The sequence below is a fragment of the Heptranchias perlo genome, chromosome 2 (genome assembly GCF_035084215.1).
Source record: "Heptranchias perlo isolate sHepPer1 chromosome 2, sHepPer1.hap1, whole genome shotgun sequence".
Classification (NCBI taxonomy): domain Eukaryota; kingdom Metazoa; phylum Chordata; class Chondrichthyes; order Hexanchiformes; family Hexanchidae; genus Heptranchias; species Heptranchias perlo.
The window spans coordinates 25,128,901-25,353,114 of NC_090326.1; the positions used below are offsets into that span (position 1 = coordinate 25,128,901).

Here is a 224,214-nt window from a genome sequence, read left to right on the forward strand (position 1 = left end):
CTTAGGGCAACTTGGGACAGGCAATAAATATTGCCTTGTCAGTGATGCCTACATTTCAAGAACAAATTAAAAAATGAAATCAGGCGCTCTATTTTAAGATGCATACTTTTTATCCTTATCATTTTAGCTATGTACCTGGGAATTTTCCGGCTGCTTGTTCGTGAGTTTGGTAAATAAGGAATCTAAGTGGAAAAGTACTATGGTATGATTGAATAGCAGCAATGGGATCCTGGCAAATTAAGGATCAGATGAAAGACTAATGGGCTTGACTTTCAGTCTAATTTCACTCCATTATTTAACAGTGTCGTGCTGTAAAATAGTCCATGTCCAGGAAAGTTGCAGATTAACTTTTATACTTCAGTCAATTACAATCACCATAAGTTGTCTGCTTTGAAGTGACGGATTTCCCTTCCAATTTTGTCCACTCCGCTCCTGAAGACATCGATTCTTACTGAGGTATGATTCCACTGGTGCTAGCTGCTCTCTGGTACTTCACGTAACAGGCCTTTCTTCATCTGTGAACCTAAACAGTGTTGACAGGCTATTCGACCAAGAGAAGGAGGCGCAGTTCACTGCAGAGCCTAATCCTCTTAAACAATATATAAAGCCTATAGGGAAAATGAATGTGTGTGGATACTGACTGAAAACGCAATTGTTGAATAATGATTAGAAATGTCTGATTTTTCCTCTCCCAAGCCCGAAGACACTGAGACCAATTGTAGCAGCCCAACTGCTGCCCCAGCTAACTTACCATGCAATTGTAAAATTATCTGTACGGCACTGTCTCACTGAGGAGAGCCCAGCAGCTCACCTCCTGCCCTTAAAGTGTGTGTCAAAAACACAAGACTTTACTAGTGCTGATGTGCAGTACTTGGTTTACCCCCTCAGGCAATGTAATGAGTTAACAAACACAAATGAAACACTCTGTATTATGGCTGAAGGGATGACTCTCTCATCACAATGGAATGAGGCATTTTTTATCCTGACCTCTTTATAATACTGGGTTTCTCAGTGTATGTTCTCAAGCTAGGCAGCTTGAGAAAGTTAGTGGTAATCACCAGTTTTAAATAATTGATTTCATCTAGATAATTACAGTACTATCTACTAACTAGGTGCAGTTTCAGAGTAGGAGATATTTCAATGATACCTTTGGATTTACAGAAATACTCAAAGTTTTTCTGTTTAATTATTTTCATTAAGACTTTTACTTCTGAGAAATACACTTCTAAGGACGTTGAAAGTCACGCTCACTGTAAGGTACACTGTTCCACTTTCATGTGATACTTTCTAAGGATGCTTGACAGCTGAAAAGAGAATTGCGCTGAATTTTATAGCGGATGATAAGCCTGCCACCCATAGGACAAGTAGTAGGACTGCAAGATGGAGGTACTTGTTTTTGAAATATGAATTACATAGAATTTACAGCACAGAAACAGGCCATTCAGCCCAACTAGTCTGTGCAGGTGTTTATGCTCCACACGAGCCTCCTCCCACCCAACATCATCGAACCTGACCAGCATATCTTTCTATTCCTTTCTCCCTCATGCACTTATCTAGCTTCCCCTTAAATGCATTTATGCCATTCCACACTATTCGCCTTGACCACTCCATGTGGTAGCAAGTTCCACCGTAACTAATGACCAATTATAATACAAAAACAAGTTCTTAATGTCAGCATCTATAAATGTTAAAAATATAAATCAAATTCTAAAACAAAATATAGATTAAAGAACATAAGAATGTATAGAATCATAAAACCACAGGAGACCATTCGGTCTATTGTGTCTGTGCCGGCTCTTTGAAAAAGCTAACCAATTAGTCCCACTCCCCTTTTTCCTTTTTCCTTTTCAAATATATATCCTATTCCATTTTGAAAGTTACTATTGAATTAAAAAATAAATCTCATCTCCCCTCTGGTTCTTTTGCCAATTACCTTAAATCTGTGTCTTCTGGTTACCGATCTGCCTGCCAGTGGAAACAGTTTCTCCTTATTTACTCTATCAAAGCCCTTCATAATTTTGGACACTTCTATTAAATCTCCCCTTGATCTTCTCTGCTCCAAGAGAACAATCCCAGCTTCTCTAGTCTCTCCACATAACTGAAGTCCCTCATCCCTGTTACCATTCTAGTAAATCTCCTCTGCACCCTAACCAAGACCTTAACATCCTTCCTAAAATGTGATGTCCAGAATTGAACACAATACTCCAGCTGAGGCTTAACCATTGATTTATAAAGGTTTAGCATAACTTCCTTGCTTTTGTGCTCTGTGCCTATTTACAAAACAAAGGATCCCATATTGAACTGGAAAAGATTAACACCCATTGTGCTCACTCACAGTGAATTAAATTATTTAAGGTAAAACATTGTAGGTAGTGTTGGTCATAAAAGCAAAAATAATGTATAATAATCATCTAAATGTTATTTGTTTTATACATTTCTATTTTTATACATTTCAATATATTTGTCAGAGGTAAAATAATGAGCTTGTGGGTGTTCTGCAGTGTTTGTTCAATTGATTTTTATTTGAGGTATAAACACATCTTCTTAGGGTGACATTGCTCCATTATGTGTTAAATAGCTGACAAATTGCAAGCTTAAAGCACAGCGATAGGGTAACGGAGAGACCTACGTAGTATTACAACATGGAAACAGGCCGTTCAAACCAGCCAGTCCCAGTTGATGTTCAATCTCTTTTTCTACAAACATCTATTCTTGGGAGAAACGTTGTAACAGAGGCTTGGAAGAATTGTGGCGATGATCATGAAGGCAGAATGGGGAATCTCAGAGAAGCAGAGCAAACAGGAGGCAGAGAGACCATAGGGATCTAGGAGGTATTAGAGGGAAGAAGGGGGCATCTTAAGGCCATGGGGGAACGGTCTTTCTCCTTGAGCCAGTATTATTTTCTAAAGTGAAAAGGTTGTTGGCAATTTTTTTTTCTTGCAATATGTGGAACAGACTCCCAGAGATGGCAATAGATCTGGGAGCAATTGATGCTTTTCAGAGCCTGAGTTCATGTATCTTATCATGGACTTCTCTTCCAACCCCATCCATTGATACCTGTTTTAGGAACACTTACAGTTGGCAACAAATTTAGAAAAAATCATTCCTGAGTTCACTTTGGGTTTGGAGCACTAATTCACACTGGTACCTCCAACAGCTGATCGGAGATCCATTGCACAATGATATCACAACACTACAACATATGTTGAAAAGGGAGATTGAAGTAAGTTCTGGATATTAGTTAACATCATTGCCTCGGTTTAACGTCTCACCCGAAAGACGGCAGCTTCGAAGGTGCAGCACTCCCTCAGTGTGTCAGCCCAGGTTTTTGTGCTCAAGTCTCTGGAGTGGGATTGAATCCACAGCCTTCTGACTCAGAGGCGACAGTACTACTCCCTGACCTGTGTTTGAAGATGGTATACAAACAGGGTCAGTGGTAGATTGATTCAATGACCAGACCCAATTGTGGAACTCCCCTCCCCACTTCCCCACCACCCCTTCCTCAGATCACGATGCAAACTCATTCCCCCAAGTGATTACCCATCCAGCGATAATGTTAAAAATATTTTAATGGTTCAAAAATTTACCAAGCTGTCCTGTACATATGCGTCGTTACATCATATCGCCGCACAGAGGAACTCAGATTGGGTTTTGGAGTATGAATTGACCCTCTAAATTGAAAGTGAACTCAGCTTCGATTGTTGGCGTATGACTATGCCATCACCGTTCTTTATCATAGGGGGTAGTGAGAGGGGAATCCTTAAGTTACATGGACTCTGCATGGAGCAGCTTTGATCAGCTGAATTGCCTTTTGTCTCTCTGGACATTTTTATTTCTCATACCTCCACTAAATGAATATCCTAAGGTCAGATGTGCCTTTCAAGTTGACTGCTGCTTTCACAAATAAATGTGGACAAATTGCAGAGAGAAATCATGTTCTGCTTACCTCAGCGAGAAATTTGTAGTTTGTTTACACTGATGAGAAATTGAGAAAGGATAATAAGAAGGCAAGAACCATTTAGGGATTTGAATGCCAGTTGCCATAGAAAATAATTAATTAAGGATGGAAGGCATCATCTAATAAAGGAGGGCAAGATTTATAAAGTGGGGATCATGTCTAGTCACAGAATGCCAACTTAATTAACTGCAGTTTTGCATTGTTAATTTGCATTCTGTGATTGTGTCAAGAGATTGTCTCCAATCAATGGAACTTACACAGACATGGAAAGGACAGAGAAGATGGATGAAAGGAACTACACCACACGGTGAAGCGGGCCATTCGGCCCAATCTAGGTCATCCATCCAGAAAGAATCCATCAATCCCCCATTACATCATCTATTTCTTAGATGAGGGTTTTGCCATCCATTTTCCTACCCAGAAGTCCAGAACTGGTCTACACAGTTATAACTAAAGGTAGAAATTTGACATCAAAACAGTACATGAATCAGCCTCTCCTTTTCCAGCAACCTGCTGAGGATAAAACGCCAGAATGCAGAACAAAAGCGAATGATGGTGAGAAAATTTGGAGACAGTGAACCCAAAGTGTTTCTTGCCTTCCTTGGGCCTGCAGAGCAGTGAGCTGACCTTGAACTACAATGCAATATTTGTTTTACTAGTTTTATTGAATTTAATTTCACAACTTGCCAGTGAGATTTGAACTCAAAACCTCTGATTTTCTAGTCCAGTTCCATAACCAAAACCATAATGTACATCAGTTTGTAAATTATGCACGTTAATGCCCAACATCCTAGACAAATAAACCATCAGTGCCGTTGCTCATAGCCTTCCATCAGGCCTAGTGCTCAGTTCAGGTTCTACCTGGACTACTTGGCTCCAGATCTCTCCGATGCAGTCTTAATCCAGATGTGGACAAAAGAGCTGAATACTAGAGGAGAGGTGAGAGTAGTTGCCCTCAACAATAAGGCAGCATGCAACGGAGTAGGGCACCAAAAAGGCCTAACAAAACTGAGGACAATGGGAGTCAAAGAGGAAATCCTCAGAGTGGCTGTAGTCATACCTGACACACAGAAGACAGGTATGGTTGTTGGAAGCTAATCACCTTCAGCCCCAGGACTTGCTGCAGGAGTTCCTCAGTGAAATGTCCTTAGCCCAATCATCTTCAGCTATTTCATCAATGACCTTCCTTTCATGAAGGCTGAAAATTCTACCGTATTCATCTCCATTCACATCTCCTGATAAGGAAATAGCCTATCCCAGCCTACAGCAGGAACTGGACAACGTCTAGGCTTGGGTTGATAAGTGATCCGATAAGTGCCATCATCACCAAGTCCTCCACCATCAACATCTTGCAGGTTAACATTAACTAGAAGCTTACCTGGATCAGCCATAACAACATGGCTTCAAGAGCAAGGCAGACGCTGGGTACTCTGTGACAAGTGGTTCATATCCTTACCCCTCAAAGCTTCTCCACCATCCACAAGACTCAAGTCAGAAATGTGATGGAATACTCCACTTACTCTAGATGGGTGCAGCCACAACACTCAAGAGCTGAACATCATCCATGACAGCATAGTCTATTTGATTCACACTCCTGCCACTGGAGTCAATATCTCCACCACCACCACCACAGTGCACAGTGGCAGTAGTATGTAATATTTACAGCTTGCACTGCAGCAACACATCAAGCTTACTTTGATAGTACCTCCCAGCTCCACAATCTGTACCAAGAATATCAAAAGCAGCAATGACACAGGAACATGATCACCTTCAAGTCACAAACCATCCTGACTTAGAAATATATTCTCGTTCCTTCATTGTTGCTGGGTCAAAATCCTGGAATTTCCTACCCAATACTATTGTGTTAACACCATCAGCAGCGGTTCAAGGAGAAGGCCCACTAGCACCTTCTAAGAGTAACTAGGGATGGGTAAAAAAAAATGCAGCTCTACCAGTATTGCCCATGTTCTCAGAACAAATTTTTAAAATCCAGCAAAATTTGCCATGGCCTGGAGACAGGAGGGAGGTGTAGGGTTAGGTCCTACTAGATAACACAAGGTGGGTCTCTGATCCATCACCTTCTCCAGAGCCAGCAAATAGAGAGGGTTGACCAGAAAGATACCCAAAGTTTCCATATAGGCAACACACAATAACAATTATATATAGCAGATGGGATTTCAACTTTAAGAATAGAGTAACTTTAGTTTTGGAAACACAGCAAAACAGCATTAGAATCGATTGAAATAGAGAACCTACAGGGCAATGGCAAAAATATGAGCCAATTTTTAAAAGGAGGTAACATGGCAACTATGCCTCCCATACAGCTCCCTTTTGAGATGAGCAGCTGAGGTTCTGGAATGCTGTTCAGGAGCTCTCATTGAATTACAAGGCTGTGGTCTGATATTTCTTGGTATCTTGATGAGCCTAACACACACTATACATGAGCAGGCCTTAGCACCTGTTAGTATGGGGCATGGATCATGACATTATTTAAGGCCTCACGATCATTAGAACTAAATGAATAACTGAGCCTAATGGTGATGGAGAAGAGGTTGAGGCTGGGGGGGGGGGAGGGGTATGTATTGGCAAACAATAAGATGAAGTACAAAAGCATAGGTAGGTTAAGGCGGAGGATGGTGCAGTGTTAGATTGGGAAACAGCAAGTACCTGCAATGATAGTTGAGTTTGAAGAGGTGGAAAAGGGTAGTATGTGATGAATGGTTTTGGCAGAAAGTGAATATTTGAAAAAGGAAAAAGTTTGACTTACTTTAAAGAGATCTGGGATAGTGGAAAGCATATTAAAATTGCCATTCAATGCTTGTATATAGGGAAAATTAAGCAAAATGCAATAAGAATTTAAGGATTTTTTTTAATGGAGTGTTTTAGTTATAGGAGAACAGTATGATGTGACTAATGCCAATACAGAGTTGGGGACAGTGGAGTGGGATGGGCCACTTGGTGACTATTGGGACAGCAAGACAGAGAACACCTTCAAGACTGTAAAGTCAGATAAAGATCCATGGCAACAGTAATAAGGAGGGAAGTCAAATTGTGCATTTACTTTCAGTAACGTACAAAATACTTGGTCTCTAGTTAATTGTAGCCCCAGTACAACATTCTATGAATGTTATCTATATAGACTTCCAGAAGGTATTTGATAAAGTTGCACACAAGAGATTATTAGCAAAAATGAAAGCACATGGATTTGGAGGCAATCTTATGATGGGGGTTGGTAATTGGTTGGGAGGTAGGAAACATCCAGTTGTAATAAAGGGAACACTCTCTGATTGACAATGGTGTTCCCCAGGGATCTGTACCAGGGCCTCAGCTCTTCACCATTTTTATAAATGACTTGGATGAAGGAATAGAGTGTTGCATATCCAAGTCTGCAGGTGACATTATATTAAGAGGCACAGTAAGTTGTGTAGATGGGAGCAGGAAGTTACAAAGGGACAGACTAAGCGAGTGGGCAAAACTAACGACAGATGGAGTTTAATGTGAGGAAGTCTGATGTCATTCACTTTAGATCAGAGAAAGATAAATTGGAATATTTTCTTAATGGTGAGAGACTAGGACCTGTGGAACAGCAACGGGATGTGGGTGTTGATGTGCACAGATTACTAATATCTAGTGCATAGGTACAAATAGTAATCAAAAAGGCCTTTATCTCAGGGGGTTGGGACACAAAAGTGAAAGGATGATGTTTCAGTTGTACAGAGACTTGGTCAGACCCACTTAGGATACTAGTTTTGGGCACCGAACCTTGGGAAAGGTATATTGGCCTTGGAATGGGTCGAGCGCAGGTTCACCAGAATGATACCAAAGCTTAAAAGGGTTCAATTAATAGGACAAGTTTCATAAACGTGATCTGTAGTCCCTTGAATTTATACAGTGATAGGGTAATCTACTCAAGGTATTTAGAATGATAAAGGGATTTGATAGGATAGATACAGAGAAACTATTTCCCTGGTGGGGGAATCCAGAACAAGAGGGGCATAATCTTAAAATTAGAACTAGGCCAATTAGGAGTGAAATCTGGAACCACTATCCTGGCTAAAGCTTTTCTTGAGGGGGCACCTAAGCGTCTCACTCCTTATGGATTAAAAAAAAATTATCTGCTGATGCTCTCAATTGCTCTCCTGAAAGCATTGAGCTCTTGCTGCAATATGGTTTCAGAGCATTTGTTGCCTTACGCAAGAGACCACAGTTATGAACTTTGGCTGGCTATTCAACTGTGGGTGGGGCATTATAGCAAGTCCGATCTTGTCACCACCAGACATCCATACAGGGATTACTGGAAAGTAATTCAGAACTCTACCCATTTTTTCCTCTCTCACGCCCAGGAATAATAAAGCCAATTGTAACACCCCTAATACCACTTGAGCTTAATCAACCAAGTCACCAGAGACCATATATTGAACCTGAGCACCACCTACTTTGTATGGCTCAGCTACTCACTAGATAAGTTTGCTGAACCATCAGGTGAGCCCCTTATGAAACGTTAAAAAGGGTATTGCTTCCTCATTTAAGGTGGTGTAACTAAATTTTCTAATGTAAAACAAGTGCGATCCTTCTGAAAGGGTAAGGGGTTGATGGGTGCTACAAGCCAGAGAGAAGTAAAAAATTGTATTGAAGAGGATGCTTATGGCTAACCTACATTGGGTAATCTTCCTTGTACAGAAAATCTATTGCCCTGTCAAATGAAAGATGATTCTGTCCTTTCTGCAAAGGGAGATTAGACATATTATGCTCCTGGAATTTAGCCATTAGATCAACAACTGAGTGCAGGCCCATTCATATGGCTGGATGTTGCTACTAAAAGCCTTCAACGCCATGATCTGCAACAGAACTGAATCCTGCTCAGACCACTGGCATGAACAAGACATGGCACAACTGGGAAATTAGTTCCCAAATTTGGCTTTGAGCCATTAAACCACTCCAAGATTGTCTTTTTATATGGCGTAAATTATAGGGAAGATTCTACACTCCTTGTCCAACCCATCCATCCTGTGAGGAAGGCCTTGACAAGTATTGACAAAGGAGGGAGCTGCAGCCAAATCCCAGTGGCAACAATACTCAAATAAGAAAATCCTAAAAGTTGTACAATTGAGGGAAGAGGACATATGCCCATGAGGGCAGTGCCATCAGGACAAATCCCTTGCTAATGGGGTGAATACAAATCACAACACTTGTGCCAACCTGCAATTGATACCCATAACATGGGAATTCCACTTTTCCCTTGTAAAACCATATTCAAGGTTTTCCCTTAATGAGTTCTTTTGACTGATTCATGAGTGGTGGACAAGCATCAGTGTTGATACTTGGCGATTAGGGTGCGCTTTGGTGAGTACGTGGCATTGGAATGGATGCAACCCTTGCATTGACCAAATTCTAGACTTACACCAGTAAGTATGCAAGACGAGATCTCAGATGCTAGACGAAGAAAGACCACGGTTCATCCTAATAGTCACATGATAAAACGATAACAGTTGTTGACTAATCATGGCAATTAATCTATCAATTAGTCTACAACAAACTCTGACATGAGACAAGGAAACCAGTTGTGGAGAGCTGTGGCAACCACAGATCCAAAATCACCTGTTCCTCCCAAGCATGCTACACTTACCCTATTTCATGTTTCAAATTACTCATACTCTGTATGAAGTGCCTTGGGATGTTTTACTACATTAAAAGCACTATTTAAATGCATGTTGTTGTATCCAAAGATATTATATTCTGAAAGAAATCTATCTAATTTGCATTTGAATGAATCAACACTATCTGTTTCCACCATCTCCTTAGGGAGCCTGTTGCATAGATTTAATAATCATTCACTGAAATAATGTTTTCACAGATTAATTTTGAATTTACCCCCCTTGAAGCACAGGCCATGTCCTCTGGGTCTACTGTTCTGAACGAAGTGAAACAGCTGGTTATGGTCTATATTATATAGTCCCTTTCGAATCCTGTAAACAGCAATTAATTCACCTCTCAACCTTCTCTTTTCCAGTAGGAACATACCCAATTTACATAATCGCTCATAATCCAATCCCTCCTTCATCTTAATCTTTCTGGTTGCTCTCTTTTGTATCCTTTCAATAGCTCCAATATCCTTTTGTACTGTGGCAACCAGAATTGAACACAATATTCCAAGTGTAATTGCACTAATGATTTATAAAGTGGCAAGATTACTTACTATTTCAGCTCAATACTGAACTTTTAATACATCCCAACATCTGATTTCCTTTACTCACTTCCAAGCTTTGTTGTGATAGCTTCAGCTTATTGTCAATCAAGACTCCTAGATCTCTTTCTTATTCTCTGAACTGCTGGAAGCTGTTCAAGTTCAAGAACCCAACAGCTGATCGCCATCAATATGGAAAGTGAATTAACGTGGGCTGATTTGGGGCACTAGAGTAATGCTGACCTATAACACCAATCTACAATGATCTGAAACCTAATGTTCTGAACTTGGGTAACTTGCACCAACACAGGATGTTGAGGACACATGGTTTACATTGGCAGGGGAAAAGAACAGATCAGTACATTATGCTTTTTATATGGGCACTAAAGCATTATGGGACTGATGCCCAAAAGATCTTAAAAGGGCATTGCTTCTGCAGTTCGTACATCAGTAAGATGGATGGAGGGAGGATACAAAAGAACGTGAGTGCTGTGCTCAAATGGTTACATTTGTTTGAAACCAGTTTTCAAAAGAAATTGAATTTAATACAAGTTTAATCAATTCATGAGCATAATATCTTTGAGGTGGTTATGTACTTTGAAGCAGTTTATTTTTAAACAATGTGCATAAAATGATCTTGTAATAATACAATAAAACATTAAGAAATTAAACTAGATAAAATAGCAAGATTGAAGACGGACAGGACAAGGAGGAAGAACAGGAGAACGTAAAGCTATTGGAAACAGAAACAATACAATAATTTTGCCTTTAATACTTTACAAGTTTGCTAGTGTGTCTTGACAATACTTATTTGGCACATACATTTAAAAGCTGTAAAGATTATATCTGGGGCAATAACTATGATGTGGACTCTTTTCAATACATTCTATAATGGCATTATGAACTTGGGTTCAAAATCATTCTATGCCAGTCATCAGCATAATCAAAAATTATCCAACTTAAATTCCTACAACTAGAGATCACAAATTATTGTAGTCCAAAGTAGCTTAATGCATGGTGGGGAAAAACTCAGACCTGGACATATTTTAAGTAGGATTATTAGATTAAATAACTCACAATGATGTTCACAAAAAACAGATACAATTGGTGTAGTTTAATAAATCTCTCAAAAAAGGGTCTGGGTAAATCCTTTGACCGTGTAGAATCTTATTAAAATGCTATTTGCTAAAGTTAAATGTCACAGCCTGCAAGCATCAAGCAGGTAATACATAGCAGCATAATTAAAAAATACATTTGAAATTATTGCAGTGTGTTCTGGTACCCCAAAAGCCCCAGTGCTTCAAACTACAGTTTGCAGAAACAAGTGTTTGCATATATCAACACAATATTTTGTAGAATCAGTCCATTAACCAGCCCAACAATCTTAGGATTCTTGAATTGATGGCCCAACAGACTGGGTAGTGTGCAGAACTCTAGATAGAGAGTTCAATATACAATCCCACTCTCTCATTTGTAAGTCAGTTACCCTTTGTAGGCAACTTTTCCTGGTTCTTGGTTGGACCACTAAATGGGAGTTGCTCCCTATGGTGGAGGGGATTGATACCTATCCCACACTTAAAAGCACGTGTTGGCTGGTGTAGAGCAACATAATTGGTGGCTATGTAGTCATTCTGGGTCCAGATGGCTCTTCCTCATGGCTGAAGGACAACACAATTAACATATTTTATAGGTATGGTTTATAACTTAAGCTCTCATCTGCAAGTAGCTGCTATCTGCAGTTCCTTAAAAATTAGATCAAAGCTACAAATATTATTTTACGAATAAAATCCCACCTATGAAAGTTACAGCTATTCTTATTTATGAGCAGCTCTTCACATTACTTAAATCTGTGGCATCTTTTCAATTGTGAAAGAACAGCTGTAACTCAATAAGCTTAAGGCAAAGCAGTTTTCTATAAAACATTATATAATATAATCAAGGTCCTCCAAAATAGGGTGCATCATCTTCCCTCCTTCACCTAACAATGTTACCGCTGGACCAATCTAAACATCTTTTCTGCATATAAACAAATTTTCTTCAGCCACTGCTGTGTAATCGTTTTTGCCAGTGTACTGACTGTTCAGTAACATTTAATGTACAAAATGCCACAAGTATTTGCACTTGTTCAATGCTCATAACGTTTCAGTTCCACTTAAGGATGTGAGCTTAAATGGTAAATAAACCTGGTTAATAATGCTGTTCAATCTCCTTCAACAGAACATGAGGCCTGTAGCAGGCATCTGGTTGCCAGGTGCGCAGATCAACCAGAACCCGATTCAGCTTCTGCATCCAGAGATTGCGTTCATCCTTGGTGTCAGCAGACAACCAGTTCCTGGAGTGGGGGAAAATTGTTAAGATTGTGTTAAGAGAGTCATAGGAAAACAGTTAAACTACACATTGAATTAAAATATAAGAATTGAACAAACAATTTCACATCCAATCACTTTTAGCTTCATCTTTGTTCCTCTCCCTCAGCAGATCAGGTCAATTTTCCCTTTCCCTATCCACTTGCAGTGTTTTACCCACCTCCAGCTACTATGAATTAGCACTCCAATTTCTGATACAGGGAAAATGCTTAACCAACAAGGGTCATAAACTGATTATGAAAAACATGGCTAATGCAGATGCATGAGGATCTAAAAAGAGGAAAGAAGAGTCAATGTTCCAGGTGGGGCCCTTTGTCAGACTGATGAGGATGGCAATTCTGACAAAGGGTCTCACTTAAAGTAGTCTTTGTTCTTTTGAAATGCAGATGGACATGCTATATATTTACAGCATTCTCTTTTTATTTCATATTTTTGGCAGAGTATCTCATTCATACTAAATAGTACAATTTTAAAGGGGGTGCAGGAACAGAGTCACCTGGGGGTTGAAGTACAAATGTCTTTGAAGGTGACAGGACTAGTTGAGAAGGCTGTTTAAAAAGCATACAGGATCCTGGGCTTTATAAATAGAGGCCTAGAGTACAAAAGCAAGGAAGTTATGCTTAACCTTTATAAAACATCAGTTAGGCCCCAGCTGGAGTATTGTGTTCAACTCTGGGCACTACACTTTAGGAACGCTGTCAAAGCCTTAGAGAGGGTGCAGAGGAGATCTACTAGAATGGTACCAAGGATGAAACACTTCAGTTATTTGAATTGGATAAGTGCTTCAAGGGAAAAAATTTACAGGGGTATGGGGCAAGAGCAAGGGAATGGGACTATTGGATAGCTCTTTCGAAGAGCTGGTACAGGCACGATGGACCAAATGGCCTCCCCTGGGCTGGACCTACTATGATACTATGAATTGTCTCACCAATATAAATATAAAGCACAATTATAATAGATTATTAAAGCAGAACTATGATGGAGTATAAATAAATTATGCTAGTAAAGCCTATGTCACAATATTGTTTTCGCACGATATCTGGAAGTTAACGATATAACAACCTATGGCCTATATATTACACTAAACAACCGGTTATGCAAAACTCTTTTTTTCCAAATCCTGTGATAAGGAATTGATCTAATCTGAACTGAAGTTTTTTTTTTGAAACCATATCATTGATACTCATAATACTGCCCCGAGCCATTTGCACCAATCTCAGACGGTGGCTCTCGGCAGACTTGCTGCGCCATGTGTATCTGGTTTCTTATCAGATACACATATCTGGGATGTGGAATGTTAGGATCCAGTACTGTTTCCTCCTTTTCTCGCTCTCCAGTAAAAGGAAGTAAGGGAATAGTATTAAGAGACAGGGTTATCCCAGCTGCCATACATGTGAAAGAGTCACATTAATATAAGTATTTAGACAAAGTATTCGTCCTGATTTTTGTTTCCTCTTCCTGTGGGGAACTCCATGGCCTCAACTTAGCAGCAGCCCACAGCAGCATGATTGAAATCAGAAGCTCACGGTTCAGGGAATTACAAGTGCAGACCAATGTCATAGAACAGAATCATAGAAAATTTACAGCCCATCGTGTCCGTGCCGGCTGAGAAACGAGCCACCCAGCCTAATCCCACTTTCCCGCATTTGGTCTGTAGTCCTGCAGGTCACGGCTCTTCAGGTGCACATCCAGGTATTTTTTAAATGAGTTGAGGGTTTCTGCCTCTGCCACCCTCTCAGGCAGTGAGTTCCAGACCCCCACCACCCTCTGGGTGAAAACATTTTTTCCTCATTGCCACTCATTCTTCTACCAATCACTTTAAATCTATGCCCCCTGGTTATTGACCCCTCCGCTAAGAGAAATAGGTCCTTCCTATCCACTCTATCTAGGCCCCTCATAATTTTGTACACCTCAATCAAATCACCCCTCAGCCTCCTCTGTTCCAAGGAAAACAACTCAGCCTATCCAATCTGTCATCATGGCTAAAATTCTCCAGTCTTGGCAACAGCCGCAAATATCCACTGCACCCTCTCTTGTGCAATTATATCCTTCCTGTAATGTGGTGACCAGAACTGTGCGCAGTACTCAAGCTGTGGCCTAACTAGTGTTTTATACAGTTCCAGCATAACATTTCTGCTTTTATATTCTATGCCTTGGCTAAGGAAAGCATTCCATATGCCTTCTTAACCACCTTATCTACCGGTCCTGCTACCTTCAAAGATCTGTGGACATGCACTCGAAGGTCCCTCACTTCCTCGACACCTCTCAGTATCCTCCCATCTATTGTGTATTCCCTTGCCTTGTTCGCTTTCCCCAAATGCATTACCTCACACTTCTCCAGATTGAATTCCATTTGCCACTTGTCTGCCATCTGACCAGTCCATTGATATCTTCCTGCAGTCTACAGCTTTCCTCCTTACTATCAACCACACGGCCTATCTTTGTGTCATCCGCAAATTTCTTAATCATGCCCCCTACGTTTAAGTCCAAATCGTTAATATACACCACAAAAAAGCAAAGGACCTAGTACTGAGCCCTGTGGCACTCCACTGGAAACAGCCTTCCAGTCGCAAAAATACCGATCGACCATTACCCTTTGCTTCCTGCCACTGAGACAATTTTGGATCCAATTTGCCACATTCCCTTGGATCCAATGGGCCTTTACTTTTTTGACCAATCTACCATTCCCATCACTCCATGGTATAGCACTCCTGAGAGTAGCCCTCAAGTAAGATGTTTGGATTGTGATCTCAACAAAAGATGGTACCAATGCATTATACAGAGATTGGCAGCACTTTAGTAAGCCACTGAAATTTCATACAGCATCTCTACCCATCAAAGTGGCTGATCCTGTTGCTTACTTGGTGACGCAGAGCGTGTTTCTGCACTGACTGACAAGAGTCTCTCTGTCATCTTCTCGTTGAGGTCTTACAGTGATGAGTTCCAAAGTGTGGGGTCGAGCGCAAAACTCACGGTTAGCTGGCTCTATTTTTCTGCTAGTGCAATTAGCCAGGTTTACACGGCCAAGTGGGTTCTGCAAGTAAATAAAAAGGAGTTGTTTAATCACACCTACATATACACATTAATACTCAATATAGCTTAAAACCAAAATCGGCGAGCAGGAACAGTGACAATCTGGCAGAACATGAAATTGAAGCCAACTTTCTGCGCTCTATCAATACCATCTGATCAATAATTAAAAAGATGTGTCGTAATCTTAAATTACTATGCAACTTCATTTTTTTAAACACGTTTGCACACCATCAATGTAATCATATCTTCAAAATGGACCTCAAGCTAATTTTACTGTACATTGCAATACAACATTAAGTGTGGCAGTGCTTCATTGGACCAGACACTTCAAATTGTATTTTTTATGCAATGCACTAATCTGGGTGTTAGCTAATCCAAACAATTGCAGCAACTTCTGGTGCTTTCAGTTACTATTTACCAGAATATTTAAATTCAATCTAAAATCTACTAAAGATGGAATCAGAACTCCAAATCAATCAATTTTTTAAAAAAAAGAAATTGAAAGCTTGGAACTTGTAGTTTTAAAACAGAACTTAAAGGACAAGGAACAATCAAAAGGTAAGGACACAACAGGAGGGGGGCTAATTTCAGTGAGTTGAAAAGGTGGATTGGAAACAAAGTTTGACAGGTAAAACAGTAAATGAGCAATGGGAGCCCTTCAAGCGGGAGATAGTTCGGGTACAAACTAAACACATTCCTATGGGAAGGAAAGGAAGGGCATCAAAAGCTAGTGCTCCTTAGGTGACTAAAGATATTGAGATTGAAATGATACAAAAAAAGAGACTTATGATAATACTGTAGAGAATCAAGGAGAGTGCAGAAGAGAACTGAAAAAGGAAATAAGAGGGGCAAGAAGAGGGTATGAGAAAACATTAGTGGGTAACATAAAAGGGACCACCATATAAAATAAACACAAAGAGTAAAAGGGTAGTCAAAGGGCAGGGCCGATTAGGGACCAAAAAGGAAATCATCTTGTGGAGGCAGAGGGCATGGCTGAGGTACTAAATGAGTACTTTGACATTGGCAGCATCCTCTTGTGAAGACAGATGCACAGTAAAGGAGATAGGGATAGAGAAATTGGATAGGATAAAAATAGATAAAAGGAGGTACTTAAAATGTTGGCAGCGTTCAAAATGAAAAAGTCATCCGGTCTGGATGGGATACATCCTAGGTCGCTGAGGGAAAGAAGGGTGGAAATAGCAGAGGCTCTGGCCACAATCTTTCAATCCACCCTTGGATATGAGAGGTGCCAGAGGACTGGAGGGTTGAAAATGTTAAACCCCTGTTCAAAAAATGGGGAGGGGGATAAACCTTGTAACTACTTGAGACGCCATAACCTGGAACAAAATTAATTGTTACTTGGAAAAATATGGGTTAATAAATTATAGGCAGCGTGGAGTTGTTAACGGCAAATCGCGTCTGACAAACTTGATTGAGTTCTTTGATGATGTAACAGAGAGGGTCGATGGGGGTAATGCAGTTGATGTTGTGTAGATGGACTTACAAAAGGGATTTGATAAAATCCCACATAATAGACTTGTTAGCAAAATTGAACACAATGGGATTAAAGGGGCAGTGGCAGCGTGGATATGAAATTGGCTACAAGACAGAAAGCAGAGAGTAGTGGTGAATGGTTGTTTTTCAGACTGGAGGGAAGTATGCATTGATGTTCCCCATGGGTGGATATTAGGACCACTGCTCCTTTTGATATATATTAATGACCTGGACTTGGGTATAAATTTCAAAGTTTGCAGATGACACAAAACTCAGAAATATAATAAACAGTGAGGAGGATAGTAGCAGACTTCAGGAGGTCATATACAGACAGGTGAAACGAGCGGTGGAAGCAGATTCAATGGTAACTTTCAAAAGGGAATTGGATAAATACTTGAAAAGGAAAAATTTGCAGGGCCATGGGGAAAGGGCAGGAGTGTGCAATTAATTGGATAGCTCTTTCAAAGAACCGGCACAGGCACGATGGGCCGACTGGTCTCCTCCTATGCTGTATGATTCTATGAATTCTGTGCAATTTAGGCTACTAGTGGAGACGACAGAGTGGGAAATTTGTAGACAGTTCAGAGAGATAAGAACAGGGCAATAATGTTGGGTGATTTTTTAAACTAGGTAATGTATGTGGTTAAAGTGGGGAACATTTTTTTCAGTATGCATCCAAGACTGCGTCCTACATCAGTATGTTTCTAGTTCAACAAGAAAAGTATTGCTAATTCAGTTCTGTGAAATGAAGTGTGGCAAATGAACGAACAGAACAATTGGGAAACTGTGACAAAACAGTTAGGTTCAATGTAAAATAGAAAAGCATAATGAAGAGTTAAAAACAAAAAAGGTATTAGGCAGAGTTCAATGAGATAAGAATTGTTTCACAACCTCCTCTGGCACACTTCCACTATCATTTGTAAAAACTAATGCAAAATATTTAATCTCTCTCCAAACCTTCATCCTCCACAACTACATTTCATTCCTAAGCAGTCCTACCATCTCTTTAGTTATTCTTTTAATATGCTTATAAAAGTCCTTACATTTCCTTTTATATCATCAGCTAGTCTTCTTTATATTCTGTTTTAACAGCCTGCGTTTATATAGTGCCTTTAATATAGTAAAACATTCCAAGGAGCTTCACAGGAGCATTATCAAACAAAATTTGACACCAAGCCACATAAGGAGAGATTAGGACAGGTGACCAGAAGCTTGATCAAAGAGTTAGGTTTTAAGGAGCATCTTAAAAGGAGTGTTAGAGAGGCGGAGGTTTAGGGAGGGAATTCCAGAGCTTAGGGCCTCAGCAGCTGAAGGCATGGCTGCCAATGGTGGAGCGATGGAACTCAGGGATGCGCAAGAGGCCAGAATTGGAGGACAGCAAAGATCTTGGAGGGTAGTAGGACTGGAAGAGGTTACAGAGATAGGAAGGGACAAGGCCAATGGGGGGGGGGGGGGGGGGGGGGTTGAACACTAGGATGAGCATTTTAAAATCGAGGCGTTGCCGGACCCTTCCAATCTCCTAGCTATGATTTATTATGTTATTAGTCCTAACTTAATCGCATGCATCCAAAATTAACTGGGCAAAAAAGTTAGCAAACAGGTCAACGGAGTGGAAATTGGGGAAGTCTTCAAATTTGAAATGGCTAAAGTACAAATAGATATGTTCTTATCAAAAAGGACAGCAAAGGATAATTGTAGAGATTAAAACTAAACTGAAACCCTAAAAAGGAATGTGTAGGAAATTTAGTTTGCTGTTGTGGAACATGACAAGAAGCCACTTTGCCTTTTGTGCAGAAAGTAGTTTGCTGAGAAAAAGGTGTAAACTTCTATCGCTGATTTGGCTTTTAGATTTCTACCCATTTAATTCAACATTTCATCTCAATTTGATTTCCTAATGTCACCCCTGCACTAAATTACTCAAGATTAAACTATACTGAAATAGGGAGGTAAAAAAGCAAAAAAAAAAGTGCATTTTTATCTCCTCTTAGGTTCACAGCTGCTCATCACCTGTTAGATAAGGTTTTTGCTGGTACTATTTTAGCCTCATGGACAGGCATGCACCCGAGATTCAAATAATGACGTCAGTAGTTTCTGAATTTTGCAGGGCTCAAGAGGAAACTGAGATAGGGAGATAAGGGAAATTTTGGAGAAAAAAAAAAGATTTTACAAGAAAGTGTGCATTGATGGTGCTTTGGGCCAATTCTTTTTCCAAAGTGTTCAGAAGTCCTTAAATTGCACAACTTGGGAATTGAGAAAATTCTGTCTCAACAAAACTTCAAGAAAGCAGCTTATGCACTGCTGCACTACATACAAGATAGCCAAGTTTATAATCTATACCAATATATAAATCTCTGAAATCCTATCGTTCCAAGGATAATTAATTCCACAGTGGGATTAGCTGAAAGAAAGTGCATCTAGTATTTAAATGAGATGGATAATTCCCCCCCCCCCCACCAGTGTCAGTGACACGCAGCACCATCAAAAAAACCTCTACTTTTATTGATAAAACTCAGCACAGAAGAAGTGTGGAGACTTGGAAATGTTGTGCACCCTGGCACTTAAGCCTCCTTTGTTTAGAGTGTCAAGCTACTCCCATTCAACATTTAATAAGTGTACCTCCTCCCTTGATAACATTAACCAGGATCAGAAGCGGCCACTGGTGCTTAAACATTTACAGGTCAGGCATTTCAAGCACAGGAAGATATGTAATGCATGCGGTGCAAGAAAAGTTTTTTAAAAAATTATATTTGGTGATGAATACAAACAACAAAGGGATATTTGAATTGCATTGCTGATAATTCACTTCAGTTATTTTCTAGCATTACAGCAATAGCTCACGTGACTACAAACCTTGCATTTTTCATCATCTGGATAGGTCCAGTATGAGATGCAGTTCCCTGATAGGACACACCAGCGTCTGTGCCAAGCTCCAAAACCACTGACATCATCAAACATGGTCTGCAAGGAAAGAAATGCATTGAGTTGGTGAGAAGTAAGGAAGTTCTACCACCACCCATGTAACATTGGGTAAGCTAATGGAAGCACTTGTTTGTGACTTTGCCTAGACAAGGAAAAAGATACATCTTCATGTCACTTTCAAAATGTCCGCCCTAATTCTATCCCATTCATTGCATACTTACATAATACATTTTGTAATTAATATGCTATACTTTATATTTCCCAGCAGTAAATTTTCACTGGCCATTTGGCTTCCCATTTGTTTTCCAAATTGCATAACAAATCTAAATCCACCTGCAAACTGCCTTCCTATTGGTATCTGCAGATTCAACAAGCTTACAATTGATTTCAGTATCCATGTCATTTATATAAAAGTTAGAAACAACCGGGTCCAAAGCGATTACCCCTGCATAACTCCACTTAACACTCTCTTCTCCCCCCCTCCAATTTTAAACACCACAAATATTTTCTATCTACTATCTTTTAACTAATGTTTTATCCAATCCTGTTTAAGGTGGCACTTTGATTGCCAGCTCAACAAGCCAATCCATGACAGAGAGCTGGGAGAATGGCAGAGGTTACGCTTTTGGCTTCCTTTCTCTCTGAAAATAAGACAGGTACTATAAGTAGGACTGGAGATATTTTCTATAGGTAATATCTGTTAGTCCAGCAATACTGACCAATAAAGTGAGGTAGACCCATATCAAAAATGGAAAGTTGGTGTAGTTTATTTTGATGTTACGAGGAGCAATAGGAAAATAGTTCTCACAGCGAGATTTGCCTATGTTATGTTTATTCATATATTACACATAAAATAAACCAGTTTGTTGGTTTATAAATCGGCGTGACTCAGTGGATAGCTCATCAATCCACCTTCCTAAAGATTAGATAAAACCCATGGGTAGGTTTTCCATGATTCTACGGCATAGAAGGAGGCCATTCGGCCCATTGTGTCTGTGCCGGCCGAAAATGAGCCAACTAGCCTAATCCCACTTTGGAGCATTTGGTCCGTAGCCTTGTAGGTCACTGCACTTCAGGTACTTTTTAAATGAGTTGAGGGTTTCTGCCCCTACCACCCTTTCAGGCAGTGCGTTTCAGACCCCAACCACCCTCGGTGAAAAAAAAATTCCTCAGCTCCCCTCTAATCCTTCTACCAATCACTTTAAATCTATGCCCCCTGATTATTGACCTCTCTGCTAAGGGAAATAGGTCCTTGCTATCCACTCTATCCAGGCCCCTCATAATTTTGTGCACCTCAATTAAATCTCTCCTCAGCCTCCTCTGTTCCAAACAGAACCCCCCCAGCCTGTCCAATCTTTCCTCATAGCTAAAATTCTCCAGTCCTGGCAACATCCTCATAAATCTCCTCTGTACACTCTAGTGCAATTACATCCTTCCTGTAATGTGGTGACCAGAACTGAAGACAGTACTCAAGCTATGGCCTAACCAATGCCTTATACAGTTCTAGAATAACCTCCCTGCTTTTACATTCTATGCCTCGGCTAATAAAGGAACGTATTCCATTTGCCGTCTTAACCACCTTATCTATCTGTCCTGCTACCTTCAGGGATCTGTGGACATTCAATCCAAGGTCCCTCACTTCCTCTACTCCTTTCAGTATCCTCCCATTTATTGTGTACTCCCTTGCCTTGTTTGCCCTCCCCAAATGCATTACCTCACACTTCTCTGGATTGAATTCCATTTGCCACTTTTCTGCCCACCTGACCAGTCCATTGATATCTTCCTGCAGTCCACAGCTTTCTACCTCACTATCAACCACACAGCCAATTTTTGTATCATCTGCAAACTTCTTAATCATTCCCCCTACATTTAAGTCCAAATCATTACTATATATCACAAAAAGCAGGGGACCTAGTACTGAGCCCTGTGGAACCCCACTGGAAACAGCCTTCCAGTCGCAAAAACACCCGTTGACCATTACCCTTTGCTTCCTGCCACTGAGCCAATTTTGGATCCAACTTGCCACTCTCCCTTGGATTCCATGGGCTTGTACTTTTTTGACCAGTCTGCATGTGGGACCTTGTCAAAAGCCTTACGAAAATCCATGTAGACCACATCAAATACACTACCCTCACCGACCCTCCTTGTTACTGCCTCAAAAAATTCAATCAAGTTAGTCAGACACGACCTTCCCATAACAAATCTATGCTGACTGTCCATGATTACTCCATGCCTTTCTAAGTAACGGTTTATCCTGTCACTTAGAATTGATTCCAATAATTTGCCCACCACCGACATTAGACTGACTGGCCTATAATTACTTAGTCTATCCCTCGCTCCCTTTTAAAAACAATGCTACAACGTTAGCAGCCCTCCAATCCTCCAGCACCACGCCTGTATCCAGTGAGGATTGGAAAATGATAGTCAGAGCCCCCGCTATTTCCTCCCTTGCTTCTTTTAACAGCCTGGGATACATTTCATCCGGCCCTGGTGATTTTTATACTTTCAAAAATGCTAATCCCCTTAATGCTACCTCTCACTATGTCTATCCCATCCAATATTTCACACTCCTCCTCCTCAACTACAATGTCTGCATTGTCCCTCTGTTTTGTGAAGACAGATGCAAAGTATTCATTAAGAACCATACATAGGTTATCTTTTGGTCTTTAATAGGACCTACTCTTTCCCTAGTTATCCTCTTGCTCTTTATGTATTTATAAAACATCTTTGAGTTTTCCTTGATTTTACTTGCCAATATTTTTTCATGCCCTCTTTGCTTTCCTAATTTCCTTTTTAATTGCACCCTGCACTTACCATACTCCTCTAGGCTTTCTGCAGTATTGAGTTCTCAGTATCTGACCTAAGCTTTCCTTTTCTGCCTTATCTTACCCTGTATGCTCCTTGATATCCAGGGGGCTCTAGATTTGGCAGCCCCTCCCTATTTCTTTGTGGGTACTCTGCACCCCTTGAATGCCTCCCACTGCTCTGACATGGATTTACCTTCAAGTAGCTGTTTCCAGTCCACTTTTTAGCTTAGTAAAATTGGCCTTTCCCCAATTGAGAACTTTAACTCCTGTTCTATTTTTGTCCTTTTCCATAACTATACTAAAACTAGGTACCTGCAAGATCACAGTATCTTGTACACACAAGGGTTCTTATAATTATGGCACCCAAGATAAGCTATTGTTTGATTAAATATCAGCACACCACAAAATAGGGGTTGTGTTACTGGAACAGTAATCCAGAGGCCTGGATTAATAATCCGGAGTCACGAGTTCAAATCCCGCCACAACAGCTGGGGAATTTAAATTCAATTAATTAAATTCAATTAAATAAAATCTGGAATTAAAATACTAGTATCAGTAATGGTGGCCATGAAACTACCGGATTGTTGTAAAAACCCATCTGGTTCACTAATGTCCTTTAGGGAAGGAAACCTGCCGTCCTTGCCCAGTCTGGCCTAGATGTGACTCCAGACCCACAGCAATGTGGTTGATTCTTAATTGCCCTCTGAAATGGCCTAGCGAGCCACTCAGTTGTAAAATCTCACTAAAAAAAAAGTCACAAGAATAAAACCGGACGGACCACCCGGCACCGGACACAACAAAGGCAAACCAAGCCCAGTCGACCCTGCAAAGTTCTCCTCACTAACATCTGGGGACTTGTGCCAAAATTGGGAGAGCAGTCCCACAGACTAGTCAAGCAACAACCTGACATAGCCACACTCACAGAATCATACCTTTCAGCCAACATCCCAGACTCTTCCATCACCATCCCTGGGTACGTCCTGTCCCATCAGCAGGACAGACCCACCAGAGGTGGCGGTACAGTGATATACATTCAGGAGGGAGTGGTCCTGGGAGTCCTCAACATTGACTCTGGACCCCATGAAATCTCATGGCATCAGGTCACACATGGTCAAGGAAACCTCCTGCTGATTACCACCAACCACCCTCCCTCAGCTGAAGAATCAGTCCTCCTCCATGTTGAACACCACTTGGAGGAAGCACTGAGGGTAGCAAGGGCACAAAATGTACTCTGGGTGGAGGACTTCAATGTCCATCACCAAGAGTGGCTCGGTAGCACCACTACTGACCGAGCTGGCCGAGTCCTGAAGGACATAGCTGCTGGACTGGGCCTGCAGCAGGTGGTGAGCGAACAAACACGAGGGGAAAACTTACTTGACTTAGTCCTCACCAATCTACCTGTCGCAGATGCATCTGTCCATGACAGTATTGGTAGGAGTGACCACCGTCCTGTCCTCATGGAGACGAAGTCCCGTCTTCGCACGGAGGACACCATCCAACGTGTTGTGTGGCACTACCACCGTGCTGAATGGGATAGATTCAGAACAGATCTAGCAGCTCAAAACTGGGCATCCATGAGCTGCTGTAGGCCATCAGCAACAGCAGAATTATATTCCAGCTCAATCTGTAACCTCATGGCCCGGCATATTCCTCACTCCACCATTACCAACAAGCCTGGGGATCAACCCTGGTTCAATGAGGAGTGTAGAAGAGCATGCCAGGAGCAGCACCAGGCATTCTTAAAAAGGAGGTGCCAACCTGGTGAAGCTACAACACAGGACTACATGCATGCTAAACAGTGGAAGCAACATGCTATAGACAGAGCTAAGCGATTCCACAACCAACGGATCAGATCAAAGCTCTGCAGTCCTGCCACATCCAGTCGTGAATGGTGGTGGACAATTAAACAACGGGAGGAGGAGGCTCTGTAAACATCCCCATCCTCAATGATGGCGGGGTCCAGCACGTGAGTGCAAAAGACAAGGCTGAAGCGTTTGCAACCATCTTCAGCCAGAAGTGCTGAGTGGATGATCCATCTCGGCCGCCTCCTGATATCCCCACCATCACAGACGCCAGGTTTCAGCCAATTCGATTCACTCCACGTGATATCAAGAAACAGCTGAGTGCACTGGATACAACAACGGCTATGGGCCCCGACAACATCCGAGCTGTAGTGCTGAAGACTTGTGCTCCAGAACTAGCTGCGCCTCTAGCCAAGCTGTTCCAGTACAGCTACAACATTGGCATCTACCAGACAATGTGGAAAATTGCCCAGGTATGTCCTGTCCACAAAAAACCAGGAGAAATCTAATCCGGCCAATTACCGCCCCATCAGTCTACTCTCGATCATCAGCAAAGTGATGGAAGGTGTCGTCGACAGTGCTATCAAGCGGCACTTACTCACCGGTAACCTGCTCACTGATGCTCAGTTTGGGTTCCGCCAGGACCACTCTGCTCCAGACCTCATTACAGCCTTGGTCCAAACATGGAAAAAAGAGCTGAATTCTAGAGGTGAGGTGAGTGTGACTGCCCTCGACATCAAAGCAGCATTTGACCGAGTGTGGCACCAAGGAGCCCTAGTAAAATTGAAGTCAATGGGAATCGGGGGAAAACTCTCCAGTGGCTGGAGTCATATCTAGCACAAAGGAAGATGGTAGTGGTTGTTGGAGGCCAATCATCTCAGCCCCAGGACATTGCTGCAGGAGTTCAAGGCAGTATCCTTGGCCCAACCATCTTCAGCTGCTTCATCAATGACCTTCCCTCCATCATAAGGTCAGAAATGGGGACGTTCGCTGATGATTGCACGGTGTTCAGTTCCATTAGCAACTCCTCCGATAATGAAGCAGTCCGAGCCCGCATGCAGCAAGACCTGGACAACATCCAGGCTTGGGCTCATAAGTGGCAAGTAACATTCGCGCCAGATAAGTGCCAAACAATGACCACCTCCCCTTGACATTCAACGGCATTACCATCGCCGAATCCCCCACCATCAACATCCTGGGGGTCACCATTGACCAGAAACTTAACTGGACCAGCCATATAAATACTGTGGCTACAAGAGCAGGCCAGAGGCTGGGTATTCTGCGGCGAATGACTCACCTCCTGACTCCCCAAAGCCTTTCCACCATCTACAAGGGGCAAGTCAGGAGTGTGATGGAATACTCTCCACTTGCCTGGATGACTGCAGCTCCAACAACACTCAAGAAGCTCGACACCATCCAGGACAAAGCAGCCCGCTTGATTAGCGCCCCATCCACCACCCTAAACATTCACTCCCTTCACCACTGGAACACAGTGGCTGCAGTGTGTACCATCCACAGGATGCACTGCAGCAACTCGCCAAGGCTTCTTCGACAGCACCTCCCAAACCCGCGACCTCTACCACCTAGAAGGACAAGAGCAGCAGGTACATGGGAACAACACCACCTGCACGTTCCCCTCCAAGTCACACACCATCCCGACTTGGAAATATATCGCCGTTCCTTCATCGTCGCTGGGTCAAAATCCTGGAACTCCCTTCCTAACAGCACTGTGGGAGAACCTGCACCACACGGACTGCAGCGGTTCAAGGCAGCGACTCACCACCACCTTCTCAAGGGCAATTAATGCCGGCCTCGCCAGCGACACCCACATCCCATGAACGAATAAAAAAAAAATTTTTTTTTTTTTTTTTTTGAAAAAGAGACACCAGGTCCACTTATGGAAATGACCCATGATACGAACCTGAAAGAGTATCTAGTGTCGACTTGAAATTTGTAATTGGAAGGAAAGGCATTTCCATACAACATTCACAACTCCTCTCAAGTATATTCTAAGAAATAGGAAAGGATGATGGAATGTTGTTGACTTCAAGAGCTGGAACAAAAATCTCCATTCTTGGGACAGAGGTCTCCAAAACAACCATTCCCAGGCCATCCTACAATTGAAAGGAGTCAAAAGCTTCATGGAGGAATTGGGCTCAAATTTAGGGCTAAAGCATGCCATCTCCTTCTCGATCGTCCAGAATGCACTGGCTGGAGAACCAAGTAAGCTATCTTCAATTTCAAAAATTAGCAGAATTGCGAGTCTCTGAACTAGGTATGCATAGACTATAAAAGGTGCCCTTGGGCACCAAGTATCTTCTTCCTCCTCCCCCCACAATCATCACTGAAGGGCTCGTTGTACCAGCCTATGTCAAACATATATTTATGGAGTGGGAAGAAGAAAAATACAGAATTCAAGAGTAATTAAGAAAGCAGTTATTTGGATCAGTGTCAGTGTGCTGGAGCACAGTCCATCAGTGCCAAAAATTCCTTTTTCATCTTTCCATGGTAATCCCACTGCTACAGACTGACAACGGGCTGGTGAAACGAGACATCTCCAGTCACATTAAAGTAGCACTAATTGATTTCTCACTCCGGGCATTTGCCTTGGAATGAACTGGTACCAAACTAGCACACAGAATCATAGAAAAGTTACAACACGGAAGGAGGCCATTTGGCCCATGGAGCCCACGCCGACTCTATGCAAGAGCTATTCCCACTCCCCCGCCCTATCCCCGTAGCCCTTTCTTCAAATACTTATCCAGTTCCCTTTTAAAGGCCATGATTAAATCTGCCTCCACCATCCCCTTGGGCAGTGCATTCCAGATCCTAACCATTCGTTGTGTAAAAATTTTTTTCCTCATGTCACCTTTGGTTCTTTTGCCAACCACCTTAAATCTATGTCCTCTGATCATTGACCCTTCCGCCAACAGGAACAGTTTCACTCTATCTACTCTGTCTGGAACCTTCATGATTTTGAATACCTCTATCAAATCTCCTCCTTGGAACAAGATGGTTGCGAGGCCAACCCCAGCTTCTCCAGTCTATCCGTGTAACTAAAGTCCCTCATCCCTGGAATCATTCTAGTAAATCTCTTCTGCACCCTCAAGGCCTTCACATCTTTCCTAAAGTGCAGTGCCCAGAACTGGACACAAAACTCCAGTTGTGGCTGAACCAGTGTTTTATAAAGGTTCATCATGACTTCCATACTTTTGTATTCTATGCCTCTACTTATAAAGCTCAGGATCCCATATGCTTTTTTAACCGCTTTCTCAACCTACCCTGCCACCTTCAATGATTTGTGCACATATACCCCCAGATCCCTCTGTGCCCTTTAGTTTATAATGCATTCTTCTCGTTCTTCCTACCGAAATGTATCACTTAGCATTTTTCTGCATTAAATTTCATCTGCCACTTGTCTGCCTATGCCACCAGCCTATCTATATCCTCTTGAAGTCTATCACTATCCTCCCCAGTTTTGTGTCATCTGCAAATTTGGAAATTGTGCCTTGTACACCAAGTCATTAATATATACCAAGAAAAGCAGTGGTCCCAGCACCGACCCCTGGGGAACACCACTGTACACCTCCTTCCAGTCCGATAAACCACCATTCACCACTACTGTTTCCTGTCCCTTAGCCAATTCTGTATCCACGTGGCCACTGCCCCCTTATTCCATGGGCCGCAGTCTTGATAAGCCGTTTCAAAGTACCTATACACCACATAGGAACAGGAGTAGGCCATTCAGCCCCTCGTGACTTCTCCGCCATTTGATAAGATCATGGCTGATCTGTGATCTAACTCCATATACCTGCCTTTGGCCCATATCCCTTACTAGCTCAATTGCTAAATTTAAATCTGAGATAGATAGCTTTTTGGCAACCAGAGGTATTATCAATTGCCGTTTGCGGAAGAGAGTTCCAAACTTCTACAACCCTTTGTGTGTAGAAATGTTTTCTAATCTCGCTCCTGAAAGGTCTGGCTCTAATTTTTAGACTGTGCCCCCTACTCCTAAAATCCCCAACCAGCAGAAATAGTTTCTCTCTATCCACCCTATCTGTTCCTCTTAATATCTTATAAACTTCGATCAGATCACCCCTTAACCTTCGAAACTCCAGAGAATACAACCCCAATTTGTGTAATCTCTCCTCGTAACTTAACCCTTGAAGTCCGGGTATCATTCCAGTAAACCTACGCTGCACTCCCTCCAAGGCCAATATGTCCTTCCAAAGGTGCGGTGCCCAGAACTGCTCACAGTACTCCAGGTGCGGTCTAACCAGGGTTTTGTATCACTGCAGCATAACTTCTGCTCCCTTATACTCAGGTCCTCTAGATATAAAGGCCAACATTCCATTTGCCTTCTTGATTATTTTCTGCACCTGTTCATGACACTTCAATGATCTATGTACCTGAACCCCTAAGTCCCTTTGGACATCCACTGTTTTTAACTTTTTACCATTTAGAAAGTACCCTGTTCTATCCTTTTTTGATCCAAAGTGGATGACCTCACATTTGTCTACACTGAATTCCATTTGCCACAGTTGTGCCCATTCACCTAATTTATCAATATCACTTGGTAATTTAATGTTTTCATCTACACTGCTTACAATGCCACCAATCTTTGTGTCATCGGCAAACTTAGATATGAGACTTTCTATGCCTTCATCTAAGTAGTTAATAAATATTGTGAATAATTGAGGCCCCAAGACAGATCCCTGCGGGACTCCACTAGTCATATCCTGCCAATGTGGGTACCTTCCCATTATCCCTACTCTGTCGTCTTTCGCTCAGCCAACTTCCTAACCAAGTCCGTACTTTTCCCTCGATTCCATGGGCTTCTATCTTAGCTAACAGTCTCTTATGTGGGACCTTATCAAATGCCTTCTGGAAGTCCATATAAATAACATCCATTACATTTCCCTGTCCACTACTTTAGTCACCTCTTCCAAAAATTTAACCAGGTTTGTCAGGCACGACCGACCTTTCACAAATCCATGCTGTCTCTCTCAGATTAACTGAAAATTCTTGGTGTTCAGTCACCCTATCCTTAATTATAGACGCCAGCATTTTCCCCACAACAGATGTTAGGCTAACGGGTCTATAATTCCCTGGTTTCCCTCTCTCTCTCTCTCTCCTTTCTTAAAAAGCGGAGTGACATGTGCAATTTTCCAATCTAGAGAACTTTGAAAGATTAGTTAGGGCATCCGCAATGTGCTCACCTACTTCCTTTAAAACCCTGGGATGGAAACCATCTGCTCCTGGGGATTTGTCACTCTTTAGTGCTATTATTTTCTTCATTACTGTTGCTTTACTTATGTTAATTTTATCGAGTCCCTGTCCCCGATTCAATATAGGTTTTCTTGGGATTTCCGGCATGCTATCCTCTTTTTCGACTGTAAATACTGACGCAAAGTAATTGTTCAACATGTCTGCCATTTCCCCATTGTCAATGACAATATCCCCACTTTCAGTTTTTAAGGGGCCAACACTGCTCCTGACCACCCTCTTTTTCCTAATATAACTATAAAAGTTCTTCGTATTGGTTTTGATATCCCTTGCAAGTTTCTTTTCATACTCTCTTTTTGTAGCCCTTACTATCTGTTTTGTGACCCTTTGTTGATCTTTGTATCTTTCCCATTCGCCAGGATCTGTGCCATTTTTTGCCTTTTTGTATGCCCTTTCCTTATGTCTTATACTGTCCCATACCTCTAATTGTCCATGGCTGTTTTTTTTGGCAAGTAGAGTTCTTGCCCCTCAGGGGTATAAACAGATTCTGTATCACGTTAAATGTTTCGTTAAACATTTCCCACTGATCATCAGTCGTTATACCCATTATCAGATTTGCCCAGTTTACTGTGGACAGTCTCTGTCTCATCCCATTGAAGTCGGCCTTGCCCAAGTCTAGAATCTTCACAGCTGATTCACTTTTTTCCCTTTCAAACGCTACATTGAACTCGATCATGTAATGATCACTACTGGATAAATGTTAACGCACAGTTAAACCGTTAACTAAATCTGGTTCATTACTCATTACTAAATCTAGTATGGCTTGCCCCCTTGTTGCCTCTAGGACATACTGCTGCAAAAAACTATCCCGGACACACAAGAAATTCACTACCTTTTTGACAGTTGCTAGTCTGCTTTTCCCAATCTATGTGAAGGTTAAAGTCCCCCATTAAGATCACTATGCCTTTCTTACACGCTTGTCTAATCTCTGCATTTATACAATCTAGCACTTCAGAGCTGCTGCCAGGGCTCCTATATACAACTCCCACTATAGTCTTCGATCCTTTCCTATTTCTCAATTCAACCCATAAGGTCTCTGTTGGCTGCTTACCTCTAGTTATATCCCCCTTTATCATTTAAGTGATTTCATCTCTATTCATTAAGGCTACTCCTCCCCCTCTTCCATTTTCCCTATCTCTCCTGTAGACCTTATAACCCGGTATAATTAGTTCCCAATCCTGACCATCTTACAGCCAAGTCTCAGTAATAGCTATCATGTCATACCCTCCAATTTGAATTTGAACCTGTAGTTCATTTAATTTATTCCTTATACTCCGTGCATTTGTATATAGAACTCTTAGTTGGGCCACACACCCTAGCCTGACCTTCAGCTTTGATGCTGGGTTAATCGCCTTACGCCTTCTAGTTTTTATTTTATCTGTCGTGCCTAAAGTACACTTTCTTTCCGCTGCTCTAAGCTTTTCCCTTTCACTTGTTCTTGAACAACTGTTTGTACTATTTGTATTGTAAATTTCCCCTGGGTCTTCCCCTCTCTTGCTGCTCTCAACTTTATTCCCTTCTGACTCCCCGCTCAGGTTCAACCGCATTGCCCTCATCTACCCTCTGTTACCTCATCAATAAACACTATTTGCCATTAACAAATCCGTGCTGGCTTTCCCTAATCAATCCACACTCGTCCAAATGACTGTTAATTATGTCCTGGATTATCGTTTCTAAAAGTTTCCCCACCACTGAGGTTAAACTGGATTTATCCTTACACCCTTTTTGAACAAGGGTGTAACATTTGCAATTCTCCAGTCCTCTGGCACCATCCCCTTATCTACAGATGTTTGGAAGATCATGACCTCTGCAATTTCCACCCTAACTTCCCTCAGAAACCTAAGATGCATCCCATCTGGACCGGGTCACTTATCTACTTTACGTACAGCTAGCCTTTCAAGTACCTCTATCAATTTTTAGCCCATCCAGTATCTCAACTACATCTTCATTTACTGAGACTCTGGCAGCATCTCCTTCCTTGGTAAAGACAAACGCAAAGTACTCATTTAGTACCTTGGCCATCCCCTCTGCCTCCATGGAGTAGATCTCCCTTATGGTCCCTAATAGGCCCCACCCCTCCTCTTACCACCAGTTTATATGCCTGCAGAAGACCTTTGGATTCCCTTTTATGTTGGCCACCAGTCTATTCTCATACTCTCTGCCCCTTTTATTTCCTTTTTCACTTCCCCTCTGAACTTTCTATATTCTGCCTGGTTTGCATTTGTGTTATCAACCTGACATCTATCATATGCCCCTTTTTTCTGTTTCATCTTTCTCACTATCTCTTTTGTCATCCAGGGAGCTCTGGCTTTAGTTGTCCTACCTTTCTCCCTTGTGGGAATGTGCCTAGATTGTAGCTGAACCATCTCCTCTTTAAAGGCCGCCCACTGTTCAAATACAGTTTTGCCTGCCAATCTTTGATTCCAATTTACCCGGGCCAGATCAGTTCTCACCCCATTGAAATTGGCCCTCCTCCAATTGAGTATTTTTACTTTAGAATGGTCAGTGTCCTTTCCCATAGCTATTCTAAACCTTATGATACCCACACTGACTGCAGCGGTTTAAGGTGGTGGCTCACCACCACCTTCTCAAGGTCAATAAATGCTGGCCTTACCAGTGAGGTCTACATCCCATGAATGAATAAAAAAAAATTGCTGCTCCCTAAATGCTCCCTCACTGACACTTGCTCCACTTGGCCCTCCTCATTCCATAGAGCCAAGTCCAGGAATGCATCCTTCCTCCTTGGGCCGGAAGCATACTAGTTAAGAAAGCTATCCTGAACACATTTCAAAAATTCCACCCCCTCTTTGCCCCTTATATTATTGTTATCCCAGTCCATAGGATAGTTGAAGCCCCCAGTTATCACTACTCTATAGCTTTTGCACCTCTCTAATTTCCCTCCAAAATTGCTTCTCTATATCCTTCCCACTGGTTGGTGGCCTATAGAATACACCCAGTACTGTAATGGCACCTCTATTGTTTCTTGACCCTAATCAAATAGATTCTGTCCTTGGCCCCTCCAGGACATCCTCTCTCTCTCTCTCTCTCTCTCCCCCCCAGTACTGCAATATTCTCCTTAATCAATACAGCCATTTCCCCCCCCCACCTTTCTTTCCTTCCCTATCTTTCCTGAACACCTTGTATCTAGGAATATTTAGTACCCAATCCTGCCCGTTATCAGTTATCGCCACAACATCGTATTCCCACGCGGTTGTTTGTGCCTGCAGCTCACCAACCTTGTTTACCACTTTGTGCGTTTACACACATGCACTGCAAACCAGTCTTCGACTTTCTTGTACTTTCTCCTAGTCTGATCCCACCCAATACTGTACGATTACTTGCTCTAGTGCTATCTTTCTCCCCCGATCCTTGGTGCCCCTTGTTTCTCCTTTCCATTCCTACATCCTGGTGCCCACCCCCTGCTAAATTAGTTTAAACACCCACCCCCCCACAGCACTAGCGAACCTCCTAGAGAACATTGGTCCCAGCTCCGCTGAGGTGCAACCCGTCCGGCCTGTACAGATCCCATCTCCCTTAGAACTGGTCCTAATGCCCCAGGAATCTAAAGCCCTTCCTCCTGCACCATCTCTCTAGCCACGCATTCATCTGCTCTATCCTCCTATTTCTATACTCACTGGCACGTGGCACCGAGAGTAATCCGGAGATTACTACCTTGTCATTGGTACCTGTATGAACCACGACCTCTGGCTGTTCACTCATTGCAGGTCTGTTCCAGTAGGCCAAGGCTAAACCTGGCTAGTCTACTAAAGGGACAATTCAGGGTTACTAGAGTGACATGATTTACACCTGCAGGAATTATCTTCCAGGAGAATCCTCTTCAGGCATTGAAGATGATCCCAATGGGTCTAAATTGAATGACAGGACCCAATTATGTTTTGTTGAGAGTTTTGCAACACTGCAGCTGTAGTGATTAGATATATAGGGGTAATTTTAATACCCCCTGGAAAGGCGGGAGTTTAAAATTGTTACAAATGGGAAACCCGACTCCAACCTGCTGCGAATGCGCCTACTTCCTGTTTTACCATTGCAGGTTGGGGACGGCCAAATAACCTGCTTTGGAGAGGCGGGTCAGTAATTATATGTTAATGAGGCTCAGTGCCTCAGATTTTGTCAGCGCTTTAAATTTAACATCTCCCGCATGGGTATCCCGGGGCTCAGGAAACCTGGCAGCTAAAGGAGGTGAGAACTGCCAGATCCGGTAAGCAACAGCTTTTCCAGCTCAGCCCACCTGAGACGTTCAGACCACCCCCCAACCCGGCAATCTCTCCCTCCTCTCAGGTCCCTGACTGCGGCCTGATCAGCAATCTAAATCTGGGTTCTGGGCAGGAAACAGAGTTTAAAAATTCTAACGAGGTCCTGCCGTAAAATTCGGCAGGGCTTCCATCTTTCCAGGCCATTTCTAATACTTTCAACACAGTATTTAAAGCTCCATATCTGGTCCTCTTGCCTTCTTCCCACAATTATTTTTTAAAAATTTGAATTTCATCACAGATCACGTATTTCATATACAGCAGGAGAAAGGTAGTCATGTGATTTACATACTCAGAACTCCCATTCTCCCCCCTCATGGACAACCAAGTCTATTCTTGTACTATGTGGAGAATGAAAAATATTTAATATTTCAGTGTTGGTTGAACTAAATTGGAGGCAATATGAACATGGTTGAGAATATTAATGGATTCAGAGAAGCAATTTGTCTCGAAGAACTATGTGCAGACATCCAGAATAATTACCTGAATTTAATTCCAGGGTTCTCATTGATCTTCAACCACATCATTCAATAATCCACTAGATGGTGCTATTAGATTATTTACAATATGAAGAATTTATGATACAAATTTAAATACATGAGACACTTCAGTACATTATAAGATCCATGATGAGTGATAGACTAATACCAACACAAAAAAAATCTCTCAAATTCTTTCCACTCAGTTGGATATAAAAGATCCCACCATATTATTCAGTGATTATCAGGGAATTCTCCTAGCGACTTGGCCAATATGTGTCAGTTTGGTAGCACTCTTGCCTCAGCGTCAGAGGGTCATAGGTTCCAACCCCACTCCAGATACTTAAGCACATAATCTAGGTACCATTCCAGTGCACTACTGAGGGACTGCTGCATTGGCAGAGGAGCCGTTGCCTGGATGAGACCTTAAACTGAAGTCCCATCTGCCTTCTCAGGTGGATGTAAAAGATCCCATTGCATTCTACAAAGAGCAGGACGTTCTCCTGGTGTCCCGGCCAATATGTATCCCTCAACCAATATTACCAAATTAGATTAACTATTGCGTCATTCATCTCATTGCCGTGTGAGACCTTCCTGTGTGCAAATTGACATGTGTATTCCTAAATAACAGTGATTACACTTCAAAATAATTCATTGGCTGTGAAACAGTTGTGATGTCCTGAGGATGTGAAAATGTACTATCTAAATGCAAGCTTTCTCTTTCTTCCTTTTCAAATGAATCATTAGTTCTCCAAACAAAGAGAAATGTGCAGGGATTGTTTCTAATTATAACCTCTATTGTGATAACCAAAGAAAAGCTTACCAAAAATCCACGTTCCTCAATCGTGGAACCAACCTGACATTGTAGTTTTACATAAATGTGACCTTCAAGGGGTGACAAAAAGGGAACCTGCAAAGAACCAAAAGAAATGCATATTACGTTTGGTTAGTACTTTTAATCACTATGCTCACTAGATCCAGTTTATTACTGATACAAACATCAGTCTGTTATTTTATTTTGCATAATAGAATTGTGATCTTAAAGGCTACCAGAAGGCAATAATGCTCTCTATAAAAATGTGATGAAAACCATTTTAGTAAAACACTAAAAATTTACAACTTAGCACTGATCGATGAATATTAGCTTCCCTGAAGAGGTTAATAGCCACTGACTACCACTCAAAATATTCACATTGTCCAACACCATTAAGGGCCACGTGATATTACAAAGGCTTCACAAAAAAACAGTACAAAGGCTCATTCATCCTATGATTATTAAGCTGCATATATTGATGCTCACAAATCAGAACAGGGAATGAGCTAGTTACAGATACGGAACAATTTATTTACAAATCCAGCTGCAGCACAGTCATGCCAAACTCTCCACGTCCGATCATATGAGCTAGCACAGCTGTGTCATTATATTTACTACAGGATTTCTTTTGTGGATTCTTTAATTACAAATCTCCTTACATCATGCTTTACTTTGATATTTAGAAAGTGCATTGCACACCTTGTTAATCTTGTAGAGATTTCTCCCAGTCCTTAAAAAAACAAATTAAAGCTGCACAAAAAAAGTTGTCTAATTTCTAATTTTCTGGCTAAACAAAACACAAATTATCTATTTCTTAATGTTAAAAAGAGACACTAAGTCCAATGCTCAGTACTAACATAATTTCAGGCAAATAAAATTGGAGAAGGAGTTATTAAAATTTGCATTTTGGATCAATTAGGTAGGTGAAATAAGAGATTTGGGGCTTCACAAATAGTAAATTTACATGTAATTTGTTATAATGAATTTTGCTTTGATGCTTCAAAGCAATGGGCCATTAGTGACCCCTGACTCTGCACTTTCAGCAACAAGGATAAATGATTATGCTATCAAGCAAACACAGCCATGCACAAAAGTTACTATTGTGCACAGATGGAAACACTTCAACTGAGCACTTGAATAAAGAATCCATGCTGTGGAAACAGAAGCAACAGCAGTACAGGAGCAATTGAAAACAGAACGCCATCAAATATAGCAGCGAATCAGGTGACTGATCGTATAACCATTACAAGTAGTACATGGATAGAGAATGAAAATTATTCCAATAGAATAGAATATACAATGGTCTTGTCTTATCAAGTATTCATCCAACAATTCCCCCTCCCTCAAAGCTTGACGTTGAAAAAGATTTCAAGATTTTACCACAGTGGTGGCCAACTAATTGTGTTTGCTATTTTCACATTCTAAGCCTGAGCCTCGAGATGCAAAGATGGCAGCTTTAATCTTTAATTTTAAAAATTACTCGAGTTTAATGTCATAGAATGTATTCCTTTTTAAACAAGTCACCTGTTTCAGACATTTTAAGAAAGCATGTGCTAAAACTCACTTATTAAATACATTATAGCAACAGTATGAAATGCAACAAGCAGTAAAAGCTGCATTATTGATTAGAAGGAATGAGCCACGCAGCATGCAAATGTCAGCAGACAAATTGACTGCGCTGACAAGTAATGATCCACGAACAAGACAAGCATAGCAACCTTTTCCTGGAACATATTGCCCAGAAGCTGCTAGTCCTGGCCTTCAAATTTTATCTAGAAAATAGAAATACCAGCACCATTTAAAAAAGCAAAAGCTTCCATATGCTGGTTATGTTATTGTGCAAATTAAAAGCGTGAAGTGAAATAAGGCATCTGCAAGACATTGCTCAAGATGTGTCAATGTTGGAAAAAAAAATTAATGCAAAAGTCTAATTCAATAATAGCAAATTAGAACATGCCAATGAGAATATTTACTAGGAACTATTAGATACTCACCTGCATCTTGAATATTGCTAAATGCACAGTTTACATCTAATCTGTCAAGTCCAGATACTATTTGGTTTATACCATGGGACTATCAAACAGGGTGCCAGTGGTGCCAAACAAACTACAATAAACACTGATGTGTTAGAACTTAACAATTGCTTGATGTAGCTTTATGTTGAGAATGTATCCCTGAGACAAAGGGAAAACCTGGACGGCATCAGCAAAGCATGAGGAAGGTCATCTAAGACTTAGAATACTTTAATAAAGTCACCTTTTTCCATGGCTTTGTACTTCACCTCAGACACCTCAGCATAGCTTGCACTTAAAGATAACCTGACTCCACAGACACACAGCAAGAGCTGTATAAATGGAAGGTGGACAGTCCAAACATGTCATGGTACTAGTGCACTGTGATCCCACCCAAATAATATTGGTGACAGAACCTATAATGCAGAAATCGTGTGACTGGTAATCAAATGGCATTATAATGAACATCAATTCAAAGAATAATTTAAACCTAAATGAAAAAAATCCCAGTCAATAAGTATCGAGTGTAAACTGTATTAATTGTGTAGTTTTAATTAAATATAAAATCATGTCATTACCTCTATCAAATATTGCTTGCAATTATAACTATTTGAGGTTTGATGCTTTTAACTTGGTTTTACTTTTATTTTTAAAAAAAATAGAAATGTGCAACCCAAGACATGCTACTGAACTGTAAATAAACTTCCTTGACCATTGTAATTTCAAACAATTTTACAACACCAAGTTATAGTCCAACAAATTTATTTTAAATTCCACAAGCTTTCGGAGGCTTCCTCCTTCCTCAGGTGAATGGTGTGGAAATGAAATTTTCGAATCCTTCGCATTTGAAAATCACAGAACAATGCCTGGTGATTACTGCCCATTGCCAAGGCAATCACAGTGAGCAGACAGAAAGGTGTCACCTAAAAGGCCACCGAACATACAAACCCCCCAAAAAAAGAGAAGGAAGACAGTCAATGACCCGTTATATTAAAAACAGATAACATTTGTTAAAAACAGATAACAAATGTTATCGGTTTTTAATATAATGGGTCATTGACTGTCTTCCTTCTCTCTCTCTCTCTTTTTTTGGGGGGTTTGTATATTCGGTGGCCTTTTAGGTGACACCTTTCTGTCTGCTCACTGTGATTGCCTTGGCAACGGGCAGTAATCACCAGGCATTGTTCTGTGATTTTCAAATGTGAAGGATTCGAAAATTTCATTTCCACACCATTCACCTGAGGAAGGAGGAAGCCTCCGAAAGCTTGTGGAATTTAAAATAAATTTGTTGGACTATAACTTGGTGTTGTAAAATTGTTTACAATTGTCAACCCCAGTCCATCACCGGCATCTCCACATCATTGTAATTTCAAATTCAGCTCTCCAAATTAAACACACCCGAGATTCAATAGGTAGCAAAAGCATCTGTGGCATCTTTTTGACAAACATTTTTCCAGAACGTCATCACAATACATTTTAAACAAAGGAGACACTTGATCTGTTAAAACTACACAAGATCAGACAGAAAATTAATGACTAAAACACCCCAGTTTGCTAACCTTATCTAGTTGGAATTTTGCATTTCCTACAGAAGAGAGTGAGAACTTGTGGGATCCAACCATGGTGAAATTACTGGTGCGCACTGCATTGGGGCCTCCAGGACTTGCCAAAGCTACAAATGAAAACAGAACATTTGAGAAACACTGACAGAATTCTCCAGTCATCTTCAGAAAATTACTAGTGAAGGACAACAGGAGGGAGGCATCAACTCCTGCTCTTCCTGGCTTCACATGAATTTAAACAAAAAACCCCCCCCAAAACTTACCGTTTTGGTGGCTGCCCCTTGATAGGCCCTATCCACGCCTGGAAAACCTGAACAGAGCAGACCCAATGTATATTCAAAGGAGTTGCCCCAAGGGCGCCTGAAGATCATCCAAGGCCAATATGGCATTGAGCGTTTTTCAGGCTTCCTTGGGGCACAGCTCTGAATTTGGTCATTTTTCTGTCTGGAAAACAGGCGCAGCAATGATCAATTTCTACCCTCACCTCAAATGCATTGCTGCTGATCTTAAAGCAACATGCTCAGTGACACACCAAGGCCTTGATATTAACCCTCCCACGACAGGCGGAAGAGGGTCAGAGATTAGAGTTAATACAGGGAACACATCCTCAGCGCACCGCCAATATCATGGCGCCCAAGTGTCCTGCCATGGAGAGGTGGGACACTTCATTAACATATTTAATTGGCTCCCACAGTGCAATTGGGAGCCCAATTTAAAATTGACTGTTGCTGCACAGGTTTCCAAAGGGTCAGGAAACCTGACAGGGAAAGGGAGGTGGGAGCTGCGAGCTCCACAAGATAAGTGCCTTTATCAGCACTCCTTCTGGACCAGGAGTGCTCTCTCCGGCTCCTCAAGAAAGCCTTTGACCTTCGAACCGTTCCCAAGGGTCCCCAGCTGCAGTCTCCTGCTGCTAGTCTTCCCCCCCCCCCCCACCCCACAAGCTGCCGGGCGGGAAATGGAACTAAAAAAGTGTTAATAAGGTCCTACCGTTAAGTTCAGCAGGACCTCTCCGTCCCCGGCCTTACCAGGTTCTTTGTCCATTTTCGGCCTCTCCCACACCCTCCCCATCAATATTGTTGCCCAAGTTTCAGACAACAGTATAGCTGGGTGCATTATCCTCACTACCAATACAAGCCTATCAAGGCTGTTCCCCTTAGAGGTGCGAGACTTGCACCGGTACTGTTGCAGGCAACACAATGCAAATGTGCATTCACACCCAGTTTTAGATGTGTGAGTAAAACCAAAACAAAGATACATTTCCAGAGGAATCAGTCCACCCATTAAAATTTAGTGCCAAATCTTTGCTAATACAAGTATGGATCCAGTATCAAATTTTGATGTAACAACGTACAAGTGAAAATGAACTTCCAACATCATGAATACAGTAAAATCATTTTTCTTTTATAAAAAAACCCATCCAAGAGTTCAGCTTTTTAAAAAAATTGTTAACTAAAGAATGAAGGGTTTCATCTGCTCAGTGCCACCTTAAAGCTATTTCAAGTTTCAGTTTCTCTGACAGCAGGTATCCTTAGAAAAATGTTGGCTTTCAGCTAGCATGGGAAAAAGACAAAATTGAGAAATTTACTCACAATTGGAGACATTGACATTCAGTGATTTGGTTCAGTCAGGGTATTTTAGGACAAGAGACCACTACAAGACACCCCAGCTTCTATTAAAATAGCATTCAACTTACCTGGTGTATGCAAGTTGCTTTTCTGTTTGGAATGAAGAGAGATCAAGATTTAACATTAAATTTTTATTCATAAAACCCATATACAGAAAAGTTAAATACTGAATCTAAAATCACATCAATGCAGTGCAATCTACTGTATATTAATTTTCTAATCCTTTAATGAAAATCAAAATACAGCTGCAGTACAATAAAACATTCTCAATTTAAAAAAAAATCAATTTCAAATAGTCTCTGCTTTCCTCTTTAGTCCTTCCTGGAACTTGCATTATTCCCAAACAAGGGAATAGCCAAGTACTCTATTCACAGGCCTCTTTGCTACTCAGACAGTTGGAGGTACAATAGGACTTTTCACTTTTGAACCCTGGCATTCAGAAACTTAAGCTTCACCAAAGGCCTTGGGCCTCCCCAGTGCTCCCTTGGCTACACATATCACATACACGTAATCCATCTCATTCTGGAGCTCCTTCCCTACACTCCCCGAGCAATAGGATCTTGCAGTCTTTTCTCCATGGCTTTGTTCACTCTCCCTTTGGGTGACAAAAGCAAGTGGAAGAGAAGGGAAATTTTCTTTGAGGCAAGGCAAGGGATGCTTCAGAAGGACAAATCACAAAAGATCACAGCTCAGTGTGGTGTCAGGGAAACCAATATATCAGAATGGAATAGATGTATTCATCATAAGGGAGCTGTGGATGCCTGCTCGACATACAAACCTCAATGAGGCACTCTTCCTGTACTTTGCACAACTCTGTGAATTTGGGATGGATTTTATAGAATAGGTTGGTCACATTGCAGTTACACTTTTCTAAGGGGAGGTTTTCTTCAATTATTTTCTTTCGAAGAAGTCTACAATGCCTAAGTCATTTGATGGCTGGTCCCCACAATTGGACCATGGTGCTTTATCCTGGTCGAATGTTACCATTTCTCCTGTAATATTAATATCCCTATACTACAGGAGAAATGCTAAAGTTTAACCAGGCAATGAATGCAAGTTCAGAATTAACAGTCAACTCAAGGTGGTTGCATTGAAGGATAAAGCATCATGATCTAATTGTGGGGTGAAGCCAAAATCTGACTGTTCCTGTGGTTCAAGTGGATGTTAAAGATTCCATGACTCTATTCAAAATAGCAGCACTCTCCCAGTGTCTTGGTCATCCATCTCATTACTCTATGGAACATTGCTGGTCAGAATGGCTGCCATATTTGCCCACATAACAGTTACTACACTACAATTAATTGCTTGAAATGCTGGAGACGTATTGATCCGCTAAGTTGCGTAACCTGCATTCCATCACTGTAGCATGTTATAGTACTAAGATACAAAATATTCAGTACCTTCCATTTCAAAGACATAAGTTCAGTGATAAAATGATTCCATTCACTACTTCATTATTCAAATGAGATGATCATGGAGTCAAGGTTTCACTGGAGGGCATAATAACTTGTAAATCTCAACTAATAGACACTGTTGATCGGTAATATACTACTTAAGTTCTGTGTAAGATACTCATTTAACTTACTGTGATTGAAGTCAATAGCCTCTTCGGAGTAATAGCCTAAGGAGGAAAAAGTCTGTTAGTTATTGAAACAGGCAATCTCAGTGTTAAAAATACCCTCCTGGTGCCTGCATGCAACCAGAAAATCACCTGAGGTCTAACAATATGGACATCTCTGTCGTTAATTCAAAGAATTTGTTAAAATGTTATTTTCCGTCTCAGAAGGGACAGGAGGAAGTGATGGGTCTTCTTCCAATGAGCAACATCCCACAATTAGAGGTTAAATGTTAAACCTGGGCACAATAACCCATATAGGACACATAGATGTGTGCTGATTTCTGTCCACTGGAGATTAAATCTGCTTATGGAAACTGCCATCTAGCCATGATGACGGGACAAAGATGTTGTGGAAAAGTCTGAACTATAACAAAATGTATTATATCCAAGTCATAGCAGCACTGTTTCATTCAGCTTCTGCTTTCCATTATAAACCACTAAGTTTTTCTATAATGTAACTTTTACTACAACACAAATTTTTAGAAGGGTCAGATGCAATTCCCTTTGTTCTCACTAAGGCCTTCAAGCCAAAAAAACAACCAACACCTGGCTGACTGGCCAAAGCCCTTCTGTACCAGCATTTATTTAATCTTAATTCTAAACTAGGGCTGTCAAATGATTAGAAAAATTATTGCAATTAATCTCGCAATTAACATTTTTAATCCAGTTAATCTTGGTTTTAATCACATTTAATTGATACCGCTGTTGCCGGCATATTTATGAGCCAGCTTTACTATTATAGTTTCGGCTGCCATATTGGTGTCTGATTTGGCCTGTGTGCCAATGTCAGCTTTGTTTTTACCTTGGGGTGATTTATCTGCAATGACAAAAGGTCGATTATAAGATGTATAAATTAGTGCAAGGAGCATTGGTGGTTATACATGTTAGAATTAACAGCATAGTACAGAGGTACTCAAAAATCTTACTAGAAAGCGAAAGGAAAAGTAATGGAAGTCACTTTTCAAGTTATTCCCAGCCTTTAATAAAGGTAATGAGGTCCTGACTAGAATGTTCGGTCTAATTGAGTGAATGGAATCCTGTTAGACCCTGAACTTTGCTTCCAAACGGCTCAGGCTTTCCTATTCTTGCCCTCACCCTGCTGCCTCCTCTCTCAGGCTATCTCTTCCAGTATCCTGTTCCCACCCTCGCCCTGCTCCCTCCTCTCCACGTAACTGCCACAATTAACAAGTCAAAAAAAATTAATGGCCAAAAAAATTTTTACACGTTAATCGTAGAAATTAACAGCTCTAATTTTAACAGTACACCACATCACTGATCTAAAAAAAAAATTGATTTGTAAAATAACAATTCCCCCTCCCCACACTGAAAGTAAAGGCACATGACAGAACACAGCGCCACAGGGCCAGTAGCAGTGTGGTACTTCAGTCTAGTGCTTATTCTTCATCAGTCAGCCTAAATCTATAGTAGTCACTGTGTTGCCTAATGATTATTTGCAGCCCCCCCAGCAACCATGGTACTCGATATAATTGTGCCTGTAGGACTGCATTTACAGAATGTTAAGCTGAAGAACGTCTGACCAATCTGTTATTTGGAACTGTTCCCTTGCCTTTCTTGGTCTCCAGCAAAAGGCAGCAAGGAAATGTTATTACGAGGCAGCACTATCCCAGCTCCTATATAAAATGAAAGTAAATATAGATATATATCTATATAATAAAAAAAGTGCTCCCAAGGTGTCAACATGGCACCAAGCCAAAGGATGAGATATTAGGAGGGGCGACTAAACGCTTGGTCAACGATGTAGGTTTTAAGGCAGATTTTAAGAAAGGAGAGGGAGGTGGAACAGCAAAGGTATTTAAGGAGGGAATTCCAGAGCTTAGGCATCTGAGGGCAGAGCCACTAATGGTGGGGGGTAGGAGGGGAGCACTAGAGGCCAGAGTCAGAGGAATGGAGAGTTCAGGTGGGTGGTGGTCATAGGGCTGGAGGATGTTAGAGATAGGGAGGGGTGAGACAACCAAAGGATTTAAACTCGAGGATGAGAATTATAAATTTGAGGAATTGGGAGACTGGGAGCCAGTGTAGGTCAGCAAGCACAGGGGCAAAAGGAGAGTGGAACTAGTGGCAGAGTAAAATATGGGCAGCAGAGTTTTGAATGAGCTGAAGTTTAAGGAGGGTGGAGGATGGGAGGCTGGCCGGCTGGCCAAGAAAGCATTGGAATGTCAGCAGGTGTTTGTAGGCACAGATGAGGGTTTCAGCATTAAATGGGCCGAGATAGGGGCAGTGGTAGGTGATGTTATGGAAGTGGAAATAGGCGGTTTTGTGATGGAGAGGTCAGCTTGGGGTCAAATAGGAAGCCGAAGTTGCAAAAAGTCGAAGACGGTGGCTGGGCAGGGGGAAGAAATCAAGGGTACAGAGTTCGTAGCAGAGGCTGAAGACGATGGCTTCAATCTTCCCATTGTTTAACTGAAGGAAATTGTGGCTCATGCAAGACTGGATGTCAGACAAGCAATCAGACGACAGAGGCAACAGAGGGGTCGGAAGAGAATGTGGAGAGGTGGAGCCTAGGTGTCTTCAGTGGACATGTAGAAGCTAACCCCATGTCTGCAGATGATGTTACCATGGGTCATCAATTAGATGGGGTAGAGGAAAGGGCTACGGATAGATCTTTAGGGGACTTCTATATAACAATGACTGTTTCTTGGGGGGGGGGGGGGGGGGGGGGGGGTGCAGGGGGACGGTCACTTTGAGAATGCACTGCCAGCTGCTGAGACTTCCCACCTACAGTAGTGTCGTAAAATTACCCCCACAGGTTTCCTCTTCCAATGGCAACTGCCTTCAGTGGTATGATTAAAATCAGAAGTGGCAAAATAAAGGCACGGATGTGTAACTGACCATTCATGTGCATAGTACTTAAGCAAGACAGTTTGGAATTGTGGCATTTTACAAAATATTAGTTAATAATAATCTAGCTGGGAAATGTCGGTAATCGACCAGAATTACAAAACATTTTGACAAAGGTCACAATGCCAAACTGTCTTACTTGAGGGCCACTCACAGCTGAACTAAGCCCCGTCCTCAACAAACATCCTCAAATGCACATATTGCAATGGTTAGCAATCAAGAGCAAACACTCTGGCTGATTTTTCTTCCTCTCCCCACATAACTATCCCAGGGATGCTATGGCCAATTTGCAGTGTTCCACAACTATTCTAGCTTGCTAACCAGAGAGCACAGATTGATCCCAAAACATTAAGATCAAAGACACGCTGTTGGTAAATAAAACAACTCTGCTACCTGCACTGGGGAGGGGAAGGAGCAAAGGATATCAGACAGCTTTGGCCAGTCAGTTTGATACTGACCATGGTTTTTGACTGCTTGTAGCTTGCTGCTCACCTCCAATATCATAAATACAGCAATTTTAATCAGACAAGTAGGCAAAGTTCGCGATGTTAAATCAAACACATTTACAGTTCTTGTTCAGAACCCAGAAACACCATGGTGTGTGAATTGCACCCATTCATTCATTCCACATGAAATGTATGTCTGGAACAAATCCAAAACATCTCCAAATGTAGGCCAGTCAGAAATTAAGGGACATCAGGGTTGGGGTTTTATTATTGAAATGTGAGCACAGAAGGTGAACATTGTTATATTGAAAATGTGAATCATACCAAAGAGCAAATCAGTTCTCGAAAGTAATGAAATACTCCCAGATGAAGTGCAGACATTTTGCACAGAAACTACAAAAAGAAAATATATTTAGCCATCTGGTCGTTTTTAGCAGACTTAAAAAATGTAGAGCAACTAGCAAAGTTTCAGAGCCTACAATCGGGGTTCAAGAACAATTTAATTGTTGAGAACAGACTCCATAAAAAAAACTAAAAATTACAACTTCACATTAGCCTATATCAAACCTTAAAAATGCAGAGGTCTAAATATTACACTGCAGGAAAATATCTAAACATATATTATACCGAAAAAAAAATCAGAGCAAAATCTCTCATTGACCTAGAACATTTCAGTAGGAAACATAGTAGGACTGATAAATCAAGTATTGATATCAATATCAGAAAGATCAGAATTAGTGCTTTTCCTTTTTCTAAAAAAAAGGATCCAGTAACAGCCTTGCTGCACTAACTTTTAATTGTAGTGTTTTTAACAACAGCTTCAATTTTTCCTCACTCCCCACACTTGAATATTTTGTGCTGTCACAATACTGTGTACAAACTAAATGCGTGACCAATTGATTATAGATTTTTTTTTAAATGTTGGATCAATTTCTTGGAATGGTGGGGAAAGGAAAGAAGACCCTCCGTCTTGTATACCAGATAAGAGTCTTGACTCTTTAAAGTTATTTAGCTTTTCACATTCTGGCGAGTCTCAATGTAGTGATTTGACCTCACTTTCTCTCAGTTAACATGCACTGGGTAACTTCATATATAACCCCTCCCCATTAACCTACTGTAGTGATATTGAAGACGGATTACAAAATCATTCAAAGAAATACCATTTCATACGGAACTTGCCCTTCACCTTAGATTTATTAGGTTTTTTCTTCTTGTCTGTGGTACTGCTCTGCCGGCTCTGTGCCTAAAAACAAAAATGATAATTTTACAGTGAGGTAACATACCAAAAAGACAGCATTGTACCTGTGGAATAATTTTGTTGTATACTTACTAGACTATAAACTTCTATTTCAATTTCAAAATCATTTGAGACATCTTGCCTAAAATAAAAAAACAAAAGTTTAAGAATATTTTCTCCATGTAAAGAGGCAACATAAATGTCCAGCTTTTGCAAACAAAGAAACACGCAACTGATAAAACTGTATAGCACTATAGCACTCCCTCAGTACTGCACTGAAGTGTTAGCCTAGGTTATGTGCTCAAGTTTTGGAGCGGAATTGAACCCACGACCTTCCAACTCAAGGAGAGTGCGCATCTGTTTCATTGCTTTTCAGATCCCTATTGGTATGAACTAACTGTTAATAAGATCCAAGTTCTTCATCACAACCACTAGAGTATGTGATGACAGAATGAAAACAAAGGAGTGGTATGGTTTGGCAATTAACCAATAAAAAGTATAATGCAAGCTACATATAGAAGTAACACTGTTGCTTTGAGAAAAAAACAACTTTGAACTGGTCATCTTGTTCAGAGATGCTTGCAGTCCTAGGTAACGGACACCTGGTAATGTGAATGCAAATAAGTTGCTAACCCAATGCGCAAAATAGTTTGCTTCAGGCTGACAATATCAAGTTGAAAGTAGGCTTTTGGATATTGTTGGTACATTTGTTACTTACAATGTAAATTTAGTGGGGAAACTAATAGCATCTCCACTTAGTGCATTCTGGGTGGAGGCCAGTGGCGTGGCCACCATATTTAAAGCTCCGGCTTTAATCAGCATAAAGAAATAATAGCTCGTAGCATCTGTAAGAGACAAATAATACAATGAGCCATAAACATAATTTTAAAAAAAAACATTATGGATGCAAAAATAGTTTCACTGTATTCTGCTTTCAACTGAACAATTATATTGGTAATAAAGATCCAATATTTACAATATGATTTATTTAAATGACAGGTACATCATACAAGTAATTCTCATAATTGATTAAAAGATAATTTTAAATAGCTAAATATAGTGCAGATATGTTAAAACATGAATTGCATCAACTACTAATTTTACACTGCATTCCATTAACTGCTGATATTTAAATAAAAAGCGTAAAACCACAAGAGAGCATGGTTTCACTTAATTATGTCTGTACATCCATAATGACTATTGTTAAACTCAATCCTTTAGGAGCATTGCATCACCAATTCAGATCGGGTAGGACCAGATTTAACATCATGCATTTGCTGTATTAAATTTAAAACCATGGAACAGTGAGTTTTTAAACAAACTCCAAATCTAGCTGCAATTGTCTATTAACATCTTCATTAGCTGTTTCAGCTTTAGTATAGAACTGGGCAGTTTTCCCAGCCCTGCATTTTCAGCTCCAAGTTAACTTTAAATAGCTTTTTGCGCTTTAAAATCAGGCTTACCCATTTTGTGAGCTGCTGAGCAGATGAAGTCTGCCTTTAAAGGAAGGCGGATTTCTGAAAGTGCAATACAACCCCTAGATGGAGCAAATTCGCCTGCTGCTTTCGCTGTGTGGTCTCCTCTCTTATGGACAGGCACACCCTCACTCTTTAGTTTGTTCAGTTCAGTGAGAAGTGCCAATCTCTTTTCACCTAAGTGCAAATATAAAACGAAAGATAGAGTTCCACAAACCAGTTCTTGAATGTATTATTCTTTTAAATGTACGAACGTGTTTTATGCTGCAACGTGCAATACTAATTTTACTCAATATTCCTGTCTGACAGCTGTCAATTCTGAATTCAACTTACAGCTGAGCTCAAATGGAGTATATCCCAAGGGAATATGCACAATTTGGTTTAGGCAAATTGATTATAATGTAATTTGATTTCAAGCATCAACCACTGATTGACTGTTAGGTACAACCCAGGATAATGCAAATTATACACGGTCTTATGGAAGGAACGGTCCAATTGGGCATTTTCTCGATCCACTTATGAATTTCTTGTTTTTATATTGAAAAGCAAGTGTGGTCTATTTCATTTACATCTATGCCTGTCAAATGTACATCCACAGAGTAACTCTATAAGTAAACATTGTTTGATATCATGTCCTTCATTGAGTTGGCACTGTGGTTGAGAATCCCTACGTGGTCAGTTTTCGGTAAAATATTAAAATGCCTATGTGGCAAAGAAGCAGAATGCAAAATGGTTAGAAAGGGTTAATTAGTTAGTAACTGAGATTGATACAAGTGGCCTGGCCCTCCTGCTGGGCCATATGTTTGCTTAGTCAGCAGGCCTGCATTGTCTTATCAATGATAGGTCTTTGATGTGAGTCAAGGACTGGTCTGAATGTCTCCATGTTTATGGCAGATCAATATAGGTAACGAGCTTAGCCAAAGTTGAAAGACATTCCAGGTTGGGAGATAAGGAACAGAAGGAACAGGGAAGAACATTCCAAGTTGGAAAGTGAGGAAGTTATCCCCTTTGATGTCTAACAGCAGCATGATCAGCACATGGACGATTTATGATTGGCCGGAAATAATGTAACCTCGCATGGCAACCTATGCCCGGCTTATGATTGGTGTTGACCCTCGTTAAGTATGTTCCAACCCTATTGATTTGTATAAAAACGTGTGGATTTCTGTATGTTTTTGTTCTTGCTCTGCCAGCATAGAGGGACTCTATCAGGAGTCCAAATCAATGCTGCAGACTAAGAACCCTGCTATTAAAGATGTGTTGAACTTTAAAATGTATTCGACTTCAGTTATTACTGAACCAGACTGAGGGGATAGAATCCGGATCGTCATTTGGTGGCAGTGGTGGGATCTTAACGGTCGTTCACAGAGAGTTCGCGGAGTAAGAGGCGGATTGTCTCAGACACGGAGGAAGGAAATGGCGCCCCGATGTAAGTAGTCTTAATTTACTACGTCGGTTTTCCTCCAATCCGTCAGTCTGACGACGAATCGTCCAATCGCTAACACTCGTGTGCGTCCTTACAAGATTCAGGTCAGTCTGGCGAATACACAGAAATAGCAGGTAGGTCAGTGGTTAATATCACTGAGGGAATAACTTGAAGCGGTAGGTCAGTGGTTAATATCACTGAGGGTAGTCAGGGTTTAAGTTCCTGATGATTGGATATAAACAGGAACTATTGATAAAACTTAGATGCCGAAAAAAAGGCTCAGGAATTAATTTGGAAAATAACAGAGGTACCACAGCCAAAGAACTAATTGCTTTATGGAGACAGTACTGTAAAAAAAAATGGATAGAATTAAGTGACTAGACAAATGTTTAAAAGACAGAGACCCGAAAAAGAAAGGTTTTGTTGTGTAAGTGTACTGTCCCTTTAAAAAGCCTGTCTTTGATCAGTGTTTTTTTTTGTCGGTGTTGTGGGCTACGCCCCCTTCTTACTGTGTCTTACGTGTTTTCTTCCTTTGTGTAATGTATCTGTCTTGTCGTGTGTTTAATTCTGATACTGCTGAATTAAAATTGGAGTTATTGAGGTTAAGTGACCTATTAAATTCTGGTTCTTATAAAGTGTGGGCATGTTAAATTCCAGACATGGGATCTTAAAAAAATTGGCATTTTGATTGTTTCTTTTGTGATTGGCTGTGGTTTAAAAAGAGGTTAAAAATTAACGGGATACATTAAAAAAACTATCAGGATCATTGTGATAGGAAAAGTCGGAAAGCTGGAACAGCTCGGAGCGTTGATTATAATCACATCCACTAAAAGTATGTGAAAAAATAGTGTGCAAAAATATAGTATAAAGCAATCCACAAATGTGAGAAGTAAAAAATCAGTCAAACCTGTGTGAAGTGAAATTTTGAAGGTGGGAACTTAATCTCAAAAGGGAGAAGGATCGAGTTACTCCTACCACAAGAGCAAGTTAATATTAACCCCTTCCATCCCAAGAAGCCAGACTGTCATGCCAAGAGCAGTTCAAACAGATAGAAATGACCCAGTCGGTTGAGAACTGTCTGAGGCTAACCATTACACAGGTGAACATGAGGTAATAATTGGTATAGGTTGTATTAGTAAAATTGTCCCAATCACTCGGAAATGCCAAAGGCTACAATTGACTGAGATATAAGTTTTCACGCTACAGTGAAAAATTGATAAGAAAGGAATGTAAAACAAATCATATGAAAAGGAAGCATAGGTTAGACAATTGGAAGTCCATTACTTGAGCTATGTACTGACACAGGGTACTAAACGCCTATCAGTTTTACCCTGCCACAGTATGATAAGGAAGTTTTGACAAGTTCTGGGGCTATTCAATTTTATTTGAAATTAATAGTAGAATACAAGATCTGACCAAAGAGGGGAGACCTTCCCTGACAAATTATATAACTCGCATTGAGACTGCTAAGAAAACTTAACAATTAGATCAACACCTCCTAACTCAAGTGTTAAAACAAAGAGCGACATGGAATGGAGGTGGACATCATAAAAAGAGATAGGCAAATATGGAGACGTAAAGATCTGTGATAAGTGATATAGCAACTGCCTTTGCCTCAGTTGTTAACACCATTGATTTGACAACATTAGATCAAAAGGTCAGAGATTTAGGGTCTCGCATTAAAGATATATTAAAGGATAACTGAAAATACAGATAAGGAATTGTCTGAGGATCAAATGCTGACCATATATTTGCAAAGGATAGCTACAGTGCTAGAAACACATGCCCAAACCATTAATAAATTAATAAAAGAGGAATATAACGTATCTTAGCAGGCGGCTGCTAATGATATCTGCTTAATGTGGTTACATCTTGAAAACACAGAGATTAGGACTTGGAGTTAGAAATTCCAGTCTGCAGCCCTGCGTACATCTGTATGTGGGAGAGACCGTGTTTATTTCACACAGGCTGCGTGCTTCAGAGAGAGAGGGACTAGGCAAATTTCTCTTCTGTTTTGTTTTCTAAATTTGTTTCGGGTATAGGGATTATTCCTTTGGATAAATAAATAATAAATGAAGATTTGACAAATTAATCACTTGGGCTCTCAAGAAGAGCCGCAATGGATTTTCTGTGTTTCTTTTAAAACAGGTGACCCTGGTTTTTTTTTGGGACCACGTGAGTGTTGATGGTGCAGGATTACCAAGAGTAGTTACAAAGTTACGGTGCAACCTTTGCTGGAGAAATTTGGTGCAGGAAACGATCCAGTGGTGTTAAAGATTTAAGACTTTAGCTGCAGACATCAGCGGATACCAAATGTCACAGCGTGGTGATATCAACCTGATTCTCTTCTTTTGAAAACATTTTGATTTGTTTTGTTTTAGCCTATTTGTTGTCTTCCGAGACAGAGTGCTCGAGGTGGGGAGATATGGGAATTTCTCTAAAGTCATTGAATTGGGCATGATAAAAAAATCAATCTGGCATAAATATACAATCTAGTGGAAGTCAGGAAAGTGTAATTGAGAATAGTAAATTGATAGCTTTCTCGTGGAGATATTTGTGTCCTTGCCTATAATGAATAATGAGAAAACTACACTCAAAGCCTGGCCACTACCCTGACATCGGGACCATGCAGGGGGAGATAAGCACTCTAGACACCCCTGATCTTTTTGATAAGATAACCTGAAAACCTAAGAATGGCTACAGTGGACATAAAAGATACAAATGTATGTTGCCATCATCTGAAACGGAGACCAGGATGAAGAACATGATTACAAAGGCCTGTGGCCTGGTGAGCTATTGCAACCACTCTTTAAACAAACCAGTTGCTTTTACAGGACTGAATCCGACAGGACATATGATGTGTGCCATGGAAAATGTTCGGAAATACCATGAGGAAGAAGAGACTGGCCAGCAGAAAGTTAATATCCAAGAACACTAAGCTCATTCCTATGAGATGCTGCTAGTATGCGGAGATACATGAAGAAGATACAGTGAAGAATGAGTCTCAGACAGGCTCAGTTACTTGACAACAGCACAACAGGAAAATGGTTAATGTGGTCCAGGCGAGTGAGAAATCCTTTTAAACAAGGCACTGACACATGGTCCATAGAGAAACCAACTAATTAATGAAACAGTCAGGAAACACTGGTATCAATCAAAAGGACTGAAATTAAAGAGGGACACAGTAATTTGGATTTCCAAAATTCCAGGTTAGGTTCCCATCAGTTAACAATAAAATTGGGAGAAACAATATTTAGAAGATATCCGCACGATGGATACAAAATTACAAGATTATGAGGGGCCCAGATAAAGTAGACAGGAAGTACCTGTTTCCCCTAGCAGAGGGTTCAAGAACGAGAGGACGTAGATTTAAGCTGATTGGCTGGAACAAAATTAAAGGGCTGTGTTACTAGACATGCTGTCACTGTGTGTCCACATAGTGTTGGACACAGCCTAGAAGCACAGTGTGGGTTTAATAATACCGGTACCAATCCGGATATTAACTGTACCATGGAGGCCCTAGAGGCGGATCGAAAACCCACTTAAGTGGCATATGCCGGAGAGGGCGAATATTGTGTTACAACTAATTTGAAAACGTTTAAATATGCCAATCTAACTTGTGATATTTTAAGTCCAGAATTCTACTCCATTTCTGAAGTCCTGGTTCGGATTGGACCCGAGGAACTGGTAGAGATACATCGGCATAACCTCACCACCTTACAAGTTTCTGAGAATGTCAGAAAGGACTTAAAAGCATATCAGGACACATTTGGGTATCTGACACCCCTGTTGCCTAAATACTTGAAAGCATTGCGAATGGAGATACGCCTCTCCTAGAAGGTTTGTTATAACCTACAACAGGACAATAACAACATTAAGCATGACATTGACCAAATTAAAGTCACCACCTGGTGAAATGACCTCTGGAATTTGGGACTGAATATACAGATCCATCTTTGGATTAGATTAATTTCATATGTATTAGTCGTAGTGCAGTTTGTTGTAATGTGCTTCTTGATTTTCATTGCATGTAATAAATGTAAGTAGAGGATGAAGGGTTTGGCAAAGATAGTAAAACAGAGCCTGGGTGAGAATGTCCCCATTGTCTCTGTGGTTTCAACTAAGAAAACATCTTAATGGTACCGGGAGTAGCACCCGCTGGGGTAAGGTGCATGTAAAAGGGAAGACAATTATAGTTTGATAGGATTATCAGATGCTCTGCCTCTCTTCCACCCGGACTGGTGGCCAACACGAAGGGAACCTGGTTAAGATGAGGTACAGCATCTAACGGGATATTGTAGGGAGAATTTGGATTAAGGGATATAATGGGGAGGGCACCAATTCACAGGTGTAAAATGGTCTGAAAGGTACCATTCAGTCTAGTTAGGCTGGAAACAAAATATAAATCACCATAGGATATTTGACTATGTTAGCCTTTTCAAACTAACATGAATAGGTTTAGCTGACCAAGGACATTCGCAGCTTACTTGAGAGATGTTTAGAAGGAGTCTGTTCCTGAGAACAGATAAGATACAAAGGCGTATTGATGAAACATGTCTGTGTTCTATTGGGACTTCTCTAGTTCAAGAGCTAGTCATATTCATTGTTATAATTCTTATAGTTTATTGCTTACTTAAATGTTGCTGCACTGCAGAAGCTGCAGAACCAGTGAGCACCGTAATAATTGGTTATCATAAAATGATAAAAGGGGGGAATGAGAATCCCTACGTGGTCAGTTTTCGGTAAAATATTAAAATGCCTATGTGGCAAAGAAGCAGAATGCAAAATGGTTAGAAAGGGTTAATTAGTTAGTAACTGAGATTGATACAAGTGGCCTGGCCCTCCTGCTGGGCCATATGTTTGCTTAGTCAGCAGGCCTGCATTGTCTTATCAATGATAGGTCTTTGATGTGAGTCAAGGACTGGTCTGAATGTCTCCATGTTTATGGCAGATCAATATAGGTAACGAGCTTAGCCAAAGTTGAAAGACATTCCAGGTTGGGAGATAAGGAACAGAAGGAACAGGGAAGAACATTCCAAGTTGGAAAGTGAGGAAGTTATCCCCTTTGATGTCTAACAGCAGCATGATCAGCACATGGACGATTTATGATTGGCCGGAAATAATGTAACCTCGCATGGCAACCTATGCCCGGCTTATGATTGGTGTTGACCCTCGTTAAGTATGTTCCAACCCTATTGATTTGTATAAAAACGTGTGGATTTCTGTATGTTTTTGTTCTTGCTCTGCCAGCATAGAGGGACTCTATCAGGAGTCCAAATCAATGCTGCAGACTAAGAACCCTGCTATTAAAGATGTGTTGAACTTTAAAATGTATTCGACTTCAGTTATTACTGAACCAGACTGAGGGGATAGAATCCGGATCGTCATTGTCTCTCCAAAATGTATATTCAGAGGGAATAAAAAAAACTGACCTGACTATTATTCTGAGGAGCATGATCAGAAAGTAGTTCAAGCCAAATTAGAATTATTAAAATTGCTGCTACTTCAAGAGTGCATTGATTCAGGGTCAGCAGGATCAGAAGCCAGAAGCATCCAAGTATTTAATTTTAGCTTTTAATAGAATTTACATTATTTGAATGTTCAATGCATTCAACAAAAAGAAATGCTGGTGAATTCAGGTAAACAGGTTTAATTCAGCTATTAAGAGAATTTCCAATTTTAAAACAGCAGACACGAACAAAGTGCAACTGTTTAGTGGGAAACGAGTGTTCACACGTTTACTTGTTTAAATATTAATTGACCTTTCCCAATGCCATTGCGTGACTATATTGCACATTTATAAATTATACTGCATCTTTGTATTTCTTACTGGCAATCAGTAGCAGCCTCTCAGCTTCAGCTTCCTGCTGAGATCCTTTCCCATGATCTTCATCTGTACAGCAGTTTAAAGCCTGACTTGCCTGGTGGATAACACTCTGCTGGATATTTATCTCATTGTTCAGATTCTTGGAATGATAAAGTGAAACCAATTAACATACAAGAGAAGACAGTATATAAATATCAAATTGGAAGAATTTACTGTTTGAGCAGAGAGAATCTGCTGTCTCAAAAAACTAAATCCAAACAAGTTGTATCATGCAACTTAAAATCAAGTTCAGTTTCTGCTTCTGACAAATACAAATAAAACTCCATTTCTTTTCTTTCCCATTAATTATTTCAAAATGCATAACTTTGAAGGCGATCAGATTAATGCAATGTCCAGCATGCTACAGATCTCTTGCATTGAAGACATTACCTTCATCTTCTGTTTTATGGTTACTGAACTTGGAGTTGCACTATTTTTTTCCTCAAGTCTTTGAGAAACATCCTCTTTACGGACAATGACTTGTTTCACTGAAGGGCGCTCGGTATTCTTAATTCTTTGGGACCTGTAGGCATCAATGCTGTGAAAGAGGAAGAAAAAAAAATCAACAATCAAAATTACAATGACACAAAACCCCAGCGGTGCTTCTTCTGACTTCGCAACCACCAGGAGTCGACAATCCCGCTGGTTCAAAATCCAGAGCCACACAAGGCAGACTTGCTAAACGAATGAATTTCAAGACTAATTGACTAGTAACAAATTTCACTATTTACCATACATACTTATCTACTGTCTCCACACTTATCCATTAGGGCAATTTGGTGTGTGCGCGAGATTATTCATGCTTCCTGTTTGCCCCACCCTCTCCCAAAGATAATCTCTTTCCTACTTCTCAGAGTTCTGACTGAATAAGGTTAAAATTAGGTTCATCTCCTACAAAGGAAACAATTTTTTCTTAAAAAGAAGTTTTTTAAAAAAACACTTGGTAGTAGGAGAGAAGTATTGGATGTTAAAAGCCCTTCTCTGTGCTGTTCGTCCAGTTTTCAGCTGTTAGCTACAATTCAAAATAGATTGGTAAAATTTGCCATCTCATTTGCACAAAATCGTCCCAGCTCCTGTGTCTCCCAGCACTCCCCCCTCCCCACCAGAGGCAAGAAGGAGTGAAAAAGAGGGAAAGCAAAATAATCCAAAATACATCTGCATCTGAAACACCAAACGCATTATTATATACTCAAGAATGATCTCAGACCACTAAGCCAGAGGGGAAAACTTCAGCATATAAAGACGCTCACTCAAATAAAACGCAGTAAAGGAGTACTTTTAAAAAATATATATATATTTTGTCCCATTCCAATCAAAGGCATCCTGAAATACAACTATAGGATTTTTGTTATACCTGTATAACAAGCTGTGGTCATCCGTTGAGGAGCCCACACTGTCAGTAGACTCTGCTCTGGTTATGCATGCTCGCTGGAATTTGCCCTTCTTCGTGTTGTCTGAAGTATTACTACTGTACTTCTGCGTGGCAGGACTGATTGCAGTATTTGTAGAAATAAGCTTTTGTATGAAAAAGGCAAAATATGAGTACCATATTAATTTTCTCAAACCTATATTTTTTAATTGCATGGAGCCAAATTGATCTCTTAATATATACTTAATTCAACAATTGCATTTTTGTCTAAATGGTGCTATTATGAAATTTTACTTCAAAAACATTAGCATATTTGATCAAAACATACAAGGAAAGGTGCTGATCTTTCACAGGTAGGAGCGTGAAACAATCTAGTCGTAAGTCAACTGCTGGGAATAAGAGTAAGTTCTATGCGCACACACATTTTTTGATAAGAGACTCTCTCAAAATGTTAAAAAGTTAATATGTTGAGCTACATACACTGGAAAAGGGGGACAGTTTGAAAACAGGATAACAGACAGCCAATTTGTGTATAGCAAGGATCACAAACAGCATGACATAAATGACTAGATAATCTTTGATCATATTGGTTAATAAATAAATGTTAGCCAGGAGAATTCCCCTGCTCATTGAATAGTGTCGTGGGATCTTGTACATCCAATCGAGGGGTCAGACAGGTCATCGGTTTAACGGCCCATCCAGAAGACAGCACATCTGACAGTGCGGCACTCCCTCAGTACTGCACTGAAGTGTCAGCTTAGATTATATACTTAAGTCATTGGAGTGGGGCTTGAACCCACAACCTTCTGACTCAGAAGCGAGTGTGCTACCACAAAGACGAGGCTGACACCAAGATAATCCCAAGGGCAAGTGACTTTACTTAGAAGAGATTAGAGAAACTAGGGATCTTTTCTTCGGAACAAGGAAAGTTAAGAAGAGATCTAACAAAATATGCTCAAAATTGAGAGGTTTTGATAAAGTACATTGGGAAAAACTATTTCCACTGGTTGGTGAGTTGACATGAATTTAAGGTCATCCTAAAAGAATGAATGAAGAGGTTAGGAGAATTTTTTTTTTAAATGCAGAGGGCTGTTAGAACTTGGGATGTTCTACCAAAAACAAAAATATAGGGAAAGGGCAAGAGAACGGGATAGCGCTGAGAGCCGGCACAGGCACGTGCCAAACTTTTTGTATTGTAAAGTTCTAGGATTCTATGATGATTTAGTGCTAAACTAGCAAGCACAGAAGTTGCAAGGGTAGTTGCAGTGAGAAATGGAAATGTCACACTGGTGCATTCAGGGATACTCTTCTGAAGCTGGGGCCAATGTACATTAATGGGGTAGAGTAGAGGGGGGCCTAAGCAGTATTGAGTGCTCCCATGTTAGGTAGAGCATGCAGGCACTGAATGCCCAAAATTGTAATGTTCCAGTTTCAAGCACTAGTAATCCTCATCTTGATGAGCACACATGTTCACCAGAAAAGAAAAAAAAATACCCTGTATACATAAACATACAGGATTCTACAAAACTAAATCTCACCTCTGGATTTAGGACTGCACCGACTGTTTCTTTCATTGGAGCAAGCAGTGACATTGAGGATATGTTCAGTTCATCACTTTTCTCCTCCACTTCACTTTTAGTTTCTTTGCTGCACACTTTTCTCTCACCTAACTCATCATCTCCATATTCCTCTTCTTCCAGGACATCGTCAAATAGTTCATTAATGACCTCAGAACTGTTAATCTCACCATCATCGTCAACACTCATCTCGATTACACGTACTGTTTCAACTTTATCTGGCAGAAACACATCAATGCAAGATTAAAATGTAAGATTTTAAACACCTCTTGGTTTTCAAACATCTATAATGTATTACTGACAAAAACAATTTCATAACGGCCAGATGCAGAGTAAAGATCCCTCTATTCTGCTCCAACATGCTTCAGCCAGACTTGGAAGACCATCACTTCTACACAAGTATATATTTTTCCTCTTCTCACATCAACATTATTATGGTTGGAGTGGCATTGCCAGTACACTGCCAAATTGTGGACAGTTGTGTGTTGTGAACCTTCTCAAACTTCTTTCATGTAGAAACCTTACAACCAGAAGACTGAAGAGAGTTTCTAGTCCTATCTTTCTGACTAAATTCAAATCTACATCTAAGGGTGAAATGATGGTAGGCCAGCCCACTCTATTATCCCTCAACATGAATACATGTAGTAAGCAGGCATATGCAATTACATTATGCAGTTTGCTATGCATGAAAGAATGAAAGAATAAGGGGCAAGAAATTAGAGTACGAGAGAAAGCTAGCTAGAAATATAAAAAGAGATAGTAAGAGTTTCTACAGGTATCTAAAAAGGAAAAGAGTAAGTAAAGTGAGCATTGGTCCTCTAGGGAGAGCGTCTGGGGAATTAATAATGGAGAATAAGGAAATGGCGGATGAATTGAACAGATATTTTGCGTCCGTCTTCACTGTAGGAGGATACAAACAACATGCCAGAAATAATTGTGAATCAAGAGGTGAAAGGGAAGGAGGAACTTAAAACATTTACAATCACCAGGGAAAGGGTTCTGAAAAAATGATTAGAACTAAAAGCTGACAAGTCTCCAGGTCCTGACAGACTTCAGCCTCGGGTCTTAAAAGAAGTGGCTGCAGAGATCGTAGATGCATTGGTATTAATTTTCCAAAATTCCTTAGATTCTGGAAGGGTCCATCAGATTGGAAAATAGCAAAAATAACTCCTCTATTCAAGAAAGGAGGGAGACAGACAGAAAGCAGGAAACTACAAGCCAGTTAGCTTCACATCTGTCATAAGGAAAATGCTAGAATCTATTATTGAGGTTATAGCAGGGCACTTAGAAAATCTCAATGCAATCAGGCAGAGTCAACACAGCTTTGTGAAAGGGAAATTGTGTTTGACTAATTTATTAGAGTTCTTTGAGGAAGTAACAAGTAACGTGGATAAGGGGGAATCCTGTGGATGTGGTGTACTTGGATTTCCAGAAGGCTTTTGACAAGGTGCCACATCAAAGGCTACTTCACAAAATAAGAGCTCATGGTGTAGGGAGTAACATATTAGCATGGATAAAGGTTTGGTTAGATAACAAGAAACAGAGTAGGCATAAATGGGTCATTTTCAGGTTGGCAAGATGTAACGAGTGGAGTGCCACAGGGATCAGTGCTGGGGCCTCAACTATTTACAATCTATATCAATGACTTGGATGAAGGGACCGAATGTATGGTTGCCAAATTTGCTAATGACACAAAGGTAAGTAGGAAAGTAAGTCGCGAAGAGGACATAAGGGGCCCGAATTTAGCAGGCCTGCGGGTTCCCAGCGGGTGGTCCTCCGGGAGCGTCGAAAACGCGAACGGCGAAATTAGTGGGTTGCCCACGCGATCGTAGCAGGCAACCCACTAATAGGATCCAATTACCTGCTCCTCCGGGGTCCACGGCGCTGGCCTGCGCGTCGGGCGGGCTGCGCATGCGCAGTACGATCTGTCAGCTGGAGGCTCTCTAGTTAAAGGGGCAGTCCTCCACTGACAGATGCTGCAACCAATGGGACAAATTGCAGCATGGAGCAGCCCAGGGGGAAGGCTGCTCCCAGTTTAATGATGCCTCACCCCAGGTATCATCAGATGGGGTGAGGAGGAGGGGGAGGACACAGATCTTCCCCCCGGCGGGCGGGAGGAAGCGGCCTGCCTCTGCCACCAAGAAGGCCTGGCTCGAGGTGGCAGAGGGGGTCACCTGCGCCACCAACATATCGCCCACCTGCATACAGTGCAGGAGGCGCTGCAATGACCGCAGTAGGTCAGCCACAGTGAGAACACGAAGTCTTTCCCCTACACTCCGTCTGCCACAACACTGCCCCCACCCCAAATCTCCTTCGGCACCGCCAACACTATTCTGTCACATCAGCCTTCATGCCCACTCACACCCCATCCTCATCTTACCTCCACCTACTCACCTCGCCAGTACTCATCCTGCCACTAACACGCGACCCAATCCTCATACAATCTCATGGCTCCATCCCATACTCACCCTCTCGTGCATCTCCCTCACGGCCAGCCTCACTCAACCTGCCACCACCTGTGCTGCAGCCACAGGGCATGCATCACATATGTGCAGTAGGCAGGGTAAGGCAAACGTCTCGTCAGCATGAAGGGGGTGCACAAGGGTGTCTGAGGGTTTGTCATGGGTGTTACCCATATTGAATTTCAGAGCAACAAACAGCACACATTATATTGACACCACCACTGCCATGTCTCCGCGAATCCTGTCCATTGTGTCCAATAATGCCCGCTCCTGGGTATCACTATGAGGACCCACCACTGATGCCACCCATCGTGTTACTGCAGAGTAGGTGCAGGTGTATTTGCAGGGCTCGTCCGCGCAGACGACTGAGAGACATCGGCGGTGTTGCCGGCTGCACCCTGGAAGGATGCGGAGGAGAAGGTGTGGAGGACAGTGGTGACTTTGCCAGCGACAGGTAAGCAGTTGGTGCTGGGGCCAGCCAGGAGCAGCTCGGCATGAAAGAGGCTGCAGATCTCCACGACTACATGTCGAGCGAATCTGCGCCTCCCTGTGCACTGCTGCTCGGAGAGGTCCGGGGAGCTGCGCCTCGGTCTGTGGACCCTGTGGCGAGGGTAGTGCCCTCTGCGACGCGTCTCTCTCTGCGGTAGCCCTCCCTCCTGCTGTGCAGGTGGGCGTGCAACCACACCGTGTTGGGGGGATCCACGTCTCTGCGAGGCTGCTGGTGGTGGTCATGCTCTTCGTCCTCCGAGGGTGTCCACACACCACCCAACTGGCAGGTGTTGATCTGAGGGGTTGTGCAGGGTAGGTGTGTGGGTCCTCGGACTGGGGCTGCGGTTTCGTGTCGGTCTGTCCTCTGGCTTGGCCGGCGGGTGGTGGGGGGCAGGGGTTGCCCTGTGTGACGCGGTGGACTCCTGCGTGGGTGAGGGCGCTCCCCCGTGGAGCGCACCTTGGCACCTGCCACAGGCTGCTGGCTGCAACACGCCTGGTTTGAAGGGTCCTGTTTCCCCCAGTGTGGGAAACTGACTGCTTTGACCGTAAAATCCCACACTTCCTCTTTTGACAGCTGCTTCAGCTCATTAACTGACCACAACGAGCAAGTTAAGTGCTCTCAAGTGGAACCCCGCTGGCTTTAATTGCCTGTGGGATTCCCACCAGCGGGGCTTGCGCGCGCAGCCCCGCACGTCAGCGCGGTACCCGGAAGTGGCCGGGATTTCGTCCGAATCCGGTCACGTGATCGGAGATCGGGATTTTCGGGGCCCCCCCGCTGGAAACCCGCAGGTAACCCGACCCTAAAATCGAGCCCAAGGAGTCTGCAAAGGGATATAGATAGGTTAAGTGAGTGGACAAAAATTCGGCAGATGGAGTACAATGTGGGAAAATGTGAACTTGTCCACTTTGGCAGGAGGACTAGAAAAACAGTATATTATTTAAATGGAGAGAGATTGCAGAACTCTCAGGTACAGAGGGATCTGGGTGTCCTAGTACATGAATCATAAAAAGCTAGTATGCAAGGACAGCAAGTGATTAGGAAGGCAAATGGAATGTTGTCATTTATTGCAAGGAGAATGGAATATAAAAATAGGAATGTTTTGCTATAGTTGTACAGGGCATTGGTGAGACCACATCTAGAATGCAGTGTGCAGTTTTAGTCTCCTTAGTTAAGGAAGGACATAATTGCTTTAGAGGTGAGTCAGCGAAGGTTCACTCGACTGATTCCTGGGATGAGGGGGCTATCTTATGAGGAAAGGTTGGACAAGTTGGGCCTGTATACATTGGAGTTCAGAAGAATGAGAGGTGATCTTCTTGAAACATAAGATCCTGAGGGGATTTGAAGGGTAGATGCTGAGAGGATGTTTCCCCTTGTGGGAGACTAGAACTAGGGGACAGTTTAAAAATAAGGGGTCTCCCATTTAAGACGGAGACAAGATGAATTTTTTTCTCTGAGGGTCGTGAGTCTGTGGAACTCCCTTCCCCAGAGAGCGGCGGAGGCAGGGTCATTGAATATTTTTAAGGCGGAGTTGAACAGATTCCTGATTAACAAGGGAGTCAAAGGTTATAGTAGGTAGACAGGAAAGTAGGGTTGAGGTCGCAATCAGATCAGCCATGATCTTATCAAATGGCAGAGCAGGCTCGAGGGGTTGAATGGCCTACTCCTGCTCTTAATTCGTATGTATGTTCATATCCAAAAGTCCTAATGCATCAGTTTGACAATTATTTTTATGAATCTGCAAAACATAAATGGAATCTTCAGCATTGCTGTTTGCTCTCATTTTCTTCCTTTTTGGACAGGAGGGGAACTCAAGGTTTCCCATCCTAACTGCCTCCCAGTGACCACTGATGAAAAGCAGGTACATGCCGAAAAGCATGCTTTTGAGGCTGTCATCCAGAGGACACGGCTCGGCTGTAATAGCTTGCCCACACTCACTAGGTTCATACATAAAGAAGGGCTACTTGGGGCAAGTTACTGGAGGGCTGTATCAGTCAATGTTTTCATGAAAGAAATGTAACAAACAACAACAAGTATGTGGGCAGGCAAGGATATAATCTCCATTTAAGGAATCAGCTGTTACATCATTATACTGATAAAGTTCCCACTCCAATGTGCACGTATGCAGTGCCTTTAATGTAAAAAATGTTTTGGCCAACAACCAATCAGTATCATGTCCTAATATTCAGTGTTTTCTGAAAAAACGAGAATAAAGAAAAATCAAGGCCCATCAAAACACACCCTAGTACGCTAACTCTCCCATCACAGTAACCATCATATTTTGATCATACCTGCTTTTGCCTCTATTATCCAGCCTAGTAGATTATTCCAATTCTTTAAGACTGAATGAAGAAATTCTTCCTGATACCTGTTTAACTTTAGTCATCTGGTCCTACTTACCTGCCTTGCTTAATATTCTGGGATTACCTTATCTATACCATTTAAAATATTTTATTTACTTTGATGAGAACTTCCTTTATAGGCAGTAGCACTCAAGCTTATCTAATTTTCTTCCTAACTCAAGACTACAATGGTGGTGTCTGGCCAGAAACACAGAGGCCTAGATTAGTATCTGAAAGTACCTACTCAAGTGTGAGAAGTGCACGTCAGCAGTGGCAGCACACTCGCCTCGAGTCAAAAGGTTGTGGGATCTAGTCCCACTCCAGAGACTTCAGCACAAAATCTAGACTGACACAACACAGTTTAACATCTCATCCGAAGATCCCACAACACTATTTCAAAGAAAAGCAAAGGAGTTCTGCCCTGTATCCTGGCCAATATTTATCCTTAAACCAACAACTAAAAACAGATTATCTGGTCATTATCACATTGCTGTTCGTGGGACCTTGCTGTGCGCAAATTGGCGGCTGCATCTTCTACATTACAATAGTGACTACACTTCAAAGATTGGCTGTAAAGCGCTTTGGGACGTCACAAGGTGGTGAAAGCCGCTATATAAATGAAAGTCTTTTTCTTTCCTCGTCACTCCACTGTTAAGGAACCAGTTCCTATAGATTTGTTACAGCAATATTTTTATGTTTTCCAGGCAATCTAAGTATTTCAGTAACTGGTACTGACAGCTCATTACCAAAATATGTGTTAGTGCAATGGAGTTTCTCGGAACTGTTTTTACTCAAAATTCCAAAAGTTATTTTTGGTAATCAGCAAGCAAAATACTACGGCCATAATCAGAAATGACTAGACGGCAGCCGCTTACCGGTACTTCTTTCATCATTACCCCTCTTTTCTTCATTATCTGAGGCACTCTCTCTGACATTCAATTGTTCAGAAACAATGGTCACCTTTTTGAAAGGGCTTGATTTGGCAGGACTCCTTGGGACCACCTTCACACTACATTCGCTGGAAGCCACTAACAAAATTAAATAAAATATATGTTAAGATCCAAATAAAGGAGAAAAACCCCAGCAATTTGAAATATCAGTTAGTATACCGCAACAAGGGTCCCTCAACTATTCAAGTAACAAGTTCGACAGGCTTTTCCACTTTATCTCCTTCCCCTGGTGTCTTGCATCATGCACTATCCACATCAAAAGATGAGGAAGCATAATGCCTGCAGATTTACAGTAATTGGCAAACAAACTAGAGGGGAGATGTGGAGAGGTTTTTTTTTAAAAAGTGAGTTTTGATGATCTGGCATGCAATGCCTGAAAGAGTAGTGGAAGCAGTTTCAATAGTAACTTTCAAAAGGGAATTGGATATATACCTGAAAAGGAAAAATTTGCAGGGCTATGGGAAAAGTGCAGGGGAGTGGGACTAATTGGATAGCTCTTTCAAAGAGCTGGCACAGGCATGATGGGCTGAATGGCCTCCTTCTGTGCTATATGATTCTATGATATCTGCCAATGGTGCTCTGGCAAGTATGAGGCCTTATTCATTAAATTTATATCCATGCAAAGAGGCACCAACCCTTTGCTCAACACCTCCCAAAGACTAGGAACTGGGTTTGTGCTAGTGTTCAAATGTGTCGACTGTATTGTGGGCACAAACCCATATTGAATCCTTTTTTGAAACAACACAAAGGTAATTCAGTTTTTCTATACATTAAATGACTTAATAGTATCTAGATCTAAATGTATCCACTTTACATTTATTATAGAACATAATAAAAGGACAAGTTTTAAAATCACTAGCTATAAAAGGGAATCATGTTGGGGAATTCCTCAAAAAGTGCTAATGGAATATGCTTTCTCAGTCCATAAAAATGGCTTTATGCCTGAGCAGTGACCACGAAATGCCCCATTCATCCCAGCGAGTAGCAAGTATAAAAATGTCATACTTTAGTATCTCAAATTCAAAAATAAAAATGGAAGCTTCAACAGGATGCAATTTTCTGTTAAGAGAAACATCATGCGGGAGTAAAAAACTGATTTTTATTGAAGTTCTCAGATCATTAATTGAAAAAGAATTGAGGAGGTAAAGGTGGGGATAATCCTTAGACCAGAAGTTTGGAACATAGGATGAAATGCATTGAAAATTGGTTGAAGCAGAGGAATCAGAGTGGTTAAATGTGGAGCTGGATTGGCAATGAATGAAGTTAACTAATGGGGTGCCTCAGTGATCACTACTGGGGCCCTTGCTATTTAAAATATACATAAGTGACTGGTATCTAATGAAACTGGTGCTAAAACAAAATTCTCCAGGTTTGCAGATGGTACCAAACCAGGAGGAACTGCAAACAATAGGGTGCAGGCTGAACAAATACAGAAATTAGGAAGCTGGGCTGACAAGTGAATGATTTCATTCAATGCGGGCAAATGCAAAGTAATGAGATTGGGAAGGGAAAAAAAATGGCAATATAAGCTAAATGATACAGTTCTACACATGACAGGGGACAGATTTGAAGGTCCCGCTGATCAGATCCCTGAAGTTATCAGCAGAGTGTTAGGCAGCAGTAAAGAAAGCAAATAGGAGGTTGGGCTGCATAGCTAGAGGAATAGAGTACAAATCTCAAGAAGGGATTCTGAGTTTATACAGAGTGCACCTGGAGTACTGAGTACAATTCTGGTCACCGTATTTTGAGAAAAACATCCAGACATTGGAGAGGGTGCAGCAAAGGGCAAGCGAATGGATAGAGTGTATCAGGCACCTGACAAGAGGTGCTGGAGAAGCTGGGAATGTTTAAACTAGAAAAGAGAAGGCTCATTGGTGACCTTATTGAAAGTTTTCAAGATCCTAAAAGGGTATAGGCAAGATAAATGTCCTTAAGTTTAGCGCAATCACAGTTTCTACAAGATTGTATAACCTCAAACTTAGAAGAAGGATGATGAAAAGACATCCTTTCCATCTACTTTTAGCTAGATTTAGCTACTTTATGCAGAGGGTGGTGAATTTATGAAATGCCCAGGGAGGCAGTGGTGGTGGATAGGATCAGAAAATTCAAGGCAGAATTGGATAAATACCTGGCGAGAAATGTGATAGAACGGAATGAGAGTCATCATGGGATATGATACTCCAGAGGCACTGGGCCTGGCCAGGTAGACCACAGTGGTCTTTCTATCTTCTTAAAACATGCTGTCCACAATCAACCAAGTCATGCATTCATTTTCCCCAGATTTCATAGCCTTGTGCTTTAACTAGGCGGCAGAAATCCTGGGGTGAGCATGAAGACGTTATTGGGGTTTGGTTCCTCATGCCATTTCTCAGCCTAAATTAAATACACAGTAAAACAACCCATTTCTTTTACTAAGACCTTTATACCTGCAGATTCTGTGCTAGATATTTTCACAGATGAAGGTGCAAGCTCTTCTGTTAGTTCAGATTTCAGTGGCGATTTTGTATTTGGTTCTGATGTTGATTGAGGCGGGCTTTGTGCAGCACTCATCTGGGGCCTGTGAACTTCTGCACTCCTTTGCTCAGAGATCGTAAGATGATGACCAGAATCCTATTTTAAAGTTTAAAATAAAGGGAGGTGATTAGCTTCTTTGTACATTTCCATTATCTATTCGAGAAAGAGTAGCAACACTGAGAAGTAATGGAATATGAGTTTATTCCAATTGTGAGGAACACATCACAACTTCTCAAAACTGAGATCAGTGATATGAGTAATAACGGACAGGAACACCCTCTGGTCCATCCAGCTTGTCCCACACAATTGCGATACCTTGTACTTCACCACCACCTCCCGCAACCCCTCCATGCTGCTTGTCCGGCTGGGTGAGCAAAAATTTCTTCCAACTAAATATTGGAAAGACTGAAGCCATTGTCTTCAGTCCCCGCCACAAACTCTATTCCCTAGCCACAGATTCCATCCCTCTCCCTTGCCACTGTCTGAGGCTGAACCAGACTGTTCTCATCCTTAGCGTCCTATTTAACCCAGAGATGAGCTGCTGACCCCATATCCGCTCCATCACCAAGACTGCTGTTAGGTAGGGAGTTCCAGGATTTTGACCCAACGACAATGAAGGAACGGCGATATATTTCCAAGTCGGGATGGCGTGTGACTTGGAGGGGAACGTGCAGGTGGTGTTGTTCCCGCGTGCTTGCTGCCCCTTGTCCTTCTAGGTGGTAGAAGTCGCGGGTTTGGGAGGTGCTGTCGAAGAAGCCTTGGCGAGTTGCTGCAGTGCATTCTGTGGATGGTACACACTGCAGCCACAGTGCGCCGGTGGTGAAGGGAGTGAATGTTTAGGGTGGTGGATGGGGTGCCAATCAAACGGGCTGCTTTGTCCTGGATGGTCTCAAGCTTCTTGAGTGTTGTTGGAGCTGCACTCATCCAGGCAAGTGGAGAGTATTCCATCACACTCCTGACTTGTGCCTTATAGATGGTGGAAAGGCTTTGGGGAGCCTGGAAGTGAGTCACTCGCCGCAGAATACCCAGCCTCTGACCTGCTCTTGTAGCCACAGTATTTATATGGCTGGTCCAGTTAAGTTTTTAGTCAATGGTGACCCCCAGGATGTTGATGGTGGGGGATTCGGCGATGGTAATGCCGTTGAATGTCAAGAGGTGGTGGTTATACTCTCTCTTGTTGGAGATGGTCATTGCCTGGCACTTGTCTGGCACGAATGTTACTTACCACTTATCAGCCCAAGCCTGGATGTCGTCCAGGTCTTGCTGCATGCGGGCACGGACTGCTTCATTATCTGAGGGGTTACGAATGGAACTGAACACTATACAATCATCAGCAAACATCCCCATATCTGACCTTATGATGGAGGGATGGTCATTGATGAAGCAGCTGAAGATGGTTGGGCCAAGGATACTGCCCTGAGGAACTCCTGCAGCAATATCCTGGGGCTGAGATGATTGGCCTCCAACAACCACTACCATCTTCCTTTGTGCTAGGTAGGACTCCAGCCACTGGAGAGGTTTCCCCCGATTCCCATTGACTTCAATTTTACTAGAGCTCCTTCGTGCCACACTCGGTCAAATGCTGCCTTGATGTCAAGGGCAGTCACTCTCACCTCACCTCTGGAATTCAGCACTTTTGTCCATGTTTGGACCAAGGCTGTAATGAGGTCTGGAGCAGAGTGGTCCTGGCGGAATCTAAACTGAGCATCGGTGAGCAGGTTATCGGTGAGTACGTGCCGCTTGATAGCACTGTCGACGACACCTTCCATCACTTTGCTGATGATTGAGAGTAGACTGATGGGGCGGTAATTGGCCGGATTGGATTTGTCCTGCTTTTTGTGGACAGGACATACCTGGGCAATTTTCCACATTGTCGGGTAGATGCCAGTGTTGTAGCTGTACTGGAACAGTTTGGCAAGAGGCACGACTAGTTCTGGAGCACAAGTCGTCAGCACTACAGCTGGGATGTTGTCAGAGCCCATAGCTTTTGTTGTATCCAGTGCACTCAGCTGTTTCTTGATATCACGGAGTGAATTGAATTGGCTGAAGACTGGCTTCTGTGATGGTGGGGATATTGGGAGGAGGCCGAGATGGATCATCCACTCGGCACTTCTGGCTGAAGATGGTTGCAAACACTTCAGTCTTGCCTTTTGCACTCACGTGCTGGACTCCGCCATCATTGAGGATGGGGATGTTTGCAGAGCCTCCTCCTCCAGTTAATTGTTTAATTGTCCACCACCATTCACGACTGGATGTGGCAGGACTGCAGTGCTTTGATCTGATCCGTTGGTTGTGGAATAGCTTAGCTCTGTCTATAGCATGTTGCTTCCGCTGTTTAGCATGCATGTAGTCCTGAGTTGTAGCTTCACCAGGTTGGCACCTCATTTTTAGGTACGCCTGGTGCTGCTCCTGGCATGCTCTTCTACACTCCTCATTGAACCAGGGTTGATCCCCTGGCTTGTTAGTAATGGCAGAGTGAGGAATATGCTGGGCCATGAGGTTACAGATTGTTCTGGAATGCAATTCTGCTGCTGCTGATGGCCCACAGTGCCTCATGGATGCCCAGTTTTGAGCTGCTAGATCGGTTCTGAATCTATCCCATTTAGCTTAGTGCCACACAACACGTTGGATGGTGCCCTCAGTGCGAAGACAGGACTTCGTCTCCACAAGGACTGCGGTGGTCACTCCTACCAATACGGTCATGGACAGTTGCATCTGTGACAGATAGATTGATGAGGACGAGGTCAAGAAGGTTTTTCCCTCATGTTGGTTCGCTCACCACCTGCTGCAGGCCCAGTCTGGCAGCTATGTCCTTCAGGACTCGGTCAGTAGTGGTGCTACCGAGCCCTCTTGATGATGGACATTGACATCCCCCCCCAGAGTACATTCTGTGCCCTTGCTACCCTCAGTGCTTCCTCCAAGTGATGCTCAACATGGAGGAGGACTGATTCATCAAAGGAGGGAGGACAGTAGGTGGTAATCAGCAGGAGGTTTCCTTGCCCACGTTTGACCTGATGCCACGAGATTTCATGCGGTCCGGAGTCAACGTTGAGGACTCCCAGGGCCACTCCCTCCTGACTGTATATCACTTTACCGCCACCTCTGGTTGGTCTGTCCTGCCGTGGGACAGGACATACCCAGGGATGGTGATGGAAGAGTCTGGGACGTTGGCTGAAAGGTATGAATCTGTGAGTATGGCTATGTCAGGCTGTTGCTTGACTGTGGGACAGCTCTCCCAATTTTGGCACAAGTCCGCAGATGTTAGCGGGGACTTTGCAAGGTCGACTGGGCTTGGTTTGCCTTTGTCGTGTCCGGTGCCTGGTGGTCCGATGCCGGGCGGTCCGTCCGGTTTTATTCTTATGATTTTTTTTTTAAACCGGGTAAAGATGGCAGGTTTCCTTCCCTAAAGGACATTAGTGAACCAGATGGGTTTTTACGACAATCCTTTAGTTTCATGGCCACCATTACTGATACTAATTTTTAAATTCCAGATTTTATTTAATTAATTCCACAACATCGCTCATCTCATCTGCTGCTGAAACCTTCATCCATGCCTTTATTACCTCTAGATTTGACTATTCCAATGCTTTCCTGGCCGGCCTCCCATATTCCACAAATTTGAGCTCATCCAAAATTTTGCTGTCTGCCTTCTAACTTGCATCAAGTCCCGTTCACCCATCACCCCCGTGCTCACTGACATACATTGGCTCCCAGTCCTGCAACGCCCCGACTTTAAAATTCTCATCCTTGTGTTCAAATCCCTCCATGGCCTCGCCCCTCCCTATTTCTGTAAACCTCCTCCAGCCCTACAACCTTCCAAGATCACTGCACTCCTCCAAATCTTGCCTCTTGCACATCCCCAATTTAAATTGCTTACACCATTGACAGCCGTGCCTTCAGCTACCTAGGCCCTAAAGTTCCCTCTGGAATTCCCTCCCTAAACCTCTCCGCCTCTCTCTCCTTGAAGATGCTCCTTAAAACCTAACTCTTAGACCAAGTTTTTGGTCACCTGTTCAATTATCTCATGTGGCTCAGTGTCAAATTTTGTTTGAGAATTGTTCCTCTGAAGGGCCTTGGGACGTTTTACTATGTTAAAGCTGTTATATAGATGCAAGTAGTTGTTGCATCACAATAGGCCACAATTTGCTGGAGCAGGGTATCTAACAGCATCTGTCATTAGTTAGACTCACTCTTGTACATTTAGGTTATTAAATTTTTTGGGTGGCAAGTTGCTGAAAGTGCAAGCAGATAACGTTGCAGTGAGGGAACCGGGGCATCTGGGATCTGAGTGAACAGGGCAAGCAACTGTGCATCTCCTTAACCCATCAGATTGAAAGATTGTGAAATTAACGGTGCAAGGACAGAGAAAGAAGTGTAAATTAGAGCGGGTGAATTCAATGTCAAATCAGGTACAGAAAGAGAAATAAAGAGAGAGGGAAAGAAAGATTGGATTGAGAGAGAGAAAAAGACAAGTAAATAAATTTTTAAAAATGTAACATTTTTAAAATCTCCAACAATGATTAAAACCTGAAGGAATGAGACTCCACACTTAATAGTTAATTTTCAGTGCCAGAGGGGTTGACTTGCAGTAATTAACACTTATTACATTATTAAAAGAGCACAGAGGCTGAAATGGACAAGACTTAAATTTCTGTGGCAAGTTTAGTTCATATCAATTGTGCAAATACAGCAACGTCACGCCGTTCAATGCATTTCAATGGTGAGGCACAGACAGCGAGAGCCATGTTCGCGAAGCTAACAGCAGCGCGGTGTAACTCTGATAGCAACTTTTGGATATTTGAGTTTAACCGCGCATCTGCTCCTCGCCTGAAGTTGCTGTACCATTTATGCATAAACAGCAAGCGCCATGAGCCTCACCGTTATTTTGACAGCAAATTCTGGCCCAATATACACACTCTCCATCCCATCCCATCATGTGATGTATGCTGTATATTTCTACTGGCTCATTTCTATAAACCAGTAAATATGGTGGATTTATTGTGCTGAGAAAGGAGTTAGAGTAGCAATATTCATGTGACTTTTTTTGCTATTAGACTGCAAAGGGTTTTTGGAGCTCTGACTACAGGTCATATCTGCCTTGAATAGACCTGAAGTTAAAAGCAAAAGTCAGAAGTCACCACGCAGACGACTGGTTAAGAACCAAAAATGTTAAATTTAGATAACAATGTAATAGAAAGCATATACACAAATTTCTTTTAAAAAACAGGAGTTTGCTTTCAAATACCTAGTTATGATAAACAACTAAATTAGTCTAAGAAAGGTGCTTCAATTGAACTTAGCTTATACAAACACTTTTTACAAAGTAGCCCCTCTTAACTTAGCTTATACAAACTTTTCCCACTAACTTCAAACTACATTGGGGGTTACGAGATGTCATTTTTATTTTCTAATAGAGGTGAGGAAGGGGAAGAACGGTGGGGGCTCGAAAGAAGAAAAACAAATTTTTAAACAAAGTTTCCATTTGCCAGAAGTGAAAATATATAATTTTAAATACTAATGACTCAAATCCAGGCTCATAGTCCAAGGAACAAGATTAAGAGCATTTCTCATCACAGTGCAAGTTCCTGAAAAAAAATAACTAATTTACATCATTACAGTTTATTTGGGAGAAATACATACCTCAGGCAGCTTTGAGGAGCAAGTTTCTCCTTTCTTATCAGCACTCCACAAGTTGCCCCTCTGAAAACGATTGCGAATATTAGCCAGCTCTCTTTCACGCTCCTGAAATACAATTATAGAAGATTGTGACACTACTTATACCCGCCAGAATTCATTAAAAAAAAAACCAAGTTTAAGTTATTAATGAGTTAAGAAAGCAGAATTTAAAAGAAATACATTTTAAAATTCTATTAACTAATGCAATCTTCTGCCTTAAATTCCCAATTTACACTGCCAGTACTCATTCTACATTGCAAGTAGAGGAAAGAATCTTCAGGAGCCCCATTCCTCCCATTAAGCATGTCATCCCATTCTTTCTTTCCCTTATTGCATACGCACATGGCTGGCACTGCGCTATTAAATTTGGCCACATAGAAAATGAACTTCTAAAAAGTACTTATTCAAAATGTGTGCAATTGAGAGGCTTATCATGACAGAAAAATGACACAAAACTAGGAGGTGGGGGGGGGGGGGGGGGTGGTTATTAGTGAGGCAGGAAATTCAAAGTTTTGGTTTTAAATAGTATGTTGAGTAAAATGTGAGAATGTTAACAATACATAAATATTATGTAGATTTTTATTTAATCATCCTTTAAGTTCAGAAATGAAAACAAGCTGGATAGGATATAATGATGGTACCACTCAAACTCATGATTCTAACTTTAAATAAACTGATTAATTCAAATATTAGTTTTGGTGCAAATAAATTGCAACTACTCACTATGTTTAATGCAATTATATACAAATGGCATTCTGTATTAACAGAGCCAAAAGCATGAAATTGGTTAACATAATTACTCCAGCTTAACATACAGTAGTTGTAAAGCCTGCTGGAGTAACACAGGTTGGCACCTGTGACACTCTGTGCAACAAGGGGAAACTTGGAACTTTCCCACAGGAATGGGTGGGTAGGGCAAAACAATTTACTGTGAGCTGTACGTATACCTTACCAGCTTCTGAGTCACACAGTTGTGGGTTCAAGTCCCATTCCAGAGACTTGAACACATAATCTAGGCTGATACTCCAGTGCAGTACGGAGGGAATGCTGCACTGTCGGAGGTGCTGTCTTTCGGATGAGACGTTAAACCTAGGCCCTGTTTGCTCGCTCAGGTGGATGTAAAAGATCCCATGGCACTATTTCGAAGAAGAGCAGGGGGTGTTCTCCTCAGGTATCCTGGCCAATATTTAATCCCTCAACCAACATCACTAAAACAGATTATCTGCTCATTATCATATTATTGTTTGTGGGACCTTGCAGTGCACAAGTTGGCAGCCGCATTTCATACTTACAACAGTAACTATACTTCAAAGTACTTAATTGGTTCTAAAGTGCTTTGGGACATCCTGAGGTTAATGAAAGGCTCTATATAATGCAAGTCTTTCTTTCTTTCTAAGGACCTGCAGAGACAGAGACACATCAAGAAATGCATTGGCTATCTAGGAGCCCAGAATGGATCCAGGGGTAAAGTTTAAGTCCAGACCTGTTTAAGTTGCTGGGTTAGACTTGCTGTAGCTGAAGGTTCCTGTTGTTTAAAAAGCCGCTCCTGGATTGCTTTTGTGCTGGGAGTAACGCTGGATGTTTTTTGCCCAGGAGTGGATGGAGTAGGGCTCAATACACCGTGCTGTTGGCAACGCTCACCAAAACGTTCCAGGAAAGACTTCACCCCTGTACCACCTACAACATATTATAAGATTAAAGGCTCCATCTCACAGTTACAATCCGATTAAAACTCAAATTCAACAGGTGAAAATTAAAAACTTAATTGTCCAAGTTAGTGCGATATTCCAAACATTTTGCCTGCCTCTAGGCTTAATTTTCTAAATAGTAATTCTGAACAGAAATAATTTAAAAGCGTGCAGAAACCAAACTATAATTTATAATAAACTTTTGGAAGTTTTTATTTAAAAAATGGTTATACAGTATACATTTGCTTAAACTTAATTGACCACATTTTAGAAATTTGTAGTACCAATCCTGAAGTTAACTTTGCATGGAACCACATTAAAAATGAAATTATTTTATTTAAAACAAGTATTGTAGCTTTCTTCCCCTTTTGCCCCAATGGTCTGTATAGCACAGAACTAAATTGGACAGAAGGTAAGGTAGCTGTATCCTATAGATTGGAAAATCTCAGATTTGATCTCCACTCTGTGCCGAGATAACTTACCTGTGTCAGGGAAACAATTGGGGCACTTCAACTGGTCTCAGCAGAGGAAATGGCCACGGTTACCATGGCTGAACTCTATTCATGATCCCTACTGGGGGGAAAGGGAGAGATATATTTGGCTTGGACTTGATGCCTGCCACAGTCAGATAGCATTCACCAACCAGGCTCGCACATGAAGAATGATATCTTTGGTTGAGTCACTGAATGCTATCAATAACCATGGAACAATAGTCCAACAAAAGCTTCCAGATGAGGAGCAAGAAAACTTGGAGAATTTTTTTTAAAGAAACGGTATCTAGACATAAATGGAGTCATAAGACACTTGAATAACAGTGGCAGTCTTATGGCATCAATTCAGACATTTAGATGGATTGGCAATGGCTGCACACCTCCTCTTGACCGGATTAGTTTTATTGTCTGAGGTCAAGGAACTATTTGACTCTTGACCTGGGGGTGTGTGTGTGTGTGTGTGTGTGTGTGTGTGGGGGGGGGGGGGAAGAAAAAAGAGGGAAAGTGTTTTACCTGATGGGAAAGGAATGTTTGAAGATCATAGCTAAAGTACAACAAACTATTAGGTCACAAAACCAGTTTCGAGTACTTGAGTGTAGAAAAGATCAAAATAATGAGACTCCTCATAATGTTACTGTTCTTTGCATTGCTAAAGCTGTTCTCGCCACTCACATCCTAATATTGCTTGGGAAACAGTTTACCTGGAGTAGTTGGATTGTCTCTAGGCTGAACCTGGGCTGCTGAACCTTTGGTTAGTTGATCTCTAGACTGGGTCTGATGCTGGCCAAATGCCTCTTTTGCTGGTAATCGTTTGGCCTCCTCTGTTTTCTTTGGACTAGACTGGACTTGATCCTGGACAAGTGCCCTTTTAGGTAGTAGTGACTTGGGCACTTCGGTTTTCTTTGGAGTGGGAGGTATCACTTTGGTCGAATGAACTGCAGACCGAACTGCTCCCTGACAAGATAGTTAACCAGGACAATTAAGGACGGCAGAATTTATGTACATCTACAAATCTGACACTGCGAAATCTATCAGAATTTTTATTCAAATCTGGAAGACAAATTTAAATTGTTATTGCACCCAAATAATGCTACACTTGTTACTTCCAGAAATCTCTAGTTTATTTTTTAAAAAGTGTTGTTTGGTAAATTGATCGTCAGGTGACAAAGTAAAAAAAGAAAGACAAAGGAGGAAAGCTCCGAAAGCTTGTGATTCCAAATAAAGCTGTTGGACTATAACCTGGTGTTGTAAGACTCCTTACATTTGTCCACCCCAGTCCTTCACCGGCATCTCCACATCATCCCTAGCCACAGCAGTGCTTGGATACCTGCTACCAAAACTCTGAATATGACACTCCTTAGCTAAGAATACTCTAAATTTCCCTTTGTGTGGTAAAGGACCTGCGCTTTGCTCATCAGCACAGAGGACTAGGAGTCGACCACTTGGGGATCATTAGGCACAGACTGTACTTTGCCACTCTAGTGCATAGTAAGTCAGATTCCCAAAGCATTGCACTAATGTTCCCAAGTCATTATATACTTCTAACATTGCAGCAGAGTTCCACCACTCACCATATAACAGAGCCATAAGATCCCAGGTTTGATGTTATTTGGATCTCAACCAGGGAGCTACAAATGGCCTGCTTCCTCGTTGAACAGGAAAAAAAGCTAGGGACGTCACTCATAATTACCATCAAATGTTTCCTGTCGGAAAGTGCATGCATGGGTATCCGGTGAGGATAAATAGAGGTTCAACTGTGGCGGGTGACCCAATCCCCCTCATCCATAGTCGAATGCTCTGCCAATACTCACTCTCTAGCCTCACACATTTAAAAAGATGACCATATGGAGCAATGAACTGAAAGGCAGTCGGTACCTCAGCATGGTAGTCATTGCAGAATATTCAAGGGGGTGGGGAAAAAAGTACCCTTGCAATGTTTCACGTCCAAGACGACAAACAGGCGACCGGTTTTATTCAAAAGAATTTAAACAGAAGAAAAATATTTCTCAAATGGTCATTGGGTAAGCTAATAACCCTATACCCTTTTAAATCATACAGCAACATGCTTTGGTTCAGCAGGACAGCAGTGAAAGGCAAAAATCCACAAGATTAGTAAATTAGAGGAACGTGAGAAAATCTGATCCGGTAAATAAAAAATAAATCTCAGACACACATTTTATAAACAAAAAAAAGGTACAGAGATTCACTATTAGCATTTTTGATAGTTTTTTTTTATTCCTTCACCTACCTGAGAGACAGTAGAGGCAGTTTTATTAACTGTGTTTTCTACAGACCTTTGAGGACAAGTTGTAGCTTGTTGTTTAACACTGCTACTGTCGACAGTAGGTGGTGCGCTGTTTGCTGTGGAAGAAACTGGTAAACAAGCAGTACCAGGCTGTCCTTGTGGTTGGTTTTGCTTTATAATCGGGTGGCTCAAGTCATCGTCCCAGGAACTAATTGTTGCTGCAAGGTCCGCAAAACGTTCTCTCCTTCCAGCTGGAGTTCTAGGCTCGACAGTCCTCACTGTCTGCCGAGGTGGAGGGGAAGCTGGCTTCCATGACTGTATGGGCGATACAGGCGAATCAATTTCATTACCTGTTTATGAAGAAAACGTAAACCATGACAAACGGAATCATTTTGGTGGTTCAAATTCTATTTTACAATATGTGCAATTACTGAGCATTTTGTTCTTGGCAGATTGTTAGCACTATTGCTTAGATAAACTATCAGTGTTTAATAAATGTTAAAAAGAATTCTAGCAATGCAATGCTGAGTTGGGTTAATAAACGGAAATATTATCACCACAGTTTATATTGAAACTCCCTTACGCTTGGAAGACTAGATATTCAAATATATTGACAGCACATCTGTATAACTCTAGCATACTACCAATGTTTAAAATACTTTTTAAAAAAAAGGGAAGAATGCTTCCAATGTAAACCATTCCCATCCAATTAAAAAGTCTAGTCTTCTAGATCAGGAAATACTTGCAATTTAAAGTAATTTCCTTCGTTCCACAGAGACCTGTCATTTTGGGTATCCAATGAGGGAGCAGCTCAGTTTTAAGCTGGAAGTACTCTCCCAGTAATTACTTTCTCCTTTAGCCATTACGGTGCCAGCATCTCCAGGGAATTCTGCTCTCCTCAAGCCAGCATTTTAACATTAATTAGTTCACACACCATGAAACTGAAAGATCTCCCATTACAGAGATAATGCCACTGAAAGTCTGTAGTTTTAGGTTATTATAATAAATGAACAAACAATTCTATATCTTAAAAACTGCTCTCTCTCAAAATCCCATCTACAAATCTGATATAACGTCCTCTGTGGTGTTCTGCAAGTAATCAACTTGCTCAGTGAATAACACACGCCAAAGGATTCCTTTAAAGCACATCCATTCCAATGATTTGTTTGCTGTATTTGCAAACACATTTTTTCCCCTTATTTTCTTATCCAACATTTTTTTTAAAAATCCTCCAGTCTGATAGCATCGACAACAATGATATGAAGCAGGTGCCACCTGAGCGCATCCACTACATTATTTTTCATTAAGTAAATAGCGTACCCAACAAAGTACACACAAGCATATTCTTTAAAACAATTAATCCCAAGTTTTCACTATCAAAGCTCAAAAACCAGTTTGTCTTTTAGATGCTGTCCTGTTATATTCATCAAACTAATTTTTGCTGTAGTATCAAAAAAAAACAAATGGGGAGGGAGGGGAAGAGAAGGGTTAAAAGCGTAAACTGAGAATGCCAGCCCTTCACATCCAGGAGATTAAAACACAATGCTTTGAGTTACAGTTTATATCCCTAAGCATGGAGTCAGCTTCCATATGTATACTGACCATACCCAGTTTAACCCCACTGTTGGCCTTAATTCCACAACTATTGCTGCACTGTGACTGCCTGACAAAGGCATGGCCAATACAAAACTTTTTGTAGTGCAACACTGGAATGTTCAATGCCATCTTGGTAAGCTACCACCAAAAACGATGTTTTAGCCCCTGATCTCAACACCTCCATGGTTGCCTGTTCAAGCTCAAGCTGCATGACAGGGCCTTGTTTGGTCTTACTTCCACCCCTGAAATATCGCCCGTGCCCATCCCTACCTCACCCTTCTACAGCCACTGATACCCTCATTCAATTTTTCCAACCTCCCTCTTCAGTAACAGTGAGCTCTGAACCTAATGCAACCAGAATTTTGCTGCTCCTTTTATGGGATCACCACCTCCAAGTCACACACCATCCCGACTTGGAAATATAACCGATGTTCCTTCATCATTGCTGGGTCAAAATCCTGGAACTCCCTGCCTAATAACAGCACTGTGGGAGTACCTTCACCACATGGACTGCAGCGGTTCAAGAAGGCTGCTCACCACCATCTTCTCAAGGGCAACGAGAGATGGGCAATAAATGCTGGCCTTGCTATTGACACCCATATCCCATGAACGAATAAAAGAGTGTTAAGTCCTGCTTACCCATCACCCATCCTTGCCAACCACTACTGACAACCTATGCGTTCAGCTCCAGTGCATGGACTTCAAAATCCTAATCGCAGTCTACAAATCCCTCCATGCCCTCGCTCCTTCCTACCTACCTACCATTGCAATCTCCTCCAGCTATACATCACTGCTTGCCACCTTCTGGTCTAACTCTGGCCTGTGCATTCCACCTCCTTCCACTCTGCCATGTGCCAACGGCTTCAGCCATTTTGCTCTAGAACTCTCTCCCTAAAGCCCTTGGCCTTGATACATCCTCCCCATCATCAAAAGCATCCTTAAAACTTACCTCTTAAACAGCATCATCAAATGCCTATCCGAATTTGTCTCATACTCCAGCTCAGGTCTGGATCCTCAAGTGGGATCCCAAGCCTTGGGATGGTTTTGCTACATTAAAGGCGCTCTATAAATGTACATAGTTATTGCTGCTGTTGTAAAAAGGCTGCTAGATGATTTTACATTAAAATGAGACCTTTTACTACAATACACATCTGAACTGCAAGTATTTAGTTCTTGGTGACCATAATCAAATAAAAGCAACAGTTTTAACAGGTTTCTTCCTTCAAGTTTCTGTATTACATCCAGGAGGTTAAAACGCAAGGCTACTAATTTTGCCGAACTCAATGATGAGCTTAACCCATCATTATCAAATAGGTTTCACAGCCTAAAAAGATGCATATTTTTGCAGATGGCATCATGATGTTCCACTGTGGAGCATAAGCAGTGCCAGGGTACAAGCTAGATTCTCAGTCGGAGATGCACTATCTGGGAACGGAAATCAGAAGAAAATACTCACCAGGCTACAGTTGTATACTTTTGATTTCCCCCCCCGCCCCTACCTTTTACTATGTGTTTGGTTCTTTTCACCTCACCACCACCTCCCCCACCACCCTCCCAGTAATCTTTCTCAAAGATTAACACCCTGTGCTCCTCCTTGTAAAGATCTCAATCATTCTCCTACCTGAGGGATACCATTAAAAAGTGCAAACTGTTGTCGATGTTAGGAGCAGCAAATGTACAGGTCCCTCTAGTGGCCAAAATGGTGTATTGCCACTGTTTAAGGTTTGCATAGTATTGGGCCGAATTTTGCTGTGAAAATTATGATGAGCCTAACAGTGCTCATCATTATTTCAGTGCAAATGGTAGAGCAACTTCCGGTGACCGCACAAACGCACAATTAAAGGTGGAAATCCGGAAGTTGCTCTACCAGATGACTTGCTCCTCCGTAAGCTTTGCAAGAACGACATCTCACCAGCTGACTCACCATTCAAATGAATGCAACAGTGTGAAGTTCCTGCACTGACCTGATGGATACGAAATAAGCTCGCCAAAAAGATACGCCAAGTTTTTTTTAAAAAATCTAAGCACACTTAACGGCATGGTAAGTCTTAATGACTGTCAAACAATCTCTAGCACTGAAAATTTACTTTTACAAGCGTGCAGTCTCATTCCTTCAGATTTTAATTGTTGTTGGAAATCTTTTTTAAAAAATTTTAAATTTTAATTTTAAAAAAAAAATCTTTCTGACTCTTATTTTTTACTCTCTTTATTTCACTTTCTGTACCTGAACTGATATTGAATTCATTGTTCTAACTTACACTTCCTGGTTCTGACTCTTTGCTGCTCATCAGATGCTTTAACCTGATTGGTTATGGGGATAGACAGTTGCTTGCCCTGTTCACACAGGTCCCAGCTGCACTGTAGAGGGCACCGTTTTGGATTCAGCGCCCCATAAGAGGAACTTGCCATGAAAAAAAACCAAGAAAAATATATGGGTAAGTGAAAGCCTAATGAGCGGTGGGCACCGTTCGCTTGCCACTCAAAAGGTAAATCTGGGCCATTATCTTCATGTTGACTTTGAATTTAGGAACTAAAGTTGCTTCCCTTTTGGGGCCATTCGACATTTATCTTTTCTGCTCATCTTTCCCAATAATGAGTCATGCAAGCTTCACACACATCATACATCAAAAAATAGCTTTTCTTCTGTTGTGTTATTTGCAGGGAATCAGCTGTATATTTTGAATCAATGAACCTGCAGCAATATCATAATTGATCAGATATGGTGCTGAACCCAGTCAGGAGGTCATGGGATCAAGCCCCATTCCACAGCGTTAAATGCATTATCTAGTCTGGCACTCCAGTACTGAGGGAGTGCTGCCGTTTTTTGGATGAGACTTTAACCTGCCCTCCCAGATGGCGTAATAGATACCATGGCGCCATTGGAAGAGCAGGGGAATTCTCCCTGGTGTCCTAGCCAACATTTATCCTTCAACCAATACCTTAAAAACGATGATCTGCTCATTTATTTCATTGCTTTCCTACATTACAACAGTGAGTACACTTCAAAAGTACTTTCATTGGCTGTAAAGCGTTTTAGGACGTCCTGAGGTCATGAAAGGCGCTATATAACATGGGATCAGAAAACACCAACAACAGTATAAATATGTCCCTTTAATAATATTCAGGATTATGGGACAATTAAGTACTTCTCCTTCAATTCCATTATTAGACCACTAAACTTGAACATCGAAGTGTGGACTACTAGGATAGAGCTTCAAAGGTAAGTACATTGTTATCACTTTAAACAAAAGTAACGTCTATTTGAATTCTTGCATTTTCATCGACTGGAGAAAAAAAAGCTACCCAGTATAATGCATTAATGGTTTTCCCTGACCTTGCAAGCCTTACTGCTGGCCAACTTGAACTACATTGTTGGGACATTAAGACAGGAAATGCCCATTGCTCTCCACTACCACTGAAGTAGTGCAATTCCGAATATCTGAATGAAGCATTGTTTTAAAAGAGAACAAGAAACAAATCACATTCTAACACACAATTAGATCATACCATCAGAATCCCATTGGCGTAATCGCTCTGCCAGTTTTTGCATCCGATTCTTCACAGTAGTAATTGGGAGTGTATCTTGGTGCATCTTTTGCTCTTCCTGCTCTCCAATTAATCTGACAGGTTGACTTGGAGGAGGTTGTGCAACAGGAGCAAACACAGGAGCTTCTGGCTCTTTGTTCTCTGTCCCAGGGACTGAGGTTTCCATTTTATCTGAACAGCGTCTTTTGGATGGAGAAGGCTTGGTCGATATTTTTGCTACATACAACAAAAAGATTCTTAGAATGTCTGCAAAATAATGTTGAGGAATCATGCCACTTATGTAGAGAATGTACACAATAAATTTGGGGAGGGGTAAGAGGAGAGGAAATATATCTAAGTATGGCATAAAAATTAGGGATTTAAAATTGTAATTTATATTTAAATGCTTGAATACTCATTTGTTTAATTACTGTTTGTCACCTGTTGGTAGTCAGAGGGATTTGGATGTGCTTGTACATGAATCACAGAAAGCCAACAGCAACAATTAGGAAGGCAAATGCTATGTTATACTCCAGCACCCATTCAATAAAGGCTAAGAATAAGGAGGTCTTGCTGCAATTATATAGGGCTTTGGTGAGACCACACCAGGAGTACCTTGCACAGTTTTGGTCTCTTTACCTAAGGAAAGATATACCTGCCTCTCAGGCCGTTCTTTCAGTCATTATTGCGCTTGCCCTCTAGGATTCTCTCCCAAAATCACTTCACCTAGCTACCTTCTTCTCCACCTTCAAATTCCTCCGAAGAACACTCCCTCCCTTTGGGGGAGGTGTCAACCAGTGGCAATCTTATCATGCACAATGCTTCACACTTTGTCTGAACTCAATTTCTATAATTATATTGTTCAAAAGGAGTTTCATGCCTTAATGCAAAAACTGTAAATACTGGCAATAGTTTGAGCACCAAAGCATGTGTTTTACTTTCGCCATACCTATCAAAAAGCTTTGGTTCACTCCCCCCTTCACCAAAGTCTGAGCTAACCTTTAAAAGGTGCCCAAATACATAGAAGTTACATGACAAAAACAGGTCATTTGGCCCAACCAGTCCATGTCAGCATTTACCCTCCACGCCAGCAAATAGCTCTAATCACCCCATGCCAGCAAACAGCCTCAGCTGTTTACAATCTATATCAATGACTCAGATGAGGGGACCGAGTGTAATGTATCCAAGTTTGCTGACTATATAAAGCTAGGTGGGAAAGTAAGCTATGAGGAGGACGCAAAGGGATATAGACAGGTTAAGCGAGTGAGCGAGAAGGTGGCAGATGGAGTATAATGTGGGGAAATGTGAAATTATCCACTTTCGTAGGAAGAATAGAAAAGCAGAATATTTTTTAAAAGGTGAGAGACTAAGAAATGTTGGTAGTCAGAAGGATTTGGATGTGCTTGTACACGAATCACAGAAAGTTAACAACAACAATTAGGAAGGCAAATGTTATGTTATACTCCAACCCCCTTGCAATAAAGGCTAAGAATAAGGAGGTCTAGCTGCAATTATATAGGACTTTGGTGAGACCACACCAGGAGTACCTTGCACAGTTTTGGTCTCCTTACCTAAGGAAAGATATACCTGCCTTAGAGGGGGTGCAACGAAGGTTCACTAGATTGTTTCCTGGGAGAGGGTTGTCCTATAAGAGATCGAGTAGAATGGGCCTATATTCTCTGGGGTTTAGAAGAATGAGAGGTGATCTCATTGAAATGTATAAAATTCTTAAGAGGGCTTGACAAGGTAGATGCTGAGAGGCTGTTTCCCCTATCTGGAGAGTCTAGAACTACGGGTCATAGTCTCAAGATAAGGGGTCAGCCATATATGACAGATGAGGAAAAATTTCTTCACGCAGAGGGCTGTGAACCTTTGGGATTCTTTACCCCAGAGGGCTGAGGATGCTCAGTCGTTAAGTATATTCAAGACTGAGATCAATAGATTTTTGGACACTAAGGGAATCAAGGATATGGTGGGGGGGGGGGGGGGGGGGGAGAAGCGTGGGGAGGAAAGTGGAGCTGAGGTAGAAGATCAGCCATAATCGTATTGAACGGTGGAGCAGGCTCGAGGGGCCGTATGGCCTACTTCTGCTCCTAGTTCTTTTCTCATCATAGTTACCCACCCTGTTCCCATCACCCTTCAACTGCTTTACCTTCACCCGCCTATCCAATCGAATCATGAATATTGACAGTTTCTGCCTCAACCACTAACCCTGGAAGTAAATGTCACATCCTCACAACTCTGGGTTTAAAAAAAAGTTTCCCCTGCCTTCTGTTCTAAATCTCTTACATTTATCTTGTATCTATGGTCCCTTGCTCTTGGAAACAGTCTGCTTTTAATCTACTCTGTCCTGCCCTTTTATAATTTTAAACATCATATTGCCCCAGAATCAGTGTTTTTCTAATGAAAAAAGCCTTTCTTCGTATTCGTATTTCCTCATACCAGGCAGGATCTGAGTGAATCAATGTTGTACCCTCTTTAAAAAAGTGGCTCAGGCATCAGAGATAAAGATACTTTGTAGCTCAATACACATTCTACCACGTTATGGTACATTGCATTAACACACCATGTCATTAAGCATCACCACATCAGAGTTTGCATTTACAAATAGCAAAAAACAATATACTATTCAGTCAATTGGCTCAGAGCTCAAGAGCTACAATTTCAACTAGAATGATAAATCTGTGTGGGGCTACAATAGGGCATTTTGTTTAATCCAAAGCCACACACGGGGAGAATTAATGACCAATTTGCATTGGGTTTCTGAGTCCAAGCCACAAATGTAAATTAGAAACAGTAGTGACCCAACACCAATCACTAGGGCTCCCTACTCTGACTCAACTCCTATAGCAAGTACCCGTTGTTTTCTATCCGTCAGCCAATTTCTGAATCATACCCAAGATCTATCCTGAAAACCCGCAGGTTTGAGCTTAACTAATAGCCTTTCATGTGGAACTTTGACATACTTTTTGAAGTCTAGGTACAACACGTTGTAGGGCTTACCACAGTTCACGACAATGTCACTTACTCAAAGCAGTGCAGGAGGTTTGTCAGGTAGGACCTTTCCCTTGCTATTAACCAAGTTCTTATTGTACCAATAACCTATAAATTTACAACTGATAATCTATTTGATTATTTAAGATGGGATTGAAATAAAACTAATGGGTCTGTAGTTACCTGTGGCTGATTTGTTGTCCTTTTTAATAATAGGTACCACATTAACCCATTTTCAATCTACTGGTACCTCCTCAGTGTCCAATGTCTCTCTCAGAATGCCACAGTAGTCTCTTCCCTAGTCTCCTTTAGCACTCTGGGATGAATACCATCTAATCCTAGAGATGTGTGTTATAGCCCTTTTAACTTGTCTCAGATATCCACCTCATTAAATTTACCTGGGTTTTCTTTGTTTAGGGAGGGTATGTTGCTCATGCCTTCCCTTGTAAATACTCAAAGGAAGTGGTTGTTCAGATTGTTTACCATCATGCACTCTGTTTCAAGCCTGTGTGCATCTTTTACCGTTCTCACTTCTCCAACTACTATTCTATTTTGTGTCTGCAGCTGTACTTGTTTTTTAAAAAAAGGCCTCCCTTCGTTCCATTAATCACCCTCTGACATTATTGCATCATCCCCTTACTCCCTGCAGGATTTGTAGAGGTTGTTTCTTTCACTAATTCACTTTTGATTTGTTTATTAGTCCACTTAGAGTCATACCCGTTTAGTGTCTCATTGCTGCTTTTAGGTGCATATTTATCCTGTACATTCAACATTATATCTTTAAAAGTGTTCAACAATGCTTCAGGAGAGAACAAGTGGAACACCCTGCCCCAATGTGTTTAAGTTGCCCCCTTATTCCAATGAAATTAGACCTTTTAAAAAGTTATGTACCCAATTCCTTTGGTAATTTTGAACCCCAGCTCATATTGAACGTCATCATTCTGTGGTCACGGTCCTTCACATGTGCCCCAACTTCAATATTCTCTACATTTTCTGGGTCATTTACAAATACCAGGTAGAAATGAGCACTACCTCTAGCCAGGTGTATTACAGTAGATAGCATATCAAAATTTCATGTTTAAAGTTACGAGTATGTGGCTACTTAAGAGTACATAGACTCCCTGTATATAGGTCATGTAGCATACTAAGAAAAACTACTGCTTCTTCAGAACAAAGGATTACTGTTATAATTCATTAATGGACAACGGGACATCTTTCCTCAGAATCAAGCACATAGTAAGGACGCTCTTACCTTCCTCAGTGGCTTCCAATGGTTGGTTGCTAGCCTCAGTCAACGGTTCCCTGGACCTTTTTGCAATTTGTCGAGCAGCTGCTGTGGGCCTCTCAGCCATCTTCTTCTGCAGATTCTCTCGGCGAGCCCGAGTTCGTTCAAGTAGTTTCTAGGATAGGTAACAATTCAGTGTATTGTCCACAGCCTTGTATAAAGTCATAGATTACATAATACAAACATTAGTCAAATTGCATCGCTTCATTCAATTAAAACAATAAGCTTTTATTAGGGGAAAAGACAAACGGAGCACAAAAACTATTTTATTGCTAAAGCCAAGATGTACTAGGCTGAAGCATGGATTTTCTTTTGAAAATATTCTTAAAGCACATCATGAATTATAGAATATAGAATCATCGATTATGTGAGATGAGTCAGGCCATTTATTTCCTTTTAGCTTGATTAGAATTAGTACATTCTGAAAAAAATTACATACATATTTCACTGTTGTATTAATGTTATATGCAATACAAAAAAAAGTGTACAATCTCTGATTTAAAATGGTTTGCGACATGTGGGTCTATAGTACTTTTTCTCATTTAATATGTTCCTAACAGGTTGGTTAATATTTCAAGGGAAGCTTTACTCCTAGATTAATAGACGAACTGCTTCACAGGCCTTGCAGACTAAAAGACTTGCTATTAATCTTTTAGTCTGTAAAAAGCAGAGACTCTTAAAATCATCAGCGTCATCTTAGTTTTGAGACATCTTACATTGCAAACGATTTATTAAACTGAATTCTTTCTCCTTCCCACATTTAAGAAAGGAGGAGTGAAAAAGTGAATGAGACTTACAACTGCAATCTTAGAAAACGATCAACCAACCATGTGGGAGACATGGAGATGGCAAAAATGCTGAACAAATATTTTGTTTCAGTCTTTACGGTAGAGGACACTAAGAATATCCCAACACTGGACAAACAGGGGGCTCTAGAGGGGGGGGGGGGGGGGGGAGGAGCTAAATACGATTAAAATCACTAAGGAATTGGTACTCAGTAAATTAATGGGACTCAAGGCGGATAAATCCCCTGGACCTGATGGCTTACATCCTAGGGTCTCGAGGGAAGTGGCAGTAGGGATTGTGGATGCTTTGGTAATAATTTTCCAAAATTCTCTGGACTCGGCAAAGGTCCCGGCAGATTGGAAAACTGCTAATGTAACACCCTTATTTAAAAAGGGTAGTAGGCAGAAGGCTGGAAATTATAGACCAGTTAGCCTAACATCTGGGGTGGGTAAAATTTTGGAGTCTATTATTAAAGAGACAGTAGCGGAACATTTGGATAAACATAATTTAATAGGACAAAGTCAGCATGGCTTTACGAAGGGGAAGTCATGTCTGACAAATTTGCTTGAGTTCTTTGAGGACATAACGTACAGGGTGGATAAAGGGGAACCAGTGGACGTAGTGTATTTAGACTTCCAGAAGGCATTCGACAAGGTGCCACATAAAAGATTATTGCTCAAGATTAAGAATCACTGGATTGGGGGTAATATTCTGGCATGGGTGGAGGATTGGTTATCTAACAGGAAGCAGAGAGTTGGGATAAATGGTTCATTCTCGGACTGGCAACCAGTAGCCAGTGGTGTTCCGCAGGGGTCGGTGCTGGGTCCCCAACTCTTTACAATCTATATTAACGATTTGGAGGAGGGGACCGAGTGTAACATATCAAAGTTTGCAGATGATACAAAGATGGGAGGGAAAGTGGAGAGTGAGGAGGACATAAAAACCTACAAGGGGATATAGACAGGCTGGGTGAGTGGGCGGAGATTTGGCAGATGCAATACAATATTGGAAAATGTGAGGTTATGCACTTTGGCAGGAAAAATCAGAGCAAGTTATTATCTTAATGGCAAGAAACTGGAAAGTACTGCAGTGCAAAGGGATCTGGGGGTCCTAGTGCAAGAAAATCAAAAAGTTAGTATGCAGGTGCAGCAGGTGATCAAGGCGGCCAACAAGGTTGGCTTTTATTGCTAGGGGGATAGAGAATATAAAAACAGGGAGGTATTGCTGCAGTTATATAAGGTATTGGTGAGACCGCACCTGGAATACTGCATACAGTTTTGGTCTCCATACTTAAGAAAATACATACTTGCTCTTGAGGCAGTACAAAGAAGGTTCACTCGGTTAATCCCGGGGATGAGGGGGCGGACATATGAGGAGAGGTTGAGTAGATTGGGACTCTACTCATTGGAGTTCAGAAGAATGGGAGGCGATCTTATTGAAACATATAAGATTGTGAAGGGGCTTGATCGGGTGGATGCGGTAAGGATGTTCCCAAGGATGGGTGAAACTAGAACTAGGGGGCATAATCTTAGAATAAGGGGCTGCTTTTCCAAAACTGAGATGAGGAGAAACTTCTTCACCCAGAGGGTAATGGGTCTGTGGAATTTGCTGCCCCAGGAAGCTGTGGAAGCTACATCATTGAATAAATTTAAAACAGTAATAGACAGTTTCCTAGAAGTAAAAGGAATTAGGGGTTACGGGGAGCGGGCAGGAAATTGTACATGAATTTAGATTTGAGGTTAGGATCAGATCAGCCATGATCTTATTGAATGGCGGAGCAGGCTCGAAGGGCCGATTGGCCTACTCCTGCTCCTATTTCTTATGTTCTTATCCCTATGAGTAGACAATTTAACATTCTTACTCATTTGTTCACCACTGCATAACTGAATTATTATAGGAGTACAAGAAAAAGCAGAGGCATAAAACTACAATGAGCATCAATGCACAAGTCATGGTCTGCAAGAGCATTCAGATTACTCTTAGCTGCACCCAAGTGTCAAGAAAAACCATGGTATTATGGCCAAGATACAAGTAGAATAAGTCTCTACTTTTCCTGTGTTGTCACTGGAAATTCACTAAACCACAAAGGTGGGTATGAAATGTTCATACTATACCCATGTGAAGTAACAATTATAGATTTTGGCTTTCTGAACTTACTCCAAACACCATCTAACCCTCGAGTGAAGCACTGGCAGTGTAGGTGTTAAGTAATTTGAGGTGACGAGTTAAGAGCATCGCATATTAAATCGTATTAGCTTCAACGTCATTTTTCTTGTAGCATACTGGCACTAAAACGCTAAATAACCCAGGTGAGTACACTTTACATGTATGTTATAATGAAGAATATCATCCACTATATTAACCCCTCTCTTTCAGCTGCTGCCTGCCCTGCTGAGATAAGCATCAGTTTTTCATTGCTCAATGTATGCAGCTATTTTGCAATTACTTTTCTACAATACCCTGCGTTGTCACTAGATGTCATTATTATAGGACATAAAGTATCCTGTCACAGCACATGTATATCCTCATGTACCACAGTATCCTGTTAGAGCAAAATATCTGAAGGTGAAGTGAGGAGGATTCTGGTGACAGATTCAAAAATGCTGAAAAATAATTGGGAAGGAAACTCAATTTGCATTTCACAGATTATGGCAATAAAAATTTAAATGGGTTATATCCCACAGTAAGCATCACAAGCAGACGGCTGCAGTGGGCACTAATGGGAATGGGAGGAGACAGAGCTCCACACATCTATGCACAGAGCAAAGTATGCAATACCTTCTAATACTCAGTACTTCTCATTCATTAGGCTAGTGATTTGTTACAGAAAATTTACCTGAAAATCATGCTACTTGGTGTCGCAACCACACCAGTCACCTTTGGTTACAAAAACCACAGCATGTCAGGCTATGACAACTCACTAGGTGTTCATTTTCACAAGTACAGATGAGAGAAGCAATTCGGCCTATCCTCCCATAGAAACCTATGGACTCCGTTACAGCATCAAACTGCATCTTGAATGATTCCAGAGGTTATGCCTCCACTATCCTACCCAGATCATTATTCCAGGTATGTGTGTGAAAATATACTTCTGACATCAGACCTGAATTTGCCTTTACCAGTTTACACCAATGTCCTCATGTCCCACAGAAATGGTTAACTTGAAAAAGTGCTCTAAAATTAATCTATTACATGTAGTATCTTTATAGGGTACGGTAGCATAGTGGTTATGTTACTGGGCTAGTAATCCAGAGGCCTGGACTAAAATCCAGAGTCATGAGTTCAAATCCCGCCACGGCAGCTGGCGAATTTAAATTCAATTAATTAATTAAATTCAATTAATTAAATAAAAATCTGGAATTAAAATACTAGTATCAGTAATGATGGCCATGAAACTACTGGATTGTCGTAAAAACCCATCTGGTTCACTAATGTCCTTTAGGGAAGGAAGCCTGCCGCCCTTACCCGGTCTGGCCTATATGTGACTCCAGACCCACAGCAATGTGGTTGATTCTTAATTGCCCTCTGAAATGGCCTAGCAAGCCACTCAGTTGTAAAATCTCGCTACGAAAAGTCATAATAAGAATAAAACCGGACGGACCACCTGGCATCGGACCACTAGGCACCGGACACGACAACGGCAAAACACCAAGCCCAGTCGACCCTGCAAGGTCCTCCTTACTAACATCTGGGGACTTGTGCCAAAATTGGGAGAGCTGTCCCACAGACCAGTCAAGCAACAGCCTGACATAGCCATACTCACAGAATCATATCTTTCAGCCAACGTCCCAGACTCTTCCATCACCATCCCTGGGTATGTCCTGACCCACCGGCAGGACCGACCCACCAGAGGTGGCGTAACAGTGATATACAGTCAGGAGGGAGTGGCCCTGGGAGTCCTCAACATTGACTCTGGACCCCATGAAATCTCATGGCATCAGGTCAAACATGGGCAAGGAAACCTCCTGCTGATTACCACCAACCACCCTCTCTCAGCTGAAGAATCAGTCCTCCTCCATGTTGAACACCACTTGGAGGAAGCACTGAGGGTAGCAAGGGCACAAAATGTACTCTGGGTGGGGGACTTCAATGTCCATCACCAAGAGTGGCTCGGTAGCATCACTACTGACCGAGCTGGCCGAGTCCTGAAGGACATAGCTGCCAGACTGGGCCTGCGGCAGGTGGGGAGCGAACCAACACGAGGGAAAAACTTACTTGACCTCGTCCTCACCAATCTACCTGTCGCAAATGCATCTGTCCATGACAGTATTGGTAGGAGTGACCACCGCACAGTCCTTGTGGAGATGAAGTCCCGTCTTCGCACTGAGGACACCATCCAACGTGTTGTGTGGCACTACCACCATGCTAAATGGGATAGATTCAGAACAGATCTAGCAGCTCAAAACTGGGCATCCATGAGGCGCTGTGGGCCATCAGCAGCAGCAGAATTGTATTCCAGCACAATCTGTAACCTCATGGCCCGGCATATTCCTCACTCTACCATTACCAACAAGCCAGGGGATCAACCCTGGTTCAATGAGGAGTGTAGAAGAGCATGCCAGGAGCAGCACCAGGCATACCTAAAAATGAGGTGCCAACCTGGTGAAGCTACAACTCAGGACTACATGCATGCTAAACAGCGGAAGCAACATGCTATAGACAGAGCTAAGCGATTCCACAACCAACGGATCAGATCAAAGCTCTGCAGTCCTGCCACATCCAGTCGTGAATGGTGGTGGACAATTAAACAACTAACGGGAGGAGGAGGCTCTGCAAACATCCCCATTCTCAATGATGGACGAGTCCAGCACGTGAGTGCAAAAGACAAGGCTGAAGCGTTTGGAACCATCTTCAGCCAGAAGTGCCGAGTGGATAATCCATCTCAGCCTCCTCCCGATATCCCCACCATCACGGAAGCCAGTCTTCGGCCAATTCGATTCACTCCACATGATATCAAGAAACGGCTGAGTGCACTGGATACAGCAAAGGCTATGGGCCCTGACAACATCCCAGCTGTAGTGCTGAAGACTTGTGCTCCAGAACTAGCTGCGCCTCTCGCCAAGCTGTTCCAGTACAGCTACAACACTGGCATCCACCCGACAATGTGGAAAATTGCCCAGGTATGTCCTGTCCACAAAAAGCAGGACAAATCCAATCCGGCCAATTACCGCCCCATCAGTCTACTCTCAATCATCAGCAAAGTGATGGAAGGTGTCGTCGACAGTGCTATCAAGCGGCACTTACTCACCAATAACCTGCTCACCGATGCTCAGTTTGGGTTCCGCCAGGACCACTCGGCTCCAGACCTCATTACAGCCTTGGTCCAAACATGGACAAAAGAGCTGAATTCCAGAGGTGAGGTGAGAGTGACTGCCCTTGACATCAAGGCAGCATTTGACCGAGTGTGGCACCAAGGAGCCCTGGTAAAATTGAAGTCAATGGGAATCAGGGGGAAAACTATCCAGTGGCTGGAGTCCTACCTAGCACAAAGGAAGATGGTCGTGGTTGTTGGAGGCCAATCATCTCAGCCCCAGGGCATTGCTGCAGGAGTTCCTCAGGGCAGTGTCCTAGGCCCAACCATCTTCAGCTGCTTCATCAATGACCTTCCCTCCATCATAAGGTCAGAAATGGGGATGTTCGCTGATGTCTGCACAGTGTTCAGTTCCATTCGCAACCCCTCAGATAATGAAGCAGTCCGAGCCTGCATACAGCAAGACCTGGACAACATCCAGGCTTGGGCTAATAAGTGGCAAGTAACATTCGCGCCAGCGAAGTGCCAGGCAATGACCATCTCCAACAAGAGAGAGTCTAACCACCTCCCCTTGACATTCAACGGCATTACCATGGCCGAATCCCCCACCATCAACATCCTGGGGGTCATCATTGACCAGAAACTTAACTGGACCAGCCATATAAATACTATGGCTACGAGAGCAGGTCAGAGGCTGGGTATTCTGCGGCGAGTGACTCACCTCCTGACTCCCCAAAGCCTTTCCACCATCTACAAGGCACAAGTCAGGAGTGTGATGGAATACTCTCCACTTGCCTGGATGAGTGCAGCTCCAACAACACTCAAGAAGCTCGACACCATCCAAGATAAAGCAGCCCGCTTGATTGGCACCCCATCCACCGCCCTAAACATTCACTCCCTTCACCACCGGCGCACTGTGGCTGCAGTGTGCACCATCCACAGGATGCACTGCAGCAACTCGCCAAGGCTTCTTCGACAGCACCTCCCAAACCCGCGACCTCTACCACCTAGAAGGACAAGGGCAGCAGGCGCATGGGAACAACACCACCTGCACGTTCCCCTCCAAGTCACACACCATCCCGACTTGGAAATATATCGCCGTTCCTTCATTGTCGCTGGGTCAAAATCCTGGAACTCCCTTCCTAACAGCACTGTGGGAGAACCGTCACCACACGGACTGCAGCGGTTCAAGAAGGCGGCTCACCACCACCTTCTCGAGGGCAATTAGGGATGGGCAATAAATGCCGGCCTTGCCAGCGACGCCCACATCCCGTGAACGAATAAAAAAAAATAAAAAAAATCTCTTCTGTTATCTCTCATTCACCTCCTTTCAAAGCTAAAGAGTTTTTCTAATCTTCCCTTATATTTCATTCCTATGGTATGGAGAATCAGCTTCAGGGCCTTCTCAGCACCAATATCAGCTTTTAGTATTTCCCAAAAAAGCAAAAAAACTGCAGGTGCTGGAAATAAAAAAAAAACAGAAAATGCTGGAAATACTCAGGTCAGTCAGCATCTGTGGAGAGAACTCACCTGCTGAGTGATTCCAGCATTTTCTGGTTTTATTTTGGAATTTTCCCAACTGCCTTGGTGACTAGCAGTCAATACAGTTTTCAAGGTGTAATCTGGGCAGTGACTGTACAGTATCAGCAGGGTGGCCCAAGTCTTGTACTCTACTGATGTGGCACGATAGCTCAGCATTCCATTTGCTTTATTGATCAGCAATGAGCACAGTAGCTAATCGTTGAATCTACGATCATTCCCACTTCTCGTGTCGCCCCACGTGGGCTAATGCCATTCATTTTAAAGTGAAATAAACAGGTCATGAAAGGGTTTCCAAAAACTTATCTTTTTATTTGCAAATGTTTCATACATACAATATCACAGTGAACTAGGAGCAGGAGTTGCCTGCTCCACCATTCAATAAGATTATGGCTAATTTTCTACCCCAACTCCAATTTCCTGCCCTATCCCCATATCCTTGATTCCCTTATGTCCAAAAATCTATTGACCTCAGTCTTGAATATACTTAGCGACTGAGCATTCACAACCCTCTGAGTGAAGAAATTTTTCCTCATCTCGGTCATAAATGGCCGACCCCTTATCTTGAGACTATGGCCCCTTAGTTTATAGACTCTCCAGCAGGGGAAACAGCCTCTCAACATCTACCTTGTCAAGCCCTTTAAGAATTTTACATGTTTTGATGAGATCACTTTTCATTCTTCTAAACTCCAGAGAATATAGGCCCATTCTACTCAATCTCTCCTCATAGGACAACCCTCTCATCCTGGGAATCAATCTAATGAACCTTTGTTGCACCCCCTCTAAAAGGCAAGTATATCTTTCCTTAGGTTGGGAGACCAAAACTGTACACAGTCCTCCAGGTGTGGTCTCACCAGAGCCCTATAAAATTGTAGCAAGACCTCCTTACTCTTATACTCCAACTCCCTTACAATAAAGCTAACATAGCATTTGTCTTCCTAATTGCTTGCTGTACCTGCATGTTAACTTTCTGTGATTCGTGTACAAGGACATCCAAATCTACTCTCTCTTCTCTATCCATTAATCAATCCTCAATCCACGCTAATATATTACCCCCAATCCCATGAGCCCTAATCTGGTGCAGCACCTTATCAAATGCCTTTTGAAAATCCAAAGACTACATCCACTGGTTCCCCCTTAACTACCCTACTAGTTACAGCCTCAAAAAAGTCTAATAGATTTGTGAAACATGATTTCTCTTTCATAATATGATTATGATGTGGAGATGCCGGTGATGGACTGGGGTTGACAATTGTAAACAATTTTACAACACCAAGTTATAGTCCAGCAATTTTATTTTAAATTCACAAGCTTTCGGAGGCTTCCCCCTTCCTCAGGTGAACGATGTGAATCGTTCACCTGAGGAAGGGGGAAGCCTCCGAAAGCTTGTGAATTTAAAATAAAATTGCTGGACTATAACTTGGTGTTGTAAAATTGTTTACAATAATATGATTAGGCAGAGTCAACACTGTTTTATGATTTTCTAAGTGCCCCGTTACTACATCCTTAATAATAGATTCTAGTATTTTCCCTACTATTGATGTCAGGCTAACTGACCTGTAGTTCCCCGTTTTCTCGCTCCCTCCTTTCTTTTTTCAATAGCGGGGTTACATTAGCTACCTTCCAATCCACGGGAACCGTTCTAGAATCTAGGGAATTCTGGAAGATCAAAACCAATGCACCACTATCGCTGCAGCCACCTCTTTTAAAACCCTAGGATGTAGGCCATCAGGTCCAGGGGATGTCAGCTTTTAGTCCCATTAATTTCTCCAGTACTTTTTCTTTACTAATCTTAATTGCTTTAAGTTGCTCACTCTCATTAAACCCTTGGCTCCCCACTATTTCCGGTATTTTTTTTTTTTGAGTCTTCTACCGTGAAGACAGATACAAAATATTTGTTTAACGTCGCAACCATTTCCTTATTCCCCATTATAATTTCTCTGGTCTCTGCCTCTAAGGGACCCTTGTACACAATCTGCAACTTTGTCAGTTGCACTATATAATGAACTGCGGTGAGGATGAAACATAGAAGTTTTTCTGCGTTGGGATTTAGCATGGGCAAGTCCCAAATGGAAAGGTGCAGTCGGGTTTGACCGGATTTGAGCAACATTTATTATCGACATCACATTCTGCCTGTAGAATTGGATTTTGTGCACATCCAAAAGAGAGTGCCTTCCAGTATTCGCCCAAAGATTCCATTTGTTCAGGTGGGAGAGGATGCGGCATGAACAATACTTCACTACCATGACCGTGTTTTTTTTTAAAAGTAAGAAAGCAAAAGAAAGAAGCAAAGAAGAGAAGGAAGTGTAAGGAAAGTTAATCAGACTGACTTGAAGTGTGCTATGTAATACTGATATTGATTTTTCTTTATATTGTAGTAAATATAACCGTTGTTTGTTAAGCAGGGAAAATTTTAAAGTCGTGACCATTGAACTTTTGAACTAAGACTGCTTGCATAGCTCTGGCAAGTTTCAGTATGAAATAATCACCTACTTAATGATGGAACTTAATTAAAAACATGCCATTGCATACTGGTTCCTAAGTTTCAAGGAGCTGTAGTCACTGATAATGGGTGTGAGGACAAAAGCTAGTCTTGCAAAAGGAAAACATCTGGGTAAATATTATCTTTGTAATTGGGGCTTCTGTAGAATGGGGGATTTAGCTGGTGCTGGATGGTACAGAATCAAAAGACAAAGGTGTCACTTGGTGGAACAGAAATATGTAACAAGAGTGAAATTATTGATAAGATAACAAAGTAAGGGAGTTATACTGATCTCGTTAGCCCAACAGAAAAAGAGGTTCTTAGTATGGAAACCATCTTATAACTGAAATTATTGATAACGTATAGGTTCAATTAGATGATTCTTATACGGAGTTGTATTTTAACTTTTGGTATAATTGTGTAATGCAGAAATGTGCGAATTGTCATGTAGTCAGGGTAATAGAAATGTATAAAGTGGCAGACTGTAATGAGTATTTGTAATCGTAAAGGTTTGATCAATCTGTATGCTGTGCTCAGAACTGTAACGCAATTAAGTCTCCAACCATCAGGTGTGGTTGTAAATATTATCTTAAGTACGTTTAAGACTTTACCTCAAACCTCAAGAGCCTTATTGAATTTGAATGCTAGAACATCTAATCATAAATAAAAACCATCCTCTAACAAAAGGAAGGAAATAACAAACTTGCATTTATATAGTACCTTTCACAACCTCAGGACATCCCAATTCGTTTAATTAGTTTTCCTCCTTTCTAATAACACTGTTGCACTGATACTACATCGCATCAGGGTTGTCACTAGGATTTCAGTGAAACGTAATGATAGGGAGCCAATGGAGGTCAGTATGGGTCAGGGGTAGTAGGTAAAATGGATCAGGGGGAAGCAAAGCTCAAGAGACGCATGACTATCATGCATGCCTCTCTCCATTTGCTTTTCTTGCTATCACCTCTCCTAGTTAAGTATCAGAGATCCTTGCTAAAAGGGAGGAAATCTGGATCCCCAACTTTAGTTTGATCCAAGGTTCAAACCAATTTTCAAATTGGACATAATTCAAAATTAAAATTTGAAGAGACGTGAATTGATTTAAAGCATATTGGGCCATCCCACCTTCTCCACTGAAATGCATCAGATTTGATGTGCTTTAAATGTACGATGGCAACTCTTAATTATCCAAGTGAATAAAGTCAAATATATTCTAGTGTCTAAAGCATAGAGTAAATGTGGTGCTTAAAGGGTTAATGTAGAATCAATACAGAAAAGCAGTTATGCATATTACATTGCAGCATGTAGAAGCTACATGTAATTTAAAATTGATACTATATCATAGGACTTATCTGCTGTATGATTTTAAACATATTAGAATGCATTATTTAAATATCAGCTCTCCATTCACACACAACAGTATTTACAGCACAGAAACAAACCATTCGGTCCAAAAGGTCTATGTCGGTGTTTATGCTCCACATGAGCCTCCTCCCACCTTACTTCATCTAACCCAATCAACATATCCTATTCCTTTCTCCCTCATGCACTTATCTAGCTTTCCCTTAAATGCATCCGCGCTATTCGCCTCAACTACTCCATGTGGTAGCGAGTTCCACATTCTCACCACTCTGTGTAAAGAAGTATCTCCTGAATTCCTTATCAGATTTATCAGTGACTATCTTATATTTATGGCCGATAGTTTTGGACTCCCCAAACTAGGGGCACACAGGGAACTACACTAAACATTCCCGTAAAGTCCAATCTGATATTTGGAAGTAAGAAACTTCTGTTTGAAACATTCACTTTCCAACTCTACAATTTGGCACACGTCACCTTCCACTGATTCAGGAGGATAGCTAACAATCAGCTGCATTTACAGCATTTGAATATGTTGAAACACATACCAGGTCTATTAGCCAGCACTGCCGTGGAAAATTTTGTTGCAACAGCTGGATCTCATTCCTCAAGAATGTACAGTTTGCAGTTTGGCACGTGACTAAAAATTCAAATCCTATTGGAGTAACTGAATTACTGTACCAATACTTCAAACACATTGGGTGATATGTAAGATTTGAAATGTTCCATTTACTGCAGTGTTTTCCAATCCCTTAAGGACCTGAAATGTATATTAGATATTAGGTGCAATCCACAGCTATATTATGTTAAAAGCACTATTACTAGAAATAGAAAAAAAAGTCTTGCAGCCAAGTTATCCGGTATGCATCTTCTTCAATCAAAAAAGTTAGAACAGAAAGAGGAACAGTAGAACAATCCCTTAAAAATGTAAAAATTGTACCTCATTAACACTACCATATAATCAATACCCTTCATTGGGGATGGAGCTGAATCTTATTGGGTAAAGCCAATGTACAACTAAACCATACAGACTAGAAGGTTGCAGGTTTGATTCCTGTCTGTGCTGTTAGCCAGTCTCAGTTGGCGTGGCAGTACGACAGTTATAATTGAGCTCAATGCCTTTCAGCTAATTAGCAACATCAAAGTCAGTGAGCGTTCCCTCTCCTCTCCGTTATCTACTGACTCTTACTAGAAGGTGTATGGACGTCAAGTGAAGACAGATCAGCCTCAACTAGGATTCCTCCAAGTAAAATAGCCTAAGTTTACAGATGAAAATTCACCAATGAAATAGAATGTGACCAACACCCATTGAACCATATGTCACAAGTTAGCACCTTCAGAAGGGGATGGGGAGTAGAATTTTATTACAGTAGTGATCAGAAGATAACTAGATTTGAATAGTGAAAATAATATTAAACTAGTTCAATGGTTTTCCACAACCTTGTAAAAAGTAAAATGTATGTTTTTCCATTCAAAAATACTTGCAGTGACCTGGTCTGAGACAAGGGAAAAACAATGTTAACCACAGTACTGCATTCACCAAAGCCCCCATCACAGTGTTCCTCAAAAAACAACTTGTCTACACAAGAAATGATATCTGTTCTCAACATCTGGACAGTGAAACTATCAGAAAACAGCAAACTCAGAGTGTTGGTCAAGAGCTGGTTTAGAAGAAACCAGAGTGTGGAACTGAAAGGAAACACTGTCACACTTCAGACTATATATAACCTTCAGTCAGGTCTCAATCTGAACTGAAACAAAAATCAGGGCCAGATAAAATAGAATACATTTTGACCAATATGTTAGGGTTAGAATTTTCTTGGCCGTACTAATTTATTAGAGTCAATACTGAATAAGAGTATGTATGGGGCAAAGGCTAACGGGTGGAAAAAAAAGTGACAATAGTCCTTGCATAGATGCTGAAGATATATGGCATCCCAGGACAAGTATTACAATACATTATTTTTTCTCCAGAGTACAGGCTAAATTATTCATTATGTGTATGTCCATAAACACAGTCGTTTAACTCAATCAGTATCACTAGGAATTCAGTAAAGTGTAAAGGTGAGTGTATAAAATGCTCATACTATATCTACTTGAAAAAAATGGAAAAACAATTATGAATTTTTGTGTTTCCAAAATTGGGTTGGGTCTGTATAGAGTATTTTCAGCTATTTAACACAAGAGCGAGGCACTAGTGGTGGGAGAAATTTGAAGTGAAAAATTAAAAAGATAATTTATAGTTAACACGAGGATGGTTATTTTTCTATATAGGAGTATTGGTACCAACACACTAGGCCTAGAAGCAAACACTGAATCGATACTCATGAGAAAAATGTTGATAACTCACTTACAACTTTAACCTATCAAAGCTTCCCTATCCCTAATGTGATAACTTGCAGATTTTGCTTTTCCTTTGTACCACATATGGTTTGAGAACTATGGGGACTTATAATGGAACATTTAGACTCTCAACACATTGCTCTTTATCCAACAAGTAAAAAGAGAGCCCCGAGAGGCGGGGGCAGTGTAAAAGGAGAGCCCCGAGAGAGAGAGAGGAGTGTGCGTGTCAGGGCGAGAGGTGAAAAGAAACACCTAAAGTGATGTCAGCACAAGGGAAGGAACTGATTGATAAGTAGCTGGTGAGTGTTCTTTTTTTTAAAAAAGTCTTTAAGTTTATTTTTGGTAAGTTTAGTTAATATAATAAAAGAGGCATGGCAGGGCACCTCAGTCCCATCAAATGTGCATCCTATGCCATGTAGGAACTCCAGGATGCTTCCTGTGTCCTGGACAACCACTGGTGCAGGAAGTGTCATCAGCTGGAGGGGCTCAAGCTCCAGATTTCGGAGCTTGAGCAGCAGCTGGCATCACTGCAGTGCATCAGTGAGGCTGAGAGCTACGTGGATAGCACATTTCTGGAGGTGGTCATCCCACAGCTTGAGAGTGCAGGCAGAGAGGGACTGGGTGACTGCCTGACAGACAAGGAGCAGCAGGCAGGCAGTGCAGGAGTCCCCTGAGGGCATCTCACTCTCTAACTAGTATGCAGTTCTGAACACAGTGCAGCCAGAGCCAAGACCATAGCACTATGGGTGGCTCAGCTGTACAAGGGCCAGGGTGGGGGGGGGGGAAGGGAGAAGGTCAGGAGAGCAAGTGATAGGGGATTCTATCATTGGGGGGAACAGACAGGCATTTCTGCAGCCACCGACATGATTCCAGGATGGTATGTTGCCTCCTTGGTGCCAGGGTCAAGGATGTCACTGAGCGGCTGCAGAACATTCAGGAGGGGGATGGTCTACAGTCAGAGGTCGTGGTGCATATCGGCACCAACGACATAGGTAGAAAGAGGGATAAGGTCCTGCAGGCAGATTTTAAGGAGTTAGGAAAGAGATTAAGAAGCAGGACCTCAAAAAGGTAGTAATCTCCAGATTACTCCCGGTGCCACGTGCTAGCGAGTATAGAGTAGGAGGATACAGCAGATGAATGCGTGGCTGGAGAGATGGTGCAGGAGGGAAGGCTTTAGATTCCTGGGGCATTAGGACCAGTTCTTGGGGAGGTGGGACCTGTACAGGCCGGGCGGGTTGCACCTCAGCGGTTCACTAGTGCTGTGGGGGGGTTTAAAACTAATTTGGCAGTGTGTTGGGCACCAAGATGTAGCATTGGAAAGGAGAAAGATAGCACTAGAGCAAGAAATAGTATGGTAGTAGATGGGACCAGACTAAGGGACAGTACAAGAAAGTCTAAGATAGACTTACAATGCACGTGTGTAAACACACGCAGCGTGGTAACCAAGTTTGGTGAGCTGCAGGCGCAATTAGCCACATGGGAATATAATGTTGTGGCGATAATGGAGACCTAGCTCAAAAAAGGGCAGGATTGGGTACTAAATATCCCTGGATACAAGGTGTGCAGGAAAGATAGAGAAAGAAAGAAATTGGGGGGGGGGGGGGGGGGGGGGGGGGAAAAGAGAGGTTGGTGGCGTTATTGATCAAGGAAAATATTGCAGTGCTGGAGAGAGAGGGTGTCTTGGAGGGTTCAAGGACAGAATCAATTTGGTTAGAGTTAAGAAACACTACTGGGTGTATTCTATAGTACACCAACTAGTGGGAAGGAGAGAGAGGAACAAATTTGCAGGGAAATTACAGAGTTGCAAAAGCCAGATTTGTGATAACAGGGGACTTCAACTACCCTATTATAGGCTGGGATAGTAATAATATAAAAGGGGCAAAGAGTAGGAGGAATTTTTGAAATGTGTTTAGGAGAACTTTCTTGACCAGTACGTTTCCGGCCCAATGAGGAAGGAGGCATTGCTGGACTTGGTTCTGGGGAATGAGGTGGGTCAAGTGGAGCAAGTGTCAGTGAGGGAGCATTTAGTGAACAGCGATCATAGTATCATAAGGTTTAGAATAGCTATGGAAAAGGATATGGGCAACTTCTAAAGTAAGAAGACTGAATTGGAGGAGGGCCAATTTCAGTGGGATGAGAACAGATTTGGCTGGGTAAATTGGAATCAAAGATTGGCAGGCAAAACGGTAATTGAACAATAGGGGGCCTTTGAGGAGATAGTTCAGGTGCCGTCTAGGTGCATTCCCAAGAGGGAGAAAGGTAGGGCAACTAAAGCCAGAGCTCCTTGGATGACAAAAGAGATAGAGAGTAAGATGAAGCAGAAAAAAGGGGTGTATGTCAGGTTGATAACACAGTGAGAACCAGGCTGAATATAGGAAGTTCAGAGGGGAAGTGAAAAATGAAATAAGAGGGGCAAAGAGAGAGAGTATCAGAATTTACTGGCGACAAACGTAAAAGGGAATCCAAAAGTCTTCTATAGGCATGTAAACAGTAAACGGGTAGTAAGAGGAGGGTAGGGCCGATCAGGGACCAAAAAGGAGATCTACTCATGGAAGTAGAGAGCATGACTGAGGTACTAAATGAGTACTTTGCATCTGTTTTTACCAAGGAAGAGACGCTGCCAGAGTCTCAGTAAAGGAAGATGTGGTTGAGATACTGGATGGGCTATAAATTGATAAAGGAGGTACTTGAAAGGCTAGCTGTACTTAAAGTAGGTAAGTCACCAGGTCCGGATGGTATGCATCCTAGGCTGCTGAGGGAAGTACGGGTGGAAATTGCGGTGGTACTGGCCATAATCTTCCAAACATCCTTAGATACTGGGGTGGTGCCAGAGGACTGGAGAATTGCAAATGCCTTGTTCAAAAAAGGATGCAAGGATAAACCCAGCAACTACAGACCAGTCAGTTTAACCTCTGTGGTAGGGAAACTTTTAGAAATGATAATCCAGGACAGAATTAGCAGTCACTTGGACAAGTGTGGATTGATTAGGGAAAGCCAGCATGAACTGGTTAAAGGCAAATCGTGTTTAACTAACGTGATAGAGTTTTTTTGATGAGGTAACAGAGAGGGTAGATGAGGGCAATGCAGTTGATTTGGTGTATAGGGACTTTCAAAAGGCTTTCGATAAAGTGCCGCGTAATAGGCTTGTCATCAAGACTGAAGCCCATGGAATAAAGAGGGCAGTAGCAGCATGGAAACAAATTTGGCTAAGTAACAGGAAGCAGAGACTAGTGGTGAACGGTTGTTTTTTGGGCTGGAGGGAGGTGTACAGTGGTGTTCCCCAGGGATTGGTACCAGGACCACTGCTTTTCTTGATATATATTGAAGACTTGGACTAGGGTGTACAGGGCACAATTTCCAAATTTTCAGATGACACAAAACTTGGAAGTGTAGTGAATAGTGAGGAGGGTAGCGATAGACTTCAAGAGGATATAGTCAGGTTGGTGAAATGGGCAGACACGTGGCAGATGAAAGTTAATGCAGAAAAATGCAGTGATACATTTCGGTAGGAAGAACAAGAAGAGGCAATATAAACTAGAGGGCACAATTCTAAAAGGGGTACAGGAACAGAGAGATCTGGGGGTATATGTGCACAATTCATTGAAGGTGGCAGGGCAGGTTGAGAAAGCAGTTAAAAAAGCATATGGGATCCTGTGCTTTATAAATAGAGACATGGAGTACAAAAGCAAGGAAGTCATGATGAACCTTTATAAAACATTGGTTCGACCACAACTGGAGTAGTGTGTCCAGTTCTGGGCACCGCACTTCAGGAAAGATGTGAAGGCCTTAGAGGGTGCAAAAAAGATTTACTAGAATGATTGCAGGGATGAGGGACTTTAATTACGTGGATAGACTGGAGAAGCTGGGATTGTTCTCCTTGGAACAGAGAAGGTTGAGAGGAGATTTGATGGAGGTATTTAAAATCATGAAGGGTCTAGACAGAATAGATAGAGAGAAACCGTTCCCATTGGTGGAAGGGGCAAGAACCAGAGGACATAGATTTAAGATGATTGGCAAAAGAACCAAAGGTGACATGAGGAAAAACTTTTTTTTTTAAAAACAGTGAGTGGTTATGATCTGGAATGCACTGCCAGGGGGTGGTGGTAGAGGCAGATTTAATCGTGGCTTTCAAAAGGAAACCGGATAAATACTTGAAAGGAAAAAATTTGCCAGGCTACGGGGATAGGGCGAGGGAGTGGGACTAGCTGGATTACTCTTGCATAGAGCCGGCACGGACTTGATGGACCGAATGGCCTCCTTCTGTGCTGTAACCTTTCTACAATAGCAAGTATCTTCATGAGTGAGCCTAACAGTAACCCAAGAAAGTCAAGTCATAAACAAATTATCAGACCAGTCTCATTTACTGCAATATCTCACTATGACCAGCACATTTCCATATGTCTATATTTAGCAGTTTACTATTATTGTAGAGATAGGTACAAGTGTGAAGCTTAACATATTTCTAGGCATTTAAGGGAAGCATTATAGATTTCAAAAGCAATTGTTTAAATGGACTAACATAACACAGACTTGACCCAGTTATGATACTCCCACCAACCTCCAGTTTTGGACTTTTTTTTAAAAACCTAATTGTGACATTTGAATTTTGTATCATCCAGTACTACAACTTGATCCATGGCAAACAAGCTGATACGTGGCTTTACATCATGACTGTAGATTTTAATGGAATTCAACCTTAGCACAGCAGACCAAAGTTGCAAGAGTTGGTGGAGGGGGAAGAATTTTACTGAGAAAACACACCTTTAAGCATTGCTGTTAATACAATAATGGTTGGCAATGAAAGTACTAGTGCATAAAAGGAAACAAAACACTAACTGGAAACACAATCTTGAAAATGCATGTAGTAAAACAGTTAATTGGCTGATTCCATTTTGTTTGAACAACAACATGGATATCTATAGTCAGAACAGAACCAACATTGAACACAGATAGTGTATTTTCCAAATCCAGGGATAGTTTCTCTACTTTTTCAAGCATCTGTATTTTATTTGCAATCGTTCTGGTGCATACCACATGTTTAAGCAGTAAATTAACAAATTCATTATACTATCAGAATGACAGTCAAATAAACCATTTACATTAGAAATAGTTGGAAAGTGGCAGCTCTGCATTCCTACAATAAGAGTATGCCTGTGAGTCAGAGTCAGTTAGATATTGCATTGCAAAAACACCCTACCAATATTTTTTCCAATTACACCTTTTGGATAAGATCCCAGTCATGCAGACACAACACATAACTGAAATTTCAGTTTGAGCCTGAGTGTAAACCAAATTGTGATCCAACAAACATGCTGTGTCCATGTAAGGAAACATGACTCAATCTCACAAGTGGCTACTGACTGTACAGCATATTCACTGCTCATTTGTCAAGTCAGAATTTGAATTTTTCTCTCCCAAATTAAGACAAACAAATGAATACTTTTGTATTATAAAATAAAATGTTTTAAAATGTTGTCCACAACACAGCCTTATTACAAAATACTGCACATTTCAGGAAGTAAACCATTCTTAGTGATCCTGACTCAACAATCCCCGATTCTTCCCCCAAATGAAATGGCAGGTACAGATTGGAGAGTGGGGGAAATCAAGATGTCCTCAGTGGGCAGCACTCCAGACACAACAACATACAAATTCAAGGAGCATTTACATTCTATGTAATGTAATTTCAGATAAAATAGAAAGGGAAAAAAGTACAAACACTGAAAATCTGAACTAATACAAAAAATGCTAGAAACTAACAGGTCAATCAGCATCAGCAAAGACAAAAAACAGGTAACATTTGGGTGTGTTCAGTTCTGGTGACAGGTACACACCTAAAACATCATAACCTACCATTTCAGTTTACAGACATTGGTCGATTCTCTGCACCCCACATCCTGAAGTAATGCTGCTGCATTCACTTATCTCGAAACACTGAATGTGACTGAGACAAACTTTGTCCCCCATCATTCTGGGCATCTCCCAGAGCAGTGGAATTGGGGTTTGGGGGGGGGGGGGGGGGGGAAGAAAGTTGAAACAAAATTCACTGAAAAATATTCTGCATTTAACACAACAGATTGGACATCTTACCCATAAAAAGACACTTTATAAATCAGGGCCACTGGTTTATTGTGACTGAACAAGTCAAAGTCTGTTTTTGCTGCATGATTAGGATCCCTGTCTTTTTTTGGGGGGGGGGGGGGGGGAAAGAGAGGGGAATCTTATAAGAGGTTCAGATCCAAATTGGGGGATCCTATTCTGCCTGAATAAGGGGTTCTGATGCCTGTTTTGGGAGGAATCTAATCTGCATGATTAGGGTTTCTAATTCCTGTTTGGGGGGAGGGAGAGATCCTATTCTGCATGATTAGGGTTTCTAATTCCTGTTTTGGGGGATCCTATTCTGCAATTGTGTCCATTCCCCCCAGCCCATCACTGGCCTAGGTTATAAATAATAATCTTAAGTAAAAACGAAAACCGGCCCCTTAACCGCAGAGATCCGGGGAGCACGTTACTTACTGGAGCTGTTGGGGAACCTCGGAGTGTCAACAATAGTAAGTGACAGACCCGGCGCTGTTGGGATGCAGCATTCCCGGGAGTTACAGGGACAGTTTAAACACTCCCCGCCATTCCGCTCGGTCTCTCTCTCTCTCACAACAACCGCAAGTTACCCGGTGAGGACACCCCGTTTGCAGGCACACGCGGACCTACCTCGGTGAACGGGTCCATGGTGTCTGAGTAACGCGGCAGCCGAATGAACCCCTGTCAATCAGTCAGTTTAGTTTAGTTTAGTTTAGTTTACTTTTCTTTTCCTTCCCTTCCCTTCCTCCTCTCGCGCTTCTGCCTCCACAGTCTCGAGCTGCGCCCAAACTGTTCAAAATTTGAAATTCGGCGCCGCCAACGGTACAACCTCCGACCGCGAGACTTTGAGGGATCATTGGGATGAGGGCGGGAGGCAACGGTCAGTTTTGACGTTGCTTGACTGACAACAATGCGAACCAATTGAAAACTGCGAGCTGGCGCAAGCGTCAGTGATTTGACAGACAGGCTAACTAACCAATCAGAAATGCGGAGCCGGCCTTGTCCCCCCCCCCCAACGCTGGGGTTTGGATGGAAGCGGGCCGGGTACCTCACAGGCCTGCTGGATGCTGGTAGGACAACGCTGTAAGTGTTAAAACTCAGGAGCTTCCTCCCCTCTCTCTGCGATTTCTCACTTCCTCTCCAAAAGCCGTGGCATCCTTGCTGTGATAACTTGTACTGGTTGGAAGGGGGGGGCAGGTTTCTCCCTTTCCTTTCCCCCCACCATTTTATTTTGTAAGGAATCTTACAACACCAGGTTATAGTCCAACAAATTTATTTTAAAATATGGATTATGTCACCCCTCCAGATCCTGGAATTGCCCCTGTTGACTCCCCCCCCAACCCTTAATTCTTTATATGTGGGTGCATCTCTGCAAGTGGCCAGCCATTATTCACCTGTGAGCCTTGACAGTGAGTGTGTTGGCAGGCTGTTCGACTAGCTGCAGCTGCCCCCCTCTCCCCACGAGGTCCATACACGTGATCAGACAAGGGATCCTTGATTGATTTTCCCCACCTTAATTTCGGAATTGTAAACAATTTTACAACACCAAGTTATAGTCCAGCAATTTTATTTTAAATTCACAAGCTTTCAGAGGCTTCCCCCTTCGTCAGGTGAAAATGAAATCCTCGAAATGAAATCGCATTTATAATTCACAGAACAATGCTTGGTGAGTACAGACAGTTTTTTCAACTGCCCGTTGCCAAGGCAATCAGTGTGCAGACAGACAGGTGTTACCTGCCAGGTCTCACAGAATATACAAATCACCAAAAAAAAAACAACAAACAAAAAAAAACAGAGATAGAGAGGTAGAAACATAGAAAAGACAGCAACTGACCCGTTATATTAAAAACAGATAACATTTGTTCGCTGGTGGGGTAACGTGTAGCGTGACATGAACCCAAGATCCCGGTTGAGGCCGTCCTCATGGGTGCGGAACTTGGCTATCAATTTCTGCTCGACGATTTTGCGTTGTCGTGTGTCTCGAAGGCCGCCTTGGAGTACGCTTACCCGAAGGTCGGTGGATGAATGTCCATGACTGCTGAAGTGTTCCCCGACTGGGAGGGAACCCTCCTGTTTGGCGATTGTTGCGCGGTGTCCGTTCATCCGTTGTCGCAGCGTCTGCATGGTCTCACCAATGTACCATGCTCTGGGGCATCCTTTCCTGCAACGTATGAGGTAGACAACGTTGGCCGAGTCACAGGAGTATGAACCATGCACCTGGTGGGTGGTGTCCTCTCGTGTGATGGTGGTATCTGTGTCGATGATCTGGCATGTCTTGCAGAGGTTACCGTGGCAGGGTTGTGTGGTGTCGTGGACGCTGTTCTCTTGAAAGCTAGGTAATTTGCTGCGAACGATGGTCTGTTTGAGATTGGGTGGCTGTTTAAAGGCGAGTAGTGGAGGTGTGGGGATGGCCATAGCGAGGTGTTTGTCCTCATTGATGACATGTTGAAGGCTGCGGAGAACATGGCGTAGTTTCTCCGCTCCGGGGAAGTACTGGACGACAAAGGGTACTCTGTTGGTTGCGTCCCGTGTTAGTCTCCTGACGAGGTCTATGCGATTTTTTGCTGTGGCCCGTCGGAACTGTCGATCGATGAGTCGAGCGTCATATCCCGTTCTTACTAGGGCGTCTTTCAGCGTCTGTAGGTGTCCATCGCGTTCCTCCTCGTCTGAGCAGACCCTGTGTATTCGCAGGGCCTGTCCATAGGGGATGGCCTCTTTGACGTGGTTAGGGTGGAAGCTGGAAAGGGGCAGTTGAAAAAACTGTCTGTACATTTGCCTGAGGAAGGAGAAAATCTCCGAAAGCTTGTGAATTTAAAATAAAATTGCTGGACTATAACTTGGTGTTGTAAAATTGTTTACAATTGTCAACCCCAGTCCATCACCGGCATCTCCACATCATGTACTCACCAAGCATTGTTCTGTGAATTATAAATGCGATTTCATTTCGAGGATTTCATTTTCACATCGTTCACCTGACGAAGGGGGAAGCCTCCGAAAGCTTGTGAATTTAAAATAAAATTGCTGGACTATAACTTGGTGTTGTAAAATTGTTTACAATTGTCAACCCCAGTCCATCACCGGCATCTCCACATCTTAATTTCGGAAGGGTGAGATCAGTTTCATTAAGGGCAGGATTACAGTTGCAGAGGAAATATTGATCCAGCAACCCAAAGCGCACTTGTGGGTGTTGGGCGAAGCCTGTACTGTATTGGGCTTAGGCGTGATTGCCCTCCACAGTCGTTCATGGCTCACATATTAATCAGGTGGCGTACTGGAAGGTTGTTGGCTGGCATCTATAGATCTGTTCTCAAGCAGGAATCAGCAGTTTCGGGCAAGGAGTAGGGAAGATTGTTGGGGGGATGAGAGAAGTAAATAAGCAAACCTGTTGATCAGCGAACGCCCCATTGCATCTAATTGTCATCATTGTCTTTTATGGAATCCAGATTTTTTAAAACCATCTCTCTAGTGTCACAATTGGTCTTTGAATTGAACGCTTGATGACTGAGGTGTAATCATGCCTGACTTAGATGCACTTTCCATAGGTGACTATTTCTGAAGTATCCATTAGAAAAGTAGTAATCAGACTTGTTTGCCGAGATGATATTATCCTGTTCTAAAGTTTTGCTAGTTCCTGGGTATTTTTGGTAAATCGCATCAATATTGCAGAGATGTCTGGCTCACTGGAATTGCTTTGTAGTCTGAGCACGTTAGCTTAGAAATAGCTGAGGCCCCGAGCAAGCTTTCCAACAGCAGAATTGTGTTTTGTTTTAAAACATTGATCCAATATGGTCATGCTCTCATAGAACTAACCAACTTTTAGCTGCTGCTCAAGACATGTAGAATACAATTCTATGGGTAAGACTAATATGAATGAGGGGTTGGCTTTTGGGTAAATTTGGACTTTACATTCAGATTTCGAGGCTCCGAAATTCAGATCATATCAGTGTCTTTTTAAAAAAAAAACTTCCATGGACTAAAAGTCAAAATATCTGCAGATATTACACGTGTTAATTAGCATAGATGAATCCATTTTATAAAAGAATTGTTGTTTAATGCACTTTAAGGACATTCAGTGAATTTAATTAATGTTCTACATTTCATTAACTTTGTTTAAAAAAGCATAAATTATGATAGTCCTACACATCAAACAGCACAACAATGAAGGGCTCCGCAGATGGCTCAGCTAATTAAATTGGCTGCCACATTTCCTACAGTGACTACACTTCAAAAGTACTTCATTATCTGTAAAGTGCTTTTGGACGTCCTGAGGTCGTGAAAGGAGCAATGTAAATACAAGTCTTGTATGTTTGTTTTTTTCTTTCTCTCCTTTCTTTCCTGCTCTCTCTCTCTCTTTTACTCTCTTTCTTTCTCTCTCCCCCCTCCTTCCTTCCCTCCTTCCCTCCCTCCTTCACAGGCAAACATACTGTGTGCAAATATGTACACTTCCCTTGAAGTGGCAGTTCAGCAGTTGCAGTGCTTTGGTGAACTGGGGGGGGGGGGGAAGAGTACCTCTGTAAACTAGGGTGAGGGGAGAAAATGAGACTAGTGCTTCTGCAAACTGTAGGTGGGGAGGGAAGGAGAGTGCCTGTGATTGTGGCAGAAAGCCTCTCTCTGAACAGAGATTGGGGGAAGAGTAATTTTTCAGATAGCTTTTGGGGTTGTGATGATCTGTTTGGTCTGTTGAATATGGATTAACCCAAATTTCACATTCTTAAACTGCTTGAAAAGTTGCTGCTGCCAACATTAGAATTTCCATAAACTATACTGGCTATTGGCAGAGAGTGTTTACAAAAGATGTTTAGAAGAGCTAAACTCATTATGGACAAGTGGCATTCCTCCATAATTTGTTAAGTTTGTTTACTGATCAGACAGATTTCTGCCTGTGCAAGCAAATTATGCTACACACAGCTGCGATTGGCTGAGCACTAAACCCAAAATGGACTGAATAACTGAAATCTCATTAAAATTACCCAGTTGTTTCAGTTAATGTCACCTTGTTTTTAAATTAATAAAATTGGTAAGCTACATGTTTGAACAATAAGCAACCCTTTTAAAAATTAGAGAGGTTTGTCACTCTTCAGTTTAGCTCTTTCAAACATTTCTCGTAGACTGTGGCTGCCAGTAGGCAATACAGATTATAGATATTGTGATATGGGTGGCGTCAACTTTTCAAACAGTTTGGTGTCCACTCAGCAGTGAGGAACGAGGTTAGCAGAATGTTTACTGGCTGAAATATCTCACTCCTTCAAACTGTGGACTTCCCAACATTTTGAAGGGTGTGATTATTTACTCAATTACTATTCAATTTCACTGATTTTGGGCCAAGTGTAAAACAGTATTTACATTTTTTAAACTCCGTTACAGTTAATGGATTAAAAATGTTGGCAACCTAGGAACAACTTGTGCAGTTCTTATGACACTGATGGGGTTGTGGTAGAGCAGTCGATATTGAACATCCTGATTGACAGGCTTGGCAGGCTGTCGGGCAGGAAGGCCTGCTATAGCAGACCGCAGCTGGGAATCGGAGGGAGGGAGGGAGGGAGGGAGGGAGGGATCATGGGCGGGGGAGAAGATTGTGGGGAGCCGGGGAGGAGATCGTGGTGGGCCGAGGAAGAGATCAGGTGGGGTGGGGGGCGGAGGAAGAGATCGGGTGAGGTGGGGAGGAAGGAGATTGGGAGGACCGAGGCGGGGGGGGGTCGAGGAAGAGATCGGGGGGGGGGGGTCGAGGAAGAGATTGGAGGTGGTTGGAGGTCGGGTGAAGAGTCAGAGGTAGGTGGTGGACCACCTCGGGGTGGGGGGTCGATCGATCGCGAGGGTCCTGTTGGCCAGGTGAGCTTGTTGGGGCCGGATGAAGCACTCCTGCTCCTCCGCGCCCACAAGCAGTACAGTAAAGGCACTCACCTCATGGATCGGGCCCTTCCCGCCTGCTTTCACCTGATGTGAATGGGAAGTGATGGGAAACCCGAACAGGTAAGGTTAAATTTGTTTTATTATCTCAATACACAAAATATCGACCCCCACCCGTGGTGGTCCACCACCTACCTCTGACTCTTCACCCGACCTCCAACGACCTCCGATCTCTTCCTAGGGTCTTCAGGGAAGTGGCAGTAGGGATTGTGGATGCTTTGGTAATAATTTTCCAAAATTCTCTGGACTCGGCAAAGGTCCCGGCAGATTGGAAAACTGCTAATGTAACACCCTTATTTAAAAAGGGTAGTAGGCAGAAGGCTGGAAATTATAGACCAGTTAGCCTAACATCTGTGGTGGGTAAAATTTTGGAGTCTATTATTAAAGAGACAGTAGCGGAACATTTGGATAAACATAATTTAATAGGACAAAGTCAGCATGGCTTTACGAAGGGGAAGTCATGTCTGACAAATTTGCTTGAGTTCTTTGAGGACATAACGTACAGGGTGGATAAAGGGGAACCAGTGGACGTAGTGTATTTAGACTTCCAGAAGGCATTCGACAAGGTGCCACATAAAAGATTATTGCTCAAGATTAAGAATCACTGGATTGGGGGTAATATTCTGGCATGGGTGGAGGATTGGTTATCTAACAGGAAGCAGAGAGTTGGGATAAATGGTTCATTCTCGGACTGGCAACCAGTAGCCAGTGGTGTTCCGCAGGGGTCGGTGCTGGGTCCCCAACTCTTTACAATCTATATTAACGATTTGGAGGAGGGGACCGAGTGTAACATATCAAAGTTTGCAGATGATACAAAGATGGGAGGGAAAGTAGAGAGTGAGGAGGACATTAAAAACCTACAAGGGGATATAGACAGGCTGGGTGAGTGGGCGGAGATTTGGCAGATGCAATACAATATTGGAAAATGTGAGGTTATGCACTTTGGCAGGAAAAATCAGAGAGCAAGTTATTATCTTAATGGCGAGAAACTGGAAAGTACTGCAGTACAAAGGGATCTGGGGGTCCTAGTGCAAGAAAATCAGAAGGTTAGTATGCAGGTGCAGCAGGTGATCAAGAAAGCCAACGGAATGTTGGCTTTTATTGTTAGGGGGATAGAATATAAAAACAGGGAGGTATTGCTGCAGTTATATAAGGTATTGGTGAGACCGCAGCTGGAATACTGCATACAGTTTTGGTGTCCATACTCAAGAAAAGACATACTTGCTCTCGAGGCAGTACAAAGAAGGTTCACTCGGTTAATCCTGGGGATGAGGGGGCGGACATATGAGGAGAGGTTGAGTAGATTGGGACTCTACTCATTGGAGTTCAGAAGAATGAGAGGCGATCTTATTGAAACATATAAGATTGTGAAGGGGCTTGATCGGGTGGATGCGGTAAGGATGTTCCCAAGGATGGGTGAAACTAGAACAAGGGGGCATAATCTTAGAATAAGGGGCTGCTCTTTGAAAACTGAGATGAGGAGAAACTTCTTCACTCAGAGGGTAGTAGGTCTGTGGAATTTGCTGCCCCAGGAAGCTGTGGAAGCTACATCATTAAATAAATTTAAAACAGAAATCGACAGTTTCCTAGAAGTAAAGGGAATTAGGGGTTATGGGGAGCGGACAGGAAATTGGACATGAATTTAGATTTGAGGTTAGGATCAGATCAGCCATGATCTTATTGAATGGCGGAGCAGGCTCGAGGGGCCGATTGGCCTACTCCTGCTCCTATTTCTTATGTTCTTATAATGAGGTACATTGCCCTTTTAAGTATCGGCCCGCCGGCTTTAAGTGGGGACGGGACTTCCTGGTGTCTGCTCTCCATATGCATTTAAACTTGCCTGGATTAAACCCAGAAGAAGGTGTGTTGGAGCCAGGATGTGGTCCCGCTTTGAAAATGGAGGATTTTTACTCCCCACCCGCCAACCCGCCCGTTCTTGGGTGTTAAAATATACGCCAATGTCTCTCACTTTAATTTACAATGAAAAGGTGGTTCTTTGCTACTACCAGATCAAGGTATGTCAATGCTTTTGTGTTATAAAATTGCAGCCGTCATCAGATGCCATTCTGCTGCTGTTGGCTGCACTCGCAGTATAAAAGCACTGACTTATTTGAGTCTTGTGAACAGCCACTAGATTCATCAACTCCCTTTTTGCCCAGCTTATGATAGAGAACAGCACCAGGTTGGAATATAAACAGGGAGATTGGTGCCGGAAAGCCAGTATACTGCCACTGTCCCATAATTGAAACTGCAGAGTAAAAGCACCTTATATTTCCCGGTGCATTCAACATTGGGAGAAGTGTTTGTGCACCTTCAGTTGCATTTTAGAACATAAAAAGTACCTTCATCGTTGTCTTATGAACATTTGTTAATGGCATTTAACGGAACCCTCTGCTACCAGTTACCTATGGAAAGCAATCAGTTAATTTTACAAAGTGATCCTGGAGGAAGAAGATTTTACATAGAATCACATAGAATGTACTGCACAGAAATAGGCCATTTGGCCCAACTGGTCTGTGCCGGTGTTTATGCTCCACATGAGCCACCTCCCTCCCTACTTCATCTAACCCTATCAGCATACCCTTCTATCCCTTTCTCCCTTATGTTTTATCTAGCTTCCCCTTAAATGCATCTATGCTAGTCGCCTGAACTACTCCTTGTGATAGCGCATTCCATATTCTATCCACTCTCTGGGTAAAGTAGTTTCTCCTGAATTTCCTATTGGATTTATTAGTGACTACCTTATATTTATGGCCCCTAATTCTGGACTCCCCTGTAAGTGGAAACATCTACCCTGCTTCTACCCCATCAAACCCTTTCATAATATTAAAGACCTCTATCAGGTCAACCCTCAGTCTTTTCTTTTCTAAAGAAAAGAGTCCCAGCCTGCACAATCTTTCCTGATAGGTATAATCTCTCAGTTCCGGTATCATCCTAGTAAATCTTTTTGTACCTTCTCCAGTGCCTCTATATCCTTTTTATAATATGAAGGCCAGAACTGTTCACGATACTCTAAGTGTGGTTTAACCAAGGTTCTATACAAATTTAACATAACTTCTCTGCTTTTCAATTCTATCCCTCTAGAAATGAACCCCAGTGCTTGGTTTGCTTTTTTTATGGCCTTATTAACCTGCGTCGCTTCTTTTAGTGATTTGTGTATCTGTACCCGCAGATCCCTCTGCTCCTCTACCCCATTTAGACTCTTATTATCCAAGCAATACGTGGCCCCCTTATTCTACCTATCAAAATGTAATACTTCACAGTTATCTATATTGAAATTCATTTACCAATTACATGCCCATTCTGTAAGTTTATTAATGTCTTCCTGTATTTTGTCTCAGTCCTCCTCAGTATTAACTATACCCCCCAATTTGGTGTCATCCCAAATTTTTAAATTGTATTTCCAATTCCAGAGTCCAAATCGTTTATGTAAATGGTGAACAACAGTGGTCACAGCACCGATCCTTGTGGAACATCACTTCCCACCTTTTGCCAGTCTGAGTAACTATCTTTAACCCCTACTCTCTGTTTTCTGTTTTGCTGGCTATCCATTCTGCTACCTATCCCCTGACTCCACATGCTGTGACCTTAGTCATGAGTCTATTATGTCATACCTTGACAAAGGCCTTTTGAAAATCCAAATATATTACATCTACTGAATTCCCCCCGTCTACTCTTTCTGCTACAGTCAGAGAAGTGAAATGCGGTGCCTAGGAAAGGACTGCTAGGTTTAGGACAACATACACAAGTTATATATATATTATCTTACTCCTCCCACTGGCACAAATAAAATTGTGCATACCACTTGTAATGTGAGCTTGGCTGAGTTGGAATAAAAGATTCTTTCAGACCCTTGCCCCCTGAGTCAGAAGGTTTAGCATTTGAGCCCCATTCAACCTATAAACTCATAATCTAGGTTGATACTTCAGTGCACTACTAAGGGAATACTACATTGTTGGAAGTGTCATTCTGTGGATGAGGCATTAAACTAAATACCCCTCCTCTCCCTGAATCTGCCTATTCCTGGGGATGCTAAAGATCCCATGGCATGATTTGAAGAAGAGCAGGGAGATCGCCCTGTGTCTTGGCCAACATTCCTCTCTCAACCAGCACCACCAAAAAACGGGTTAACTGGTCATTAATCTCATTCGCTGTTTGCAGGATCTTGCTGCGCACAAATGACTGCCACATTTGCCTACATAACATCAGTCACTGCATTTCAAAGTAATTCACTGTGTGAATTCCGATGTTCCTAGGTGCTGTATAAATTAATTTCTTTTTTCTACTGATTTCCATTTAGACATAGCGGGGGGGGGAAAAAAATTGGATAGGGCCTATTAGTGGGCGTAGGTAGCGCGATCTGCTGTTATCCCGCACCCAATGGCCCCTGCGCAGGCAGGACGAGAATTTTGTCCGGCCTAAGTACTCATCTTCAAGCAGCATTCCGGATCAGCGTTTCAACAAGGATTCAATGCAATTCGCACTTTCCACCAGCAGGGGGAGCCCCAATCTCTCAAAGGCAGGCTGTCTCTTAAAAATCTCAAAGGTTGCCGGTACCTGTTGTTTGCTGAAAATAACAGTCTGCTGTCTGCACCGAGTCTGAACTGAGATCAGACATCGCACACGTAAAACACAGATGCAGCTCCCATCCCTATGTTTACAAACTGATGAGTTATGTTAAAACATTGAAAAAAGGTTGCGCACTACTAAATCCCTCATCCTACAATCCGCAGATCTGAGTTTGTATCACGCCTGCAAGAGTGCGTGCACCAAGGTTCTCTGATGATCTACTTGAGGCCTTGGTGCAAGGGGTGGACAGAAGGAGGAGCATCCTATATCCGCTGGGGGACAAGTGGCCCTCCAGACATATGCCCAAAGGGCAGTGGGAGACAGCGGGGGATGAAGTCAATGCCAGGTGCACAGCATCATGAACATGGATGCAGTGCAGGAAGAAGTTCAATGCTTTGACACGAGTGGTCAAGGTGAGTGAGGTCAACTGTCAAGCGCATCTTCTACCAACTGCACCACTAGCCGCATCCACTGCTCCGCGCACTACACCCCCATCACCCACATACCAACAAACTCTTTCCATCAGTACTCAATTCTTCCAATCAGATGCTTCCTCTCACCCTTACGCATTACCACTGTTTCAAGCCGCCCACCCACAACTCACAGGCCACACACACTGGCAGCTATTCATCCATGACAGGCACATCACCCAGACACGCGTCCTGCTTTCTTGCAGGAAAAGGTGGCACATATCAGGAGGCAGCAAGTGGCAGTGGCATTTAGCCCCACGAGCCTGTTCCACCATTCAGTGAGATCATGGTGGACCCGTGACCTAACTCCATATACCCGTCGTAGCCCCATATCCCTTAATACCCTTGGTTCACAGAAATCTATCAATCTCAGATTTACAATTCACAATTGAGTTAGCATTAGCTGCTGTTTGCAGAAGAACGTTCCAAACGTCTCACACCCTTTGCGTTTCGCAGCATTTCTTAACTTCACTCCTGCACATTCTGGTTCTAAATGTTAGACTACGTCCCCGCGTCCCAGTATTCAAGTCTAGGAGACCTCCAAAAACAGTTACAAATGTATCGGCAGCCAGAAGCAGTAATCCAGCAACTAACCTGTAAATCCTGCATGGACCCTTTAAATAACACTGGTGGGAGGTCGTCCATGCACTCTAAGACATGTTCAGATGGTTGTGGTTAAGGCTGTGGGTTGAGTTGAGCATTACGTCCCAAAATGGTGTCTATCGCTTTAAATCAGTGTTGCACACTGATTGTATCCATTTCCTCCTTACTTTACATGCTACCAGTGTTCGGTATTTGCGCATGCGCTAATACCTATACCAAGATGGCGTCCGGCGCACGTCACGCTGGAAACATGCGTTTGCAGCCAAGACGCCACCTTGGATGATCGGGAGGCCATGTAGCGCTGAAACGACGGGCGTTACACGGCCCAATTTCTAGCCCATCAGCTTCTTCACATTGACCTACATTGCACATTCCAACTGCAAACCTGATGTTGCGCCCCTGTACAAAACACTGTAATTAACCAGAATTAATTTGTTCCTACAGGTTCAATCAAGCTGACTGTCTCTATGAATAATTCCTTTTTTCTGCAATATAAAGGATGCTATCATACAGAAATAAATTCTCCCACTAGCACAGATCCTCTTGAATGGCAGTAAATAAATGGGCAGCAACAGACATCAAAGCCTAGAGATACTTCAGAGTCTGGAAAGGATTTAATGAAGCTCATTGATGTATTTTAACTGGGACCAGACACTAGGGTGCAAATAGTTTGGAGGCATGTAATTAATAAATCTTTTCTCTTTGCAAATGAATTACATATCCAGAACACGCAGGGGAAAAAAAAACTAGTTTTGAGACTCGGGTTAGATTTTGCAGTGAATAAAAAGGAAGATAAATATTCTGTCATTACAACACTGAATCAGTTTGAGGTACAGTTCCACAGGCCCCAGCAATCTTGCTTAAGTAGTGATTTTTCATAGGCATGACCCCAGGCAGTGAGTATCAGCAGGCTATTTGGCAGCTGGGGGCTGGGAGATTGTGGTTGGGGGGGGGGGGGTGGAAGGGAGGAATCACAGTCCACTAGAAGTCAGTGGATAGTGGTCAAGAAATGATTTCTCCCACCCCCTTTTCCTTCTGTACCCTCACCACTCACTCTCCCACAATGGCCAGTGCCTCAGGCTGAACTAAATTCTTTGCACCCTTGGTGTCCTCTTCCACCCCGCACTGAGTTTCTGACCCCATATCCTCTCCTTTACAAAGACCGGCCACTTCTGCCTCTGTAACATCACTCACCCCAGCTCCTGCCTCAGTCCATCTGCAGCTGAATCTCTCTTTCATGCCTTTGTCACCTCCAGACTCAATTTCTCTAATGCCCTCTTGGCCAATCTCCCATCTCCCATCTTCCACTCTCTATAAACATTAGAGAAACCAAAACTCTGCTGCCCTTATCCTATCCCGCACCATCACCCCTGCCCTCATCAAACTATATTGGCTGCCAGTCCCCCAGCCTCAAATTTAAAATGTTCATGCATGTGTTTAAATCCCTCCATGGCCTCACCTCTCCCTACCTGTATAATCTCATTCAGGCCTACAACCCTCACTGTACTCTCTGTTCCTCTGACTCCAGGCTCTTCTGCATCCCACCTCTCCCTTCACCCACCATTTGCAACCGTGCCTTCAGACACGTAAGTCACACACTCTGGAATTCCCTCCGTAAACCTCTCTGCCTTTCCACCTCCTTCTCCGCCATTAAAAGCCTCCTTCAAACCTTCTGCTTTGAACAAGCTTTTGGTTGGCCCTCCTAATCTCATTCATTGGCGTAGTGTCAGTTTTCCTTACACCTCGGAGAAGCACTTTGGAACTTTTTTCTACATTAAAGGCGCTGTTTAATTGCAAGTTGTTGTTCGTTCCTTCCTTCCACCTCCTTCCTTCTTCCTTCTCTCCAATAATCTCCCTTTTCTCCAATAACCTCACCTTTCCTTCTCCTCCTCTTTGCTACTCCCCCTTCCCTCTTCTCACCCCCTTCCTACCCTCCCTCTCTCCCCTTCCTCAAGTCTGCATTTCTCTAAGGCAACTTGTTGTTAGCTATTAATTTACAGTAAACTGTAATCAGCATTATGATTTTTCATGTAGGATACGTCCACTATTATAATTGTGTGCCAATATGTAAGTGAATTTCATTAGGTTACTTTATTTTTGGTATTACCTGATGTTTTAGTGGGTAAATGCACTTTTCAGTGTGGTACTGAGACATACAGTCCAAGATAATCCCACGTTCAATCCCTACGCTGTGTTGAATTGGCTAATCTCATGTGGGTAGTAGGTGCATTTGACCTCAGTGCCGAAGCAGGGATGCATCTTACATGAGGGTACTTTTTACTTAATGATTCATGATAATTCATTTTACATGGAACACATCATCAATCAAAAAGGTAGGTAGCATTAAAAATTACAGGGAGATAAGGCACAACAGGTGGCACATCATTCACTTAAAAGAACATAGGTCACACCCACCTTCAACCAAGAAGCAGGTCTTCTGATATTGTAATTTCATTAAATTCTGCAGCTGACAGTGAAAAGTATACTTTATTCCTGCAGTTCATCAAATGTGTTCTGAACATGTTTCTCAGTGCTGCAATCAAATCTAGGCATCAGTTGGTGTCTGCCTGCTTAGCCCTGGCCTGGAAGGCATTTTTAGGAGACAAACCCAGACGTAGAATCATAGAATCTTACACCACAGAAGGAGGCCATTTGGCCCATTGTGCCTGTGCCGGCTCTTTGAAAGAACTATCAATTAATCCCACTCCCCAGCTCTTTCCCCATAGCCCTGCATATTTTTCCCTTCAAGTATATATCCAATTCCCTTTTGAAAATTACTATTGAATCTGCTTCCACCACCCTTTCAGGCAGTGCATTCTAGATCCTAACAACTCACTGTGTAAAAAAATTCTCCTCAACTCGCCTCTGGCTTTTTTGCCAATTATTTTAAATCTGTGTCCTCTGGTTACCGACCCTCCTGCCATTGGAATCAGTTTCTCCCTATCTACCAAAACCCCTCATAATTTTGAACACCTCTATTAAACCTCCCCTTAACCTTTTTTTCTTTCATAGTCTGTTTATATTCAGGCTGAGTTGAAATCCAGATCTGAATGTTTGAAGGTACCACCTGCTGATCAATGGTTCTCCCATCATTTCCATGGATCACGTCTTCTGTTCTCATCCCTCTAAAGCTGGTTTTACACTGGCTTTCGAGGGATGCTTGTGCTAATGGCTCCCGACTGGTAGTACTTACACAGCTGCAGCAACTCCAGTGTAAACTTGCTGAATTCGTCAAGACCTGCTGTCAGGAAGATAGTTTTTTTTAAACTAGTCAGTGTTTATTTGAATGCCCAATATGCTTTTGTGTCAGTTTGCTTGAATTATACTGGAGAGAGTATGACGCCCTGTAGAATTGTATAAATAATGGGGATACATTCTTCCTGTTGACCGGAGGTCACCGGTTACGGTTACTGGCTTAGTACACAGAGGAGAAGAGTCAATTCCCTCTTAACTCTCAATTCACTTTATTCACGCCGTTAGATCATATACATATAGCTTATACGTCTGGTTAGATATAGGCATGCAGTTTACACCAGGTTATACAGTCTTATACCCAAACTAGGATCTAAACACACACCCACTAGGTTTCTCTGACACTCCCTGAGTGGTCACAGAACATAAAGGATAATACCCGAAAAGGAGAACTGACGCTGGCCAGGAGTTCCATTCTCTCTCTCGACGTCGTCTCCGCGTCCCTGACGTAGGGTCTTCCACTTCTGCGATGGTTGGTCTCTGGAGTCTTCGCTCTGCCTCCACGCCTCAGATCCTTCATTCTTATTCCCAATCTTATCTCTTCAGGCGGTGCTTTCTCTCTCTTTCGTTGGTTTATGCTTTCTCGCTTTTTCCTAGGTCTTCTCCTCATTGGCTCTGTCCCAAGGACTTAGGTAGCATTACCTCATTACTCCTTTCCTAAATAAGGACTTGTGTCTTATCACATTTCCTTTGTCTTTCACAAAACTTGGTTAATTCAAACCGGTTCCAGGCAGTTGAGGCCAGTAACTGAACCCAGGTTACTTTAGTTCAAAAGTCGTTCCTGCCTCTGTATATCAGCAGCCGACGTTTCAGGTTACCGCAGCCCCTGGCCAACATTCCCAAGATGGAGGAGCTGCAAAATTAAAGCAACTGAATAAAATCTATTAGGCAGACTACTTTCAGGATATGCAATCAAGTAAGCATGACTGAAATCAATGGAAGATCAGTCTCCCACTGGTATAACATAACGTTAATGGTTTTGTTTTTGGACTGCTAAGCCTAAAGTGTGATGACCTCTGCTCTACTAACCCCAGCAACAGATAATAAATTGGGCATGTTGCATGATGGTCTTTGCCCTTGTTGGGCAGGCAAATGATTGATCATCTTAAATTCCATTCATCATGTAGATATGAAATTGTAGCTACTTTCAAAATCTTAATGTTTGAGAGCCTCCCCTTTTTTAAATTAGGAGTTAACTCATCTGGTAGTGGTGGTGGGTGGCAGGGAAGACATAGAAGAAACCAGTGCAGGCAGAATTTCAGGATAATGCTTCTCAGAAGCCATTTTGTCCCAACTAAGATGTAGACATTGTAATTGAATAGATTAACTGAAACATTCTGTATCCTCTTTTGATGTGCAGGGATACACTTTCTGTAGGTGCCCAACTTGCATTCTCATGTTGAGAGGGAGTTCGAGTAAAGAGAATTCTTCATTTTCAGAAAGGCTGGCTTGCTTGTCTTCTGGTGGATTTTCGGCCCCTATATCTTTGTCTGTAGAACTCAGTGCTACACCATACAGTGCATTTACCCATTTAGCTATTTTATTGTCCTTTGTATATAGTATCCATAAATAAAATGTACAAAACCCAACTGTGGGCCAAAGATATAGTGAAATGTGGTCTGTAAAAATAAAACATTTATATAATTGAATCATATTATAGCAGGCAGACATTGTGACCCAAGGGCTGGTCCCAGTGGGCAAGGTATTTTGCTTAAATCCGGGGCTTGCATAAGGCTAAGATGTCATTGGGTTTACATTTTCCTTGCAATTCTTGGGATGGGGAGAACTTTCACTTGGCTGAGACATAGCAATTACATAACTTGTTTTGATTAGGTACTGATTAGGTATTCAAATCAAGCTGTGTCTCTTGTATGTCTGTGTGAAAATTCCTAGGTATTGTGAGAAAGTTTGTACATAGGAAGTCAGTACATGGCTAGCTGGATTTCAATTATGCTCATCAACTTATTTAATCATAGAATCATAGAATGATATAGCACTGAAGGAGGCCATTCGGCCGATCATGCCTGTGCCGGCTCTTTGAAATAGCTATCCAATCAGTCCCGCTCCCCTGCCCTTTCCCCATAGCCCTGCAATTTTTTCCCCTTCAAGTATTTATCCAATTCACTTTTGAAAGTTATTATTGAATCTGCCACCACCACCCTTACAGGCAGTGCATTCCAAATCATAACAACTCTGGGTGGGGGACTTCAATGTCCATCACCAAGAGTGGCTCGGTAGCACCACTACTGACTGTTGGAGGAGGCTCTGCAAACATCCCCATCCTCAATGATGGCGGAGTCCAGCACGTGAGTGCAAAAGACAAGGCTGAAGCGTTTGCAACCATCTTCAGCCAGAAGTGCTGAGTGGATGATCCATCTCGGCCTCCTCCCGATGTCCCCACCATCACAGAAGCCAGTCTTCAGCCAATTCGATTCACTCCACGTGATATCAAGAAATGACTGAGTGCACTGGATACAGCAAAGGCTATGGGCCCCGACAACATCCCGGCTGTAGTGCTGAAGATTTGTGCTCCAGAACTAGCTGCGCCTCTAGCCAAGCTGTTCCAGTACAGCTACAACACTGGCATCTACCCGACAATGTGGAAAATTGCCCAGGTATGTCCTGTCCACAAAAAGCAGGACAAATCCAATCCGGCCAATTACCGTCCCATCAGTCTACTCTCAATCATCAGCAAGTGATGGAAGGTGTCGTCGACAGTGCTATCAAGCGGCACTTACTTACCAATAACCTGCTCACCGATGCTCAGTTTAGGTTCCACCAGGACCACTCTGCTCCAGACCTCATTACAGCTTTGGTCCAAACATAGACAAAAGAGCTGAATTCCAGAGGTGAGGTGAGAGTGACTGCCCTTGACATCATGGCAGCATTTGACCAAGTGTGGCACCAAGGAGCCCTAGTAAAATTGAAGTCAATGGGAATCAGGGGGAAAACTCTCCAGTGGCTGGAGTCATACCTAGCACAAAGGAAGATGGTAGTGGTTGTTGGAGGCCAATCATCTCAGCCCCAGGACATTGCTGCAAGAGTTCCTCAAGGCAGTGTCCTAGGCCCAACCATCTTCAGCTGCTTCATCAATGACCTTCCCTCCATCATAAGGTCAGAAATGGGGATGTTCGCTGATGATTGCGCAGTGTTCAGTTCCATTCGCAACCCCTCAAATAATGAAGCAGTCCGAGCCCGCAGGCAGCAAGACCTGGACAACATCCAGGCTTGGGCTCATAAGTGGCAAGTAACATTCGTGCCAGATAAGTGCCAGGCAATGACCATCTCCAACAAGAGAGAGTCTAACCACCTCCCCTTGACATTCAACGGCATTACCATCGCCGAAGCCCCCACCATCAACACCCTGGGGGTCACCATTGACCAGAAACTTAACTGGACCAGCCATATAAATACTGTGGCTACAAGAGCAGGTCAGAGGCTGGGTATTCTGTGGCGAGTGACTCACCTCCTGACTCCCCAAAGCCTTTCCACCATCTACAAGGCACAAGTCAGGAGTGTGATGGAATACTCTCCACTTGCTTGGATGAGTGCAGCTCCAACAACACTCAAGAAGCTCGACACCATCCAAGATAAAGCAGCCCGCTTCATTGGCACCCCATCCACCACCCTAAACATTCACTCCCTTCACCACCGGCGCACTGTGGCTGCAGTGTGTACCATCCACAGGATGCACTGCAGCAACTCACCAAGGCTTCTTCGACAGCACCTCCCAAACCCGCGACCTCTACCACCTAGAAGGACAAGAGCAGCAGGCACATGGGAACAACACCACCTGCACGTTCCCCTCCAAGTCACACACCATCCTGACTTGGAAATATATCGCCGTTCCTTCATCGTCGCTGGGTCAAAATCCTGGAACTCCCTTCCCTAACAGCACTGTGGGAGAACCGTCACTACACGGACTGCAGCGGTTCAAGGCGGCGGCTCACCACCACCTTCTCAAGGGCAATTAGGGATGGGCAATAAATGCCGGCCTCGCCAGCGACGCCCACATCCCATGAACGAATAAAAAAAAAACTCGCTGCGTAAAAAAATTTCTCCTGGATTGTTCTTGCATGGAGTCGGCATGGACTTGATGGGCCGAATAGCCTCCTTCCGTGCTGTAACCTTTCTATGATTCCTCATCTCGCCTCTGCTTCTTTTGCCAATTACCTTAAATCTGTGTCCTCTGGTTACTAATGCTACTGCCACTGGAAACAGTTTCTCCTTATTCACTCTATCAAAACCTTTCATGATTTTGAACACCTCTATTAAATCTCCCCTTAACCTTCTCTGCTGTAAGGAGATCAACCCCAGCTTCTCTAGTCTCTCGATGTAACTAAAGTCCCACATCCCTGGTACTATTCTAGTAAACCTCCTCTGCACCTCTCTAAGACCTTGACATCCTTCCTAAATTTGGTGCCCAGAATTGCACACGATACTCCAGCTGGGGCCGAATCAGTGTTTTCTAAAGGTTTAGCATAACTTCCTTGCTTTTGTACTCTATGCCTCTGTTTATAAAGCCAAGGATCCCGTATGCTTTTAAACAACCTTCTCAATTTGTCCTGCCACCTTCAATGATTTGTGGATGTGCACCCCCGGTCTCTCTGTCCATGCACCCCCTTTAAAATTGTACCATTTAGTTTATATTGTCTCTCCTCATTCTTCCTACCAAAATGCATCACTTCACACTTCTCTGAGTTAAATTTCATCTGCCATGTGTCTGCCCGTTTCACCAGTTTGACTATGTCCTCCTGAAGTCTGTTACTATCCTCCTCACTGTTTACTACATTTCCAAGTTTCATGTCATCTGCAAACTTTGAAATTATGCCCTGTAAATCCAAGTCCAGGTCATTAACATATATCAAAAAGAGCTGCGGTCCTAATACCAATCCCTGGGGAACACCACTGTATACTTCCCTCCAGTCTGAAAAACAACGGTCACCACTACTCTCTTCTTTCTGTCGCTTAGCCAATTTTGTATCCATGCTGCCACTGTCCCTTTAATTCCATGGGCTTCAATTTTGCTAACAAGTTTATTATGTGTTACTTTATCAAACACCTTTTGAAAGTCCATATATGCAACATCAACCACACCACCCTCACCGTTACTTCATCAAAAAACTCAATCAAGTTAGTCAAACATAACTTGTCTTTAACAAATCCGTGCTGGTTGTTATTTATTAACCCATATTTTTCCAAGTGACAATTAATTTTGTCTTTGATTATTGTCTCTTAAAGTTTTGGCACCACCAACATTAGGGTGACGGGCCTGTAGTTGCCGGGTTTATCCCTCACCCCTTTTTTTGAACAGCGATGTAACATTTGCAATCCTCCAGTCCTCTGGCACTGCTCCCATATCGAAGGAGGATTGGAAGATTGTGGCCAGAGCCTTCGCTATCTCCACCCTTACTTCCTTACTTCCCTCAGCAACCTAGGATGCATCCCATTTGGACCGGGTGACTTTTCTACTTTGAGTACTGCCAACCTTTTAAGTACCTCCTCTTTATCTGTTTTTCTTCTATTCAATTTCTCTACTACCTTCTCCTTTTCTGTGACATTGGGAGCATCCTCTTCTTTAGTGAAGACAGATACAAAGTACTTATTTAGTACCTCAGCCATGCCCTCTGCCTCCACAAGAAGATCTCCTTTTGGGTCCCTAATCAGCCCCACCCTTCCTTTGACTGCCCTTTTACTATTGATATATTTATAAAAGACTTTTGGGTTCTCTTTTGATCCTTATCCTTTTCCATAACCACTATAAACCTAATGATATTGTGATCACTGTTTCCCAAATGGTCCCCCATTGAAACATGCTCCACTTGCCCCACTTCATTCCTCAGAACCAGGTCCAGCATTGCTTCCTTCCTCATTGGGCTGGAAACATAACCGATCAAGAAAATTCCCTTTGTACACATTTCAGGAATTCCGCTTTGTCCTTTACACTGTTACTATCCCAGTCTATATTTGGATAATTGAAGTCCCTCATTATCACTACTCTATAGTTCTTGCATTTTTCTGTAATTTCCCTGCAAATCTGCTCCTCTATCTCCTTCCCACTATTTGGTGACCTATAGTATACACCCAGCAGTGAATTAGCTCCTCCATTGTTCCTTAATTCTAACCAAATAGATTCTGACTTTGAACCCTCAAGTACATCACCCCTTTCCAGTGCTATAATAGTATATTTGATCAATACTGCCACCGCCCCCCCCCCCCCCCGCTTCTTTCCTTCCCTATCTTTTCTGAATACCTTGTAGCCAGGACTATTGTGTTGCCAATCCTCCTCTTGTTTGAGCCAGGTCTCCATTACTGCCACTATATCATAATCCCATATGGCAATTTGTGCCTGCATGTGCCCGTACATGGATTTTCATTGTTGCTTCAATTCATATCTAGCTGGCTAAATATAACTATATGGGTTCCTCAGCATTGCTACTATGTATTCCTCCTTGCAATAGCTGTCTCAACAGATCATTTCTTCTGTTGTTGGGTATCAAAGTGGTTGAGCTTGGAAGGTATGAGCACTAACAAGAAGGCCTTTAACTCATTCTTTATTGTGAAGTGTGTCTGCTGCAATATCTTTGTTAAAGACAATCTTCAAAAAGACTCCTTATACATAAAAGGAAAAGACACCCTTGCAATCTGGGTCTCGAGGCTTCTATTTGCCTTGCTTCCATATGTGTAGAGTACAATAGGAACACTGTAATAAACAATATGTACCTTCAACGGACCCCTGATTTTCCTCCTCCCCCAATGAAATTGGGCACAAGTCAGACAGAGCGCACCTGAAGTGCATTCTACCTGAACAATCCCGCCTGTATTTGTGGGTTCACATCATTATCACAGGCCCAATGCACCATAGCTTCAGGCTTGTTTCTTGACAGGGGCCTTCATCCAGAATTGAAGGCGGAAATCCAACCACTGTTTGCAGGCCTGATGACCTCTGGACAAGCTGCAAAATAAAAGAACAGTTTTTAGGCCTCCGTGACCTTGCCAACTGCCCCAATCAGATCCTCCCATATTCTTCATCTCCCATCCAAATCAGCTACCAGCTAGAGGAAAATGAGGCATGAGGTCCCATCAAGGCCCTCCTTCCCCATTTACACGTCTGCACCTGCTTGGAACGTAACTGCTGTCTTCCACCCTCCACCAGATCCCCAGGGAAACGTGAAAGTGACGGAGACTCAGGGTAACAGGTCTTCGTCCTTTTTTGTCTGCTGTGCGCCCAGGAACTGAGCATTCCCAGGGCTGCAAAGGAGATGAAAATTAGTGCCCGTGTTTCTCAAAACCTGCTGAGAGGAGGTATAAGAATTACAGTCACTTTTTATTTTGAACAGCCAACCCAATTTTATTCAGTGTAAGTTCAGTTATTGTACTGTCAGATTTAACTAAATCTGGATAAGTTATTCAGCCAGTTATTAGTCCAGTGCGTTATTTTTATGCTTTGTAAGGTGGTGGGAGAACATACTGGACATTGCAAGTATTCTTTAGTAAGCGATTTACTGCATTCATGATTAACATGTTAGACCTTGGCTACACTATCCCTATACAATAGAGAATAAAGCTGAAGGTTTTGGTTTGGAAAGGACTAGGTCTGCTTATAGAAATGATAGTCTAGCCAAGAACATGGTAAAGGTATTGGGGAAAAAGCCATAATTGTAACACTAAGTAGCATGAATAATAACCCTTAGAGTCAGGATGCAACATCAGATAGTATGTAAAAGGAGGAGGTTATAATAGTGAATAATACAAGCCCCACTCCAGAGACTTGATTACCGAATCTTGGCTAATACTTAAGTGCAGTACTGAGGGAGTGCTGCATTGTCCAATGAAACATCAGACGAAATGTTAAACGGAGGTCCCGTCTGGCTTCAGATGGATGTAAAATATTCCATGCACTAGTTGAAAAAGAGCAGGGAGTGCTTTCAATGCCCTAGCCAACATTTATCCATCAAACATCACCAAAAACAGATTATCAAATCATTTATCTCATTGCTGTTTATGGGACTTCCCTGTGTGCCGAACCTTGTTGCGTGCAAATTGGCTGCCACATTTCCCTATATTGTAACAATGTGTAACCGGAAAGTTAGTTTATTGGGCAACATCAAAGAACTAAATATAAATTGGAAATACTCCAGCGGTTCAGAGTCCAAGTTAATAAACGTAATTCATGATCCAATGCGTCAGGTAAGCTACAAAAGGTGGTGTAAATTTTAACTTGGTAATGTTATTTGACCCAGACAACATACGGAAATAGAAATCAGGATACCTTTAGGGGATAGCAACCATAGAATGATCAAGTTTAATATGATCTGGGATTCAGAAATATTGAGGATCAGGAGCCAACCGTACCATTTTGGAAAAAAAAGGCCAACTTCAAAGAGATGAGGGAACAGCTCCAAATAATTGGCAAAATTTGTTCACCAAAATTTCAGTAGGAGAGCAAGTGGGACACTTCTAAAAGGCATAACCCGGAGTATACAAAATAAATATATACCTAGGATCAATAAGCATAGACTAAACAAGTATGAACCTAAATGGATGAGCAGGGGAAAAACACAGAAGTAAAATAAAAGGGAAGGGTGTTCTCTACAAATCATGCATGGTGAAAGGTGAATGAGCACACAGAGATAAATACAGAAACTTGCAGAAACTTTTTAGAAGGGTGGTCAGAAGAACAAAGAGACACATGGAGAAAAGCAAAGAGAGGATGAGCATAATCATGTCTTCCCTAGTGACTACTTGAAGGAAATTCTGATTATTTCCTCTAAGTAATCATACAGTGGTGTTCCCCAGGGATTGGTATTAGGACTATTGCTCTTTTTGATATATATTAATGACCTGAACTTTGGTGTACTGGGCATAATTTCATTTGCAGATGACACGAAACTCGGAAATGTAGTAAACAAGGTGGCATAGTAACAGACTTCAGGAGGATATATACAGACTGGTGAAATGGGCAGACACATGGGGTAAACTTTAACCCTAAAGAACGGGTGGGTTGGGGGCAGGTGGGCAGTGAAAATTGTCTGTTTTGGGAGTGGGACCGCATCCCGGCTCCAACCTGCTGAGTTCTGAGTTTGACCCAGACACATCTGGGTGCGTGTGCTTCTGAAACCCCGAAGTCCCGCCGGCACTTAAAGCCGGCATCCATTTGGGCCTTTAGACCAGTGATTGACACATGTAAAGAAAAGGTGAGTTTTTGCAGCAGGGCAATCAGTTCTCTCAGACAAACCTTTGGCTGGGAATTCTTTGCATTTAGGCAGAGATTTTTTTGTTCACACTCAGAATTCTTGTGTTCAGACATATTTACCTACTTTTTGGACCCCCTCAAACTGACAACATCAGGATGGGAGGCACAATGGATTTATTGAGCAGTACATCTGAGGAGGCGGCACATCACCATCCATGATAGGCATGGCGTGCAGTTCTGGGAGTTGCAGCTCCACAAGACAGAGGTGCTCCACAAGGACCTGTAGAAGTACAGAGAGGGGACCAACAGAGGGGCCGAGGTTTTTTTTTAATTCGTTCATGGGATGTGGGCGTCGCTGGCATTTATTGCCCATCCCTAATTGCCCTCGAGAAGGTGGTGGTGAGCCGCCTTCTTGAACCGCTGCAGTCCGTGTGGTGACGGTTCTCCCACAGTGCTGTTAGGAAGGGAGTTCCAGGATTTTGACCCAGCGACGATGAAGGAACGGCGATATATTTCCAAGTCGGGATGGTGTGTGACTTGGAGGGGAACGTGCAGGTGGTGTTGCTCCCACGTGCCTACTGCTCTTGTCCTACTAGGTGGTAGAGGTCGCGGGTTTGGGAGATGCTGTCGAAGAAGCCTTAGCGAGTTGTTACAGTGCATCCTGTGGATGGTACACACTGCAGCCACAGTGCGCCGGTGGTGAAGGGAGTGAATGTTTAGGGAGGTGGATGGGGTGCCAATCAAGCGGGCTGCTTTATGTTGGATGGTGTCGAGCTTCTTGAGTGTTGTTGGAGCTGCACTCATCCAAGCAAGTTGAAGTAGGCACTACCCGCAAGAGAGGGTCTACAGGCTGAGGCTGAGCTTCCTGGACCTCTCAGAGGAACAGTGCCAATGCAGGCTCAGATTGAGTCGCCACGTGTTCGCAGACATCTGCAGGCTCCTTCATGCAGAGCAGCTCCCAGCTGGGCCTGGTGGCCACGCATTGCCTGTCGCAGTTAAAGTCACCACTGCCCCCAATTTCTTCTCCGGATCCTTCTGGGGCACCACTGGTGACATCTCCAGGGTCTCTCAGTCGTTTGCACATAAGTTTATACAACAGGTGAGGGATGGCTTGTTTACCAGGGCACCCAACTACGTCAACTTCCCCATCGTCGACAACAGCCAGACTGAGGGCAGTGAAGGGGGCGGAGGTTTCCACTCTCTGGCTGGCTTCCCATTGGTTCAGGGTGCAATTGATTGCACACATGTAGCAATCCGAGGACCTGCACATGAAGCAGGACTGTACATCAACCAAAAGGATATCACTATCAATGCGCAGCTGGTTTGCAACCACCGGAAGAGGTTTCTAGAGGTTTCTGCAGGTCTGTGCGCCAGATTCCCTGGCAGCTGCTATGGTTCCTTCATTTTGCACGAATCCAACATGCCGGCCCCTCTTCCAAGCACAAAACAGACTTAAGGGCTGGTACCTTGGAGACAAGGGATACCCTCTGCAGACATGGCTCATGACATCTCTGAGAAACCCCACCAGCAAGGCACAGCAGCGGTACAATGACAGACCTGGTGGCGATGTGACTGTCATTGAATAAGCCATGGGAATGCTGAAGATGCGCTTCAGGTGCCTGGATCGATCTGGGGGATCCCTTCAGTACTCACTGGCGAAGGTGTGCAGGATAATAGTTGTATGTTGCGTCCTGCACAACATTGCTCAAAAGAGAGGGTTACAGGTGGATGAGGTCCCACACGCTCACGAAGCATCCACACCTGCCATCAACATTGAAGAAGACAAGGAGGAGGAGGATGGGCAACCCATTGGCAGAGCAGCGGCACACCTGGCTGCTCGTGATGCCAGGGAGTCACTCAGATTCTCATAAGGAGATCTGCAAAGTGAAGATAGTCAAGTTCTCAGACCACTTGGAACGACCAACACAAGCTCCCGCCCCCTCCCCCCTGCACAAAACAGTCCTACAACCACATACACCCATTGCAAATGTACCCAATGGGTGGCATCAAGTCTCGCCGTTCATGATGAGGGACATCCAAAGGCGCTTTCACGAAAGGGACTCAAGAAAGAACAAGGCGTGGCAGTGGTGGTGACAAGTATGACATTTATTGTGAATATTAAAAAAAAGAAATGAAAAACATGACATTTAGTCAGACACCCTTCTGTGTACCTTTGGTGATCACAAAACCTTCACCTTCCTCTTCCTACAACTTCTATGTGGTGCATCCCTTGTGGCTTCAGCAGAGGTAGTGGCAGGTTGCACAGGTCCCTGTCCTGACTGCTGAGATGCTGTGGGCCTACGCCCTCTGGGTTTTGGAGCCCGTAAGGGTCCCGCTAAAGACTGCTCCACCTGCACCTGTGTAGGGCCAGACTCGGCCATCTGGAGAGGAAACAGCATTGCGGGAACCGGTTGAGTGGGGGGCAACGGGTGAGATGTGGGAGCACTTTGAGTGGAGTCCCCACTTCCACGTCCCCTTTCGCCATCATCCCTCTCCTGGGCCAAGGCCATATCACTCCGATCACTCTGCTGGACAACAGCTTGGAGGACATGTGTGATGTCTTGTAAGGCCACTGCTAATGTATCTGTCTGCCTGCTTAAGGCGGCAGAATGTTGATCACCATGAGTCCGCAGGCCCTTGTCAGGGCCTGAATGGACTTATTTATAAGCTGTGCTTGAAGCGCAATGGAGCCTGCCATTCTCTCCATCGCAGACATCCCGCACTTAACTCCACCACCAGTCCACTAATGCTGGAGGTGGACTCCTCCATCCTCTCCGCTATTGTGTAGAGTGAGCGTAGCACATCTTCCAGTACATTGCAAAGGTGCGTCTGCACCTCGATCACTCTCCTTTTCAAGGATGGCCCCCGGGGTTCAGCATCTGTGTCCAGCTGAACAGAGGTTGGAGAGGAGTGCATCCACCGATGCATGGATCTCCTCTGAGGAATCACCCTTGTCTACGTCATGTGCCTCTTCAGCACTCCTTAAGGGCCCTGGACGAGAACATACAGCAATAAAGAATTATTGCAGAAGTGATGTTGCGATGAGCATCCTGGTGTGCAACAGGTCACTTGTTGATAATATCAATTCATGATGTGTGCGAAGGATGGTGAAATTCTGTCACCAGCCATTTGCGGGTTGCCAGTCTCGCCATCTCTGATGGCCAGGCATTCAACTGTGCAGCTCAGATTTAATGCTGCCTCCTCCTCCGCCTGTGTCAGGGCCACAAGGTGTGGTGGACCCCCTCCAGTCCTACTCCTCTCGCGTGCATTTTGTGCTCTCTTCTCTTACAAGGGGAGAAAGAACAGACGTTTGAGTGAGTGAAAGTGACGTGTTCACCCGATGGATGCATTGCTTTAGATGAAGCTGACAACGAAGCAGATGCATCAGAGGGTGAGTAAGACAGATGCATCACATTGCATGAGGATTGGGGTGAGTGGCAGTGGTGGGTGCACAAATGGGAGGTGAGTCAGTTCATTTCACAGCATGCGAACCAGCAAATGTACTCACTTTTCCTGACCTGGTTAGGTCATTAAACTGCTTCCTGCGTTGCACGCATGACCCGGGCACCGTGCTCCTGCTGCTGAGCTCCTTGGTCAGCTCCAGCCACTCCTTCTTAGTGGTAGAAGCAGTCGCTTCTGCCTGTCAGCCGGGTAAAGGACTTCCCTCCCGCTTCTCACCCCAGCCAGTAGAATCTCCAGAGAAGCGTCGCCTTAGCTCTGCGCTGCTCCATTTTCGTTGCTCCTCCTTTCTCCTTCAAAATCCATTTTTGCGCTGGCCCTTTAAATACTCCAGTTCACATCACATCATGTGGGTGCGCAGTACGCCCACTGTGCAGCTTGGAGACGTGAAACCCAGAAGAAAAATTAAGAACCTTCAATTCAGTTGCGATCGCTCAAATTGACGTGCTAAAATTTGTTCCAGGTTTCCCACGTGACTACTTACCCACCCACTGAGTTCCCGCCGCCATGCTAAAATCATGGCCACGGTAGATGAAACTTAATGCAGTGAAGTGATACATTTAGGTAGGAAGAATGAGGAGAGGCAATATAAACTAAATGGTACAATTTTAAAGGGGGTGCAGGAACAGAGAGACTTGGGGGTGCACATACACAAATCTTTGAAGGTGGCAGGACAAGTTGAGAAGTCTGTTAAAAAAGCATACGGGATCCTGGGCTTTATTAATAGAGGCATAGAGTACAAAAGCAAGGAAGTTATTCTAAACCTTTATAAAACACCGGTTAGGCCTCAACTGGGGTATTGTGTTCAATCGAGGTGCCACGCTGTACATAGAATTACATTACATAGAACAGAAACAGGCCATTCAGCCCAACAGGTCCATGCTGGTGTTTATGCTCCACACAAGCCTCCTCCCCCCCTTCCTCATATAGCCCTATCAGCATATCCTTCTATACCTTTGTCCTTCATGTGTTTATCTAGCTTCCCCTTAAAGGCATCTATGTTAGTCGCCTCAACTACTCCTTACGGTCGCGAGTTCCACATTCTAACCACTCTCCGGGTAAAGAAGTTTCTCCAGAATTCCCTATTGGATTTATTAGTGATTATCTTCTATTTATGGCCCCTATTTCTGGTCTCCCCTGCAAATGGAAACATCTCTATATCTCTATGTTTAGGAAAGGTATCAAGGCCTTAGAGAGGGTGCAGAAGAGATTTACTGGAATGATACCAGGAATGAGGGACTTCAGTTATGTGGAGAGACTGAAGAAGCTAGGGTCGTTCTCCTTAGAACAGGGAAGGTTAAGAGGAGTTTTAATCGAGGTGTTCAAAATCATGAATGGTTTTGATAGAGTAAATAAGGACAAACTGTGTCTAATGGCAGAAGGGTCAGTAACCAGAGGACACAGATTTAAGGTGATTGGTAAAAGAACCAGAGGTGAGATGATGCAACATTTTTTTTTTTTACACAGCGAGTTGTTATGATCTGGAATTCACTTCCTGAAAGGGTGGTGGAAGCAGATTCAATATTACCTTTCAAAAGGGAATTGGATAAATCCTTGAAGGGAAAAAACGTACAGGGCTATGGGGAAAGAGCAGGTGAATTGGACAGCTCTTTCAAAGAGCTGTCACAGACACGATAGGCCGAATGGCCTCCTCCTGTGCTGTACCTACTACGATACCATTGGCTGTAAAGCGCTTTGGGGTGTCCCGAGATTGTAAAAGGTACTCTATAAATGCAAATCTTGCTTTTTTTCTTTTGGCAGAGGACAAGAATTGAGCCCGCATCTGAACTTACCATTACCCCAGGTTGAATCTCTTCCCAAAGTCATTGTAGTAGTGTATTCCTTTCTTAATTTATAAAAAACATATCCAAAGTGTCATTAACAACATCCCCTGACTTTCTACCCCATTTCCCCTCTGTGTACTTGTCTTCCCCTCCCCAATCATGTTGTGCCTTTCTGATATTTGTTCCTATTCTGCCTGACTGCCTATAGCTCTTGACTACATTCTTCTGCCCAATACCAATTATTATTACTGTTTCAGGATTTGAGTTCCTGCCCTTTTCAAGTGCTTTTCCAACCCTGGTTGTTATCCTTGTACAATTCCAACCATTCTCCCCAGTTCCTTCTATCAAACACCATTTTAGTAAAGCTTATATTATCCCCTCTTTAGATATGTACTTTTACCATTATTCATTTATTAACCCTTCTGCAATGTATCCTTTAAGCAGCTCAATGCATATCCTGCATGATTCCCTCCTCTTTTCCTTGCTGTTATACCCACGATAACCAGTTCTTTACCCAAACACACGGAACAGCCATGGGGACCAAATTCGCACCCCAATACGCCAACATTTTCATGCACAAGTTCGAGCAGGACTTCTTCACTGCACAAGACCTCCAACCAACACTATACACCAGATACATCGACGACATTTTCTTTCTATGGACCCACGGCAAGGAATCACTAAAGAGACTACACGATAACATCAACAAGTTCCATCCCACCATCAAGCTCACCATGGACTACTCAACAGAATCAGTTTCTTTCTTGGACACACGAATCTCCATCAAAGACGGGCACCTCAGCACCTCACTCTACCGCAAGCCCACGGACAACCTCACGATGCTCCACTTTTCCAGCTTCCACCCTAACCACGTCAAAGAGGCCATCCCCTATGGACAGGCCCTGCGAATACACAGGGTCTGCTCAGACGAGGAGGAACGCGATGGACACCTACAGACGCTGAAAGACGCCCTAGTAAGAACGGGATATGACGCTCGACTCATCGATCGACAGTTCCGACGGGCCACAGCAAAAAATCGCATAGACCTCCTCAGGAGACTAACACGGGACGCAACCAACAGAGTACCCTTTGTCGTCCAGTACTTCCCCGGAGCGGAGAAACTACGCCATGTTCTCCGCAGCCTTCAACATGTCATCAATGAGGACAAACACCTCGCTATGGCCATCCCCACACTTCCACTACTCGCCTTTAAACAGCCACCCAACCTCAAACAGACCATCGTTCGCAGCAAATTACCTAGCTTTCAAGAGAACAGCGTCCACGACGCCACACAACCCTGCCACGGTAACCTCTGCAAGACATGCCAGATCATCGACACAGATACCACCATCACACGAGAGGACACCACCCACCAGGTGCATGGTTCATACTCCTGTGACTCGGCCAACGTTGTCTACCTCATACGTTGCAGGAAAGGATGCCCCAGAGCATGGTACATTGGCGAGACCATGCAGACGCTGCGACAACGGATGAACGGACACCGCGCAACAATCGCCAAACAGGAGGGTTCCCTCCCAGTCGGGGAACACTTCAGCAGTCATGGACATTCATCCACCGACCTTCGGGTAAGCGTACTCCAAGGCGGCCTTCGAGACACACGACAACGCAAAATCGTCGAGCAGAAATTGATTGCCAAGTTCCGCACCCATGAGGACGGCCTCAACCGGGATCTTGGGTTCATGTCACGCTACACGTTACCCCACCAGCGAACAAATGTTATCTGTTTTTAATATAATGGGTCATTTGCTGGCTCTCTCTGCCTTCCGGATGTTTCTGCCTCTCTCTGTTTTTTTTCTCTGTTTTTTTTTCCCTGTTTGTTTTTTTGTTGAATGTGTATTCGGGGGTTCTGCAGGTGACACCTCTCTGTCTGAACACGGTGATTGCCTTGGCAACGGGCAGTTGCAGGGGCAGTCTGTAAACACCATGTATTGTTCTATATGTATAAATGCGTAGGCTTCAAGGAGCTCCTGAAACATTTACCTGAGGAAGGAGGAAGTCTCCGAAAGCTTGTGAATTTAAAATAAAATTGCTGGACTATAACTTGGTGTTGTAAAATTGTTTACAATACCCACTATTGTCAATTTATTTTCCCATTTGGTCGGTTTCAAGTTTCCCCTCCAATCCTTGTTAACCACACACAAATATCTTTCATTACTTTAATAGAATGTTGGCCCACATTAAAGGCTCACTCTTTACATCAATTACTAGGTTCAATCAGACAGGTACTTAGAAGCAAAAAACCACATCAAACACCACTCTGAGGGCTGATAGTCCCAGAGACAAAACAGTTCAATGCACAGTCTTGAAATTTAAAGTAGTAAATTCTATATTTGTCTTTTTCTCTACTTAGTATTCTTTACACTATTTCAATTAAATTCTCTTCCTCAGTTTATGTCTACAGATTATTTATGGTTATGCTTTGTTCACTGCTTTGGTCCAGAGTCCTGTATTATTCACCCTTCATTAGGTTGTCTAGCTAGTTCCATAGCTGTAGATTACTTATAATTATACATTGTTCTTCTGGGCTACATAGAGCCTTAAATTAGTATTCCACCCCAGGCTGTCTACCTAGTGGAAATCCACAGCTGTTTCTATTGTTATTTGCTCTCTTGCTATTGGTCTGTTTAATGCCACAGGATGCTCACACTTTTCCTCTCTCTCTCTCTCTCTCTCTCTCTCACACAACCCTGTTTTACTAATGGCTCCAATCTCCTTTAACCTTCAGACTGCTGGGATCTCCACTGTATGTCCTAGCTCCTGAGCTAGTTTTTTTTTTGTGAAGGTTTCCCTACACCTACATTAGATCATCTATTACATTAAACCTTGGGATTAACTCCCACACCCAGTGTATTTTTTGGAAAAGTCTGTAATTGGGCCACATTGCTTACGTACCAAATCCACCAGAGAAATTTAGATGTATCGCTAATAACACCCACATACCAACAAAGTTTAGAGTCATAGAGTTATACAGCACGGATAGAGGCCCTTCGGCCCATCGTGTCCGCGCCGGCCATCAGCCCTGTCTACTCTAATCCCATATTCCAGCATTTGGTCCGTAGCCTTGTATGCTATGGCATTTCAAGTGCTCATCCAAATGCTTCTTGAATGTTGTGAGGGTTCCTGCCTCCACAACCCTTTCAGGCAGTGAGTTCCAGACTCCAACCACCCTCTGGGTGAAAAAGTTCTTTCTCAAATCCCCTCTAAACCTCCCGCCTTTTACCTTGAATCTATGTCCCCTTGTTATAGAACCCTCAACGAAGGGAAAAAGCTCCTTAGTATCCATCCTATCTGTGCCCCTCATAATTTTGTACACCTCAATCATGTCCCCCCTCAGCCTCCTCTGCTCCAAGGAAAACAAACCCAATCTTCCCAGTCTCTCTTCATAGCTGAAGCGCTCCAGCCCTGGTAACATCCTGGTGAATCTCCTCTGCACCCTCTCCAAAGCGATCACATCCTTCCTGTAGTGTGGCGACCAGAACTGCACACAGTACTCCAGCTGTGGCCTAACCAGTGTTTTATACAGCTCCATCAGAACCTCCTTGCTCTTATATTCTATGAACATATAAAAAAGAAAGACAGGGTAAAGTTCCATCGAGCCTGTCCTATACTTACATGGTGTAACGTCTGCACACCATCACTCTTCCCCAAGTCAGGCAATCTTCTAGGTGAGAGACATAAAAGCTTAGTTCAATTTAAGAAAAAAACTCTGGGCAATTCCTCTCCAACTCCTGAAGGCGATCGAACAAGTTCCAAGAGACTTGTGTGCGACATGTATTTTTAACTGTAAAATTGCAATAAAAACTATAAACCAACTGCATCATTAGTTAATCTAGTTTTTTTAATGTAACAATACAATTTTACACGCTGTCCTCAGCCATGTGGAACAACTCACAGCCTTGCGCACAGGTCCATTGACTCAAATTCCACCTCACAGCCATCATTACCCTGTGGCCATACGTACTGTTACATTCCCATGTACCACTTCACTATGATACATTTTGCTCTGTACACCATCATTCATACAGTCAAATTGGGTCTACAACTCACTGGGAACCATGGGCGTCAGATTTCTGGAAACTGATTTAAAAGGCCCAAAGAACCTACTCAGAATCTGAAAAAGGAAAAGACAGATTAAGATTCTGGGTGTAACCTGCCTTTTCTCATTTTGGATACTGAGACCTGCAGTGTTTTCTGGCATTATCTACTTTATTTCAGATTTTCAGTTTTTAAAACATTTTTTACTCTACTGGTTTACAAGTTTGAACTACACACTCTGAACTGTAGAGCCAATACTGCACTCTCCTTCACTTCCACTGTCAACAACAGATTCAGAACAGCTCCCCATGTTTGTCAGTGAGTCCATGGGAGAGCCGGAGCACATTGAGATTTTGTTTGGCTGAACTAGTTTTCCAATCTATTATCAGCCAATCAAGAAAAAGGTTTGTTATAAATTTGAGCTAATTGCATCACAAATTGACTCTAATGTAGTGGGAGCACTCTAATGTAATTTTGGTTACAAGAAAGAAAGAAAGAAATAACTTGCATTTATACAGCGCCTTTCACAACCTCAGGATGTCCCAAAGTGTTTCAAAGCCAATTAATTACTTTTGAAGTGTAGTCATTGGTATAATGTAGGAAACGCAGTTCCCAACTTTTCAGCATGTTCTGCAGAAAACTCCAGGCTCCAACCAACTCTAATTCTCTGCATCCCAAATTGCATTTAACTATAAATTATCACATAAGTATTATGTAAAAATAATGACAGAATGTGCTTACTGCTCTAATTATCCCCCACCCTCTAACCTTGATTCAGCTGAAGACTAAAACTTGGTCTTCATTCCCTGTGTGCAACACCAGGTGAGATTGACTAGTTTTAGCTTAGAAATACAACCCATTTTGGTTTATGTTGCTGTCGAAAATAAGCACAGCTGTATATGTTTAAACTGTTTTGCAATCTGTGTCACACTTACTAATCTTACCTGTCACTAACATTTCCTCAGTACTAACAGTTCTTGTTTACTATCAAAGCAGTCTCACTGAGAATAAAGTTTAAGAGGCTTAGATACATCATTCCAAACCTGAGAAGATATTAGACCCTTGAAATCAATCCCAGATATCTATTTTTTTCAAGTAGTTTACACAGTAAAATTCATTAGGTGTTTTATTCTGTTTGATTACCAGCAACTTCAATCACAAAGATATTGAGAGCCTGTGTGTTCCAAGTCATTGAGTATGTTGATGTACAAAGAAAGAACTTGCATTTCTATAGCACCATTCACAACCTCAGGATGTCCCAAATTGCTTTACAACCAACGAAGTACTTTTGAAGTGTAGGCACTGTTGTAATGCAGCAAATAAGGCAGCCAATCTGCACACAGCAAGGTCCCACAAACAGCAATGAAATAACGACCAGATAATCTGTTTTACTGATGTTGGTTGAGGGATAAATATTGGCCGGGACATCGGGAGAACTCCTCTGCTCTTCTTTGAAGTGCCATTGGATCTTTTAAGTCCACCGGAGAGGGCAGATGGGGCCTCAGTTTGACATCTCATCCAAAAAATGGTACTTCCGACAGTGCAGCACTCTTTCACTACTGCACTGAAGTGCCAACCTCGATAATGCCCTCAAGGCTCTGCAGTGGGGCTTGAACCCATGACCTTCTGACTGGGTTCAAGCCCCACATACTGATCAATTATGATATCACTGCAGGTTTATTGATTCAAAATATACAGCTGATTCCCTGCAAATAACAACAGAAGAAAAGTAATGGACAAAAAAAAGATATTCAGCCTATTGAAACTCATCTAATACTCCAGCCATCCAATTATAACATTCACCCTATCCATGATTACTCATAAGTCCTTTGAATTGGATTTTTTAAAAATTGTATTTATACCATTTCATATTTTATACATCTCAGTGAGTTTTGCCCCTTTAACCACCTTCCTTCTGGAATTAAGGTTAATGGATCCTTGACGGTGCCCCTTCGTTTCGGGAGAGGAGTGCATCAGGGATGCCCCATACCCGGCCAATTATACACCATCTGTGTGGAGCCTTTCCTGGGACTGGCTCTGCGCGAGCCGGGCGTGGAGGTCATCCTTTCGGCTTACGCCGACGACGTGCTCCTCGTGGTCACGGATCCCGTTGACTTGCGGAGGATGCGCGAGTGCCAAAAGGTGTACTCTGCCGCGTCCTCCACAAGGATCAACTGGGAGAAATGTTCCGGACTCCTGGTGGGTCAGTGGCAGGCGGACTCCCTGCCGGAGAAGCTACGGCCTTTTGCCTGGAGCACCACACACCTCCGGTACCTGGGAGTCTACCTTAGCCCTGCCGAGGAAGCCTGGCCGGCGAATTGGCAAGAGCTGGAGGCCAAAGTCGCCGCTCGCCTAGGGCGCTGGACAGCACTGCTCTGAGTGTTATTCTACAGGGGTCGAGTGCTGGTCATAAACCAGCTGGTGGCTGCAATGTCGTGGTACCGGTTGATCACTTTGATCCCTCCTCCTGAGTTTGTCGCCAAGATTCAGAAGAAGCTCATCGACTTCTTCTGGGCCAAAAGGATGCACTGGGTCGCTGCTGCGGTCCTGAGTCTCCCGCTAAGGGAGGGTGGTCAGGGGCTGGTGTGCGTCCTCACCCAGGTGGCGACTTTCCGCCTTTGGACCCTGCAGCGATACCTGCACGTTGAGGATCCTCCAAGATGGTGTGCGCAGGCAATGTATTTCTTCTGCCAGCTGCATGGCCTGAATTACAACACGCAGCTCTTGTTTATCACGTTGCCGGGCGGCTGCGCATCTTTGCGGGAGCTGCCTGTCTTTTACCAGGATCTGATCAGGGTCTGGAATATGGTTGCCTCCTGCCGGTGCTCTTCCCCGTCGGGGGTGGCGGCCGTCCTGCGGGAGCCGCTGCTCAGGAATCCGTTCCTCTGCGGTGTTGGCTTCGGCGGCTCACAGCTGACGGAGGAGAGGGCCCTGGCCGGTAAGGTAACCAGAGTCAGGGACGTCCTGGATGGCGGAGGGGCGGGCCGGATGGCGCCGGGGACACTGGCCGCACGGATGTCCTTGCACCATGTCTGGGACGCAGCTGCTGCCATCCGGGCGTTGAAAGTGGCACTCGGCCCTGACACCACTCGGTGTGTGGAGGAGGCTCAAGCATGTGGAGCTATCCCGTCCGATCTGATCCCCGTTTGGACGGAATTCCTCATCGGAGCCAGCCCGTGAAACCTCCCTCGTTGGGCTGTGCCTCACAACTTAAGCCGTCTCTTGGAAATCCCTTCCATGTCATTTCACTCTGCGCGGAGGGATTTCCTGTATGGGCTGCGTCTGCACACTCTCCATTTCCTTGCCCTCATCTCTCGTCCGGATACCATCTTGCCGTCCGGCGGAGGCGGGGGGTCCCCAGTGGAGGGCTCTCTACTCGGGGATCCTCCTGTGTGCCACTGGGGATCTGGGGTGGAGAGTGTTGCACGGAACTGTCGCGACTAACAGGCGTTTACGCCATTTCACAGACTCCCAGGCCACCTGCAATTTCTGCGGCCTGGATGAGTCCATGTTTCATTTATTCACAGGGTGTGGGAGGCTGCAGCCCCTGTTCCACTATTTAAGGGGGCTGCTCCTCAAGTTCTGGCTGCACTTCAGTCCCACGCTCCTGATCTTCAGCAGCCTGGTGAGGGGGGTGGCGGACAGGTCGGTGGACGTCCTCGTGGGTCTGCTCCTGGGCCTGTCCAGGGTGGCTATCCACAGGTCCAGGTTACACGCGGCCCATGGGGGCGGTTGCTCCGACTGTCTGCCTCTCTTCCACGGAATTCTCCGCACCCGGGTGGCCCTGGAGAGGGAGCGCACGGTGTCTGCCAGTACGCTTGAGGCCGCAGGGACTGGAATGCATCCCAGACCGATATAATAAAATTATTATTTGACACTTATTTTGGCTTTATTGAGTTGCTTCACATAAAAACTAACACTAACCCTCTTTCTTATAAAAGGGGGACCTAAAATACACAAAAAAACCCAGCACCTTTTATACACAACCTGCAGTCATCTGACTCCAATTGTCCCAGCAAAAAAAGAAAAAAAGAGCTTTCACCTTAAGGGGCTTCAAGTTACCCCTGATATGGAGCAGGAAACACAACATCACTTTAGAAAAAAAACCTTCCTTCTGGACCGTAAAACTTGATCTCTAATTTTCCTCACAGCTCATCCTCTTTACTCGTTGGATGAGTCTTGTTGCTTTTATCTGTACCTTCTCCAATGCACAAGGTCTTCCGCCCGGGATAACCTAAGATAATCGAAATATGTTAAAATTACGGCCGTGTTCCTTTGAACTTGAAGGAAATAGTATAAAATTATTAGTTGGCAGCCATCAATTTTTTTCAGATTTAAAGTATTCATTGTTTGGATTTTGAGGTGGAGCTACGGCAGAGAGCCCCTCGAGTGGATTGATAGTAAAGCTCTGATCAGATAGCAAGAAATGAATTTCAAGCATTTATTGTTCTATATTAAAAATATACTCGGAGTCTGCAGCAATCGTTCCTGATCCCCAATACACCTGTTTTTGGTCACCAGCAAAGAAAAGCACAATGCGTTTCCAAGTGACCGACGTCACAAAGCACCAAATCACGACGTAATAATGGGGTTACCTTGGGAACGGCGGCCGGGTGCTGGGGAGTGGAACGTGAGAATGACAGGCGGAGAGTCGGGGGCGCGCGCCATGGAGGAGTTAGAGACTGCGGCAGTTCTGCGGAACTGAGGGAGAGCTGGCAGCACAGGCTGTCGGGGTATAGGTTGCAGGGTTTAAACCTAGCCCAACTATGTAAGTGCTAGAATTCTGTGTAAATTGCAAGCCTGCGCCGTGTCTTTGACGACAATTGGTCGAGTCGGGGACACTGTTGCTATATATATATATATTCCTATCATTGCGCACCTTCATTTTTCTTGTTCCTTTCTGCGAGTGGAAGGAAAACACTTAAACGGGTTCGTCTACTTCTTATGGTGGATTCTTCTTGCACTTGCCACAGTCACGGGAGGTTGCCAGGGATGCTGGAATCAATCAGAGTAACCGGTACGTATCACTTCCTGTACTGCAGGGAAGCGGAGCAAAATATTCAGTTATTGTTGTTGAGAGATCGCATTGAGCTGTGAGTACTCTCGACTTAAAGGAGGAAATCTGAAATCACATCCGTCGCATTGCAGTTACAGATGGTGTGATGGGTCAACGTTTTGTTATTGATTTTCAATCATTTACATTTATAAAATAAAAACAGAAAACGCTGCAAATACTCTGCAGGTCAGGCAGCATCTGTGGCGAAAGATACAGAGTTAAACATTTCTTTCTCCACAGATGCTGCCTGACTTGCTGAGTATTTTCAGCATTTTCTGTTTTTATTTCAGATTTCCAACATCCGCAGTATTTTGCTTTTGATTTCCATTTGAGATCGCTTTTAAACGCTTGATTTTTCAACAGTGATCCTTGGAGTATTTATTTACTAAATAGTATTTTTTCGTACAGCCCCAAACTTCGAACATCTAAAATGTTAAAAAAGGTAATGGAGTAGTCTCTTAGTGCTTGCTGTTGCGAGATCGCTGCCACCCACACACAGTGCGGACTGATTTAACCGCAATGGTCAGTTTTGTTGTAAGCCTCATAATAAAGTGGTTCGGTAATTGACAGTTGGCATTTTAAAGGGGTACTGTCTTAATGAAATAGTGTTTGGCAAACTTATTTTTCTCATTTGTTTACATCATCATGTGCTGTTCTACTAAATTGCATCATGTTACTTATGTGCTGTCATTATAATTAATGGATGTTTGACAGGTCCGGAGCTTCCATTCAAAACAAAATTATTTTTTGGGAAGGCAGCGCTCTTTAAATATACTGTGAGCAAACAAGTTTTACCTTTTCGGTCCTTCCAATCTAAAAATTTCCAAGAAGCACAACCCTTTTCACGTCTATTAATCATGCCAGTTTATAATATTGGAATCGATTGTGCCACAGTATTGACAAAATTGTCTTTATGACATAGGTGAGAAGTAAAGAAGCCCATTGTTTAATTTTCATTCAACCTTTTTATTGACATCTTGTGTGAAGAAGGGTGCTGAGGCCAATTGTAGCACACACCCACTGCCCTTTAAGATAAGCTAACTTTATAGTATCTTTGGGTATATAATTGGCTAAGGGATAGGAGGCAGAGTAGTGGTGAACAGATGTTTTTCTGACTGGCGAGAAGTGTGCACTGTGATCCCCCAGGAGTTGGTATTAGGATCCTTACTTTTCTTGTTTATATATAAATGACCTGGATTTGGGTATATGGAGTACAATTTTGAAGTTTGTGGATGATACAAAACTTGGCAACGTAGTAAATAGTGAGGGAGATAGTAGCAGATTCAGGAGGACTTAGATAGGTTGGTGAAATGGGCAGACAGATGGCAGATGCAATTTAATGCAGATAAGTGTGAAGTGATGCACTTTGGGAGGAACAACATGGAGAGGCAGTATAATCTAAATGGTACTAATTTGAGGAGGATGCAAGAGCAGAGGGACCTGGGGTGCATTTTCACAAATCTTTGAAGGTGGCAAGGCAAGTTTATAAGGTGGCTAAGAAAGCTCATGGGATACTTGGCTTTGTAAATAGGGGCATTGAATACAAAAACAAGGAAGTCTCCCTAACCTTTACAAATCACTCGGTTAGGCCTTAGCTGGAGTATTGTGTACAATTCTGGGCACCACATTTTAAGAAGTATGTCAAGGCCTTGGAGAGGGCACAGAGGAGGTTTTCCAGGATGACACCAGGGATGAGGGACTTTAGTTATGTGGAGAGATTGGAGAAGCTGGGATTGTTCTTACAGCAGAGAAGGTTAAGAGGAGACCTAATTGAGGTATTCAAAATTATGAGGTTTGATTGAGCAAGTAGGAAGAAATTGTTTCCTCTGGCAAGTGGGTTGGTAACTAAAGGTCATAGATTTAAAATAATTGGCAAAAGAACTAGAGGGGAAATGAAGAGAATTTTTTTCAGACAGTGTTGTTAAGATCTGGAACACACTACCTGTAAGAGTTGTGGAAGCAGATTCTATAGATTTTCAAAAGGCAATTGGACATGCAATCGAAGAGGACTAATTTGCAGGGTTAAAGGGAAAAAGCTGGGGTGCGGGACTAAATTGGACAGTTCAAAGAGCTGGCACAGGCACGAAGGGCTGAATGGTCTCTTTCTGTGCTGTAAGATTCTGTGATTCTATGATTTATAATGGTTGAGGTTCAGGTCAGTTCCTTCAGCTGGTATGTATAGCTCATTGTATTTTTTTAGAGAAGCTGTCCGATTGGGAAAGAGTGCAAGAAGGCAATGATAGGCTGGCAACGTGGGCAGATAGATGGCAGATGCAGTTCAATGTAGAAAACTGGGAAGTAATCATTTTGCAAGTAAGAATAGGAAAAGAAAATAGAATTAAATGTAAGAATTTAAGTGGAGTAGAGGAACATTAGTTTGTAGATAGATAATTAAAGATGGCAACATAAATAGATAAGGCCATAAAAAGGCATATTAATTCCTTGGGGTTGTGTGTAGAGGCATAGACCGCAAGAGCAAGGAAGTAAATGTTGAACTTGTATAAGACCTTAGTTGGATGTATTATGTACACTTTTGGGAAACACATTATAAGAAGAATATAAAAGTAATGCAAAAGGTGTAGTGCAAATTAGGGTACCAAAGATGAGGAGCCACAGTCATAAAAAAGCTAGGTTTTTTTTCAATCAGAGCTGGCAAGGTTAAGGGGGAAATAGAGGTCTTGCTGATTATGAAGGGTCATGACTGATTAGAAACTGTTGTTGAAGTAGAACATATTTTTTTAAAAGGAAATTAGATAGTTGATTGAAGAGTAATGGAAGCAACCGGGAGCTGGGCTTAAGATGTGCTGGACTCGCGAGAACAAAGCAAGTTTTTTTTTTATTCGTTCAGTGGATGTGGACGTGGATGGCAAGGCCAGCATTTATTGGCCATCCCTAATTGCCCTTAGGAAGGTGGTAGTGAGCCGCCTTCTTGAACTGCTGCAGTCCGTGTGGTGAAGGTTCTGCCACAGTGTTTTTCGGTAGGGAGTTCCAGGATTTTGACCCAGCGACGATGAAGGAACGGCGATATATTTCCAAGTCAGGATGGTATGTGACTTGGAGGGGAATGTGCAGGTGGTGTTGTTCCAATGTGCCTGCTGCCCTTGTCCTTCTAGGTGGTAGAGGTCGTGGGTTTGGGAGGTGCTATTGAAGAAGCCTTTGGGAGGTGCTGTTCTAGAAGCCTTGGCGAGTTGCTGCAGTGCATCCTGTAGATGGAACACACTGCAACCACGATGCGCTGGTGGTGAAGGGAGTGAATGTTTAGGGTGGTGGATGGGGTGCCAATCAAGCGGGCTGCTTTGTCCTGGATAGAGTCGAGCTTCTTGAGTGTTGTTGGAGCTGCCCTCATCCAGGCAAGTGGAGGGTATTCCATCAAACTCCTGACGTGTGCCTTGTAGATGGTGGAAAGGCTTTGGGGAGGCAGGAAGTGAGTCACTCGCCGTAGAATACCCAGCCTCTGACCTGCTCTTGTAGCCACAGTATTTATGTTGCTGGTCCAGTTAAGTTTCTGGTCAGTGGTGACCCCCAGGATGTTGATGGTGGGGATTTGCCTGGCACTTGTCTGGCGTGAATGTTACTTGCCACTTATCACCCCAAGCTGGGATGTTGTCCAGGTCTTGCTGCATGCGGGCATGGACTCCTTCATTATCTGAGGGGTTGCGAATGGAACTGGACACTGTGCAGTCATCAGCGAACATCCCCATTTCTGACCTTATGATGGAGGGAAGGTCATTGATGAAGCAGCTGAAGATGGTTGGGCCTAGGACACTGCCCTGAGGAACTCCTGCAGCAATGTCCTGGGGCTGAGATGATTAGCCTCCAACAACCACTACCATCTTCCTTTGTGCTAGGTGTGACTCCAGCCACTGGAGAGTTCCCCCTGATTCCCATTGACGTCAAATTTACTAGGGCTCCTTGGTGCCACACTCGGTCTAATGCTGCCTTGATGTCTCACCTCACCTCTGGAATTCAGCTCTTTTGTCCATGTTTGGACCAAGACTGTAATGAGGTCTGTAGCTGAGTGGTCCTGGCGGAACCCAAACTGAGCATCGGTGAGCAGGTTATTGGTGAGTAAGTGTCGCTTGATCGCACTGTTGACGACATCTTTCATCACTTTGCTGATGATTGAGAGTAGACTGATGGGGCAGTAATTGGCCGAATTAGATTTGTCCTGCTTTTTGTGGACAGGACATACCTGGGTAATTTTCCCGCATTGGTAGATGCCAGTGTTGTAGCTGTACTGGAACAGTTTGGCTAGTTCTGGAGCACAAATCTTCAGCACTACAGCCGGGATGTTGTCGGAGTCCAACGCCTTTGTTGTATCCAGTGCACTCAGCCGTTTCTTGATATCACGTTGAGTGAATCGAATTGGCTGAAGACTGGCTTCTGTGATGGCGGGGATATTGGGAGGAGGCCGCGATGGATCATCTACTTGGCACTTCTGGCTGAAGATGGTTGCAAATGCTTCAGCCTTGTTTTTTGCACTCAAATGCTGGACTCCGCCATTATTGAGGATGAGGATGTTTACAGAGCCTCCTTCTCCCGTTAGTTGTTTAATTGTCCACCACCATTCACGACTGGACGTGGCAGGACTGCAGAGCTTTGATCTGATCCATTGGTTGTGGAATCGCTTAGCTCTGCCTATAGCATTTTGCTTCTGCTGTTTAGCATGCAGTTAGTCCTGTGTTGTATCTTCACCAGGTTGGTACCTCATTTTTAGGTATGCCTGGTGCTGATTCTGGCATTTTCTTCTACATTTCTCATTGAACCAGGGTTGAACCCCTGGCTTGTTGGTAATGGTAGCGAGAGGAATATGCCGGGCCATGAGGTTACAGATTGTGCTGGAATACAATTCTGCTGCTGCTGATGGCCCACAGCGCCTCATGGATGCCTAGTTTTGAGCTGCTAGATCTGTTCTGAATCTATCCTATCTAGCACGGAGGTAGTGCCACACAACACGTTGGATGGTGTCCTCAGTGGGAAGACGGGACTTCATCTCCACAAGGACTGTGCAGTGGTCATTCCTACCAATACTGTCATTGACAGATGCATCTGCGACAGGTAGATTGGTAAGGACGAGGTCATGTAGGTTTTTCCCTCGTGTTGGTTCGCTCACCACCTGCTGTAGGCCCAGTCTGGCAGCTATGTCCTTCAGGACTCTGCCTGCTTGGTCAGTAGTGGTGCTACTGAGCCACTCTTGGTGATGGACATTGAAGTCCCCCACCCAGAGTATATTCTGTGCCCTCGCTACCCTCAGTGCTTCCTTCAAGTGTATGAATACAAAGAGTTTTGTGTGTCTAGAGTGGTGTAATTTTTAACTGAAATGATCACAGAAGTATGACGAGAGAAACCGTGTGTTGACCTCAATAAGTCTGCAATTTAATTATTTAGTGAATTGGTAAGATAGTTTACGGTGTGTCTTATATATAGTCTGTTCCTCACTGATGACTAAGATTACCACTGCCCCTGCTTAATGTATCTTATTTCTGCTGTACATTTGAAAAGGGCACTTCATGAATCTCTTCACAATACCTGTTCTACCAGTTGCGTCTATCTTTTAATTATTTGTACTTTTCCAGTTTTGATGTTTTTATCTGAATATTCCTTAATTTAAACACTCCCAGTTTTCTTTCTATTTCAGATTTGTCTAAATTTCAACCCCCCCCCCCTCCCACTTAGGTGCTGGGGTATGATTCCAAGGGTGCTGAAAGGCCTTCTGTATCTCACCTAAGTGGCCCTTCCTGTGTGAGTCTAGATGGTGTGAGTTAGCAAGCTATTCTACCATGGGGGTATCACAGCTACATCCAATCGTGCCCCCACCTGACATACACCTGCCCTTTTCAGCAAGGGTCACTAGTAGTCAGGAGTGGGAACCAAGGCTGGTATTTTCTTTGCTCGCCTCAACCCCCACTCCAGCTGAGATCAGCTAACCCAGCACAAGCCTCTGGCCTATGTGGCTCAGTATCTCACTAGCTGATGGGTTTACGCACTCAGCAACAGCAGGTGGGGGGGGACTTCATTCTCTTTCTGTTTTTTTGCTGCATTTCCTTCTCGTCGCCTACAAGGTGTGGCTGAGAAATGACCCAGAAACAGCCAGCTAACTTTAACCAGAAGATCATTTAATCTAGTTCTTGAATATTTATTGTAGGCATTTGTTGCATTCTTGAGCACGTGCATTGTCGCTGATACCTGACTCCCTGAAGAGTCCGCTCTGCAGTGCTGCATCTGCCTCTGAACTGAGGGGCTGGCAGCCAGCAACTACCCAGTGATTGAGGTTGTATTGTATCCCCAGTATTAAAACTGGGGAGCAGCTGCTCCTCCTAACCCCTAACCCTATGTAAGTTGATGCCTGTGACAATGCACAAGCCCAAGATGGTTGTCATCCATTTCCCAGTGGCCAATGACCAAGGAATCAGGTCTAAATCACAGACCATTTGAAAGGTGAAGCTCAACAAGAAGAGGTGAAAATTTCATTTGAAATTCCTTCCTCAATTATCATTTTTTTTCTCAGTTGGTTCTCCTGTTGATTATCACACAACTTTGAGGACAGCCACTACAAAAAGATAAGGAATAAGGGTAACATAAATGGCAAGGGAATAATTAAAGCTATAGAACATAAGTACAAAACGACTGTTAACAATAAAGTGAGGGGAACAATTACTAAAAACAAATTAAGTTGCCTGTACAGCATTGTGCACAGCATATGAAACAAAATGGGGAAAGTGGAGACAATAATTAATAGCGAGGGGCCAGATGCGATAGGGATAACTGAAACATGGTTACATAAGGAACAGGACCGGCAGTAAAATATTACAGGATATAATATTTAGAAAGGATACGGAAGGAAGTAGATGGGGTTGGGGGGGGGTGTAGCTGTACTAAATAGAGACAACATAATGGAAATAGAAAAAAGGGTCATAAGTAACATTAAGATAGAAACAGAATCCATATGGATTGAGGCAAAGGATAAGAAGGGATCGATCACGTTAATAGGTATATTCTACAGACCACCTAATAGTGGAAGGGAAGTGGAGGATGAAATATGTGGACAAATCTATGAAATGAGTAAAAATCATCGAATAATAATCATGGGAGATTTCAACAACCCCCAAATAAAGTGGCAAGAGGTAGGGAAAGGGGAAAAGGGAATGGAGTTTTTACAGTGTGTACAGGACTCCTTTCTTACCCAGTATCTGAGAAGCCCAACAAATAGGGACCACTGCTGGTTCTAGTAATGGGAAATGAACCAGAACAGATAAGAGAAGTAAGCAATGGGGAGCATCTAGGCAATAGCGACCATAATATATTAAAGTTTAAAATAATGATTGAGAAAGACATAAATAAGACAAAGATCAACGTAATAGATTGGGAAAAAAAGCTAATTTTGAGGGGATGAGACATGAACTAGGGAAGGTAAACTGGAAAAAAACTTTGATAGACAAAGAGATAGAACAGCAGTGGAAAATATTTAAAATGGTGATCAAGAGAGTTCAGGAGAAATATATTCCTCTTAAAAAGCAAGAACAAACTGGCCAATAATGAAAGACCATGGATGAATAAAGAGATAAGGGTAAAATTGAAACTAAAGAAAAAGGCATACACTGAGTATATAGACAGTTAAAGAGAGGATGACAAAAGGAAATATGAAGAGGCTAGGAAAGAAGTAAAAAAAAAACAATTAGGAAAGCAACGAGGAACTATGAAATTAAATTATCAAGGCATATAAAAAGAAATAAAGTATACTACAGACACACACATCACAAAAGAAAAATCAGAATAGGGATAGGGCCACTAAAGGATGCACAAGATAAACTCACAGGTAATGACAGCGAAATGGCAGAAATATTGAATAGTTACTTTGCTTCACTATTTACCAGGGAGACTAACAAGATGGGCAGGATATTGGAAGAAGAGATCAAAAAAGTCTTTAAAACATTTAAGATAGAAAGGGGGGGGGCGGTAATTGATAAACTAATCAAACTTAGAGAGGATAAAACTGCTGGTCCGGATAGATTGCATCCGCGAATATTAAAAGAAGCTAAGGAGGAAATAGCACATATTACATACACATACACATACCCATAAAAAAATTCATTAGAAACGGGAATAGTGTCAGAGGACTGACAGACAGCTAATGTTATTCCCGTATTTAAAAAGGGAGATAGAACAAGTCCAGGGAACTATAGACCAGTTAACTTAACGTCGGTGGTAGGAAAGATAATGGAATCTTTACTCAAAGATATAATAGACAAACACCTAGAAACTGAAAATATAATGAAGAAAAGTCAGCTCGGATTTCAGAAGGGAAAGTCATGCTTGAGCAACCTTATTGAATTCTTTGAAGAAGTAACCAAAAGAATAGACCAGGTTAATGCAGTAGATTTAATATATTTGGATTTTCAAAAGGCCTTCGATAAGTTACGGCATTGTAGATTCACGACTAAGGTCAGAGTATGTGGAGTCAGGGGACAGGTAGCAGAATGGATAGCAAGTTGGCTACAAAACAGAAAACAGAGAGTAGAGGTTACGGGTAGCTACTCAGACTGGCAAAAGATGGGAAGTGGTTTTCCACAGGGATCGGTGCTGGGACCACTGTTGTTCACAATTTACATTAACGATATGGTTTCGGGAATCGGGATTACAATTTCAAAATTTGCGGACGACACCAAGTTGGGGGGGGTGGTGTAGTTAATAAAAAAGAATGCGACAAAATGCAAGAAGACATTAATAAACTTGAAGAGTGGGCGTGTAATTGGCAAATGAATTTCAATATAGATGAGTGTGAGGTAGTGCATTTTGGTAGGAAGAATAAGGGGGCCACATTTTACTAGGATAATCAGAGTCTATTTTGGATAGAGATGCCAAGGAATTGAGGGGTACAGATACACATCACTAAAAGTAGCAATATAGATTAATAAGGCCATAAAAAAGGCAAATCAAGCACTGGAGTTCATTTCTAGAGGGATAGAAATGAAAAGCAGAGAAGTTATGTTAAACATAGAACCTTGGTTAGATCACACTTGGAGTACTTTACTTGGAGTAAATTTAGATAAATGTGAGGTGATGCATTTTGGTAGATCGAATCGGGCCAGGACCTACTCCGTTAATGGTAGGGCGTTGGGGAGAGTTATAGAACAAAGAGATCTAGGAGTACAGGTTCATAGCTCCTTGAAAGTGGAGTCACAGGTGGATAGGGTGGTGAAGAAGGCATTCAGCATGCTTGGTTTCATTGGTCAGAACATTGAATACAGGAGTTGGGATGTCTTGTTGAAGTTGTACAAGACATTAGTTAGGCCACACTTTGAATACTGTGTACAGTTCTGGTAACCCTATTATAGAAAGGATATTATTAAACTAGAAAGAGTGCAGAAAAGATTTACTAGGATGCTTCCGGGACTTGATGGTTTGACTTATAGGGAGAGGTTGGATAGACTGAGACTTCTTTCCCTGGGGAGTAGGAGGTTTAGGGGTGATCTTATAGAAGTCTATAAAATAATGAGGGGCATAGATAAGGTAGATAGTCAAAATCTTTTCCCAAAGGTAGGGGAGTCTATAACGAGGGGGCATAGATTTAAGGTGAGAGGGGAGAGATACAAAAGAGTCCAGAGGGGCAATTTTTTCACTCAAAGGGTGGTGAGTGTCTGGAACAAGCTGCCAGAGGCAGTAGTAGAGGCGGGTACAATTTTGTCTTTTAAAAAGCATTTGGACAGTTACATGGGTAAGATGGGTATGGAGGGATATGGGCCAAGTGCAGGCAATTGGGACTAGCTTAGTGGTATAAACTGGGCGACATGGACATGTTGGGCCGAAGGGCCTGTTTCCATGTTGTAAACTTCTATGATTCTATACCGTGCACAGTTCTGGTCTCCATATTATAGAAAGGATATAGATGCATTAGAGAGGGTGCAAAAAAGATTCACAAGGATGATACCAGAACTGAGAGGATATCCTTATCAGGAAAGGCTGAACAGGCTGGGGCTCTTCTCTCTAGAAAAGAGAAGGCTGAGGGGTGACCTGATTGTGGTCTTTAAGATAATGAAAGGGTTTGATAGGGTAGACGTAGAGAAAATGTTTCCACTTGTGGGGGAGTCCAAAACTAGAGGTCATAAATATAAAAGTTGCTAATAAATCCAATAGGGAATTGAGTAGAAACTTCTTTATCCAAAGAGTGGTAAGAATGTGGAATGTATTACCACAAGGAGTAGTTGAGGCAAATAGCATGAATATATATAAGGGGAAACTAGATAAACACGAGGGAAAAAGGAATAGAAGGGTATGCTGATGGGATTAGATAAATTAGGGAGGGAGGAGGCTGGTGTGGAGCATAAACACTGGCATAGACCAATTGGGCCGAAAGGCCTGTTTCTGTGCTGTAGTTTTGATGTAACTCCATGTAACAAAAATAGTTCAACGACAACTTGCATTTATATATTGCCTTTTAACATAGTAGAAACGTCCTAAGGTGTTTCACAGGGGCATTATCACACAAAATTTTACACTGAGCCACATAAAGAGATATTAGGACAGTGATCAAAGGCTCTGTCAAAAAACTAGGTTTTAAAGAGTGACAAAGTAGGAGAGAGAGGTGGAGAGGGAAGGAATTCCAGAGCTAAGGGCCTCGACAGCTGAAGGCACGGCCGCCAATGGTGGAGCAATCAGGGATGCGCAAGAGAACGGAATTGGAGGAACACAGAGATCACAGAGGGTTGTAGGGCTGGAAGAGGTTACAGAGGTAGGGAGGGACATGGCTATGGAGGGAATTGAACACAAGGATGAGAATTTTAAAATTGAGGCGTTGCCAAACTGGGAAACACTGTAGATTAGCAAGCAGAGGCGATGGTTCCCACTTCCACTCAGCCATGCTAGCTTGGTGTATTTTGTTACTTGTGATTGAAGGGGAGGTGGGTAGATGTAGAACACATTAATTCTGCAAATATCTCAGTGCTGAAAGCACTAGGACTGTTTAGCCTATTGCTTCATTAAATATATTAGCAATCTCTCTTGGGAAAGCAGTAGTTTCAAACACATTTAGACCTTTAGATATTTTGAATTTATTTTTCTATGCCATTGCCATTGAAGGGGGGGGGGCATGGCAATGGCCCGCTTTATCTTTTTTCAGTTACACTCCTGCCAGTTCATCATTGAGATGTTTATATCTTGCTTGTTGGAGGGAGCTTGTATGTTATGAAGTTATCTGCAAAGGAGGCAAAATCCATGTGAAGTTAATTTGAACCTTTCTGTTGTCCAATCCTTGCAGAAATGCTTCGGTGGCCAGAGTTGGAGCTGGCCAAGAAATCAGTTCTGTTGAATCCTGCTGAAAAAAACGTGAGCCAAGCCGATCTCCAGCAAGTCTCCGTCAGCATTTTGAAGGAAATATTCACTGGAAGCAATGGCTACAATGTCCTGTTGCCTTCAAAGGGAGAGAAGAAACGTTTATCCTCCAGTCATCACAAAAAGCACCGGAAGTCTGCCAAGCCATCAGCTGTGATGCGGTACAAGGAACGCCGAACCCCCAGTGCCTCTTTGCCACTGGTTGATGGGGAGTGGTGTCTTGGAAGCGGGCATACTCCATTGCTCGTGGGCAGCTTGGTTGGCAGCGGTACGAAATTCCCGCTCAGCATATCTGTGGTAGGAAGTGAGATTGGTCTGTCCCAAAGGCCAAAAGGTAAGATAAAAAGGCTTTATTTCTCAAGTCTGCAGAGGTCCAAGTTGCCAGTTGGACAAGGGAAAGACAGCGAAGGCTCCACTCGCAAGCTTTGCATCTTGACTGCTGTCAAACCGTCAAACGTGGAGAAGGAAAAGGTCAAATTCTTCAAGTCTGAGTTCACCTACAATCCACAGTTTGAATATGCTAATCCTGCTTCACCTAATGTGCTAGGAAGACACAGTATAGCTTCAGAGAAGTTTCTTCTGCAGGTACAGTCATGCTTAATTCATCTGGTAATAAAGCTGTGTTTTAACAATAGAGAGTGTAGATGTTCTCACTGATGTGTTTATGTCACTATTAAAGCTGATTCTGGAGATTTTTAGCATCACAGCAATTTTTTTTTATTTTGTGGCATATTGCATAATTATGTTCTGATGAATGGCTGGAATAAATCCTATTTACATACATACATTCCACTTACACTGTTGTACTGCTACAAAGAGCCAGAGCATCAGAGGGGTGGCTAAAAACTCTGAATTTCAAGGGACCTTGTTCCTCCCTCCTAATAAGGGGAAGATTTCCACAGTTTAAAGAAAGACTTGCATTTGTATGGCATCTTTATATAGCGCCTCAGGACATCCCACAGCGCTTTACAACCAGTGAAATACTTTTGAAGTGTAGTCACTGTTGTAATGTAGGTAATGTGGCAGCCAGTCTGCACACAGCAAGGTCCCACGAACAGCAGTGAGATAATGATCAGATAATCTTTTTACTGATGTTGGTTGAGGGATAAATGTTAGCTAGGACACGGGGGGGGGGGGGGGGGGGAAATCTCCCGTACTAATTGTCATGGGATCTTTTACGCCCACCTGAGAGGGCAGATGGGGCCTCGGTTTAACATCTCATCCGAAGGATAGCAACTCCAACAGTGCAGCACTCCTTCAATACTGCACTGTAGTGTCAGCTTAGATTATATGCTTAAGTCTCTGGAGTGGGACTTGAACCCATAACCTTTTGATTCAGAGGCGAGTGTGCTGACACCTTTTTTGCAATTGATAACGAAATTGTAAGTACGTGCTTTATACAAGGATTTACAGTTTTACTATCAACGGAAACTGCAGAAATCTTTCCCCATCGTGAATTTTTATAAATTCAAACATGGCATGTTGACCCGTGTCTGGTCAAATATGGGATGCTGGTTCCTTCATAGGGTCTTCTCTAGATATTGCAGTACAAATTGGAGGGTTGTTTGCAGAAAAGCAAGTGTTGACCTCCTTATACCTTCTGGGCCGACTTTTGGGAAGATCCCACAGAGAGAGGATTTTCCACTGAGCAGTACTTGGGATAAAAGAGCACTTGAACCCTTGCAGATGTGGAGTGTGTGTTGGAGAAGGACATTTGCTTTCTGCATGAGGCAAAGCAAAGTATGCGTGCCCCTGAGTAGGGATAAAAAGCACAATATGATTTTATGCTTTAATTTGGGGAAATGCCTTATCTCCATGCGATTTAAATTTTATTTTTAATTTAATGGGCTCCTTATGCCTGGAGTTTCTTACTAGGATAAACCATGATTACAGGAGAAAAGAATCATTTATTATATAACCAGACAAATATGGACCTAGAGTTAAAAAAAATCTACAGTTCATACACGACTTCGAAGTGCTATAACAAATAAAAAAGGAAAACCTTCTGACTAGAGAAAAAGGCCGATGTTATACTAACCCCTTAAAAGAAAGTTTTGCGTATACTTAGGATTGGCTCAGGCTTTGAGGTTTGTTGAGGCCTTGTAAATGTTGCAATGCCCACGGGTAGTTTCATAGCATGAGTTCTCTTCTCAGGATCAGGCAGTGGTGAAGGATGTGATCTGGAAGAAGCAGCAAGGCACAAAGCGATGGCTTTCTCCACATGGTCATTTTTAAAGTCCCCTTGATTGAGATCACACCTTTTGGAGCGGTTGCTTGCCAACAGTAGGATTCTTCAAAGGATCAGGGATTACTCCCTTCATCCACAGTCCTTGATGTGGCTCAGTTATGCAGGTTTCCACAGTGATCAGTCTTTCTTTTGTATCAACCTTGAGATGTGAATCTGTAGTCCTTTTACTCCAACCTGTCAGGAGCCAAATTCACCCTTTTTATACAAAACTTTCTATTATATGTATTTTTACTGCACCTATGCAATTTGGGAACAGCCAAGTGCATAGTGACATGATACTTTCCCAATATGATGTAATTTGGCTGGGACTAGTTGGCAGAAAAGATAGATTCTGTAATCAGTCTGCTCAGCACACTAATTTCTACATAGCCGTTTGGTATCGCAATGGTGTTAGGCTCAAAACGCCAGTCCGCAGGGGTGTTGGGGCCAGCAACTCTTTTCTGTGGAGGACTTGGGCTCATGATCTCTGGCGTTCTGAGCTGAACTGGGCATTGTAGTACCAAATGCACACTTGCTTCAAACCTCCTTTGGAGAAAATGAATGACATCAGTCCTGCCACACGCTTTGTTGTTTATCTTTATCCCATGGGTCAGTCAGCTTGCTCATTGAGACCGTAGACACTTCAATATAGATAAATGATGGTTCTTCCCTCAGTAACAAGGTTTATATAAGAAAGCCTGGAATGAGCTGACTATTTGGCCCATCAAGTCCATCTTCTGCACAAACCATGTACATTCAGCGTTATCATGGATTACAGTCCATTGCCTGTGGTGAAACTTGTGCATAAATATTCCCTGATCTCAAAAGTCTATTAAGCAGAACTCCAGAATATTCATCCATCTCCACTATTCAGTCCTAGCCTGGTGTCTTCCAGATGAACCTTAACCTCCTGACCCAGGAGCACAGATATTACAGTATTTTCTTTCTAGACTGGTTGTGATGCCAGTTGTAACACACCAGATACCACTATGGACTCCATAATGTTCACAATAGCAGAATATGACATGCTGCATAGTTTTGCCTGCAGCATTCCATCTGATTGAATAGTTTTAATTTGATTTCTTTCAACTTCTGTTTGCTTTGCTAGCCATTTAATGGCCTCTTTAGTCTAATGATTAGTTAAAACCAAACCGATGACATACTTGAATATCGCTAAGGGGTCAAATTATTTTCTTCTACTGCTCAGATCTATTTTTGTCTTGTGCTCCAATTAAACTTCCAGTCTTCAGAATCTGGACAAGTCCAGAGGTTTTGGCCCCGATATTAACGGGGAGGCGGGATGGGGGGGGGGGGGGGCGGCGAGGGGCACGAGTGGGCGCATGGCAAACCCGCATGAACCAAACTTACCGTTTCCGACGCGATCGCACGTTGATTGATTGATAGTGATTAACGTCCTTTACGGGTTTCGCGCCCGGCAGCTAGTCTGATTGACAGTTGGCTGCCATCAGGAGCTGCAACGTGAGGGGGGGGCAGGAAAAAGAGAGAGCCAGACGTCATCCAGCACTGGACTGGAAGACTGGCCGGGGTGGGAGGGGAGAGGGGAAAATCAGTGGTGGTGGGGGGGGGGGGGGAAGAGGGGAAAATCAGTGGTGGTGGGGGGGGAGAGGGGAAAATCAGTGGTGGTGGGGGGGGGGGGGAAGAGGGGAAAATCAGTGGTGGTGGGGGGGGGGGGGGGGAGAGGGGAAAATCAGTGGTGGCGGGGGGGGGGGGGGGGAGAGGGGAAAATCAGTGGTGGTGGTGGGGAGAGGGGAAAATCAGTGGTGGTGGGGGGGGAGAGGGGAAAATCAGTGGTGGTGGGGGGGAGAGGGGAAAATCAGTGGTGGTGGGGGGGGGGAGAGGGGAAAATCAGTGGTGGGGGGGGGGAGAGGGGAAAATCAGTGGTGGTGGGGGGGGAGAGGGGAAAATCAGTGGTGGTGGGGGGGGAGAGGGGAAAATCAGTGGTGGTGGGGGGGGAGAGGGGAAAATCAGTGGTGGTGGGGGGGGAGAGGGGAAAATCAGTGGTAGTGGGGGGGGGGAGAGGGGAAAATCAGTGGTAGTGGGGGGGGGAGAGGGGAAAATCAGTGGTAGTGGGGGGGGGAGAGGGGAAAATCAGTGGGGGGGGGGAGAGGGGGAAATCAGTGGGGGGGGGAAGAGGGGAAAATCAGTGGGGGGGGGAAGAGGGGAAAATCAGTGGGGGGGGGAAGAGGGGAAAATCAGTGGGGGGGGGGAAGAGGGGAAAATCAGTGGGGGGGGGGAAGAGGGGAAAATCAGTGAGGGGGGGGAAGAGGGGAAAATCAGTGGGGGGGGGAAGAGGGGAAAATCAGTGGGGGGGGGGAAAGAGGGGAAAATCAGTGGGGGGGGGGAAAGAGGGGAAAATCAGTGGGGGGGGGAAGAGGGGAAAATCAGTGGGGGGGGGGGAAGAGGGGAAAATCAGTGTGGGGGGGAAGAGGGGAAGATCGGGGAGAGGGGAAGATCGGGGTGGGCAGAAGGGACGATCGGGGGGGACATCGGGGGAAGGCGGGGGACGTCGGAGCGGGAGACATCGGAGCAGGTTTCAAAGGTAGGTGCATTTAGTGTTTTCACTTAATTGCATGGTTTTTTATTTAATTTATTTAGTTTCTTGCTCCCTGATCCGGCCCTTCACTTCTGGTTTCACCAGGCGTGAATCAGAAGCGGTGGGCAAGCCACCCAGGTAAGTTAAAAATCATTCTAATCCCTTTATCTGTCACAGGTAAAGTGCCTTAAGTACCTCAACAAGGTACATTTGGCTCTTCAACTGTCATCTCACCAGCTTTAGTTGCCGACGGGACTTCTGTTTTCGGGTCGCCCGTGCGCACACAGATGGGTCCCTGGGAAACTCGGAAGCTGGTGGGTTGGAGCCAGCTTCTGAACCCGGACGGGATTTGCGCGATTTTCGGAGCCCCCCCCCCGCCCCCCCCCGACCCCCCCCCCCAGCGCACCTGCATTTGCCTCCTAAAATCACCCCCTTTATGTCTATTATCTGAACCTCAAGATTCTCCTACATTGCAACAGTGACTGCATTGGTTGTAAAGTGTTTTGGGATATCCTGAGGTCACGGGTGGCTCTGTATAAATGCAAGTCTTCTTTTTCTCTAGCACCCTTTTAATCAACAGTTTAATTAGCTGATATTTTAGAACATATTTTGAATACGATTAATGACTTAATATTTCCTGTTAATTGGCAAGTTCTAAACTATAGAAGATGTCGTGTTTACACGGCATGATGAATAAAAATGTTAATCAGTGGTTACAGTAGAAGTTAAGAGGTACAATGCTTTCTTTCCCACCCCCGTTTTCTGTGATCCCACCCTGCAAAGATTGATCTTGCCCTTCACATTCAACTTCTGATCCTTTTGTTTGTCTGCCCCAACCTTTTCTACTTCTTTCTCTGATTGTTTCTCTGTCTCTCTCCTTCCTTTCCTTCCTCCCTCCCTTATTCCCTTCCTTTCCTTCCTCCCTCCCTCCCCCTTTCCCCGCCTCCGGCTACTAAGCTGTGCTCATGTTGCACTCACCAAGCCAAGTCTGAGATTAAATAACGGCTGATTTTGTTAAATGAAAGTCACAAGCATGTGCATTGGTTAACTGGCTATATATTTTCTTTAGTGTCTTAAGCAGTGGCTCAGCTTTTAAAGCTCTAATTAATGGCTCTGACTTTTATATCAATGTGCAAAAACTGGCTTTTTTTTATCAAAACCACCAACAAAACAATAACACTGAGAACAAATGTTTCCAATGACATTAGGACCCACTGAATTCAAACCCAGCAACTGAGGAAGAGCACTGACTATTCCATGAGCTGACCAAAAGTCAGGGAGGCTGGATAGAGCGCGCTGGAGTTAGAGCACTGTGGGAAGATATCCCCAGTGTTGATGGCGGACCACTTTTAGGAGTGCAGGTATTGTACGTTTAGCAAAGGCAAGCAGCCTGAGAGTACAAGAGACAGGTTAGGGAGAGTGCAGATGAGCATATTGGGCCTGAAACAGTAATTTCCAAATATGAAAGTGTCAACGTTTCAAAGTTGTTGCTAATCTCCTTGAACTTTGATTATATCGAGACGTTAGTAATTAGAAATAAAGTTGCATCAAAGAGAGAGACGCCATAGGCCCCAGCCAATAACGTAACCTTCAACCAAGTGTAGGACACGGTTTTATGAGAAAAGTAACACTGTAATAATCAAGTATTACATTAAAAATTATTTTAAAAAGCAGGGAATAGTTGGTCTTGAAGTCTTCCAGGGATTTTCTGTGAAAAAGCAAGCTAGTCAGTAATGTGGCTTTCCATCCCTGGCACAGCCTGGGAATGCTGCAGGCAGCAATCAGATCGGAAGAGAAGTCCTATGCTTAGCATGGACCAATGAAATCATAGACAAATGGATAAATCCAGATTGAACTATGTTTCAGTCAAATGATCACCATGGACCAATGAACATTTAGAAAAAGGACAGATGTACGAAAGGAGACTTATTTTATATATAAACCGCTCCCCTAAGGTGCTACAATTGTTCCTCTGACTCAGTCATCTTAGAATCTGATCATTCCTGCAGCCAAAGGAGTTTTTTGAGCTAAATTGAATGTGATGGAGCAGGCACACTAGCAACAGATTGATGGGAGGAGATAATGACTTTAGCTCGCAGTGTAAATCTGCATTAATACGTGGGATTTGCAGCTGAAAATACTACACCAGTCCTGTTCACGCCCCATAAAATCCATCAAGAGGATTCTTCGAGGGCTGCCATATGCTGAGAGTGGCGTGAATGTGTAAGAACACAGTTGCTTATCCCTTAGTTGTGTTGTGCGAGAGTTAGGAGATTGGTAAATTTGCAGAGGAAAGGGGCAATATTGGAATAAAATCAGCATATTATGTAAACTCCATTGTACTAGTGAAACCTATAAGATGACCTCTGCACATTAAGTGTTGGGTTTTTGATTATTTTGATGAAATCTATTGGATATACCAAAGCATGTGAATCCAATCACAAAAGCTATGTTAAAAATATTGTTTCAACAAAAGTGATAAATCAGCTGACTTTTCTAAGTTCTCGAGTGGACTTGTAGCTTTCCATTTGACCAATGATTGATTTTAATAAAGGAACTCTGCACATGTTTAATGGACAAGGGATTGGCTTTTCCACACTTTGAGCTGTCTAAAACATAGTAACTTTAGAAACAGGGGTGGGCCATTCAGCCCCTTGGGCCTGTTCCGCCAGTCAATTAGATCATGGCTGATCTACATCTCAACTCCATTTTGCCGCCTTTGCTCCATATTCCTGGATATATATATTTGTCTTTAAAGCTCCAATTGTCCCATCACCCACAGCCTTTTCAGGGAGAGAGTTCCAAATTTCTATTACCCCTTGTGTGGAAAAAGTGTTTCCTGTCATCACCCCTGAATGGCCTAGCTCTAACTTTAAGATTATGTCCCTTGTTCTTAATTCCCCTACCAGAGGAAATAGTTTCTCCTTATCTACACTATCAAATCCTTATAACATTTTAAACACCTCGATCAGATCACCCTTCAATCTCCTATACTCAAGGGAATACAAGCCAGAAAAACCATTCGGTTATCAATCCCTCGTCAATTATATTTTGCAGCATGCTGCAGTATGGCTAATTCTACCCCTCCATAGCTTTCAGTCTGCAAGCACCACTTTGCATATTTGTCAACTGTGAAGTTAATGTAAAGGTGGCTACTGTTGAGCAAGCAGAACGCTTTATGGTTTGCTAATCTCTCATTGGAACAAAGGAGATCTGACAGGTATTCAAAATTACAAGTGGTTTTAATGAGTTGGGAAATTGGGAAAAACTATTTCGGATAGTTGGGAAGTCAGTAATTAGAGGACATAAATTTAAGATCATCACTTCAATCTCTAACATCACCCACCTCCACCACTACCTCAGCCCATCTGCTGCTGCATCCCTCACTTGTGCCTTTGTCACCTCTAGACCTGATTATTCCAATGCTCTCCTGTCTGGCCTCCCATCCTCCACCCTCCATAAAACTCAGCTCAACGAATACACTGATGCCTATGTTCTAACCTGCACCATCCTACTTGCCCATCACCTCTGTCCTTCCTCCTGGTCCCCCAACACCTCAAATTTTAAAATTCTCATTCTTGTGTTTAAATTTCTCCATGGCCTCACTGCTCCCGAACTTGGTTCAGTCTACAACCCTCTCTTCAAACTCCATATTCCTCTGATTCTGGCCTCTTCTGCATTGCCCCCCTCCCGTTGCTTCACCATTAGAAGCCATGGCTTCAGCTGCTTAGGTCCCTCTCTCTGGAATTCCCTCCCTCAACCCATCCAGCCCTCCACCTCCCTCTCCTTCTTTAAGACCCTCCTTAAAACCCACCTCTTTGACTAAGCTTTTGGTCACCCCTCCTAATATCTCCTGCTTTAGCTCACTTTCCTTTTTTTCCCCTCTTGCCTTGGGATGCTTTTCTATGTTAAAAGCACTTTATAAAAGCTAATTGTTGGTGTTGCTGCCAAAAGAAATAAAGGGGAAAGTCAGGAAATTTTTTTTTTAACCGCAAAGAATTATTAGGACATGGAATATCCTACCAGAAAATGTTAGAAACCAAATAGCCCGGAATTTGTTCTGAGCAGCAAGCGAATGGTGCCCACCGCTCAATAGATTTAAACTTACCCACAAACGATCCATGGACTTTAGTGTGGGAACTTCCTCTAATGCTGAGCTGCAAAAAGTACAGCGTCTTCTCCCGGGCATGTGTGAGCTGTGTGAGTGGGGAAAGGATCTTTTTTTTTAAATTCATTCATGGGATGTGGGCGTCGCTGGCGAGGCCAGCATTTATTGCCCATCCCTAATTGCCCTTGAGAAGGTGGTGGTGAGCTGCCGCCTTGAACCGCTGCAGTCCGAGTGGTGAAGGTTCTCCCACAGCGCTGTTAGGTAGGGAGTTCCAGGATTTTGACCCAGCGACGATGAAGGAACGGTGAAATATTTCCAAATCGGGATGGTGTGTGACTTGGAGGGGAACGTGCAGGTGGTGTTGTTCCCATGTGCCTGCTGCCCTTGTCCTTCTAGGTGGTAGAGGTCGCGGGTTTGGGAGGTGCTGTCGAAGAAGCCTTGGCGAGTTGTTGCAGTGCATCCTGTGGATGGTACACACTGCAGCCACCAGTGCGCCGGTGGTGAAGGGAGGGGATGTTTAGGGTGGTGGTTGGGGTGCCAATCAAGCGGGCTGCTTTGTCCTGGATGGTGTCGAGCTTCTTGAGTGTTGTTGGAGCTGCACTCATCCAGGCAAGTGGAGAGTATTCCATCCCACTCCTGACTTGTGCCTTGTAGATGGTGGAAAGACTTTGGGGAGTCAGGAGGTGAGTCACTCGCCACAGAATACCCAACCTCTGACCTGCTGTTGTAGCCACAGTATTTATATGGCTGGTCCAGTTAAGTTTCTGGTCAGTGGTGACCCCCAGGATGTTGATGGTGGGGAATTCGGCGATGGTAATGCCGTTGAATGTCAAGGGGAGGTGGTTAGACTCTCTATTGTTGGAGATGGTCATTGCCTGGCACTTAACTGGCAAGTAACATTCGCGCCAGACATCAGCCCAGGCCTGAATGTTGTCCCGGTCTTGTTGCATGCGGGCACGGACTGCTTCATTATCTGAGGGGTTGCGAGTGGAACTGAACACTGTGCAATCATCAGCGAACATCCCCATTTCTGACCTTATGATGGAGGGAAGGTCATTGATGAAGCAGTTGAAGATGGTTAGGCCGAGGACACTGCCCTGAGGAACTCCTGCAGCAATGTCCTGGGGCTGAGATGATTGGCCTCCAACAACCACTACCATCTTCCTTTGTGTCAGGTATGACTCCAGCCACTGGAGAGTTTTCCCCCTGATTCCCATTGACTTCAATTTTACTGGGGTTCCTTGGTGCCACTCTGTCAAATGCTGCCTTGATGTCAAGGGCAGTCACTCTCTCCTCACCTCTGGAATTCAGCTCTTTTGTCCATGTTTGGACCAGGGCTATAATGAGGTCTGGAGCCGAGTGGTCCTGGCGGAACCCAAACTGAGCATCGGTGAACAGGTTATTGGTGAGTAAGTGCCGCTTGATAGCACTGTCGACGACACCTTCCATTACTTTGCTGATGATTGAGAGTAGACTGATGAGGCGGTAATTGGCCAAATTGGATTTGTCCTGCTTTTTGTGGACAGGACATACCTGGGCAATTTTCCACTTTGTCTGGTAGATGCCAATGTTGTAGCTGTACTGGAACGGTTTGGCTAGAGGCGCAGCTAGTTCTGGAGCATAAGTCTTCAGCACTACAGCCGGGATGTTGTTGGGGGCCCATAGCCTTTGCTGTATCCAGTGCACTCAGCTGTTTCTTGATATCACGTGGAGTGAATCGAATTGGCTGAAGACTGGCTTCTGTGATGGTGGGGATATCGGGAGGAGGTCGAGATGGATCATCCACTCGGCATTTCCGGCTGAAGATGGTTGCAAACGCTTCAGCCTTGTCTTTTGCACTCACGTGCTGGACTCCGCCATCATTGAGGATGGGGATGTTTGCAGAGCCTCCTCCTCCCGTTAGTTGTTTAATTGTCCACTACCATTCCCGACTGGATATGGCAGGACTGCAGAGCTTGATCTGATCCGTTGGTTGTGGAATCGCTTAGCACTGTCTATAGCATGTTGCTTCCGCTGTTTAGCATGCATGTAGTCCTGAGTTGTAGCTTCACCAGTTTGGCACCTCATTTTTAGGTCGCCTGGTGCTGCTCCTGGCATGCTCTTCTACACTCCTCATTGAACCAGGGTTGATCCCCTGGCTTGTTGGTAATGGTAGAGTGAGGAATATGCCGGGCCATGAGGTTACGTGGCGGGATTTGAACTCGGGATTACTAGTCTAGGCCTCTGGATTACTAGTCCAGTAACATAACCACTATGCTACCGTACCTGATATCTCTGTATCCCTTCAAACAATCAGATTGGAGCATCCTTGACAAGCCACGCAGACACAGAACCAGGAAGTGAAAGCTACAACAGTTAATTCAATGTAAAATCAGTTAGCGAAAGCGAAATAAAGAGAGGGGATGAAATATTGAATTAAAAGACAGAGATAAGAGACAGAAAGAAAAAGTAAAAAATGAATTTTTTTTTAAATGTCCAACAACAATTAAAATTGGAAGGAATGAGACTCCACATTTTTAACAGTCCATTTTCCGTGCCAAAGAGGTTGTTTGGCAGTCATTAATACTTACCATGCCGATAAAAGTTAGCTTAGAGCTAAAAAATCCAGCATACCTTTTTCTCTGTAGATTAGTTCGTTTCCAGCTGGACAGTGCAGCAACTTCGCGCTGGTCTATTCATTCCAGCCGGCTAGATTTCCTTCCCGTGCAGGTTTCGGATGAGCAGGGCATCTTGGAGAGCAATCTCTGGATTTGCACATGTGTGCTTGCCAGAAGTCGCTCTTCCATTTGCCCTTAAACAATGGTGAGCACTGTTGGGCTCTCCGTTATTTTTGGAGCAAATTCTGGGCGAATAATTTTAAAAAGTAAAATGGATAAATATTAGAAAAAGAAAAAGTAAGAAGGATATGGGAAAGTAACAGGATTAAGTGGATAGCTGTCCGAGAGCCAGTACACATGCGATGTGTCGAATGGCTTCCTAGGTAAATCTAGGTGGCCTGAAAATGTACAATTTGCACATCTTTACTATGGATTTCCATATCATGGTTCCATCTTTCCCCAAAAGCAAGTAACTCCTTAGAAGCAAAGCAATATTTTTTTTTTTATCTATGGCTACATACTTCAGGAAGGATGTCAAGGAGATTTGATAGAGGTGTTCAAAATTATGAAGGGTTTTGATAGAGTAGATAGGGAGAAACTGTTTCCACTAGCTGGAGGGTTGGTAACCAGAGTTCACAGATTTAAGGTAATTAGCAAAAGAACCAGAGGGGAGATGAGGAGAATTTTTTTTTATGCAGTGAGTTGTTATGATCTGGAATGCACTGTCTGAAATGGTGGTGGCAGCAGATTCAATAGTAACTTTCAAAAGGGAATTGGATATAAACTTGAACATCAAATATTTGTAGGGCTATGAGGAAAGAGCAGGGGAGTGGGACTAATTGGATAGCTCTTTCAAAGAGCTGGCACAGACACAATGGGCCGAATGGCCGCCTTCTGTGCTGTATGATTCTATGATATGGGACAGTTTCACCGGTTAGCAGCATGTCCATTATAATTTGATCTGGCATGGAAATTAATTTTGAGCAATTTGTTGAGAAGAGGTTTACACCTGGGTAGGTCCGTTTTGCTGACGTGGATTAGATTTTATCAAACCCTCCTTAATTCGGCACAATGGAAGTTAGGTACGTTCTGGAGCGAGGAGCGGTTGATCACCAAGGGGTGGAATTGCTGAATATGATAAAGCAATTAGGCCTAATGACAATAATTTGGAGGAGTCCAGCAGCTTCATCAAGTATGATAACATGTTAACAAAAGTACATGTTAACAAAGGAGATTTTCTGCAGCCTGCGTCGATTTTTAATTGTAATTATATTTCAGAATATCTGTTTGGTCTAATATTGCTTAGGAGATTATATTTCTGATGGCCTAAAGGCATCAAACTTTAGTAAGTTGAAAACCAGCATAAAATTTAAGGTATTTGTTCTCCTTCCCCCATTTAAAAAAAAGTGGAGGGAAATCCAGGATTAGCTCTGGACTTTTAGGGTGACCATTTCTGACCTGACACATTGCTTTGAAAATATGTTGTGTACAACAGAAAGTTACATGTACAAAAACATTATGGAAACAAAGTACATAGACCTTTAACCGTACCTTTTTAAAAAAAAAATTCTAAATAAATCCAAAGCTTTTGATGCCATTCAGTAATACAGCTATGGTGATAACTGGAATGCAGGTTTTTTTTTCTATTTTATTGTCACGAGTGATAGAAATTGGTGATTTTGTTACCTGGATATTTACTATTCAATATTCTGAGGCACCAGTGATATTGGCATTGTGGCCTGTATTTAGGTTTCTATTTGACATTATGGCCTGTATTTAGGCTTGTGTTTGACATTTTGGCCTGTATTTAGGCTTGTAATGAAGGTAGCCTGAAATTGTGCCTAGTGAAGGAAGATAAGACTTGCCACTTTATCGTGCAGCTTCAATTTTAACAAAAAAAAATTCATAACCTCAATGCAAAAATGTGTGAATAAGGCCTTGTAATTGCTTATCAAAAGCAAACTGACAGATGCAGCTGGAAGGCCTTGTGCTTTTACTAGCCAAAAGGGAGAGTACTGATTGATGGACTGTGGTACATTTGTGCACTTTTGACAGTAAAGAAGAGTGAAATGCTTTGAATTAGAAGCGATTAAAAGGGAAATGGATACCATGGGATTAGTAGGTTATCCGGCAGGACATGTGCTAACTTAATAGCAGTGGTGCAATATAATAGTAAATAATTAAATAGCAACATAGAAATTGAATATCCAGCCCAGAGGGCCATAATTAATTCTACCTCTCCATGTCCCAGCTAAGCAAGGAAACATTACTTTTTATTAAAGAGGAAATTAGATATCACTTATTTTTGTGTGGCCTTAGTGGTATCCATTTTCTCTAGTTGCAAGACTAAAGATTTCAGGATAAAGAGACGATCAGCTGAAAATGTAAGATACTTTGTTTTTTTTTAAAAAAGAAATTCTGCATGCAGATTTTATTGCAGAGTGAAACACTGGTGAATTATCTAAATTTAAACAATACCAACTATTGATACTGTAATGATTAAATATCCCTCTTTTTTAAAAAAAAGAGTCAACATTCTGGGATGAGAGGGTTGTCTTATGAGGAGAGATTGATAAGAATGGGCCTATATTCTCTCGAGTTTAGAAGAATGAGAGGTGATCTCATTGAAACATATAAATTCTTAGAGGGTTTGACAGGGTAGACGTTGAGAGGCTGTTTCCCCTGGCGGGAGAGTTTAGATCTAGGGGACATAGTCTCAGGATAAGGGGTGGACGATTTAGGACTGAGGTGAGGAGGAATTTCTTCACTCAAAGAGTGGCGAATCTTTGGAATTCTCTACCCCAGAGGGCTGTGGAGGCTCAGTCATTGAGTATATTCAAGACTGAGATTGATAGATTTTTGGATTATGGGGATCGGGCGGGAAAGCGGAGTTGAGGTTGAAGATCAGCCATGATTTTATTGAATGGCGGAGCAGGCTCGAGGGGCCGTATGGCCTGCTCCTGTTTTTTATATTCTTATGTTCTTGAGCTGTTGCTTTCAACTGGAGGGTTATACTGAGTATGAAATGACAGCTTGTTCCACTGACTTAATTACCATGCACAGCAGGAAATCAATAACTAGCTTGTGGAAAACAAAACCACAATTCATAGAATTATACAGCACCGAAGGAGGCCATTCAACCCATCGTGCCTGTGCCAGCTCTTTGAAAGAGCTATCCAATTAATTCCACTAAGTATATGCCCAATTCCCTTTTGAAAGTTTCTATTGAATCTGCTTCCACCACCTTTCCAGATCGTAACTACTCGCTGTGTAAAAAGCTTTCTCATCATCTCCTTCTGGTTCTTTTGCCAATTATCCTAAATCTGTATCCTCTGGTAAAACCCTTCCTAATCTTGAACACCTGTATTGAATCTCCCCTTAACCTTCTCTGCTCTAAGGAGAACAATCCCAGTTTTTCCAGCCTCTTCACATAACTGAAGTCCCTCATCCCTGATACCATTCTAGTAAATCTCCTGCACCCTCTCAAGGCCTTGACATCCTTCCTAAAGTATGGTGCCCAGAATTGAACACAGTACTTCAGCTGAGGCCTAATCAGTGTTATAAGGCTTAGCATAACTTGCTTTTGTACTCTATGGCTCTATTATAAAGCCAAGGATCCCATATGTTTTTTAACAGCCTATTCAACTTGATCTGCCACCTTCAAAGATTTGTGTACAAGATCACAGCCTAGTTTATGGTAACATGCTGTCATGTTAAAACATCTAAAGAATTACAATTAGTGGGATTTTAAAATGTTTATTGCAACAGTTGAAAAACATACCTTTGCTTTTTTCTGCACAAAGCAATGTTTCATTTGGTGTTTTGTATAAAGTATAACTCTACTGATTAATCCAATATAACCTAGTTTCTAATTACATATTCTAATTGACAAAAAATGCCTATCCCCTCATTACTGAGCCCGTTTGTAAGTTACAGTATTGTGCAGCTAAGTAGGTTGTAGGTGTCAAAAGGCTTGTATTTAGATTTGGCTACTGAATGTTCACATTACCTGAGCCTTAATATGATCGAAGATGCCCAAATACAACCCTTGCGATGCAGTGCAAAGCACTCACCAAGCACATATAGATATCCTGTGTGACACACTCTCGTGCATCCAGCATTAATTATCATGCTGAAAACTCCTGCATTTCAATGACAAGTTGGTCTTGCAATATTATTTTCAACAGGAGACGCTTCATTGTCTTTTCAAGTAATCCCCATGTAGACAATATTGTCAGAGTTATCAATAAACGAGCATTAACAGCAAAACTCACTGTATATTGTGGAGGTGGTGTTTTCACCAGGCTCGCAGTACATATACTAAAGCAACTAGACAAGTGATTGTTTTGCTGCATTCACGATGGAACGCAACATCACAGGGGAACTGGGTGGTGCAGTGGGTGATACGCTAGCCAATCACCTCTGGGATCCGGGTTCAGATCCAGGCCAGGAGGATGGGATAGAAGTCTCCTTTGTTGGCTCGCTGTAAGGGACCTATGTGAAATAAGTTTGGACCATCTCAATCCAGTTCCTAGTGGGCATGGGCCTATAGCACAAAACTGTCGCGAATCCATCACTATGTCATTCTCATTCACAAGAGGCCACAGTGAAATATCACATTGTCGCATAGGGCCTGCTCTTTTAAGGTTGGGGCTGAGGCATACTGCGGCAGAATAGACGGAACTTTATTCTGTGCATGGCTGTGCTATACCTGACCTGGACGTGCTTGATGCTAACACTGGGAAGACATTCTTCGGCACTAACATTCCTCACCTTGATGAACACAGCACCAATTCTACTTGCACTGTATATTAAAGTGTATGGTAGTGGTGGTGCCCACTTGTACCTTGGCTGGAGTTGAGAATAACCAGCCAATTGAAGAACACTATTTGGAGCCTTGACATTCATATTGACATTCTTAATGTACAATTTTATTTCTTCCCCCGACCCCCTCCCCCCCCACCCCACAAAATACTCTCTTCCTTGATACATTGGACAAGAACCATTTAGACTGGACTTTTTATTTTAAAATATAAGTTGATTATCCTCTTAAACTATAGGTAAATTTTCTCTTCGAGTGCTTGAACAGCAACTCATATCAATTTATCAATTCCAATTTCAGAAACAAATTATGCCCAGTCTTGGTGGTTTTATGGTAGAGACAGAAGTGCTTATAATTACTTTTGGCAAAACTTTTTCAAAAGAGGAAAAGCAGCTTGGATCAAGGCTGATGATTGCTTTTCCTTCCTTATGTAATTTTGAATTTTCAAAAACCAGGTCTTAAGTTTTAGTCCAAAACATCACCATGCTGTGACATTTGACATCTGCTGATGTCTGCAGATAAGGTCTTAAATTCTTAACACCACTGGATCGTTTCCTGCGCAAAGGTTGCTCCGTAACTTTGTGAAGCCATTTTTATGTCAAAGAACTATTGGTAATCCTGCACCATCAACACTCATGCGGTCCCAAAAAGCATTGTACCCTGCTTAAAAAGAAACACAGAAAATCCATTGTGGCTCTTCTTGAGAGTCCAAGAGGTTAATTTGTCAATTCATAATTTTATGACTAATTAAATTATACCAATTATTTTAAATAAATGCAAAGGTTGTTGCTTGGTGAATTACAAACAGATGTCTGTGTCCTTGGAAGGGGTTAACTTCTTTGCAGAAACAAAACGACGGAGCCAAATATCATCAGACACACGCAGCCTTCTCAGTGTAGCTTACATGTAATTTTTTAAAAAACCTTTCGTGTTGGGAGATAGCATTTCCCTTCATTCATTCTTTTTTGAAAGAGTACTTGTGCCTGGCCTTATTATCTATGCATGGTACAGATTAAATTCCAATTGTTTGTTAAAGCATTTAGCATTTATTTAAGATTTTTAATTAAGCAGTCATTGGACCAAGCTCTCTCCCCTCTGATATCCGCTGGACGTATGCGTCCATTGGACAATCACTTTTCTGAATTCTGTGGGGATGATCATTCGGTCCTGATAATGTACCAATTTATCAGTGCCTAGGGTGATGTCCTTCCCATTTTTAGGACATCCCTGAGGCCACGGGCCTGTGCCCTGTTCGACAGCCTACAGCTGCTGGATCCAGCAATCCTTGTTTTGCAAATCTGTCAAATTTAACTGTTCATAAGCCACTCGGATGGGAGCCTTCCAAGGTCGCTCGCTAATGTGCGGGGCCCACCATTCGCCATTCTGCTGGAAAGCTGTAGCCAATAAATCAGCTTTTCCATTTTCTGCTGCCCATGGTATATTTTTAGAATGTGCCTTTACAATAGCTACCAAGTTTATTCGATTTCGGGACAGTTCCAAAGTTTTTTTTGTAAGAGGTCAGCAGTGGGTAATGGCTTTCCATCTGCTGAGGTGAACCCTCGTTTCTCCCAGATAGGTAAATAATCAGTCAGTGACAAACAAGTAAAATAGCTGGCGGAGAAAGTGGTTAGGGCTCATTCCCCTATATCTATCTGGAGGACGTAGGCCACTGTGGCTAATTCAGCTTGCTGTGCCGTTCGTCCTCCAGTTAAGTCTTTTAATGCACCTGACCGTAACAACTCGGTGGGGGTGTGGGTGGGCGGTCTTAAGTACGACTTTATCTAATCTGTTGATATCGGCAAATTTGTTATCCCATTTTATCCTGACCTTCCATCATTGTAGTTCGGCATTAAACGCTACTAATTTTCTGGCTTTATTTGCACCTTCGGTTTGAAGGTAATCTACTGATGCAGCCAAAGTTGTGTAGTATTTTCCACCTCTAATTTTTGTTCCATCAACTTTTTGTTGAGGTCACCCTCTGTTTCTAATTGTTTCTTAAGTTTTATAATTTGCTGTCCTTGCCATAACCCAACTATAGTTTTCTAATTTTCCTTTTTCACATACTTTTCATGGTGTGATCTCAACCAACTCTCCTTGGTGTTCTAGGTGTTCTGCTTATTCTGTTAAGGAGATATGAGATATCCTTTATTTAATCTTTTCTGTTTTTCGGTCACTTTTTTTTCTGACCACAGCCAATCACAAAATAAAAGGGTGCTGTCAGTTTTGCTAACAGCTATCACATCTTAGTACAACCGAGATGATTATCCCAAAATTATCAAAATTGACACCCTGTATTAGATAACAAGATATCATTCTTTGATTTACAGTCACACAACATTAACTCCTTACACGTCAATTCACACCCATCAATATTCAACACACCTTCAATCAGATCAATTCACACTCACCAATACTCAACACAACTTCAAACAAATTAATTTTCATACATGATAATCTCATGTCCGGAATTTGAGACACTTTTTAAGGACCAGAATTTTACTTGGCCACAATAAAAGTCTGGTTTTCACAATTTAATAGGTTAGTTAATCTCACTGCTGAATTAAAATTAGAGTTATTATCAGAATGAAACACAAGACACAACAGATAAAGTTATCAATATAGCACGTCTTTTCTAAAACCATTAAGTTAGATCGTCTTTCGTTTCGTTCTTTCTCCAGGCACGCCTTTCCAAAAATTGTGAAAATAATGGAAATAACTGCTGTCACAGCTAAACAAAATCTTTGTTACATTACACAAAAGAGCAAAACACATAACAAGCATTAAATAGGGGGCCGTATCCCACTGTTCATCTGTAGTTTCACTCGATAACAGTTTTGACCAGTTTGCTGTCGACAGTCTCTGTCTCATCTCATTAAAATTAGCCTTACCAAAATCTAGAATCTTAGCAACTGTACTGAGGTACATTATGCCCTGAGGTATCGTGGCAGCTGCAGCTGCTGTTCTGGAGCTGAAGATCTACTGCTTCACAAGCGGGCCACCTGTTTGGATTGGACTCTATGGAGATGGAATGGGCAAATGGAGCATGAGCCAATTGCTTTCTGTTGTGATTTTTGTGCCAAATTTACACCATTACAGGTGTAAAAATCATGGCATTAGAAGGGTTTTACTGTCATGGCGAGAGGGGAGATAGATAGACATACTTTTGTTAGGGATCATTGATTTGGTTTACATCTCCCTGTATGATGTGTTAATCATTCTGCACTGCTGTTCAGCCGAAATAGAAACTTATCGCATCAATCTGTTCTTGTAAAGATTTTTGAATATCTTATTTTGGTGATAGCGGAATCCTGTTAATAGTGAACGATTTGACCAGCAACTTAAATGATCATTACAACCAACTGATCAGAAGGTAGCAATTCCTCGGTGTGTACCATACCGTGGAGCGACTACGCTATTTAAACAGCTGCTCATCCTTCTCCATCCCATGTGCTGCTCAGCATGTTAGTGCTATAAAATGAATGTTGGTGGATTTATTTTTGTTTTCACCCATTGCTCTCCACCCAAAACCGGCATTCTGAGTGGAGCACTGCACAGCTGATTATAAAGTACTGGCAGTGGTGAGTAGTGCTCCATCCAGGTTTTGGGTGGAGTTGCAGTGAAACCTCTATTATCCAAACTCCTGTTATCTGTCATCCCACTTCTGCACCAGAATTGTCGCAGGGCAAGCATTCAGCGAGGCATCGGCTCATTGCACAGCTTTTATATGTGTTTCATCTTTTTTCTTGGTAAATGAGTGGTCTTTATTGCTACACCAAGCATGTAAGGCCAAAACTCAGGGACTCTTGATTATTCAGCAGTTTTCATTGGCAGGGGAACATTAAATGCAAATTAGATACATTTCTTTCAGAAAATAACATTTTGGGATGCAGTATATGAGTAATTTTGAGTAAGTGTGACATGCTCAGGAGGAACAGGTGACTTTGGACCGATGGTTCCCACAGCTCTCTATCACTGGGGTTTTCCTCACGTTATGTCTGGGTCTGTTGTAGACTAATTGATTGCTATGATTAGTCAACAACACTTAGCATGTGACTACCAGGATGGTAGAACAATTGTAAACAATTTTACAACACCAAGTTATAGTCCAACGATTTTATTTTTAATCCCACAAGCTTTCGGGGGTTTTCCGTGTGGTCTTTTCCACACCGCCTGAGGAAGGGGAAAGCCCCCGAAAGCTTGTGGGATTAAAAATAAAATCGTTGGACTATAACTTGGTGTTGTAAAATTGTTTACAATTGTCAACCCCAGTCCATCACCGGCATCTCCACAGGATGGTAGAAGGTGAATTAGATGGATCTTGGTCTTTTTTCATTTAGCAATTTCTTTGCTCCATATCTGGTAGATAATGAATATTGAAGTGTATTTAGCTGTGATCAGAGAGACTGCAAGTTCCAGGCTACTGTATTTGTGTTTTCCTATTCATCACTAGATGGTGCTGTTGATATTTCTAGTAATATTCAACGGCCTCATTACCGTGGAAAAACTGCAGGAAATTTTAATTGAAATCAGGAGGTTGAAAATCAGCAAGACAATACTCCAGTACCTCAGCAACATAGTCAACAGTGTTATTTTCCCCAGTCAATATACATTTCAGAAGTCACACTTTGTATAAAGTGCCAGCAAATTACAACTGAAGAACCAACAAAAATACAAAAAGTGAAAGACTACTGTTTTTTTTTTCTCTGACAATGAGTTAGCCTGGCCTCTTCTCCAAAAGAGAAGCTGAGCAGTTGCCAATCTAGAGAAACTTCCAGTTAAAAGATCAATTTGTATCCAATTGTCCTCAGGATATGCCTGTATACTTGCATACAGAGGTACATGGAACAAGAAGCTGAAAAAGTCCAAGGAAGAGCTGGGTAGACAAATGACAAGAGTGACTAATCACAGAAAGGGATACAGGTGACTGAAGCGGCCTGGCTAGTTCAGAGCCGACAACAGCGGAGTGAATTTATTCAGCCCCATCATTGCTGCTGAGCTGATTGATGGGAATATCTCTATTTGGACCACTTCCCCATGGTGAGTACCTAACCTGTGGCCTTAAAGGAGTGGAGCACATCACCGCTGTGCTCTAAACCCTGGACTTTCCGTGAGTAACGCCACAGGGGTCAGCTAATGCTTATGTTAATTTTCCTCAACATTCACATAAAAGAGACAGTAACTTTGGGACGATAAGTAAAAGAGTTACTGTCCTGATCCCTTGGGAGGGAATGTTGTGATGACATGCTGGCAGTATTTGAAGAACAGTGGAGGGGAAGGTTTGTTAACCACTTTCACAAAGACTGTGGCTCTAAATATTTGACATTGGAGATTTTCCTTGTAGTTTTTTTTCCACACTAATTATTAAAACTATTTCTTACCTATTCATCTGTACAGCTAGAAGGGAAATCTGTTCTATGTGTGATGTCAATCCTGTGGTTGTTCAACTCTTGCTTCTGATAATCTTGGATAAAGCCCCAGTGGCTGCTAGGACACACATCTCCAAGTGTCAGAATAGACCTGAGACTGCTTTAGTTGCCCATCACCATTTCCACTGTTGCAAAGTGCACCAAGTCTGTCAATTTCTACAAAGAGTGATTGCACACTAGCTCAGGAGAACCAACACCAATAGGCAAAAACAACATTGAGAGATAGTTCCTGAGCAAGGGCCCAGTGCACTCCTGAGATGGCAGACTTGAACTTCCAGAGGTGGAGCCAACCAGTAGTACGCTTGTTTTGCTACACTGAAGAACAGAAACTTGACTTTTTCCTGTTTCTTTAAGATCAAAAAGTCTCTCAACTTCTATGGCTAGTTCCCTGAAAAGGATAAATACTATTTAATGCCCCTCACAATACTCACTACAGAAATAGCATCCTGATAGCTTGTCAGTGGTTATGTAGATTTGATCCTCCAAACCTCCTCTTCTTGAAGGAGACTTGACCGCAGACTCTTAAAATTTGTTCTTGGATATGGGCAGCGCCAGCAGGGGTGCATTAATTGCTTAATAAAAAAGCTGTGGTTACCTTGACAACTGAGTGGTTTAGGGTTCAACTACATTGGGCTGAATTTTGCTGTGAGCAGCGAACAAAATGATAGACTTGCACTTGCTGATAGACTTTCTATGGGGTTTTGCACGGTAAGTTCCTGTAAATTTGAGAGCCATTCAGCATGGCGCCCTCTACAGGGCATCTGAGACTTGTGTGAACAGGGCAAGCAACTGTGTATCCCCTTAACCAATCAGACTGAAGAATCATTATGAGTAGCGCAGAGACTGAACCAGTTGAATTCAATGTCAAATCAGCTACAGTAAGTGAAATAAAGAGAGGGAAAGAAAGATTGGATTAAGAGAGAGAGAAAAAAAGAGACAAAGAAAAATAATTTTTTTAAAGAATGTCTAACAATAATTAAAACCTGAAGGAATGAGACTCCACACTTGTTAAAGTTAATTTTCAGTGGCAGAGAGGTTGTTTGGCAGTAATTAAGACTTACCACGCCGTTAAAAGGGTACTTACACTGGAATGGACGAACCCTAACTTTTTCTGGCAAGTTTAGTCGATATCTGGGACATCAGTGCAGGAACTTCATGATGTTCAGTTCATTTGAATGGTGAACCAGCTGGTGAGATGCCGTTCTTGTGCAGCTTACGGAGGGACAACGTGTCTCAGTCAGCAACTGTCCAATTTCCGCATTTAACTGCATATGTGCGCTGTTCGTCTCACCGTTATTTTTACAGCAAAATCCGGCCCATAATGTGGGACTGGAGTCACATGTAAGTCAAACCAGATAGGACTGGCAGGCTCCCTTCCCCTAAAGGACATTATAACCATCCAACAACTTTCATGGTCATTTTGTTTTTCTGGTGCCAGTCCAGATTTTTTGGCATGTTGGGATTGGAACTAATGACCACTAGTTTGCTAGTCCAGTATCGTAGCCATTACACTACTATCCCCTGACTTTGGTAGATAATAAGAAGTTATCACCCAGATAGAAACGTTTCTCGCATCTGACACCAATCTGTGTGCAATGGTCCTACTTGCTTAGGGTTCACAGCATAGTGAAACGGAGACCAGCATGGTATCCAGAAAATCTGTCATTGGAAAGGGTTTACTCTACTGCACACATCTTGTTCTGCTCACCCATCACCCCCTCCGAGCTGACCTACATTGGCTCACTGGTCCCCCAATGCATAAATACCAAATCCCCTATTGTTTATAAATTCCATTGTTTTGCCTCACACTGTCTCTGTAATCTCCTTCAGCCCTATATCTTCTCCTCCATTCCTCTGCCTTCAGCCTTTTGACCCCCTCCACCCTCACCCCACCATTGATGGCCGACCTTAGCAGCCTCCCATTCTCTAACTCCCTAAATTACTCTGCCTCTTCCTCTTCCTGCACGTTTAAAAACCTCAAGACCCATCACTTTGACCAAGCTTTCGGTCATACCTCCTAACTTGCCCCTTCTTGGCTTCTTGTCTGTTTTCCTTATGTCTGTTTCTGAAGCACTTTGGAGCATTCCTTTACACTAAAGGTGCTATATCAATGCAAGTTGTTGCTGTGGTTTGGTGCTGAGACTAGGATAATGTCAGTTGGAACTCCCAAAATTATTTCCTGCCTTTGAAAGTTGATGGAATTGTGTCTGATAGCTGAGTGTACCTAGAAGAACTTTAATTGATTTTCACACTGAAGTAGGAGGATGCTCATTAGGCCAACCCCTTAATGGCTAGCTTGAAAAGAAAGACCAACCCTTCACCTCCCAACCGCCACTCTGCCCCCACCCCACCCCGCCCCCACCCCACCCCACCCCACCCCCCATTCAAAGCATGCTCCTTCTGCTTTAAAGTTGAACTATGTCCTACATATTAGGGCCTATCTTCCCACTCCACCTGTCTGATTTTGGATGGATCTGGGGTGGGCACAGGCGGTGAATGGGCCAGGAACTCGCTTTGCTGCGTCTCTGCCCATTTTTGTGTGAATTGAATATTCCACCAGGAGTGCAGGCAGATGCCAGGATCGTCCATCCACTTCTATGCAAATGTATTTTAATGAAGGCCTAATGACTGTGTGACACTATGGCAAAGGCAGAAGTATGTTTAGAGGGACATTAAAGCTGCTGCCAAATGTCTCTTCAGCAATCATGTTGGACCCTTATTTTGTTGCTGACTACTACTTGGAATTTTCTATTGGGTTACTGCCAAAACTTAACTATCCTGCAGAGGCCACGATGGGATTCCTATTGGGAATACCCCTACATTTGAAATATCAGCCTAGATCACGTGCTGAAATCTCCCTGGAGGAGAGTGAATCTACGATCTTCTGAGTACTACCAACTGAGCCGAGCTATGTCAGTCACTATGTACATTTATTGCACCAGGGCGTTTCCTACTCTGTTCTTAAACAGTGCTGCGTTTAAGCAGGGAATTAAATTATGTGTAAAATTCTGCAGTCATCAGTACCCTGTCGTATTTAGCTATTTGTGGCAGTGAATATGATCAATGGGTTGTGACCAGATACATACTGGACACAGAGTTCATTAGCTCAGATTACAGCAGTACATCTATGCTAAAATGAGGTTAGGAATTTGCATTATGAAAGTCATGGAGGAAGAAAATTGTTGACTGTCAAATGTATACGATGTATGGTGCTTAACCTCAACTGGTATGAAATTAGTGCTGATATAAATGAATGTTCACTACAGTTTCAAGTGCAGTTAATGCTTTTAATCTTATTTATTACCTGCATGGCAGGATTAAATAACATTTAAAAAAAAATAACAGGTAGACCTATAAATAGTGTGCAGCTCACACAGCACAGGTTGGTAAAGCTGTGTAAAGTGGCATCAATACTTTTCTGATCTAATTGGGTGAAATCCTGCTTTTTTTTTTAAACATTAAATGCTGCTGCTGGGTGCAAAATGAATGTCGATTGAAGTCTTAACAGACTTTCTGCGGCTAGTTTAATGGGCAATTAATGTGCGAATCCAACAAGTTCTTCAAAGTAACAGGGAGGCTAAGGGCGAGATGCCATTTGTGCGAAGCAAATGGCGGAGCGACGTAAATTGGCCAGCAAGTTCTGGAGATTCACAACTCACGGCGTATCTCACAATCCCCTGAACTTGCTGCCCGATTTGCACATTAATAACGGGTGAGTGTCGTTAACACGATGTTCTTTTTCCAGCAAGATCCGTCCCAGTCAGCCAATGTGACTGACGTGAAGTAAAAGTATTTGGTATGTTACTGATACTAAACGATACAGGCCTCACTGATGTAATGTTTATAATGGTTTGCCTACCACTTTACAAAAGTTGCTTAAGATGGTATTCCCTCCTCAAAATCTCTCATTCTCCATTATTTACATTATAATTTGTTTTTGCTCTACCCCCCATGGTGCATTTTCAGTTTTTTTTTGGTTAAGACCCAAGTACTTTTCCATGGTCTCGGGCTGACTGACTGAAGATCAACATCATAGACATTTTCCACTGGTCCCAGGCCATACATTAGTCCCACTCAGTGATGCAAAAAAAAAATCTTAATTAAAACAGCATTGTTAACTCAGAATTATAATTCAATGGTTTGAACTGTGTAAAATGCAGAAAAAGCTAATTTTTTTTTAGAAATAAAGAACTTTCATTTATATAATGCCTTTCATGATCTCAGGCTGTCCCACAATCAACATCACCAAAATTGATTAACTTATCTCATTGCTGTTTGTGGGAGCTTGCTGTGAACAAATTGGCTGCTGCATTTCCTACATTACAACAGTGACTACACATCAAAAGTAATTCATTGGCTGTGAAGCATTTTGGGACATCCTGAAGACTTGAAAGGGGCTATAGAAATGCAAGTTCTTTCTTTCAGCACTCATACCCCCTTTCAGTAACTCTAAAAGTTGCCCCTGCCTCAAACTTCTGATGTTGTCCAGTATTTTTTCCACCTCAAATTGAGGGAATATAGAGTTTTCCTGCAGCTTAAGCTGTGACAAGCCTATGTCCCGTTGCACTTTCAGTCTAACTCTTAGTCCTCATCTATTTTGAGTGCTACATTATAGGATGTTTTGAGCAGTTCGCTTTTTTGACACTTTCGGTCAACTTTTGCTGGTTTCCTAGGTTGGCATGTATCGGAAAACAGTTTATATAAAAAAAAGTCTGTAATTCCATTACATGCTCTTACATTTGCTCATGTTTCAGTCACCAGGCTAATAATAGGGATACTGATTTATATCTTCAGAAGATGAAAACCAGTTTCTTGCATATCCTGTTCCACTTTGACAAATAATGAACTTCAATCATCTTTCTCTGGTAGGCAATTAAGATAATGAAAATGGCGCTCCAGAAATACGGCAGCTACGAGAAGTTTGAACAAGCGACAGGGGGCAGCCTGCTCACCAAGAGCCGCATCTGGTTCTACGTGAAGAAGTACATGGAGAGGGAGGACTGCCTGGGTGATGTAAGTCAAAGTAGAAAGACCAGAGTCTAATATTTTTTAGATATAGTTGTGCAATGCTAATTTGTGTGAATGGTTTTGTTTATTCTGTTTAAAGTCTGAAAAATGTGAAAATAGTGTTGTGGAGAAAAGAACTGGGCAGGTTGTGTTGGGTCTTGTATCTGGATGGAATCTCCGCCTGATCGGGAGCAGGAACCCTTCCTGATTTTTTCTTTTCACCTTCCTAATCCAGGGGTGCTGAGACCAATTGATGCACCAGCTGCTAAGATTAGCTATTTGATCACATGTCAGGCATTGATCCTGGGACCTCCTAGGTGTGTATAGCTCAATTCCATATTCAAGGGAATCTAGTTGAAACTCAAAAGACAAAGTCCAAGAGTTCATGGGCACTTTTCATCTGTAAGTTCTAGAAATATTCCATTACATTTAGGTGAAGGATTTCCATGTATCTTTAATATCACTATTTTCTGCAGGCCATTAATGTTCTACAAGACTTCCAAGTACATTTCATTGTTTAACTTTGCAGATTGTAGTCCACTTAACGGATGATCTCCTTTCCCGTGCCTCCATGACGATAGTGAATGGACGTCCGACTCTGACTATCAACGTTTCGACCGCTCGAGAGCACTGGCTAGAGGGGATGCTGAGACACGAGATAGGTGTGAGAATCCGCATTGACATTTCATAGTGAGACTCAAAATAGGGGAGCCAGTGCTAAAATCAGTAGGCCAACAAATAACCCTTGAGGTGCTAACCAGAGCTTTTGTTCTAACTTGAAAATTTATATTTATTCAACATCGTAGTGGTTACAGCAATAACCAGTAAGTTTCCAATGCTAAAACAAAATCCTTAAATAATACATTCCTCTCCTCTTAACTGCTGTGGTTTGTATTTACATTAATATATTTAGAAAGTAGATTGTAATATATATTGGACATTATTTGCAGAAAAGCAGGTGATACTGGTGTCTTCAAGCAAACCCACCAAAAATAGAGTAGCTGGTCATTCATCTCAATGCTGTTTGTGGGATTTTGCTGCAGACAAATAGCTGGTGTATTTGCCTACATAGTCACTGCAAGTAATTGCTTATATGTGAAGCGCTTTGGGACATTTCTGATGTGATACGGTCCTACTATATGAATGCATTTTTTTTTAAGGCCAATTGTGAGGCCCTCATAACTGCCCTGCAAAAGATCCTTCTGCAGGGGTAGGACAATTGGATGAGACTGATGGGTCAGGTTTCATGGCCCCCCAGTGTCTAATCAAAAGGGGCATTGGCAGAGGTCTGATCCCACTGACAGCAGTAAGTGGAAGTCCAGGCAAACCGTGCCTTAAAAGCAGGGTGATTAAATAAGATCCAACAATGGGAAAAATAAACACACAGGTTCTAGTTTTTCTGATTAAATTAAACCTAACTGCTATGACATTTGAATGAAAGCAAACAGACTAGCTGTGTGTCTCCAGTACTGGCACAATAGGTCTGAGGATGCATAAAATATATCTTTCTGGTGAGTATTTTCATTATAGTAAGCCTTATGAAACTAATATTGAATTCCTCATGCAGGTACCCACTACCTTAGAGGTTTAAACAACAATCTACAGCCCTGGTGTAACTGGAATGGTCGTAAAAAACACGGGCTTAAACCAATCAATCCCACCGAAGAGGGACTGGCCAGTATCCACAGCGTGCTGTTCCGCAAGGACCCCTTCCTCTGGCGAGCAGCACTACTCTACTACACGGTCTATCAGGCCAGCTACATGTCCTTCAGGGAGCTCTTCCTGGACATTGGGAAATTTGTGGAAAACCCAAACACTCGGTGGGATTACTGTGTGCGAGCCAAACGTGGTCAGATTGACACATCCCAGCCAGGTAAAAACTTGTTCTAATAAAACAGACTTTAATAGACAATCCAATGATGATTATTATCTAATACAGATAATTACATAGAAATTACAGTACAGAAACTGGCTGGTGTTTATGCTCCACATGAGCCTCCTCTCGTCCAACTTCATCTCACCCTATCAGCATATCCTTCTATTCCTTTCTCCCTCAGTGAACATACCCATGGAGTAACATTGTATCTGCAGCATTGGATAATTGTGATCATGTGACTGGGTTGCAGTCTTCCTTGTCTTTATCATCTAATACAGATAATAACATAGAAATTACAGCGCAGAAATCGGCAGGTGTTTGTGCTCCATACAAGCCTTCTCCCACCTTATCAGCATAGCCTTCTATTCCTTTCTCCCTCATGTACATATTTAGCTTTGCCTTAAATGCATCCTAAATAATGGAGTATTATCTTCTACAGTGAAACAGCAAAGTTTATCCAGTGAGTAGCTGAACCAGAGCAGGAGGGTCCCAAGTTCGATCCCTGGTTTGTGCTGAAGTCAGTTGATCTCAGCCAGGGGCAGTAATAGTGACACAATTGCTCTTGGTGACCCTTGACCATGGTTCCTGCTCCTGTGCTGTCCAGTGACCTTTGCTGTGCACATGTGAACATCACGGGGAATGTAAGGCTTAACCCTGAACCTACAGGAGGTTGAATAGCGGGCCAATGCTTATTGCCAAGTTTGGCGCATGGCCGATTGAACGAAATGCCAGGAGGCTGGCTGTCAGTGCATATGGAACTTGACCCCAGCAAAAGATCAATGCCTTCAGAAGAGGAGAGGGGGGAAAAATCAAAATCAGTTAACTTTTCAGCCCAGCCCCATCTTCCCTGGTCCCCACACACATCCCAAATCCAGGCAGGAACTCCAGCAGATTTTTCCCCTCCCTAACCCTAAGAGCACTGAGGACAGTTTATATACCCCTGCCACTGGCACTGCCCTAGCTAAAATCAACTAACTCAGCAGAGTCTAGGGACAGCTACTTCACTGGACAAGTTCATTAAGTCACTGTGGGAAGACCAATGTTCTTTCTGCCAAATGTGAGGGCATTAGTCATTTTCAGTTCTTTCGTTCCTTCTGCATCAATATATCTCCTCCAACATCCTCTACATTTTTAAACTGATTTTTCTTATTTAGATGATTTTACAATGTTGTTCTAACCAGGGTCACTTGTACTACCATATTACAACAAAATGCAAAACTGAAACTTCTCACAATGTTTAAAAAGAGAATAAATGAAATCACAGTGGGACCTCAGCAGGCGTGTCTGTTGACTGAGGCCCAAAATTTTTTTTTTTGCCCACTGGCATTAGATGTAAATCAGATGTAAAAAGGGCTTTAAAACCAGATGAGGCTTATCACTTCTGAAGCCTGTAGACACTGCAACTTTCATACACAATGACTTACGGTTGAGTTTTGCAGTGTAAATGAACACCTTAAGGTGCATTAAATGTAAGTGCAGATGGTAAGAAATTCAAATGTGGATGTTTTTGTGCTGTACTATGAGAGTTTACTGTTTTGAGAGTGACGCTGGTATACGCGTTATATAAATGAGGCAAGGTCTGCAGTTCTATGGCTCACATTGTTTGAATGCCATCAGAGATGGTTTAGATTACAAACACATTCTACGAGCAAGAATTCACTTGCTCAGCTGTATGACGAGAACAGTTTGCTTTTAATAAACTGATCAGTTTAGCTGGTTGTGAATACTTCCAGCTGATCAAACTAGTCTTACAGCTGAGGGAAGGGAAGTAAGTGAAAGGATGAAAATCATGAGACATTGATCGAAAAAAAAAGGACTTGCATTGAAAAAGAATCTTTCACAACCCCAGGATGTCTGAAAGCACTTTACAGCCAATGGAGTGCTTTTGAAGTGTAGTCATTGTTGTAATGTAGGAAACATGGTGGCATAGCAAGCTCCCACAAACAACAATGAGATAATAATGAGAGGAAATTGGACATGAATTTAGATTTGAGGTTAGGATCAGATCAGCCATGATCTTATTGAATGGCAGAGCAGGCTCGAGGGGCCGATTGGCCTACTCCTGCTCCTGTTTCTTATGTTCTTATGACCAGATAATCTGTTTTTGGTGATGTTGGTTGAGGGATAAATATTGGCCAGGACACAGGGAGAACTCCACTGCTCTTCAAAATAGTCATGATGTGGAGATGCCGGTGATGGACTGGGGTTGACAATTGTAAACAATTTTATAACACCAAGTTATAGTCCAGCAATTTTATTTTAAATTCACAAGCTTTCGGAGGCTTCCTCCTTCCTCAGGTAAATGTTCAGTAGGCTTCGAGGAGCTCCTGAACATTTACCTGAGGAAGGAGGAAGCCTCCGAAAGCTTGTGAATTTAAAATAAAATTGCTGGACTATAGCTTCAAAATAGTGCCATAGGATCTTTACATTCACCTGAGGGCAGATGGGGCCTCTGTTTAATGCAGCACTCCCTCAGTACTGCACTGAAGTGTCAGCCTGGATCATGTGCTCAAGTTTCTGGAGTGGGACTTGAACCCACAACCTTCTGACTCAGGCGAGAGGGCTACCCACTGAGCCACGGCTGACACATATCACAAGATAGCTTTGGAAATGGTGATCACATCTAATTTTGTGGGAGCAAGATTATTTTATTCTCCTGTTATGGGTGGCCCCACTCACATGACAAGTTTATACAAAATCAGTGTGTGTGTCTGTGTGTAAAAAAAATAATCTCCATTCTTGTTTGTATTTGTGGTTCCAAGTGTTGAATTAGGCTCAGTTTGTAGCACTGCTCTTTGGCTTAGTGGGATATCTGTTCAAGTCCCATTTGAGGACCTCAGCACATACTCTGACATTTTAGTGCTGCGCTGGCAGAGGTGCCAAGTTTTGGATGAAATGTGATGCTGGCACTATTTAAAGAGCAAGGGAGTTCTCTGTTTTCCTGAGCAACATTTATCCCTCAATCAACACCACCAAAATAGATTAACAGGTCTTTTATATCACTGATGTTAGTGGAACCTTGCTGTGTGAAAATTGACTGCCTCATTTGCCTACATAACACTTCAAAAATAATTAATTAACTGTGAAAGCTTTTACCATGTCCTGAGGACATTATAAATGCAAGTTATTTATTTCTTCTTTCTAACCCTGCATATGTTTTATCTCTCTATCTGTTTTTCTTTATCTCTGTGCATCTGTAGTTCTGTGTTTATCACCGTGACTATGACTTATTTACCTCTCCATTGTGAGTCTGTGCTTCTTTCTGCCCCTGTTCTGTGTCTGAACTCCGTTTAGTTGAGTATAAAGACTGTCTCTCCGTCTCTGTGAACTTCACTTTTGTACACAAATTGGCTGCTACGTTTCCTACATTACAACAGTGACTACACTTAAAGTACTTGGCTGTAAAGCGCTTTGGGACATCAAGATAATGAAATGCGCTATCCATTTATTGCGAAACTTCTGTCTGTCTGAAAATTCTCTTATTCCTTGCTTCCCCTCATTCTTCACCCTTTTCATTCCCCTCAACTCCTGTTTCCTTTTTCTCCTCCCCCACTCACCCTCTCTTCCCTCCTGTTTCTCTCCTGCCTTCTTTCCTTCCCCCCTTTTTCCTCCCTGCCTTCCTCCCCACCCTGACTCCTGTTTCCTTCTTTCTCCCCACCTCCAGCTTGATGAAAATTATTCTTGATAATAGAGAAATGATTTAGTAAACGTATAATCTGGTTTATCTTATTTAGGTTGTTTTAGCAAAGACCAAGTCTATCTGGATGGCATCCTTAAAATTCTGAGACACAGAGATAACATCGACTTCCAGCTTTTAACAGCGTTGGGGAAGGTCAGTTGAATTTACAGCCTGATTTTCCTTTTGTCTTTTCACACAAGCATTGATAGTACTTGGTGATAATTCTCACAGTAGTTACAGGTGTAATCAACAACCTTGCACTGGAGTCCCAGGAGGTTTGATCTCATTTTCAACTCAGTCTTTGCTAAGCTCAGGTTCACAAAATAGCAACAAGCTCAGGAATATAAATCAGGACTGTAGATATCCTGTCCCTGCAAAGGCTAACAGCCTCCAAACGCATCTTTCTCTGGATTAGTTTTAAGTTGCCTTGTTCCGAATTGAAGGGTAGTGTAAATTGCCAGACTCACTACAATGGTACATTTCATTTTCCAACTTAGCCTTCAAAAGAAAACTGGAGGTATTAAAACTACCAAACTAAAGACTAGTGTTATGAACAAAACAAATGACCATTTATTCAGAAATTTAATTTACATGCATCCAAAGTATTTTTGTTAGTTCTTGATAACAGCCAGTCCACAAGAGTGCAATGGGACATCTTTAGAAATTGCCCCATTCCACTATTTGATCCCAGTCATGTGTCCAAGCATTAAATTTAGCAGTTAGTATTTCAGTTGGATGCTGAAAATAGAACAATGTGTCCAACTTGGAGATCTTATAAATATACAACAGATAAAAGTGCGCTAACTGGCTGTGAATGCCCTCCATGAAACCAGTTTGAGCAAGGCCAATCCAGTTCCGAGGGATCATGGGGCCACAACACAAAACTGCACATAATTGGCACTCACTCAGAGGCCACAAGATAGCTGAATGGAAAAATGTCACCCTGGGCAGTCAAGGTGGTTTTCTCAAATTATGGTTGAGGTACATTGCTGGAGCAGAGTAAAAGCAGCTTTATTCTGTACACCTAACCTGAGTGCACTTCATTCTGATGCTTGGTATCCAAAATGGAAGGTTTCTCATCCCCTGAAATTCATCAGAGGAAAAAGAAGGTTGGTTACAGTATTTAGTGACACTAGAATACTTGACCCTATCTTACAAAACATGTCAAAGACCTCGGAGCACCTGCGTTTTTGTCCATATGCAAATTGGGCATATAAGCCTGAATGAACTTGTAGTTTCAGACTCCTAAAACATGAGAACGCATGGGATGAGAAAAGGTCATTCAGCCCATCAGTCCCACTCCTTACAAAGAGCACGTACAAATATAATGGACTTTACCCAATCCATCTATCTTCCATAGAAATATAACAAAGCATAGGCCCAGAAACAGAAAAGACTGCCATCCATCAATGGCAGTCAATTCCCATTGAACTATTGTGGACCAGCTGTCCCATAAACGAGTCCTCCCCCAATCACCCACTCCCTCAAATATCTATCCACTCCTCCTTTAAATTTCTCCAGACGATCTGCCTCCACCGTCGCCCTGGACAGTCTGTTCCACAAGATCACCACCCTCTCCGTAAAGTAGTTAAATCTGGACTGTGTCAGAACCTTCCTTTTAAACTTGAGCCTGCGTCCTAACGAAGTCATGTCTAACGAACCTAGTTGAATTTTTTGAGGAAGTAATTAACATGGTAGATAAGGAAATGTATGGATGTTGTTTATACGGACTTCCAGAAAGCATTAGACAAGATTCCACATAAGAACATGAGTGTACATGGAATTGGAGGCAACCTATTGGCTTGAATAGGGAAGTGGTTAGGAAGTAAGAGACAGAGAGTGGGGATAATGGGTATGTACTCAAATTGGCAGGATGTGACCAGTGGTATCCCCCGGGGATCTGTACTGGGGCCGCAGCTTTATTTATAAATGACTTGGATGAAGGAATAGAGAGCCTATGTTAGGTGGCACAGTAAATAGTGTAGATGGGAGTAGCAAGTTGCAAAGGGACATTGATGGATTAAGTGAATGGGAAAAACTGTGGCAGATGGAGTTTAATGTGGGAAAGTGTGAGGTCATCCACTTTGGACCTAAGAAAGATAGATCAGAGTATTTTCTAAATGGTGAGAAGCTGGGAACTGTGGAAGAGCAGAGAGATTTAAGGGTCCAAGAACAGAAATCACCAAAAGCTAGTGGACAGGTACAAAAAATAATTTAAAAGGCTAATGGAATGTTGGCCTTTATCTCAAGAGGGCTGGAATACAATGGGATGAAAGTTATGTTATAGCTGTACAGAGCTCTGTAGACTCCATCTGGTGTACTGGATTCAGTTCTGGGCACTGCACCTCAAGAAGGATATATTGGCCTTGGAGGGGATGCAGGGCAGATTCACCAGAAGATACTGGGGCTAAAAGGGTTAAGTTATGAGGACAGGTTGCATAGACTAGGCTTGTATTCTCTTGAATAAAGACGACTGAGGGGTGATCTAATCAAAGTGTTTAAGTTAATTAAAGGATTTGATAGGGTAGAGATAGAGAGAAACCATTTCCACTGGTGGGGGAGTCCAGAACAAGGGGGCATAAACTTAAAATTAGAGCTAGGCTGTTAAGGGGTGATGTCAGAAAGCATTTCTTCACGCAAAAGGGTAGTGGAAATCTGGAAATTTCAAAACTGAGATTGATAGATTTTTTTTGTTAGGCAAGGGTATTTAAGGGTTACGGAACCAAGGCTGGTAGAAAGAGTTAAGATACAGATCAGCTATGATCCAATTGAATGTCGGAACAGGCTCGAGGGGCTGAATGGCCTACTTCTGTTCCTTTCTTCTTTGGTTCTAGAGTTTGTGACAATCTCTTATGGAAAGGTTCTGTAAACTGAGTTCCTACCTCACCTCTCCTCTCCTCCCACACCCACCTCCCTCCAAAGATCCATTAAGGTTCAGGGACGTTTATGAAATTCAAGGGAATGATTTTCTTGCAACAGTTAAGAGTGGTTTCATCAAGGAAATTTTGGCCCCAACGTGTAGGACATTTGGCATTTCATTCCACTTACCTTGTAATAAGCTGCTATCTCTTAAAAGGACAGTCTCCCAGCGATTTTCCCACCTGGAAGATGGCTTATTTCTTTGTAATGTGAGGTCGAACTAAACTGAAAGTTTAAGATCAACTACACTTGTGATTGGCAATTTAACACGGAGCCTTATCCTGGAGTATTCATTTGATACAACCCCCTTTCTCCCCCTTCAAATTTTTTAAGCATATGCTTGCTACATGTATTAAAAGTAAAGATGAATTGTGTTTCCCTTCAGGTATCTTATGAAGATGTAGATCGGCTAAAGGTTATCGCCATGTTGCACAACGCACAAATACCTCACTTCATGCAAGATCAGGCTCGGTATCTGGAGCAATTGGACAAGATCATGGAAGTGAATGGGTTGACCGACTGTGAACTGCAGGTTTTGGTCTGAAAGGAATTGTGACCTCTGTTGATTGACCCAGTTACTGAGATCTCCAAGCTATTGCCACATTTATAGAAGCTAAACTACTAATATCATTCAGAGTTGGAAACATGTTTAACAGGCAATTTGTATTTGGCTTTGTCCACTATTTGTAGTTAATGATAAATCACTTAAAGGCAGAAAGTAATTTCTAATTTAATTAAAGTCCTAAGTATAGCAGATTACATAATATATTTTATTATGTTTATGGTATTGAGATGAAAACTGAATACATTTTGTAAAAAAACAGAAAAACAAAAAAAAAATAATGAGAAATAATTGCCTGAAAAACATATTTATTTGTGCAGTAAAGAATGTAAAGAGTAAAGTGCAATGTGCGAAGGATTCTAACTGAAGTAACAGACCAAAACAAAAATCAGAGCTGTGGTCATCAGCATGGTATTAAGTGTACCTGAATATTTATAGTATTACTTAACACGTATAGCACTCACCTCTGACTGTGATACAATGCATCAACTTGTCATGTTAATAATCTCTGTATACTTGTGGCATCTCACATTGTTTAATCCTGTAAAGCCCTAGAACTGTTAAAAATGTAGTTTAAATGTTTTTTTCCCTCCAAATTGATCTCTCTTCTCTGATCCTCAGGAAAGCTTACAATGAAGTTAGACTGCCATCCAGAATGCAGAAAAGGGCATTGTTAGAGTTGCATTCCATTTATAACCATTATATAGAATGTACAGCACAGAAACAGGTAACTTGGCCCAAGTGGTCTATGCCAGTGTTTATCCCTACAGGAGCCGCCACCAAACCTCTTCATCTAACCCAATCAGGATACCCTTCTATTCCTTTCTCCCTTGTGCTTATTTAGCTTCTCCTTAAATGCATCTATCTTGTTCACCTCAACTACTCCTTGTGGTAGAGAGTTCCACATTCTCATCACTGTGGGTGAAGAAGTTTCTCCTGAATTCCCTATTGGATTTATTATCATATATTTATGGCCCCTAGTTTTGGACTTCCCCACAAGTGGAAATATCTTCTCTACGTCTAATGGTCAGTGGGTGGAAAATCTAGCCCTAAAGAAGCTGAAATATACTAACATGCTATTTTTCAGGAGCAGGAATGGCTCAAATGGACCTACACTTTTTTGGGGGGAGGGGGAACGAAAAAGAATATATGACCTTAAGGGGTTTCTAGACAATCTGCTACTGCCAACAGTTGGTGGCTGAAAATTACAGAACTCGTTAATGAATGCCAGTGCTACATTGTTATAATGAGGAATGGTTGTGTTTGCTGTTGCGTTGCTGGCCTCTTTTTTGCCCAGTCAGTCCTGGCAAAATATGATTGTGGATCCCCCTCCTTTTACAAATAAAGCCAACCACAACTGGCATTCCAATAGTAAAGTTTGGCTTTACGTGAAATCCCAGTTTTGCTATCCAGGACAAGGGGTTTCACATCCAATCCCAATCCTCACAATTGGCCCTTGAAGGCCAGGGCTGTGGCAAAGAATGCAGCTAACCTCAGCAACGCAAGTCATCCATCAACCAACCAAAAGAGGCCAGGATGGCTTGACGAGAGTTCTAAATCTAAACTGGGTTGCAAGCCGAGCCTTTGCCATTAGTAGAACTCTTAAACTTTATCTTTTCTACACACAAAGATATATATATTTTTTTCTTTTTCCCATTTGTTAAACACAGCTAGGGACTCATGCCCTTTTTGAGAATACTTTCAAGACATAGCCCTCCATAGTTGAGAGATAGATCTAAGGCCAGATTGAACTAGTCTTACTCTCGTCTAAATACAATTCTGTTACAGATTTGGGTAAGTGTGGCTCATACCTCTGCAGCTTTATCAGAATCAATGGACAGGTTTATCTATATTTTGTTTTACACTCAGACGTCTTCCATCCTTTGGGACACTCGTTGCTTTTTTTTTCCAGTCTTTGATTATGATTCCTGTGGATCTTGGGGGAAAAAAAATAGGGTTTTGAAAATGGAACTGTTCACATAATTTGGAAGAATAATTTTTCAGAGGGGTGGTGGGGGCATCCTCAATTCATATGATTTTTATCCTTTCTACCTTCACCCTTCCCTCCCCGCCCCCCCAAACCACCAAATCATCATTTATTTTTTTGGATTAGCGGTGACTGGCTTAATGGAAGGGTCTGTGTTTGCTTTTTGGGAACTGTAGGAGCTGTCCCTCTCTCACTTCCCCGACCGAGTTCTATATATTGTTTTTATTTTATTTTGATCCTCTAATGAAAACTTCTCAGTTCCATTCAAAATGATGTTGGCTCTAATTCTCATTAGTTTCCTGTTTTGTTAATGTTACTGGTTCAAACATCATTTCATTTGTTCATTGTTGAATTTTTTTTCTGCTTAGTGGTCAACAAGGTTCTCAGAATGCTGGGAAGTACTACATTAAACAATTTTTTTTTTAAAGATGCCTCATGACTTCTGGATGTTGGTCTAACTCTCTGATAATGATCCTTGAGAACGGGTAGAACTGGTTTATTTAAATTACAATTTTTTTTTCCCTCGTGTGCAACAAAACAAAAAAATCAGCATAGATAATTCTGGTTCTCGAGGCGTTTTGTTTATCTGTGTTTAAACCAAACATAGTGAAAGCTCCCTTTAAATGTATTTTCCAAAAGATACTGGGCCGTCTGTCTCTCCAGGAGTTGACTCGTGGGATATTCATAAGAATTCAATAATGAAACATTTCCTGAGGAGTGTATATGTTTTCATCTAACACTGCTACACTGTTAAGTTCCAGAACTGTTGGTGTTAGTCTGGACTTGTGTGCTAAATATAAATATTCTCATTTAAAAACTAGCAGAACTAATGGATGGGGGGGGAGAACTGGACTCTCAATGTCAGGACTTGGTGTGCGTCCCTTGATGGGTCCAGATTATGTCACGTGTTATTGTGGTGGTAGATTCACAAAAGATGGTGCATGTGATTTGTTTGTCGTTGATGAATTCTGCCAAATTTTTCTCTCTAAGAACCCACCTCTTTGTGCTTGCAGTTTTGTACTCACGATGGAGTCGGAAGTATTTGCAGTCAGTTTGCCTGTTTGTTCAATGAATACCGAGCATTTTCAGCCACCATTTCAGTCATCAAGTACGAACTGTAACTGGGGAAAAAAATTAAATAAATTATTTAAATGTAAAGTGCAGAGCTGTGATCTTTTCTTGTTTCAGTGAATGGTAAACTCAATTCATTGGGAAACTGTAACAGGTTGAATAAAATTAACTTTTGTTTTTTCAGCCGCTAGATGTCACTAGCACACTATGTACCTACATTATGATCAGTTGAATTGAAGAACCATTGTTTTGTGGTATAATCAAATTGTGTTCACAGCACAAGTTAACACAAGGTTCTTCATACCAAGCAATTACAATAGTTCATCTGCCCATGGTGAGAAGAGGCAAGATGAGTAACAAATTATTTTTATACAAAATGCACATGGGGAGATAGGAGAAATGAAACATTAATTTGTGAAGGCACTGTCACTCTCCAGTGTTGGGAGTTGCTAATTATGATCACAGTTACATCTATACAGACACCTATGGGGTGATTGAAGGTTTGTATAGTGATGTAGCACAGTTCCTTTAGGGTCATGAGAGAAGAACGCAAACTGTGGGGACACATTGTTACAACCACTGAAGCTATTGCTTCACGAGTTTCACAAAAAGAGTTAAGTGACAGGCCTCAGAATGTATGATCCCTCTCTGTATGAATGGATTTTGGATTTTAAGCAATGAGAATGGACTTTGGTGCTTTTACCATCTGAAAATTGTTATGCTCATTTTCAACTAAGCTTTGAAAGGTTTAAGTGTACAACATCATCAGTAATTCACTGTTATCCATTCCTATATAACATAAACCCTCGCACTGCCCACATAACCAGCATAATCCATCTGACCTCATTCCTCTGTTGTCAAGTTGGCCAGTATGGAGTACATTTTATAAGCTGGAAGTTGTGGATTTAACTTTTAAAAAAATCTTTGAGAGATTGCCTGCTGCTTGATTGGAGGAAATAATAGTCCAGCTGTTTCCCAACCTGTATGTAGTAGGTCTTAAGTTCACTTCATCTTTCATTTCAGAGCCTCATTCAATCTCTTTTGCTCATTCTTAAACTCATTCTTTCTGATTTCTTTCATTAGAGTTTTGGAACGTAGCTTTTCAGAGGCTACCTCTAACAGACTGCTGCCATTTAACAGTACAACACTGTGGAGTTAATCACAGTATTGGATTTTGTACAGGAGGCAAATTTAATCTAAGGCATAATTGTAAAATTAATGAAGATAAATGCACGTTAAAAAGGGATGGGTAGTTCCCTCAGTTCCTTAACACATGTATAACTTCTCACAGCTAATACCAGCATGGATTGGCTCCAACATTACAGACAGGCTACAGCAGATATATTTTAACACTTAGCATTACCCTTTAGAGATCAAAGTTTATGGATGTTTCAATAGGATTCATCTGAATCGGTCATTCACTCATAACAGGCACATACATGTACATTTATTCAATTCTATAATCAGTTATCTCCAGCCCTGATTCTTGGAGAGTCTTTGGTGGATTATAACCACCATTTAGCATTTGTTCAGCGCATACTGACCCCATTGGCTCTGTCCCTTTGCAGATATATCTCCTCTATGCCAAACACCACGAGAACATAAACCACAGCAAGCCCAGGTGGCTCTTGGGAGCACAACCTGAGCCACCGACAAAAGAAGAGTACAGGAGAGATTATGAAGACTTGGCTCTCAACCTCAGTCTACAGCAGAATCCTACACTGAACCCACCACCAACCACCCCCCACACACACCAAGTTCCAGTCTGGTCTGGTAGTGCAATGCAAGTGAAAATGTGGCCAAAGAGCCAGCTGATGACTCATTTTCTGCTCCTGTTTCTACCTCTTCTGGATGGGGGTCCCGGATACCACCAGAACTGATAGACCTCACCATATTTTCAGCCCGCCACCTCACCCCACTGCACGCCTACTTGATCTGCTGCCAATAGAACTTGGCCCTGCCCACACCTTGAAGGCTCACTCAATTTTTGTTTCTAACATCACAGAACACACAAATGCCAGAGAAGGTGCATCCACACCAACAACAAAGGTGCAGGCAAAGCGCCTGTGGATCATTTGGCACTGAGAACAAGAGATTTACAGAGTGCCCCAGACCCGCGGAAGCACCGGGGTGGGGTGGGGGGGGGGGGGGGTGTGCGGCTGTTCTGCCGGCTCACTGCATTCTCTTCTATTTAATCACTTACTTCATCCCCTCACCCCATCAAATACACACGTCCCTCCCACAGCAAAGGGGAACCTGAGATCAGTAGTTGACAGCTGAAGCCCAGCTCCCCACTGACCAACTAAATGCCCCAGAGACTACATCAGTTGGCGTGTTCCATAAATACACATAGTTTAAAAATCTCCCCATACCAGAGGCTCAAAGTTCGCATTTTAGTTCATAATTGATTTTGTAAAAACTTTTAAAAATTCATTCTCGGGGTGTGGGTGTCGCTGCCAAGGCTGGCATTTAGTACCCATCCCTGGTTACCCTCGAGAAGGTGGTGGTGAGCTGCCTACTTGAAATTATTTACCTGTTAAGAGTTGGTGAATGTTATGGAAAATTCCACTTAATCATAGCTCCAAGTTTACAATTGTAAAAGATATTCTGGAATAATCTTTTATAATGCAATTCTGGAATAATCCTTTATACTCTGATCTTAAAAAATGATACTGTAGACTATATAAGGTCTTAATGTAGACAGCCTGATATATTTACTAATTGTTACTTTGCCCACAAACTGGTAATTCTATCAGTACAGACCTAGTTCTGACTTTCAGAAACTGAATCGAACTCGTATTGATACAAAATTGTAACAATAACCTACTGACGTCATTCCAAAGTTTTAGTTGTTACTTATTTGGTGAAAGACCTTGGTAAGGCACTGAACCAGCTGGGTTACAATAAAAATAAATGAAACAGGTTAGAACCTTCGTTAAAATAGTGGGCAGGGAATTTAATTAGTGTTTAAATATTGCACAGCTTGCTTTTTAAAAGAAAATCCTCATTTTTTTACATTAGACTTACATTAATGAAGGGCACAGTAAGGTGCAGGTTCCACCATGACCACTGCTGGGAATTCCAAAGAGTAGGTCCCAGTGTCTGAAATTCTCTGTCTAAACCTCACTGGCTCCATTCAAAACCCACCTTTTCACCTTTCCTGGCTGGACATTCGATTTTCTGAACTCTTATTCTGTAAAGCACACTGGGGAGTTTGTTTTATGGTAAAGATACAATAAAAATGGCAATTGTTGTTGTAGGCTGTGGAGCAAGGACTGATCCACCTATTTCCTCCTGCATTTGAGATGGCACGGCCAATGGAGGTTATAGGGACATTATTGTTTATGGAGAACTTAAGTAATGACGATGGATGAATATTCTGGAGCTTTGCTTGATTACCTTCTGGAGATCAGGGAGTATTTATGCAGAACTTGCTCCCAGTAGGTTAAGTGGGTGGAGTGGCAGCCTGGCTAAGAAATAGCAAAACATACCCACTGAGGAAAATCAAGTTAAAAGAGTAAATTTGGGCAGGGTGCACAATTTCACGTTTGTTTCCTGATTAATACTCCCACTACTGGGTGAGGGCCCACGACTGGGGGACGGACCCGCAGAACGTAACCTTAAAAGATCAAATGAGTCAAACTTGAGTGTTTTAAGATGACTTGACTGCTAAAGCTACACAGCTCTCAGAGTCTTCATTTTTTGTCATCTTGCGACTATCTAAATTCAAAGGCTAAGTTACTCCAGGCTGCTCATTAGTGCTTCCTAGTGGTGAAATTAAGGAATGGCATTGGCAAGGTACTTGGAGCAAGTTTCTTATTTGTTTTGGTTGAGAACTGACAGAGGACCACCTAAAATAGAAGACAAGAAAAAAATATATAAAATTTAGTTTACATAAAATCTAGAAACATAAGAAATGACAACTCTGAGAATTCCATAAAATAAACTGACTACACTGAGAATATTAAATCATTTTCAAACATTCAAAGGCACTGAACAAATGATGCATCTTTTAACAACTTTGTGTTGATATTGCCAAATGAATAGGCCATTCTAAAATGTGCTTATAGCTTTTCCCAAAATAAGTGGATGTCAATTTTTTTCTGCGCTGATGTGCTGTGCTCCTTGCCCTAGTTACATGCATCCATGTATTCTCATTGGACCCAATCATTCTAAGTACCAGTTTGATTTGGAGTTAAGACATCAAACTTGGTCACTTGTTGCATCACGTATCAGCCGTGGCTCAGTGGTAGCACTCTTGCCTCCGACTTAGTAGGTTGTGAGTTCAAGTCCCACTCCAGAGATTTGAGTGCATAATCTAGGTTGACACTCCAGTGCAAGTACTGAGGGAGTGCTGTGCTGCCGAAGGTGTGGTCTTTCAGATGGGATGTTAAACCAAGGCCTCGTCTGCCCTCTCAGGTAAAAGATACCATGGCACTATTTTGAAGGGCAAAGGAGTTCTCCCCAGTGCCCTGACCAATATTTATTCCTCAAACATCACCAAAACAAATGGTCTGGTCATTATCACATTGCTGTTTGTGGGATCTTGCTGTGCACAAATTGGCTACTGCATTTCCTACATTACAGCAGTGACAACACTTCAAAAGTACTTAATTGGCTGTAAAGCATTTTGGGACATCCTGAGGTTGTGAAGGGTGCTATAGAAATGTAAGTTTTTTTTTAATCATCCAGAGAGTCCATTTACTGTAATGACTGCATGAGCGAGTGAGCGAGTGTGCAAAGGCCTATAAAAGGCCAACAGCGACTGGACAGTAACAGCTTTACTGCCAAGAGATGACTTAATCCAGGCACAATATTATACCATCTAAGCTGGGACAGTTGCCTTGGGCCCTGAGCTGCTTTCATGTCACTCAAACTGACATTAATCGCTCTGCTTCACTGTCTCGAGACCTGCTTACACCATTCATTAAAAGCTTCCTCCCACTTCCCCCTTAAGACAGCCACATAATAGGGCAGCAGGATGCAGGGGTAAGTTGCTTTGCAGACTGTGTGTGACCCACCAATCATGGTCCTTGTATTTGTTAGAATAGTCGGGATCCTACTTCCATCTGCCAATGAAAGCTGAAATCGTGATATATTGTAAGGGTGGTTGTCCTATAAAATGTCCATGGCAGGGCAAATAACGCCCCCTCAACCATGAGCTCCTCTTTGATAAGTCCATTGACATTCTGACCTGCCTGAAACCTTGTCTATTGATGGTTACTCCTTTAATCTTATTAAGCCTGGCTACACATTCTCCAAAATTATTTGCATTCTCACCCTTTGCCCTCAGTTGACCCCGATATGCTCATAGAGATATGGAAATCCCCACTGACTATCACAAAGCCTAGATTCCCCCCTATTTGCTGAAGAACTTATCTACCGCTCTTGCTTGAGCTGTTCTCCAGCTCCTGTTGATTGTAGGGTATCTGTAAATAACCCCAAAATATGCCCACTTTTAGATTCAATTTGCAAGCCACCGAATTTAAACCTAATTGTATGCTTCTTTCAGTTCTCTTTGATAAAGAGTGAATTATTGTTGGAACCCTCAGTACTGCTGTATTTCCTACATCCATTGAGCTATATCGGTCACGGATGCAGATAGTTAAAGGCCTGGGCTTATTGAATTCTTCTCTGTAACTGCTTATTATCGTTAACTGTTTACCATTGATTTATTTCCTGTAAAAATGTGTACACTTTTCCTACAAACATCTAGGCTTTGATGTAAAAACTGCACTGAAAGCCATTAACAGCTTAAAGTCTTTGATCTGAGTACACAGTTATATTTTACGATATACTATGTTATGCACCATCTAACAGTGAGCTGCATATTTTTTAAGTCAAAAAATTGACAAACACACTGGTGCATCAGCCGAGGATATCTGTTACTGTTTATGATCAGTCCTGTAAACAAACCTTCTCTCTACAAACCAGGGTGCGTTTTTACCTGCCCAATATTTGGTAGCTGTAACGTGCCTAGAGGTCGAATGGAAATTCTTGTCACTGTATTCGAGCTTACTGGATAGATCATGTCCTCCCATGCAGTTTCCTTGGCTTTGGAAAGTACTAGAACACCAGCAGATTGCAGCTTGCAGTATAAACCACCATATAGATTTATTAACAGTAAATAGATAAGAAAACAGTCAAAGAAAACTTAACTATTCCTCATCAGAATACAAAAACTAAAATAGTTGCAGCTCTTTCACTAATATACGACATAAAATTGCACCTTGAATACTTTTTTTCTCTGCTCTATAAACTTTCATTCTCCTTCATATTTAGTCTGTAAATGTAAGACAACAGTTCTGAATGAAATCCTAAACTATCAAAAATTCACATCAGGGTGACTAGAATGTCTTCAATGCCAATGTTGGGGGAAGTGGGTGGTGCAGCAGGTTAGACACCAGCCTTTCATGTCACCTCTAGTTCTTGGCTTCAAATCCAGCCCAGACTGATGGGATGGCAGTCTTGGTCTGCTGGCTTTCAATCCAGTTCCTAGTGGTCATGGACTTAGGGCACAAGACTGTCCCGAATTGGCAATCCCACTGAAAGGCCACATGATGGTTGCTGTGGGAAATGGGGAAAAAGAATGTTAAAAGTTCAGGGTCTGGACCATCTTCTCCTGTCTCAACTTTCAACCTAGTAAGAACGGGATATGACGCTCGACTCATCGATCGACAGTTCCGACGGGCCACAGCAAAAAATCGCATAGACCTCCTCAGGAGACTAACACGGGACGCAACCAACAGAGTACCCTTTGTCGTCCAGTACTTCCCCGGAGCGGAGAAACTACGCCATGTTCTCCGCAGCCTTCAACATGTCATCAATGACGACGAACACCTCGCTATGGCCATCCCCACACCTCCACTACTCGCCTTTAAACAGCCACCCAACCTCAAACAGACCATCGTTCGCAGCAAATTACCCAGCTTTCAAGAGAACAGCGTCCACGACACCACACAACCCTGCCGCGGTAACCTCTGCAAGACATGCCAGATCATCGACACAGATACCACCATCACACGAGAGGACACCACCCACCAGGTGCATGGTTCATACTCCTGTGACTCGGCCAACGTTGTCTACCTCATACGTTGCAGGAAAGGATGCCCCAGAGCATGGTACATTGGCGAGACCATGCAGACACTGCGACAACAGATGAACGGACACCGCGCAACAATCGCCAAACAGGAGGGTTCCCTCCCAGTCGGGGAACACTTCAGCAGTCAAGGACATTCAGCCACCGACCTTCGGGTAAGCATACTCCAAGGCGGCCTTCGAGACACACGACAACGCAAAATCGTCGAGCAGAAATTGATTGCCAAGTTCCGCACCCATGAGGACGGCCTCAACCGGGATCTTGGGTTCATGTCACGCTACACGTTACCCCACCAGCGAACAAATGTTATCTGTTTTTAATATAACGGGTCAGTTGCTGTCTTTTCTATGTTTCTACCTCTCTATCTCTGTTTTTTTTTGTTTGTTGTTTTTTTTGGTGATTTGTATATTCTGAGAGACCTGGCAGGTAACACCTGTCTGTCTGCACACTGATTGCCTTGGCAACGGGCAGTTGAAAAAACTGTCTGTACTCACCAAGCATTGTTCTGTGAATTATAAATGCGACTTCATTTCGAGGATTTCATTTCCACATCGTTCACCTGAGGAAGGAGGTAGCCTCCGAAAGCTTGTGAATTTAAAATAAAATTGCTGGACTATAACTTGGTGTTGTAAAATTGTTTACAATTGTCTCAACTTCAGCAGAAGGGGAAATGAAAAGGACAAAAAGAACTTATTTCAGTTAGTTATTTGCCATAAGCAAGAGGTGAATGTGTACAGTAGTACAAAAAAGCTGATCTAACATGCCATGTCTCACGTGACCAATCCTCTCTGGAGACCAAACCTCCAAGTTCGGTCTCAGATCAGGACTGTTGCCCGTGACTGTGACTCTCAGAAGACTCAGTTTTGTAATTATTCTTCCTTGTGAATAAACGTTTTCATGTTTTTGTATCCATCTCATGTGATTGTTAACTCTTGAAGCTTGCTCACCTGATTTTTATCTCCCCCATTTTTATGAGAAACATTCTGAAGACTTCGGTCAATTTATCAGACTTCAGGAACACAAAATTGCATCTGGGCAGTAGTCCAAAACCTGAATGCGAATATAGGACATGCAAACAGTGGATTATGTTCTACTCCTCATTAGCACTGGCTCAGGTTTCCAAGATACTGCTATGGAGGGACAGAGGTTGCCCTAGTGCAAAATGACCCTTTATCATTTTATTCAGAGGATGCAATAGTCGTTCTACACCTCTCCCTGCAACCCTCCCCAACCCCAATAATATCTGTTCCACCACCTTGGAATCACAAAAGTGACAGTGATGCCAACTAATGCAAATCCTAATTTAAATTAGGTCCCAGAAAAAAAGACTTCACACAACACTGAATGCAATGGATCATGAGATCCAAGTGGCAGCTTGGAGCATTTTTGCTCTTTTGTGGGAGAAGAATGGGGAAATATTCAGGGTTCGTTAAGGAAATGCTCCCTTTACCCACACCTCCACCCTGATGAATTGCTATTGCTGTTGTGAAAACCCATGAAAACGAGCCTAATCATTCAGTGGTACAGAACTGGAGTTCAGCCTTCTTCACTTCGTCGCTGCAGTCACTTCATTTTGTGTTGTCATTTTTGCTGACACGAAGCTAGAAATTCAAATAATAAAATTCAGCCCCATATATTAATATTGCCAGAATTAAACACAGTAAGAACTTAAGAAAGTATTCAATCCTTTTAAAGTAATTACCCCCCCACGGATTCCAAAGCTCTTGCATCCATTTTGAAGGTGGGAATAATGAAGAATTGGTCACTTGTTTTTTTTCTACCAGCCATTAACTGTAAAAGAAGTTGACCATTGAAGGAATCAAGGCAGCCTTTCACATGACTTTTAATGAAAAACAGAGATGGTCTGTCATTGGAGTTGTCTTGCCAACTTGGATGAGCCATCAGTAAATTGTTACATCAAAATACTATTCCTCGTCTACCCGTGACAATAGACATTCACCAATTATACACAAGTGTGTTATATTTCTTGTTCCAACCTACTTTACCTCAGACATACCCACGTTAAAATCCCTCCACTTAATTATCACACAGCACTATGAATGGCACCAATCTCTTGTACAGCTTGGTGGCATTAGCAATTGTTTCCATCAAGTCAAATATTTATTCAATTCCTTTTTGAAAGCCATGATTGAATCTGCTTCCACCACCCTTTCAGGCAGTCCATTCCAGATCATAACTACTCGCTGCATAAAAAAGTTTTTCCTCATGTCGGCTTTGGTTCTTTTGCCAATCACCTTCAATCTGTCCCCGCTGGTTCTCGACCCTTCCACCAATGGGAACAGTTTTTCTTCAATTACTTTATCTAAACCCTTCGTGATTCTGGATACTTCTATCAAATCTCCTCTCAACTATCACTGTTCTAAGGAGAACAATCCCAGCTTCTCCTGTCTATCCGTGTAACCGAAGTCCCTCATCCCTGGAATCATTCTAGTAAATCTTTTCTGCACCACCCTCTATAAAGGCCTTCACACATTTCCTAAAGTGCGGTGCTCAGAATTGGACACAATACTCCAGTTGTGGTTGAACCAGTGTTTTATAAAGGTTCATCATTGACTTCCTTGTTTTTGTACTCTATGCCTCAATTTATAAAACTCAGGATCCCAAATGCTTTTTTAACCGCTTTCTCAACCTGCCCTGCCACTTTCAAAGATTTGTGCACATATACCTTCAGGTCTCTCTGTTCCTGTACCCCCTTTAGAATTGCACCATTTAGTTTATATCGCCTCTCCTCATTCTTCCTACCAAATTGTATCACTTCACACTTCTCTGCATTAAATTTCATCTACTATGTGTCCACCCATTCCACCAGCCTGTCTATGTCCTCTTGAAGTCTGTTACTATCCTCCTCACTGTTTACTACACTTCCAAATTTTGTCTCATCTGCAAATTGTGAAATTGTGCCCTGTACACCCAATTCCAAGTCATTAATACATATCAAAAAAACAATTATAATCGTAAAATTATACAGTCACATTAACTAGACTGCCACGTTAAGTTGACACATGCAGTTAAATTTACATTTTCCACGACTCTGTAGATAGGACCTACCTTAGCCTGGTGGAATCTCCCAATGGCCTGGGGCCCTGGGCAATTGTTTGCCCCCTAAAGCCAGCACTGGAAAAAAACACTTTTTTGTAAACAGGAGAAAGCACAGGTGGTGTAATTACTCCTTATCTCTCTAAGCTCCTCACAATGAAACTGGAAACATTTGACAAAATCATTTAAATCCAAACTTTAGCCCAAAGTGTTAAAATTCACTCTCCAGTTCGATTTCAACTGCAAAAAAACAAAAAATAAAATCAGAACTCTAGGAGGAATTGATGCACCCTTCCAGTTGTACTGGGTGAATCAAATATTGCCCGTTGAGACTGCAGCACTTGGGAATTGTAGGCGCAGGTGTAGTTGGCAGCTCCCTTCAGTTGCTAAGAGTGCTAGCTTTGGGAATATATCAGCCCAAGTTTGAGAGCGGATGAGACCTTTGAGTATTAACATTAATGAAGGTTCACAAGCACATCAGTAGCAATTTTAATCATGTTTTTGTGAAACGTGTCATTTTTAATGTCTTATGTTAGAGCAGGCTGTGGGGATAAAATTGAGGCACAAAAAGTTTGTTAAAAATATAAATAAAAAGCAAGTTGCTTATTTTGTCTTTTCTTTTATTGGTACCTATTGCTCACTGTCCATTTTTGGTTTGCCTTTTTTTGAAGTTCATGATAGGTGATTTTCATCCTGTTGTCCATCACACTTGTTAAAGTATCAACCTGTTCAGTTGTGATTTGCAGCTGTTTTGTGAATATGAAATTTCATCCAATAAAGGTACAAACATGACGTGCAGTCACACTGATTGTACAATAGACGTAGATAGACATGTGCACTTGCTTCTTTTCATTGACTTATTTTTAAAAAAATTTCCCTGAAAATTGCTATTAAGTTGAGGAATTTCATAGTTTGATTGACAAAATAAGCATATAAAATAATTGAATTTTGAAGAGAATTTTTTTTAAGGATCAATTTTTTTTTTAAATTGTGGGAATGTTTAATTTTTAAATTTCCCATATTGTAACTATTTTCCATTTGAACTATTTCCAGGAGCTTTCTTGTTTCTACGATTTCTGGTGCATGGGACAATTCATGTATTGGCTGGTGAATGTGTGAGAGCAAAGCCAAACGGAGGATCGTTTGGACGATGCCATTCACATCCTGCGTTTCTACGTAGTGGGGCCCTCGTCCAGTTTGCCCAGCAGCCATAGAGACCTGCACAGTCTGCTCAGGCCATCGTTGCAGCCTTGAGGTCAGACTATGCTGCACCTAACGTGGGGCCACCAGCTCAGACAGCATCAATGGTAAGATGGTCAACTGTGGTTTAGTGCTGATGTCTCTGAACTGTACGTACCAGGACAGTCCCAGGTTCCATCGAATTTACAGCACAGAAAAAGGCCACTCAGCCCAACTGGTCCGCGCAGTACTCCCAAGTCTGGGGAAGGGAATGTCCAGCACATTTCCGCCACCAGACTGACATGATTCTCTGATGGAAGCAAGGAATCCTGCCTCCTGTAATGATAATAACCCTGAGGCCTGAAATTCAGCCAGAATTGAGGGGGCACTGCTGGGGACAGACGGAAGTGCTTGCCCACCTGGCTACTGCTGGTACAATGGCTGGGCGGAAAGCCCGGGCCAATAGCTCAGTAGCGCATTAGGTAGTGCATTTACCCACTAAGCCATGTGGGGGAAGTTAGTTGCCACAGCCAAGCTGTAGAATGAAACCTACCGCAGGCTCCCTGGGTAGAAGCGTCCACGATCAGAAATTCCAACAGAGATATAACCAATCCCAGGTTTATTGCGCCAGCTTTATTGAGTGAAACACCTGCTCATGTTTGCTCACCTGGTGTGTGCCTGTCAGGTGGGCGGAGCTATCACAGGCTCACAAATCCTCGAGGAGCGGTGAGGGACCAGTCACTTGCTATCAGTGACATCTGCCAGAGCTAATAAACCCTCCTTGTGAAAGGAAAGCTTGCGAGAGAAAATAAATGAGAGAATAGGTACGCTGCTGTTATACAGCAGGTTCATTGGCATCTGCAAGAGAACAAATATGGGACTATTTTACTGGCAGATGTGTGAGTATTTTCCCCAGAGAAGCTTCACAATACAAGCTGGCTTGTGAGGAGGCTTAAAAAAATGATTCACCATGTGTCAGTGACCTTTCATCCTGAGAATCAGTGGAATGATAACTAAGGGACAACTAAAGATGTGGCAACCCTTAACCTGCACTGGAGAAGGTACAAAAAAGATTTTCAAGGATGATACCAGAACTGAGAGGTTATACCTATCAGGAAAGTCTGAACAGGCTGGGGCTCTTTTCTCTAGGAAAGAGGAGGCTGAGGGGTGACCTGATAGAGGTCTTTAAAATTATGGAAGAGTTTGATAGGGTAGACGTAGAGAAGATGTTTCCACTTGTGGGGGAGACCAGAACGAGGAGTCATCAATATAAGATAGTCACTAATAAATCCAACAGGGAATTCAGGAGAAACCTCTTTACCCAGAGAGTGGTTAGAATGTGAAACTCGCTACCACATGGAGTAGTTGAGGCGAATAACATAAATGCATTTAAGGGGAAGCTGGAAAAGTACGTCAGAGAGAAAGGTATAGAAGGGTATGCTGATAGGGTTAGATAAAGTAGGGAGGGAGAAGGGCCAGGTGGAGCAAAAAACACTGGCATGGACAAGTTGGGCCAAATGGCCTGTTTCTGTCCGATAAATTTCATGTCATTCTGTGTAAGAGGAATGTTTTATTCCGCACTTGAGCTATACCAGAGCTCAAAATGCTCAACTCAGCCATTGGGTGCCAAAAGCAGAAACCATATTTGATTTCCCAGTACAGACATCCCTCACCTTGAAGCACAGGATTTAAAAAAAATGGATATCTTCCGTTCATCATCTACAGTTCTGACTGATGGACACCTTGAACAATATGCATCAGAACATGCAAACCAGCTGGGACGTTTGACAGAGCTGAGGGGGTCTCTAGTCAACCTGCCACAGTCAATCCATCCCCTCTATGCAGCTGTGGGATATAATCCTTCAGATTTCTGGAAAGCATTCACCAAACGAGATAAAAGATTGGTGATGAGGTTCAAGTATCACCTCACCGACACTGACCCCTGATTCTTAGCAGTGACCCATTTTCACAGAGCTAGGCTCCGAGCATCTCAGTGAGGTAGTCGACATGTTAAATGCAACATTTTAGTTTGTAAACGAGAAAAGAACTTGCATTTATATAGCGCCTTCCACGGTCTTAAGATGTCCAAAAACACTTCACAGCCAATGAAGTACTTTTTACGTGTAATTTAGAAAACACGGCAGCCAATTTGCACACAGCAAGATCCCACAAACAATAATCAGATAATGACAAGATAATCTGTTTCAGTTATGTTGGTTGAGGGATAAATATTGGCCAAGATATCGGAGAGAATTCCCCTGGTCTTCTTTGAAATAGTGCCATGGGATCTTTTACATCCACCAGAGAGGGCAGGCAGGGCCTCAGTTTAATGTCACATCTGAAAGACTGAGCTGGACACCAGCAGTAGTTAGGGCAGACCTAGGGGAGGAGATGACCGAAGGTATGGGCAAGGAGATAGGTTTAAAGGAGCAAGGAAGAGGGTTTTGGGAAGAGAATTGTAGAATTTGAGAGGGTGCTGGATGAAGATTCTCACTGTAGACGGTGCAGCAAGAGAAGGAGGAGGGATACACAGGAACAGAGTTGGAAAAATGGAAGTTGCTGGTTAGGATGTAGGGCTGGAGGAGGTTGCAGAGGTAGGATGGGCAAAGCCATATAAAAATTTGTAGATGAGGAAGAGGATTTTGAAATCAATGCACTGGGGGTCAAGTAGCCAGTAAAGTTAGCAACAGAGATATGGATGAGTTGGAGAAATGAGAGTTTTAAAAAAAGGTATTAATTTGTAGCTATTTGTAAAGATCACATAACAGAAATTGTTTTAAAGTCTGACCCAATGATTCACACTTTCCATAATCCCATAACTATTGTTGTTTCAGCAATTTACGAAGCCCACTTTGAATCTGTGCACATGCCTGTACCTCTATCAATTCCTTTGTAAATAGCTGTGCTATTAAACAAAGAGGGATACATATCAGAAAATCAAGATCAGTGACAAGACAATCCATTTAACTGCACTACATAAATTTTGATTCACAGAGAGGTAAAATTACAACTATTTCTTTAAAAGTGAAAGATCAACTATATAAATGAGCAATGGAAAGAAGTAATCAAAAGGTATTAAATAACCTCAGGTTTTATGGTAAATGTCATACCATTTAGGTGAGATGCACAAGCAGGGCGAGGAAGCAGAACTCGGCTAAAGTTTATCTCATTAATCTTCCACCTCAAGAATGTGCAAAAGTATCACTCACCTTCAAGAACAGTGATTCATCACATTTTCTGAACCAGGAGGAGAATTCACTTGTTATGAGTTGTAAAGCTGAAGTATGCCCCATCAATAATAATGCAAGGCCTGGCAGCTCCTGGTGGCTCACCAGCACATGCAGTAAAGAAGGGGAACAATGTGGAACAAATGAGACCGTAGCGTTCTTATTCTATTTCAGAACATTTAAAAAGATACTAAACAAGACAGTCCATAATGTCACAGCTTTGATTCTTGTCCTTTACAGATTTAGTTGATCTCAGCCAGGGAAGCAATTGGGTTGCTATAATTGGCTTATGTTACAAGAATCTCAAGCCCACATCATCTTAAGACTAACTTTTGTTTTCACGCGTCACAGGTATACATCCGGGGCTGTTTGAGCGGTCAGCTTTTTAGGACTGTGCCAACTGTTTCTATTTTTCTAGGTGGACATTGTATGAAAGAGGAATAAAATCATTTAGGGTTCACATTTTTGTTGCTATCCTGTGTCTGAAAGACTATTGCAACTTTTAAGGGAAAATTAGATAAATATTAGAAGCAGAGGAGGATACAGGGCTAAAAGGAGAGAAGATAGTGGGATTAGCAAAGAGCCAGCACAGATACAATGGGCCAAACGGTCTCCTTCTGTGCCATTGAAAGAGAGTTGGATCCCAAGGTGCTAAGAACAATTCAGGATTTGAGTCATCCCCCCATGCGCTATGCTGTTAACACTGCACCCTCCACTGTAATCTAGTTGCTAACAACATTCCCAGGTCCCTGCTATTGCACCTGCTAATGGAGCTGTTGCCATGACTCCTGGAACCATGACTGGTATAACTTCTATGGGATGGTATTTAGATGCTGTAGCTGCTACATTGTGACCATGGGTCCTTGTGGGAACTGAAAAGTCTTAACCGTCTCTTACACATGGATTGCAATAATTGTGCTGAATTTCTTTTCATGGTCTAAATACAGACGCATTTTTTGAGGTACAGAAATTCAGATCATTTGACATACCAGCAAATTCATAATCAAACACTACAAGTTAAGCAGTTCCTCTATCTAGAAAACAAAGCAACAATTCAAAGTGTTGACGAGTTGACAATATCCCAACACCACCTGCTTATTACAGTTTATAAGACTGTTTCAGGAAGTCCACTCTTTAGTAAATCTCTTCTGTTGAGCAAAATAATCACAAGTAACAGACGTCCAATAATTACAGGACTAAATAGTTACGATTTTGAATGAAGCTTCTAGAGACTTACTACACTGAGTTTGTGAGACACGGTCAATGTTAGATCAGTACAAAAATAAAATCCTGGCAACTCATTAAAACATTGCATTAAGAATTGCCAATTACGAGCCAGAGAGAAAGTCCCTGGTTTGACCACAGTTCTATTGTGAGTTATATGACCTCAGCTGGGTTGGCAAGGGGACACTAAAATTGGCTGCAGTGTTGTACCTGGGTTGGGAAGAGGAAAACCAAGGTTTCATTTAAATAGAATGGACATTGCATAGACAAGCAATAAAGCGAGGCTCTATTTCATTTATGGCGTACTTATGCTATAGCTACCAGGCTGCTACTGGTGCCAGTCAGGCCGTACCCCATTTATATTGGCTCATATTGCAATCCTGCCCAGGAGAGAGCTCTGCTCTGTGCATGCGTTACATTGAGAAATTTAGGAAGTGCAAATGTGAGTGTCTAAACATTCTCGTCAATTCCAGGAAGGTTCAAAAAGTGCTCTGATCCAACAGACCCTTGAGAAGGTTTAAACAGGTGTGACATGGCACTGGAAGTGTACTCCACGTGGTGTGTCAGTCTCAAGTGGCGTGAGACTCTCTTGGGGTGATGGGAGATTATTGGGGGGGGGGGTGGAAAGGGGGTGAGGGGGGAAAAGAGGAGTGTCCTCACACTACTACTCTCCAGATCCAGATTCTGAATTTCACCATTGCTGCAAAGCAGAAACCACTTCACAACAATCCTAAAGTTACAGTGTAAGTCCACACTTGGATCACCAAGCGAAAACCCTATGACCCGATAGCGACCCTATGTATATGCGACAGTGAGGGATAATAAGGGTGGTTTAAAACCATAGCAATTCATTTCTGCGCTCAGCTGCAAAAACTTGTATGGTAAATCCTAAAAGTCTGCCTTTGTATTCCATAATAGAAGTTTTTTTTTTGCTTGGGTTCCAGCTGCTACTGCACTCAGTTAAGTACTGATCAGTGTCGCTAAGAGATGCAGACCAGCAGAGAGACTCACTTATCACAACAACAACTGTCCTGGTTCACCAGCCAGTTCAAATGTTTAGTAGTTGACAAACATATGTTTGCACTTAACCTTGAACGTTTCTTGTGGCGCATCCAATGTACATTCCTTTCAGATATTGATGGTTTAGATGTCTGCAGACCAACTAAAGATGAACTTGTATTGGATGTGCCCTGTACATGAAAGAAAAACGGACATTTAAATAGCACCTTTCATGACCTCAGGACATCCCAAAGCTCTTTACAGCCAACTTTTGAAGTGTAGTCACTGTTGTCGTGTAGGAAACACGGCAGCAAATTTGCACACAGCAAGATCCCACAAATAGCAATAAGATAATGACCGCATAATCTGTTTTTGGTGGTGTTGGTTGAGGGATAAATATTGACCAGGACACTGGGAAGAACTCCCCTGCTCATGCTACAAGCAGAGTCGATCTCATCGGCTGGTTGAGTTACCACTAGGTCTTTTTTGTATGGGTGGAGTTTGACTTGGGAAGGAAAAAGAAATCCTGCATGTTGTTTTACATAACCTTAAATGTAAGTGCACAGTCATTGCAATCTGAAAAGTCTGACTTCTAAAATGGACAGTTAATCGATGTTGTTTGTGATTATAATCTTAGTTTGTGAGGGGAAAGCAATCCTATCAGCCAATACTTTTCAATGTTCGGAAGTCCTACATGTACAAAAATTAAGGGTGGGTGGTAGGAGGCAGATGGACAGCATCCATTTGGAACACTACTGCAAACATTCTACCCAATGGCTCGGCCAAGGGCTGAAATAGTGATTACATTTTTTTTTGAGTAACAGGAAGCTTTGAAGCTTAAAGTCACAATCTGCTCAGCAAGATAACATTGTTACAATGGATCTATTCTGAATGGGTTAGTCGTCCCACTGCTTGTAATGATGGGAAGACGGCCGACTTGACCAGCTTAAAGGTGTTACCAAAAGCGATGGCACAACCCAGCATGTTGAAGAGGTGTGATCTCAAAACTGACACATTCAAATGGTGCAGCGACACTGGGTTGCAGCATTGATTTTTTTGTTGTTGTTCTCCCTCCTCTCTTGAAGACACCTCCTTTTGCTAAGGTGTAGTTCCATAGGCATGGACGGCCCTCAAGTACCACACCCAAGTGGCCATTTTTCATCTGTGTGCCAAGGAGCAAAGTACTGTATTGCTTTACACCCAATGACCAAGTATGCACACTTTCCAGCAGAAGTCATTAGATAGCCACCAGAAGCAGGAACTCAGTGCTTAAAATCTTACGTTTGCACATATTTGCAACATACGTCAATGACGGACAGGAAATAACCCTCTGGTCCATCCAGCCTGTCCCACACAACTGCAATGCCGTGTGTATCACAATATATATACTCCATTCCATGCGGAAGCCATGTAATCTCCTGAAGGGGCAAAAAACTTGATTAAAACTCAGGCCAATTAGGGAAAAAAATTTCTGGGAAATTCCTCTCTGACCTCTATTGTGGAGCAAAACTAATCCAGGAGACCACTGGCCCTGATTGATGTTGTACAATACCTACCTATAATATGAGGTGATCTCCCCCCACAGCCAGAAACAGGTCCAGATCCCACTTGAAGGAATTGAGCAAACCAATGTTCGCCGCAAGCGTTGGCAGCCTGTTCCACAGGTCCACTATTCTCAGAGAAGAACCACCTCCTCACATCTAAGCTACTTCTGGCCTTACATTTCCTCTCTACAAACACTGCTGCTTCTTTTCATTCTTTTTGGGTCACACTTCTCACTTGTGTATCAACTTTTCCCATTGTAAATTCATGTATTCACATTTCCCAATGTCAACTTTCACCCTTACGATACTGCCAGATCCAGAGTCCCCTGCCACTGCTTCCTCTTCCTTCGAGCAACATCATGTGGGGGGGGGGGGGGATCTATTTATTAAAGCATAAGTAGATATGCCTATAGAAACCAACCTTACCCTCCCCTTCCTCCTCTAACCCGAAGAGTCAATAGAATCAATGTTAAATGCATACCTCAAACTGAGACAATGATGACTGACAGGAAAAGATGGAAGTTAAAAATAGACAGAGGAAAATAAAAACCTGCCTCATCTCTGTCAGACATACAGCTAAATCTCCAGGACTTCCAATTCACGGAACATATAGTTGTTCATAAAATCACACCCACCTATCTGCAGGCTAAAACAATAAGATTAAGGTACACTGAGTCCAAGGTCAAATCAATTAATAACACACAAGAAATGGTACACAGGGAATGAATAATTTATTCTTGGCTCCACCCATTCAGGAAGTCAAGAACGATGACTCATTAGTGTTTGTGGCATTAAACTAATCAGCAGCTTTTGTATATGGAATCCTAGTTGCTATAAAACAATAAACCATTTAAAAAGGGGAGGGCACAAAACACCAAAATCCAAAAACACAAGTCCACAGACAAAGTCCAATAGCCAATCTGCACAGCCACAAAATCTTCCCCAGTCACTTTGCCACCGGTTGTAGGCACTGCATTAGCTTTAGATTCAGTTGGTGTACGAGCCAGTTCCTAGATATCTTGTGATGTGGGAATCTCTCCATCTGCAACTGAAGGCTTATTGCTGGCACCAAATGTTGCACTGTGGGCCATGGTAATGCTTCAATGACTGGATAAGAGAGCACGAATCATAGAAAGAACTGGCTGAGACGTTAGTCCTTTTTCTGATGAGATGGGCAGAAGCAACATGTTTAATTATGGGAGGTCTCTACTCTCTACAGTGGTAGAACAACGGGGTATGGTAGTATAATGGTTATGTTACTGGACTAGTAATTTAGAGGCCTGGATTAATAATCCAGAGAACATGTACACAAATCCCAACGTGGCAGTTTGAGAATTTGAATTCAGTTTTAATAAAGCTATCAGGCCACGAAGTTGTCGGATTGCTGTAAAAACCCAACTGGTTCACAAATGTCCTTTAGGGAAGGAAACCTGCCATCTGGCCTATATGCGACTCCAGTCTCACACCAATGTAGTTGACTCTTCACTGTATGGCCTAGCCAGCCACTCAGTTGTACAAGGGATGGGCAATAAATGCTGTACTTGCCAACGACACCCCTATCTCAACAATAAATAAAGAAATTTTCCAGTGCCTTATTCCTGCACAATCATGTGAGCCACGAATTAGGCGCACATACGTCCACACTCGAATTGTCAAATTGTGAGGGGCTCTGCCCGGTAAATACTAACTCAAAGTTTACCCCATGATGTTAAAACTCATGCATTTTGCATCTGGTTCTATTGTCCCAAAAATGGCGTATAACTCTAACTTGGAGAGGGAGAAACGGCAAAAATTTGGCAAACACTATTTCCACAAAGACAATGGCCCTTTAAGTTCCATTTACCAGGTGTGGTTACCAGTTAGGGGAATTACAGTATCTGTGGATAAAATCTTACAGAAGGAGGCAATTCCTGCCGGCTCTTTGATAGAGCTATCCAATTAGTCCCACTCCCCCTGCTCTTTCCCCATAGCCCTGCAAATTATTCCTTTTCAAATATATATCCAATTCCCTTTTGAAAGTTACCATTGAATCCACCAACCTTTCAGGCAGTGCATTCCAGATAACAACTCCTCGCTGCGTTAAAAAATAATTCTCATCTCCCCATTGCCAATTATCTTAAATCTGTCCCCACTGGTTACCGACCCTCCTGCCGTGGAAACAGTTTCTCCCTATTTACTCTATCAAAACCCCTCAATTTTGAGCACTTCTATTGAATCTCCACTTACCCTTCTCTGCTCGGAGAACAATCCCAGCTTGAAGTTTTAGTTATACATCAATTAGGCATCAACTAAGTCTTTTAGTGAACTCTTTTCTGATTTTCAGAATTACAGGCAATATGGTGGGTGTCCACGGATGTGATTTGATGGTGTCTGTCTGATGTGATAGTCTTCAGAAACTATTGAGAAGTGCAATTATCATGGAGAAAACGCCGATTCCCTGTCATTAAATCATTGCGCACTAGATCTTCATCGCTTCAGCAGCAGTGACTAGTTGACAGATTTAACTTTTTCAACCTACAATATATTTAAGCCCTGGGTTCTTGAACTCTGACAAGGCAAAAAAAAAATCCAGCCACATATCTATTACAAGCTTTTCTTCAAATTGCATTTACAGGTGATGTTTAAGAACAAAGGAAAATCAATTCAAGGATTATAATATAAAATTGAATTATCCAATTTCACCTGTACGGATCACGATGTGATTAATGTAAATTAGTGAATACCGTAGAACTGTTATATCAAATAAGTCCAAGCACTTGTCTGTCACAACTGCAGGTTAAAAAGAAAACCGGTGAATGCTGGAAATCTGAAAGAGAGAAAATGCTGGGGATACACAGGAAGTCAGTCGCCATTTCAAAAAAATAAGACAAGTTGTGTGGAGATTTGAAACATTGACCGCTCTTTCCAGATTCTGACAGAACTGTTGTGTACGTCCAGCATTTACTGCCCGACCAGTAATGATTGATCATAAATAAATGACAGCTGGGACTGTGATACAAAGCACTCAAAGCATGTGGGTTCAGATAACGGCGTAAATTGGAACAAACATTGGATGATTTGCACAGTCATCTGAACACCTAGCCCTGAATAAAGATCACTCCTAACAGTATTATCTTTTAAATAAAGTTCACTAGTGTTTACCATTTTAGAGCAGTCACATTGGTGTTTATCACAGTTTGCATTTTCTGTTATTGCTGCAGGTTTTCCCCTTTTAGTCACTCACCATGTGACAGGAAGAGGTGGTGCTTTACAACTGTAGGATGTTAACCAGAGTGTATTAGGTGCACAGAAATTTGTTGCGAATACAAGGTTGTTCTATATCACACTGGTATCACGATTTGTTTATATCAGAATGACGTGTGTGTGGATCTCACTTCAAATTCTGTGACTTCCTTTACAATAAGCGATCAAATGCCTTGACCAACATCTTAGACACGTCCATTCACTAACAGCAGCACAACGACGCTCTATCCAATCTAGAGAGGGTAGAAACTACTGAGACATTCCCGCTGGTGATAACCAGATATGGCATTACCACTACCAGAACCAAATTTACCACTGATCTGTATTGGTACTTCAGTTAAGCTTTAAAATGTCATTCTTGTCATGGAAATATCAGTAGCAGAAATCTACCATTTAGTCCTGGAGAGGGACATTGGTTATATCAGCAACACATCAGTTTTCCCCTCAAGGTGCACAGTAACAGATAGTTTTTAAAGCTGATCCTACCACTGGCCACAGTACTTAAAGCAGCACCTCTCTCCACGCTACGCAGAATCCTCTAGTTGACAGTTGTGCTGAATAACACTGTGGGGGAGGGGGTGAAAAAGAAGACAAGTAATTTAACTCCCAAAGCACTAGGGTGACAGTCGAGTGATGGGCTCGTGCATGAAAATATTCCTCCCTACTGATTTTGAACAGTTACAAAATCGATGCCTACTGCATCAGTTGAAATCAGAGGAGTTGGGTAATAGCGGATTTTAATGCTAGCAGTAAAACTGTATCCAAGACACTGGACAACCATTTATACACTGTGTGCAGCACTGTAATGGCTTGTATGAAGATGTTTCATAAAGTACCGAATTATGAATGACAAAAAGTCAGCACCAAAATGATCAGTAAAGTCTGATTTGCAGCAGGTGAAATAATGCTCCATTATTAATAAAGGCTCTTCTTTGCTGGCTGTTGATGCAGCTACCAATGACCCTACCATACAACTGAACACATCAAAAGGTAGGCTCATTTACTGATTGGATCATAACATTTATACCTGGCTTTGTACAAATTCTGATCTGAATTCAGAATGCAGTGCACCACATACAAAGCATAATGAAGGAATTATGCATAGCAGGTCTAATCAAATGTAACAATTAGCTCCTCTGGTGTGAACTATTAAACTAAAGCTTGACTTTTGAGCTAGTTAATTTGGCGATTCTTTATAATAATCAACTCATTCATTTGGCAAGCTAGAGGCAACACTACCAGGTGTTAACTGTGGGCAGCTATTTGGTGTTATTTCAGAAGGTGTTGAATGTTAATAAAAATGTACAAAGCATTATAACAATACAAATTAAAAATACAATGAACACCCGCCCAATGTCAGAGTCTCTTACTTTGGATGCTCTTGGACCTTGGCTTCAATAAGTTTTCATATTCCATTTATAGCACATTCTCAATAAAATGCCCCCCTTATTAGAATATCACCAAGAATTAGGATTTTAAAATATGGCTTAAACTGACATTTAAAACTTGAAATTTTATATCCACGCAACTTCCAATAGAATGGGGCCCCATAACCTCGAAGCGTTCTGTGTTCCATGGACACAAGAGGGACACAGACATATTAACAGAACAACTCACGAATAGGGGTGAGGGCTACTCATATTCCTCTTCCTTAAAAATAATTTGGACACAAGTACTTTTACTCATAGGTGGATCCTGTGAGCCAAAGCTTTCAAATAACACCGTAGGTAGGATACGAATTGAAACAAACAAACAAACAATCATCTGGTTCTCCCACTGACAAAACGGGTTTAATCCTGAGTAGCTGAGCCATGCAGACCATGAAGATCCCAGGATTCATCCCTGGCCTGTGCAGTGTTAGCAGCAGTGGTACTACAATTCAGCACTGTTGGGGTGGATATAAAATATTCATGTTGCACCGAGAGAACGGTTCAGCATTAATCCGCATCAGGTACTATCTAGATGAAATTTATATCGCGCCTTTCATGACCACAGGACGTCCCAAAGCTCTTTACATCCACTGAAGTACTTTTGAAGTGTAGTCATGTTGTAATATAGGAAATGCAGCAGCCAATTTGGGCACAGCAAGGTCCTGCAAACAACAGATAATCTGTTTTTGGTAGTGCTGTTAGAGGGATAAAAAAATATATAGGCCAAGATACCGGGGAGAGCTCCCCTGCTCTTCTTCGAATAGTGCCATGGGATCTTTTACACTCATTTGAGGGGGCAGACAGGACCTTGGTTTGACGTCTCATCCGAAAGATGGCACCTCCGACAGTGCAACAAATGAATGTTGTATGGGTCAGAGTCAAATGAAAACTCCCTCTCCCCCAACAATGCTTTACCCACATCTCAGCAGAGCAACCCCATGGGACTGAAATGAACATTATATACCCGACACCACTTAAGAACTCATCTAATGTGGAGTGGTCTTGGAATTGAGAAACAAACACACCTGAGCCCTTAAACAAGTTTTTCATCTCTTCTCAGTAGGTCAGTCAGCATCTATGGGGAGAACAGACAAGTTAATGTTTCATGTGTGTGGACCTTGCGTCAGAACTGGAAGATATTACAGATGAACAACATTTTGAAAAGATCAAAACAAAAGGAAGAGGGAAGAAAAACCCGCAACCACACACACAGGAAGAAATAGAATGATTTGTAAAATGCTTAAGTAGAAAACAGGAGATGGTTAAATGGCAGCCTTGGTTTTAGCAAGAGACGATGAGAGGAATTTTTAAAGCATTGTTGTACTTCTAGGAGAATAGTAAAAAAAACTTTTTTTTAAAAACTGGTACAAGTGACAATTAAATTCTTCTGTCAACTTAAAATGCCTCCTATTGCTTAGAGATGTGATGCTTAAATATGGACTTTATGTCATTATAACCAAAATTTCTGCTTTTGGACTCACACTGAAGAGTCCAAACCGATCTTCTGTATGGACAATGAAACTGAACATTGACATTATTGTGAAGTACTGCTATTTATTTTTTTTTAAATGTCTTGGAGCATCATTTTATTGGTTGTTATTATTTTGGCAGAAGCTTGAAAGGCAATGACACTATTTCTGCAAAAGTCACTCCTGTGACTTCATGGTCTGGGACTGCGTGTAGGTGCCAAGTGTTGGGCAGCTCGGTGCTGTAGGCTCACGTCAGATTAAGATTCGGGATGTGACTACCTAAACTCATTTCAAATAGAACCCTTACAGACAAAAGGACAATGCGTATAACCTGCTATATCACCCAGTTCTCTTCATCCATCTCTGCGGGCTGTTTCTTCTTTTACTCCTTTGAGTTAATAGAAAATAGTTAATGTTTTTAAATAGCCGCTACTTCGCATGACTCAAGAGTTCTGGACATTGTGATATTTAGTTGAACAACTCCATGTAGAAATTATCTTGTTTGCCCACTTCCTCCATCCAGAGCCAAAAAATATCTGCACGAGATAGTTTACCTCAATTTGAGGAACTGGGCCCATTCTTGAACATACTAAGAAACAGCAGCAGTTCCTGGGTAAAAATAGATCGGTCTTTCATTTATTTTCTTCACCTGAAAACGTATCTTATGTTAAACGCATGAACTTGCGAGGCCTCTTCTCAATAATGGATCCTTGATGACTACCCTCCTTAAAACACCAAGGGCTCCAAAAAGGTCAGTTCCTTTATTTACAATGGCTGCTGTGCACGGGTCTAGACTTCACATCCAGTGGCACATTTCCGTAAAGACCAAATCAAATCTCTTGCAATTTTACAGCAAAAAAATATTTATATCACAAAGATCGCAGCATATTTTAAATCTGTTCAGTGTCAGAGAGAGAACATGTTGCTGCAACAGCCACAGCTGCACTTGTGCCAAAGATGGCAATGGATTGTTTCCTTGATATTTCCTGTTCAATCCAAACATTATTGCTAACAGATTATAAAGGCTTCCATTCTGTATTAAGAAGATAACCAAAGCATTTAAGATGTCTATTTAAAGTAGCCATGAAAAAAAAAATTCTCCTGAAAGGCACTATGGAATCGATTTGCAACAACATTATGTCTACTAGATGCATCACCAGCACGGAATTTCAGTGTACAAATGGTAACTCACTCACAGAAGGAAACCACACAGATCCTTGAGAAAAATCAAAGACTGAGACTAGGTCAGTCAGTCCATTTCCACAGAAATGATTTGGATTCAATGAAAATGAAGTGCATTTTCTGTCTTCCAACTGCTTATGAGGGTGTCCTTTGTTTGGAATTCAGGGGACCCTCCCTCAGCAAAATTAAGGACCAGTGATCAATGACAGTAACAATGTGAAAGGGACAAATGCTGCTGGTAACTGCAGCAGAGTTATGTACAGATTTAAAGAAAATGCTTCACACTACTGCCTCCAGCCCCACTTAGCTGAAAGAATTTAATGTAAAAATGTAAATTATTCTTGAAATAAAGTAGGTCTAATAGTTATAATTAACTTGTGGTCATTCTACAGCAGGTTTTAATGAAGGGGCTGCAACTTGATTGAAGAGTCTGGTCTCAAACAACCCACTAGCCGCAATTAAAAGCTGCTGGACCATTAACTGTATGATGAGCCACTTAGCAAAATTTATACTTAGAATAATTTCCTCTACTTTAAAGAGCAAGACATTAAGATCAAGTACAATAGACTCATCTATATATAAAAAAAAATCACAAATGAAACCTCTTGTAACGCAATCAATAGTTGTCAGTTGTGGTAGATACCTTGGGATGGCAAAAAACAATACACTGAATTTATTCATATCGATGAGGCTATTTTCCACTACTGCACGTAACCAGATGTCAGATATACAAGGAAGCCCCATACTGCTCGGCTTCAATTTCTGATACTGATTGTCTGAGGCCAGAAGTAACCTTGTCTTTTCTTCTGTTGAGCTGGTATTTGACAAAATGAAGATGAAGTGTCAAATGCCAGTTTAAGAATCTGGGTGCCAGTGTGGTTAAATTACTGACAGGAAATTCTATTCATTTTATGCTAATAAAAGCTTACAGCTAATTCTGACCAAGTTCCAAACTCATTCAACATTATACCAATTTGCTAAGGAGTGCAAAAAGTCATTAGATACTTCACTGCTTGACATTGGATATCTAAACCAGCTTGGATGCTAGTTTAATTCATCACAGGCCAGCAAACTAACAAAACATATTAAGAAAAACTGCAGGATAAAGCTTTACCCCCAAATATGTAGGAGGAAAAGAAAATCATATGTACTTTTAAAAATTCTATCCATAAAAAGTGATTCAAGCTGGCAGCCCACCAGATTGGGATGTCTCATCTTGGCTCCCAGCATTCTCTGGCACTGCAGTTAAAGCAGAGCAGTGAAGATGGTGGGAGGTGAGGCAGGGCAAAGAGGCATCAGGTTTGTGGGGCAACCTTTGTAATGGGGCTACATATGGGCTCAGGCCTGGGTGCAGGCTGTTTGATCCCTCACAATTGACAAATGGAGTTTTGGAACAAGGACTAATCGCTGTGGGGGGGGATGGGTGGAGAGAACACTGTGGGGGTGGGGTGGGGGGAGAGAACACTGTGGGGGGGGGGGTGGGGGGGAGAGAACACTGTGGGGGGGGGGTGGGGGGGAGAGAACACTGTGGGGGGGGGGGGGGAGAGAACACTGTGGGGGGGGGTGGGGGGAGAGAACACTGTGGGGGGGGGTGGGGGGGAGAGAACACTGTGGGGGGGGGTGGGGGGGAGAGAACACTGTGGGGGGGGGGGTGGGGGGAGAGAACACTGTGGGGGGGGGTGGGGGGAGAGAACACTGTGGGGGGGGGGGTGGGGGGAGAGAACACTGTGGGGGGGGGGGTGGGGGGAGAGAACACTGTGGGGGGGGGGTTGGGGGGGGGGGAGAGAACACTGTGGGGGGGGGGTGGGGGGAGAGAACACTGTGGGGGGGGGTGGGGGGAGAGAACACTGTGGGGGGGGGTGGGGGGAGAGAACACTGTGGGGGGGGGGTGGGGGGAGAGAACACTTGGGGGGGGGGTGGGGGGAGAGACACTGTGGGGGGGGGTGGGGGAGAGAACACTGTGGGGGGGGGTGGGGGAGAGAACACTGTGGGGGGGTGGGGGTGGGGGGAGAGAACACTGTGGGGGGGGGTGGGGGGGAGAGAACACTGTGGGGGGGGTCGGGGGGGGTGGGGGAGAGAACACTGTGGGGGGGGTGGGGGGGAGAGAACACTGTGGGGGGGGGTGGGGGGGGAGAGAACACTGTGGGGGGGGGGTTGGGGGGGAGAGAACACTGTGGGGGGGGAGTGGGGGGAGAGAACACTGTGGGGGGGGTGGGGGGGAGAGAAACTTGGGGGGGGGTGGGGGGAGAGAACACTGGGGGGGGGGGAGATCTGGGGGGGGTGGAGAGAACACTGTGGGGGGGGTGGGGGGGGAGAGAACACTGACTGGGGGGGGGTGGGGGGGGAGAGAACACTGTGGGGGGGGGTGGGGGGGAGAGAACACTGTTGGGGGGGGGTGGGGGGAGAGAACACTGTGGGGGGGGGATGGGGGGATGAGAACACTGTGGGGGGGGGTGGGGGGAGAGAACACTGTGGGGGGGGTGGGGGGGAGAGAACACTGTGGGGGGGGGTGGGGGGGAGAGAACACTGTGGGGGGGTGGGGGGGAGAGAGAACACTGTGGGGGGGGTGGGGGGGAGAGAACACTGTGGGGGGGGTGGGGGGGGAGAGAACACTGTCGGGGGGGGGTGGGGGGGAGAGAACACTGTGGGGGGGGTGGGGGGAGAGAACACTGTGGGGGGGGTGGGGGAGAGAACACTGTGGGGGGGGGGTGGGGGGAGAGAACACTGTGGGGAGGGGGGTGGGGGGAGAGAACACTGTGGGGGGGGGTGGGGGAGAGAACACTGTGGGGGAGGGGTGGGGGGAGAGAACACTGTGGGGGGGGGGGTGGGGGAGAGAACACTGTGGGGGGGAGGAGGGGGGGAGAGAACACTGTGGTGGGCCGGGTGGGGGGGGAGACACTGGGGGGGGGTGGGGAGGGTGGGGGGGAAGAGACACTGTGGGGGGTGGGGGGGAGACCTGTGGGGGGGGGTGGGGGAGAGAACACTGTGGGGGGGGTGGGGGGAGAGAACTACTGTGGGGGGGGTGGGGGGAGAGAACACTTGGGAGGGGGGGGAGAGACCTGGGGGGGGGTGGGGGGGGAGAGAACACTGGGGGGGGGTGGGGGGGAAGAGAACAACTGTGGGGGGGTAGGTGGGGGTGGAAACGAGAACACTGTGGGGGGGGGGTGGGGGGGAGAGAACACTGTGGGGGTGGGGGGAGATCACTGATGGGGGAGAGAGAACACTGGGGGGGGCGGGTGGGGGGAGAGAGAACACTCGTGGGGGGGTGAGCGAGAATACACTGTGGGGAGGGGGGGAGGACTGGGGGGGTGGGGGACGAGAACACTGTGGGGGGGGGGGAATGTGGGGAGAGAACACTGTGGGACGAAGGTGAGAGCGGTGGGGGGGAGAGAACACTGACTGTGGGGGGGGGTGAGATGAGAACAACACTGTGTGGGGGGGGCGGGGTAGAGAGAACACTGTGTGGGA

General features: G+C 42.7%; 3 protein-coding genes and 1 long non-coding RNA gene across 10 annotated transcripts; 2 read left to right on the top strand and 2 right to left on the bottom strand.

Annotated features, from left to right (window-relative positions):
• Positions 1-10,730: 10,730 nt before the first annotated feature.
• On the bottom strand, positions 10,731-107,388 carry anln (anillin, actin binding protein). 2 transcript variants are annotated; one of them, XM_068001298.1, is made up of 25 exons: positions 107,209-107,388; positions 86,708-86,855; positions 82,444-82,698; positions 77,344-77,690; positions 75,797-76,049; positions 74,400-74,593; positions 72,881-72,982; positions 67,153-67,336; positions 64,652-64,804; positions 58,447-58,703; positions 56,894-57,054; positions 55,930-56,077; positions 55,504-55,639; positions 48,236-48,424; positions 47,491-47,617; positions 46,866-46,914; positions 46,722-46,778; positions 45,860-45,928; positions 42,198-42,233; positions 40,681-40,702; positions 38,985-39,097; positions 35,423-35,509; positions 19,886-19,993; positions 15,370-15,542; positions 10,731-12,474 (listed from the first exon to the last, which is right to left on the bottom strand). In XM_068001298.1, exons 1-25 carry the CDS (start codon positions 107,224-107,226, stop codon positions 12,330-12,332), a joined length of 3,531 nt encoding a protein of 1,176 aa, XP_067857399.1. In that variant the 5' UTR covers positions 107,227-107,388; the 3' UTR covers positions 10,731-12,329. The 2 variants fall into 2 exon arrangements, with proteins under 2 accessions (XP_067857399.1, XP_067857403.1); XM_068001302.1 differs by lacking the exon at positions 45,860-45,928.
• Positions 80,828-139,656, top strand: LOC137335844 (uncharacterized). 5 transcript variants are annotated; one of them, XM_068001321.1, is made up of 4 exons: positions 80,828-80,977; positions 81,283-81,371; positions 117,219-117,467; positions 135,796-139,656. In XM_068001321.1, exon 4 carries the CDS (start codon positions 136,280-136,282, stop codon positions 137,567-137,569), a length of 1,290 nt encoding a protein of 429 aa, XP_067857422.1. In that variant the 5' UTR covers positions 80,828-80,977; positions 81,283-81,371; positions 117,219-117,467; positions 135,796-136,279; the 3' UTR covers positions 137,570-139,656. The 5 variants fall into 5 exon arrangements, 4 of the variants coding, with proteins under 4 accessions (XP_067857422.1, XP_067857432.1, XP_067857414.1 ...); XR_010966527.1 differs by lacking the exons at positions 80,828-80,977; positions 81,283-81,371; positions 135,796-139,656 and adding exons at positions 107,575-107,661; positions 118,572-119,033; XM_068001313.1 differs by lacking the exons at positions 80,828-80,977; positions 81,283-81,371 and adding an exon at positions 107,575-107,661.
• A 28-nt stretch (positions 139,657-139,684) lies between these two features.
• Positions 139,685-144,939, bottom strand: LOC137335873 (uncharacterized). Its single transcript, XR_010966532.1, has 3 exons — positions 144,754-144,939; positions 144,073-144,108; positions 139,685-141,580 (listed from the first exon to the last, which is right to left on the bottom strand). It is a non-coding gene; the product is annotated as an uncharacterized lncRNA (long non-coding RNA).
• matcap2 (microtubule associated tyrosine carboxypeptidase 2) lies at positions 144,499-195,180 on the top strand. 2 transcript variants are annotated; one of them, XM_068001354.1, is made up of 7 exons: positions 144,499-144,891; positions 156,185-156,843; positions 182,862-183,005; positions 183,529-183,661; positions 184,567-184,872; positions 188,610-188,707; positions 191,859-195,180. In XM_068001354.1, the coding sequence occupies exons 1-7, from the start codon at positions 144,819-144,821 to the stop codon at positions 192,015-192,017; spliced, it is 1,572 nt and encodes a 523-aa protein (XP_067857455.1). In that variant the 5' UTR covers positions 144,499-144,818; the 3' UTR covers positions 192,018-195,180. The 2 variants fall into 2 exon arrangements, with proteins under 2 accessions (XP_067857455.1, XP_067857464.1); XM_068001363.1 differs by having other exon boundaries at positions 144,499-144,642.
• The last annotated feature ends 29,034 nt before the right edge of the window (positions 195,181-224,214 follow it).

Coding starts and splice junctions, on each gene's coding strand:
- anln (XM_068001298.1), bottom strand. Junction 46,779..46,865: donor AAATAGAAGTTTATAGTCTA/GTAAGTATACAA, acceptor TTTTGTTTTTAG/GCACAGAGCCGGCAGAGCAG. Junction 15,543..19,885: donor CAGATGATGAAAAATGCAAG/GTTTGTAGTCAC, acceptor ATTTACTTGCAG/AACCCACTTGGCCGTGTAAA.
- LOC137335844 (XM_068001321.1), top strand. CDS start 136,280: ATGATTCCCTCCTCTTTTCCTTGCTGTTATACCCACGATAACCAGTTC.
- matcap2 (XM_068001354.1), top strand. CDS start 144,819: ATGGTGGATTCTTCTTGCACTTGCCACAGTCACGGGAGGTTGCCAGGG. Junction 183,006..183,528: donor GGGAGGACTGCCTGGGTGAT/GTAAGTCAAAGT, acceptor TTAACTTTGCAG/ATTGTAGTCCACTTAACGGA. Junction 183,662..184,566: donor GATGCTGAGACACGAGATAG/GTGTGAGAATCC, acceptor TTCCTCATGCAG/GTACCCACTACCTTAGAGGT.